At 38.4% G+C, this 288,358-nt stretch overlaps 10 protein-coding genes across 12 annotated transcripts in view; 4 read left to right on the top strand and 6 right to left on the bottom strand.

Moving 5' to 3' along the window:
* Positions 1-84,932, bottom strand: part of LOC120772829 (tyrosine-protein kinase RYK) — a 114,258-nt gene extending 29,326 nt beyond the window's left edge. The window contains exons 1-7 of one of the 2 annotated variants that reach the window (XM_040101635.1): positions 84,349-84,932; positions 42,333-44,050; positions 14,772-14,899; positions 14,197-14,434; positions 13,885-14,053; positions 13,596-13,756; positions 11,557-11,705 (exon numbers count right to left, since the gene is read on the bottom strand). In XM_040101635.1, coding sequence (XP_039957569.1) covers positions 11,557-11,705; positions 13,596-13,756; positions 13,885-14,053; positions 14,197-14,434; positions 14,772-14,899; positions 42,333-42,447 — 960 coding nt within the window. In that variant the 5' untranslated portion in view covers positions 42,448-44,050; positions 84,349-84,932. Of the gene's footprint in view, positions 1-11,556; positions 11,706-13,595; positions 13,757-13,884; positions 14,054-14,196; positions 14,435-14,771; positions 14,900-42,332; positions 44,051-83,531; positions 83,822-84,348 lie in introns of those variants that run through there. The other variant, XM_040101636.1, reaches the window with a different exon arrangement.
* A 73,641-nt stretch (positions 84,933-158,573) lies between these two features.
* On the bottom strand, positions 158,574-159,739 carry LOC120771511. Its single transcript, XM_040099567.1, has 3 exons — positions 159,506-159,739; positions 159,236-159,414; positions 158,574-159,159 (listed from the first exon to the last, which is right to left on the bottom strand). Exons 1-3 carry the CDS (start codon positions 159,567-159,569, stop codon positions 158,881-158,883), a joined length of 522 nt encoding a protein of 173 aa, XP_039955501.1. The 5' UTR covers positions 159,570-159,739; the 3' UTR covers positions 158,574-158,880.
* A 516-nt stretch (positions 159,740-160,255) lies between these two features.
* On the bottom strand, positions 160,256-163,509 carry LOC120771474. The gene is made up of 5 exons (XM_040099504.1): positions 162,321-163,509; positions 161,966-162,249; positions 161,640-161,872; positions 161,181-161,577; positions 160,256-161,110 (listed from the first exon to the last, which is right to left on the bottom strand). Exons 1-5 carry the CDS (start codon positions 163,507-163,509, stop codon positions 160,601-160,603), a joined length of 2,613 nt encoding a protein of 870 aa, XP_039955438.1. The 3' UTR covers positions 160,256-160,600.
* A 2,612-nt stretch (positions 163,510-166,121) lies between these two features.
* On the bottom strand, positions 166,122-183,112 carry LOC120772903 (activated Cdc42 kinase-like). 2 transcript variants are annotated; one of them, XM_040101791.1, is made up of 12 exons: positions 182,754-183,112; positions 181,518-181,587; positions 181,059-181,452; positions 180,693-180,994; positions 180,475-180,615; positions 180,254-180,413; positions 179,868-180,190; positions 179,646-179,799; positions 178,823-179,589; positions 178,513-178,753; positions 166,710-168,482; positions 166,122-166,631 (listed from the first exon to the last, which is right to left on the bottom strand). In XM_040101791.1, exons 1-12 carry the CDS (start codon positions 182,755-182,757, stop codon positions 166,437-166,439), a joined length of 4,524 nt encoding a protein of 1,507 aa, XP_039957725.1. In that variant the 5' UTR covers positions 182,758-183,112; the 3' UTR covers positions 166,122-166,436. The 2 variants fall into 2 exon arrangements, with proteins under 2 accessions (XP_039957725.1, XP_039957724.1); XM_040101790.1 differs by lacking the exons at positions 166,122-166,631; positions 166,710-168,482 and adding an exon at positions 171,951-178,253.
* Positions 183,113-183,565: 453 nt separating this feature from the next.
* Positions 183,566-185,884, top strand: LOC120772147 (alkylated DNA repair protein alkB homolog 8). Its single transcript, XM_040100579.1, has one exon. It carries the CDS (start codon positions 183,695-183,697, stop codon positions 185,603-185,605), a length of 1,911 nt encoding a protein of 636 aa, XP_039956513.1. The 5' UTR covers positions 183,566-183,694; the 3' UTR covers positions 185,606-185,884.
* A 4,111-nt stretch (positions 185,885-189,995) lies between these two features.
* LOC120771166 lies at positions 189,996-272,724 on the bottom strand. Its single transcript, XM_040099049.1, has 10 exons — positions 272,583-272,724; positions 248,877-249,425; positions 234,445-234,586; positions 213,227-213,372; positions 209,783-210,060; positions 209,356-209,550; positions 208,210-208,236; positions 202,671-203,252; positions 192,259-192,456; positions 189,996-192,159 (listed from the first exon to the last, which is right to left on the bottom strand). The coding sequence occupies exons 2-10, from the start codon at positions 248,998-249,000 to the stop codon at positions 191,461-191,463; spliced, it is 2,391 nt and encodes a 796-aa protein (XP_039954983.1). The 5' UTR covers positions 249,001-249,425; positions 272,583-272,724; the 3' UTR covers positions 189,996-191,460.
* A 4,623-nt stretch (positions 272,725-277,347) lies between these two features.
* On the top strand, positions 277,348-281,631 carry LOC120772871 (cilia- and flagella-associated protein 57). Its single transcript, XM_040101707.1, has 6 exons — positions 277,348-277,732; positions 277,795-277,878; positions 278,078-278,982; positions 279,046-279,215; positions 279,274-279,408; positions 279,582-281,631. Exons 1-6 carry the CDS (start codon positions 277,548-277,550, stop codon positions 281,586-281,588), a joined length of 3,486 nt encoding a protein of 1,161 aa, XP_039957641.1. The 5' UTR covers positions 277,348-277,547; the 3' UTR covers positions 281,589-281,631.
* A 419-nt stretch (positions 281,632-282,050) lies between these two features.
* On the top strand, positions 282,051-283,554 carry LOC120771953 (glucose-fructose oxidoreductase domain-containing protein 1). The gene has a single exon (XM_040100263.1). It carries the CDS (start codon positions 282,151-282,153, stop codon positions 283,318-283,320), a length of 1,170 nt encoding a protein of 389 aa, XP_039956197.1. The 5' UTR covers positions 282,051-282,150; the 3' UTR covers positions 283,321-283,554.
* A 284-nt stretch (positions 283,555-283,838) lies between these two features.
* LOC120771954 (charged multivesicular body protein 6-A) lies at positions 283,839-284,803 on the bottom strand. Its single transcript, XM_040100265.1, has 3 exons — positions 284,644-284,803; positions 284,458-284,567; positions 283,839-284,400 (listed from the first exon to the last, which is right to left on the bottom strand). The coding sequence occupies exons 1-3, from the start codon at positions 284,707-284,709 to the stop codon at positions 283,908-283,910; spliced, it is 669 nt and encodes a 222-aa protein (XP_039956199.1). The 5' UTR covers positions 284,710-284,803; the 3' UTR covers positions 283,839-283,907.
* A 306-nt stretch (positions 284,804-285,109) lies between these two features.
* Positions 285,110-287,567, top strand: LOC120773117 (esterase B1). Its single transcript, XM_040102112.1, has 5 exons — positions 285,110-285,390; positions 285,454-285,591; positions 285,656-285,873; positions 285,941-286,067; positions 286,137-287,567. Exons 1-5 carry the CDS (start codon positions 285,271-285,273, stop codon positions 287,325-287,327), a joined length of 1,794 nt encoding a protein of 597 aa, XP_039958046.1. The 5' UTR covers positions 285,110-285,270; the 3' UTR covers positions 287,328-287,567.
* The last annotated feature ends 791 nt before the right edge of the window (positions 287,568-288,358 follow it).

Raw genomic sequence — 288,358 nt, 5'->3', positions numbered from 1 at the left:
TCGATTCGTTATCGTCATTAACAGGAAAGTTTCTCATAACTTCATGGCCTACACCAAATGCTTTTTAACACTCATATAGTACTTGTGTTCGCGATAAAGAAAACTCCCTATTACACTTCCTCAACACTTTTCAATGATTTCGTAATTGTGATTTTATTGGAACCACAAAAGATCAAAAAAACTCGTTCTTCAACTTTTGTTCCATGGTAGAAATCGCTAGACAAAATTTTCGCGTCGTAAACATCCAGCTGCAAAATACAGAATATAGTATGATAAAGCGATAACCCGAACTAGTTCTAGAATCCGAAGCATAGTTAATACCTTGACGGCTAGGAAAGATTAAGAGAGAGCTTTTACTCAATTTGAACAAAAAGCTCAGAACAGATGAAAGTCTCTAAGATGCAAAAGCAAGATAACCAAGCAGATATGGCCTAAATATGACAAGACAAAAACAAAGGTCTATACAATAAGGTTCAGGAAAGGTATATAGCATGTAAACAGACTTACAGCAACTATGACGGCACTGGCCACCTGGAGAAGAAGCCTTAAAAATTGCCTAACATTATTTGCTGCAGCTGCAAACAAGAAGTGGACAAGGAAACAGTTGAGCACTTTCTCTTTGATTGCCCAGCCCTATCACAAACCCGACATCGGTATCCCACTATCCACTTGGAATACTTCAGGTACCGAATCTTGAATGATTGTCTTCAAAAAGGATAATGGATGTAAGTATTTTAATTGCGAGTACGAAATTCTTTGAAAGTAAAGGTGAAACGAGATAGTAAGGTTAAAAAGGTCTTACTCGTACGATAGTATTTTAGGTCTTATGATAGTATATCAAAGTGATTACCAGCGATAAAAATCATCAGACAAAGTATTCGCGTCGTCAATAAACAGCTACCAAACACATAATAATTGACTTATGGAGATCAACCTTCAACACGAACATGAAAAAGGTTGCACCAATCTAGGTAAAACAATTCTATCGATATAGTCCGAGTCAAATTAGATAAGATGGTACTTGGGAGGACCTTCCTATAAGAAAACCTTATAGACTTATCAATAAAGGACGTGATACAGAAAACGTATTCCACGAGTCTACAAAACATCTGTTGTTTTTAGTGGCTTAGAGCGAACCATGGAGTTTAGTTTCCACAAACAATTCAGTTGTGTTAGTTTGCCATTTCAGTTGGCTACACTGTTTCCCTTACGTTTATGGTCTGCAATATCGAATTTTTGTAGCTTGTGGCAACAAACTTGTAAATGTTCCCCAGCAGCTGAAAGTCATGTTTCAACAGATGTAGCATCAACACACACCGCACACACAAGAGTTTAGAGATCAGCAAACAAACGGTAAATAGTGGCCTAGCGCCCTCTCTCATCAACTGCAGCTACAATATGCGGCTCAAGTGGAGCATAATGCTTTTCTTGTTTTGGTTTTTGTTTTTGCTTTGCTTGCTTTGCTGTGGCGTATACATTCTTTCATTGTTGCTGATAGATACCGCAATTGCATCAATTTCAATTGCTCAAACAATGCTTTCCCCCATGCCAGCTGCTCCGACTGCTCCAACTGGTACTGCAATTACTGCTTTGATTGTTGCTATTGTTTGTGTTGTTGTTGTTATTGTTTTTATTGTTGTCGATGTTATTGTTCTTATGGCTAAGTACATATTTGCCGGCTTCTTTGTAAACTGGAGCGTATGCTCCTTTCCGTCGGTCGGTATCTTTAAATGAGCCGCAAATACACGCGCTCCAGAGCGTCTGCATTTAGTATGTCCATATGTGGAGTAAGCGGAAGCGGGTGAAAGAGAGCGGAACAAGTGCTTACTAATGACACTGTGGCATGTAGCCGTGTGATTGTTGTTCCCATTTAACTGGCTTCCCCCCGGGGGCTAGCAATGGTTTATGGCTATGCTAAGTCACTCGCTCGCTTCTATTCACTGTTATGCGCTCGTTGTGCTCCATATGGTTTCGGTGTTGCTTCGCACCCGCTGCACGCTGGTTGCCTTCCAAACTCGGCGTTAAACTCCTGGCAGCCATTAAAGCAATTGCCAGCGTTTATGGACTGATTTAATAGAAAGTAAACGATGTGAGTTAATGGGGAGTATAACAAGTGCCGAACGCACGTTGCGCACCAACGATGCGAATGGCAAACGAAATTAGCAGCAGGGTGGTGGTGGACAGGCTGATTACACCCATGCATGCCTGGCTGTTGTATTCAAAAAGAACAATTATGTAGTACATTACTGTTTTCTCTAATTTCGAATCCAGCACTTCAATACTCAGCCGAACTGAAAGTGTCCCCACCGCCTGGCGCGTCGCAGCACACACACTGCTGGCTTCGGCTGAAATTCATTTAATTCCCTTCCGGCCGGCTGAATGCCAAGTGCTTCAGCGCGCGCAAGTGACTGCATGACCGACCGTGTGACGGACGGACGGACTGTCTGTCAGCTCGAATGCTTGTTTATAAACGCATTTCTGTGCATGTGTGAGTGTGTGGTTGAGAGTGAGTCTGTCAGCTTTGGAATGCCAAACACTGTGCCGCCGTTGCTCGATTTACTCGCCAAACAATAATAAGTGGGTCGCAGCTAACCCCCGGATTTGTTTCGACGTGCCGCGCCGTTCATACGTTGCCTCCGCAGCCTGCGTTGTTGTTGTAGCGCGCGTTCAGTTCGTTAACAACCGCTATACACCAGCTGCCAGCGGCAGGTTGACAGCGCCTTTGATGCTGTGGCTGTTACGCGTTTTACCATTATTATTATTGCTGTTGGTGTTGTTGTTCGGCTGTAAATTTGCTGTTGCTAGGAGATAGCAGGAGCGATGAGTTGGTCGCCCGGCATTCAAATGGCTCGCCGGGGCTTGCCACTGCGCTCTGGTTGAAATGCCTCTGCTTTCAATTTTTTCACTTTGCATTTCATCCATTTTTGGTTGTTGTTTGCTGTTAATGTGTTCGGCATTTCAGCAATAATGACAAGGGTTGCAATTGAAGTCTAAACAAATATAAACAACATTAAGTAAACACGTCGCTATGTGTCGTTATGCCAGCTCATTCATTGACTCGCACTCATCCACTTCATCTACCCCATCCACCACTTGCTCTACCCCCGCAGCAGCTGTAAAAGCCAGCCGAATACTAGCATATGCAGATATGAAGGTGTGTGTGAGTGCCGTCACGCGCATCCTCTCCTGCATTTAGTCATCGTGTCTGGGTTGTTATTATCCTGTAAGTTTATGAGCTGCAACAAATTTCAAAATGTCAAATTAAACATTGCGACACATGCCGGCACCGCCTCGCCCCGCCGCCAGCCGGCAGCTGCCAATAAATGCAGGGTGCAAACAAAAAGTTTAATTTTAAGCCGAACTTTGATTTTTAAATGTGCTTGATTGCCTGGATGTGCATATCGGTCGGTGTTAATTACACTGCAGTGCCGCTGTGTTGGCCGTGCGATAAGCAATAATCAACACACACACGCACGCACTCATGCACTCACACAGATAAATTGTGGAAATATGGAAATGAGTTTGCACTAATTGAAAACGATTTTAATGGCAACAAGCTGAGCATTGTTGTGCACTTTTCTCTAAATCACCCAAATAAGCGGATTAAAATTGAAGTAAATCTGCCAATGCGCAGGGGGGCACACAGCAGGGCATACTACAGGGTGTTTCAACAAAATAGTTATTCCTGTTTATTGCAGTTAGTATATTAAAGTGGCTTCTGACAGACCCTGGATAATGTATAAATTATTGATGAATGCGTTTTAAAATTGCCACTTCTTCTCTGCTATTTCTTGCGCTATTGAAATCTGGAATCTAAACTGAAACTTTTAACCCGCAAAGGGTAGTTGGTTGAAAAATCTAAGCGATTTTTATACCTTGAACAGAGTATATTAAGTTTGTCAAGAAGTTGGTAATACCTAAAAGCAGACCCTACGAAATATGTTGATAAATGATCAGCGTGACGATCTGAGACGATTTAGTCATGTCCGTCCGACTGTATACATGCGAACTAGTCTCTCAGTTTTTGAGAGTTCGATCTCAAATTTGGACAAGTCCGTTTCTTCCCAAGAAGCTGCTCATTTGTCGGAACGGCCAATATCGGACCACAATAACATATAGCTGCCATACATACAGAATGATAGGAATCAAGTACTTGTATGAAAATCTTTTTAATTTTATGAAATATTTTCACGAAAGTTAGCGAGGGTTATAGAATTTGATCGAGCCACTATAACTATTGCACTCCCCTACAAACAGAACAATCAGAATCAAATTTTTGTAAGTAGTTTTTGCTCAAATTCATATTTTTTATGAACGATTCAAATGTCCGAAGAGTTTGAGTATTTCCATGATGAAAAATTTTTGCCTCGGTCTAAGCGCAAAAGTCAGGCATTTTGTGGCAATCGTTCACTTCAGTTTGATCAATTGCTGTCGGTAGCGTTCCCCAATAATGGTTTCCTCGGTTTTTTAGAAGTTAGAAGATCATTATAAGTCACAATAATCACTTAAGTCGTGCTACCTTTGGCATGTTTTCTCTGCTAGAGCGTGTTCATCATAAACTTCAACCAAAATGGGATTACTTTCGGCTGAAGAAAAACGCTCCGTAAAAACGATTTTCAGGCACAAAGTTCGGCATATTTGAGTGAAAAGAATTGTTTTTGTTCACGTTTAATTGAATGAAATTTACTGAAAAAGTCGGACGAAGATATTAGCTGTCTAATGCATTTTCGGAATATTGGAAAAATGGACTAATATTGTAAGTTTTATAAGTTGCGCCGTCTCTTGCAAAATCGCATTTAGCTATTGATCCAATACTAAGAAAACTTCGCATTTTTTCATAGAACTAAACAAAGTTCCTCGCATTATTACCTCAATTATTTTACGTTAAAGGAATCACATTTCATAATGGAAAGACTTACGTCAGAACCACGTTTACAAATCGTCCAACTTTATTACGAAAATTCTATAAAAAACTAAACTTATGGTCAACATAATCGGCCTACTGAGCGAACTATTCGTAAAACCATCACCCATTTTGAGATCTAGCATTCCTTACTGAATAATAATGCTACGGCTGCTACTATGCCGGTCTCTTTCGACCAATTCAGCGATTTTATCGCAATTTTCGACGACAGGCCTTCCGGAGCGTGGCGCATCTTCGACCACCTCTACACCAGAACGAAAACGTTGAAACCATCGTTGTGCGGTGGAAATGGAAACTGTATCGGGTCCATAAACTGCACAAACTTTATAGGCGGCTTGAGATGCATTTTTGCTTTTATCGTAGTAGTACTGTAAAATATGCCGTATTTTCTCTTTATTTTGCTCCATGTTTGCGACGCTATAACTTACGAACGACTTAAAAGAAACGACAATCAATCAAACACGTGTTAGCGCGTGAAATGAGCTTTCCAAAAAGGTATAGCATGACCCGATGCGACGAATAAATTTTGAACTACGCGCTTTCAGCGCCAACTAGCGAAAATACCGCAAGACTTTTTTGACTAATATTTTACCGAATAAAGTATACCAAGCATGCAGTGAATAAAATATTGCAGCCGTAACTGAGAGTGTATACGAAGACCGTGGAAAGTCGATTCGGCGCCGTTCGCTGCAACTCGGACTGACGTAAGGAACGACTTTCGCATTTTACGTCGAGATCTTAAATTGAAAGTGCACAAAATACAGCTTGTGCAAGAACTGAAGCCGCTCGACCTTCCCAAGCGATATCGCTTTGCTCTATGGGCTCTTGAAAAGTTCCATGAAAATCCGACGTTCTCGAACAAAACTTTGTTCAGCGATGAGGCCCATTTCTGGCTCAATGGGTATGTAAAGAAGCAAATAAGCAACCTGAAGAGATTCAAGAGCTGCTTGTTTTTTATCCAGAAAAAGCAACGGTTTAGTATGGTTGGCGGTGAGCCGTTGAAATCATCGGTCCATATTTCTTCAAAAATGATACTGGTGAGAACATAACCGTCAATGACGACCGTTATCGCGCCGCGATAACCGACTATTTGATGCCTGAAATTGAAGCTCATGATCTTGGCGACAGTTGATTTCAATAAAATCGCACACATCGCATCAATCAATGAATTTATTGAGAGAACATTTCGCTGAGCACCAAGATCCTGTGATATCACACCATTAGATTTTTTTCTGTGGGGATATGTACAGTCCAAAGTCTATGCGGACAATCCCGCTTCGATTCAGGCCTTGGAGCGAAACATTACGCGTACCATTCGCCAGATACCAATGAAAATGCTTAAACGAGTCATCGAAAATTGCAATCAACGAAAGGACCATCTGAGACGTAACCGCGGCCAACATTTGGAAGAGAACAACTTAAAAAAATAAGTGCCAAAGAGTGTTCCTTCGAAAGATAATAAAAAATTCCCATTAAATTTACGTTTCTGTTTGTTTCTCTAAAAAACTAGGGAGCTTCGAAATGAATCATCGTAAAATGGTTTTATTGAATCTTTGGTAATAAACTATTACTCGCATTACAAGTTCTAGATGATGACCTTAATGTTCCATTAGCAGATACTAGTAAACAATTTCGTATATTCTTTTGAGCCCCAAATATAGTTCAGTATCCCATGTTCCCAATGTGGACAATGCAGCATGACATGTTTCGGTTTTGAGAAAGATTTAGCGACCTTAGTTATGTGCTTATAGCTATATTGCAGTATCAGCAACGGAATTATACTTGAAGCTATATGGCCTTCATATGGTTTAAAGTATTTATTAATTTAAAGAGAAAAAAATCGCCCAAACAAAAAGAATCAATGGTTTCTTGCTCTGCATTTGCTTAATAACGAAAATTCATGAAACGACAGACATTTATATGGTTTCTTCATATACTATATAATGTATATGTCTGGTATATGAAAATAGGAAATGCTTCGGCAACGGATTCTACGACTTATCGAGCAAAGTCAATTCAGTTTTGCTCAATAACTGCAGAGTCACCGGCGCGAAAGAGTCCATTAGCGACCATTAAAAGCCAACAAATTGAAGAAACTTCAACTAAAACAGTAACTTTGCATATTAAATAACAGCGGATTTAGATATTATGTAAGTGAATATTTTGTATTGCAATAACAAAACCAACAACATTGATTTTAAAGTACTTCATCTTATAACTGTTGACTGTGGCAGACGGAGTCTTCCTTGTGGATCTCTAATTGATTTCAGCTCAAGTGCCAGTCAAAAAGAAGTAGGAGGCTTGGTTCATTAGAATTACTTGGGCGGCTGTAGGTGAGGCAAGCGATGGGGCACTAATTGCAAGGGGCACAGGTGCACATAAATAAATAAGAGCAATTGATTTTCCACTGTCCATAAATATTATATAATCTGCAAGGCAATTAGTTTTACGGAAACTCCGTATAGAAATGTTTTGTGCATTCACTGATACAACAACAACAACAACAACAACAATTAATGTGAAAAAGTTAATATTTATGGCAACGAGGAGGCATGAGGCAGAATTTATTATAATATACTTCTTAAGCAAAAAGCGGCACGCGCATGTGTGTGTGTTTGTGTGTTTAAACTATTTTATTTACGTTTTTAGCCTTGCAGCAGAGTGCACGCTGCTGTGCTATCCGCAATTCCAACTAATTTCCACACAAATTTCAGCGATTATCTTAGCCACTTTGTATGCTTTGTGTATGTGCCACAACACAAGTTGCAACATCAGCAACGGCAGCAGACAGCAGCATGCTCGATCTCACTATCTGTAAACGCTGCGTTTTGTTTCGGTTTTGTGTACGTGCAACACGAAGGACATAGCATACAGCCGGCAATTTCCCCACACACACACACGCGTCTGCAAGTGTGTGTGCGCATAATTGTAGCTACTTTTGTTTATGCTCCAATAGCTGAGAGCAATATGTGGGCTGCATGCCTTTGTACGTGTGTGTGTGTATGTGTTTTTATTATAGAGGGGGCGAAGGAGTTGGGCTCCACCGCCTGTTGTGGGACTTATCAGTTGCTGCAACAACTTTCACTTGCAGCAACATCAACAGTAAATGTAACCGCAGCAACAAAAGCAACGGCGACATGCAGCACGACGCTTAGTTAGTTGCTTGCCCCAAATAGAACTCGTCTCTTTATGCCTTGCCACAACATTTATGTGTCGTTTGTGGCAAAAGACAAGTGGGTGTGCATGTAATTCTATCTAGCGTAAATGCTCTAGCCATGCTTGTCCATGCACTAGTGGATGTGTGTGTGAGTATGAGTGTGTGTGTGTGTCTGTCTGTTCCGTAGATTGGTTGGAAAGTGTGTCGCTCGTTGTTGGCTGCTTTGTGGCACATTGCAATGTAAATTAAAAATATAATCGTCTCATAGTTTGTCATGACGTTTGCCAACGGCAGTTATAGCCAAAAACAAAAGCAAATGACACTGACAGTTGCATGCATGCACACAACACCGGAATAGAAATATAAAAAAGCAATAACAATAATAACAACAACTAAAATTACAGTACTTTCATGCTGCAGTATTGCTTTAGTAGCTGCAATGACATTTGCCGTTACGCTGCTAACCGCCAAACGTTTTCGTTTATGCTTCCATTTTGGCGTCCGAAACGCCCCACCGAGTCCCTGGTCCGCTTTGGCGCCTGCACTTAAATGGGCCAGGTCCCAGCTCGGCTGCCGTGGCTGTTGCTGGCATTGGCACGCTGTGCTTGCTTGCGGTTGAGCTCGGCTGTCAGCAGCATGCTTGCCGCGCCGGCTTTTACTCTTCATTTTCATTTTCCTTTTGCTACCGTGTGGCGCTGGCTGGCTTATCTAAATGCGACCGGTACACATGCACGATAATTCAGCCGCAATTCACCCCTTCCTCGGCTGCATAAATGCTGGTGCAAACACCAACGCGTCGCCCAGCGGCAGACACAGACACAGGCATACAAATACAATATGTAAATGAATGCCGGTTTAGTTGTCCTCCTTTTAGCTGGCAGCCAACAGCTGATGAAGTTGAAAAGGTAATGCGTCGGCAGCAGTGAAAGAAGCTTTTCATCTGCTCAGCATTTGTACGTTTCCCTTGGGTGTGTTTTTCCAAGAGAACGCGTACGGTGGGCCGATGTAGACGAAACTTCGCAAATACCTCTTCCGCGTATTTAAGTAAAAGGGTTTCTACATATTTCTAATCAAACTTCAACTTATTTTTTTTCATATTTATAATGAGCTTTAATTGACGAATATGCACCATTTGGGTCGACTACTTTCTGCCTTTTTCCGCTAGAGAGAGAGTAGAGAGTTCGAGGTCAGGGCTATATGGTGATACATCAAAACTTTCCAGCCAAGCTCTTCCAGTTATTGCCGAGTCATCAAAGATGTGTGTGGTCTAGCGTTGTTCTGATGGAAGACTTTCTGTTGATCAGTTATGGCCGTTTTTTCGATTGCATGCTTCAATATCATCAGGTTTGGACAGTAAAATGTAGAATCAATCGTTCGACCAGGCTGGAGCAGCTCATAGTGGATGATTCCTTTCCAATCCCACCAAACACTCAGCATAACCTTTCGAGGCGTCAAAACTGGCTTTGCGACCATTTGTTGAGCTTCATCACGCTTGGACCATATTCTTTTTATCCCATTATTGTCGTATTTGATCCACTTTTCGTCTTCTGTTACCCTTTGTTTCAGAAATGGTTCAATTTGATTTCCTTTCAGCAAAGAATCGCAGATGTTAATCCGGTCCATTAAATTTTTCACAGACATTTCATGTGGTACCCAAACATGGAGCTTCTTTTTGTAGCCAGCCTTTTTTAAATGGTTCAAGACCTTCCCTTTTTTATACAAAAATTTCAAAAGATAGCGAGTTTCTTTATTTTTTTCATTCATTTTTGAACAGCAGTAACTGTTTTTTTTTTTTAATTTCTTTTTGTTAAATGAAGGTTAAATTCTAACCTTTCCAACACTACTTGGTATGACACAATATGATTGGTAGCATTGAAGATATTCGACTGCAAAAACATTAATAGGCAAAATACGAAAATACTTTTTCGACTACCAAATATTTTAAAATTTCTTAGTTTTCATACAACATTCGTTTAGATAATGCTTTATTTCAACTATCAGAAATTTTAATGAAAGTCTTAGACAACAAAAGTATCCTTTTATAAATATCGAAGGAGCGAGAAAGTATTTTTGATTGGTATAAGTTCTTCAAAGGGGGTCGAGAATGCGTTGAAATAATCGAAAAACAGCGTCACGTGGCGTTTGTGAAACAATGCTTTCCGATTACCAGCATGTCATGAAAACTACATATTACTATTAGCGATGAGTTTTGGGTCTTAACTTACGACCCGGAAACACTGTATCAATCGACCAAATATCGTGGAAAAGGTGAGCCGAAGCCAAAAAAGTCACGTCAAAGCAGGTCAAAAATCAAACTTAACAATTTTCTTTGATTATCGAGGTATGGTGCACTCCGAATTCTTTCCGATTGCCTAAACTGACTAAAAAAAAACTAATTTTTGAGTGTTATGCGTCGTTTGCGCGAAGCTATTTGCAAAAAGGGGCCGGAATTATGGGCCGTCAACTCTTCGTTTTTGCACCGCCGCATACTGCATTGATTTGTTAACAAGATGTTACTATTTTTTCTTATTCAAGCTTTTCGTCCCACTGTGCAACGGCCGCCTTGCTACGTTGCCACTAGTGCGCTTTGCTATGCCGTGGCGGGTGGGGTTGTGGGTTGGCATGTGCCAAAGATAATGTTCATATTTATTAATGCCTTTTACAGTTCGCACACCCTCCACATAAGTGCTTGGATACTTGAATGCTCGGTTGCTTATCAAAGCGACGGCATACACAAGTTTATTTTTTATCTCAAAAGATGATGTCGCTTGAGTTTGGTTCTACAATTTCGTGCCATTTAAGGGGCACGCCGATAGGAGGGGGCGGGGGCAAAGTTGTTTGCCACAACTGCCGCCAATTTTGCATTTTCGAAGGCGTTTCATTTGGGATTCACATGAAAGTTCAATTGCTTGCGGTTGTCGTATTATGATTGCATGTTGTGCCTTTTGTTTGTGTTGTTGTTGTTGTTGCAATTGTGTTGCATAGCAAATAAGCGAAATAAAAAATGACAAAGTAATGACGATATTCGAATTCGTCACTGCCGAATAATTGTTGTTTTTATTGCTGAAACTGGCGCAGTTTTTGTTGCTATTGTTGTAATTATTGTCATGATGTGAACACGTGTTAGTGACATAAAACGCGGAAATTCGCTCAAAGCTGCAAAGCGTTTTTTCGTGCTTCGAGTGGCGTTTCGAAGGATTTGCCGCTAATAAGAAATTACCGAAATCGTCGTCGAAGAGGGTGTCCCGCCAACAAACATAAATTGGCTGTGGGGTTGCTGGGGCGCATAAGCACATAACAACATGAGTTGGGCTCAAGAAAATATTTTCAAATTAAAACTAAGATTTGCTGTCGCGACACACTTACCTCGATATTGTTGTTGTTATGGAAAATTATGCATTGTGTGTGTGTGTGTTTGTGTTTGTGTGGGTGCGTGTTCATATTGATATGGATATTATAGTTTCTAAGCACATACCTGTGTTAGCTGCGACGAGGCGTAATAGGATATTCTCGAGGGACAGATCGACTCTGGTTTGGAGTAGATTGTATCGCCGATTTGATCGCCGCCCACGGGCAGTAGAGCGGTCGCGTAGGGTGAGGGTGTCGGCGTGGAGCTGCGAAATCCTGCAAAGAGTGGCAAAACAAAATTCTGAGTACATTCTTTATATGTCTTAGTTATGTGCATTTATGATTTGCTGGCACATGGCAAACGACCCAATTTCCTACGTGATATGTGGCGCGAGCGAAATCGATATTTTAAAGTCGAGAATTTATTACACAGTTGGAGGAGTGCCAAGTTCTAGTGGATTGAACTGTGACACAGTTCTGCTAAAATATATACCGTTATTCTAGAGTGTGGTAAAAAGTCATTGGAGCATGTATGCGGCTAGCTCGAAATTTGAATTTTTATTTTTGCATCGCAAATACCAAGAGAGGTTGCCTACATTTCGGCGTAATAGCAAATGACAAATAAGCAAGTGTTTCGATCGTTGTGGATGCTAAAAGTTGTAGGTGAAATTTCGGCAAATTAGAATAATTTGAGAAATGCTAGTAAGAAATTATTTCGTTCGATTTGGCTGTGCAGAAGGCTAGAAAAACTGAGAATTTGAAATCCTCTTTTTTATTTCAATCAATTTTGATACTGAATTAGTTTTCAGCAGCAATACAGAGGAATTTTCCTGGCGATAAAATAGTAAAATATCACTAAGAGTTTTGACTAAAGAATCAAATTTTAACTGAAGTAAATTTTGGAGACACTATAGGGTTGGGATGCCAGTTAGGTAGCTGTTCATAAGAAAGGCGGTACGAGTCGGGGTGTTGTCGTGGTGCAACTTCCAATCGGCACTCACAGAAACACGTCGCGCAAAAATGTATGTTCTGGCTCTACAGGTGCTCGAAGACAACTGACCAGCCGCTCGTTCGTTAGCTAGGAATGTCCTCTACCGAAGTACAGTCGCGACGGAAGAAAATCAAACCGTGTATTTTAAAATGGTTCTTCGATGAAGTGGTTAAAGGTGTGAATAGTGCTTGTGGCTTGTGTTTCCCTGATTACATTCTAATAAGTTTGGTCTCAAACGTGTTCTGGAAGACCAATCGTCGAGTCCGACCGACGTGTAAGAATTGTTACGATTACTCATAAGATAAATATATACCGAAATGGACCCGGATTTTTATTTGTCCAAGGACTGCCAATACGGACCCATGCCTCGAAATTACTTCAGGAATGCTTTCTGCCGCTAAGACAACAACAAACTCCTATGTATTTCTGTTACTCAGAAGCTAAATATGGCGCGAAAAATCAGTTGGTACCATATAATATATGTTGGTTACCATATAGCTTGGTACATGTATATAAAAATATGCTGGATACATCGGTGTTACACGAATTAAAGAAATCCATTTCTGAAGCGAATTGTTAATGTTGATGAAAAATGTGTCACTTACGATAACGTCAAGCGAAAATTTACGTGATCGAATCGCTGTGAGCCTGTACAAACTTTTGCCAAGCCAGAATTAACTATCAGGAGGGTGTTATCATATGTTTGATGGTTAATTCGGACCTGTACTGTCACCAGTTGGGCAGTTTTAAGTCAGCAACTGCCCAGATGTGACCAGCTTTTTTCATTTACTTACATTGAAAGAGACTCGCCAGAAGCTCAGCCAGCTTGGTTGGGATAATCTTTTGAATCCAGCTGATAATGTGAACCTGATCAAGTGATTTCTTCCTGTTCCTGTCCTGTCCTGGTGAATTATTTTTCTGGTGAAAAATCTTATAATTCTACTTGTCTTAAATTGAACCTTTATTTTAATGCAAGATTAATTTGTATCTTTTTGTCACCCCTAACACCCTTCCTCTTTAGATGACACTATAAGCAAAATAGTACTAACATTCGGACTTAGTCTCCGAGTATATTCGTGTTTGGGATCATAATATACCTATTATGCTCCTTTTTTCAACCGGCTGCTAAACCTAATCATATCTAGTTGCCATATGATTTAAGAAAAGTTACTTACTGTCAAAAATGTTGCAAGACTTCTTCGACTCCGATGGGTACTTATTCAGGCTAGCGATAGTCGCATAGGAACCACTGTTCGCGCTGGGTGGACGCCCCAACGGATCTAGGCGTATGAAAACGTTTTGATGGCTGCCATAAGCGGCAGTAGTAAAGCTGGTACTACAACAACAAAAGTGGCGAATAAAAATAGTAAAAAGAAGAATTTGCGATTAATTTCATATGAAAAATGCATTTGCGCGCTTATCAAATGCGCGCACCGCTCCCCCCTTCCGACGCCCGATACTTACTGCAACGAGTCCTGGCGTATCTGCTTGCGTGCGCGCACATACATGGCTGACGCAATCAAGCCGACGACCAGCACCAAACCGAGCGCACAAGCCGCAGCACCCAAGAGCGCGTGACCCGGCGACGGCGCTTGGGCGGGTGCCGCTGATTGATTCGGAACAGGAAATAAACCTAAAGAAGAGTGCGGCGAAAGGTAAGAGAAAAATTGCAAATGCGCGATTAAAAATGCAATGACGTTGCAAGCAATAAATGCGTTGCGCGTTGCACGAATGTGCATAACTGGATTAGGCGAGCTGGGTTGGTTGGAGACTTACCTTTGAGGCAGATTTTATTCCGTTTAAAATGCAATTTGGTGTCATTAGTGCGCGGCGGACCGCTCACGAGCATATTGACGACGAGCGGTACCTCCTTATTGCCATTCCCCGTGCACGGCAGATGCACCAGAAATGTCTCAATCTGCTGTGGCACATAGCCCTTGTCGGGTATGCTGAGCGTGGGCGCGGCCAAAGCGGTCTGCTCGTGCTCGTAGTCGATTGTGATGGTGTAGGGCAGCTGAAGGCGCGGCGCATGAGGGTACCAAATACCAGGCAGCATAATTTCGTTGGTGGTTGGTGGATGACATTGTTGTTGTTGTTGTTGTTGTTCGTCAGTTGCGTACGTGGGTGTGTTGTTGGCGAGAAGGTTAATGGAGTGCAAATTAGATTTTGAGTGCTACGCAAGTGGTATTGGTGGCGGTACTGCCAAACTCTGTGGGGTCAAATGCAGGCATGCGTCTCACACACACACACACACACACAGATTAACACATGCCTGCGCATGAACACAGGGTTTGGCAGAAAAATATGCAATGTGGAGGGGGGTCAGCAAGGAATATGACTCTTTTACTCACCGGATACGGGGTCAGACTCTGCCATGAAAACTCTAAATCATGCACATCTGCTGGCACCGGCACCGTGAAATGCATGGCGTATGTGTTGATGGTGCCCTCGTGCACATAGAACAAGTCCGCTTCCAAGCCTGCGTAAATTGTTGGCGTAAATCGGTCAAAAGAAAGAAAAACGGAGAAGAAAAAAGCGAAAAACAGTTATATAAAATATGTTTGCTCGTATGTTGGGCATTAAAACGCAATTTAGTATTGTATCAATTTTCAAAGAAATTTCTGCACTTTCCCCCTTTTTGATTATTTTTCCATTTTTTCCCAATTTTTTGCGATTTTTTTCGCGTTTATGTTGATATTTTGAACTTTCTGGCATGCGGTAACCAACACTACCAAGGGACCGTTAGCAACCCCTGACACTGCTGCACTCCAGCAACTAATGTACACAATTTCGCTCCTGCCGCCGGGCTTTGGTGGCTTTGATCTTGTGCCGTTTGCAGAGGGCGAAAATGCGTGTGCGTCTTCGATTCGGAAAAAATGAAGGAAACGCCATAAAACATTGAAAAAATAGTAAAATACTTTTTTTATTCGACGCTTTGCTGAATGCGACACCTTCATCATCGCGCAATCAAATTTCATTGCTTTGTACTTGAAAATGAATTTCTGGCAACGGGACTATATGAAAAGCATAACACGAAAATTGACTCGCTCGCTTAGCTGCAGCGACAGTATCGCTTTGTCGAGGGGTGAAAACACTTTGCAATTTATTATTAGTCTAGTAGTGGCTCTATTTGTGAAGGAAGCGGGCAGCGTTGTATGGGATACATGTGAAAAAAAGTATGCGGCACTTTCACGCACCTTTTGGCTAGGCATGGGGGGAGTTTTTTCTCGCCACTTTTTTATTCTCTGCTTGTCTAGCGCTTTACTGTTTATTTCTGCCTTTTCACTTTTTTATGCCAATTGTATGAATGACTCTATTCAAGCAACGATTTCTTCTCAAAAGCCTCTCAATTGCATGCTCATACATACACATACACCTATGCATAAGTACGTGTGTGCGCAGGGCGTGTATTCCCATTTGTAGTTATATAAATGCGATTTCACTTCAAAGTGAGGGGAAAATGGAAATAAATTGCCTTGCATGTGTAAATTATGAAAGGGATATACCGCTGCCACACACACACACATACACACAGAATCATAGCTGCACGCATTTTTCTAGCCAAATGTAAAGCTTTTGATATTAAAAGTTTAGTTGTGTGAATAGCCTGATTTCTTTGTCCCTCCCCTTTTAGCTTTTACTTCGAGGTGATTGCGAACATTTAGTATTGCGGTCACTTATCAGTTCCTATTTTGAATTGTGCACCTTTGACCACATTGCGGGACCCACAATTACTTTTAAAAGGTGTGTTTATTGCCTATTTTATCGGGCGATTCAAAGCCGTTCGATAAATATTTCAACGGAAATGGTAATTTTTGTAATTGTAACAAGAACTATTACCAGTTGGAGCTATAAAATTAGTGAGAGAGTTATATTTATTCTAAAAATCGTTTGTGCAATAAGAAAATAGCCTTTTGTATGGGAGGGACTAATTATAGAGCTTTGGTGGAGTGATTATGTCGACATCAACATTCTCCAAATGCACCAAGTAGGAAATGTTTTATTACATTCGGTTTCTTAAGGGGTTATATTGGTTCAGGGGTTTCAAAATTGATATTTTTGATTGTCTTATTAAATTCTACAACCCCTCTAGAATATGGTAAAAAATTTTCAGGTTGACCCAAGTAATAGTTTCGGAAATACAGTCTTGAGAACTTATGCGCTCGAGGATAGCTTTAAACGTGTTTTTCTTAACCAATCTTCATGAAATTTTTTACAGATCTTTGAGATATATTTCTTAAAGACTTGGACTAAGGATTTTTTTCCTATCGCGAAGTTTTAATTGTTTTGTAAAAATGTCTAAAAAAATCTAATTTTCACACAAACCGTATCTCGAATTGGCGTGAACATCTTACACCTTGTGTTTCGTTCCGTTATCAGTTATACGTTCCTATCGACAACGGAACTCAAGAAGTCAGCTTAAATTTTTAGCGCAGGGAAGGTGTTTCTCTTATGAAATAACGGAAAGGCTTTACGCTTTTGGTCAAGAACTTAATTTTCTTCTGGATTTTGTGAGACAGAATCGGTATTTTCCTATAAGATAGATATTTTCAAATTAGTAAATTATGACTACTAATCGAGAAAAGACCTATGTAAGATATCAATCTTGATAAAATCTTAGCTTATGGATTGCTTACCTACACAAGACAGACAGCCTAATTACAAGTATAAAGTACCTCTTATTAAAAGGTTATATCCACTTTTGAGTTTCAAAAAATATTGAAAATATTCTACGAAAGCTTGAAGCCTATCCGGAAAAAAGTTTCGGAGATATACGTATTTGTAGGAATTTTTATGCTTAGTGTAATCGGCTTCCAAAAATTTAAATGTGATTTTTATAGAAAAATAGCTTACAGAGTCGGGAGGAATACTTCATTGGAACAATCTTCTATCTTTCTCTATTTGGCTACGAAAATCAGCCAGCATCTTAAAAGCAGAAGTACTAGATGATAATACAAATACTTAGCAATACAGTGACAGATTAATACCAGAGTAGCTAACGATTGCGGTATGCTTTAAGCTCTCTGGCAGGTCAACAACAATTGTCCATAATTCGGATAACGAAAAAGTAATTGAGTAGGCCAGGTCAGGAGTTTCTTTACAGCCATCCGAAGCGGAATTAATACAATGCTGGAAACTATCAAAACAGACCTTTTGAATCAATAGCTCAGCTCATATGGAAATTTATAAACAAATGCAAGATAACGAAGCAGATATGGCCAAAGTATGACAAGACTAGAACCAAGAACTTTTTAGATAGGTTCAGAACTAGTATATGCAGACTTACAGCTAACAGGGCACTAGCCACGAGTTTGCACTTGAAATGGGTCTGCCTTATAGCAATATTCGCCAAAGCTGCAAGTTATAGGAGAACACGGAAACTGTAAATGCCCAATGCTAACACAAACCCGACGCAGAATACTTGGACCCCATCCGGCAACAACCCTTGAATGGCTGGCCTAATAAATATAAATAGTATCAATAAGTTTGAGTTCAAAGTAGTTTGGTCACATAATTCGTTTAACCGCAACGATGAAATGAGATAACAAGACTACGTGTATATAGTCTTATGATTATGCATCAAAATGGTGTATCTAGCGCGAAATAGAGCTCTAGGTGGCAGCACTCCTGTCTACCTATGTTACCTTCCTGGAGCGAACGACTTGAAAATATCATAATAATTTCTTAGATAAAGGTATTTGTCAGACAATGATTAAAGGAATAAGGGTTTTGATAATAATATCGATTTTTTCAGAAACTCTGAAGCGTAAACTTAAAAAAAAAAAAAAAAATATTTTTGAGTTGCCGCCTTTTAGTCAAATATCAAAATTTTTATTAACTCTTTGATCATTGTCTGTATTCGATATAATAATTTTTGAATTTGAGATAATTTTTATGCAAAATACTTTTCCTTTTTAGAATACAAAGATCTTCAAAGCGACTAATACGTTAAACTCAGTAAATGCAAACTTTTTTTACTTATTGATAGCATAGAAATCCTTTTAAAAAATAAACAATTAACTTAGAAGATTACTTAAAGAATATAGTTGAAATAGTGGCCTGTAGATCCCGTCTAGAAAAATATGAGATTTACGTCTAATGTGTTTAAATATTTTAAAGGAAATAGTCAAATATTCGTTTAGCTTTATATTATGCATATTTACATTTTGTAGAAATAAGTCTTCAAACAATGTAGCCACACTTTGACATTTGAACATTAGAATGTCATCATCAGTCAACTAATTTGGCGAGCTATCCAAAATGTACACTAACAATTGCCCCAAAGCAGAGACTTTTGACGTAACAAACTTAATTTTGATTGAGACATTACGAATTGTAGCGTCTTATTCGCATTTATTACTCCTCATTCAACGATTACAGCCAACTTAAATCCATTCGCATCATTTGAATCCAATTCAGCGTCTTCCCCTTAGTTGCTTCGACCCCGATGTAGGGTTGCATTTGCGTAGCTGTCATTTTATTAGCTATTTAAACTATGCTTAAAGTACACTTAACCGCCATAAAATTGGCCGCGGATACGAAGTGTTAAAAGTGAAGGTCTGCCAGTGATTGTTTGCAACAGCTCATCCACAACGGCTCCGCTCTTCCCACCACCAAGTAGGAGTGCACTACGCACGCAGCCGAGCATGAAAGCATCAAAGCGTCAATCGAGCCGACAGGGAGAGAGAGAGAGGAGTTGTGTGAGTTAGGGAGCATAATGAATGCCGGCGAATGCGTTGATGTCAAATGCTCGCAATATCTTCTAAATGAAAACTGCTTAGAAAACTCATTTTGCGTCTTTGTCAGATGCTGCTAACATTTAAGTGTCTTTTTGATGTGCGACATTCTGCTCTTGCGGCCGGGGTGCAGCGGCGGGTGAAATGGAAAGAAAATTGCGCGAGCGTGTGTGCTTGTACTCAGACATACAAACAACAAACAATGTTCAATTCCAATATTTACTCGTCCGTCGCCCGTCCATCTGCTGCTTGGGTGACTTGCTTGACGGCGCTCTGTGTGCGCATCGTGGTTCGGTGGAGGCGTCGCGTCTTTGTCGCTTTGTAGCGAACGAAAATGGTTGCGAGCGTTTGGGGAGCCGGTGCGTTGGCTGTGTTGTCTTTGGAGTAGTGCACTTAAAAGTAAAAGACGTGAAATTAAATTTCTTTGCTGCATTATTCACTCATTGGGATCATTGCTAATCCATTCGCTATTCGCAATTGACAAAAGCGTCTTTCAAACGGCGACATAGACAAAGATAACGAGAAGACACAAGAAGACGACAACGACTACAAGACAGACAGGATATTCGGGTTTGGTGTACAACATAGCTCACACTAGCAGCAGCAGCAGAGTTCTTCTGGGATGTGGTAGTAAGTGGTGGGTTGGACGCTTAGACGAGAGACGACCAACTCGTTTGTGCTGTTGTACAGCCGAAAGACAGTCAACAAGGTTCTTTGACTTGTGTAGTTGACACTACATCTATTGCCACTCCATTCCGGCTGCTTGACTGCGCAACTACTTTTCTGGAATGGCAAGTTTGGCAGGAATCCTACTTCTTAGATTTCGTAGCCTTTAAGCCATGTGGGCGGACGCTGGTCTAAGACTGTTTAACGTACTGCCACTTTGATATAATATGCTTGCAAATATATCGCATGATTTTGTTTATATTCTCAAATGACAACTATTGAAAGCAAAGCTACGATATTGAGGCTCCGAAAGTCCAATATATACTAAAACAAGAAAAAACGTTAACTTCGGTAGTGTAGACGCGAAATACGCTTCATAAATAAAAAAATTTAATGCAAGAACTTGATTTTTGCCTGGCAGGTACTATATGTGGTATAGTGTACCGATTTAACCAATTTTAAGATATATTATCATATAACTTTACTGGTTTTAATCGATCCAATAGTGGTCCGCTAACAGCGGTTCTAACAAATTAGCAGATGTGCAAAATTTTAGATCGATATATCAAAAACTGGAGAATTCTTTTTCTTCTTTACTGGCGTGGACACCGCTAACGCAGTTATAGCCGAGTTAACAACAGAGCGCCAGTCGTTTCTTCTTTTCGTTGTTTGACTCTCATTCGAGATCTCAAGTGCAGAAAGGTCTTTCTCCACCTGATCCCTTTATCGAAGTGGGGGTCTTCCTTTACCTCCAGCGAGTACTCAATCGAAAACCTTCAGAGTTGGAGCCTTGCAACCGGACAACATGACTCAGCTAGCGCAGGCGTTGTCTCTTGATTCGCTGAAATATTGGATAGTCGGAAAAGTCTTTTCGCATTTCTAATCAAACTTCAACTTATTTTTTTTTATATTTATAATGAATTTTAATACATTCCTTTTTTATACAAAATTTCAAAATATATCGAATTTCTTCATTATTTTCCCTCATTTATGAACAACTGTAACTTTTTTTCATCTTCTTCGAATTTAATTTTTTTTGGTTAAATGAAGCTTAGAATATCACGTTTCGAACACTATCTATCACTATGACACAATGTGATTGGCAGCACTGGGGATATACGACTGCAACGACATCTATTGACAAAATACGAAAAGACTTTTTCGACTAACCGAAATGTAAATTTCGCCATATTTCTCGTACAGCTCAAGGACCATAAATCTTCTGTAAACTGTTGTCTCCATCACTCCTAAGGCCAACCCATCAGATGATGTTATTGTCCACGCCTCCGCACTATTAGTATACTTAGCACGACGGGAATGATCAGAGCCCTTTAGAGTTTGGTCTTTGGCCTTGATATCAAGAGATCAGATTACACATAAAACCAATAATGACAACAAATGGAACTAAAATCAGATTTGACACCTATGGAAATGTTTCAAAACACCAAATGGTTCGATGGCTGCAACGTCTTTTCTTCTAATTTCTCAAATCCATGACTATTAAATGATCTTAAAGGTCCCACGCGTGAACTTTTATTCATTTTAACATACATATATACTGGTCAACCTTTAAAACAAAAGTACTTATTGTACTGTATTATTCATAATCAATATTTTGCGTTTTCCAACAGCACGGACTACATTAAGTGGCTAGACATTGCTTATTGGAAAACAAAACTTGAAAATTGTAAAATTTATATATTAAATCAATATTATTGGAGAGCAAATAAAAGGCTTATGATTTGTTGAGTTTATAAATAATGGAAAAATAGCTTTTAAATAAATAACCTTCCTACAACAAATATTTTTATTCCAGTTTCTAATACAGTTAGGTTTGAAAAATATATGTGCGTATATTTTATTAAATTTATGAGAGGAATAAAGTCTACAAAAGTGCGTTCAAATCCCGCAAAACTGTTTTAATCCTATTTCAGATTTCAATAGGGTTTTCTAAAATGCGCGATAAAAAATTGAAAAATTTGTTGCGCTATGCGGAAGATACCAAAAATGTGGCGTCGTGAATGGAGCGCGCTGCATTCGGACGCAACGAAAAATGTATCAAAAAATGAAATAAAAGAGCCGAAAGCGCGGAACAACTGCGCGAGAATTCAACCAACCAGTCGAGCAAGCAGTCGATTCGACGGTTTCGACGTCGAATGATTTCGAAACAATTTTAAATCCAATTACGTGCTACAGAGGAAAAGCATTTGCAGCGGGGAATACAAAATAAAATAAAGAAAACATTAAAATAAAAAGTAAAGTATGAAAAAACGCAATGAAAGGGGGCAAATCGTATACGCGAGTACAGCACACCAGCTTGTATGTCAAGACAAAAGTGAAATGAGAGCTCAGCCTCATGCCTCATGTCGTTAGCCATATCCGTGGCGCTGCGAGTGTGGAGCGCTGCAAACGCATGTTTAACTTGTGTTGAAATGGACGCTGAGCGGCTTTGGTGGTCACACTATTGGCGAGTACTTTGTGCGGGCAGTGTGAGACCGTCAGTTGCTGTACGGATTTAGGGATGTCGATTTACACCGAAACATACTCAAAATCCTTGTTTGCCCCAAAGAGTGCTGATTTTCCTACATTTACTTAATGGAATGCCTCTAAAGTTTTTTGTTTTTCGCTTGCTACTTTTTCCATCGATTGCGGCTGCGGTGCGTGTGATCTGGTGCCTCATTGTAGCTCTTTGTCTACCATTTCAGCCAGTGTATGTTCAACTGAGCGCCTTTCCCCAATGCCGCTGTGTAGGCGTAGAAGAGGATTACGGGTGTGTATTTGTTTGTACACTCCATTGAATTCACTTTGCTCGTCGTTATTTGCGTTTTTGCAAAAATCAAAGCGGATAAAAGCCAACCCCGCTGATGAGACTGAGAACTCGAACGCAAATAAACTGAAACGGAGGTTCACAAACAAGTGTGCTCCATCACAGAAACACAGAAATACATGCACCGGGCACAACGAGGTCCTTTGAGTTGTATAGCTAACGGATTATCGTCGCCTAGTGGTGCGCTCAGAGAGTGGTCCATGAAAGTAGAGTACTAGTATTGATCTCTACAAGGATCCCAGTGGGTCTGTTTTTGTTAGTGAAGTTTTGGTGAAGCACGATGAGGGATTACGGGTGGCGTTTAGGAATTTCACTGTGAAAGAGATCACTAAGAGGTGGGGAAAGTATCTGTAAAGTTTGTCTACAAATTTGGAACTGAACATCGACTGTTATTGTAATTAAGGGCTCATGTCGATATAATGTCCAACAATGCTTTTGGAACTTTTTATGAACCCAGGCATAAATCTAAGAAGCCTCCTAAACGAAACATCAAAGTGGTGCTCGATGACCAAATATTTCGACATATTTCACTGCACTCACAGTGTGGTCCATTAAAGCGGAGTACTAGCATTGATCTCTACAAGTCCTCCAGTGGGTTTGTTTTTGATAGTAGTGCAGAAAGTTTAAGCTTTGTGAAGATTATGTGTGAGGCTTAGGGAGCTCACTGGAAGGAGATCACTAAGAGGTCCGTTGGTTATCCGTAAAGATTGTCTGCAAATTAAGAATTGGTGATGCTCTTGAGACCTAGACTGCTATTGTAGTTAAGCGCTGGTGTCGATGTAGTCTCCAACAACGTTCTTGCTTGTTGACCATACATTCCGAGATATTACACTAGACACTCATGAACCAGTTCACGTTTAGTAACTAGATATATATATCTTTTATAACCCCACCAAATACTTTTCTCAGTGCATGCAACCATTCTGCCAATCTTTCCGATTTAAGCGCTGCGTAAGCTTGTGAGTCAATTCGCGACAGTCATGTGATCTATTTGCCATGTCGCTGTTGCCACAGCTGAGGCCACAAGGCAACCAAATGCAGCTTAAAATGCGCCATGAGTAAACGGGTGTAGGCTGATTAAGGGGTATCAAGCATGGCTGGTGAGAAGCACCGCATCACACTTTTCGTCAATGCTGTTGGCTGCCATTATGAGCGTTCAAGTCCAAGTGTTATTAGCCACTTGTGAACTGTTTCACGTTGGAGCCAATAAGTGTGGCTTCCCGCCGCACACCAACGACGCTGTTGCAGTCACCGCCGCCGGCATGCCACGCCGTGCCAGCCAATTGCGTTGTGGCCTCGTTCGGCGCGCAGCTCTCAAAGGCTCGCTGCCGAGTGGGTGTGTGGGCGAGTGAGTATATGGTTGTGTGCTTGTGCGGTTATGCGAAATATGCCAACTAGTCGTCTGTGGCATGCCACTTTAATTACATATAGATACGTACTCCACATACAAACCAATGCGTATGTTTCTATATAATTGCATTTATTCGCAAACACACGATTCCATTTGCATTTTATGTGTGTGTGTGTGTGCTTTGTATTTGCTCGTGCTTTAAATCAGCCGTACGCCTCACCGCCCTTAAAGCGAACCACCTATTTTTATTCAATAACTGGCTGACTCGCAAATTTCGCTTAATTGCCTTCGTTTGACCTTTGCGTGAGCGCGCTTTTTACCGATACTCGCCGCTGCCCCGCCAACCGCTTTCCTGCCTTTAATTGTGTAGAAAGCGTTAATGAAGGACGCTCAAGCGCACAGCCAGTAAATTGCATGCGCACACAATCAACCACACAACAACGGATATAAATATATATATATATGTATATATAGTATTTCTTATATAATAAAATATATATACATACATACGTTCATGCTTGTTAAATGCTAACGAAGTAAAGAAAAATTATTTGCCAGCAAATTTTCTTCAATTCCTTTGATTATTAATTTAAATGAAGCAGTCAAGCATTCACACAGCAAGAGCAACAACTCACGCAAGCGTGCAAAAACCGCACCCACAACCGTTTCCTCCGCGCCTCGTTTCAGCGCTCGCATTCGCCCTTCAACGCTCGTCCTGGCGTTAGCCTTCCGCATTGCTTTCTTTCCACAAGCCAAGCCAAGCCAAGTGTCCTAGAAACGAAGTAAGCGAGTCTATACAAAGGAATATAGTACACTTGTTGTTGGCATAAGTAACTGTGTGGCGCTAACAAGCAGGCATATATCAGGCACATCAACAGGCTGCTTGCCAGCCTTCAGCTACTCTCTACCCACCGACCTGCCTCACGAAGGCCTCCTTCTTCGAACTGAAGTTCTCTTTGCTGCCTTCCCGTTCATCGTCGCTTCGCATCCAACTGTTGTGTGTGTGTGCTTTGCACAGCCGTACAAATTTAAGTAAATGAAATAAAAGCTCAGAAAAAAGTTGTAAACGGAAAAATGTTAAATTAAATATAAAAAGGTTTCATTTAAACGTCGACAACAATAATAACAACACAGATGGCAGGAGAGTCAAACGCATAGGCTCTACTGTTCCGGGCTGTGTTGATCCATGCTTTGCTGTGCTGTGCGAATGCTGTGCGTATACTGTGGAATCAAACAAATTTAAGCTTAAATAGTTGCGTGCCCCTCTCCATCATTCGGCTGTAACGAACTTCATGAAATAGAAAAAATATTCGACAAAATAGAGACATCTTGTAAGGTTTCTTCTGTGTTTATAAGTCTTTGGCAAGTAGGAAACACAAGAAAACGTCGAATACCCTATAAATACATATAATCGAACATCGTGACGAGTTTAGTGGATTTAGTCATGTACGTCTGTCTGTTCGGCTCTCCATCTGTACATACGTAAAAATAGTCCCTTGGAAGTTGAGCTAACAATCTGAAATTTAGAACACGTTCTTATCTCTCCAAGAAGCTGCTCATTTGTTGGAATCGCCGATATCGGATCACTATAGCATGCCATACAAACTGAACGATCAAAATCAAGTCCTTACATCTTTTCTCATTTAACAAGATGTCTTCACGAAATTGGGCATAGATCATTGTCCAAGGCAGGACTCCAATCTCCAAATGTAATGGGGTTTTCAGTAAGAGCGCTACTTTTTTTAAATACAATAAAAACGTTTTGGGATATCAATGAAATTCTTTATTCCTGTGAAAGTACATTCCATACCATTATGTATAGAGGTCGATTTCTTTTTCATGGCTACTACGCTGAACCCAATTTTCGACGGTCTTCAAGCATAAATCGGCCGATAATGCTGCAATTTCACGTTTCATATTCGTCCGAAATTCATCAATCGTTGCTGGATTGTTGGCATAGACCCTAAACTTGACGTAACCCCATAAGAAATAGTCTAACGGTGTCAAATCACACGACCGAGGAGGCCAATTGACTGGGCAATTTCGTGAGATAACACGTTCACCAAACTTGCTTTTCAATAAATCGAGTGTGACATTCTCTGTGTGGCTTTTGGTGCCGTCCTGTTGGAACCCCATATTGTCCAAGTCTATATCATCCAATTCGGACCAAAAATATTTGGTTATCATTGAGCGGTAGCGTTTTCCATTCACAGAACAGAAACGAGCCGTTTCCATTGACGCCGCCGACTCTTAAACCGCACCTAATCGTAATTTTTTCGGAATGCAATGGGGATTCATTGAGTACGTGTAGATTGCTGCCTGACCAATAACATTTATTTTGCTCATTGATGAAGCCATTCTGCCAGAAATAAGCCTCATCCCTAAAGATAATTGTTCGATGAAAATCCGGATCATTTTCAGGTTGTTGCTCAGCCCGATTCACGAATATACGGCGATTCTGGTGGTCAAGCGGCTTCAGTTCTGGCGCCAACTTGATCTTGTAAGGATGTAGGCTAAGATATTTTCGAAAAATTCGCCACAACGACGTCACAGAGATGCCAAACGCTTGAGAACGCCGTGTGAGAGACTGATTTGGGTCTTCTTCAAAGCTAGCGGCAGCAATATTCCCGACACTACGTGCACTTCTTTATCTCACTGACATGGGAACGTTTTGTACTGTGTCTGTGGATTAAAATGTTTCCACTAGACGATCAATTCTGGATCTATGTAACTGGACGATTATGACGACCATAACTTGAACGTAGCGCTCTTAAAGTTGAGGCCACTGACTCCGAATTTCGGTAGTAAATTTTAATAATTTTGACTCGTTATTGGATCGTATATCTTTCCATGATGAAATGATCAACCTTACTGAAGAGAAATATTATTCGCGGTTTTGGGATAGAGGAAATAAATATAATTTGGGCCTTAGTCACTAGGAGAGTTTATAGGTGGTAAAATGTCAAATAATTGTTATTGAACTAAACTGAGTACAAGTTTAAGAAAGCTTAACACACTCAAGCAGAATGGCGAGTGGCAACATGTCAATCGTATTTTCTAAGAAGTCGCTAAAGTGACGTCAACAGAACAGCTGATACTGCCAAATGACACCATAATGACAAGCCAAATGCTGACTCAAAATCAAGTCTTGGAGAAAGAGGAAAATTTAACTAATCTGAGATCGACCAACGTTTTTATACAGTCGAGCTTACAGTTGTAATCATTTTAGCAGCTTTCTTTCTGATATTACATACATAAATATATTATATTATCTTCGACAAATGTGCTGAGTTAACCCACTGTGCCAACGCATTTTCAACATCAAAGGTCGCCAAGCTGTTGCAACTACCACTGTGTGAGGATGAACTGAACCTAAACGGAACTGAACTGTACTGAACTCACCAAGCTCTACTTAACTTAATTTCAGTGAACTGTTGCTGTTGCTCTTATTAAGCGCCATATTTTTGTTGCTGTTTGCATGCTCTCTTTGCACACATTACGTTTGCAGTGCTTTCCTTTGCGTTGCGTTGCGTTGCGTTTCTTTGGCGATTCGCTCATGCGGCAAATGCATAAACTGACGTTGCACTTGAATATCGGATGTATGTATGCTGCACTCGTGGAGCATTTCTCTGACTGTGGACATTGCCAATCAACTTGATATGCGCAACTGAGGCAGGATGCGAAGTCGTTCGAGGTCTGCGCAAGAAAGTGAACTGAGAAATGAGAACGAATTTTCATTTGGCATTGCTTAAACGAATTTGCTTTGAGCGAAAGACAAGTGCACGTGTGTGTGTGTATACACATACACATCCACATGCGAAGATGCTGTAGGAGTGCGAATCAGTGAAGCGGAATAAACCAGCTTCGGCGATGCGTTGATCGTAACGCTGGCTTTGTGTGGCCTTGCGGGGACCACTGGGCGATGCATGTTGCATGTTGTTTACCGCTTGGCATATATAGATGTATTCGTTGCACGTCGTAGAAGGTAAACAGCTTTTCGACGATTTTCTTATAATTATTTATTTACAAGCGATGTTGCGATAACCCGGATCTGCCAACGAGTTTCTTGCATTTGCTCGATTTCCTTTACAGCTTGCGATTTAACTTAACTCTTCGCAGAACGTTTAATCTTTCAAAGCTGCCCGCTCTCTGGTGGCACGCAGTCTCCGCGCAGTTGCTGCAACACCCACGGGCTTTGGGACGGCGAACTGCAGCATTGATGGGGAAATAAAGTGAATTAAGAAAACATTTTTAATGTAGTACGAGCAGTATACCTGTGCGGACCGCTAAAATAAGAGGAAGTGACAAGAGCAGCGGCGCAAATCTTCAGAATCTGCCGTGCATGCGTAGCTGCTGGAGACGCCTCCACGTTCATTGCGCACCGCACAGTTTTACGCTGCATTGCCGTGTCGCAAGCTGCAGTCATTTTCTGCCGCTCCCCACCCGCTGCCGTGCAATGCGCAATTTCTGTCGCTCTATTGTCTTTGCCGGCCATGCCACCTGGCACGCGCTCGCTACGTGCAGTTAAAGTTTAGCGTGTGGGTATCAGCAGCAGCTATTTTGGTGGGCGGACAAGCGATTATTAGGTGGTGACTCCCTGGTGACTCCTACATTTCACTAATTTAACAACTTTAATTCGTGCTGCTTCGTTTTCATCTTCCCACTTTCCACTTATTCTTGCCTGATTGTTGCTTCTGGCATTCTCTCTTCACTTGCATCTTGCGCTTCCCTTCGTTTGTGGCACAGTTGCTTTTTAGGTCACATGGCGTACTTGTAATTCTTAATCCCTCCAGCACATCTGCTGCTCCTATCTGCGCAAGTTGGCAACGTGCAACATGCAACCTGCAACCTGCTTTGATAATTGAGAGTGCACCACCACACACAGCGACGAAAGGAAGCTAAAAGGAGTGGATACAATTTAAAAATATAAGATTCTACACCGCCACCACTTTACCTTACCCACTTGCCTCAAATTAGTTACATTCTATTCAAATACGCTCGCCTAACTTATTATGCCCGGGGTGTGTTAGTGAGACGGTAATTTGCGGTTATATTCTTCTAAGGTCAACGTGTGATTTTATGATTTTCTGTAATGATTTCTATTTACTTAATATTATGGATTGAAGCCAAAATGTGAAGTTGAAGTAAGATTTCTTTAGAATGAATATAAAGTAAATATATATGAATATAGAAGTAAAAGTGAAGAGCGAAGCTTTTACTTCTTGTCGCTGGTCTCAAATATTGGGTAGTCGAAAAAGTATTTTCGTATTTTGTCAATAGATGCCGTTGCAGTCTTATATCTCCAACGCTACCAATCACATGGTGTAATACCATATAGTGTTGGATAGGTGAGATATTAAGCTTCAAACAACAAAAAAAATTAATTGGAGGAAGTGGAAAAAAAGTTACAGCTGTTCAAAAATTAATGAAAATAATGAAGAAATTCGCTATATTTTTAATATTTTGTATAAAAACGGGAAGGAGCCACCAATGAAATTTGTGAAGTTTACGGAGACGATGCTGTATCAGTTCGTGTAGCACAATAATGGTTCACTCGCTTCTGTGCTGGAAATTTGGATGTGAAAGATGCACCTCCCTCTGATCGACCTATCGTCGAAAAAGTCGATGAGATAACGGAAAAGATTGACTAGGACTGTCACATTAGCAGCCATGACATCGCTAAGGAACTTAAAATTCATCATCAAACGGTTTTGAGCCATTTAAAAAAGGCTGGCTGCAAAAAGAAGCTCGATGCTTGGGTACCGCATGAATTGTCTGTGAAAAATTTTGCGGACCGAATTAACATCTGCGATTCTTCGCTGAAACGAAATGAAATTGAACCATTTCTGAAGCGAATGGTAAAAGGAGACGAAAAGTGAATCAAATACGACAATAATGTGCGAAAAAGATCATGGTCCAAGCATGGTGAAGCTCAACAAATGGTTGCAAAACCTAGATTGACGTCTCGAAGGATTATGCTGAGTGTTTGATGAAATTGGAAAGGACTCATACACGATGAGGTGCTCCAGCCTGGTCGAACGATTGATCCTATATTTTACTGTCAACAAATGATGAGATTAAAGCAAGTAATCGAAAAAAACGTCCAGAACTGATCAACAGAAAGGGCTTCGTTTTCCATCAGGACAACGCTAGACCACACACATCTTTGATGACTCGGCAAAAACTGGGAGAGCTTAGCTTGGAAGTTTTAATGCTTCCTTCATATAGCCCTGACATTGCACCATCGGACTACTATTTGTTTCGGTCAATGCAAAACTCCCTTAATGGAGTAAAGTTGGTTACAAGAGAAGTCTGTGAAAGTTACTTCTTGCAGTTTTTCGTCGAGAAACCAGAAAAGTTTTATACTGATGAAAAGCAGCTAGCAGAAAAGTTGATTCAGTAAGGTTCATTATAAATATAAAAGAAATAAGTTGAAGTTTGATTAGAAATCGAAAAGACTTTTTCGACTACCCAAAATTCGCGCTCAAACTCAATGGGCGGTTGGAATATTTTCTTTAAAGATATTAAATTTTCAGCTCTCCGGAAATTAGTTAAGAAGCACACTTAAGAAGTACATGCATTGGGTATAAAAAATGCCTGCTAACCAAACTTAGCAAGTATTATCCTATCCTCATCTATGCCACTCACTGCTATTCCTGCCCACGTTTTAGGCTCGCATTTGTCCCATTTTTGTTTCAGTGCTTCCCAGCACTTGCTACTTGCTATTTGCATTCCCCGCCGCCGTCTCTAACACTTACAGCGGGCACTGCGAGCGCCACAATTACCACTACAGTCAGCACTTTTTGCCACCGTCACCGCTGCCTTTGTGGCTTGGCTTTGTGCGCGACGCTGTTGTTGCTATTTCTACTGTTGTTGTTGTTGGCGTTGTTGGTGTCGGTAGAAGCACTTTGCCAAGTTAGTTTGCAACTAAAGTGAGTTAATGGCACTAATTATCTGCTGCAACTTTATGCAAATTGCTGTCTTTGTCTTTGCTGCTACGTGTGAGACACAGTTCATACTCAAATACACATACATTCTCATATATAAACAGAAAAAGACAGGCAGCTGGGTAGTCAGCGATTACATTTATACTTGTGTTTACTTCGTGTCGTCTATCGAACATCTTTCCGGTGCAGCAGGGCACAGTAACATAATTGCAGCGATTTAGAGAAATGTTACGTATGAGATTTCGAAAATAAACCAAGAATAAACGTAAAATTTATACATTGGCATATGTTGCTGAGAACAATATCCAGTTCTGTGAGATAAGTTGTATCGAAGTAACGGAAGCTAAAGTGAAGTATGGTCAGCATAAATTTGCTGCTGTGTGTATTGGAGCATTATCAGCACGTGACTCTCTACTTTTCGAAAGAAGTGGACGCAGAATTGACACTTGATGGAGGATTGCTAGTCAAAAGAAGAACTTATCGAAAATTCTAGAGCACTTCGATAATTTTTATGTTTTATTTCTTTTCACTGCCTTCGTATGCCAAATTCGCGAACTTTCATTTTCAACTGTGATGCTAGAGGCTGTTTCTTATTAATTTTGGCTTGCTAAACCGAAAATGATAGCAAACATTTCCTGACATATAAAATTTTTTGTTGTAGTCAAGGGATGTTGGGGTCAAATCACCACGTGATGAAAAAACTTTGAGCTCAAATTCATAAACGGAACACCTTAAACACCTTACAGACCCTTCAGAACATCAGTCATACATTTTTTTTCAGAGTTGTTGAGTAGTGTTATTTCGAAGCGGACCGACTGAAAATCAGATGATATATTTTATTGTCAACTCTCAAAACTATTCGCACAGTAACTAGCTTCTCTCTATTTACGGATGTCATTTAGATTATCTTAATCGATAATTCGATAATCGATAATTTGTTCGAACATATTACTTAAAAATTATCTTAAATTTATCGAATGCAATTATTGATTAAAATAATTTATTAAAAATCGGTACATTTTAATCGATAACTCCTTTCTAGAGTTGATTGATTTTATTATTTTTTCGAGCATAACAAAACTATTCTCACGCTAACTAGTAAACTTTAGCGAATGTCTAAACTAATGTAAAAACCGATAAATTTTAATCGATAAGTTTTTTCAATAAAAATTATGAATTTTTCTTATTTTTCGAACATATAATATTTATAAAAATTATGAATTTTTCTTATTTTTCGAACATATAATATTTATAACTAAAAATCGGTAAATTTTAAATAATCCCTCTTTTCGATAGAAGTGATCGATTTTTTTCGAACATAACAAAACTATACTAACAGTAACTGATAAACTTTATAGAATGGAATTTTCGATTAAAGAAATTAAAAAAAATCGATAAGTTTGAATCGTTGATTTCTTTCGATAAAAATTATCAACATTTCTTATTTTTCGAACTTACTTATTCATTATTTATATTTTATTGGCTTAAATTTAAAACTAAGTATTTTCACGGTAACTAGCCTCTCTATACTGAAAAAAATCGATAAATTCTATGGAATAGAATTATGGATTAAAGTAATTTAATTGACATCGATAAATTTAATCTATAATTGCCTTCGAAAAATATATACACACATATGTTTATTTTCTCGAACATATTTCTTCACCATCTATATATTATTGGCTTATGTACATACATTTATGTTAAAAACGAATAACTTCAGTTATAACGAATATAGTATACGGAATATAATATAATATGGTAGTATGGTTCAGATTTGTGAAAAATTTGGTTCACTATGTGACTTATTTTATATCCTGAGTAAAGTATTTTAAGTATGACACGAAGTTTCGTAGCACCCAGAAGCACACTTTGAAGGCCTAATAAAGTATGTACATCTAAGTATGAATGATCATCGTGACAAACTGGGTTAATTTAGCCATGTCATTCTGTCCAACAGTCTTATATAAGCGAATTAGTCCCTCAGTTTTTGAGCTATCGCTTTGAAATTATGCACACGTCCCTTCTTTATCTCGTCAAGAAGCTGCTCATTTTTCGAAACTGCTTTTATCAGACCTTAGCTGTTACACAAATGACTGATCAAAATCAACTGCTTGTATGGAGAACCTTTTCATCGGCCAAGATATCTTTATGAAAATAAGCATGGATTATTGCCCAAGGCAACGCTAAAATCGCCGAATATATTGTTCAGATTGAACTACTATAGAACACGGCTTCCATACAAACTGAACGGCCAAAATGAAAATAAAGATCTTTTTATACCTTTCTATGCCAGAAGAATATTTGTTGTCCGCAAGGGTATTATCGCCTCACTGTAGCCAAAGTTAACGTTTTTTCTAGTTTGTGGGATTAAATTTTCTTGAAAGCTTTAATTGTATAAACTAATTCCAGTTTCTTATTCAATATTATTATTATTTGTTGCGCTGATATCCATAAATGTATGTGTACTTAAGCGAACTGCAATTTGAAATAGCAACCAATTCCTCATGGATGAGCGCACTGGGTTAATATGCAACTTTAAGTTCTTAAGTTTTCCTGTTGTCTGGGTCACGTATCTGATCCTGCTGCTTATGCTGCACGACTGTTTGGCTCGAGTGCATTAGATGGGCGGGAAAAGTGTATATTACCGCGAGGGAAGTGCGAATGCACCGACGCCAGAGCAACTTCTTGCATGTGTTTTCCATTAAAAACTTTAAATGCATGTATATATGCAGGTGTGTGTGTGTTTCGCAACAATGAGCTGCGTGCGAGCGCACCGTCACCCACACCAACACGCTTGCATATAAATAAGCCTACAAATAGAGAGAGATAGCGCGGCATGTGCAATGATACACCTGCTTATACAACAAGTGTATTACTCCATATGTTTTCCTTCCCAGCGAGAGACTCACGCGCACACGAACTCGCCATAAGTATGCATACAAGCGTGCAAACTTTCTTTCCTAAGATGCCTTGGATTTATGGGAAGCTACAAGAAAGTACAAGTATTCCCATATTCACACACACACGCATACATGTCAGCATGCATCGCCTCTACTGCAAGTGTGTGTGTGTGTGTGCTCGCAAATGTGCTTGTATGTGTGCATGCAATGCAACTGTTGTGCAGTTATTGCAGTCGGAAATGTGCCATCGCGTGCTTATTGCTGTAGTTGTGGGTAATTGTACCAGTACCTATGTGTGTAATTGCGCTAGTATGTGTACATATATATGTGTATATATGCTCGCATGTTTGTGTGCTGTCATTTTTGTTGCTTAACCAGCACACCAAACCAAACGACACACATGCAAAGTGCTCCATGGGATTATTTTTAAAAGTCCTTTGCATTTCTGATTCCTCTTCTTCGTCTGCTTTATTCGCTTTGCCATTTTATTCTTTATCTCTGCTGATTTACAACGATGTCGCTTATTATGTATGCAGTTGCTTGTGTATAACTGTAATGCATTAGGCGCACACGAGGCACACATTCACTTACATATGTATGCGATTTCGTGACTGAAAAAGTGCAGCATTTGAATAGAAGGTGCTCACTCAGCTGGCTTCGGGCACCTCAGAAGGGTTTTATTAGTTAATGCTCTTCGTAAGCACTCTGACTTCATATGCCATTTATTTTAATTCTTAAAAGATGCAACCAGGTGTGTGTATGTATGTACATATGTATATATGTTTGCTGGAGATTTATTTGTTTTCTCTGAAAGTTGCAAGGATTATGTGTCGTTGCAAGTACACTGTTGGCAAAATAAGCCGAAACTATAATATTCGGTAGAACTACAATAAAAGTTGCGAAGTGTGCAATTTTAGTGAGCAGATATGATTTTTAATGACTGTGTGCGACGCTTTTATTATACTTTATAACTGTAGATAACGGCTATAATGGCTGTCGATATGAGCAGGTGTGTGCGGGCGCAATTGCGAGTCTACTCTGTATCTCTTGAAGTACAGTTATTGTCAGAATTCTTTTTGTTTGCTAAAAAATCCATTAGACTTTCGTGAGTGGCCGACGCTTAATTGTGCCGATCAGAAACTGCACCAATAAGGCAGGTTTGCAAATAACACTGAAGATCATTGGAAATAAGTCTGGCTCTTAATCTCCACCTAACGAATTATTGCTTATCTAGTACTATTTGCTTGAGCAAAATTTGTGATTCTATGCCAAAAGGTTTTTAGTCCAGTTATTGTAAACCGAACAGTCCATCTGTATATACGCGAATTTGGCGGCTCAGTTTCCCTAAGGAGCCGTCTTTTTAAGGAAAACGTTTTTTTTTTTTTTGACAAGATATCTTTGCTAAATTTCGTACAGAGTATTGTTTGAGGTAACGCTACAATCTTCGAATTAATGTTCAGATCAGATCACTACATCACATAGCTGCCACACAAACTGACTTCTCTAAATTAAATACTTCGTATGAATTATTGCCTAAGGCAAAGCTACAATCTCCCTACAAATTCTTCAGATCGGACCACTTTGGGATATACACTGCTGGTCTCAGATTAGACGCACCAATGCTTTTTTTTTAATAAATTGTTATATTTCTAATTATGCCTGTTCTTATTGTTCAAAATGGTTTTCTTATCAAAGTTCGAATCTTGTGCGAAAAATATTTGCTCGAAGATTCCAGAAATGTCTATGGCAATCACATGGGTTTTTGGTTGGTTATTGAAATAGACGCCCTTTACGTTTCTTTGTTTTGCGTAAACAAGTGCAGTTTTTTCTATTGAAAAAGTACTAAAAACAAAAAAAAAATAAATCGTTTTCGAGCTATGTTTTAGGAAAAATGGGAAAAGCTTAATGTCTCACGTTCGACTTTTTTCAATCCCAAAGACTATCCAATCGAAACATTGCCAAACAGATAAAGCGGAGCTCCAGAACCGTTGTTATAAATTTAAAAGATCCAGAGGCATATATAAAAAAATTTAAAGAAAAAAAACACTATCTGAACAATTCTTACGGAAAAAAACGTCTTTGTTTCGCGAAAGGATACATGACACGGACTGTTCAATTTGATACTTAATGATTGGCGTTTCGTTGTCTTTACTGATGGAAAACGTTTTAATTTAGATGGTTTGATGATTCGCGAAAAGATGAGCTATATTTAAGTCGTCACCACAGTCGAAGAAGGTTTCGTAATGGTGTGGGGTGCGATCACGTTTTATGGAACAATTGACTTGATTTTTACCGATCGGAAGATGAACGGTGAACGCTTCAAAACATTGTTGGCGTCCATATTTCCAAAATAAGTGATCACTTTGGAGCAATTTCTTGGATTTTTCAACAAGGCAATACTCTTATTCATAAAGCTCGAGTAGTAAAGTCGTTTATTTCGAATCAAAACGTTAATGTCATGACCTAGCCAAAATATTCTCCAGATCTAAATGTAATTGAAAATGTTTGGGACTTTCTAACACGGAAGCTATACAAAAGGAGGAAAGTAATACGAAGATAAGAAAACATTAACTGCAGCTATTAAACGTGCTTGGGGCGAAATTTCCTGGACCTACATAGATTCCCTGTATCCTTGCATGAAGGAACGGATATACAGGCATTGTGCGGAAAGTAACAGGACAGAGTTGATTTGGATCTTGGATTTGGCGCTTGGATCCTCTCTGTCGGCTCAAAATGCTTGTCATCTTCATACTCAAAGATCCATGACTCGTCACCTGTGATTACGTTATACAAAAGTTGCGGGACACTTTCACACATGTTCAAATTTTACTTTTCAAAATACTTTTCTTCTAAAAAACTTAAAAGCTTTAGTGCGTGTATTCTAATGGCTAAGAAAAAGGCACATTTTTTTAAGTAACTTTAAGAAAATGTTTGAAAAATACAATTTTGACAAGTTTGAATAATCATTTGAGTATTATATTAATAGTTTAAATCATTAAGTACTCACTGTTTTTGCATATCAACTTTTTTCAAATAATTATTAAATATAATAAATATTAAAACAATTGTAATTCAAGTAAACGTGAGTCTAACCTAATGGCAGGCGGTGTAGTTGCGATTCAAACTGGCTGATTAAAATCAAGATATAAATCTTTGCATACCCTTTTCTGGTATGAGAAATGCAGACAAAATCTGAAAATTTAATCACTGCTCTTAAATGTGTGCTATCTATTGCTCGAAAATGTTATAAAACTATTCTTCTATCACTAATAGGTATAAAAAACATTGCCTATAATTAGGCACAATTTTCATTACTATACATGAAAATAAAGTGGAAAAAAGATATAAGCGGTCTTGCTACGCGATCCTAAACTTGCATAGCTAAAATAAATCTCAGTTCACGACAAATTATTATTGTCAGTGAAAGACGCAGAAAGAAAAGCAATTTCGTGAACTAATCAAACCGCAATCCCAAAAACTCTTTAACACACAATGAGCGGGGTTAAAAATAATGGTGAAAAACGTACAAACTTTTTTCGGGACAATTCAAATTTCGTAAACCTCATAGCCTGAGCCCATTAAATTCGCATACTATCAGCTAACTTTCCAGACTTGCTTAGATGCCTAAGCTCAACACATGCCAAGAGACCACTGTCGTACGCGCAGCCTACAAATTGATGCGTACGAAACGAGCTAAAAGTTGAGAAGGGACAATGTGTTGAGGGCAAACGAAATTCCCACAAGATAAATGGAGAATGTTAAAATAAACAAAATTCATTGTCTCATGTTTGCATTGCGTTACGAGCCTATTTGGTTTTGCTTGCGCGACGTGGTATTTGCCGTTGTTGTTATTAACTGAAGTGGCGTGTAATGTGACGAAACCGAAATGACAACAAAACTGACAGAGAAAAGAAAAAAAGCGCAGACAAAACAACAACGGCATTATAAGAAAAACAGGAAACACATTAACAAAGAAATCCGGTTTGACAAGAACTATTAGACACAGCAGCAACAACAACAGCAACAAAAATAACTATCATAATAATAAGCAACATTGCGTTTAGGTAAGTGGTTGGCTGACAGGACAGGAAAAGGGCATGAGGCAGCCGAGCAGTATCATTAATCAATTGTACAGACGGCTGTAAATATATATATATATATGTGTATATGTGTGTGTATGTGTGTGTATTAGCAAAGTTTCATATTGTGTGGGTGTGTGTCTGGCCGTGTCTCGTTGCTGATTGCCTGTTTACGATTCAGTAAACATTTTTGGCATCATCGACGCTTGCGGCACGCTTCACGCTCACGAAGCTCGACGGCAAGGTCGAGGCCACTGCTGTAACGTCGCTCAGCGCGCTAACAGCCGCGGCACCGCGCTCGCCCGGCAAGTGCCCGTAAATGGTGACGGTGATTGCGTTCCGGTAAATGATGCATTGCGACTGCCAAGGCGCCTGAATGTGTCATTAATATTTCGCCGAAAATAGCGAAAGAATGCCGGCACTTTCGGTTGTTGTGGTGGTGGTGGTGGTGGTGAGGTCGCCGATGTCACGTCATTCACCGTTTGCGGTTGGCGGTTGATGTCCTTTTTGCTTTGCGGCTATTTATAGGTATTGCTCCACTTTATTATTGTTTGCCACATATACTATATATATATGTATGTATATATTGGGTAGTCGAAAAAGTCTTTTCGTATTTCTAATCAAGCAATATATGTGTGTATGCGTGTGTGCCTGGGTATGTGTGAAGTGTTTGCTATTTGCGCTTCTTGTTCTTAATTTTATTTTAGTTATTGTTGTTGTGTGCTGCTGATTGTCAACAATAAGTGCGCGCTGCTTAGCGATGTTGATTTGAGCGCTTGAAATCGATTTCAGTTTTGTTCGTGGAGATTAAGCGCGACGCTGGCGTAAAGTTGGACTGGTTGGCGCAGCGCGCTAGTGGCGTTAAATGCAAGGCGCTTTTGTAAATAGTTGCGCACAAACGATGTCTGTGAAGTTAAGCTTCGCTTACGCGCTATTTGTCATACACTCGAGTAGCGCTTTTATAAATATGAAAATATGCTCGAAAGCCTCTCCAAGCGCCACATCGCGCGCAAAACAAATACATTTACTTAAGCACACACACACAAACATATATTTATGTGTGCGTGCGGCAGTTATTCATGTAAACGCTTTCGGATTTCGCTTTGCCTTGCCCACTTAGCGCCTGGCACGCACTTAAGCATGAACAAGCATCTGATAATTTGTTATTCTCGCCAATGTGCCAGCTTTTATTCGCCGTCACCCCGCCGATAAGTGCGCCGTTCAGCAAATCGCACGCCGATTGCTAACCGCAGCAGCTTTTGCTTTGCTTTCAGTTTTTCAGTTTTGCAACATTTTATGCTTTCACATTCTCTGCGCGGCGTATTTGTTTTGCTTTCACTTTGCTGAGTTCGGTGTATTTTTGTTGAGCTTCAAGTGTTTTCCACTCTCCCAATTTTTCGCCATTTGGCTGTTGTACTAAGCAAATACTCGGTATGAGTGTATAATATATAAATTCATATATATCTTTATATATACATATATATATGTGTGTGCATATATTTTTGCTTGCATTTGTGCTTATGGCTGCGTGCCTCCGAGCTGTGTGCTTGTAGTAGTGCGGCAAATGTGTTTGCGTTCGAGAGAAAAACTGAATTTAAGTGATCCTTGGCTGCTGCTATTAATCAGTCAATCAGTTGTGGTCTACATTCATTTATTGTAGTGTGCGTGTGTGGGGAAAAGTATGTCAGTGGCGTCCATCGATTTTTTTGAGGTCTAATCAAATAGTATTTTATCAGGGTTGTGAATAATGCTGAATTTTATTGTTTGGAAGTGCTGGTCGTAGTTTTCTTTAAACTGAATACTCAAGAAGAGCTTTTTGAGATTTGAACGATTTTTTGACTCAACAAAGACAGTTAATAAGTTTAGTTTTTCAAAAATTTTGCTCCTTAGGTATAGAGCAATACAGACAAATAGTAGATTAGTAAGCTAATGTATAGTAGCATAGTAGAAGAGCTAGAGAATAAGAGGAGCTTGAAACTGTTTTGGCAGTATTTAACCGTATTTGAAGTGAAATGTCAATTTTATTCTATTAATAATTATGTCCCAAAAATTCATTGACATATTTTCTGAAAGTTTTTGTTTTTTTTTTTTTTTGAGTAACTCCGAAAGTTTGTAAAACTGCAATACATTTTTGAAAGATCTTTCGAAGTTGTTTGGATTTTTAAGAAGCACACCTAATGTGAAAATAATATTGGTAGTCCAAAAAGTCGTTTTGTATTTCTAATCAAACTTCAACTTATTTTTTTATATTTATAATGAACTTTAATGAACCACCTGTGTACCATTTTGGTCGACCACTTTTTGCCATTTTTCCGCTAGAGACATTATTTCAACGGTGTAAAACTTTTCTGGTTTCTCGGCAAAAAACCGCGACAAGTAATTTTCACAGGCTTCTCTTGAAGGCAACTTTACTCCATTAAGAGAGTTCTGTATTGACCGAAACGAATGGTAGTCCGATGGTGCGAGGTCAAGGCTATGAGATGGATACATCAGAACTTCCCAGTCAAGCTTTCCCAGTTTTTGCCGAGTCATCAAAGATGTGTGTGGTCTAGCGTTGTCTTGATGGAAGACGAAGCTATTTTTGTTGATCAGTTCTGGCCGTTTTTTCGATTGCTTGTTTCAATCTCGTCAGATGTGGACAGTAAAATGTAGAGTCAATCGTTTGACCAGGCTGGAGCAGCTCATAGTGGATGATTCCTTTCTAAACCCACCAAATACTCAGTATAACCTTTCGAGGCATCAATCGTGGCTTGGCGACCAATTGTAGAGCTTAATCACGCTTGAACCATGATTTTTTTCGCACTTTTCGTCTCCTGTTACCACTCGCTTCAGAAGTGGTTCGATTTCATTTTCGTCCATTAATTTTTTCACAGACAATTCATGTGGCTTCTAGACTTTTTCAACGATAGGTCGACCAGAGCGACGTGCATCTTTCATATCGAAATTTCCAGCACTGAAGCGAGCTAACCGTTACTACTGATACAGCATCGTCTCCGTAAACTTCACAAATTTCATTGGTGGCATGTGTGGCATTCTTCCTTTTTTGTAAAAGAAATGTGTAACTTTTTTAACTTTTCTGAATTTAATTTGTTTTTTTGGTTAAATGAAGCTTAAAATCTCACCTATCCAACACTATATGGTATGACACAATGTGAGTGGAAGCACTGGAGATTTACGACTGAAACGACATCTACTTAGTTGCAAAATACGAAAAGACTTTTTCGACTACCCCATATTTTAACTTTTTTTGTATATGCATTATCGAAATTCTTTAATTTTAGTTAGAAAAATTTGGAATGAATGTTTCAAATAGTTCTTGAGTCACAGCCTTGTAAATTGTAGAGCAGTTCAATCAGACCCGTCAGGTTATCTGGTGTCAAATTTTTGGGTAAAATTCAAGTTTGTTAAACTTTTTTTTTTTTTTTTTTTTTAAACACCGGCAGTTAGTTCCTTTTCGAGAAAGAGTTATCATAATTTTTGTAGATCTGAAAATTTCCTACAAGAACTGGAGCTTTGCAATTTAAAATGGGGTTTCCTTGAGTCATTAAATTAAAAAAAAAAAAATTTTTCAGCTAAGTTTACGAAAAAACGCAAGAAACCGTCTTATATTGCATTCAATATCCTATAAAATCTATGAAACGAAATATATATGTTTTCGAGTTGGAAGCGAGATAGGAATTTTTCTATCTGATGGCAAGAAACAACTAGAAAACCGTTAGACGGAGGACCTCCCCGTATGATTAAGAGTTCATATTTGGATAGTCCTTCTCTTTCCTAAAGGGGTCTATCAACCAACTTTTCAGACTACGAAGCAAAAAAAACTCTTTAGATTTTTTGAACCCACCCTAATAATATACATACATAAAACTACCTCTATTCATTTCAAATTAGCAATATTGCAGCATGCTATTCGATTCTGTATTAATCTTAATATGATTAGTGCTGAAACTCATTGATGTGACAGAAATAAAAAATGTTGCGTATACGCCCTGGTGCCGTGTCACTGCAACAAATGCAAATTTTTTGCATCCGCATCGCATTTAATGAATAAATTAATATTTGCCGTTATCAAAATTTTGATATTTTTGAAATTTTAACAACAACAATAACAGTTTATTAATACTTTTGCATATATTTGCCACATACATGTGTACAGGGCGTATGAGTAACACTAAAACCAAACTGAAGCTGTAGCGTTTTTCGACTGGAAACCTAAGTTTCTTTTTGGATGCCGCATTTTTAAATAGAAAAATCTTTTGTATATCAAAATACCTAGAGTGTTTTCAGTGTTTCTGCTTTAATATTGACATTTTCACTTTTTCTTGGCTTTTCTTTCGTTTATTAAACTTTAAAAATGGTATTGGTATTTTTTTGTTTACCTTCGCATTTGGTTTGTACTCACCCATCAATTTGATGACCTCGCGATGGCTAATGAAGACATTCAGGTAGCCATTCGCCAGCAACGGAAACCAGCCGACCAGCGCACACCAAACATTCAACCAAAATTTTGACGCCATCTCTATGACACTATTGCTCGCTGCTAACTGCTGCTTGCTGGTTGCTGGTGTTGGGAGCACGATGCGGATGCGGAGAAGATTCGTACGAGTAGTCAACTCAATTAAAGCAGACAACGGCTAAAGGAGGCCGGCAACGCGGCCGTAGAGGAGATCGCGCAAACGTATGCTCGTTGAAACGTTGTTCCAAAGTCAATTTAAAAGCGACGAAAGAGAGTGAGCCAATAAAAATTGAAGAGAATTGCAAAAAAGTAGAAAACGCCAACCGATGGCAGTTGTACGTTGGCTATTTGCGTTGTTTTGTTTGCTTTTCGCGTTCTTTTGTAATGTGTTTGTTGACGTTTTTTGTGCTCGCTTTTATCCACTGGTGCGCGCATTCAACGCCCACGCTACTAGCTGTCGTCTTCGTGGTAGGCGTGGAAGAGTGCGCTGCTTGTTGGACTTGTTTGGCACAGCACCACAAACAAACAAAGCGAAAAAACAGCGGAACCGTAGCGACGTCTACGAAGGACAAGCGAGTTCAGTGAATGTTCACAGAAAAAAAGATCAGGCACAACAGTGTCAGCAACAGAGACGCACTCACGCACACTGTTGCACAGTCAATCGCAATTTCAGAGCGCCTCGTATTGCCTAAGGACTGTTATTTGATTCTTTCGCACTTTTAATTTCGTGTTTATTTTTTGCCCTTCTTCCTCTCTTCTACAGCCGATGCTGATAGGTACTGCGTGCACGTCTACTTGTTATTGTTGTTTTGTGGCTGAATTGGTTGTTGGTCGTTGACCAGCACTTTCACCAAAAGCGCCGCACAATCAACAGCCGTATCGAGCTGTGATTGCAATGCCGCCAGCCGCACACTTGGCTGCGCTCGTCGTGCGCTGGTGTGCGCCTTCACGTATGCAATGCCTGTGGCAGTGTCTGTGGTGTGGACGGCGTCGGCTATGCGGTTTATTGCGGCTCAATGTGTTCTGGTTTGCTGTTTATTGGAGCTACTGCTGTTGTCGTGTCGCTGCTGTGTGCTGTTCTTTTTGTTGTTGCAGTCGCAGCTGTGTGGCGTTGACAAGCTGCCGCACAGACAGCGCTGGAGGGGGTGGTGTAAGCGGTTGCGCTTGCTGCAGTTACAACAGTTTGTGTTTTGGTTGTCTGTGTTGTTGTTGTTGTTGTAGTCGTTGTGCTTGTTCGTTTGTTAGTCGTCGTATCGGCCAGGCAACAGTCGTCAGCTGCCATTGCTGTGTCGTCAGATGAGCATGCGAAACCATACAGCCTGTATTTGTCGCTGTGGTGTGTGTGCGGCTGTTGCAACGTGTCTTTCAAACTTCAACGACAATTTTTTAACCACCTTTTTTGTTTCTTATTCTATTTTTAATATGTGTCCTTAGTGTTTTAGCTGTGATTTCGCTACACTTTTCTCGGTGGCTTTCATTTTCGACAGTTCTTTTCTCGTTATTTTTTATGTCTTTTATAGGCGGCGTGTGTGGCGTACATTTACATGCCGACAAATACCGTTAGATTTTTGGTTGTCACATATGCGCTTGACATGCCCTTGGTTTTTGGATACCGACCGCTGTTTGCGCTATCTACCCTTTCACCTTTGTTTGTATGACACCTTCTGCAATGAGAAGAACGAATGAAAAATTATATTAGAAAACTGAGTTTCAATGGAAAGCAAAAAATTAGGATCACATATGGTTTAGGAAATGGGAAAATAGGCAAACAAAATTGGTTTTCGACGCAAACGTAGCCAGAAGCCAACCAAAGGCGCATAATGAAATTTAAACTTGGTAGAAGAAGCCGAAAGTCTCTCAAATTTAATCACACGCACACGCATGTATGTATATGTGTATTGACTTTTGCATGTCTTTTGGCTTATATGCCATGAGAATATTTTAACAAAAACAAGAAATGAAGGGAAAGTTTTCGTAAGGCGTTTTGAGAATTTTTATCTTTGGTCTTCTGGCCACTATCTTGAAAAGCTCTAATGTCTCTGTCGGTGAATTTCAGAGACGGGCTGCTTTTCAGATGGACTGTGTTCTCCCTACGCGATATTGGGTAGTCGAAAAAGTCTTTTCGTATTTTGTCAATAGATGTCGTTGCAGTCGTACATCTCCAATGCTGCCAATAAAAATAAATTCAGTGAAGTTAAAAAGTTACAGCTATTCAAAAATGTGTGAAAATAATGAAGCAATTCACTATATAGTATTTTGAAACTTTTGTATAAAAAAGGAAAGAATGCCACGCAAGCCACAGACGATGCTGTATCAGTTGGTGTAGCACAACAGTGGTTCGTTCCCTTCTGTTCTGGAAATTTCAATGTGAAAAATGCACCTTGCTCTGGTCGACCTATCTTTGAAAAAGTCGATGAAATTATGGAAAAGATTGACTAGGACCATCACATAAGCAGCCATGACATCACTAAGGAGCTTAACATTCATCATCAAACGGTTGCGAGCCATTTAAAAAAGGCTGGCTACAAAAAGAAGCTCGATGTTTCGGCACCACATGAATTGCCTGTGAAATATTTAATGGACTTTGACTGACTTTGCACCATCGGAAGTACCTTAATGGAGTAAATTTGTCTGTGAAAATTACTTGTCGCGGTTTTTCGCCGAGAAACCATAAAAGTTTTCCAATGATGGAATAATGTCACTGTTCGGAAGTGTATTCTATTCTGATTTAAAATAAGTTTTGTTGGTGATATCATATCTTGCATAGTTATTTCAGTATTTTTCGGTAAAGTGAAAGAATTCGAATTCGTCGGTGATTTCCACATTTCCAAGCGTTTCTTATGTACATTTATATTTCAACCTCCGTTGCAGTTCCGTTTTTAAACTATTCTCAATATCATAAAGCAGTGCTATGATATACCCAAAGCTACGCAAAACCATGCGAAATGTATTTACTTTAAAAATAGGACTACCACGTCATATCACCGTTGAAGGGCGCATAAAGCCCTTTGCAACCTCGGCAACAAGCAGCGTATGCCGCCTAGGCGTGAACCGGAGCCTCATTGTCAGCGCTGCTTCACAGCTGTCATGCTGGTTGCTTAGGCGGCCGAGTCAGGCGGATTAAACCCAGCCCAAAATACCAGACATTCCAACAAAGCAACACTGCAGAGGGGTGATGTGTGGCATGTGGCTTGTTTTCGACTCGCAAAACACCACACAGTGTTACACACACACGCGCGCATCGTTGCATTTGGTTTGTTTGTCTGTCTGCGTGCGCGTCCTTTTGGGGTTTTCGTTGTTTGCAGTTCACTTTTTGTGTCTTTTTATGGTTTTGCTATTCTTTCAGTCAATTTTTGTATTGCTTTGATTTTCAGCTATTTGCTCTTTGATTGTGCTGGTTTCTGCTTTGTTGTTGTTTTTTTTTTATTTCATTCTTTTTATGCGCTCTGTTTTTGACTGCCACACCAAGTTTTCTAAACAATTTTAAATGCTGAAAACTTCTTGAGAAAGTAATTAAAAAGTTGCAAAGATTAAGAGTCTCTCACTCACTCTCTCGCTCTCGAGGAGTGCCTCGTCGCGTGCCACATGCTCACATGAACGGCAACGGCAACATGCAACAAAATTGTACTGAATGTGGGGCTACTTGCAACATACAATGTATATCATAAACTCCTGTTGACACACAACCACACATGTATGTGTGTCTGTATGTCTGTCGCTTAGCAGCTGATTCACACATTTGCCCCATTGCTCACCGCCGGAGTGTGAGTGAGTGTGTGTTGCCCGGCATTTTACAGTATTTAATGCCTCACCTTTGCTGTTGACTTTGATTGCTGTTTTATTTAAGCTTTCATGCAGAACTGTGAAGTGGCGCAGATTTCGTTTGGTCGGAACTTTACGAAAAGAAGAAGAAGAAGCCGACAGAAAGTAAATAAATCTGAGGAATTATTTAATTAAGTTCTTTTCGAATAAAGTGTATTCCTCAGGGTGGTGTTGAAAATGCAGTAAATTTATCTGAAAACAAATTCTCAACTCAACTAAGTGAACTGAACTTCGTGTTGAGTGCTTACACGCATGTTCTTTAAAATAAACTTGAGGCTTTCGGGAATTTTTGGTTTAGTTGTGTGTACTTTTTTCTTAATAATAGAAAAAATTTGCAATTTAGTTGGAGAAAATGTGAATATAGCAAATTTCGTTTAGCACTCCTTTCGCCAGTCAACTGAGGCTAGGCATAATTAAACTACTCGATCATGATGGCAAAATTAATGCACAGAGTTAATATTACTTCTTTTTGTTGAATATTAGCTACTGAGCATTTCGGCTTTTTCTTTATTTGGATGTATTTATTAGTAGCAAATGTCTTTCAATGTTTCTCAAGTTTTTGTCAATGTTTATTCTTGCGAGTGACTCTCCTTGAAAATAACTATTATTGAACAAAAAATTAAGCAATAAATAGTTTGGTCAAACATGCAGATTTTGAAGAAAATATTTGTCATATGGAGCTATTCTGCCGAGACACATTTTCCTTTTCTTCAAATATATCAGAAGCGAAAGTATAAACCAACAGCTGAATGCAAAGGAGTCTGTAGAGATCTTCAGGATTCTTCGCACATAAATACCATATAAGTCAAATTAAAAAACACAAACCTACAAGTGGTACAAAGCTTTCAACGTCGGTCGGATCGGAAATCGTTGAAGACATGCCTCGTTCTGGACGACCTCCGATCTCTGCAACTGATGAAAATAATAAAAAGGGAAGGTGTAAGAAAAATGGCAAGAGAGCTCGACATCTCTCGCGAGTACGTTCGAATAATTTTGGTAGATATTTTGGAAATAAAACGCATTCTTTCCCGACAGTTGCATTATTTTCAAAAAGAGTATAGTAAACAAATTCCGATCACACAATCAAGAAGAGCCCGTTTTCAGTCGAAACGAAATTCGCTGAAGACTATCCCAAAAAGTGCTTATGAAAAGTTTTTCGAGGATCGGAAAAATCGTTGGCATAAGTGTATTGTATAGTGGTGGGGTTTACTTTGCAGGCGACAAAATAAATATAAATAATTAAATATTTTATTTTCTTTATAATTTCCGGGTACTTTTGTCACAATATACATTTAGTGGTTCATTTAAACTGCACGCGCAAGTAGAAACAATAAATATTTCACTCAATTGGCACAATTTTTTTCTTCCAGATCTCCTCATGTCAATTCGTTTGTATTTGTTGTTTGCGGAGCGAAAAGGTAGTCTGACAATTTTTGCGAAGAACACAAATATTGAAGATTTTGAAGTTTTTCTTTTTCATTTAAATCATGGCTACAGACTAGTTGAGAATGTTACGAAGGTTTTTGTACATATAGTCTACTTTATTCCGAACACAACTATTTGCGTAGCACAAAGCATTTAATGAAGGTCCTGAAGTCATCGAAAACTTGCCTCATGCGAGTCGTCCAACCACTTTTGCCGGTAAACTTGAAAAAGTAAGGGTTAAGAGGATTTACTCAACGTATTTTGGTTAATGTTTTAGGTATGAAGTGTGTCAAAGCTAGGTTCATATTAAAATACTTTAGTTTTGCAAAAACGACGTTAGAGTCGCAAAATAGATGCTTGACAATGTAGCTAAAAAAATTAGTGGAAATTGATAAAACTAAAATTCGCTGAAGGCGGTGAAAGGCATCCCAGCCGAGGCCAATACCACGCGTTCGATAAAGGCTTGACTTAATCAGTTCTGAGCGCCTTATTCTATATTGCGCCACAATCTGCTGACACTGGTTTAAGGTCCTTGAATCCATATATCTGGAGTTTTAGGGAGTATCTCAACAAATATGTCCATGACGACGGGACGAATTTTTCTTATAGTTCTAAAAGAGCTAAGAGGAAAAGAGTGCCAACGCAGCGAAATAAGAAGACTGAATGAGGAGTACTATAGGCCAGAATGGTGCGACTGACGAGCCGAATGGCTAAACTTGGCCTCACGATGTGATGCCTAACGGCAATTCCGTGAGGCACATAATGAGCAATGACGGTGGAGTTAAGAGTTTAGTCCGCAGGCGTATTGGTATCGTTTCAGCTGACCAATATGAGTCGTGCATACCGTCCGGAAAAATGATGGTATCTTTCGAATCAAAATCAAAAAAATCGCATCACCTTCATAGCGCCTAGCAAGTTCCTGGAATTCATCAAAGTGATGCCTTTGTAAGTGCATGTGATAGAGGGTAGGACAAAATAGATCATAGATCGCGATGCAAACTTCAATTAAAATCCAATTTAAGGTAATCTAAGCGTTGGCATTATTGTATTGGCGCAGAAGCCTTTATCAGGTGGTAAATGTCGGCCCGGCATTGCCAATTATGTGGCAATAACTGTTTTTGAAATTGAAATGAATTAAAAAGTAATTATGAATTGTGAACTATATTTTAAGTATAGAGTTGCTATTTTTACTTGTACGACATTATTTTAGTTTAAGTTAAACATTTTTGTCTAGGGTTGCCATTTCTTGTTTAGTTTCATTATATAGATTTCATTTGTGCGTTTGAGTTTCTATTAAAGTTTTATTAGATTTAAAACATCTTTCAATACATTTTTTTTTTTAATTTTTCCGCGTGTTTTTTCTACTTCTTAGTACCAACGGGTTATTTCTAGTAACTTATGTGCAACTAACAAATTATTCGTATTTCTATAGCCAGCAGAGTCCCAGATTCTTTTTAAAGCAAAAGTTTTCTTACAAAGCACCTGAAGAAGCTAAAGAATTTTTCCACTTGCACACTTATGAGCGGAAATGTGAGCAGCACTTGAGCGAAAGAAATGCCTAAGTATGGAAAATTCAAGCCAATCACCCACTGCAGACGCCTGGTATAGAATAGCACAGTTATTCAGCTGCGAGGCCAAGAAATTGGTGTTAAGTGGTTGGTTGCTAGTTTTGATTTTCTAAAATTTACTATTATTAATGTGTGTTTTTTCAGTGTGCAGTTTTTGTTGCGGTTTCTAGCTAACGGACGGTTTTTCATCGTGTTGTTGTTGCGCTGCCGTGCCTTGGGGGCCACTCTATGCTGGCTGAGTGCGCTGCAATTGCGGGTGTAGGGATATGTGTGCGAGTTTTTAGTACATATGTACATCCATACATATGTTTCTATATACATAAATATGTATGTGTGTGCTAAGTTGTTTTTGTTTTAGGTGTGTGTGTTGCCGAGTTTTGAGCTGAAAATTTCCTCGTGATTAAAATGGGCGAATGTTGCATGAGTTCCTAACATATTTTTCACAAACATGCCAATACATATGCAAGCATGTAGGAGCTCACATAAATTTTGCTATTCACACATACATACATACATACATATGTACATATATTGATATTTATGTGCGTCGTAGTTTAACCGCCGGTTGTTGTTGAAGCGCATGAAAACTTTCACCAAAGTTTAAAAATACAAAAATTTCTTATTTTTCTCGCAACTTTGTTGTTTTTATTTCCATTTTCCGCTTTTTGTTTTTGCTGTGATCACTGCTGCCGCTGTCGCTGCTGCTGTGGAATTGTGGCATTTGCAAGAAAATGAAATTTGTGCCAGCAACAGCTTGGTGGCTGTTGTTATCGCTAAGCGTTCTATACATTTACGCACACATGCAACGGCACTGCTAATGTCCTCACACACACACACAGACATACGCATGGCATGCGTCCACAGTTTCCGCAGCGGTCGAAGCGTGCGCCCTGCGCTCGATTTCAACAACAATAACACGCTGAAGCATCAATTTCAGTATGTTGATTTTGAGCGGCTGAGTAAAGTGTTGCCACGCAACCCTTATTTAATATTTGTGTGCAAGTATGCGTGTCCTTCAGCATTTATTTCGCGAAAACTTCTACCAACGACTGCGCGGAGTGCTAAGGCAAAGCGCACAACGCGTTGCCATTGAGCAGCAGCTACTGCAAGGACGACGACGACGACGATGAGAGCGGAAGCGCCACGGCGTGTGGCAACAGTAGCGACTTCCGCCCGAATGGCGGCGCATTTGTGTGAGCCTTGACAGCGGGCGCGCGCCGAGCGGCGGTGCCACCGTCGCAACGCTGACTGTGCAAGAAACTTTTCATTTTCAAATGTTTGCTAGTTGGAGCAAGCATCGGCACAAGGCTTGGCTGTGACTCTCATGGACGCCGCCTGCCAGTCAGCAATCAAGCGCCATAAGCAGGCGGCGGGTGGGCCACCGACTTGCTACAGCTTGCGACCGGCAACCGCCAACCACCAGCCGTCAAGCAATTTCGTAACACTCTCGGGCAGGCAAGCAGAAAGAATTGGAAACAGATTTTTTTTCGCATTTCGCAAAAAAAAAAAATAGAAAAATGGTGAAAAAACGCCAAGAAAATCATGAAATAAATTTCAATAAAAGCTTCAACCAGTGACGCGCGTAAGCGTCGGCATGCATGCATGCGAGCGCAAACTCATTGCAACGCACACAAACTCAAAGCCATTCGAGCGTGTTCACAAAATGCACACACACACTCGCATAAGCACTTGCATGTATACATATATGCGACAATATGCTTTCATGTGAGTGTGGGAATTTTATTTATGTGTTGAATGTGTTAGTTACCCTGCAATTTCGCTGGTGATGGATACAATAATGCCAAGCTTCCTTCAAATCCTCCAATCCCCGTCGCTAGCCCGCTTCGTCGTACCTGCCATCGGCAGCATGGTTGTGTGTCTAATGAATATTCTGCACATTTCTAATGGCTGCCATGGATACCGTTGCTCTGCCGTTGTAACAAGGTACAAACGCTGCCATCATGGTGCCGTTATCGCTGTTAAGTATTAGGCACGTTTATTTACATATGATATATGCATGCAGTTGGGTCCGATTGACAGTTTGTCGCATCCACCCAATTGGAATCTGACCTAAAATATTTATTTTATTGGAGATAAGAGTTTACTGTTATGAAGTGTGTATTTTAAAAATTGTGTTGTGATTTGGGAAGCTTTCCGGTGATTTATTCTGTTCGAGGTCTCAATAGAAAAAAGTTAGAATATTAGAACAAAATATTCCTCGAGTTTTTGAGTACACCAAAGAAATAACGGTCGCCCAAAAAGTTATCTCCGCCATGAAAAGACAGGCTCTAAATCGTTTCATGTGCTACACGCACCGCGATGGAAATAATTTAAGCTTTAAGGTGGTCCAAAGAGTACCTACCTGTCAAAACACGAATCGAAAATCTCTAAAAAACGATCCGAAGAAGAAAAAAATTATGGACTATTAAACTAAAATGAAACACGTGGGGCCGATTGGTTGTTTGAGGCTGTTGTTTTCTTTTCAGTGGGGGCGTTTTTTACGTGGCGGGTCCCAACCCAGCGCACAACCCTGGGGAGATTCGCCTTCTCACTTTAGCTCGCCTTCAAATGAGTGTTATTTGGCTACCCAGAGGATTCTTGGTCTAAGACCGGAAGTCGTGAGCTCCTTGAGTCATGTGTGGCCACTGCTCCTCCTGACTTGCATGAACTTCTACACACGACGATCTTCCCCAGGTTTCAGACAAGGCGACTCCACACACATCGTGAGACTTGTTCAGTATACTGCTGGAGAAAATAATACGGGCTGCAGAGCTGAATCGAGAAGGCACAATCTTTTATAAAAGTGTACCGCTTCTGGTGTACGCTGATGTTGTTGATATCATTGGCCTCAACACCCGCGCGCGCCGTTAGTTTGGACTCTTCACGCTCGCGAAATATAAAAATTGTAAAATATGTATTTAGTTTTGGGGTACTTAAGTAAACTGCGCCTTAAACCTGCAGATATGGTGAATTATGCGGAACTCGTCCTAGAAACTAAATTTTTATGAAAGCTTCATATTGAAGAGAGAGAGTAAGGAAAGCATTGTTTGCTTTGTACTGTTGCAGAGGAGCCATTGATAAAAGGTGCGGTATTTCATCGAAAGTAGTCCCTTGGATCTGTCAAGCGCATTATGTTTACTTTTGGCTTACATTTAGAAGGCTCATCAGCCATACCAATGCGTGGCTGGTTGAAAAGAGAGGGTGTGAGGCTGATTTTCGATTGTGTTAAAGGTTGGGGGAAGGGATTAATTATGGAAATCTTGGCCAGGGCTGGGTTGCCATCGATTCATGCGCTGTTGTAAGATACCTTTGGCTCAAGATCGATCGTAAGGTGAGCTCTTAGCTGTCAGTAAGACCAACCTCTGACTAGTTGTGCGGGTTCTAACAGATTATTGCACTATCGACATCCACGCAGTAAGGTTGAGTATCTTATTGTAGAATATAAGTTGAAAACATCTAAAGCCTTTGATTGCTTTCTGATTGTCCCGCGTTTTCCAGTTTCAGACTTAAACACTTATGTAGTGGCTCACACTTTCAATTGTCCAACCGAGCTCTTGGGAATAGATATTAAAAGCCTAAGCAATTTTGTACTGGCCACAAGGCGGTTAGTCGACTTATAAGGTCGGATGTGGGAGTTATATTTGTATGACTTCACAAAGGACTGGATATAGCAATCTAAATGTGATTCTTGGACCAGTCATCAAACCTAACCTAAACCAAGGTTTATTCGATGAGGTTGAGGGCTTATTTCTATTGTAAATTTATTATTTTTTTTTACTTAGTACGAGTATAATTAGTGCCATTTAGTACAAATAAAGGTTTGAAATATACATGCATAACCACGCAGCCGCTTTAGTCACTTAAAGCTCCGCAATTTCACGCAAAACTTCATAGTCGGCTCTTTTGTACTGAAGTACACTCGTACACATAACGGTGTTACATGGTATATACCTAATGTAAGCACATTTCAACTCGGATTGCGAGCGTGCTACAACTATAAGTAGCTCAGCTTAAACACACATAACTTTATAACTGTGCATATGTTCACACGTGCGAAGCGCATTGCATGCACAGACACTTCTAAATATTTCGATATGCACAAATCTATCTGTCTGTGTTAGTGTGGGCATGTATGTCAGCAATCGGTATTTAGCGCCCGAAGTGTGCAATCAATGCGCATTCAAAAAAAAAAAAAAATTGCCGCTGGCAATGCAGCGATTACTATTCCGAATATCTACAACTGCAATTAAATGCTTTTTATCTCGTATATCAACACAACGATGCGTATGTGTGCGTGTGCTGGCATGCATGAGCAGCTGCCATTGATATTTAAACCGACAACCGAGTTGTGAAACATTGTGGCCAATTGCGTTTCTATTTTCGTGCTGAAGACTCGGCACAAACACCGCCAAACACTCACATATACATAAGCAAACGCACAGGTGTGCATGGCTCAAACTCATACACGATTCTGTGCAAATTTACCTGTGGCACGAAGCTTACATTTGCGCTCATTAATGCTCGGCAATTGGATAGCTGTATACTTCAATGACCAATTACTGCTTTCATTATTCGCATGCACAATACTGTCTGTCGGTTGACTGCAGCCAATTTGAGCAATTTGCTCGTGCACATCGCTGTGAGCTGACATTCATTAATTTTCGGTTTTGTTTTTGAAAATCCATTTCAAATCAGAATTTCACAAATGCTTTGCATTTATACGATTTGATTGATATTTTGGCTATAATTTGAAAATGGCAAAGATGAAGCAAAAAACAGAAACCAAAAAAGCCAACAACAACGACAATCTGTAATTGCCTCGAAGTTCTCAGATTTTGTGTTTGATAGATGGATAGACGGTTGATTTGGCGTTGGAGTAGATTATTTGCGGATTTCCAAAGATTTCCAAAATGAAATTTGAAAATATGAATGTTTTTAAGCAGAAGTGGTGTTCTTACTGCGGTGAAATGAAGTTATTTGTGACATGTATTTTCTTCGCTGGTAAATTTCTTTTTGATTCTTGACATAAAAACTTATGTTTTCCTTTAAAAGAATGGATAGTAGTCTTCCTTACAAAAAAATACTTAAAACTTTTCGTTTAATAATGGAGGAATTATATAAGCTTTCCTCGTTTAGAATATTACTGCAAAGCAAACAAAATTGTTGTTGTTTTATCCGTAAACATCATTATTGAAGTAATTTGAAGAAGTTACGTCGAATCGACAGTCTTTTGTCGCCTAAAAATCCGAGTCCGTTCCAGTTACGTAAGCCCGACTGTCATGGGAACGAAGGTCTTAAATATTCTGCAATGGCGACATAGTTAATTTATTTGATATTTTTGATCCCAAGAAGTTCTTTACTATGGTTCTATAGGAAATAGTAAACAATATATGCATTGCAAGTTTTCTGGCGTTGTGCGTTGGTATCAACTTGAGTTCGAAATCGGTTAATAACAAAATCAAATCGTTAGAGAAAACTCGTAGACGACCTGTGTATTTAATCTGCATTAGTTGCCTAATCAGAACGAAATAGAATCGGTTATGTGAACAAAAAGGATTGTCAAGAGTTGAGCATAAGACAAAACTTAGCATCGATCTCTCGGTATCCATCCATATCCCGGCAGTAAAGGGATTAGTATCCTTAACTTCGAAATTTAACATCTCTTATGGGATCAAACCCGCAAATGTATTGCTGAATCAAGAAAGCTGGGTATATGAAGAGGTCCGTACAAGGACACGCCGAGATTCTCTTCTCTTTTAACTATATTTCTGAAAACTTAGATCACTGCCTCGCAGAGGCTACTCGAGTCGGATTTTTCACCAACCGTCGAGGGATATGTGGATGGGAAGGAGTCGCTGGTGAAGAAGTGTAGTGATGTTTTTTATGGATGGTTCGAAGATAGAAGGGAATGTTGGAGCTGGAGTTACTTATATAACGCTCTCCTTCAAACTTAGCATTCAGCTATAGTGGCTTTCAGGCAAAAGTGATGTAATTAAGCAGGCGGTAGAGGCACTGAGTTCACAAGTTCTGCACTCAAAGCTAGTCAAGGAGTGTCTGACCGCACTAAAGATAGCACTGAGCTACTTCATCATCAGGCTGGTTTGAATGTCTGGTCACAGCGAAACCGATTAGTTAGCCAGAGGATGCAACTTTACCAAGCCCACAACGGTATGGTTCTGAGATAGTTTTCCATCGACATCTTGCATTGTTGTTCTTGATGGTCGCCGACCAGTCACATCTTCGGTGTATCAGAAGCCATATTCGAACCTGATAATAACTGTCTCAAGAAATTTGTGATAGGCTTAAACCGCTTTGTCGTTCTGTAAGGGTTTTATAATCCAGTTTTTTAGGAGTTTTAGGAAACACAAAGAACCGGCGTTCTAAGCTGTCCAAGTGAGATTGCAGTAATTAATGAACTCTTTACTCAACCTAATCTATGTGATATTCCATTCATTCTGCTGAATGCTAAAATCAAGCCTATTACATTCCGAGCATATTTACCGATCTTTAGCAAAATACCGGTTCGTCATTACCAGATGTAGACATTTTTTACAAAAATTTCTGTTATATTTTGTGGTCGTTGATGTTGCTTGGATCTCCACTTTAAGGGTGACCTCTAGAAACGAGTTAGTCTCTCGGCTCGACTGTGTAATTTTATTGGTTTCATTTTATATTAGCCAACATTTTCCGTTTCCCTAGACATTTTATAATCGAAGTACATAGCAGTTATTTGCATTGAGGCCACTTCTGTCTTTCCTTAACTTTATTCAATGGTGCGATTAGAAAATCAACTTTCGTCCACTGTCGGGTGTTGACGATACAACACTCATCAAAAAATCAAAAATATATATTTTTCTTACTATCCTTTAATTGATAACTGTTGTCAAATTTAATATAATTAACAAGTTTGTTAAGAAAAAAATATAAATTAGTGGAAAACCTACGAAAAAGCTCTCCTTTTCATTTCTGATTTATTTATATGAACATGGATATTTACTCATATTTCAGTCACAGCAATTAACAAATTTTTTTTAAATTTCTGCAAAAGCCATTTGTTATTGTAAATTTCAATGATAGATCGACGAAAGGAAGAAATACAAAATAGTGCTTATTATTTTTCAAAACAGCAAAAGCATGAGTAATATGCCCCCTAAAAGTCCCACAAATACTTCGCAGTCGGAAATAAACCAAAAATGTAGCAGAATATGATCTCATAAGGGAGAAATAAATCCACAGCTACAGAGTTGGTGAAAAGAAAGGCAATGAGAAATTGTGATTCAAAGCAAATACACTTTATGGAACAAAAGTGAATTACTGGGCGAATAGGCAAATGAGTGGGTGCAGAGGAGTCAGCAGAGCGTGAGACACGTGTGTGTGTGTAGCCTTGAAGTTTCTCATGCATAGCAAGTTCGGCACATCTAATATGCAATATGCAAGTGCTTTTCATATGAAACGCATAACTTTCTAAGGAAGCACATACACACACGTGCATACATACAAACGAATATTTGCACAAAATAGCTAAAAGCAAAAAAAAAATGAATTAAAAAGCAAATATTAAGTAACTGACAGCCTTGAAAACACACACATACACACACACCTGTGTATTTGTATGTCAACGCAGAGCAAAATTAAATACCCCCGCGATCGCAGGAGCATCCGCTGGATGTAAGCAAAGCAACGGAAACGTCGAGAGCGAGTAATTATGCTGCCGTGTGTGTGTGTGTGTGCGTGGGAGTGTGTGTCGCACATTTACATTACAAACGCAACGAGAGGCAGCCACAAACACACATTTCAATAAATATTGGAGATTCTTTTACATACACACACACATACATGCATGCCCCACAAAATATGTGTGTGTGTGCGTGTGCAAATATCCATTCGGATACAAATTATACTTAGTGTAAATGCTTTTGTCGCATGAGCGTGTCAGCGTGTGAGCAAGGGAGCGAACGCATCGCTGTAACCAACGTTCATCATTCATCAATAATTCAAAAGACATATTTCACATGAATTCAATGGGTAGTTGGCGCTTGGCGGCGACTCAGCTGGGGTGGCAGGGCGTCACTTGACTCATAAATACACATGTCTGAGCGCAAATATGAAAGCTTTCACGCACATAGACGATGAGTATGTAAATACACATACAATTGGGATAAAAATCTCAACAGATTCGGCGAAGACTAGTTTGTGCTGAACCGCTGAAATCGGTTCGAAATGGGTGTGGAAAAAGTTGTTATAGAATGAGTACTTATATAAGCTTGGGGCAGTCAGCGCCATCGGGAAAGCCTTCATACGAACTATGCAGCAATTTGAAGGAGTTGCTACATGTTGTTCTGACCGTCGACGAAATATTAATCCATGATACACACCAGACAGAGAATACAAAGAAGACTTGAAACGTGAAGTTCCTCGCGAACCTCTCCTCAGAAGGCGAAGACAACGCTTTCAAATCGAAAGAGGATATCCACCGTAATCTGGGATTCACTAGGTGTGACCTCCTTGGACTACTATTAGGAGAGTCCGCCTTCACAACGCCCAAATTGATGGAACTAGACCACAACTGCTCCGGCCTACTCTCTAAATTGGGCTCCATACGATTTATTTTTGTTTTCCAATTTGGCAAAGACACCCCCCGGATAGATATTTGAGACGAGTGAGCAAGTTATCGATGAAAAATATTTTTCAGGCGTGTTAAAGAAATTGGAGGAAGTCAGGTGTATCGAGCTAAAATAAGATTATGCTGAGACATAAATCGCAATTTTACCAAAATTTCCTTTCTTCTTTTATTTTGATCAAGTTCTCAGTGCAAATAGTGCCTTATAACATAGACCGGCTTCATGAAAAGTTCACTAGTATAATAGAATGAATGAGTGTAGTACTCTATCGCAATGAACTAGTTATGTACTAGTCACAAAACACTTCCGTTTTGCTCTACAGCGTTGCCATTTGGGTGCTCACTTATTTTCTGACAGTGTCTGCTTCGGCGTTTAACAGACGTCTTTCGCAGTGCCATTTGGTAATGTGCAGCATTTGTCCCACGTACTCAATGACACATACACACTGATACCTACATAAGTATAAATTAACAGAATGACAACGAACAAGAAGTACCCATACGATGGTGTGGAATTCATCTACGTGTATGTGCATATGTATTACCAAAGATAATGTCATCGTCATCATCAGCTGTGATCATTAACTATGCGATGAAAAGACTTGACGCACTCAAACACACACATATGGGAGAAGAAGTAAATAGTCATACGTTTTTATGGAAATGTGTTAAGAGAATTCGCGCATGAGGGATTAGTGGTCTTCAAAGGGAATGACGCATCGGTATTTTATGTTTTGAGAGCATTCCACAGCGTGTTAGGGATATGATTACAAATCAAGTTTGTTTGTTAACTAATATATGCGCTAAGGTGTTTTTTTTTTTTCAAGATTTGCTTAAGAGCAATCATTATTAATTATAATCAATTTTTTTTATTAAAAATTTTCTTATTCCATAATAAGTTATTGTAAACTAGGTTAAGTTAGGTTGTTGTTGTGGCGGCAGAAATCTGCTCAGTTGACAGTCCTTGGCCGGATAAAAGCCCGGTCCGTTCCGGTTATGTAGACCCGAGTTTCGTGGGAACGGATTCAGTTAGATTATATTGGCCGGCTGTCACACCATATATAGACCTACTGGTTCTTCAGTATGACAGATAGAGGTGTTGTTTAATAAGAGCTGAAGTATTCGTCATACAAGACGTCAGCGATTTTTGCGATATTTACATCAATGTTCATATCCAAGACCTTATATTTCAGTTTGCTACTTCGTCTAGTCCTTGGAACTGCTAAGCTCCTAGATGTTTAAGACGAGTTCTAGATTATGCTGAAAAGAGGCATAGGAGGTATTCCACCGTCTCTCCCAGGCCAAGTTCTCTGAAGTTTCTGTATGTATCGTCGTTACTAGTTAATGGCCATTCGGCTCGCATGTGATGTCACTAGGTTGTGATCTGTCAAGAGGGCAACAGCTGTCCTGCAGTCCTTTCGAGACAGTGCGAATATAAAACATCCTTAAAGTTTTATGGGGCTCTTGCACATGACCTTGGCAATCACGCATGTACTTAAGGCATTCCATCTCGTCCTGAGCCGCCTTTCAGATCTTTCGAAAAATTTCGTTTTTAGCGACTGGCATTTTATACTGATTACTGTAGGCTCAAGAAGCACCGATCTAATATTGGGTGTAGCCTCTTGTGCTAAGTGACGGTTCTGCGACATAGAGCCGGAAAATCTCGAGCATCTTATGCTAGACTGTACGCAGGACTTGGCCCTTGGATCTATGTATCCAAATAGAAATCATATCGCCTCAATAGCACTCAACAGGTTACTGGAGTTTATCCGTTTGGTGGGCCTATTTGATTATTTGGGACTAAGGGGCGGATACGACTGGCGCGCTGTTGTTAACTCGGCTATAATCGCTTAAGCGGTTTCTACGCCAATTAAGAAGAAGAAGAAGAAGGGGCGGATACAATTGACGCGGAACATGCCTCAACTAACTCTATCTATCTACATACCTACGGACAGACGGACAGGGCTCAATGGACTCAGCTCTTCACGCTGTTCCTACTATGTATTTATACTTTATAGGGTCTCCAATGTTTCCTTCTGGATTTTACAAATTTCGTTGCAAGCTTAATGTACCGAGCTTAGAGCATAAAAATATATGATATAACTATGATTGAATATTTTTCAGTTTCTACTGAACTTGCCATCAAAAAGAATTTTTACCGATCTGGTACAAGAGGGTAGGCTCAAGAAGAGCCAGTGCTTGGTGAATGCTGACCAACATTAAGCCAAAGCGCGGCTTCAAAATCCTTCGGGATTCTTCTAAGTAGAACAAAATTTATCCATTGAGTTCCTTGCTATCAGCAGGCTTGACCTTTCTTTTATCCATTTGATAGGCTCAAAGCACTTCCTCTATATCTGATTAACCCCGTTCATATTTGGTCGTTTTTCACATCCCAATGGCTCGGAATCAGCCTCCCCAGCTCATTCCATTGTAAGCTATTAACCTGCTTTTTCGTTTGATCAACAATCTGACAGCTTATAAGGATGAGATCTTATATCGATTTACGGTGTACAAAAAATTATCGATATTTCACTTGATACATTCTAATAGAAATAATATAAAAACTGAAATTAATTTGCTACAATTATCTCCTACAAAGGCTGGCATGTGTCACCCTAATGCATATATGTATGTAGGTGTTTAGTCAAAATCTAGAATGGATATGTAAGTATCTTTGCTGCAACAGCAAGCTTTCGAACGATTATCGGGAAGCTTTTTAATTTCAAACATTTCGCAAATAGTTGTGGTTTCGGCACACTTGCGTGCCTCCAATACATCCAAACACACTCCCCCACACAGACATTTGTTTCAATTTGGCGGCGTGTGTGTGTGCGCGTTTGTGAGCGTTGTAATCAAAGCGGCTGTCAATCCCAATGGAAAACTGTAACCAATATTGGCAGACTCAACTATTTGGCTAATGAAAGTACGACTACGAATTGCTCAATGTGGCAGTTAAAAATTTTTATTAGTCATCAGCAGTAGCAGCATCAAAGAGCATCCTTTTCGAAGGCAGCAGCACCCCCCAACCGCACTTTGCGCTCCCCCACCCTCCTGCTGTTGTTATTCAAAGTAAAGGAAAACTTTTCAATTACAACGCCGACGGCGCGGTCACCAAAGGGTGCTGTGCGGCAGCAGTTGGGCAGAGTGCGAGGGAGCAAGGGCAGATACAGAAGACGGAGAAGTTGTGTGCAAAATGGCAGGGGGCGTGGCTGATGAATAATAATTTCGCAGCGAACGATTGACGACGATTTGGCGACCAGCTCAACGCAGCATCGTCGCATCATCGAGGACATTGACGACAACAACAACAATCATCAGGCAATCTAGCTAATTTCAACTGCTGGCAAAAGGCACTACAACAACTACATAAGCCTCATGAACCCACACCATCATTATTGATTCGTGCCCAGAACTTTTTCGATGAACCCAAAATTCGAATCCAATAAAAATGAGCAAAACATTTAATGCTGACGGCTGAGTCGATGGAGAGCTTATGGGGTGGTTGCAGCAAAAGGCAGGCAGGAAGCAGAACGGAAGTGAGTTTGAGACCAAATAAAGAGAAGTAGAGTGAGAGTGAGGTTATGTGTATGCTTGTAGGTATATTTGCACGAAAGCTATGAGTGTCGGCTTGTGTGTGAGCTGCTCCTATTGGATTGCCGAAAATGACGATTACGATTTAACGATGGGACAGCAGACATGTCGATGACTTTGACGCTGGCGCTGCTGCTGACAACATGCTGTGCTCGCTTGGCAGGCCGGCAAGCAGAGAGGCCGACTTGCTTTGCTACGGTACGAAGTGTTTGGTGCGAGCGCCACATGCGGCTTCGGTTCATATGCCATTTTGGCTATATACATATATATATTTCCGAAATGCCTGAAACTCAAACAAGTCGAATAATTTGTACCATGTATATACATACAAACATATATATGCATTCTTAGGTATGAGTAGTGCCGACAAAGGGGGAACGGGCGCAGAGTAAATTAAAATAGACTTTGCCCCAAAGCAATGAAAGCGTTTCAATTATAAAATTGGCTTTCATGCCGGAGTAATTCAATTGGGAGCAAATAGCAAAGCCGACGCAGCAGCAGGGCAGACTTGACAGCAGCTACAGAAGAAGAAGACGAAGGAGATGGAGCAATACATACATATTAGACGCAGAAAAGTGTATAATGAAAAGTTCGGAGCAAAGAAAGCGAAGGAAATAAGCACGACAGCGGCAAAAGTAGGAAAAGTAGCAAAGTGTTGCATAGAAAAGTCAAAGTCGCTACAGAAAGCAACAGAGGATGTGGTAACGGAAGTGACAGAAATTCGCAAAAAGTTACTGGAACAAGTAAGCATAATGAAAGCGAGCGGCAAACAATGAAGGACCAAATTTTGAGTGAAATTGGGACAAATGCTGTTACCCCCATTTTAAAAGTTGTGTGCGCTAGTATGTATCTACATATACATATGTGTGTGTATGGTGTGAGTGTGATAAAGCGTTGCAGCATTGGAGGCTGGACGCTGAGCCCGACTTGGCGCTCCGCACACACTCATACACAAAGACTTAAGCGCGCCGAGCAAAACTTGCTCCTTGAAGTTTTCTTTTGGTGGCAACTTTCAAACTCGGCGCAGCATTCGCACACACACACACATGTACAAACAGCCAGCAAACGTATATAAATTGCCTGCACAATATATGAATTTATAAAGCGCCCATATTAAGAAATAACTATACTTTAGCAGCAGTTGAGCAGTTGTTGTGCCGGCTGTTTATGTGGGTGTGTGTGTTTACCGCTAAGTAGGCGCCATTTGGCACATAACCGCATTGTGGCGGATTTTATTAAAGCCCTTTGTGCATACTAGTGGAAGATGTAAGTAATAGCCCGCAACACATGTACGTTGTGTTTGTATGTATGTGTGCTTATTTTAAAAACTAAAGAAAAACGTTGTTGTAATTTTTCACTTTCATGTAGAAGTGGGTCAGGAATGTTCTTTTTGCTCTTCGGCAGTCTTTCTTTTCTTTTTGTCTTAAGTTTTCGTGAAGAGTAAATCGAATGTGAGTTTAGCTTTTATGAAAGTTGTTGTAGAAAGCCAGAACGTCAAAATCTTATTTTTCCCCGTCATCCTGACTATAGATAACCATTTGAATAATCATGCTTGAGATAATACCTTTTCAAATTAAAAAGTTTTTCTGCAAGGACTTGAGTTTGATCGGTCAGTTTGTATGGCAGCTATAACCTATAGTCATCCGATATTGGCGGTTTCGACAAATGAGCAGCTTCTTTAGAAGAAAAGGATGTGTGCAAAGTTTCAGATCAAAATCTCTAAAACTGAGCGACTACTTACTCGAGGTCTCCCTTTTCCTCTACTTCCCCCGGCGGGTACTGCGTCGAATACTTTCAGAGCTGGAGTGTCCGGACAACAATATCCATCGAAAGCGATAAACGGAGGGTTTCTCGTTCGAGGCTTTTATTTGTTTTTCTTTGGGGGCGTGTTTTACTTGGCGGATCCCAAACCCAGCGCACAACCCTGGGGAAGGATGGTTCCTCTTCTCATTTTAGCTCGCCTTTAAACGGTTATTCTTCGGCTTCCCAGAGGATACTTGGTCTAAAACCGAAAGTCGTGAGCTGCTTGAGCCGTATGTAAATGAACCGTTTCTGGCCACTTCCAGTTCTCAGAGAACTTTCCTCACTTACGTGAACTTCTACACATGACTCCATTCTCCCGAAAAGTCTCCCTTCTGTGTAAGTACGTTGTACTAAAAGTAAAGACATAGCGGGTTTTGAGATTGAAACACCAATTGGAGACTGTTACTCATAGCCCTTGTAGATAAGGTTGGATGGCTGATCCTCCACATGGAAATGGGATCGCAGTTAGACTTTTATGTCCATTCCTTTGTGAAATCAAATGAAAAACTCCTGCAATTTGATATTTGTTCACAAACTGTCGGCAAAGCGCCCTGACCTTATTGTATAACAAATCTGCTTACATGCTTTTTTTCTATTTCTACTATTTCATCGGGATCTCTAAACGTATGAGATGTGACTTTAGATGAGGAAATTCTGAGATGATACAGTAAAATGTCTAACCATACTGCATGAATCCCGATCGAACAGTGTTCATTTAAGACACCTGCAACCATTGAAAGGTGGACTTTGCTGAGAGGTCACAAGACCTTTTATCTTCACATTGGGCCAGAATAACTTTCCGATTGTGCAGCAGCTAGTAGTTGATCCACGATTGCTGAGTTGTTCAGAGAACTAAGAGTCTAGTAGTGAACCTAAAAAGCCAACGGAGCGCCTATCTGCTCCTATACCGCAGTTATTAAGACTGAAGTATTTATTTGTTCTAGCAATCTCGACAATCCAGCAGTTTACTGTAAAACTCTTGTTACCAGGCGCACAAGCCAGTGCAGTTTTGTTGTAACTCGCTGCTAGTGATAAGGAGTCTAAACATCCGTTCACTACTTCTGAGCGTTCAATCTGCGAGCTTAAGACTAATATCACTGACCTACTATGTGAGTGGGCATTCACCACTCTAAAGGATGCTGTACTTCGGATATCTACGTTATTTGTATGGCAGCCACTTCTGCTTAGAAGACGCGTTTGGAGTCAGGAACCCGACAGTGTACTTTTCCACCAACCCTCCCCGGCCGATCTATCCGTAAAACAGGTCACCGTCTATCAACTAATCTAATCAACTAAATAAGTGTCTAAAAGCAGGTTTCGCGGCCATACACCTTCCGGCAGAGTACCTAAACCCTGAAGCAACCCATAATTTTGAGAATAAAAAAAAATAAAGACATAACTTTTAGCTTTTCGAATATCCATTGCTTTATAGCGAGATCTTACTACACCCATCTCGGATTCCCACCGCCCTCCGCACGGTTGATTCAATTTTAAAATTACACATCTCATATTCATTTCGTTTACTCTCTTAAATTGCCGATAGCCGTTGCAAATAATTTTACAATAATTAAATCGTTTCTGATGCCGTTATAAAAACACTTTAAGTCCAATATTTAAATTGTATATTTTTACAGTTAACTCGGAATTTAAAATGGATTCGGGTTTTTTGCCGCGCTTACCAACCTTAAAATCACAATGAAATTATTGCGCACAAATGGAGTTTGGCAGCCGATAGGCAGATAAATACGAGGCTATGTATGTGGGTATCTGTCGTTAGGTTTGCCCAATGCTCGCAACAGCTGGTCCAACAACACTCTAAGGCTAGCGGGCAAACAGGCACAGTGCCTAGCCACCAACGAAACGAAAGCGAAGCTCACCGACAGGCGGCAGAGCAGAGCAAAGAGTTTAAATAAATTTGCGAATATTGGGCAGAAGCCAGCAAAGTGGGGCTGCACTCCATATACTGTAAAGAAAAAACCCATCGGCAGACCCTAGAAGCGCTGTGGAGTTGAAGAAGCGCGGTCTCATCTCTTGCTCACACCACACTGCTGACCTCATCGCTGGCGAATTGTGGTCCCGTTTTGCCTTGCTCTGAGCGGACTGCTCGGTGTGCTGGCCGCTGGGTCGCCTGAATGTTCGATTGCTCGTTCGCCGGGTTGTTGAACACTTTTTTGTGCTTCCGTTTGCACTTCCTGTCATTTCCGTTTTTTGTCGCTTCTCTCACAACTTAGCAGCAGGTTTGAGTGCATAATTTTTTGCGCTGCTTCGGGTACCTTGATGCTGCTGCCGCCGCTTGTTGTTTTCAGCTGTATTCTTTTTATGGGCTTCCGCCACCATTTCCGCCGTCAGTCCTGTGTTGCAGCGCTGCTCGCCGGCAAATTTAAAATGACAAATTCATTTGAGCATCGAACACTTTGTGCTAAAGAAGAAATGAATAATTTAACTTGGCAAAGGCGTTTGCGGCTGGCTGGGGACGTGGGGGCCAACTCGTTGCGCTGGATGAGAATTCTAGTTGGCGGCTGGTAGTTGTTGTTGTTGTTTACGTGGGTTTTGTTCTTACGTAATGTGACCGGGGCGTGGAAGCAAACGTTGCACGGAGCGCGTTGAATGGAGTCTCTACATTGTCGCGGCATTGAGAAATTGTAAAGTAAGGCATCCGCTTCCGTTTGCCATTTTGTATCGCCCGAGAAAACAGTAGCAGCGACAATTGATCACCACCAACAAAACAACAAACAACAAAAGTGCGAATAGTGCAAAAAAAAGGCAACAAAACACATTTAGTACCTCCACCTGGTGATATACGACGGTGGCACAGAAGTTGAAGGAGAATGAGATGAAGAAGAAGCAGAAGAAGAGGAATGAGAAGCAGAACGCTGGCTTGGCTGTGCTCCACTTTGTTGCAGAAAATAATGGCATTGTAGTTTTAAAGTGAATTGCGCGCGAATGAAATGATACACCAAGCAACAAGGGACGAACTTGCCGCAACGTTGCAGGTGCATGTATGTACATGTGTGGGTGTGTGTGTGCGTCTTCGTTTATTGTGTTAAGCACAAAGTAAGAAAATTGAATGTTAAGTGTGCAATTTAAGCTAAGAATTTTCCAAACTTCATTGAAATAAATTCTATTGCATTTGCGCGAGAATAAAAAGTGACTGAAATCAACATCGGAACATACGGTATATGTATTTATGTATATACATATGTGTAGATTACTAACTAGGAAAGTCAACACTTCCGAAACGAATATATACGGAGACTTAAATGGTTTTAAATCTTCTACTGCAACATATATTTATAGTCGAAAAAGTATTTTCGTATTTCTATTGAATATTCAACTCATTCTTTTTTATATTTACACGAATAAATAAATAAACAAATATGTAACATTTTGGTCGACCACTTTTTGCCATTTTTCCGCTAGAGACATTATTCCATCAATGTAAAACTTTCATCAGTGTAAATTGAAATTTCGAAATTTCCAGAACGGAAGCGTGCGAACCATTGTTGTGCTACAGCATCGTCTCCGTAAACTTTACAAATTTCATTGGAGGCTTGCGTGGCAATCTTCCCTTTTGTATACAAAAATTTCAAAATATAGCGAGTTCCTTCGTTATTTCCTCTCATTTTTGAACAGCTGTAACTTTTTTTCAATTTTCTCGAATTTAATTTTGGGTCAACTGGAGGTTGAAATCTTACCTTTCCAATACTATGACACAATGTGATTGATAGCACTGGAGATATACGACTGCAACGACATCTATTGACAAAATACGAAAAGTTTTTTTCGACTACCCAATATTTGATCGAGGTGAATATCGACCTGATGAGATTTCCTCATTACAATATAATTTTGTGATTAGAAAACGAAGAACATAAAATTGTCGAACGGGACGCGCAGTAATGGTGCTCTTTCGACAGGATCGGGCCATGGGGAGAGGGTGTTAGATAAGTCGGATTCTATGAGCAAGCAAAGGGATGGTCAGAGTCATGCCGGTACTCATAGCATTCAAGTAATATATTTGGTATGTCGGCATCCATTATTGCTAGGAAGAAGTTTAACCTATTTCAATATCCAGAAGTAAGTTGCGCATTGGTCACTCTACCTACGCAACTCGAGATCTCCATCTGCAGTGGACGGTGTTTCGAGATACAGGAGCTAGGAACTATGTAACCAGTGTCGGAGGGAGAACACCAAGCCCGTAACTCCTTATTTAATTCTTCTTTGCTTATAATTCTGATCTTGAAATAGTTACAACTCTTACAACAGCGAAGAGCTACGGGTACGTCTCAGATTGTCCATCCGCTGAGTCCAATTTTCGATTACTTGTTCGAGCTTTTCGACTGGTAAGGGGTGTTTTTCTCCAGGCCCTGAAGCGTGATTGTTCGCATTAGACTTTTGACTTTACATATCTCCACGGGAACAAATAACGGTGTGATATCACGCGATCTTGGTGGCCAATCGACCGTCCAAAAAGTTAAATTATTAAATAAATCCGTTGATGATGTGATGTGTGGGAAGTAGCACCGTCTTGTCGCCTAGATCACGATTTTAAATTTCAGGCACCAAATTATCGGTTATCATAGGACAAAAATGGTCGCCATCGACGGTTACATTCCCACGTTCTCACGTTCCACCGGCCCACACACCACACCAAACCGGGTTTTTTTCTGAATAAAATGGCAGCTCTGAAGTCTCTACAGGTTGGTCTTTGTCCCAAATTCGGCAATTCCGCTTGTTTACTTACCCATTGTGCCAGAAATGGGCCTCACCGCTGAACAAATTTTGGCTCGAAATTGTCGGATGTTCTTGGAAATTTTCAAAAGCCCGTAGCCCGAAGCCATGTCGCTTTGGAAGGTCGGACGACTTCAGTTCTTACACAAGCTGTATTTTGTACGCTTTCAGTTTAAGATCTCGACGCAAAATGAGCCAAGTCAGTCCGAGTGGCTGCGAACGGCACCGAATTGACTCTCCACGGTCTTCGTGTACTCTCTGTTATGGCTACTATGTTTTCTTCACCTGGACGTAGTTTATTCAGTCCAATATTATCCAAAAGTGAGTGATGGGTCTCAAGTTGGGTGATAGTGTTGATAGAACGCTCCGATTATTTTGACCACAAGTTGAGTGAAGCGCGCGAAACACATTTTTTACAGAACATGAATTTTCGTAATAAAGTTGAACGATTTGTAAACGTTGTTCAGGCGAAAGTCTTTCCATAAGGAAATGCCAAACAATACTGACAAAAAATAACATGACAGCTTGACACGACTACGAGTGATCGGTCAAAAAGGGTTACTTAGGAAAACTTTAGACAAAAATGTTATCATAGATTTAAGCACTAGACATTTTTATTATTATTTTCTATTACATTTATTATATATTTTACACGTTAGTAAAGAGACTGTTGTCAAACCAGCGGAATAAAAATGCAAACTTTAACCTAAGTGTCTACAAATAAGTTTTTATTGTTGTATAACTTGCGCAGCAATCAGTGCAAAAACTATTAAAATTTCAGCTCCAACCATTGAATAAATATAATAAATTATGTTTAAACTACATTTAGCTTTAAGTGCTATGAATAAGTTTGCTTCTGCCATCTCTTTCCCGCCCACAACCGCCTTTCATCGACGTTGTTAATTGCAGCCCACATTGACCCTAAAATGACCTACGGAATGTCCATGAAAATCCCCCAGCATGACATAACGGCCAGCATCAAGAAATTAATAAGTACTAGCGCACTCTGCAGGTGATGACTGTGAAAATATTTGCACATAATAAATCTTCAACTTTCATCAAAATTGTTTTGCTAAACAAAAAAGGAAAAAAATCGTAAAAAAAACTAGAAACACAGCAGCGTAAATTGTCATTTAGGGGGACAATTTAAAACGTTCTTTTTGCCGCATGACAAAAGTTGGAGAGCGAAAAAGGCAGAAACAGATTCGCCAAGCTCCCACAGCGTTGAGGGGGCGGCAGCAATTACGGTGCAGCCAGCGAAAACAGAGCGAACTGCCTGTCGCCATTAGCATAAACATTAATGCGGGGAGCGTACGAATGAATGAATCAACGAGCGAACGAACCGGCGAACGGACTAGGGAGCCGGTTACACGGTGCGGGCACGCCAAGCGTTGGCGAATGTTACATGGATAGGTACATTTTATTTTTTTAACTTTGTAGTGTACAACTGTGATAAACCGCGCGGGAGGGCTGCCTACCGACCAACGTTATACCGTTATTTCTGCACCGTTGGTCGTTAGGCAAAAGTGCGTTAGGCCATTTCGTTTCGACGCAGCTGAGATTCGACAATTTTTCAGTTTTATACCGTTACGAATGTCCGTCGGCGAGGGTACATGGCGGAGGCGAGTTAGTAGTGTGTTGCCACAGGACATAACCGCACGTAGCGGCAGTCTCGGCTGCATGCAGGCTGTTGAAAACATACAGCACCGAATCGAGAGCATGAGAGATACCGGCACCGGCGTCACATGAACAGAACAATGCGCCATAATATGAAATTTATAGCGTTTATTATTAAAATGAAATTTGAACTTTCAACTCCATAACGGTGTAGTAGGCGGCGTGCATGGTGGGTGTCGCTGGCAGGCGTTGTACATGTGTAGAGCAGTAGGGAAGTGTATCATTGCTGTGGAGCCGTTGTCTAACTGCAAGCCCATAAGCTGCTGCGGTCGCCTGGGTTCGTGCTGGCTGATTTCGTAACGATTTTTGTTGCAAGTGGGGCATTGTTCGGGTTGCTCGGGCAGGATGAGCCACAATGTTGATGTTTAAATTGGAGATGATGTGAAACTGATATGGACAGCACCCGCAGCGTTGTAGGGCGAGACAGATTTTAGGTCCGAAACAATTTTGTGGAGGACAGTTGAAAATTATTAATCTGTTGTGCCGTTGTAATATGACATAAGGGGCGCTCGTAATGACAATGATATTGCACAAGTGATACTTTTGAATTTATAACCCTCTCGATACGAAATGGTGGCTGTAATCATTGTTATTGTAGGCGGCGGTTTCGAAATGAATAGATTTGTTTCTTTTGTTTTTTTTTCGTATGAAAGTAATATTTAAATATGTGCGTGTGCCCAGTACACATTTGCCTGACATGTTCTTCTACAGTGTCATCTCTCTGGCCATTTTATGAATACTGAAGGGAATGCGTGTATTCCCCAACTCCCACAGGAGACGTCATTATTCCACTTACCCGCCAGTTTATACACTTTTTAGCCGAAGTGAAACACTCGGGTGTTGGTATGCCGATTGTTTCCTTGGTACACTATTAAAGATATAGATATTTTTTTGTTTTAAATTTGTCTAGCAAAGCATGTTTAAATTTTGATAGACATAAATTAAAATCTCTCTTTTTGGAATATGTTTTGATATACCATTGAACCAAAAACTCTTATAGAAAAGGTTATAAGCTCACTAGTTTAAGGGTTACTGTTAAGGATGAAAATATGTATGATTAGTGAAATATTTGCTCACTCCAAAGGCATGATTTTTATTAGTTCTACAAGATCTTAATAAAGGCAAAAGTGCTTAAACAAATTGTGGTTCTTCAGAATATCTATAAAAGCTCTCGAATCTTAGTCAGTCTCTTAACCTTTATACCTTCGTTCTTATAGCAGTATAAAACCTTTCTCAAATCGTATGGAGGAGATATCAGTCGTAGGTCAATTGTAAAATCCAGGTGCGTCATCGTCTTTGAGCAATTTACCGTTATTTAATTTTTCACACATGCCGTTTTAATATTAAAACCTAATAGACTCACTACTCCCATATTTTTATACTCTCGCAACATGTTGCCACAGAGTATGATAGTTTTTTTCTCCTAACATTAGTTTGACACTTATAACTAATCAGGATAAATATAGAGTTATATATATATGAATGATCGGGATGACGATATGAGCCTGACCGCCTATCTAGGCAAACGATAGCTTGAGTAAAAATGAAACTTTGTTTACATGTCCCTTAGTACAATATGAAGTTAGGACAGTGAGAAAATGTCTGCAATCGGATAGTAACCACGCCCACTTCTCATATAACGACTAGTTGAAAACTATTAAAGGCCTCAAAACTCACCAAGTAAATACATTGGAAGCATTTAATTTGAGCCGGTATAAAAATTGTACAATGGGTGGCACTACCTAGCATTAAGCGAGATCCTATTTGCCAACCAATTTAAACTTCATTTTTATTTTGATACATAACATAATAATGGACAATGTTCATCGCCTACTTTCCTTATAGCGACATTCCAAATTCAGTCTACAAATCAAATAGCTAAGTACTAAATTATGATATAAAGCAGTAATTAGGTGCAGAGCATCGCGGTGACAAGGGGCACCTGTGGGCAATTTTTTTTTAAAAGCAGGCGTGGCCCCGCCCTCTAACAAGTTTAATGTAGATATCTCCTATAACACTTATGCTACAACAACCAAATTTACTGTGTACAAATCTCATAAGAACTCTTACCTACAGTGGGATAAAATCGGAGAATAACCTCGCTCACTCCCCATATAACGGTACTATTAAAAACTAATAAAATCAATAACTATATACGCCAGAGACATTAAATTTTACCACCGAGATGGTATGAGAAAGCTTTATGAGTGTGTAAATGGGATTAAACTTTGCTCCAATAATATCTTTAGTATGTGCCACCTATGTAGGTACCGGATATGTGGACCCCATTACTCATAGTTGTTGACTTTTGATCAAAAATGTTGCTCAATGTGTGATATATATAACTTAAATTAAAGGATAATCTTTATCTTATAATCGTATATCTGTATATCAAAAATAAGTTGAATCAGACCAATACTTTCGTTAGCCCCCATATACCTAATATAACTTTGGAGTGACTTTGTATTGCATATGTAGGCCAATATGTGAGTTATTCCAATGAAACTAAGAGAGCGTGTTTTCCTCATGACAATGTATATTTTTGACTAAAAGAGATAAATTTTTGCGAAAACTTGGCTTAGCCTCTATATACATAACTAATACCAGGATTTTCGAACATCCGGCTGACTTTACATTATATGATTCGTTTTACACTTTAAAGTAATTCCCAATCTTTGACTCTGGCAATTTGCAAGACTATAAAATGTTCCGTTGCACCCGAACGTAGCCTTTCCTTACTTGTTTTTCATATGACTTTTTACGAAGAAAAGCGGTCAATCTGGGTGTAATAATAATGCTATTGAAAGAACAGGCTTCTAGTGGTAATGTGTCGTTATGTTAAAAACGGTTAAGTCAGGCCAATGCTACACGTAGTCACGTAGTCTTTTTATATTCCCAACGTAAGAATTTTAAGCTTCCAGTTGGATTCTCGTATATCGGCGAATCTTAAGCATATTTTAGTGAAATTAAATTATGTTATAATTCTGGATATACTATAGGAATAGCAATCGGGCTCTTAATTACGCTAGCTCACATACTCATATACATATGTACTCCATATAGTTATTTTCGTTATTCTGCGACATAGTCGGTTTAAGGGTTTGCTGAAGTCAAATTGCAGCGTCTGTTCACCAGAGGTGCAGGCGTCGATCTTGAAACAAGCGGCTCGCTATACAAATATGTATAAAACTACAAACACTTGCCTAGCGAGGTTGTGCGCTGTTCTTGCGACTCGCCACGTGGGAACCACTATCAATGAAAAATAAACAACAGCTGCCAATGGAAGCAGAGGAAGAGGAAGACCTTCACTCCGTGGCTGAGATTTGGTGGAGAAGTCCTTGCTGCACTTAGTACTAGAATTGGTGCCAAATAGCGAATAGAAGAAACGACTGGCACGCTCGGCTACAACCTTGTAAACGGTTTCTACGCTAGTAAAGAAGAAGAAGTATTAGTAAATGTAAATTTGGTGGATATGTTTTCCTAATTATCATGAGATTTAACCAATTTTATTGAATTAGGTCCATATGTTACCTTGGTCTAAGCTCCATTTTTTAATATAAAATATTTAAAAATTTCCCGTTCTCAGACTGACCATATTCTGGTATACGCATACCCCCGAGGTGCTGAGTGGGTGCTGAATTTTATAAGATTAAGTTTTGTAGACACCTGAAGATATTTCTCTGGCTGGATACATCCGACCTTTGTCCTTTCTTACATGTTTAATAATCAAATATATAATTTAGGATCTCACATAATCCTATTCCAATCCAACCACTGAGTACTATTGTGTATACATATATACGCACACACGTGGCGCCACTTTAGTGTCTGCCTAAATTTATAGCACTGCTTTCACAAACACACACAGCCGCAGAGGATGATTTAAGAAAATAATGAATACTTTAATACATACATTATGGTTGACTGCCAGTAAGTGCCTGCGTCAACGACAACGTAGACACACAAAATGTAATAAAATCCTTGCAGCCTCCTATAGGCGCACACATACATACATAAACAGCGCTTGAAAAATGTAAATTTATTTCACCTTAACATCACACAATCTCCGCTGTGCTCCATTGTTTGTCTGCGACTACTAGTTGCTAGCGCTAGAGCGCAGGTAAATACACTCACGCACGCTCACACACACACACATACACAGGCACACGCGGCAATGTTGTGAAACATCACGTTCAACGTCAACAACAAACAACACGTTCGCTGCCTTAGACCAGGCAGACGCAGCGTCAGCGCGCCGCATTGATAACGAGGCCATATTTTCAAAGTCATCACGCATGCGTTTTTTCATAAGCTCCGGCTGAAACAACACCATTTCGCTGCAAAAACAATGCCACAAGCGGAAATGTGAATTACGCGTGTGTTGTCACAGATGCCTGTCTGCCTGCCTGCCTGCCTGTGTGTGTGTGCACCTATTCAAATGGGTTGCCTACAAGTCTGAGTCGTGGGTGTCATAGTCCTAGCCCTTGTTGGATGGTCGACCCGTTGACTGAACGTGCGACAGTCGACAGGGCGCAGTCACTGCTGCTGCTGCCTGACGCTCGTCGCCTGCTTGTGGATGAGATATGATAATCATAATGGCAAATTTGTGTTAGGCGAAATAAATAAATGGCTTTGTTATTGTGAGCGGGTGAGTAATTGTCAACGCCATTGTTGTTGCTTTTATTGTATTGCATTGTTGTTGTCGTCGATAACATCGCCATCGGCGTAATTTCGGAATGCCTGCGCCCTGCCAAAGTACACATTAACAAATATATCTTTAGGAACGTCTGCTTGTACACAGATCCACACACACGCACACATGCAGCCAATATACAATGCAAATACAAATATGAATTGTGGACAACGCGTTGCATAAATTTAGGCGTTTTGGATGGCTTTATTTCATAGACGTTTTCTCAATGGCTTGTGGTGGCCGTGGTGTGGCAGCTTTTGTAGAGACCACGCCATCTTCTGTAGCTTGGACACTTCTACTCGCTCTTAGTGGGCACTCTTCAAGTTTTTATAAACACACTTACTTAGCAGATTTCCAGCAAGCGGACTGTGCGAAACGTTAAAGATTTTATTATTAAATGCTCTTCACAAGCCCACTTTTGTTATTCATTTGCCTCGTTTATGGCCACATAAATCACATCGAATGGGATTTGACTGCGCTCTTGAATGGGCCTTATCTTCGACGAGGAGTGAATAAACGAATAAATATGCCATCACTGTCATTGTGCATGACGGCTGGGCAAGTTATGAAAGGCGGCTTTCGAGAGTTTAAAGCTTTGGTTGTTGCTTTGAATATTTCTGAAGTTATTCTTATTATGAGAAAGAGCGATGAGAATCAGACTTAGCAATAAATATACATGAACGGCGTGTGGGCGGCATATAAGAGTTTGCTTTAAAAATATGTATTTCAACTTTTTTTTAATATTTTATGTAAATAAATTATGTATTTTATTTCATTAGTGAAGGTTTTTCAAAGTTTCATTGTTCTGCTGTGCTTTTGTTGCCTTAAGCTATAGACAGACATATGGTGTCCGTACTACAATGTGTACTACAATAAAAGCTCAGTACCAAGTACCAGTATAGTGGCACCCACATGCCATGTTATGAGTTTGACACTCATCAGCTAATGTAAAATATTACAATCAACTAAAAGAAAGTAAATGAAAAGCAGAAAAATAAAGTCAAGTTGTTTATAGCAGCAAATAATCTTAAGATATTTTTATTCCATTGGGAGGAAAGGAAATATTTTACACCATAATCCACGTGCAACAAAAAGAAGCAGCCAATTCAAAAAACTCATTTCAACAAAAGGGCTTTGCTGGCTTTTGCCAATTTGGTTTTTGATTTTCACTTTTATTTTGATTTTAAATATTTTTGGTAAATGTCAAAATGACAGAAAACAACACCACATAATTTCAATGGTTTCTTGAACCACATTGTGGTAACGAACTCCATTTGCTTTGGAACAAAAACGTAAAATGCGTTTGACACACTTATGGCTTCCGTAGTATACTACAATATATACTATATGTCTGCGTTTGGCATTAGATATGGTATATTGTAGATATGAAAATATTCAATTCATGGAATAATTAGTGATTTTGTTAAATTTGTTTTCGTTTATGTTTATATCTTTATTTTTATTTAATATTAAAAAATTATAAAATATGAAACAAAATAACAGGCATGTTTAAAATGTTAATTCTGGTTTTGATGTGAACAGAGAAAAAATGTCGAAAACATATGGTATATTTCAATTAAACGCCTTCCTATCAACCCAACACATCCAAGCTTCAGTTTACGGAACAGTCATAAGCTTGATAAAATCTATTATCTAAAAATTGTTCAGCGATGAGGTTCTTTTCTGGTTAAATGGACATGTAAACAAGGCAACTTGCCGCATTTGAGACGGAGAGCAACCTGTAGAGATTCAAGAGCTGCCATTTCATCCAGATGTTGACCATCTGTCCATATTTACTGAAAAATGAGAACGATGATGGTGAGAACGTAACCGTCATTGGCGCCAAAATAACCAAATATTTGATTCCTGAAATTGAAGCTCATGATCTCGGCGATATTTAGTTTCAACAAGGCAGTGCCACTTCTCACACATCGCATCAAACAATGGATTTATTGAGAGAGCACTTCGGCGAGGAGATCATTTCACGTTTTGGGTCGGTGGATTGACCACCAAGATCGTGTGATATTACATCGCAAGAGATTTTCCTGTAGGGGTATGTAAAGTCTAAAGTTTATGCGGATAATGCCGCTTTGATTCAGGCCTTAATATATCCGAGGCAACAAAATTTAATATTTTTAGAGCTATGTTATTAATGCCTCTATAATTATTGGACAAAATTAAACTTTTTTTCAAACAAAACTTAGACCAAGCTTACCGTCTTTAAAAATTTTCAATTTTATCTTCTTTGTTTAAGTGGATCAAGTGAATCCCTGATTTAATATAGTTGTAAATATCTGGTAACGAATCTAGTAGAGGCTTAAAATCCCAATACCCAAATTGAGATTATTCAGAATTTCTGCTAAAACACTTTTGAGGTAGCACTTTGTCTCCATAAATCCATAATTAGTTGATATATTAAACTTTGAATTGATATCTGCTTTCTCCTATGTTTATTATTTCTAAATTGAGGTTAACTCGATAAATATGTAAATTAACATGTTGATCGAGTTATAATACTTGAGTGAATCTCGAATGGCAGTTACACGTTTTAGGACTACTTTAGTTCCTCATTCACTCGAAGGCTTTGTTTACAAAACTCAGTTCGGTGGTAAAATGCTGATGTTGGGTTCAATGTCATCTAGATAACCTTAAAGAATTAGTCGCTTGCAGAATATACTTATGTATGTTTAGTATGTCTAAGTGGTAGTACAAGTAGTATATAATTCTAATATTTAATCTCAAGGTTGGACTGCCGCTAGGATTCTTCCGGTTTATGAATCATCTCTATATACGGTAGGCAATGTTTAACGAATATCAATTACACATTGTGTGAGAGAAGTTGTCGTGTTCTAGATCCGTCTGTAAATATAAGGTTGTATAGTTTCTTTATAAAACTGAACATATTCCGTGTTGCTGGTAGATTGCTTGCGATATTGTTGTGTAACGCTGATACAACTTGACGACAATGTCGTGGAAGGCGAAATTACTGAAGATTCAAACATTGTAGGTCTCGTAATTATCCCGAATTGTTTGGAAATGGTAAGAAAAAGCATAATGGTTAAGGGTTTGTTGTACCTGCGTGGCCATTGAAGATTGCTATTTACATTCATGAGTGTTAACTGGTTTCGGCGGAGAAGCAACTTTGGTATGAGTAACAGTGTGTTATATGTGGTCCTTTACAGAATATCTAGTAACCCCTTTTCTTTTAAAATAGCTTGAATTGGTAATATAATATTATATTTATTGATTCTTTATAGTTTTCCTCAGCTTGCTGATAGAAAAAAGTGTTTTTGGACGATAAAGTGTTCATTGTAGAAAGAAAACACATTTATTTATTTTGAGTACAAGGAGCAGTAACAAAATAGTTCAAATAAAAATATCCATTAACTTGCCAAAATACATTTGACAAACTAGAACTTGCTAGAAATCGAACAAAGACGCTCTTAAATAAATAAATATTTTATGAAATAACAAACTGCATATGCCGAGGAATATAGTACATGCATAGAAGATGTTGGTTGTTGATGCAGTTATTTTGCAGAAACTTGTAATTTAACACATTTATTTTTGGTATTTTTATATAATATATATTTGTACATACATAAGTAAATATAGACTGCATGTAGCAAGATATACATATATATACATGTATATTGTCACCTAAAATGCGAAACAGCGTATCATTAAATAAAATCGAAAATCAGTGTCAGTTATAATAACCAATATATAACCATTTTATAACCAAAAATGAAATTTTGTTTCATACGAGTGTATGATAACCTATAGATAACCACTTTATAACCAAAACTCAATATGTATGATAACCAATATATAACCGTTTCATAACCAAAACTCAAAATTTATATAGCCGTTTTATAATCTGAACTCAAATTTTGTTTCAATATGAGTGTATGATAACCTATAGATAACCACTTTATAACCAAAACTCAAATTTTGTTTCAACATGAGTATACGATAACCTATAGATAACCACTTTATAACCAAAATCAAATTTTGTTTCAACATGAGTGGTTTCTATTACATCGTTTTTTCTTCGCTTGTAAACTTATGAAAAGTGATGTTAGGTTATTTTGCATTTTACATATTTACAAATACATCACAACAGTAAGCAAGATTGTCAACACCCCTCAAATTTGCTCAAGCATGCGAGCATATTGTACCTTTACATTACGTTTACACAGGTACAATATCCTAGTACATATTACTCATATGTATATACATAATATGTATGTATGTATGCATGTGTATATGTTCCTTACTCTGCATTAGACCAACCACTTTCAAATTAGAAAACAAATTCTATGAACTTTTGCTTTCAACCAGCACATGTTGACGACTTTCAACACAAAGAAACACACACACATGTACGTATGCATTCACGTTAGACGTAAGCGCAACGTAACAGTTGCACAGCTGAAAAACACGGAACGGACGCACTCACTGAGTGCCAACCGCGATAAGATTGTGTTTTAATTATGCGATATGACGATATGACTCCATCTGACCAAAGGAAAGGAAAGTGAGCTCTCCAGTGCTTTCAATGAGCATAGCCATGAATGCAGAACTAGCAAATGAAGGGAAGCTAACGGTAAGTGTAAGTACGAGCACAAATGAGGTGACTGATGAGCGCACTATATAAACAGTACATTTGTGTGTGTAGGTGCGTGTGTGTGTTTGTTTTGGCCATTTGCTTTACTTTGCTTGTTTAAATGCCAGCGAGCGCGCGCATTGAAATGTTGGCCCAAATGCTTTGGGGGATGTCCATCAAGTTGATATCAGCTGTTAGTGGCCATTAGACGCGTTGACGTCGACAGGATATTTATATCAGCACATTTGTTTTTGTTGTGTTGGTTTTTATTTCACCTCCCCCGCACTTTCTACGCTCACCGCCGCGGTTTTGTCCATAAGTGAGCCATAAGTGGTCGACGGTAAATCTAAATTTTTGTCCATTTCGGTTCCATTCACTGATTTCAATTAGTGCCACACTTTTTACCGTTAAACGCGCAGAAAATGTGGAGGAAGCATTGTGGCAAGGCGCGTGTTCGCATTTTTTCTTAGAACCGGGAAATTTATTTCACTTTCGCAAGCTTTGCGATCAAACGCAGTTAACATTAACGTAATTGCACACACACACACATTTGTGCAACAACAATAATACTAAAATAAACAACTACAGATTTGACTTGGCTACGCGCTGGCACCACATAGCATTTGGCTGACGCATTACAAATATTAAATGGCCACGTTAGTGTCGGCTGTAGTGAGCTTGCCCTTTTTTCAGCGCTTATCAACGCATACTTCAACACACACAAGCACACATGCATATGTGTGCGTTTGTGTTGGCGGTTAGTCACGCAAATGTAAATCTGCTGTAAAAGGACATTATTGCAGGAAATATTTGCTCAGTGCGCTTCGTTAGCGAGCGTGTGAAGCGCGCTAGTTGAGCGTGGTGTGGCGTAGTATGGCGTGGTCGAGCATATTTATCGGCGCGTAAATGCCTGAGCTCGAGTGTGGCGAAGCATATTAAAATGACGCTCTCATTTAGCATGTAAGTGCATATGTGTTAGTGCCATATACATTTCTGTGTAGGAGTGTGTGCGCTTGTGGAGCATTTCGAGTGATGGCGCTGTATTTCATAACGCTGAAGTGGGTTCAAGGGGCGGCAGGCGTTTCAGTAACGTTAGACGCCCATTAGAATAAACAAGCTTGTTTGCCCGTCTGTATGTGTGCGCATTTGTATTTAACTATGTAAATAACGGCAGATAAATATGTAAATCCGTGTAGCCCATTCATGGCAGCGAATAAAGTGCTGAACAGTTGTTGTTTGCTTTAATAAGGCGTCTGGTCAAAGGCGGCGAAGTAAATATGTATGTAGGTCGCAGAGTAAAAGTAAAAGGATAATAAATCTTAAGGAAGCAAAATTAAGTGGATATCTTTTGTTGGCAATAAAGTGTGCTTTTATGTTATATGTGGGCTATCCATTAACGGTAATATTAATTTCATTTACTTATTTTAGTTCTTCTATTTAGTGTTCTGTTGCAAAAAATTTAAATTGAATTAGAGCATTGAGCTTATTGCAAATATCATTATTAATTAAAGTATGTAAGTAGCTAAACAAGTAATAATGTGGACGTCGTTGATGTTTTCCTCTAATATCAATGATGTATAGTATACCTTTTTTGGTGAAGCTTATATGACAGATGCTATAAGGAAGCAAAGTCGAATATTCGAAGAAAAAATAAAAAAATGATATCTAAACAATTCCAAACTTCTCAAAAATAAAGGATTCCTTAAAAAACTTGATTTTAATCGGTTTGTACGACAACTATGTGCATATATGCTATAGTAATCCGATCTCAAAAATTCCTTCGTAGATTGCTTTGTTGTGTTAGACAATAATCCAGGCCAAACTTCTTGTAGATACCTCGTCAAATGAAACGAGTTAGAGAATAGAGCTATCGGTGGTTCTAACAAAGAAAAAGATGTTTGCAAAATTTCAGATCTATATCTCAAAAACTGTGAGATCAGTTCGCTTATATACAGACAAACTAATATGACCGATTCAACTTGAAAAATTATAGTCCCATTGCTTTTTTATAGCGCTACTACGAAATGATACCAGCTTTGGATCGTTTTTCAGGTATTTAGCATTTTCCGAGAAAAATTATCACAGTTATGTATTCCATCGGAAATTAGAGATTCACAAGAGAAAATAATTATGGATTCTTTTTTAATCAGAACTTTTGGACGTGAGTATTTTTGCTTTAAAATTAGGTTTTTTCACTTTTAATCGAAATGAGATTTCCTCTTTTTATTTTTAAATAAAAAAAATACGTAAGAGAATAAGTTTACACCAAATTTCGTGGAAGGAAAAATTTCTTTAACGAAATAAAAAACCCAAAAGCTTCGTTATATGAATTTTGCACATAAATTTTGAGGTTATGTTGAAAGAATATATAAAAAAGTTATAGAACCTTTCATTAATTACAACATTACCTTATAATTTTTTTCTGTAGAACTCATAGTGTTACCAGAAAACGAGAAAAACTGTTTTTATCCCTATAAAATTCTACCACGACCTCTCTTTCTTTCCCGATACAACTAGTCGTCAACCGCCCGTCAACTATTTTTTTTTTATTATTCGTTATTTTATTTTTCGTCTCCGATGGCTTTCAGCATACTATGAATAATTTTCTTTTTTTATCATATTCAAAGGCATTTGAATTAGCGTAATGTACCAAATTACATAATTGTCCACATTTGGTGTTTAGGTATGCCACTTAGCAGATTTTCGATTAAAAGTATTCTGTTGGCATGGCTCCCATCTGCAACATCAAGTTCACCGCAGTGCTAAAGAGCACTTGTATATACTAAGTTTCGTTCGAAAGTCAACACTCTTGTCATCCTGATCATTTATATATACTATACATAATTCTATATCTATCTCTATTAGTTATTAGTTTAGTCGTTAAAAACAACCGTTAGGTATACAAAACTAATGTACTCTGGAGCAACAGAAATTTTGAAGATAATCATTTAAGATTCTCGTTCTCGATAATAGTATATTGAATCATAAAATCGATTAATGCCAAAAAATAGGTTTTGCTTAAAATGGTAGTTTTGAGACTGCAACTGTTATTTTTTTTGTTTGAACGCAAAAATTTGGTTTTACATTTAGTAAGAAAAAAATATTAAAAACTTTCGGCATATTTCGATGAAGGAAACCGTACTCTTGGTGTCAAATTTTCGAATTTTTTGGCATTAAGAAATATTATTGGCCTATTTTTCTTCAACGTCAGAACCACACTATCAAGGAAAGAAAGAACCACATAAGTTTGGAGTGTGGTTATGATAAGCTGTTAGATTGTTGTAAAAAATAGCTAAATTGTTAAGAAGCACAACTTAAATCGGCGCTGAAAATAATACTTAGATGCCGGAACGTTCGATTCGCCACTTCTCTGTTCTCTGTTGAAATGACTTAACTATCTTCTTTTATCTCTTAACTCTTTGATCTATGCTAGTTGTTTGTTGGATACGGCAATCTAAGAATGATAACGAACACAACTTGTGTTGTGTTTACAATTTTTCTTATACAATCCTTAAGAGTTTGAATGAAAAAATAATAACTCAGAATAATAATACGCAACAATTAAGTTAAACGCCGTAATCACCCAAGTCCATTAACTTATGTCTTGCTAAATGTTGTTTAAATTTTTATCTTCAAGATATTAACAGTAAGGGTCTAAACTGCCACGAAAGCCGGATTAAATTTAATTTCAAGACAAAAGAAAAAACTGTAAACTGTTTCATGCAGGATTTTTAATAAGAATATAATGTCAAGCGTTTCCCTACTACTAGTAGGCCCCCTACTAGTGTTGGAGGTAGACTTAACCTAGAATCTCATCGGAAATGGCCCAAGGAGGAAAGTAAAAATTATTTTTGAACATACTCTGTGGTAACTTGTCAGAGCCATATTCCAACATACTTAGGTCTAATCATAGTTTAGATTTCAGAAATTATTACTTATTTTTAGGATTTGAACAAATAGATTCAATAAATAAAGGCATAATAAAAAATCATAATGATAACATTCTCTCAAACAAACAATTTTAATCAATAATAGAAGTGTTAGAGTAATAGCCCAACCAAAACAGCTACTAAAACGACAACAAAGTTGAAAAGTTGAGTCAGATATTTACTAGCTTGAATAATAAAACTTTCGATTCCTTCCGAATAATCCAATAATCTTATATTTCCAGCTTCTTATTAAACATTTTTATTTAATTTAGTGAATAATGGTAAAAGTGAGTTACCTTTTAATAGCAAAATCCAATTTGAAAAGCGCAGCAGTAACTCTTCTTAATTTAAATCTACGCTGACGACATTATGGAATCACATTTCACAGGGTGTGAGTTCAAAGCGAAAAGGATTATTAAAGGTATACGAGGAGCAGAAATAAAAACATATAACGGAAGTTCTCAAATGTTGCTAATGCTTATGGTTTGAACTCCTAAGTCGCTTTTGGGTTCATACATGAAGTTATATGAGATAGATAAGTACATGTGGGTTATAGAGTGAGTATGGTAATATATATGCAAAGCAGGGCGCCACCAAAAACAGTGAAAGCGAAAAGAAAGAAGTAGAACTGGCGCAAACTGTTTATGCTGTTTATGAAAAACACATTAAATCCTTACTTATCAAAATGCAATCAGCTTAAATGGTGTTGCGGTCGGCAACCCGAACGCCCGAACGCCTGAGCACAGTTGAATGGCTGAGCAGCTTACGCGCCAGACTAGCTAACTGCCTGACCGGCTGACACGTTTGACACGCTGACACGCCGACGCGCTAACGGCTGCTTCGCTCTGGGTCGTACGGATAACTGTTATTGTGGACGTCCGCTTGAATATAATCTAGCTGTGAAGCGTAGGTGTGTCGTCGTAGAGCTGCTCTCGACCGAAATTGATGTGAAATGATATCCTACGACAAGAACATTCCGCATAAACCGCATATATGCGCATATAACTGTATAAATAATACGTGTATATATCCTTTTTGGTAATTCGACACGCTCACAATTTACACGTATCACTAGTCAAGCGGAGGAGTTGGTTCGAGGGTAGGCTTACGCTTGCAAAGGCCAAGTGCGGCGTCACATACAATATATGCACAATATATCACCAACACCTACACATACACATACACTTTCGCACTAACAAAATCAAACGCGCACGATTTCACACACTTGAATTTCCATATATTTGTACATATGTGTGTATGTGTGTGTGATGCTTTGGTGTCAGCGCGCGCTTGGGCGCTTTTCATAGTTGTATACGCAGCGCGCACAGACAGACACAATAACTGGCAAAGGACTAACGTAACAGAGTAACTGCTGAAAGCGGAGACGCACACAAAAGATCTGCAGTTGGGAGCGTTGCACGTTTGGGGTTTGGAGTTAAGGCACCGCCGAACGCGCCATACAGCTAAAGGAATTTTTACTTTATATTTACTCACTTTTGTTGTTGTTGTTATTGTAACAATGTCGCTTTTGCTTAAGCGCACTTATCCCGGTGATTTTGCACTTTCAGCATTTCCACGGGATAATATTTCAACTAGCCTTAACAGCAAGCGTTTGTGCTGCGCCCGCCGCCTGCGTTAACACTGCCGCCTTCAAATGTGTTTTGTTGGCTTCTCAAAAAAACTTTTAACTTTGTTGTTGGTTGGAACAAAGACATTTGCTTGTTAGTGTCCTTTGCATGGCGCGCGACCAAGCATTGTGTTCGGAGACTTTCAACACTCTTCTAATCCTTTTAATAATCTACTATTGTTAGCGCGCGCGGCGTCAAATCGGTTTTTTCTTGCTCCTGTTACAAATGGGTAGGGATGCTTTTGTTGTTGTTTTTGCTGTTGTTAAAACCACAGTAACAGCATGACAACAGAAACTTTTTATGACACTTTAATGAGGCGTGAGTAGCGATGCGCGGCGAGTTGGCTTATGGGTAACGCGGTCGCGCGTTGCTAATGCAGTGGCGCTCTGTGCGGATTGCTGCGCGTTGCCAGTCGGAAGTTAGTTAGTGGAATTGGCTTATAGTATACCGATATGGTTGTGCAGTTTTTGTGTTGGTAATGGTGTGCGCGCTTGGCAACTCATTAATATGCACGCGTGATAGCAGCGCGCATTGTTCGCACTCTTTTGACAGGTAAAGTTGCAAAGCTCTTGAACGGTGGCGCGGATAGTGATTACAGAGCAGCGCGCCGCGTTAGCGTTTTACTTAATGAACAGCAACTTAAAGGCGCACGTACACTTTTTACAACAAGCTTTAAGCTGAGAGCAAACACTTTAAGCGGATTAAATTTTTCGCTCCGTTTAATTGCAATTTGTATATCTTAATAACACCAAGGCTGGATGCGCGTCCAGCGCTTTCTGTTACTCTTTATTTTCACTCTTTTCTTAACTGCGTTAAGTCGTCGATTGTTTGTTGTTGTAATGGAAAATTGCAAACACAACGCGCACGTAATGGATTATCAGTGCTGACACTGACAGCGACAACGATGAGAAGAATGCACGTCGCTAAGTGAAAACCGCTGAATAGGCCGGTTTGCGGGCGCGGACGACGCGAAGCCTATAAACAAAGCACACACGCGCACCGACTGTTTACGCGATTGTTACAGCGCGCACTTCAAACCGCCTCGAGATGAGTGCCGAACGTGTGACCGGAAATTAAAGAATTTGTTTCAGGACTGGGAAGATTAGCTGAGGATTGAAAAGAGCAGCGTTCGGAGTTAGACCAACACAGCTAGTTGTGTTTATGTTTGGAGTTGTGCAAATACCGGCTCTTTTATTTCGATCTCTGCTTCTTCTTCACGTCACTCAATTGCAAACACACAATTTCTTCTTCTTGTTCATTTGCTTGCTTACCGTGTTGCGCTTATCGGTTCGCCAGCGCACCGTCTACCGCTCAACGCGAATGCCAAAGTACGACTGAAACCGAGCTGCAACGGTTAACAGCTCGGCAGGATATCAATTTACAAAATGTTGAGTTGGCTTTCACAAATTGTTTACATAACGAAAGCCACCACAGCGCACCGCCGCCCGCCGCGCGTTCTCTAACACCCCATCAAACGCGAATGGCAAACTAATAACATTGCTATGCTAACAAGCGCGCTCGCTAGCGCCTCGTGTGGGCACATGCGCCGCGCAAGCCGGTCTCTGCACAAACAGAGAGCCACTATTTGCTATTTTGATGCGAGAGCGCAACACAAATAAGCTCTACGCAAAGGACAACAAAGAGCACAGTATTTGCAAGGCATTCCTTTGAATCTACAACAACTCACACGCACACACGCGCATATCCACACAGCCGTAGAATGTGCGGCGCGCATATGGCGACTGCAGGACACATGTCACTAGGACATTAATGGCCCTACAAGCCCACTCATACCAACGCACTAAATGGTGTGTAAGTGTGTGTATTTGTCAGCTTTACTTGCTGGCAGCTCACATTCGACCAAAAGTGTTGTCAATTGGCACGTCTGTGGCTGCGTTATGTTGTTGGCTAGTCAGTTCAGCCGTCACCGGCAGTCAGCATGTGTCCGTTTGCGGGCCAGGATGTGCTGCTGATGCTGCTGCTGTCATTTTTCTCTGGCTCTGGTTGCGCCTGCTGCTTGCAATGTGGTCGTGTGGACAATGCTGCAGTTGCTTTCTCGAGGAGGCGGCTGTGCTTAGGTTGCTCTTGGGAGTTCAGCAACTGGAGCCAGTTGACTTAAATGTACATTTGTTATTCATAGCGGTATTATGATTTGCGTAAAGACTTTGTTTCTATAAGAACAGGCTGCTCTACTTCATTTTCATAGTTTAAGCCAAATAATGTGCACGTTTAATAAAAGCTTAGATAGAAGCTAAAAATACGACAAATGATTTTATTTTCTAGATTTGCTTTGATTTAGCTAAGTTTCAAACCCCAGACGTGGTTTTTAGGAAGAAATAAAGAACTGTCTGTTGAGTTTTATCTTTATGATCGTGAAAACATCTGGTATGAGAGTATTATCTGGCACAATTTCTAATTCAATATTATCTGGCGCTCCTGGTGCCTATTGTTTTGTTGGTGCTGAGGCCAACTAAGTTAATATCTGATTCACGGTTCAAATTAACCCTGCTGTGCATAACTGCTGATGAATACTTTAGGAGCTCGCAAAACGCTTACGAGCTGATAATCAAAATTGTTTAGTTAAAACCATGTTCTCGCTCTTACGTTCAATATTCCTTAGAAATCTTGGAAATTCGTCTAACTTGATATTTCTGTACTCGAAAGCTGGAAATCTCTTTAGGAAAAATATAAAAAAAACGTATTGGATTTCTATATAATTGTAAACTTCTTCAAAAAAAATAGTATCACCCTATGCGACCACATAACCCAGCTCATAAGGATTTGGAGGGCCGGAAGAGGTCGCCTAAAAAAGGAAAGAATGAGCAAATCCAAAGTGAAAACGATGTTCATTGTCTTTTTTGACATCAGAAGACATCGTCCATCATGAGCTTGTTTCACCTGGACAAACCGTCAACACCAAGTTTTACGGTCCTCAAGAGACTCAAACGAAGGGTCAATCGGGTCCGACAAGACCGCCTTTCTAATGAACAGCTACCTAACCAAAGCCGGCATGCTTACGCTTCTGCAGCCGCCCTACAGGACAGATGTTGCCCACCGGACATTTTTTATTTCCTAGCCTAAACAGGCCGATGAAAGCCAAGCATGCACCTCGGCTGTCAAGGTTATTTCGGACGCTTTCAATGATTGGAAATTGCGTTGGCAGCACTGCATCGACGCAGAAGGAGCCTTTTTTGAATGTTTTTAAATAATTTAAACGATTCGTTCAATAAATTTTTTTAAATCGACTGAGTCCTACTACTTTCCGGACAACTCAATATGCTAAATAAAAAAAACAAGATTTTATAAATCACTTTAGGTTGATGGATGTATGAAGTAAAAAGGAAAATCGTATGAGAGAATTGCTTGATTGACCTACCTCTATATAGAATAATGGGAATATATAACTAAACTATAGTGAACATGTGCTGAGAGACTTTAATGGGTTTCCTAATCATTTTCTATCCAGATTTGATCTGGCATATTTTAGAGATGGCTTTCGGAACAATTTACGATCACGTGACACACTTTATAGGATTGTCATCGGATTAAAAACTTTTACAACTATCCAGAAAACAATGTCTTGATGACCTCTAGTACCTACAGTACTTAGAAATCATCTACAGTTCGGCTGAGGCTATGCATTACTAGTAAAGCCTATAAGTCTACCAGCCTGTCGCCATAACTCAGAATTTGTTTGTGTATGCTTTTCGGTGTTTGCGGTTGCTATCAACCAAGTGTTACAACTGGCAACGCTGTTGATAGGAGAGACCGCCTTACTCCATAACGACTGCTAACTCCAAGCCATACACACTTGCATACGACGTTGAAGCCAATCTAACCACTTGCAACGTCACGCTTCCATGGTTTTCACTTTGCCCATTTCGGTTCAACATTTACAGCTGCCGACGAAAGCCCAACAAAAACAGCACGAACATGCCGTCAGCTGAGCAAACTTCGGCTGAGCACTGAACTCAGTCTGGCTGAGGTGGAAATGAGAAAACTTACCGCAGGATATGTTTGCGCTGCTATACTACGCTCGCTTGCTGTCTTGCCGGCCGACCGACCAAACGACCGAAGTCTAGCATGGCTGGCTGCGAGTTCGTTGCGTCTGGCGAGACTACGTCCGTGCGACGCGGACTGCTTGCTTGCTTGCTGTGTTGATTGCTGCTGTTGGCCTAACTGCTGGTTATTGTTGCTCTTGTTGTTGGCGCTTCATAAATGCAACTGTTGCGCATTTTTTGCTATTGTTTGGCGCTTTTGTTGATTTTCCCTCGCTCGATTTTTTTTGTCGCTTCCTCCTTTTATTTCATTGCGTTTCAGGTGTTCGCAAGGATTGCGGGTTTGAGGTGGCGCTTCATTGTTGTTGTTGTTAACTTGCTCTTTTGCTTTGTGTTTAAGCAGGCAGTCGCACAGTTTGAGTGAATACGCTAAGGCGTGTTGCCGACGGCGGCTTGCGTGCTGCGCTAAAAGGCGTGCTTCTTACAGTTGTGGGGAGTTTTGTATGCGGCGGATGCGTGGCACTTGGCGCTTGACGGCTGCAGGTGGCAAGTAACCGCAAGTCAATTTTATGTACTTTCCGCCAATGCTATGCCATGCATTCGCTTAGGCATTGCTGCTGGGGACGGTGGGTAGGAAGGCGCGTGTGTGCTTTTCAGCAGCTGTCTTTGTGAGTTCATTGTGTTCGCGCAATATTATTATCATATATTTTCGAGCTGTCTTGCAATGCGCCTTCGCTACAATTGCGCGATGCCTTTGTATTTACTAACTGTGTTGCACGTCTGCAACGCCGCCACCGCCGCCGCCGCCCTAACGATATTCAAATATTGCTTTCGACGCGGCGCGCTCACCTCAGCGTTTTGCCAAATGACTCAGTTGACGCTCGTGCACATGCTAATGTCCTTTATGCAGCTTGACGCAGCTTGCATGTCACCTTTGTAGTTGCTAACAAACGGCGGCGGTGGCACCTCCAACCGGCGCTAAATCGTTTTGGTCTGTCAGCTAGTTTCTTAGCGGCGCGCTCGTAAATATTCATTCACTTCATCTAAATCACTTTTCCTCTTCTTCTGCTGGCACTTTACATTTCCTTTCCTTTCTTTTCCCTTCCTTTCCTGTGTGGCCACCGTAGCACACGCTGACTTTTTAGCGAATTTTTCAAAACTATATTTTATTAGTGACAATTTTCCAGCGCAACCCGGGTTCGGCGCGCACCCTGCGGAGTAAATTCGAAATAAAGAAAAAGTTATGCAACAAAAAGGGAAATGAGTTGAAAGGAAAAAAATACATCAAAGCTGGCGATTTCCTTGAAAATTGGTGACGAAAACTTTTCTGCTGTCCAGCGCCATTTTTCTATGTACCGTTAAGCCCACCACTACTTCGAGCGCCTGGCTGGTTTTTCGAGAGTCTTGTTCTTCACTTATCGCCTTTGCGACTGTCGCACGTTCGCTTGAGTTGATTTGCCGGAAAATGTCCGTCAATTAAAATTTTAATGAAATAACTTCAGTGCCAGAATCGTGTGTTGGTCTGGGTGCGAATTGGCATGGCTCTGGTACCTTGGTAGTATGGGTGCCAGGGAAAAAACTTGCTGCTATGACTCGTCGAATCGATCGCTCACACCATTTTTTGCATTTGCGAGCTTCACATTCAACCCCCATCCCATGCGCTTCGCTGCCAATCAACACTTTTAACTTCTTAAGTGATTATTTCTCTTTTTATAAATTCATACCCTCTCTGTGCTGCGTCTACAACTGACTTTTTCCGATCAATTTTAATTTTTGTTACAGTCTCGTGTTGTTCTTATCATTAAGTTTGCGCTATAGCAACCGTTATTTCGCCCTTACTCCGGTTTTTTTATGCATGGTGTTGTTGTTGTTGTGTTTTTGCTTTTTTTTTGTCACCGTTGGCGTAGCTGTTGCTGGCCGGCGCTGCGAACTCCTGTGTTGCCGGTGTCGAGAAGTACTAAATTAAAATTGAAGAAGTTTAATTAATTTAGCAGCTTGTCAGCAGCAGCATTCGGTTGGTGTGTGATACAAAAACAACAAAACAAAAAAAAACAAAAATAAAATCGTTACAGTATAAAACCAATAGAGCGCAAAAACAAATAGCAATGCTAATAGCTCCGTTGCGTAGAACATTTTGCAGCTCCTCTCACCCCACCTTTACTCCCGCGCCATAGCTATTTATTCAAATCTGTCGCATATTAGGCAGCAGTCCACCACACCGCACCAGCTGGCTTATTGTCCGCCACAGTTGTTATAATTTGCTTTCGAAACATAAAAAATGCAAATAGCCTCGAACGAGCTTGCGTTTTTGGTCTGTGGCTGAATCTGTGCTGAACTTCTAATGTCTCTTTTTTCCTAAATCAGTTTGGCGTTCATTTGCACGGTCTATTTTTCGTTTTTTTTCTATTTAATTTTAAATTCATGCCCTTCAAATTAAAAGCGTATTTAAAACTTGTGAAGTGTATTTGCCAAGGGATTACAAATCCGTAATAAATAAATATTTTTTCACTGTGACAAGGGTTTGTTTAACTTTCTAATCTTACTGTGACCGCATACGGATTTGTAGAATGATGTCGCTTGGCTTATGGCCGAATGTCATAAACATTAGTTTTTTTTTTAAATTTTGAGGGAATAACTATACAGTTTGGTAGATGAAGTGTGGCTGAAATTCAATTAATAATCAATTTTGCGATTTGTGAGATTACCGATAAAAGTATTGCTGTTATATATACATACATATTAGTGGATCCGGCCACGCGTTGCTGTTGTATACATTTTATACTATTATTCGTAGAATAAACTATTCAATATAGTGAAAATATTATTTTCGAATAAAGGCGAAAACTTTTTTGTCGGTATAAAAATCCTAGGGCTTTTACTTGAGGTTTAATTTTAAATATGTTCATACGAACAAATTTCATTAGAAAAAATAACGAATTTAAGGCTGCTTTCTAAATGTCTGCTTACCAGCCTTTCAGTCCAGTTAATGGAGTTGTCCACTTAATAAATTGTACTTAATAAACATGAACAAATTGTGGGACCGGCTAAAGTACATGGTTAATGGAGATGTCCGCTTAATAGAGCATCCATTTAATAGAGCTTTCACTGTATTTTTTATTTAAGAATTGCTTTTACTATCCTATCTTCAAAGTTGGTTGGAACTGGAGTCCAATAATTCTTTCAAAATTTGTTTTCGAAACCACTTTCACATTAACATTTTCTCGTGGTACATCTTTATTTCATTAGGTCCTTCACTAAGTTGAATTCGTGTTTTATTTTATGAAACTATATAGTATGATTTTCATTTAGATCCAATACCCTTAGCCAAGAGATTGATTCCAACATATTGTCCAAGTCCATATCATCCAAATCGGACCAAAATTGTTCGGTTCCCATTCATAGTAACATGCCGGTCTTGATCATCATGGAAAAAAGTACGGCCAATGACGCCGCCGGCCTATAGACCGCACCAAATCGTAATTTTTTCGTGATGAAATGTTAACTCATGGAGTACGTGTAGATTGCTGTCTGACCAATTGACGAAGTCATTCAGACAGAAATGATCCTAATCGCTGAAGATGATTTTTCGATGAAAATCCGATTCATTTTCAAGTTGTTGTCAAGCGACTTCAGTTCATGCGTCAATTTGATCTTGTATGGAAGAAGGCCAAGATTTTTATCGCAAAATTCGCCACAATATGGCACGGAGATGCCCAATGCTTGGGAACCACAAGTGAGAGACTGATTTGGATCTTCCTCAATTGATACGTTATCGGCAGCAATATTCTCGACACTACGGGTACTTCTTTTTCTCACTGGCACGTGCACGAAGTACTACGCCTGCGGATTCAAATTTTTCCAATATACCCTCAATTGTTGATCTGATAAGACGATTATGATGACCATAAACTGAACGTAGCGCTCTTAAAGGTCGCTGATTACGAATTTTGGTGGTAATTACGACTCGTTGTTGTATCGTATGTATGTATATCTTTCCATGATAAATGGCAAACCTTACTGAAACTTGTTATCAAGATAGATCAAAAATTCTTTTGTATTTAAGACATATCCTTGATTTTTGACTTGCTTTGAAGGCCGATTGATCATTTGTTTCCAGATCGTAAGCATAGATCCAAGACTCATCGCCAGTAATAATATATTTCATGACATGCTGGTTTCATAGACGTTAACGCGATACTATTTTTCGAAAAAAATTAGTGATTTTGGAACTAGTCATGTTTTCACTTTTCTTAGGCACAAATGATCCTTCAAAATGGGTTTTAATGATACTTCCGACAATCCAACGATACCAGTAAGTTCTCTGTCTGTTAATCGTCGATTCTCAAGCACCAATTCCTTTATTTTATTGACGTGTTAAACATCGTTCACTTTTCGACCCTCTTTATATAATTTGTAGCACTCCAAAACACCTGCTCGTGACAAATAATTATCATCGAATCTTTGTTTAATAATTTCACTCATCGTAAAAATCGCTGAATGCGCTTTATGTCCTTCAGAAAGACAATCGTATACTAAACACTAATGATTATTTTGATGTGACATTTGGCACAGATGTCTCTGACAGTCAGACTAACCTAAAAAAATATGTCGACGAACGTTTTTTTTTCGAAATTTAAATTAAAAAGTCTTTTTATTTTTTGCTCACAGTAGTATATTTGCTAAACAGGTTCCTTCACATACAACTTTAATATGAATATATGAATTAACTCCATAAAAAATGCTTTCAAGAGGTCAATAATTGTTCGATGCTTCCATGATTAAAGCATGAAGTTTATTACTATACGAATAATATTTTTAATATACACGACGTTTAATATATTCGCCAATTGAAATGCCCATAATCTGCTGTCGCGTCATCATTTTGAACATAACAGTATGCTTCGCTTAATTTATTCGATAAAAAATGCAAATTTCAGTTTTTGCACATTTTTCATATGCTATATTTACATTCACTCTTAAAAATATGCAAACTAAAGTGATAACTACATAGTAAAAAAACCTCGAGTTTTTACTCCTGAAGTGATGAAACAAGCTTTAACTGCTAAGCGAATGTTTTGGTAAAACACTTTCGCTTTAAAATGTTAAATAAGTTAATATTTAAGAGATATTATATTAAATAAGCTGAGTTCAACTGCTTTATTCATCTAACTTGAATATTTCCGCGACCATTAAACCATATTAAATTTATTGACATATGAGAAAAGTCAAAGGCTAAGTGAGATATAAAGAAGGTGCAACTTACAGTTCCTATATTTTCTGATCTGTTCATGTTAGCATTTTCAATAAAGTGACCTAATTTCCTCTAACTTCCGTACAGGGACGCTAAGAATGTTAGTTTTTTTGCTTTCACACAAGCTCTCAAACGATTCGGCCATTCAACAATAGCAGCTTTCCTATTGGTATTGACGTTGCTGCTTGAACCTTTTCTAATACTCTTCATATTTAAGTAAGAAATTCGGCAGGCCATATACTCCTACTCTGACCACAAACTATAGTCCAGTAGATCCAAATCTGGATTTCCAGGCGGACAAACATCTGCAGTTATGAAACCAGAAATACTGCTTTTAAGCTTGCTGTGTGGTTTTGCTTTGTGTGCTGGAGCAGTTTCTTGCTGGAAAAGCGGGAAAACTGGATGGTCCTTAACTGCTTTACCACGACTTCTAAAACAGCCTGCCCGCACACTTTTGCACTAATTTGAATCACTTTTGTACTGAAGTGAAGAGGTGGCTTTACAAGAGACTACCCACTAAACGCTTACAGTAGGTGGATGATGCTTACGTTGAACCATTGAAGTAACATTTTTTGCGTAAATTTTGTTGTATTGTCTGTTAAAGCCTTATTGAACAGTGAACATTTTTTCATTCATGGCCATTAAACGCATCCCACTGAAAAAGCTATTTACATTAGCCTAATTTGCTTCAAGCGCCGGAGATGACCAGGTGACTGACGGTAGGCTTTCTTGTGGAGTTTATCTCGAATAAGTCTTGACATTGTTCTGGTCGATATACCTATTTCCCTAGATATACTCAGTTTTCTGCTTACCAAAGGGACTTCTGCGAATGCGTTTGCAAACAGTTTTTATGACTAAATTGTTTAGAACTACGCGAAGAAGACCACTTCTCTTTCTGTCGTCTGCTGTGGACGTCTGCGAAAAACGATCAATGGTGCGGTAAAAAAATATTCTTGAAGTATTAAGTTTTTTGAGAAGGCTATACATTTCATTTGAGTTTTTACCACACATATGTAAAGCAGGCACCGCGATACGATTTTTTATCTCTTCTGATGTGTTTGTAAGCCTGTTCTCTTCCACAAAGTTTCTTAAAAGCGGCAAAAGCTTTGTTGACAAATTTCAGTACAGGTATCCAAAAAGTGTATCAGTTTTAGGTTAATAAAAAATTCCTTACTAAAAGTAGCGACTACTAGAGAATATTCTAGAGTATTTCAAAAATTAAAAGCATGGCTAATTTCTTCTTCTCAAGTTATCAACTAATCTTCTACCGGAAAGGCCACCGTGTTGGGTTTGACGTGTGATCTTCCATCCAGTTAGAAATCTGTTCCGTCTTACTTTTCAAGCTTAAAGCTTTCAATACTTATTACTTGGAAGACAACATCTAGGAAAGAGAATAGAAGGCCTATAGGAGAGATGTAAAGACTAATATGTATTTGGTACAACATTTAATGGGCGTTCGAAGTAGAGGTACTTTTTTCAAAAATCAATTTTTCAAGTTATTTTTGTTCAGTATTGTTTGGCATTTCATCATGGAAATGGAAAGACTTACGCCTGAACGAAGTTTACAAATCATACAACTTTATTACGAAAATTCACCTGTGCAAAGTATACACGCTTCGCTCAACTTATGGTCACCATAATCGCCCTACTCAGCATCACCCATCTTGAGGCTCAGCATTCATTATTGTATAATATTCGGCCGAATAGACCATGTCTCACATGGAGTGAAGAAAATGTAGCAGCCGTAGCTGAGAGTGTACACGAAGACCGTGAAGAGGCGATTCGGCGGCGTTCGCAACAACTCGAACTGATGGGTGAAACGACTTGGCGCATTTTACGTCGAGATCTTAAATTGAAAGGGTACATAATACAGCTTGTGCAAGAACTGAAGCCGCTCGACCTCTTGGGTTCTTGAAAGAGCCAGAAAAAAATGACTGTTTGGTGTGGTTTATGGGCCGGTAGAATCATCGGCCCATATGATCACTTTGAGAACGTAACCGGCAATGTGGACCGTTATCGCACCATGATAACCGCCTATTTGATGCCTGAAATTGAAGCTCTTGATCTCGGCAACATTTGGTTTCAACAAGACGACCCCACTTCCCACACATAACATCAATCAATGCAGATAATTTCACTTTTTTGGCCAATCGATTGGCCCTCAAGATTGTGTGATATATCATTAGACTTTTTCCTGCGGGAAAGTTTAAAGTCTATGCGGATAGTTCCGCTTCGATTCAGGCCTTGGGACAAAACGTCATGCGTGTCATTTTCCTGTTACCAGTCGAAATGCTCTTTCGATTCATCGAAGTCAATGGATGAACCATCTGAGACGTAGCCGCGGCCAACAATTGAAAGAGACAATGCCAAAGAATGTCCTTTCGAATGATAATAAATATTGCCCTTTAAATTTTAAGTTACTATGTTTTTTCTTTAGAAAAGTAGGGAAGCTAGAAATGGATTAAAGGGTCATTTTAAGGGTTTGCTAATTTAAGCATCTATTTTTCACTGATGACGTGCTAAATTCTTTTAAAAACAATGTTGTTTTAGAATTTTGGAACTTTCAGGTTAAATTATCTTTTAAAATTAATTTAGATGGTTCATACTATTCGAAAGACACGCTTGTAGAAAACTTCCAAACTATTCAAACAAATTATCATACCTTGAAATGTGAATAAAGACATTAATACAGGAAATTGAACATTAAAGCCTGCAGCTGGCCTGATTTCGACAAACCCTCCACCATCTTTATCCTCTTAGAAAGTAATTTAACACTTTCAATTTCCGAGTGAAATATTTTTAATGTGAACCAATTCCTTTTGCTTAAGTGTTATTTACTCCCGTTTCTATTTACTCATCTACTTGCTTCTTCAATATTGATTTGTACGCAATAAATCGAAAAAGTCGAGCGAACATAAGCACTTCGGTTGTCACCCTTCGACGGCGGCTGGTGATGACGTCCTGGTGTTGAATCTTACACCATACACAGCGCGCAGCATATACAACAACAACAATAATAATAACATAAAAACAAGAGGAAAAAAGCGCTGCCTATAAAGCACTTATACATAAATACATACAAATACATCTCTGGTGAGCCGGTAGTTGAACAGATTTTGATTGAGTATTGGACTTTGCAGCACTGACATCAACAGATTGTTGTGCCGATGGTGGTGCGCCGATGGCGAGGGTAAGAAGTGCAGCGCAAATAAACAATGGAGCATGCATTCAGGCTGAGTTTGCAAACACACACACACACACTTATAGTTATGCAATCACATCAAATATATTTGTGAGCAAAACAGTGGTGGCAGGAGTAAGTTGAGTTGATATAGCGCAAAAATATATGGACTTTTGTGTAGAAGTGCAGGAAATAAAGCAGAAATATGTAATGAGCGATAAGAATATATAAGAGGGGATATATTCTGTGCCCCGGGGGTTGCGAGCTGCAAAGTATTTTGTTTACAATTCACGCACGTGTTAACCGGTTGCAAGCATTGCAAATATGTACACTCTTTTAAATATGGAAAACTATGTACACACAAGCGACTGGCTGCCGTTGTATTTGTATGCCAAATGCCTTGACTGGGTCTGTGGGTCGTTGGTTTATCCGCCCGCGATGAGGTAATTGGTGGCGATAAAATTGTGATTTGCGCGAAAGCCGGTGTGGCGCGTGTGCTGTCAATGAAACGCGTCATCTGCTTGCAGCGGCAACAACAACAGTGAGGCAATTATATAAGTAATAGCGATAAAAGCTGCGTGCATAAGCGAGAATGTTAGAAACATCACAGAAAACAACAATGTGGACAACGATTTGGACGTTGGGTTACCGTGTCTGAAGTTGAAATTTTTTCTAAATATAATGGATTAAATCAGAAAATATAATCAGTTCGATTTTTGTAACGGAGTCTAGGAAGTTTATAACAACATATAGGAAACGGAAACGCTAAACAATATGCATTGTGATAAAAAAGTACCGGAAAACGTAAATAAAACCCAAAATACTTAATTATTCATTAGTTTTTATTTTGTCGCCTTCAAAGTAATCCCCGCCAAATGTGATATATGTACTTATGACAACGATTTTTCCAGTCCTCGAAACACTTTTCTTAAGTACTTTTTGGATGGCCTTCAGTTCCTTCAGCGTATTTTGCATGTCCAAAAAAACATGTTTACGGTGCTCTTTTTTAGAAACGAGTCGAGCAAGAACGCGTTCATACTAAAAACTACAGAGCTTTCTTGCCATCTAACACTTGCCTGGCGATTTCCAAGCAGCATATCCTTCACTTTTTTAATACTTTCATCAGTTGAAGAGGTCGAAGGTCGTACAGAACAAGTCATGGCTTCACCGATATCTCGATCGTCTTTGAAGGCTTTGTACCACTCGTAGATCCTTATTTTTGCTAAAACTGAATCATCGTAAGCATTGTTCAACATTCCCAAAGATTCCAAACGCGAAATTTGGTTAGAAATACAAAATTTGAGACAAATTCTTTATTCGACATATTTATCCATTGTAAAAATCACAACGCATTACTGAGGTGTACCGACTTAAGCAGCTGCTGTAAAGTTAAGAGATCGCGCTCATATTTGGCATAGTAATTAAGGACAGTCCTTGCAACTTAGCAAAACACTTTTTTAAAATATAATTTAACCGTAGAGTTTAAATACAATTTTCGGGTACTTTTTTGTCACAATGTATATATAAATGATCAGCTTGACGGTATTAAAGTCTCGTTATTATAGCCTCTGTAGAATCAAGGCAACGTTTTTTTGTTTTCGATTATTATACCCTGAACAGGGTATATTAAGTTTGTCACGAAGTTTGTAACACCCAGAAGGAATCGTCGGAGACCCTATAAAGTATATATATAAATGATCAGTATGTCGAGCTGAGTCGATTTAGCCATGTCCGTCTGTCTGTCTGTCCGTCTGTCCGTCTGTCTGTATATATACGAACTAGTCTCTCAGTTTTTAAGATATCGTTTTGAAATTTTGCAAACGTCATTTTCTCTTCAAGAAGCTGCTCATTTGTCGGAACGGCCGATATCGGGCCACTATAACATATAGCTGCCATACAAACTGAACGATCGGAATCAAGTTCTTGTAGGGAAAACTTTCACATTTGACAAGATATATTCACGAAACTTGATATATGTTATTTTCTAAGGCAACAATGTAATCTCTAAAAAACTTGTTTAGAACGGATTACTATAGCATATAGCTTCCATACAAACTGAACACATAGTTACTAACAGAAATGCGCCTGTGAAGGGTATTTAGCTTCGGTGCAACCGAAGTTAACGTTTTTTCTTGTTTTTATTTACTTTTGGTAATATTTCAAGGCCTTTGAGAATTATGTCAGTTCTTGATGTTTATAAATATAATGAGGATGTATAAACAATTTTCGTTTTTTTTTTTACGGAAAATCAGCCTTTTCTATCCACACAGTTTTTAAATCGTAATACCATGATTAAAACAAAATGAGCGACATATATGTACATACATATGTAACATACTGTATAATATTTTCCTAATATGAAACCTCGAACAAATTTTATCTGCACGATATTGTCCATTCAACGAAGTTTAGCATGAGTAGAAGAGTGCTTGGAAAAACGTTGCCTACATTTCGGCGCGATGACAAGAAAAACTTCTGCTAAAAGCTATGTACTACCTAAAGCTCTTGTTGTATATATATCAAAGTATTATAGATAATATTGAAGTTTTACATAAAATGGTCGAAAAAATTTAAAAAATTTCAAAAACTTGATTTGTGTTCAAAGATCAAAATTTAGATTTTATAGTAGACCAAATAAAAAAGTGTAGAACTTGAAGTTGTATAGAACGTGCAGACAATTTGATACTGATTAGATCATTTGTCTTTGAGTAATCACTTAAATATTAATTCGCAGAGTGGCTACAGAGCGGCTTTAGATTAAAAAATCTTTGAAATATTCATTTAAAATTTTATTATGGTACTTTTAAAGGTATGAACTATAGAAATTTGGGGGAAAAATACATTATAATATTCTTTCAAAGTTTGGCACTAGTTATGCTCCATAAAAGCAAGCTCGACTCTTTGATGATTACAACCATTTAATAAATACGCAAAATTACGATTTTTTTGTTTTTAATTTCTAAAAATAATTTAAAGTTGTCATCTTTAACAAATTTAACAACATAGTTTAGAAATATTTTATGCTATATGTTGCACTTACATTTAAATAATATTTTGGCGAACTCACTTTCCCAAATAAACCACCGTCCTTTGCAGATATTGAAGCCTTGCTTAGTCACTGCTAATCAGCCGCAATGACGTGCACAGGAACCACCTTTCCCGTCGCCGTTCTCACAACACCGAATTGTTGTAGTTGTCGAGAGGATGCTGTGGCAGCTTGCCAGCAACTCTATTAAACCATTACGGGGTGTGAAAAATGCGTATTAAATACTTCTACGTAAATATGAAGCGCGTTCGGTGGATTGGGGTTAGAGTATTGTGTATTTGTGGACGTGTGTGTGTGAGGCAGTATGTGTAGATTAGCGCAAAATGAAAATCCCTGTACGCTTTTTGCGAACGTGCAATACATACACAACAACAACAAGCGCGTGGCAATATGGCAGTGCATTTTTTCGTGATAACAGGCCACTAATCTGAGCTGAGCCACCCAAACATATTAACTGCAAAATGTGTACAAATGGACGATGGGTACACCCTGCACGTTAAATATGTATGTGTGGGCATCGGTGACATGCACACGCACACATAAGTACATAAGTGCATGTAAGCGTATGCAACGGCAACACAGAAGGGCGGGTGTGTGCATTTGTGGCACTAGTGTTGTGTGCAACGTGGTCGCGGAGTGGGCGCCATGTGATGCGGTACACTTATCTCCAGTGCAAACACTTATCACACCCACTTAATGATCCCTTCCGGTGCAACACGGCTATCACACGCCAGAACAACAACAGCTGCTGCTACTGCTGGCCGCTGTCGCTACTGTTTCTCATCCGACTGCCGTTACGGCATGCCTCCCATTGCCATTGCCTTTCCCACCACCCCTCATTTGTTCGTTTGCTTGATGCTGTGCAAATAAATGCTTGGAAATATTAATGGAAAGTAGACACGTTGTTGTTATTTACTTTCGCATTTGTAAGCTGCGCCATTGTTGTTGTAGTTGTGATATTCGCACATACGCTTGCGCCGGCAAACGCCTGCGGCTCAGATTGCATTGCTTTGTTCGAGTATAACTAGTAATATGAGTTGAGCGACGCGCCGCGGCTTTGCTGGCCGGCGGTTGTGTGCTTGTGCGGCAGGCGGCAAGACAAGCAAGTGTGAAAATTTACACCAAATCTTACTGCAGCATACCCCGCAGTCTCCGCGCTATGTCCACTACGAATTCTACAAACTCATAGAGCAGTTCTTTGCCTCCACGGCTGGCTTGTGAAGGTAGAAATTTTGTTTGCCTTGCAAATAAAAAGAATTAAAGGGTAACGGGAGCATTGTCCACCCGCATTCAAAATAAATATTTTATATAAAATACATACAGTTCTACAAAAAATAACGGAAACATATGGGTACAAGGTTTCCTTCCTGTATACTGTGTTACTACATCCGCACTAGTTACAAAGGAAGGCAATGAAAGACAGTTAGGTTTAGCCACTAAGTTTGTAACACCTAAAAGGAGACGTCGGAAAGCCTAAGTATATAGTATTAAGTGAGCCACTAAGTTCTCGCTGTTTGTCAATAGGTGGATCCAGCAGTTAGTGGTGATCGACTTTGATATATTCAAATCATGATAAACTTTACTTAGCCACTTGAAAAAGAAACTCCGTTTACACATCAGTTACTTTGTTTTTGTGTCATATACTCGTACTTCTGTTTGCGCAAATATATACGACTTTTGCCAAATAATCGTCATTTCCGAGAAGTGTTGTTTTTCTTCTTTCAATCAAATTCTTTCTTCAATCAAAGACCCCAAAAAGTTTACGGAGGTGCTGTCCCAAGTGAAACAACGGGCTGTGATTGCTTTCTGTCCTTTAAAGACGGCGATTTCGATATTAGCGACCGTTCGCGTGAAGGAAGGCTAAATACCTTCGAAGACGGTGAATTGAAGACGTCGCTTGATGAAGATCCGTGTCAAACGTAAGAGATCTTGCTTCAGCAGTGTGAGCCATCCGCCTGGCCATTTTAAAGCGACTACATTCGCCGTGGATGATTCAGAAACAAGGAACTTAAGTTCCTTATGACCACAATACCAGGTGAGGCACGAAAGGGATGACGTCATGTTGCCAATCTCGTTAAAATCTACCTAGAAACGCTTATTCTGCAGATACTGCACCGTCCGATTATTATTTGCTCTGTTCGATGATACATGGTCTGGCTCAGAAGCAGTTCCACTCACAAGACGACATCGAAAAATGGCTTGATTTTTGGATTGCATCGCAAGATGAGCAGTTTTATCGTAATGGTATTCGAAAAAGTTATGACAAACGATTTCATAACGAACCAGCATTAACACTAACAACAATGTCAGCCTCGAAATCCAACGCAAATGTAAAGTCCTCTTTTGGCGAACAAAAACTAAACTCTGTAAGTCACTCATCATCCCCGTCCTGCTATATGGTATGGTGCAGAGGCATGGACCATGACAGCTGATGAGTCGGCGTTACGAGTTTTTTTAGAAAAAGGTTATGTGGAAAAATTTGGGGTTCTTTGCGCATTGATAACAGCGAATACCGCAATCGATGGAACAAAGAGCTTTACGAGATATATGACAACATTTTCATAGTTGAGGGAATCAAGAGACAACGGTTACGCTGGCTTGGTCATGTCATCCGAATGGATGAAAACACTCCAGCTCTGAGAGTCTTTGATGCAGCATCCGCCAGGGGAAGCTGAGAAAGAAGAAGAGCTCCATTTTGTTGATAAGACCAGGTGGAGAAGGAACTGGTTAAACCTGGAATCTCCAATGGCACCAAACACCGAAAAGGAAGAACGGCTGGCGCGCTGTAAGCTCGGCTTTAATCGCGTAACCGGTGTCTACGACAACAAAAGAAGAAGAAGTGGCTTTCTTAAAATAAAATTCCATTTTCATTCAAAAACAGCCAGAACTTATTTGCGAATTTAATAAGCTAAAAATGATCAGCGTGAAAAGGTAAGGTGATTTAGCCATGTCCACCTGTGTGTACATATGTATATACAAACTAGTCCCTAAGTTTTTGAGATATCGATTCAAAATTTTGTATACGTCCTTTTCTCCCCAAGAAGCTGATGATTTGTCGAAACCACCGATATTGAATCACAATAGGATATAGCTGTCACTCAAACTCATACAAAAACGAAGAGGATCAAACGATTCATAAATTTTAACTATTCCGTTATAACCAGTCCCTCCCTAAGAGGAACTAGTTTCAAAACCAAATCTAAATATCAGCCAATCCCTAAAATTTAGCTAGTCATTCCACCTTACAAAATGCACATATGTAAGTGCAACAATCGCGCAAAATAATCAAAATCATGGGGTTTTGCCGACCAACAATATGAAGAGGAGAAAAAAGTGAATGCGAACACTTAACCCACCTATTTGTAATCGAAATAATGCCAAGCATTGTTGTCACTTCTACAATTTCCCTTTACACTTTTTCGCACTATCGCACTTGCATTGGCGTCGCCAGCCGAAGAAATGAAATCCTTTAATGCGCAATGTAAACAAAACGGACACGTGACCAAATCTCGCTATTTGTAGCTGAGTGCGCATTCACACACACACACACACACCACACTTGTTTGCATGCATGTGTATGTAGTACATCAATTTGTATAGGAAACCCTATAAGTAGACTCATTGTCTTGCAAGTGTTCCCACAAGCCCTAGAACTATGTAAGAACACAAGCCCTGCCGCAACTAAGATGGCGCACAAGAAGAAATGAAGAAATGTACGTGTGCAAAGTGCAATGGCGGGGAGCGGTGGCAATGAGTTGAAAAACAGAAGCCGGAAAACAAATCGCCAAAGCTGGCCAGACACGACACGTAGCAGCCGGCCAACCGAAAGATGTTCTACGAGTACATACCGACCGCGGTGGAGCTGTTGAAAGCGAGGTTAGTATTTAGTTGTTATACTTGTACAGTGCATGGAAGTGAAAATAGTTTTTATGAAATTAAAAAAATATGGTTATGAAATTCAGCTCGACTTTCGATATAATATTTGGCGAAATTGAGGCTTAAAAACTGGCTCGCCTTCTCCGAAACAAAAACTTATACTTTAAATTACCTGTACTCTTTTTGACAAGAGTTGGCTAGTGGCGAATCAAACAAACTATAGTAGTTGTATAACAGATTGACAGCTTTTTTGGTGAGGAAATGTTGCCTTCCGCGCCAAAAATATTTTAAAAACTCTTAGTTTTGACTAGCTATAAATAACGTTCTCTATAAAAAATATACCATCTGATTAAATTTTACCCAGACTTATTATAACACGTGGCATATCGGTTTCGGCACATTTTACGATAACCATTGGCCAGATTGTTGGACAGTTTCGACGTCTTTTCCATAAACACATGTCTCATCACTGGTAAATATGTCTTTAAAAAATGAACTCTCCATCAGCCACGTTTGAAGAATCTCTTTTACGACCTCTACTTGACATCCGTTTTGCAAAAAATTCAAGTCTTTTGGTAAGAGCCTGATTCTTTGACACGCTTAGTACCCAAAACCTTAACCAAAATATGATTACTCGATCCATAAAAGATGTTGAGATTCTCTATTTGGCGGTTATACCATAAAAAGAGGTATCCTCATACTGTCTTGCAACGGATCCAACTCGGTAACTTTGTTTTTGCTTCCGTATGTAAATTTCTTAACAAGCGGTTCTTTAATTAATCGTTTCATATTGAAAAAATTTGAATTGTTTTGCTCCACACCTGGCCCACTGTAGGGTTTCGGTGTTAAACACATTGGAGTCGAGGGCAACAGCTTGCCATATTGTGTCATTATAAAACGACACAGAACAATGGACATTGGCCAACAAAACGTTCCCCAACATACACGCATTTGAACACTTAGAAGACACACACAAACATACATACGTACGTATGTAAACACACACACATATAGAAAGAGTGCAACAAAAAGCTGAACATGAAAGAGGACCGCAAAAAAGTGCACAACAGGCGGAGGAGAATAACGAAAACATAACACAAAGGACAAACATGCTGGCAAAATAACAACAGCAGCAACAGCTAAAACAACAACAACAACAAAAGCGTTAAGCAGTTAATAGCTGTGGTGGGGGAGTTGTGGGGCGAGCACTTACAAGTTGTTCGGACATGCCGATAATGAGGCGGCCAGCTGGCGCGCTCCACCGTCTCCACACACACGCACACACACACTTATACATATGCTTGCAATATTGTTTGCTCGAATAACAGTGTCTGCGTTATAATTTCCGACTGCAACAACTGGCCAAGTCGTTCGTCCGCTTACAAGGACCACCACCAGAGGAGGCAGCAGAGGAGCAGCGGTACAAAAGAAAACCCTCAGCGACGCGAAACACTTATAATAAGAGAGGCGCTACGCCACCATCACAGACACACACACACACATACATACAATCACTGCCCAAAGCACACACAATGAATTATTAATTTGATATTTCTCTTTATGTACAATATAATTTCTTATGTAATATCAACGTCTTTTACGCTTAAGCGATTGCCTGCATAAATGCCAGCGAACGTTTGTGTCCTTTCAGGACCTTTTGGTTGGCATTGTGCTTTTCCTGCGGGAATTTTCACAGCCAACGTTTGTCTACTTAATTTCGCAAATGTTTTTTCAATGAATACTCTTTATCTCCACTTCATTCTTTTTTCCGCTGTGCTTCAGCGACGGCCAGTGTTTGCTTTGTATCGTTTGGGTAAAAAGTTGCAGAAGACACCAGAAGAAACATGAAATACTGCAGCATAATCGTTTAATCGTGAGTGCCTTTAAGGCTTTCGACCATAATGCAATTGTGTTTGAAGTGAAAAAATATTACAACAACAACTTTTACTCTTACTTACGGAATTAATGTGTGTGCACATGTTTGAGTCGGGACTAGAGTGAGGAGTTATCTTGATTGCTTACAAATGGAAGTAAATGAGTGGACTTAAATCTAACTTATTCGGAAGTTGTTAAGTTAACTGTTTGTCATTTCCTCAAACCCGTTTATATATTAATTGCTTAGTTGACTTCTGTGTTCAGTTGTATGACATCCGAATAAAGTTTTAAGGTTAAATTGAAAAGAAGAAAGAACGTTAATTTCGATTGCGTCGAAACTTTAATATCGTTCATAGAAGTACTATTTCTTAAGTCATAAGATTCCCCTTATAAGAATTTATGACCTTTTAACTTTTCCCAATCTTGGTGACCAATCGACCGGCCAAAAACGTAAAATTATCTGTTACCCGAAGTGTTCTCTTAATAAATCCATTAATTGATGCGATTGATGTGCGGGAAGTTGCGCCGTCTTGTTGAAACCAAATGTCGTCGAGATCACGAGCTTCAATTTCAGGCACCAAATAGTCGGTTATCATGGCGCATGGTTCTCACCGGCATCATTTTTGAAGAAATATAGATAGTTGATTTCAACGACCCACAAACCACACTAAACCGCTGTTTTTTATGGATGAAATGACTGCTCTTGAATCACTTCAGGTTACTCTTCGTCCTAAATGCAGCAATTTCGCTTGTTTACATACCCATTGAGCCAGAGATGGACCCTATCGCTGAACAAAATTTGGCTAAAAATCGTCGGATCTTCTTGGAACTTTCAAGAGCCCATAGAACGAAGCCATGTCGCTTGTGAACGTCGAATGGCTTCAGTTCTTGCACAAGCTGTATTTTGAACGCTTTCAATTTAAGATCGCGACGTTCTATACGTCTGTCCGAGTTGCTGCGAACGGCGCTGAATCGACTCTCGACGGTCTTCGTGTACATTCTCTGCTTTGGCTGCTATATATTCTTAACTGCGTATTGGACGTGGGCTGGGGTCTCAAGTTGCGTGATGGTGTTGCGAATAGTATGCTCAGTAGACCGATTATGTTGATCATAGAGTTCAACGATGAACGTTGTTCGGGAGTAAGTCTTTTCAGGATGAAATGTGAATGTTACTGAACAAAAATGATATATACCTCTACTTCGATTAACCGTTATTTATGTTGAATCTGATCGAGTATGACAACCATTACTACTATATATATACTTGTTTCAAAACCCGACTCTTTCTTGCAGATGCTAGTTAAGGGTGGCGCAACTAGTACGAGTATGTGACGAGTTTTCTGCGATCACACTAGTCTCACTAAATGCTTTCTGGACATTAAGCCCGTACATTTTTGAGAGCCTTGTGCCTTTTTTTTTAGGAGATATGTAGGCAGAAAGGAATATAAATCGTAAAAATCTTGTAAATTCTCCAGTCTTGGTGGCCATGCTACCGGCCGACGACATTAGACAATGCGCTCGCCAAAAGTTTCTTTGAATAAATTCATTGTTTCGTTGGCTGTATGGCAGGTAGCACCTTCTCGTTGAAATCGACTGTTGTCCACATCATCATACTCCAATTCATATACGGCAAAGTCATTAATCACGACTCTATGGCGCTCCCTGTTGACTTTAACATTATGGCCGGCTTCAGTTTTGAAGAAATATGGGCCAATGATTCCCTTTGCCCATGGAGTACAAGCGAACAGTGATTTTTATAGAATGTAACAGTGTTTGAACAGAGGCTTGTAGATTATCATCATTACAAATGCGAAAATTTGTTTATAAACTTAACCATAATATTTTTTGTGAAACCCCAGATTGGTGGCCATCTCGTTTTGGATCCATTCATCTCTTGATGATCTGAAAAAAACACCCTTTACTATATACTAAAAAACGATCAGCGCGATCCTAATTCTTAATTCACTTAACTATGTCAGGTAGTATTCACCAAATAATGTTTTTGTATGTTGTCAGTGCTGAGAAAAATCCAGGTGTTTTCCGGAAATACTGACAAATTTTCGAGACCACACACAACTGAGCCGCCTCGTTGAACTTTTAACCTTCTCATATGCAGATTTCAAAAAACAAAGACCCTACTTTTTAATTTTTCGCCTTTTTTTCTGTAATCATATTCATACCTACATACTTATATACACAAATTATTTTCAATTATTATGTTACATTACATTCTTTGTTGAAGCTTCTGCGCTTGACAAATCATTTCCTATACAAAAAAGCCTCACTAATTACCCCAACATTGCAGGAGCGTTACAAAACTATTAATATGTATGTATGTATGTATAGAGAATTTTATGTATTTGCTGCAAATTTATATTTTTCACATTTGCTTATTCACTCGAAAACAGAAACATATGTTTATTAATTATAAAGCAGCGCTATGCTGCAATCGTGTGTTAATTAGTGGCATATGGTTTCGCTGAAATCACGTTTTTTGTTCCGTTGTAATGAGTTTACATTCTGCGGAGCTGTCATTTAACTGGGCGTTATCAAAAATATGTTTCGCAAATTATGCTTCTATGCCAATGAAATAATATTAAAAACAATTACAATTAGCAAAATTGACATAAACACACATTTATTCACACTACCACACTACCACGATTACATGCATTTGTATGTAAAAATGGCGAGTGTTTTTACTGCTTATATGCTTTAGATATGCATCCACGTACATACATTCATGTTTGTACATAAGTATATAGGGTCGGTTGTTGTATGCGCTGTAATAATTTTGAGCGAATTAACTAATGGAATGCAGCGCTATTCTCGTTATAGAGTGACCACCTACGGGAAAAAGTTAAACTGAGCAAAATAAAAAAAATGTTTTACCGAAAACCGACACTTTCAAAAAAATCCGTTGAAGCTGCAATTAAAAAAAATCTGAAAGAGTTGCCATCTACCCATAATAAGCGAAATAAATTTCGAATATTAGGAATTCAAGACACACATCAGAAAAGTTTCGAAATTACTTAAACTGAATTAAAAACCTAAAAATACTGTGATGAAGCTATAATAATGCAAAAACATGAGACGAAATATTAATTTTTATCCCAAATGGGATAGTCTTCGGAGTGAATGCCAGGACTCGGTGACGGAGTCTCCTTTCCACTACGATTCCGACAACGAATTTACGCTTCTTTATATGTTCGCTGTAGTAAATTCCACAAGGACGTAGTCACCTCAGTCCTTGTCCCGTCCATTGTCAGCCTTTACTCTAACGAGGACATCAACGAGTTGGGCAGAATCGTCGTTAAAAGGAGGGGCTCTAATCCGGGGCTGCATAGAATGTTTCACCTTCTCACTTTAGCTTGCACTAAAATGGATGTTTTTTTGGCTACCCGGAGGATACTTGGTTTAAGAGCGGAAGTCAAGACCTGCTTGAGCGATTTGTTTCTGAACACTAGCAAGTGAATGGTGCTCAGAGAACTTTCCTCACTTGCGTGAATTTCTATACATGGCTCCATCCTCCCATTTGAAATGCATTTATATATATTGCCGGAGAAAATAATACGAGCGCAGAGCTAAATTGAGAAAGTGCAATTCTCTATATGAGTGTACAGCTGCTGGCGTACACCGACGATATTAAAATCATAGGCCTCAACTACTACGCCGTAAGTTTAGCTTTTCCAAACTGGATAAGAGAAAGAAGCGTATGGATCTGGTTGTAAACGAGGACAAGACGCAATATCTCCTGTCATCAAACAAACAATCGCCGTACTTGCGACTTGGCTCCCAAGTCACTGTTGACAGTCATAATTTCATATTAACAGCAACAACAATGTCAACCTCGAAATCCAACGCTGAATAACTCTTGCCAACAGGTGCTGAGTAGGCAACTGAGAAGTAAAGCCCGCTTTTGACGAACAAAGACCAAACTCTACAAATTCCTCATCACTCCCGGAAGCTTCATAACATGGACTATGAAAATATCTGATGAGTCAGCGTTAGGAGTGTTCCATACAAATGTTTTGCGGAAGATTTATGGTCATTTTCGCTTTAACAACGGCGAATATCGCAGTCGATGGAACAATGAGCTGTAAGAGATATTCGGCGATATTGACATAGTTCAGCAAATCAAGAGACAACGGCTACGCTGGCTGGGTCCTGTTGTCCGAATGAACGAAAAAACTATAGATCTGAAAGTATTCAACGCAGTACCTGCCGCCGGAAGTATAGGGAGAGCTAGTCTTCCACTCCTTTGGAGAGATCAGGTGGAGAAGGATCTGCACTTGGTATCTTAGATGCTATAACCGCCTACGTGATGTCTAGGCCAGTAAAGCAGAAGAATATACAAATATGTATTCGAAGAAGTAGAGAATGTGATATGAAAAGGAATGTAGAAAACTATCCTGCTCGAGTTGCCGAACTCATCGCACTTGTGTGAATGCAATGGGCAACACCAAATGCGAATTTTCCGATAACGATCGCCAACAATCTTCACGTGTAAACCCAGTCTAAGTAAATTGAGTCGATGGGTTTGACTATACTGTTACTATATGAAAAGCTTCTTGATATGACTAAGCTTGGATTTAGTCTACCCACATGAAATGCCTAGGTCGGTTATCGTTTCAAATTCTTACAGATATTTTTTACTAGTAATTCTGCAAACAACGTGGCACAATACTTTAACTGAAGCACCCTATATTATACATTTGTTTGAGGCTTAAATTTTTCTTCACACTTGAGAGCATTAATTACAGTATTTTCACACAGATGTGAAAAATTGCTTACGACTTGCTTAGACAGACACTGTTTTTGGTTGTTCATCAACAGTTTGGCAACGGCTGCTGAGACATGCAACTGATAATTGCCACACACGCATAAACAGGCACATAACTGTACATATCCGTGTGACATTTATTTTATAGAATTTATGTTCTTCGGCATTCTACAAGGAGGAATCGCTATACTTATGTTGTTTGGAGGGTCCCTTATGAGCCTGCCCACTTCGCATAGACTCTCGTCTTGGGCCGTACTAACTCGTTAAGCATTGATCACATAGTTGAAGTGGCGCGCAGATACTTTACCCAAGCGACTGCCGACACAACTTCGTTGATAATTTTATTTGTTTGCTGGCGGTGAGCCAAAATGAGCTGCTCCGCTGCCTCTGCAGCAACGATTTTCCAATTATCGCCCGGCGTTGTTATTGCTGTTGGCTTGTTGAAAATTATAATTGCTGGCAATGGTGCCAGAGCGTGCTAAAGCCAAAAATGATATGACAAACATGCGCAGCGCACACACTTTAACACCCAAACACACACACACATTCACATGCATCTGCACACAAATTAAATTTTAGCACCGCACAGCGCACGCACACACTCGTACGCTCGCGCCAAAACTCATATCGCATATCACAAAATTAACTTTCCATCGCCTGCGAAAGAATATTCCCACTTTTTATACAAATTATAATTTTATACGATTTTTTACGTGCGCACGCTAACAATATTACTTTCCGCTTTCTTTGCACTCTCAGCTTGCGTGTAATCAACTCCGTTGCATGGCGTATATGTGCGGCTGTGTGTGCGTGCGTTCGCTATTATTATTATTATTGCTGTTTTTTGTTATTGTTGTTGTTGTCGCTTGTCACTTGCCGTTTGGCACAGCTTGTCTCGCTTGTTATGGCCTGTCATGCAGCCGCAGTCGAAGTCACCATGAAGAAGAGACAAAGTCTGCGGCCGTGGCAGCGCCACATCCGGCGCGCGAGCCCGCGTCTGTACCGAAGGAGCATCGCGCAGAATTATGAAGTTCTAAAGATAATAATGCGCCAACACTTTACACTTGGCATAAATTCAAATCCGTCGCGCCGCAGCCGACAGCCATTGTGCGTCGGCCCGTGCGCCACTCCGTTCGTCTGTCCATTAGTCGGTTTGTCCCTTAGTCCGTCCGTTACTGCGGTAGGCGTCTTCTTGTGCCAACTTTTTGCGCCTTGTCATTTGCGACTTAATGCGAATGAGTTTGCAGCAATCGCATCCGCATTGATGGCGGCGCAAACGCACACTCCAACACATGAGCGTGAGCGAAAATTTGTTTGTATTTAGGCATCCTCTTTGATAACTTTTAGCCAAACGTCTAAGAATTCCAGAAATACTTGCGCGCACAAACTCACTTGTGTTCGTGTGTGTAATTCACATTCGTGTGTGTAAGCATATGGATATTTCCCTTATATCGGTGGGAGGACGTCAATTCCTTCCTAACTCTATGCTGAATTGTCCAGTAATGGCATTTATCATATGTCAACTCGTTCGTTTTTATTGACTGAGCATTCACAAAGCGCGTACGAGCAGTTTTTAATATTTCGTTCTCTAGTTTATCGAGAGTATGTGTGCTCATAAAAGGCAATAATGCATAATTGAATTGAACTTTTACTGCGTCGCGTCTAAATGGATTTTATGGGCGTTCGTAGTACTTTGGCGTTTCTATGCTCTTCAAGGGACCAGAGGAGCGAATAGTGAGATGTGGAATTTCGACGCATAAAGCGGCTGGAAAGTTATCAAAAGCCGTAAAATAGCATATTCTTCTATGAGTTCCCAATTTTTTTTTTGTAGAGGCAAATGGAGAAATGTATGTAAAACCGATAAATAATTCAAACATTAGAGTTAATCACAATGTCTTAAATATTTTGTGTATGCTGCAGCAATGACTCGGTCTGTGCGACGATATTCGATTGACTGTCACTTGGAACTACGTAAAAAGTTGAACTTTACTTCTTCTTTACTGTCGTAGAAACCGCTTACCCGGTTATAGAACATAATATATACATAATCTTCAAAGAGTGTAGTACAGTCCGTGCTAGATTCTCTCAAGATTGACTGCTAATACTTGTACGATCCCTCAGCTTGGACACTGACTCTGACATATTAAAAAATCATTGTAAAAGATGATTAAGTCTACCATATAACTGACACCTATGAACACTTGTGTAATATCCGATTTTATATTGCCTCATGTGGATTCATTCTCACTCATCTGGTTGATGTTCTATCGAACAATTAATTTCGCTGAAAGTTAGTGCGATCACAGATGTCTTCTTCTTTATTGGCGTAGACATCACTTACGCGGTTATAGTCGCGTTGTTCGCTTTCGCTGTTGAGCGCCAATTGTAGGTTCCAAGTGTAGTCAGGTCCATCTCCACCTGGTCTTTCCAACGGAGTGGATGTCTTCCACATCTTCTGTCTCCCCCGGCGGGTATTGCGTCGAATACCCTCAGAGCTGGAGTATTTTCATAAATTCGGAGGACATGACCTAGTCAGTGTAGCGGCTGTTTCTTAATTCGCTGAACAACTTCATTGTCGTCGTATAGTACATCTCGTGCAGCTCATCGTTCCATCGACTGCAGTATTTGCGGAAGTGATGAAGGACTTGTAGAATTTGGTCATCGGTCGCCGAGAGAGGTCTTTACTTCTCAGTTGCTTACTTAGTCCAATGTTAGCTCTTGAACAATCGCGCATTAGGGTTCTAGCTCACACAGTCTACACAGCAAGCTTCGTACATTCGCTTTTAGATTCATCCATATTCCTTACCTATTTGAAAGATATTTGTTCCGTTCTCAGTATTCAACGAATAACTTGCTTATATATATCATTCTGTCAAGCAGGATGGGTATTATGTAAAGAACCTTTGGGGATTTCTGTTTCCATATGCTATTTAAAGCGAGATACATTACTTCATTTTAGCTTATGTTTTCATGTTGTCCGCCATTTTCAACTTTCCAAGTTAATCGAAAACATATACCAGGTTGCTTATTAAGTTTTGTCGTTTGATAAGAAACACGTAATTTTATGATTAAAAATACACTTTATTTTTCAGTACAATCTCCCTGAACATTAATACAGTTGCTCCAACGATCCTCCAATCTGTGGATCCCATTCCTGAAGTGAGAATCCGTAAGGTCTAAATACGCTCCAAAAGCCGTTATCTTCATTTGATGAAAAACGCCTCCACGCCTAAGTTTTTGAGTTCTGGAAACAAATGGAGGTCGCTGGGAGCCAAATCTGGTGAATACGGTGGATGCTCCAACAATTCGAACTTTCATTCATGGATTTTAACCATTGTCAAAATGCTCTTGTGACACGGTGCACTGTCCTGATGCAAAATGATTTTTTTCTTCTGCAAACCGGGTCTTTTTTCACGAATTTTTCCCTTCAACTGGTCCAAAAGGTTGCAATAATATTCAGAATTAATTGTTTTACCAGTTTGCAAGTAATTCACAAACAAAATTCTTCTCATTTCCCTGAAAACACTGATGCCATAACCTTCTTGGCCGACTTCCGAACACGAACTCGTTTCGAAGCCGAACACACTCTTAATCCCCTTGTTTTGATTCAGGATCATGATGATAGACCCAAGTCTCATCCATAGTGATGAATTGATGTAACAAATCCACTTTATCCTTATTATCCACGCCCCAAATGTTGCAGAGAAAGTCGCATTCGAATGTGTTTTTGTTCCATTGTTAGCGAATGCGGCACCCAAATTTTAGACTAACTCTAAAGTGGCCAGGATGCAGTTAGAATTTATGCTGGGACTACAAGTTGATTATGGTTTATTCTTCGATAGAACACTTTCATGAACGTTCAAAAGCATTCGTGACGGACGGGAACACAATTCCTCCTCTCCTCCTACCAGTACTAACAAGTGAAATGCTATGCTTTCAACTACAAATCAGTAGTATAATCAGAAAGTATTCGAAAGCAAACTGTGTTCAAAGTAACAGTCTAAGTAGTAGAAGTGGTCTAGGTATCTTAGGTTGTCTGCTGAGTGAAGCTTCAAACATCATTTAGCTTTACGATTTAGAGGCACTTTAAGAGTAAAAATCTCTGCTTGAAGATGTTACATTGATCTAGAAGAAGAAAATAACCTAGATTTTCTTATTTGTGGCTTAATTTGTTAAATCACTAAAATAAAGTACATCATCAAAAATTCGGAAGTGTGGGCGAATGTGTCTCTCCAATTTATCGCTGGCGTTTTTACACATACTATAACCATAAGAGAATGTGATATTTTTGGCACACTCTGTTCTTGGGGTGAGTTCTGGCTAATATATTGAGAACACAATCCTTACGAACAAAATAATATTCCCTTTTTTGTTGTCGTTGTAACGACGATAACACCAATTTTCGCACTTATTGTCGTTTTAAACAACTTCATATCCATATATGCATGCATTTTAGCCCTTGATCGTTGTTGTAATGAAGATTTTTTGAAAGCGCGTATATAATTCGCTTTAATATCACGGCTCGCATCACTTTGCAATTTTCAACGTCGTCAACAACTGAGACATTCGCGTCTTTATTAAGCTTCCTTCTTGGCAATTGGCCCACAAATCGCACACCCCTCTTCACCCTCTTGTTTTCTTTAAGTAAATTTTGAATTTTTAATCTTTTTACGCAGCAACTTAACGTCAGCCCGTTCTCGTGCGAAAATGTGACCGAGGCTCGGGGAGTCCCAGCCGCCTCATTCAATTCCAGCCATTTAAGGCCGACGCGGTTGAAAAGCTGCCAAACATCGAAAGTCGAGTCGTAAATTGTTTTTGTTTTCGCCAATATCATTGCATTTGTAGGCTCGCGTGTGTGTGGGTGTGTGAGTTTCAAGTTTAACCGCAACGCTGGGTGTCAACAACAATGATACTTACTGCCAAAGTTTGAGTAATCTTATCACTCCACCCAATCGCCTAACCTATTAACTTATAAAGGCCCCATCGAGTGTCATACTTAATGCCCCAAATGGCAGCGGCAGCGGGTGTTGGAGGCGTGGAAGCTGTGAGTATTGGCACGCTCGCGAAATATCGAGCTGCCACATATTTCGCATGAATTGAATGTCTGCATGTGTGTGTGTGTATCGCACTCACATATGAGTTGTAGTCCTTAACTGCCGCACTTAGGTCCTTGTGCTTGTTTTTGTTTGCAGTTTATTATTCCGTTCCCTTTATTTGATTTTTTTTTCTGGCGCAGACATTGCAGCTGCTGACTCCTACTGCTGCGCCTGCACTATGTCTGGCTGGCTGACGCCTCCTTTGCAAACGACACCTCCTCTTCGTCCTCGCCGCTGCCGATCCGCCTGTTTGCAACACATCTCCATTATATGCGTGTGTCTCGCCAGCTTCTGGCGTGCCTGTCAATTTCGTTGATGTCTGATCTGCGCGAGAGTGGGGGTGTATGGGTGTGCTGTCTGCTCCTACCACCAGCGGGCCGGTTGGCTGCTGGCTGCCGGCTTTAGCACTTGGCTGCTTGTCAATGCCGACTCCGCCTGTCGCCCGGTCGCGCTGTTGCAGTAGGAAGCTGGCTTTGCGGGCGCATAAAAATAAATGAAGCGTGACGCTTTGTTTTCCTTTGATTTAGTTTTATGAGTCTACATCGGATGTAATTGAATTATGCAAGTTGGCGCCATATCACCCATATCTCACTCACACCCCCACACTCAGACATGCACACTCACATACATACAAGTGAGTGCTTCGAAAATCACGAGACCGAGTCCCCAACAACATCCAACAAACAAAGCACCTTATACACACAAACATCCACTGAATAACCCACACATCGGTAGCAGAGAACAGTGAACTATATCGTCTCCCCATTGTGTGTAAGTTTATGGGTATATGTTTGTGTGTGCCGTAGTGATACCCTGAACAGGGTATATTAAGTTTGCCACGAAGTTTGTAACACTTTGTAGACATCTTTTCTCCCCAAAAAACTGCTCATTTGTCGGAACCGCCGAGCAAATCAACTCTTTGTATGGAAGACTTTTTTTGACAAATTATTTTCATAAAATTTGGCATGGGTTATTGCCCAAGGCAATGGTACAAGCTTCGAAAATATTGCTCATATCGGATCGTTATTGCATAAACGTTCTCAGATTTTATTATACAGGGTTCGTCCGGAAAGTAATAGGACTTCCGTGCGCGCACCGACTGGATTCGGTAGAGGGCTCTCCTAGCTAACGAACGAGCGGCTGGTCAGTTGTCTGCGAGCACCTGGAGAGTCAGGACAAACATTTGCGCAAGTGAGTGGTGCAAGCCAATAATACAGCGTTCGTAAGAGCAGAGATACGCGATTAAATTCTGTATGAAACTCGGTAAATCTGCGACAGAGACATTTGATATGATCAAGCAGGCTTATCCAGATGTTGCTTTAGCAAGAAGAGTTGTGTGTTTCGGTGACACCAGACCGTTTTGGAGAGCCGGGAAGAAGTCGCTGATGAAGGCCGTGCTGTTAGATCGGCGACTTCGACAAACACCGACAATTTGACGCGGGTGCGTAAAGTTTTGAACTCGGACCGTCGTCTAAGTATTTGTTTAATTGCCGAGATGTCAAATTTATCAAAATCTGTGATTCATGACTTTGTGACGGAGTACTTGATGATCCCAAAAGTGGTCACTGACGATCAGAAATTGCAGCGAGTGGAAGAGTGCCAAGGAAGATTGTACATGTGTGAAAGTGACCTCCAATTTTCGAATAACATAATCACAGGTGACGAGACATGGATCTTTGAGTATGATCCCGAGACAAAGAGGCAATCTTTGAGATGACAGAGGAAATCCAAGCAGCATGCTCCTCGGCTCTCAAGGCTGTTTCGGAGAATGTCTTCGGAGACGTATTCAGTGATTGGAAATAGCGCTAGCAGCGGTGCATCGACGCAGAAGGAGCCTATTTTGAAAGTTTTTAAATACTTGTAACGATTGGTTCAATGCATTTGTTTAAATCGGCTCAGTCCTATTATTTTCCGGACATACCCTGCACTTAAATTTGCTATAGGAACTGCACCTTTGAATGGTATTAAAGCTTCAGTTCAACCGAAGTTAACATTTTTTTTCTTGTTTTTGCTTCCATCTGGCATAGAAGTGGTTAGCGGCGGGAAGATGATGACACAACTTTATTAGCATTCGATCTTAATATACCCTCTTATGCGGGCATACACTCATCAGCCGTTCATTCCCAGTTCGCATACTTTATTGTTATAATTCTTTTAAGGCACTCTACATTGAACGAAAAAGTTTCTGTCATAGTTTCCACCTAACTATGAGGTTGATAATGCGAAATTGTGAGAAATGATGATTAATTATATGTACTGTAAACATATGTGCATTAATTAATCACTTGAAAACTTTTCTGATTCAAACTTGAGCAATATGCCTTGGAATAATAAAAAATTATATTTTAGACTTTTCGGAATTTTACTTCGACAAAGTATTTTCAAAGGCAATGATGACAAAATTATCATTAAATTTCTTCTTTCCAATTGAAGAACTGGCAAAAATATGATTACTGAATTAAAGTGCGCGATTCTGTCACGAGACTTTAAGCGAACTAAATTAAACTCGTTCTCATATTCTGGGCTCTAATAGATTGATTAATTAAATCGAATTAAGTACGTCTTTTGAGACACAAAAATCAATCAATCTTGTTACTGTAAAACTCTAACTGATATCTTAGAGCAAATACAGAAGTTTAACAATATTTAATTTTATATTTTTTAGCAGTTGTTAGAGGCTTATTTGAGGAGAGGTGTAAACTTTCATAGGAAAAAAGAACTACATTCGACGAATATTAAGCGAAGCTTTAAACAGCCGGCAGAATGACTGCTGCATGGGAATATTTCAGCGATTGAGGAGGTCTTCTTTCTTTTGTAGAACGAAAATTAATGAATTTGACTATGGTCGATAGGTAATGATCTCTCTAAATACTGTCCATCCTTTAATATTAATAAATATTTGAAAGCTTCTTTTAAGTTATAATATAACATAAAATTTATTAAGCCACAAATTCTTCACATCAAAGTTTCATATATCCAAACGAAGTACCATCTGAACAAATATGACCCGGACTTGTCCATATAAACTGGACGCAAATTGAATCGATACAATTTTTTTTCGTAGATTTATGCAACTCTTTTATGTTCCTGTGAAGTTTAATCTCCATAAGTCAATTAGTGCGTGTTTGACAGCAAAAGTTTTCCGAACGATTTTTTTTCCTGAAAAAAAAAAAATTAGAAATTGCTTAGCTTAAGAATTTTGCATTTCCAATGAAATTTACGGAATAGTTGAAATTGTTTCAGAAGTGTTGTTGGGAGTCTATTTAGTCGCGAACATGAGAAGTTTAGTGGGATAAAGTATTCAGTGAAGGTCTTGAAAACTAGCTTCATGGAAGTTGCTCATCCACATTTGTTAATGACAATAGCATCCAAAAAGTTAGAGAAACTGTCCCTAAAAATCATTGTGTTGGCATCAGAGAGATCTCCACATCTTGTAGGGATCGATTCAACACATTTTGGTAGAGTAGGAAGCGTGTCATTGGTAGACTCTAACCAAAAGACTTCAAATCTTGCCAACACAACGTCGAGCAGAGGTAGCAAAAAATATGTTTGACAACGCTGTAGAGGATCTCATTCATCACCCATCATTACTCTAACGAGACGCGGGTTTATGAACACGATACCGAAAATGTCACAATCTAGCGAATAGCACCGCAAACACGAGCCAAAATCGTAAAACCAAAATGTCTAAAAGACACTAAAGGCTATCCCTGCCGAGGCTTTTAACAAGTGGATGGAACATTCGATTAAGCGTTGCGTGCTTAAAAGGAGTCGATTTCGAAGACGACAATAACGCTTTCACTAAAATTCGTGAAAATTTAGTTTTCCGGGTCAAATGTGATCAAATGGTAAATTCAAAATCTGTGAATATATAATGGACAAATCATGACCTAATATTATCGTTTTGTAACAATTGAAAAACTGATAAATTTTGAAATTTTTGATCACTTTAAAACCTGGATTCGTAAGTTCAGTTTTAGTTACCCGAAGTATTTCGGAACCAACCAATAAAATAAAAATCAGATTTGGCTCGCTTTGTTGCTATCTATAAATTTATATTCAGATTATATCCAGAAACAGTAACGCCCCAAAGAATAAGTTTTCATTCCCTTTTCTGTCGCCAACCACCCCTCAATATACTCATAAATATAAAGTTTCGCATAGCCTATAAGTAGAAACTTTTTTTTGCGTGTAACTACTAATCCTTAATAAGGTTTTGTGTTTTCGCTGTGACACTTTTCACACAGTTTTCACTTGTCACCCACACCGCTGCATCCAAACAAGAGTCAGCAGCAATCCTTGCCAGTGGTAGCAACTAAGTATCACACGGCGGCTGCTGCCAGTCTTCTCACGTTGTTTGCATGCGTGCTTATTATCCTTTCCTTCCTGTTAAGCGCACATTCAACCGCACATGACGAGCGTTATTCTCTACGGCTGCTGTTGCTCCATTGTTATTATGCGAGGATGTGTGCGTGTGTGGGTGTGTGTTTGTGAGTCGATACATGGATTCGCTCTTCGGTAATAAAATGATATTTGCATTTTAGATGCTTCATAGGAGCAGTAAATGAGTTGGAAAATATGTCTGTGGTTTTATTTTTGATACAGACAACAACAACGACAACATGATGAAGAAATAGCATGTAAAGAATACGAACATCAGGAAATTGCAAAAAATGCGAAATAAAATCGCACTGCAAAAAGAAAGAAAGAAAGATTGAGTGTGCAAGTGGCTGAGTGAGTGGCGTGCCGGATGAGTATGAGTGAAGAGTCGCTGCGAGACAAGCAGCAAATGTAAACGAAAAACAAATTGAATGAAGTTCCTAATCGAAAATGCTAAAATGCTGGCTAATCACCACTGATGGTTTTTCGTTGCCTCAACCGGCCGACACTCGAGTGGCTTTAAACGTTTCCACCAGCCTATCATGGTCTACCGGTACTGGATTTGCGAGTATGCGGCGGTGAAGCACGCGTTCTATTACTGCCATCGCCAGTAACTTGGCCAGTGGCTTAATACCGGCTATTGGTGCCTTACCGCATTCGGTTTCAATCATATTGCATGGCATATTTGTACATGGATTTGCTCTCCGAGTTCTCTGGGGAGCACATGATAAATCGATTTACTAAAGGTCGCCCAAAAACGCATCTGAAGTAGCCCTTCGTCAAACTTGAATTAAGGCAGTGCGTATTTTGTATTGGTTGCTTGTACAGTGTGTTCAAATAGCTAAAATATCGGTTAGTTTTTTTTCCGAGCGGACGAGGAAGGTGCTGATATATTTCAAAATTCCGCCTTTCGAAGAGTTATGTGCAAAGGAATCGCAAAAATAATAGGTGAAGTTTACTGTGACAACTAAATTTTGGACCCGCTTGTAGATGTGACTTTCAATTGTCAGCGAGCAGGTGGTCTTTGGGCTGTTGGAAAATCAAGACATTGAATGTTGGATCACTTCTCAACAGACAGAGGTCACAATAATTACGCAAGACAGAAGTCCAGACGCTGAACCCAAGTTTCCACGGAGTTCAAGCATAAATCGGCGGATACTTCTGCAATTTCACGTTCGATATTCGTACAAAGTTCATCAATCCCCACTGGCTTGTTGACTTGACGTAGCCCCACAGAAAATAGTCTAACGGCGTTAAATTGCACGACCGAGGCGGCCAATTGAGATAACACGTTCACCATACTAGGTTTCAATTTCAATTTCCTCTTGGATCCACATATTGTCCAAGTCCATATCATCCAACTCGGGCCAAAAATATTCGGTTATCATTGAGTGGTAGTGATTCCCATTCACAGTAACGTACGGGCCTTGATCATCACGGAAGAAGCAGGGCCCAATGACACCGCCGGCCCATAAACCGCAAAACGGATCATTTTCAAGTGTTGCTCAGCCCAATTCACGAACATGCGACGATTCTGGTGGTTAAACGGCTTCCGTTCTTGTGTCAATTTGATGTTTTAAAAACGAAGGTCAATATATTTTCGCAAAATTCGCCACAAAGACTTAACAGAGATGCCCAACGCTTGAGAACCACATGTGAGAGACTGATTTGGATCTTCCTCAATTGATGTGCTAGCGGCAGCAATATTCTCGACACTACGAGAACTTCTTTGTCTTCCTAGCACGAGAATATTTTGTACTGTGCCTGTAGATTCAAATTTTTTCACTAGACGCTCAATTGTTGATCTGACGGAACGATTATGACGACCATAAATGAAAGTTGAGGCCACTGATTCCGAATTTCGGTAGTAAATTTTAATAATTTCGACTCGTTGTTGGATCGTAAATCTTTCCATGATAAAATGACTTCCCTTACTGAAGAGAAATGTCAGAAGAGCAGGAAAAAATATGGCGTCGTTTGCTGTCCCTATCGGTCTACTTTTGTAACATCCTTATTTCAAATTAATCTCGGTATCTCTCTTTCTTAAGTTTAATCTCTAAATTTTAAGCCAGTCTTTTGTTCATTTGTCGTGCACTTATCTTTAAAGAATATATCCAAGCTACCTGTATGTAAATATTTTAGGTTCGTAAAAAATATTCAAGGGATTTTTTACACACTGTACTTTAACTTGGTCACCGTTAGCCGTCTGCCTTGTTGGTTTACTGCGCCGGGTTCAATATTCGCGTTAATCACCCAAGCAGGCAATCAGTCAGTCAAATGGACGCGCAGACCAACACGAACATGGGCGCGTGGAAAAATTGGAAGGCATATTGATGAGAGGGCAAAGAAACTGATACGCTGCCAGTGCTAGGCTTGTAGGCCGCTGATAGTGAAAGCACGATTTTCGACCACAAATCGCGTTGCCTAGCGAATCTATCAGATTGGGCTCGGCTTAACGAAGCGGCAGATGGATGAACGTATGGATGGGTTTGCAGGTGGGCACACGCTCAGTCACATTGACATAAGCACATAGCTTGTCACTCAGCGGTAACTTGCGCGGCATTCGTCAACAACGCCAAAGCCAAAGTTGCGTTTGTGTGTCCCCTGTGTGTATATTCGTTTGTATGTATGATGGACGACGGTGTTCAAGCATTTACCTCTAGCACCCCTTGTAGACTTTATAATCCAATTACATTTTTTCCTACTTTCCGTTTCATTTGTTGTTGTCGTTTTCATTGATGCTAGCTTACGAAATTACAGCTGAAATGTCAGATCCTGAGTGATTTGAGTGGTTGTTAGCCGAAATCGAGACGAGTTAAGATAACTGCGAATTAAGAAGAACGAGCAAGAGTGATAAAAGCGCACGAGGTGATGTGAACGAAAGCCGAGCTAAAAGGGGGTTGCCATGTAACACTAGTCGAAATAAAAATTTCTGCTGCAGCAACACCAACAAGCGATGAGACACATACACAACTTTGCACGCGTGTCTCACTCCGAGTTATTTTCAGCTATGCCCATCGCCATCCGCTGTCTCTTCACACTACTTTTACATTGCTGCAACAAATCGAACTCAAGTATCGAATATCAAAAATATGTCGAACAACGACATCTTTGACACTCCCTTCAAGGGGAGTTCGATCGAAATGGAAACGTGTATGAGGCACCTCACAAAGGCAGGTTAAAGGGAAATGGTTGAGTGTGTCGCAGCGAGTGTCATGGCCACCACCAAGCATCAGGTACACCATAGTGAATATTTTTATTGCCAACGACATTGATACTTAAAGCTAGGTGCTCCGACTGTCCTCCACCGCTGCAGTGATGCATGAGCACAGGCGCACACGTGCTGCCTGGCGGGTCGCTTCAATGAGAACTGATAGCCTTGGTAGTGTAGTGGTGATGTGTATGTGAATATAGGGATTCCATATTAGTAAGTATGTATTGGCGTGTGCGTATAATAATTGGCTCAGGCTTGCAGTGCTTCAGCGTTCGACATCGTTTTTCGGTAGGGTAATCCGTAATCCTCTTTGTGGTTGAGTGGTTGATATTGAAGGCCCCAGTAGAAGATACTAATGGATTAATAAAAAATATACTGAAAAGGAATAAGAAATGTGGCTAATGGAGACAAAACAATGGCACCATATATGACGTACCTGTTTTTGAAATAAGTTTTAACACCAAGCAGAAAGTTGTCAACTGCTTTGATGTTATCCGAAAAAAATTTAAACATTGTTTGCGGAAGTAGCAACAGTCCTTTGGAAAAAACTTATAACTTTGGTCTTGTAACCGTCGGTATTTGTACTCTGGATGCCCAGCCATGATATTGATATCATCGGCCTCAACACCCGCGCCGTTAGTTCTGCTTTCTCCAGGCTGGACAAGGAAGCACAGAAAATGGGTCTGGCAGTGAACGAAAGCAAGACGAAATATCTCCTGTCATCAAACAAACAGTCGTCGCACTCGCGACTTGGCACTCACGTCACTGTTGACAGTCATAACTTTGAAGTCGTAGATAATTTCGTCTATCTTGGAACCAGCGTAAACACCACCAACAATGTCAGCCTAGAAATCCAACGCAGGATAACTCTTGACAACAGGTGCTACTTCGGACTGAGTAGGCAATTGAGAAGCAAAGTCCTCTCTCGACAAACAAAAACCAAACTCTATAAGTCACTCATAATTCCCGTCCTGCTGTATGGTGCAGAGTCTTGGACGATGTCAACAACGGATGAGTCGACGTTGCGAGTTTTCGAGAGAAAAGTTCTGCGGAAGATTTATGGTCCTTTGCGCGTTAGCCACGGCGAATACCGCATTCGATGGAACGATGAGCTGTACGAGATATACGACGACATTGACATAGTTCAGCGAATTAAAAGACAGCGGCTACGCTGGCTAGGTCATGTTGTCCGGATGGACGAAAACACTCCAGCTCTGAAAATATTCGACGCAGTACCCGCCGGGGGAAGCAGAGGAAGAGGAAGACCTCCACTCCGTTGGAAGGACCAAGTGGAGAAGGACCTGGCTTCGCTTGGAATATCCAATTGGCGCCACGTAGCGAAAAGATGAAACGACTGGCGCGCTGTTGTTAACTCGGCTATAATCGCTTAAGCGGTCTCTACACCAATTAAGAAGAAGATATACCGACTGAATCAGAAATGGGACTCATCGCTGAACAAAAATTTAGCTCGAACACATCGGATCTTCTTAGAACCTTAGCAATGTCGCTTGGGAAGGTCGATCGAACACATACTTTACAGAACGTTAATTTTTGTAATACAGGGTTTGTCCGGATAGTAATTATTGATTTTTTTCCACCGCAACTGTACTTTGGAGCGTGCGCGTACCGATTGGATTCGGTCCGAGCGTAAGTCTTTCCATGATTAAATCCCGAATAAAACTGAAAAAAATAACTTGACAGTTTGGCACGTCTAATGCGTGATCTGTCAAAAAAAGGCTATTGAAAAAAGTATCTCAATTTGGATCACCTACTGCAATATATGTTAAGCTATGAAAAACAACAAAATTGGTATTTTTGTTGGAGATTATCCCTATTACCCCAGGAAAACGTGACACGTTGCCTTTCACGAGACCCCTAAACATTCTTAAGATGTTCGAGATAACCATTAATATTATTTAACGGAAACGAGTTGTTTTTCTGATCATTGAGATGCTGTGAGACCCAACCTGAAAAGCTTCAATGAAGCGAGGAGGAAATATTAGGTTCTTGACCTCGGTGACTAGTCAGCGGTTAGGCATTTTGCGTAGTAATCTATCCACAATTAGGAGATGAGTAAAATATTAGCAACCATCATAGATCAGTAAGAAGAGCATGAGCTTACATATTTCGTAGCTAAGGTTATTAGTTATTAAAGACTCTCTTGTTCCTGACTTTTCACATGTTGTAATTGCAAGAATCACAATAATAATTGGAGTGCTTACGGAATTGCAATCGACAGAATTGGATATCTGGATCTTTGAACTTCCAGGAGCACCCTATGTTTGTTACTAGTGACACATCCTGGCTCAACGGTCTTACGGCAGCCTATCAAACATTCTCCGTGTGTACACCAAAGCATTTTTGCATATGGGTGTAATCCCAGCACGAATTGGGAAAGGTCGATGCAGCATGTCCAGTCACGTGATGATGAACGCGCGTAGCGTGGGTCAACCGAAAATAAAACGTTGCCGCCAAATTTCATGCGAACATGATCACGCTGGCTGTTGCGTTTGCTTTAACGAGCTTTGTGAACGCACAACAACAACAAGAATTTCTGAGGAGAGAAGCAAAAACAGAGCGTGCCCAACACCGGCCCGGAGTGGAGCGCTGCTGGAAATGCATTGGGCGATTTCAACCGCAAAGTGGATTTGGTGCATGTAATACAAGCGAATCACCAGGCACCCACGCATGCGTTCACATCAAATATTCTGTCATGGCAAATAAAACACGTCCAAAATAATGCTGATGCCATAAAAAGGAAATTTATTGACGGGGTCAAGAATATTGGCGGCGAGCAGTAAGGAAGGAAGGATGGACGGACGTAAGCAAGCCATAAAGCATGCATGGGCACCGACTTCAGCTGCATGAAATTTACGAGTCGAACACCGTGGGAGTAGCGTGTCACCTATATTGAAGGCTCTGGCGTGGAAGAAGTTAAGAGGTTCTGTGATGACGAATGGCGCAGCGGAAATTACCGCACACCTACATGGCGTCTTAATCTATACTGGATATTAATGTATTGATTGTAAATTATGTCAAATGTGTTGTTGTTGTTACTATTTTTATCACTTATTGCCCAGCGCGGCATATTTGCGGCAAAACTGCGCCGATAAATAATGGTTTATCGTGTTTGTTGTGTTCACTTTGCTATGCTCGCATGAGCGTGGCGTGGCTTAGCGCCTGGAAGCCCACGACTTTAGACTTTCGCTCGCTTGGCGTTCGTTGGCGTTCGTTGGTCGCTGGTGGCTATTAACCCTAATGAATTTTCTTAATGGCTCATTAGGTCAGTGGGAAAGTCATTGACGCTGCCCTTGTGGCCCTCCACCAACGCCCAACGCCCAACGCATCACGTCACACATTTCACTTTCCACACAAACACTAACACACACACACACACACAAATATATACAAATATATCCGCAGCGTTTGTATTTGCACAAAGCATTAAGCCATAAATCCTTGCGCAAAACCGCAAACATAGTCTCGTCCATTGACGTTTGCTCGACTGCCCGACTGGTCGAGCGCTCCACCGCTTGGCTGCGTGGTCAATGTTCATTATGGAAATTTTATAGCCACAGCGTTTAATTCGCACAAAACTGCGCCGCACCATCCGTCCGGCCTGCCCCAACGGACGCACCCAATTCGGTGTTTTGGGGTTTGGGGTTTACGCATTAGTATGTGCCGTTGTACGCACGCCCCCAACTAGCACCTGACCCACTAATAATCCGACTCCAAACTAAATAAACCAAAAATGAAAACGGAAATGAAAAACCGTCGTTGTTTTCCTTGTTTACAAGACAAAACATTTGTTTGTGGTTTTCATTGGCGATTTTCATTGCTACTCTGGCTTCGTGTTGTGCTTATTTCACGTTTGTTGTTGTTGCTGCAGTTTCAGTTTGTTGCCGTAATCCACTCCAGTTCGATTCACCCGAAATTCCTCGCATTCCAGCCCAACCTAACACAATTGAAATTTTTGTAGTTCCCCGTTTGGACGGGTCCAACACTGCGGGTAGTATTGTATTTGTTGTTGCTTACATAGTAGAACTAACACTGAAGCTTATGCATTTAGTTGGCATTGAATTTTCTATTTCCAACACCAGTTAACTGGGAACTTGTTATTCAGGACGAACAATTAAAGTTGCAAGTGGTTGGAAAATGTCCGTTTGGAGGAGTGGCGTGCTTTTATGCGTTTAGTGTGAAAATTTGTAAGCTTAAGCCGAAAAGAATTTCGCACTGAATTAAAGATGAGATGGAAATAATCGCTTAAACTTTTTTGAAAAAAATTTAAAGTTAGTTTTTAAGCAATAGGTCCAATAAAAAAATATTTCTTAGGAGGATATATCCCTAAAGAATTTCAAAAAAACATCTTTGGTTTTCACTTACATAGTAGAGCGGGTTGATTTACAAGGAACCAAAAAATCTCATAAGTCGCATATTCGATAAATTGTCTCCCGATCATTTTGAACAACTTTGCCTAAGAGGCTAAGGGTCTAAAACCGCTTTCGAGCTAGCGACTTTTTAAGTGATGTTTTTGTGGATCATATAAATTTGTTGGTCAGTTTTCGAGATATCTGAATGAAATTTAATGCGTAAGTGCTTTCTGATATTCTTTTGATTATTTATCATAGTCACAATACCAAAAGCTCCGTCAGGATCCGGAAGAATCTCTCCGAGCCGAAAACACTCCAGCTCAGAAAGTTTTCGACACAGTACCCGCCGGGGAAACAGAGAAAGACCTCCAGCCCGTTGAAAAGACCAACTCGAGAAGACCTGGCTTCGTTTGGAATCTCCAATTGGCGCCACATAGCAAAGAGGGGAAACGACGACTATAGCCGCGTAAGCGGTGTCTACGAAAGTAAAGAAAAAGAAGAATTTATCGTACTCAATCAGATCGGGCAACTATTCAGAAGTATGTAAAGTGCTTTCGGCTTTCGGATTTTTAAGATGAGCGAAATTTTTCAGAATGTTGGAAAAGGTCTTCGGTGGTAATTGTTTGCCTCAAATTATTCAAAGAAGGTCGTAAACGCGTTAACGACGAAACACGTTCAGGGCGGCCATCAACATCAACTGATGATGAACACGTCAACAAAATTAAGGAATTGGTGCTTGAGAATCGACGATTATCACCAAATTTTCAACCAATAGCGTGCCGAAACCACCGTATACGCTTGAGTCAATTGATGACATTGTGAATCGCTGTTGAAGGTTATTCCGGAAATTCACTTTAACAACATTTTCGAGGTTTGAAAAAAATCGTTGGCACAAGTGTATCTGGGCCAAGGGGGTTACTTTTAAGAATTTTAAAATTATGAACAAAGTCTTACTATTTTTTGCTCACTGGAGTATGTACATATATCAAATGTATCTACATACACCGAGTTTCAGAGATAGGACTGTATTTGTAAGAATTTTCTTTATATTGTTTATTAAATCATATGGTAATTTTTTCTGACTTTTAATTGTATATGATCCTCTTATGAATCCCTATAAGTGGAGCTCACACCTTCATCTCTGAACGGCTTCGATACTATTGAGAAGCTATTTCTGGTAAGAAGACAGTCGTTAGTTGTAAATGACTCATCTTCTATATTTACATGAAATTTTGAGAGTTGGACTATAAATCGATAATAATATTGGAAGTACTCTTGGAAAGTCCATGAGTGTCGTATACGAGTGAATAATTTTGAGAACGTTTTTGTGGTTTGAGCGGGGTTCCTTAGTGAATTGTTAACTGTGCCAATAAAAAACTCAGCATTATCCTGAGTTATCATGAGACTATGTTGAGCAGCTAGGATTGGAAGTAATCGAAAATTCCTGCAAGATTTTGTACTCAACAACAGAATCTTTGCTTTCTTAATACATTTGAAGCGTGTTCCAGGTAATAAATTTTTGATACTTTTTTGTCGCATCTGGTTTTAAAAAAGGATTCAATTTAGACTTGCATTCACGGAATCATTTTTCAATTTAATATTCCTTAAAAACAACAAACAAGTGGATTATATGTACATATTTCGAACATGTAGGCCATTCAGTTTGATGAAGTATATTCGTAACAATTTGTAGTTACCGAGAACTTGCACTCAATTCATACAACAACAATTGCCAAACCGGGCTCGTCATCAAACTGCAAACTGACTGCTGGTGACACTAATTGTAAATGCATTCACGTTGATCTGCGCGCACCAAAAAAAAGGCGGCAAACACAACAAAGAGAAGATATGGAAAATATAGAATTGAGTGCAGGACACAATAGGCATTGTACAACAACAACAAAATAACTGACAGTGCAACAAAGAGTTGTTATACACAGTAACACGAACATGTCGCGCGTTAGTTGCATTTATGCCACCTCCACACGTCATTTGCAAGCAAATCGGCACGCTATGTCGGCGTTGTAGGCGATGAGCGTGTCACATCCTATCGCGTTTTGGGCGCCTACAAGTTAAAATACATAAATACATGTGTAAGCACTACATGTGTACAGCGGTGGAGAATAAAATAGTGTTTCGGATTTTTATATGTTTGAATGGAAGGAAATTAAAAAATTAAGAATGGAAAGAAATTACAAAAGACGATTTTCATGAATTAAAAAATAACAATATCAATTGTTTTTTTTTTTTTAGTTTTAAGGGCATATTTATACATACTTTAAGAATACTCAAAATTTTTGAAGAAAAAATTAAATACTTTGAGTAACACACGATCTCCGACGATGCTTCAACAAAGGTCCTGAACTGATGCAGTGATTCTGGCCTTCTTCATGGATGAAACTACAAAAAAATATTTAGTAATGGGTTGGTGTTCTCAGCCGTTTTCGCAAGAATTTGGAGCGAAGAATCTATAATTTTATTTTGAATAGTTGGTAAACCAGATTCAGCCATTATCGTTTTTATTGGCGAGGTTGGAAAGGCCCGGAGACTTCGCCGTATTGCGCAATGGTATGGTGCATTTAAAAGGTTGATCATTTGTCATCGAGTAACAATTCAAGAAAATTAAAAAAAGTATTTAGGTAAAACGCTTTTGAAGATATACTGAAGGAGCCGATTGAACTGAGCGGCTATTCTTTAGAAGGCTGTAACTCCAAATTATTTCAGCCCATTACCATGGAATTAAGCCCTTCACTATTTCATAATAGATGATCCATGTAGAGGTACTTTTTTCAATGTTCTATTTTTGACAGATCACGCATGAGCCTTGTCAAGCTGTTATATTATTTTTGTTCAGTATTGTTTGGCATTTCATCATGGCAAGACTTGGCCACCAATCTCGTATGTTATCACACCGTTATACTTCTTTCTATGGGAATATAATGAAGTCTAAATCTATGCGGACCATCCCGCTTCGATTCAGGTCTTGGCCAAAATATCACGCATATCATTCGCCAGTTATCAGGTGAAATGCTCGAACAAGCCATCGAAAATTGGACTCAGATAATCTTCAAAAAATAAATGCCAAAGAACGTTCTTTCGAGTGATAATAAACCTTCCCCATTAAATTTGAAGTTTATGTGGTTTTTCTTTACAAAAGTAGGGAACTTTGAAATGGATCGCCCTATATAAGGTTATGTCCAATGAGCAGTACAATAATATCGAATGAGATACTTCTATAGTACAAGAGTATTATTAAAGACTATGGTTATTAGATAGTAGCATGGCAGTACAGAAGTAAAGTGAAATAAGGGTTTAACCGATGCCTAACTTAGACGCATGCTTCTATTTTTGCTCACTAGCGCCGAATCCAGCATAAACTAGTATACGTATTTCGACTGGTTGCTACTCCGCCACACAGCGGCACTGTACTATTTTCTTGTTCAACGCTGTAAAAGCATAGGCATATGCCTCACCAGCTTCAATATTTGTTTGTCCATTTGTGCATTCACAGTATTGTGTTTGCTTAAGCATTGTAGTTGCAGTAGAGGTCACGCCTCCACAATTTCACACGCGCACACGCTGTATGTTGTCGGTACGCCAGCACTTTCGACGTCGTCTTTCGCGTCGCAGGCGTCAGCAGTCGAGTCAATTTAGTTAGTTACACAGTGTAACTTTAAATGCCAAGTGCTTTGATTTCGAAATGATAATGACCGCCTACCGCGACAACAACAACAACAACAACAATATTGAGCGCTTTCAACACCTCTATGCCCGCAGGTTGTTTGGTTTGTCGGCCCATTCGACGCCGCCTCTTAGACTGGTCGTCTGCTGTCGTTTGAGCGCTGAGTGGATGGTGGCGCGCACGTCTCGCCGCCGCAGGACAACAGCGTTTGTAGTGTTGACTTTCATGTACAATATGCTGCTATTGTTGTTGTTTTAGTTGTCGTTGATGTAGTCATCATAGTCGCTACACAAACGGAGCAGTAATAATTGCTTAATTTGATTACGTGTCCCCGTACAAAAAGCAGCACAGGAAATTGCCGCATACACGCGTCCGCAATGGTGTGAGTGTGAAACGAACGCGAGTGCGCCTGGCAATTTCATTTGCTCCAACTACCAACTAACTAAACATATAGTAAAACATATTGGCGTATTGCATGTGGCCCCATTTATTAGTTGCGCTTTTGATGGCGGTGTGAGCTTTGCTTCAATAACTTAATTTATATTTTGTGTTTTAACATTTTCGCACATGTCGCGCATATGAAATATTCGCGCCGCGGAACGGTAGCCTCTCCATCAGCGATTTGCACGAACATAACTAACTTGCAACCAATGAAAAAAGTCACAAAACAATATACAACAATAATAACATGACACATACCTTATGTTTAAGTGCACGTAGGAGTTGCGCACCAATCGAGCGCATGCGAAGGCTACAAAGCGTTTAAGAGCAAGCAGGCGCTGAAATTGGTGGCGCGATAGAGCGTATGAAATGTCTTAATTAACCGAGAAAATGCGGCAGCCTTCATATGCCAGCGCCGTGACGTCCACTTACGGCACTGGCATGTAGGTAAAAGCAACAGCAAAAATCACCGCAGCCCCCTCGCGTCATGCAACTCAAGCGCTGTATCGCAATTGTCAATGTTGGCGGCGGTTGGAAGAGTTGCATGCGAGCGTCGCTTACCGCTCACTTCGTGCGCCCCACAGCCTATTTGGCTTTTCGTACGCTCAATAGAGTGCCTGCCATTTAAACTGCCCACCAAAGCTTTTGGCTTTCGGTTTTAATGGACAGCATAGCTAACGAAATTACAAATTGCTGTAACTCCGCCCGCGGGCAGGCGAGCAGGCGCGCAGACGAGCTTTAAATGCAACTGTGCGCGCGCTTGAAAATCATACGTTGTTGGAGCAGGCAGCTATGTGGCGCGCGACAGTGTGGGGAGCAAGCTAGTAAAGTGCTACGAACTCACACGACTGGCGCCAGACAAAGTGCCGGCGACAACGACAATGACATGGGCAGCCAAGGCAAAAACGCGCTGGCAGGAGTCATAAAGCAGCGCGTAAAAACAAGAGAAAGGGTAATAAGCAGCGCAGCAGGGAGAAAGGCCGTTTACTGCCGCGCGCCCAGCATATATGCACACGCTGGGGCTCTCGCAGATGGAGGTAAGTGTGCGCTGATGTTCGCTCCTTGTGATACAACTAGCTGGGGCAGTCGCTGATGGTTGTACACTAGTTACGGCTGGATGTGGCACTGCGCTGGTGTTGACGATGGCGTTGGCAAGGCGGCTGGCTGGTGATGCTTTCGCAGGCTTACATGTCACTTGGTCATAAAAAGTTTATGTCTGACATGAAGCAAACACAATTTGCATATTTTTTCCCGAGTATAACAACTTAATTTGGTTGTACGAATTTCGTGAGTGAGCGTATGAGTAACTGACGGAGTGCGCGTCGAGCGAGCGCGTGAGTATTCTGTGTGCGGTATGCACAAGTTTCGGGTAGTAAAAGCACGTTTGCATGCCGGCTTTAATGAATGGCTTTGCATGGTGGGCGGCGCGGCATGTGAGCGCGGAAGGGTTGAATTGCACTGTATGCTTGCATGGATTCGTAGTTTGCCTGTTTGCTGGCGCTTAATTTTGTGCGTTTGTTTGTAGCTTCATACGTGTGCGTTGTTATGTTTGCAGATTTATGTTTTTGTTTTCCGTTTTTTCTATTTTTATTTTATTTTTTTGCCCCAATGCACATTAAACAAAGTGGAAAGGCGGTGAAAGTGTTGACGTTGAAGACTACAATTTTTATTTGCAGCGCCATTAGAGCGCCCCAAACTTTATAGTGCATAGCAGTTAAGCACATACACAAATATACAAACATACACTAAATGTACTTGCATAACACACTCATTTATTTGCAAATAGCGGTGTGTGGTGGCGCCTTTTTATAGCATTTGCACACATTTGTACTCCTTCTTTGGTCTACTTTATGTCTGCTGAGTTCCCCATTCTCATCGGGTCCATTTGTTTCTTGCCCCTTTAACTATGCATTTTTTTTTCATTTGAGTTATGTCATTAGCTGGAAGTGAGTTAGTTTATTTATTGCAACAACTCTTCCAATCTCAGCTAAGCACTTACAAAGATGAGCTCTACAGATTTTACGCTTGAACTGCACGACAAAGGGTTATCACTAAGAAGCATTCTAATTGGCTTAAAGCAAAGCATGCGAAATAATCCTTAACTTGGAAGAGTAAATCAAACAATGTCTTTGTTTGAAAAGATATTCCATGCAGATAAACTGTAGCTGCTTTATGTTGTATGCCTGTCGACAATTAAATAATGCTCCAACAACACTTCAGTCAAACATAGAGTTTTAAAATATTTTCAAATCGACTTCGTATTAGTGGGTACTTGTCAGTACTCCATTCAAATCGAAGTTACTGTTGTTACTCAATATTAGCTCATCAGCAGGAAATCAGTTTTGAGTGTATTTCGGTGATAAAAGCTCTAAATTCTTATACGCTAATAATAATCATCCCTTTCAAAGTAATCTTCCTTGACCCCATTAGACTTGTGCCATCGTTTCATCCTCGAAAAAGTTGATAAAAGTCAATTTCCGCAAAAACCTGCAATGCGCGAAGCGATTCACATTTAATAGCTTCAATTGACACAAAACGGTTTTCTCGGAGCGGTAGTTGGAGTTTGCTGAATAGCCAGAAGTCACATGGAGCTGAATCAATCGACGCATAATGCTTAAATAGTATTCCTTGTTGACAGTCTGGCCGGTCGGAGGAATTTCGGAATACACCACACCTCGATAATCGATGAAAACATAACTTTGATTTTTGATCGGCTTTGGCGTGATTTCTTCAGTTGTGGCTCACCTTTGCCACGATATTCGGCCGATTGATCGCCTGTTTTCGGGTCATAAACATAGATCCAAGACTCATCGCCAGTATTAATACATTTCATACATATAAAGATTTTGATGTTTTCAAATGTCCAGATTACAAATTTATTCCTTATAGTATTGGAAGTTTCGCTTGTTTTTATGATTATTACATATCGCATTCTCTCACAAAAAAACGATGTAAACAAATTCCCAGTAATAGGAGTGATAAAGCAATCATATTTATCAAAACGGTGGACGTGTTAATATTAAAATTTATTTATATTTGTAGAAAATGAAAATGTGGTATATTTAAAAGCTTTCAAATGCGGCAATTAATGAAGGCACATATCACGGTTATGACTGTTCTGAATTGAAACTTGGAAAAGTTTTGGAAATATGAGGCACCACAATATGAAGAAATTGTGTTAAATATGACAAATATTCAGATTTTTGTGACCTGGAATATTAAAAAAAATAAAATCAAATAAAAAAAAGGCTAAGTTCTGGTGCAACCGAACATTTTATAATCTTGCAACTGGTAAGAATCAAAGCCAGGGAAATACCTTAAGATGCCAACCGTCAACTAGAGGATCGGAATTTAAGCAATTTTATATATACATATACTCTATATAACTCACACCCTGACCAATAAATTCGGCATAAGATTTGTTAGAAAAACTAAAATCATTATACCTAGTATATGAGAACTGATGTAGTATCGACCCGATTTTATCCATTAACTATTATCACGGCACATACTAAAGTCATGTTCCCTGAGATTCATTAAGGCACCCCACATACAATCACCAATCATATGGAAAAAAGTCAGTCGGATGTTCGAAAATTCTGATATTAGTCATACGGGGGCTAGGTCAAGTATTCGCCCATATATCCTGCATAACATCACCTAGAAGTTCGAAAACCTTTATATAAGGTATATAGGGGCTCATGAAAAACTTAACTATAGATGTTGGGGTCCATATTCACAGTGGGTCCCATTTTCACAGTGTGACGTAGGAACACAAAAACAATGTCACGTCCTAAGTTTAGTCGAAATCGGTTTGCAGGATTCCGAAATATATGATTTCACAAAGGAGCGTCTCCCATAAAGCTCTCTCATACCATATCGGGTGTAAAATTTAATTTATCTGGCGTATTTAATTTTTGATTTATCCGTATTTTAGTAGCTTTTGGCAGTACCGTTATATGGGGAGTGAGCGGGGTAAGCCGTATACCAAGTTTAATCAGGATATCTCGTTTTTACTCAAGCTACAGCTTGCACGGATAGACGGTCATTGATAGTTTCATAAATTGTGCGCAGAAATATATCTAAATTCAATCTTGCATCTAAGGCAACATAACTGGTGTAATTAGATCTCTTAGAACTATAAGTATCCAAATAAAGATTATTGGGAAGGATAGTAACGGCTGCACATTGTCAAGGGATCATATGAACAATATCACTCTATGTCACTTTAGAGCCCAAAAAACAATCCTTTGATTTGAATATAAATGGTTTTATAAAGTCGAACTATAATAGGTTTTCTATTCTCATATTTTCTGTGTTACAAAATACCATGCATCAAGTAGAATTGAATAGCAAATTAAAGACAACATTTCCCTGCCATCTCACTATAAAAGCACAATGCGTGGTAACATCCGGTTTCAACTTAAATTGAAACCGTGATATTTAAAGCCACAAAATTTAGTGCAAAAACAGCGCATGAAAATGCTAATAGCGACCTAGTTTACCTAAGCCAATCTTATTTTAGTTGCCTCAGTGGTCGTTAAACAAAAAACTAGTAGTTTCAACAACTTTTCGCCTCATCGCCGCCTACCGTGCAACCTCTACGCCGCAGCTCAATTATGCTGTTTGGAAAAAATTGCGAAATAACTTTTAACGCTCCCTCAAATTACCACGTATTTTAGAACATCATCATCAAAAACTGAAAATAAAAACGCAAAGTTACGGTAAAAATATTATGAAATTCCTTGCCGTCAGTTTAGAAGTTTCACGCTTACTGCTTGGCATTGACGTTGCATTGCGTGTGGCAGCAACAGCTTCACCTACGGCGTGCAACAATACACAGTTAATTTTGCGCCATTTCCATTTGTTGCGCTGCCGTGCAACTCTTTCTCCACCTCCTACTCACCAACACACCACCACACGGTGTGCTTGTTTTTGTTGTTGTTGCTAACTTATGTACTTCCAAGTGAGCTACTTTGCGCCGCATTCACGCCATATTAATCCCGAAACCCGAAAGCTTCTACAAAAAAAAAAAAGAGAAAACAAGTTGCCACCAGCAGAATGAGCAATGCTCTAGGTATTGTTGTTGCTTTTGTTGCTGTTGCACCTACACAAGCACGTTCGCTGCGACTGCACGTTGTAAAATGTGGTCGAGCGACATGTTGGATGAATTTGCTTGAAATGCAATTTATTTGCCGTCATTGCTGCCGAGCGGGCGAGTCCGGCCATCCAGCGCGGGTCAGGTTGTCGTTCTGTCGTCATACGTTTAAATTCTAGTGCTGCTGCAGCTGCTGCTGCTGCTGCTGCGACAGTAGTTGTTAGTCTTCTATTCATATCTCTAACTCAAACTTCCGTTGGATGCTTTGGTAGCTTTTGACTGATGCCATATTTTCGCCCCAACAACCATAGAAGCCCTGGTATATATGTATGTTGAACCGTATTTAAACCTTTGAGTGAAGTGCAACTCTATAGTTTTTAACCAGTTCTAAAGTACGTCAAAAGGATTCTATTTTGGGGGATTTCGAACTTACTTTTGCCGGTAACTTTTTTCATTTTATACTGACAATATTCTGACTTTTAATCTTCGAAGTTAAGAGCACTATTTTATTAATAAAAACGGCACACCCCCCTGAGTGTTGCTAAGCAATTTTTTGTTTTGTAATTCCTTGTCTTTATCTTTGCCATATCGCTCGTTTTCATATTTCTATACCATCTGATTAAATTTGATGCTTTTGACAGCACGAAGTGAGGCTGCATTTATGCCGCTAAATCTGAATTTGGTATCCCCGCAAAGCTAATACGCCTGTGTAAACTGACGTTGAGCAATACCAAAAGCTCCGCCAGGATTGGGAAGGATATCCGAACCGTTCGATACCAAACGAGATTTCAGACAAGGCAACTCCCTATCGTGCGATTTCTTCAATCTACTGCTGGAGTAAATAATTCGAGCTGCAGAGCTGAATCGAGAAGGCAAAGTGTTTTATAAAAGTGTACAGCTACTGGCGTACGCCTATGATATTGATATCATTAGCGTCAACAACCGCACCGTTAACTCTGCTTTCTCCAGACTGGATATGGAAGCTAAGCAATTGGGTCTGATAGTAAACGAGGACAAGAGGAAATATCTTCTGTTATCAAACAAGCAGTGGTCGCACTCGCGACTAGGCACCCACGTCACTGTTGACAGTCATAGCTTCGAAGTCGTAGATAATTTCGTCTATCTTAGAACCAGTATTAACCACCAACAATGTCGGCTTGGAAATCCAACGCAGAATAAGTCTTGCCAACAGGAGCTACTTTGGACTGAGTAGGCAATTGAAAAGTAAAGTCCTCTCTCGATGGGCAAAGACTAAACTCTATAAGCCACTCATTATTCCCGTCCTGTTATCTGGTGCAGAGACATAGCTAATGACAATATTTGATGAGTCGAAGTTACGAGTTTTCGATAGAAAAGTTCTGCGAAAGATATATGATCCTTTGCGCATTGGCAACGGCGAATATCGCATTCGATGGAACGATGAGAAGAACGAGCTATATGAAAACATTGACAGCGAATTAGGAGGCTACGCTGGCTAGGTCACGTCATCGGTATAGATGAAAACACGTAAACTCTGAAAGTATTCGACGCAGTGCCCGCTGGTGAAAGCAGAGGAAAAGGAAGACCACCACTCCGTTGGAAAGACCAGTTGGAGAAAGACCTGGCTTCGCTTGGAATCTCCAATTGGCGCCACGTTGCGAAAAGAAGAAACGACTGGCGCGCTGTTGTTAACTCGGCTATAACCGCGTTAGCGTTTTCTTCACCAGTAAAGAAAGAAGAAGAATGACAGAATACTTCTTATCTACACACTTTTTTATCACCTTATACAGACCACTAGAGTACGAGTCCTTTGAAAAAGCCCAAGTGAGAAACTAGTTTGATTTACCACTTGCACACTCACTAAACTCACCTACCTGCAGTCCAAAGGCAAACTTTCCATCATGGCTCCTGCCCCCCTCCGGTTTGCCTTGCTACCACTTTTTCGACTTCTGCATCGTGACTTCTCGTCATTTTTCACCTGTTTTTGCTGTTGTTCTTCTTTTTGCCCCCGAACTCAATTCTCAACTCACACTCTCGCTTAGGAACATACTATGAATGTAGCGCACTGCAGGTGGTAAGTTGTGAGTATGCAGTCAAAATGCCGCACACTGCATGCCTAGAGATTCTTCAAGTTGACTGCGGATGGCACTTCACAATGCAACGCCAAGGAAACTAAGCGTGCGCGCAACTTTACGCTTCATTGGCAAAAGTTTTAAAGCGCGTGAGCGGTTAACGACAAACGCTATGCGCTGCAGCATGACCACAAGCACACGTACGTAACGGTGAATTAATAGCCTATCCAAATGCACGGAGGAGCACCTCGTAGTCTTACGATGCCATAATCAATTCTTGAACGAGCAGTTCATAATTGCCTCAAATCGCTCTGTGCCACCAGTCATCCTTGAAGTCCTTACTCTAAGCCGGCGTGCATAAACATAAAATCACTTGCATACCCACATTTATATAAATCACACTTTATTTGCAACACTTGCAGATAATTTAAACTTGATTTGAAGCTCGTTATCCCAGTGAATAGGAGCGCTCATGCCGAGTTTAGTGCGATTCAGGTGGAGTTGGAGTTGGAGTTCGCTTTCATCGTCGCCATCGCAAGTGAGCTGCGTGTTCATGCACACTTAGCCCTAATGGTCGGAAAATTTTCACACTCATATGCGCCCGCACATACACACACACATGCATGCATATATAGATATAAGAAAAAATTCGACTCAGCAGTCCGTGTGTGCACACCTTTCCGGCAGTGAGTGCAATCGGCAGCCGTTTTGTGTGTAACGGTAGACTCGTTCGAAAGTGAAAATGCAGCTGCAGGCGTTCTGCCGTGCACATGTGTGCATTATACAGACACACACGCGCGATATTATGAATATGCTTATATATTTCACCTTCACTATGCAAGTTTTTCGCTTTCTTTGCTTTCCGATCGCTGGAGGTTACCCGATGCAATAGCTCTCGAAGTTGTTGCTGTTTTGTGCGCCTCTTATCCTTTATCGACTTAAGCTTATTTTATTCTATTTTGTTTCTTGATGTATTTCGCGTAACGTCTTTACCTTAAGTTTTGTATGCTCGCTGTTGTTGTATATACCACATCAGACGCGCGGCGCTCCAACAATGCTTGGCCAAGTTATCAAGTTCTTCCATTCATTGCAGCGTCTTGGCTTGGCGTTTCGTGCCTTTTGGCGTCAAGTGCCTGAAAATGAGCTTTCAAGCTTATCGTTTGTCATATTTCACGGAACACTAAATTCAGCTTCGGTTAAAAAGCCAGCAATATCAGCTCTTCATGGCAGCGCAGTGTGAAGCACAGTGTCAAGGAACAAATGAAATTTGGCTATTTGATTTCTAAACAAATGAAGATAAGTCAACAAAATTAATGACGTTTAGAAGTGGTTTATATTGCACATTGTATGGTAGTCGAAAAAGTCTTTCGCATTTCTAATCAAATAACAACTTATTTTTCTTTTATTTTTTATACTTATAATGAACTCTAATGGAAGACGAAGCCCTTTCTCTTGATCAGTTCTGGCCCTAGCTTTGCGACCATTTTTTGAGCTTCACCACGCTTGTACCATGATCTTTTTGGCATTATTGTCGCATTTGATCCACTTTTCGTCTCCTGTTACCATTCGCTTCTGAAATGGTTCGATCTCATTTCGTTTCAGCAAAGAATCGCAGATGTTAATTCGGTCCATCAAATTTTTCACAGGCAATTCATGTGGTACCCAAACATCGAGCTTCTTTTTGCAGCCAGCCTTTTTTGAATGCTTCAAAACCGTTTGATGATGAATGCTAAGTTCCTTAGCGACGTCATGGCTGCTTATGTGACGATCCTGGTCAACTTTTTCATAATTTCCAACGATAGGTCGACTAGAACGAGGTGCATCTTTCACATCGAAATTTCCAGAACGGAAGCGAACCATTGTTGTGCTACACGAACTGATTGAACTGTTGAGTCCACTCTCCGCTATCTCTCAGATGGCAACACGACGACTTTCGTACTGTTTCTTTGACTTTTTCGATGTTTTCATCATAAAAAGAAAATGGACGTCTGCATGAGGCTAGTTTTCGAAGTTTAGACGACCTTCAATGAATGTTTTCTTCCACTTAAATACTTGTTTTCGTGATCAAAGAGACTCCCCATAACACTTGTGCAACATTTTCAACGGTTCTGTAGCCATGATTTCTTTGGAAATACAAAATTAAAAAAAAAAAAACGTTGTTAAGATTTTTTCCGAATGTACAATTCGCAAAACTTTTCTCGTCTTAAACAAATAATATAGGTTCCAACCACAATAATTTACAAATCCGTATCAAACATCCCACGAAAATCTAGAAAACAATTTTTATCGATTCAGTTTGGGTCCGCAGTTTAAACGGGCCAATCTGGGTCAAATTTGATCAGATGGTAAAAATGCGATATCTCACTAGAAACACACAAGTACGAATTGAAATATGGATTCATGCCGCTTATGCATGTTTTTGAGCGTAATTCAACACTATTAATGCCTATTAATATGTCTCAGGGGGTCTCCGGGGCTGTTTTCTTAATTTCATTGGGGGTGTTTTTTACGTGGCGCTTCTCAAACCCAGCGCACAACCATGGGGAGGGATGTTTCGCCTTCTGACTTTAGCTCGCCTTCAAACGGATGTTTTTTGGTTGCCCCGAGGACACTTCGGGGTAAAACCGGAAGTCGTTAGATGCTTGAGCCATACGTAATATAATCGTACTGGCCACTCCCAATTGAAGGGCGTTCAGACTATTTTCCTCACTTGCGTGAACTCCTACACATGGCTCCATCCTCTATATAGAAGAATAAATCTGAGATCTTAAAACAATATAGCAAAATATTAATCTCATATAAACACCCCGAATATATTTACAGATTATTTATATAATAATAATATAGATAATTTCTCAAAACGTTGTTTAACAGAAAAAGAAGATCCTTTCAAAGAGATGTGGATATCACCGAATAAAGGTAGGTACAAAAAAAATATCTTTTATCGTTTTGAAATTTTGCAAACGTCATTTTCTCTTCAAGAAGCTGCTCATTTGTCGGAACTGCCGATGTCGGATCACTATAACATATAGCTGCCATACAAACTGAACGATCGGAATCAAGTTCTTGTATGGAAAGCTGTCACATTTGACAAAGTATCTTCACAAAAGTTGGCACAGGTTTTTTTCTAGGGCAACAATGTAATCTCCGAAGAAATTGTTCAGCTACCATACAAACTGAACGATCGGAATCAAGGGCTTGTATGGAAAACTTTTGCATTTGGCAAGATATAGTTACGAAATTTGGTATAGATTATTTTCTAAAGAAACAATGTAATCTTCGAAGAAATTGTTCAGATCGGATTACTATAGCATATAGTTTCCATATAAACTGAAAACATAGTTACTAAAAGAAATGCACTTGTGAAAGGTATATTAGCTTTTTTTAGCTCAAACCGATTACGAAATCACGCCACTGACAGCCAACGTAGATTATCGACTTGATCTCCGAGTTAAATCCCTTCAAAATGACCAAAGTGCACCACCTGTTGTTCTCATTGTTGTAGTTTTGCAACGAAGTTTAGCTTATACAGGACTTACAAAATTCCTATCCGAATCCACTGCACTCGATGGTGGTTACACTACGACTCCCCCTACCGCTCTGGCTCCGCAAACCAATGACTGCCACGAGCAAGGCTTCCGAATTCGTTTGATCGCTTTGAACTGTGTAAAATGTTTTGCGGTGCGATTATTGAGCTGGAAAATAAATCGATTGGTTATCTACGTACTTATCCGTGTATGTTTAGCAAGTATCCTTTGTAAGTGGCACAGGGAAAAGCAGCAAGCAGCAGCGCTAGCAACAGCAATAACAACAACAATGCTAATTTTAAAGTAAGTTAACTTGTTGTTGCTGGTTAAATTTCGATTGATTATGGCAACAAATCGGCAAGGGCTCTCACTTACAAATGCATAATGTATGTGTGTGTATGTATAAAGGTGTGTGTGTATGTGTATTGGGCTGATATCTGTTGGTAAGTAAATTTCTGAATTGTTGAGATGAAATGTAGTCGAGCAATTTGTGATTTATGAACTTTGCACTAACAACAACAACAACAGAAACCACAAACACTGACAGCAACCGCCACACAATTGTGCCACATCAGGCAGGCAACAAAAGTAGTTTGCAACAGCTGAAGCAGCAGCAGCAGTGGCAACAGTAGCGTAGGCAGTAGCAACAGAAACAGCAACAGTAACAATAACAACAGTCAACAATTTGTAAGTGGAAATTTGTGAGCTGACTCGCTTAATTTGATTTTGCAACTTATGCAATTGACTGAACGAGCGGAAGTGTGGCAGGGCAAGCTGGTGTGGGTTCCCAAATTGGGTGAGAGGCGTTATTGCTCCGAGCGCATGAATAGGCGAGTGAGTATGTGAGCGAGTTGGCGAATGAGTTTTGCTTTTACTTAGCACTAATTCAATTTATTTGCCCGTCTAGCCAACCAACCAACCAACCACCACCAGCTGGGGCAACTTTTCGGCAGCAACGCTCAAATATGCACACACACACTCTCATGTACATGCTCATATATTGAATATCAACAATGGCAAAAGCGGCAACAACAATGACACTGCTAGCAACTGGCTGGCTTGAGTGGCAACAGCAGTCAAGTGGCACACAATTTTGCCAAGTTACCTTGACAACGCCACGGCACCCGAAAATATTTCTATATCAAATTTATTGTTTTCGACTTGCTTACAAAGTTTGCTGCAGCAACAATGCTTGAGTTTTAATCATTGACGGTAAATTGTCAGCTAGTCAGTCAGGCAAATGCATTTAGACATGACAACCTGGAAGAGAAACACGACTTCACCGACGACTACACCGATCCATACACACAGAGGCTTATTTATGAGTACACTTATGCACATATAAATATATGGGGTTTAAAGATGTGCATTAACTCTCAGCATGCACACGTATTAAGATTTCAATTATTTAGCTTGATGTCTTGTTATTAACTGTGCAATATTAAAATTTTATGTTTCAGCAGATTGTTAAGCTGGCGTAGTCAAAATGCCTATCATAGCCTCAAGTTTAAATTTATTATTATAACCTTATATACATATATACTTAAGTCACATACATTTATGCCATTTTAAAGCTCTGACAGCTAATTTTATATGCTCTTATTACACATTCAAAAAATAAAAAACAAAAATATCAATTTTTTGCATTAAAATAAATAATGAGGCTCCAGCATCTATCGTACGCTGAGTAGACAATTCGCTCATAAAGTCGCCGTACTGCATTTACCACTCTTACTATGTATGCCAGATGTCACATCAAAAGAATTATTAGTGTTTAGTATACACTTGTCTTTCTGAAGTAAATAAAGAGCGATTCGGCGATTTTTACGATAAGTGAAACTATTCAACAAAGAAGTTCCATTAACTATTTTGTGTGGAATCAAAATTCTGGTTGCCGAAACGTTCAGAATATTGGAAAAGATCTTCGGTGATAATTGATTGTCGCGATCAAGTGTTTTTGATTGGTACAAATTATTCAAAGAGGGTCGCGAGGTTACGCGTTGACGACGAACCACGTCCAGGGCGGCCCTTAACATCAATAAAATAAAGTAATTGATGTTTTGAGTCAGAGATCTTACCATCTTACCTTACGTTGGATTATCGGAAGGATCAGTGAAAACTATCTTGAAAGATCATTTGGGCCTAAGAAAAATGCAAGCTCGATTAGTCTCAAAATCACTAATATTTTTCGAAAAACAGCGTAGCTTAAACGTTTATGAAACAATGCTTTCCGACTACCAGGAAGTCACAAAATGTATTATTACTGGCGATAAGTCTAGGATCTATGCTTACAACTCGGAAACAGATGATCAATCGACCGAATATCGTGGCAAAGGTGAGCCGAAGATGAAAAAATCACGTCAATAATTTGTAAGTTATAGTCTTCTTCGAGTATCAAGGTGTGGTGCACTCCGAATTCCTTCCAAGCGTGTTTGTATAGAAAACATTTTTATTTTTTAAGGGTATTCTACCTTTGATGCAACCAGAGTTAAGTTTTTATTATGGCAAACCGCTAGTAATTGACTCCCCACTATTTTTGTAGATGATATACCTACTTTGATTTGGTTGTCGTACAAACCCTCTGCAATGACCATCTTTTTTTCTTTGGGGTAATGTGATGTACTATCTCAGCAAATTTGACCCCGACTGGTCCATTTGAAGTACACAAACCGAATGGATACATTTTTCCCAGTTTGGTATAACCTTCTTTATGTTTGTGTTCAATTTTATCTCGATATATCTGTATGTGTTTTAATTTCTTCCGAAGAGTTTGCCTAACGATTTGTACCATGGAAAAAAATTGAGCCACGAGTTTGCTTGAAACTTTGTTCTGCCATTAGATTAATAGCTAAGAAATCGACTAAAATGTTGCAGAAGTGTTTTGGGAAGCATGCTCAATCATGAACATGCCACAAAGTATTCAGGGAAAGTCGTGAAAGCATTGAAACATCGAAAACTTACCCCATGAGAGTCGTCCATCCATCTATGACAGTGACGATACCATTCTAAAATTAAAAAAAAAATAGTACTCTAAAATCTTTTATTGGCATCAGAGAGAACCAGAGGAAATCAACATAACTTTTCGATCGACTTTAGCTTGATGTTTTGAGTGGGAAACGTGTCAATGCAAGACTCGTGCGAAACGACCTAAACGTTATGCTGAAGGGAAGTTTAGTAGAGGTCGCAAAGGATATGCTCGACAACTTAGCTGAGAATTCTACATGCATTAAGCTCATAATTACTGGTGACGAAATATGGGCTTATGAATATGATGTCGAAAGTATGCTACAATCTAGCGGAGGGCGCTGTAAAATGGGCTGAGGCTTAACAAAACAAAATTCGCTGAAGATCATTCGAAACAGTCTTATAAAAATTGTATCAAAACTTGGATGTCTCTTCATTAAAAAAATGTATCAAATATTTCCCAAGAAGTCAAAAATCTTAAAAATTAATTCGTTATTATTGCGAGATAAACATACCGCGAGAACAACTTTTACACAATAATTTGAAACCAATTGTCACAAAATTATGGTCTCTACAATTCAAGTATTGTATGTAACTCTTTGATGTTCTCTGCCACTTTTCAGTCTTTTTAAAAATCAATCCATATATACTTATAAAAGAAAGTTGTTGTTAGTTACACCATTTATAACTGAAGAACGGCTAAACCGATTTGGCTGAAAATTGGTGGGGAGGTAGCTTAGAACCAGGGTAAGGACATAGGATACCTTTTATCTCTTTGTGTCAAAATTTAATACAACTCATAAATACAAAAATTATATTTCAAATAATAAGCATTTGTTCAAAATTCATGTTTGTAGGAATCATTTGAATATATGCCTACAATTTTAAACAGATTCTTCTCCAAAAATAATACAATTGCTAAGTATTTGTAATAGTAGGAAAAAACAGCAACCAAATACACAGTGCAATGGATTATAACTGACTCAGTAATCAGACCTTGAGTATGTATTAAACAACATGCATAAGAAAGACTGATGTCATAACCTTCCCATCCGACTTTTTCGTCTTTCCACGCTTGAGAACCGGTTCATCATGTGCAGTTCACTAGAATGACAGTCGACACACGCCGACGCAAAAATTCGGTTTTATTACGGTTAAAGAGCGCTCAAATACTTCTCAGAATCAGTTATTCGTTGTTTTTATTGGATTAAGAACTTGCGAGGCACCCACTTCGCACATTGCTTTCGAATCTTTAGAGCATCTTTGTACTCGGTGGTCAATTCGCCTGTTTCCAGCTTAGCAAATATCTTTTTAATGGTGGATTTCCCTGAGCCCAAAATCAACAGTATTTTCCCCCGAAAAGCAATGCTTTATTAACAACCGAAATGTTTTTTAGAATCCATTTTTTTGTAAACTAACATAAATTGCTTCACAAAAATGCTACTTATATCTCATTAACTAATAGTTATAATCCAACTAATAGAAATCATATAGATGGTAATAGTAGTATTATCTATGTATGTATCAGCCACAGTGAAGCGTGGACGGGTCCTCTAGTTAATTATAAAAGCAAGTATTCCAAAGAAGTTATATTGAGTTCACAAATAAATTAAAAAAGCAATGATTACATAATTTTGGAGGATGAAGCTATGTGAAGAAGAGCACGCAAGTGAGGAAAGTTCTCTGAGCGCCATTCACTTGGGAGTGGCCAGAAACGATTATTTTACATATGTGTGAAACATTCATTTGTTGTGGTATAGATTTGAGACCCGCCATGTAAAAAACACCCCTAATGAATGCATGGTGCAGAGTCTTGGACGATGTCAACAACGGATGAGTCGACGTTGCGAGTTTTCGAGAGAAAAGTTCTGCGAAAGATTTATGGTCCTTTGCGCGTTAGTCAAGGCGAATACCGCATTCGATGGAACGATGAGCTGTACGAGATATACGACGACATCGACATAGTTCAGCGAATTAAAAGACAGCGGCTACGCTGGCTAGGTCATGCTGTCCGGATGGACGAAAACACTCCAGCTCTGAAAGTATTCGACGCAGTACCCGCCGGGGGAAGCAGAGGAAGAGGAAGACCTCCACTCCTTTGGAAGGACCAAGTGGAGAAGGACCTGGCTTCGCTTGGAATATCCAATTGGCGTCACGTAGCGAAAAGAAGAAACGACTGGCACGCTATTGTTAACTCGGCTATAATCGCGTAAGCGGTGTCTACGCCAATTAAGAAGAAGAGAATGAAAGCACATAATTTTGGCACTTCTTTAATTCTAAAGAATATACATACATATGTACGTTTTACAGAATTTTCCATAATTTTCCTTCAAGAACTGTGTACCGTTTGATTAAATGTACGTCACCAGCTGCCAGTTAATTATTATATCGAAAATAGTAAACTAAATAGCTTGACAGAATTTGATAGTGCTCCTAAATTGTATAACACATTCGATATTGAATTGAATTCTACGAATTTTGATAGTTTAAAATTGTCATTTTGACTGTCGCCATCACAACGTCAAACTTAATATTACTTCATTTACATAATAATAGAGATTTATAAATTTATTGCATTTATTGGATGTGGTTAGCAGAGCTTAATTGAATACTCAGCCATTTGTTTGCTGAGTTTTCTGTAATTATGTAGATATATGTACATGCGTGTGTGTGTGTGTGTAATTATGAATTACATAACATGTGCGACGGAGATTACATCTTGCTAATTGTAATGATTATTGTGCGGCAGATAATGGCAAACGCAGGTAGACTTTAAATGGTTGATAGTCTTTATTGCAAACCTTAATTATTAAACAGTAAATTGGCGAACTTGAAGTGACTTCGTTAAGCTTTAATTTTGAAGGGTACTCATCATTTTATTTCAATGTTTTAGTTTTGATATAGGCAGTGATATTTTATTATTCTCTTTAAATCCGTATTTTACCGAAAGCGTACTAGTATTTCTTCTTCTTTATTGGCGTAGAGTTAAAGCCGAGTTTACAGCAGCGCTAATTATTCTTCCTTTTCGCTTCTTGGCGCCAACTGGAGATTCCAAGCAAAGCCAGGTCCTTCTCCACCTGGTCTTTTTAACGGACTGGTGGTTATCCTCTTCCGATGCTTCTCCCGTCGCGTACTGCGTCGAATATTTTCAGAGCTGGAGTGTTTTCGACCAGCGTAGACGCTGTCTCTTAATTCGCTGAACTATGTCAATATCGTCGTGTATCTCTATCGGATGCGATATTCGCCGTGGACAACGCGCAAAGGACCATAAATCTTTCGCAGGAACTTTCTCTTGAAAACTCGTAACGCCGACTCTCCAGATGTTGTCATCGACCATGCCTTTGAACCATATGGCAGGACGGTGATGATGAGTGACTTGTAGAATTTGGTCTGTGTTCGTCGACTAGGACTTTACTTCTCGATTGCCCACTCACTCTGCTTTGGATTTGGAGGCTGATGTTGTTGTTAGTATTAATGCTGGTTTCAAGATAAACGAAATTATCTACGACTTCAAAGTTATGACTGTCAACAGTAACTTTGATCGGCCTCGTACCCGACCAAGGTGGTAAATGTGCCCCTATCCACCTAAACCAATTGGTACCAAAAATACATACAAAATGCATTCACAGCGAATGCGCTAATGCTTTTCTTGCGGCACTGATGTCGGGAGCCAACGAGCGCACTGCCCAACAATGGATGTGCCATACGTTTTACGAGCGGTAGGGAGACAAAAAAAGACTTTTGACAAAATATTTAAATCTCCTTCCTAATGAGCTGCTAATTTTCAAAATCGGTGATTTTTCGAAATTATCGTAGACCCCTTACCTAGTTTGACCCAGCTGCATTACAAATTGTTCGATCAAAATCAATTTCTTGTTTGGAAAAGTTTATTTGTGAAGGCTGTGGTATGTGGAGCTTAATGTGTTTATTGTTTAAACCATCCTCAAGCTAAAGATAAATGTAATGTGAAGTTTCAAAAACTAGTTAGATTCTCAAATCTTAAGATTAAACACAGAAATGTAACAAACGGTAGCTCTATTTTTGAGCTCTTGTGGACTTATCGATCTACTAAATAAACGACTTGATTTCTAAAAACTTGAAAGACCTCAACATAAATTAACTCAGCGAATATTTGAGTAACTCACCTTCAACTACCCTGCCAACGAGCAAAAAAAAACACCTTTACACACTAAAACTAAAGTCACGGCACTTGTAAACTTTCCCATGTGAGCGCTCGTTTTATTATGAAGAGGGAACATAAAGATTATTGGCGATATTGCAATATAATCCAATGGGATTTTTACGGCTGAAAGTAAAGTGCTCATTATGCGCGACTCCGTGTAGCATACTTACGAGCGCTAAGAAGTTATTATTGCAAGTCATAATACAAACATTTATTGAATATTTATGGGATGGAACGATTGAAAAGAATACCATACAACGGACGACGATTGGCGCTATTCTTATTCTCAACATGATGTGAGAGGGAAGTGATGAACCAAAGTTTATAAAAGTGTTGCATATGCCAAGGCGCGCGCTAGTTCGCTCCGTCTGCTAATATTTTTGTTGTCACCACACATACTGGCTCACTCACACTGCCAGCGCATAAATAAATTCAAGGCAAACAAAACGTGCAATGAAACGTTTAAGGAACAACGAGTCATAAGTAGCACCACATGTATATATATTTGTGTGTGTGTGTGGGTGTGTGTGTGTGGCATATCTAACTGTGTAAATATGTGCTTTTGTGCGCGTCTATTGAAATTGCAATGCAAATGCATGTGCGAAAATGGCCACCTGAGAAATCAGACGAAGTGACTGTCGCAAATTGATTGAGGAACACTCATTGCTGATATTAATGTATGTTTGGGTGTTTATGTGCGCGTGTGTGTTAGTGAGCATATGAAGCGGTCGCTAGCGTTAACGCTTCTATGGCAAGAAAGCGCTTGTTTGTCGTTAGCTTGCCTGTTTTCGTAGTGTTACCAATATCGTTGTTGTTGTTATTGTTGTGCTCATAATAGCTGTGTGCTTTGCTGCTGCTTTTGATTTTGCTGCATGACACGCTGAAAAACGCGACCAACACGACCGCCATTCGCCTCACAATGAGCTGGGCTTCTCAAGCGCCGAACTTGTTTTCGATTTATGCAATTGTATGCCGTTGTTGTTGTACAACAAAGCGCTGTATTGAACTGAAATTGAATATAATTTAGCGAACAACAATTTTTAAAGCGAAAAACTTGCTTTGCCGACCGAGCGCGCTTTGCGCCAACACAAGTAGCTTTAGACTTATATACACATACATACTTACATTTATGAGAGTACATTCACAATCACATACAAAGGCGCGCTGATGCTCGTGAGAAAACTGGCAAGTGTCTGCTACAAATTCGCACCAAAGCGACTGCCGCCGCCGCCAACGCTTTGACTCAAAGCAATACACCCCCATTGACGTTTGTGATAGCGAATTAAAAAGCAACTTATTTTTTATTCCCGTTTTAATTTGCAACATGCATACTTAGACACCTCAACCCCTCCGCACACATAAGCGGAGCAGCAAACAACAAGTTAACAACCCGAAACGCCCACAAAGCGAAAGAACTGCGCCAAAATAGCAAGAGGAAGAGATTTTGGAGAAATAAAAAATCGACGATTAAGGCAATGACCACTACATGTGCCGCGGCATGCAAATCCACGCAGGTCGAGTACTTTTAATACTATTATACGATATGCATATGTAGGTATGCATATACATATGTATATATGTAAGGGCGTTTGTAGAAGTGTCCACTACGACCATTAAATAACGATAAGATTCATCTTTATTGCGGTTCGCCGTACGACCAGCGCACAATGGCCCAACATAGCAAACGCTCTCCACATTTCAATTCTATGCCCCACTTTTTACAGCAGTCGACTCCAAGCACTGTGGTAATGGCGACTGTGCGCGCTATAAATTTGGAAAGTTGTGATAAAAAAACGCATAAAAAATTTTATTTTACTCAGGCTGCAAAGCAAATAAAAATTTACAAATTCAAATCTGTGGCTCTCCATATGAACCCTGCACCCCAAGCACTTTAAATTGTAAATGCTGAAAGCAGTTAATGGCGGGAATGGTAATAGTGGTGATTAGGATCAGCTTAAAGTATTTTTAGTAGCTCCATAAAGTCCTGATTCGTTACGTGGAAGCCTAGCACATTCAACACGCTCAAGTAAGGCAGCATTTGCACAGGAAATAAGGCGTAAGTAAGAATTGGATTTTTTCTTCAAATTGTCAACCCAAGTGTTAAATTCTTCATGACAAAGGAAATTAAAAAAGTATACAAAATGAAAGAAGTGCAATCAGTGAGTTGAACTAAAGAACCTCAACCAAATTGAATTTGAACCAAACGTAGGCGGTTCAAGGCAAAATTTTTAAATATTTTAAAGATATAGCGACGGAACGACGGAATATGAATATGAACGGTTCCGAAAAGGCTAATGGAGTTGCGCCGAAATCCATGGCTCGGAGATAGATCTCAGGCGACCGTTAACGCTTACGGAAAACTGCAGCATCTTCCAAGCGGAAGTCTTTGCGGTTATGAAAGCTGCTGTGTTAGCTAAGAAAGCAGAAAAGTAACATAACTATATTCTGTGTGTTGATAGTCAAGCGCCAATTAGGCAATAATCTCACATTGCATTATGTAGAGATTGTCCTTAGAAGCAGTGAGGCAGTACATGTGGTGTCTGTCGTAAGCCGGCTGCAAATATAGTGGATTCCAGGTTACACGAACAGTCTGGCTATCGAACTTCTTCTTCTTCTCGATTGGCATAGACAACACTTACGCGGTAATAGTTGAGCAGCGCGCCCGTCGTTCTTCCTTTTCGCTGCTTGGCGCCAATTGCAAATTCCAAGTGTCGACACGTCCTTCTCCACCTGGTCTTTCCAACGGAGTGGATATCTTCCCCTGCTTCCCCCGGCGGGTACTGCGTCGAATACTCTCAGAGCTAGAGAGTCTTCATACATTCGGACGACATGACCTAGTTAGTGTAGCCGACGTTGTTGTTGTTGTTGTAACGGGTACGTAATCTCTCTTCGGATGATAAGGATTAGATGCGTTGCTGTCGACATCATCCAACTGTAGGTACAGGAAACATGTTGTTTCGACGGTGTCGGACCAAAGGGAGTCAGATGAGTAGGGTTAGCAGAGCATGCAAAGTGGTGGCCAGTGTCATGGACCCATTGCACGCTGGATGTATGTATATTTGATATGTCGGGGTGTATTCTGAATAAGTAGGAGTTTAACCAGTTACAGTATTCAGAATGAAACAAGGGTTACTCTCGTTTCTCGCGGCAACTCGAGCTTTTTGTCTACAATGAGTGGTGGTTGGACTTCAAGTACGCCTTTCACTGAGAGGGAGTCGGTGAAGGTGTTAATGGCTCCACTGTGAAGCGGTCAGTACTTGCGAAAGCACCCCAGCAGGTACTGATTTGAGAGGAGTTAATTATGGTTCTTAGCTGGAAGCACACGAGCCTCGCTAAGCAGGTGTACGATGGGAGAAATCAATAAGCATCTTGTCGTAGTTCGAAATGCAGTCTTCTGACAAGTTTGCAGCTTCCTCGTCTACGTTTCATTGCATTCAGGCGACCATATTAGTGCGACGTAGTTGAGGACCGGCCGGCCAATTGCCTTGTATGTTGTAAACAACGTTTCTTTGTTATTTTCCTATGTCCTGCCGGCTGGCGACTTGAGGACTTTGTTGCGGCTCTGTACTTTGGCGATAAACGCTTACCCCACTTGCGTGAACTTCTATACATGACCCAATCTTCCTAGAACTAGTACAGGAAATATTCAAATCGAAAAGAACGATACATAATGAAATTGAGAGAGATGGAATGCCTTTAGGACCTAAACCGTCGCAAGTTCAATCTTGTTCCTCAAAATTTTTATAAAAGTAGCATATTTTCTCCTTTGCGAACTTTTTCAAATAAAAACACAATGTCTACCACAATATGAAAACTACATCCTAACACTCAACAGTGTTATTTTCAAAAATATTTTTTTTTTAACCTTCCACAACTTAACTCATCAAAATGTTCTTTTGTCCCTCATTAACCAATTACTTGCGCGATAGGAGAGTAATTACTTAGGTGCCTTCAAAATCGTAAACACCTCATTGTCGACACATCAACACTTCGCTTAATCACAAAAATGCACCATATTGGACAATCATATACCTATACATACGTAGGTGTGTGTGACATGCATAAACCCGCCATAAAAAATACTTTTGTGTGGTCATGAACGGACCGCGCGCCGTCGACCCCATATGACACGTCATATTCCATCAGCACTGACTCACTGGCTTTTCTAGTATCTACGAGCTTCAACTCGCCAACTCGCCCAATGTGCCGTTACAATTTGTACTCAACATGTATTTTACGATGTCGAAGACAATAAAATTTTATTATCTAAGAAATCACTCTGGCAGTGTTTCAGTCGCTTGCCGCGCATGCAGTTGATGATGCAGGGAGACCTCAACATACCCTAAGACCCGAAGTGAGGGGTTGGCAGACATCCGTGACGTAGCGGTAGTGTGGCAGGACGATTAGCGTGTGGCGAAAAAATTTACTGTCCTCTGTGGCAGAGGGGGTGAGATGCGAACGCAACGACGAGTATTGACTACCCTTTGTTATTCCACGAATTTGTTTTGTTTTTCATTTACTCTTCATTTAGTTCTTCCCCATTTTTGTTTACGTTCTCGCTTTATGTGGAGTTGTTACTACTTTTTATATTTCTTCATTTCCTTGGCTGAGATTTTCTTAAGCCACAAGAGCAAATTTGTATGGCAGCACACACATTCATATGTATATATGCTGCTATAAATGTGGGTGTTTGCGGCAGCACTCACACACACACACACATGCACACAAATTGAACAATTGCACTTTATGCGACTGAACCCCCCTTACATGGCCCTGCCCTCTGCCACAAAGTTTACGATCTTCATATGTGCTGTGCCTGTAGAATATATGTGAGTATGTGTGTATGTATGCGAACATTCTCAAACAAAGCTGACACTCCTTTGGCCCTTGATTGTTATCCACACATAGTGTCGCCCTCGTCCGTCCATTGAGTGCGCCATGGCTTGCTTTCCCTTCCACCGTGCGGGCCATTGCAATTACTTATATGGCAAGCGAGGCAAACAAACGCCTCTGTTTGTCTTTACAATTTATATATGGATGTATGAGTAGATATGTGTGAGTGCGTTTGAATGTGTGTAAGTGTGTCTAAGCATGCACTTGTTTTGGTGTAATGGAATATAAGCACATTGTAAATTGGTTTGTAATTTTCGGGATTAACAAAGACATGCCACTTGCCACACAGGCCCTGCATACTCGTATATGCAACATATGGTGCAACATATTCAACCCCACATTGTTTTTATTGTTTTTGCCATTGCAAGTGTTCTCTGGTATTTTATTGCATTTTCAATTGCCTGTTGTTCTTCGGGTGCTTAGTTTAAAGTGAATGCGAACACTCTCAAGCGAAAGTTAAGGCTGTGCAACAATAACAATACGGTATTTGTGTTCTAAGAACCCAATATGTGGCCATAGATTTGGCCAGCCAACAAGATGTTGTCGATAACGTCTTAAAACACGAATCTAATTTACTTTCCAGAAAGAGAAATATTTCAATTCAACACACACGTACATGGATGCATGTGTGTGTGTGTGTGTGTGTAGAAGTTCAGTAGTTTGGGTGGTTCGAAAAGTAAAGAGGGTGCTGCATGTTAATTGTAAACTTTGTACAATCTACGAAGTTCTGGGAAGATATAAGTTGTATCTCCATTTAAAACATTAAACGTTGAAGAGGTCCTTACAAATATTTAAAATAACGGAATATCTTGTAAAAACCCTAAATAATTTGAGACTTAGAAAATCGTTGGTGATAACTCTTGAGGCTTTCATGAAATAGATTCAGCGATCACTTCATAGATCTTCGTGCCTTGGCAAAGACAAAAGTCAGAAAGTCCTGGACGGCCAAAAAATTTGAAGATTTTTTTTTTCGATAGTAGGAGAAAGCAACGAAAGGCGGAGGGCGGGATTTTAAACAGATAAACCTAACCTACTCCCAACTCATATATCTACTGCATGGGAGAGAAAAATATAATACTTTAAGTCTCATCTATCATACGGACTGAATGACGACTAATATACTATATATGTCTTAGTTTAGTCAGAGTTAGAGCTAACGCTTCGCTGACAACATTCCATTTACCAGAGGACGGACACATGAGTGCTGTCAAACTTTTTACCCAAAAACTACCACCAAGTGAAGTTTTTAATTTTTCTTGGAAAAAATACATGCTCAGAGTCCTCTAAGCACACTGTACCCGTCGGACAGTACAGACTAAGGTTGCGATGTCCACTCGATATTTGGGTTAGGTGGAAGTCTAGGTCCCTATGTTGTCTATCTATCCACGAATGGCTGTTCGGGATTAGTCTGTGGGTTCACCGTCTTTTGCTTGAGGTTTGCCACCGTTGCTGCCACATTGTGATGTTTTTGGTACTCTTCTCTTTTTTAGGTCTACAGACGGACCAGCTATCAGAGGACCAATCGTGCGAATTCACCCCCCTGGATGCCAATGGGCGGCACCAGCTGGAACGTCAGCAGCATCGCTTGATATCGTTCGGAAAGCACTTGTTAGCTATACTCGTGGCCACACAAACCTTACCACTCAAAATTTTCAAGTATTGCGCATATTTGACTACACTTTATAGCGGTACTTTTAGCGGTATAGAAATTTTTTATTTCGAAATAAGTTAATGACATGTTATTAATCAAAAATCTTAAAAATTAAAAACAAAACACATTCAGCTATAGATAAATCAATTGAAGGATAGGGAGCTTTACAAAATGAGCGCGAAATGTAAGCGATGAAAAAATAATATGTTTCATTTTTTTAATTTACACTATATTTGAAATTAATATTTTATTTTATTCTGACTATCATTTGTTCCAGTCGATGGAACACCCTTGCTGATGCACGATTTACTTCAGATCAGGATATAAAAAAATTATACAATACTTTGAACAAATAATATTATTTTGAATTCTTATAGAATACTTTTTTGAGGAGAAAAACACACAAACATAATCATTGATCCACAACACCATAGTCAGACGAATTAACGTGTTTACAGCTGGTGGAGGACTAAAATCTGTAACTTGTCGTTTCCCCGCTTAGGTAGAAATGCAAATAAAGGAAACCAAAGCAGAATGAATTCGATGAAGATTTTTTTATCTCTTATTGCTTAAGATAGCATAGTAAAATATTCTTCAGCTTTTGAACAAGGCTAGGATAATGCATTTAAAATACGACAGTTGTTGGCCACGCAAAAACTATCCAAACATTTCTAGAGAACAAATAAATAAATCCCAGCCCTTTCGGTGAATTCGACGACCTTTTCTCTCTCTGAATATTTTGCGACAAATTTTGAACAAGCATTCACTTAATGGTTGACTGAGCTATGCCTCGATCTATTGATTGCCGATAGTAGAAAGCAGAACTATGAGGAATTTTAAATTTTACACTTAAAGGCTGAAAGTAAAATTGGATGTGCTGATGTTTTTACTATATTCAGAATGCTTTAAGGGGTTACATGGGCTTACGGGTTGCAAGAAATACATTTTTTTTATTATCTTATTAAATTCTACAATACCTCTAGAATATTGTCCTAAATTTTCAAGTTGATCCGAGTAATAGTTTCGTAGATACAGCCTTGAGAACTTGTGCACTAGTGTCCCACTTTTATTGTCACTCAAATCTATAAACGCGTTTTTCTCGAAAATGTGTTTTTGAAGTTGGTTGGCAAGCGTTCTCGAGAATTGCTCAACCGTTCTTCATGAAATTTTACATAGGATTTTTTTTCAAACACAACTATTTGAAAAAAATGTCCCGAAATTTGCACTCAAATTTTCGTTTTTTTTTGATAAATGTCTGCCAAAAATCCAATTTCCAGTTTTTTTCTTCTTTTAAGTTTTAAGTTAATGTTTTAACTAAAACACTTATTTTTTCACTTTAGATGACCCTTTAAGGAGTTATCCAGCCAACGTATAAGCGCACCTTTTTCCGAGGGGTCATCGGAAATGGCGTCGCAATGGAAGATTAAAAAAAAAATTTTTTTTTTTAATTTCATAATTTCTTTCTTAGTAGTGTATGTTAGCAACAATAAAAAATTCTAATAAAATATTTCGATTTTTTTGCGATTTGTCGCATGAGAAAAAGATATAGAAAAAAGGCTGTTTTTTACCTAAGGTACCCTTTAATAAAAATGATATCAAAATGGGGCTTGCGTATTTTGTTTTTCTTTAATCTTTATGAAAATAATCATCAAAGAGCGCAACTTCGTTAAATTATTATTAAGTATATATTTATGTAACAAAAAAGTACAATATTGCATTATTATTATTTATATATTTATTTTATTTTTCCACATTTAACTCTTTGTTTTTTTCGAACCACTTCTTATGCCTTTGTATGGATTTGCATATGCTTTTGTTTAATCGCCCAAATGTATGCAACACCAGTCAACCCTTCAGCTTACAAACTCGGCGAGCATAACATACCAAAGCCAAGTACATGCATATTAGCGCACACACATACATATGTACATGCACATGCAGACCAATGCAGGAATTTTCAATATTAGGGGAGTTGATTGGCAGTACCCATTATAAACATGTCGCCTGCCACAATTTTGTGTAGCTAATAAAAAGTCCACACAATTTGCGACAAACCGGAAATAACTCACACCAAACACATGCATAAGTACCAGTATGCCAGTATGTGTGCATGCATAATAAATATATACAAAGATAAATTTATGAAGAGAGAGAAAGTGGTTGCATACACATATTGCTGTAAATATAAGTAAGGAGCGTGTTGGGACAAACAGCGGCCCAAGCAACGGAAATTGCATGCATGCGTCAAATTCTCACAAGTCGCCGCGAAGGAGAGTGAGGTTTGGAGTTTAGTTTGGCAAAACATTTTCGAAAGCATTTGAGGCAATTTATATTTGGTCTGCATTAGGCGGCGGGGTTGGTGTCTAAAGTCGGTTTGCACCCTTAAATTTGACGTTTGTTGCTTTAATTAAGAATTTTATTAATGGCCTAGGCCGAGTTAAACGGTCCAAACAAGTGGCGAAGTGGGAGTCATTAACGGAACTACACTTACGTGTGGTCTACCTTAAGACATAATATGAGAACACACAAACATTAGTATGGAATTTCAACACTGAACTTTAATTAGTATCTTAATTAGTTTTATTAATTATGCTTTTTGGTATCACAAAAGTATGTATTTGGCTGACTTGAACAGGAAAAAGTTTTCAACTACCTCATAATGAGTATACATTTGCTAAATAGTTTAAGTTTTTGGCGCTTATAGGAGAGTTGCTTGTGGAGTCATCTTTTGAGCATATAATCTGCTGCTTTAATTATTCTGCCACAACCGCTGCTGCACTAAAATCGCCTACTTCCCGCTATTCGTCTTCAACTTTCTTTCTCTTTTTATGCTAAGCTTCAGATTTCCAGTAGTCGCTGCAACAATGTTGCCACCACTGCGGCACACCAGTATGTGCCAATGCCCGTTTCGACGCGCTGGAAAGTGCTCACGGCCCGTCCGCGTCCCGTATTGCAGAGCGACTTTTCACAGCACGAGGTGCAAGCGTACAGTTTTGTTCGCTCACCGATCACGATGCAGCCGGACTCGCAGGTCACAGCGCAGCGTCGATCCAACGACCACATTTTCGGTGCGCTGGTGGAGTTCTCGGTGCTGGTTGTGTATGAGAAGCGCTTCACCTGCAATCAAAACAAAAAATATTGTATATTAATGCCCAGATTTGCTTGGTAATCACCTGTGCTGCTACGCACTCACCATACAAATGAACTCCTCACCCTTGCATTTGCGTATGAAATTGGTTAGATTGCGCGTCATGACGTCCACACACGCCTCGCCATGGTCCATCGTATCACATTCGTAGCAGGAGAGATCATTAACGCGCTCCGTGGCAGCTTGCGTACGATGCACCGTATTCGAAATCGATTGTCCATCAGCTGTGTGTAGTAAAAAGTGGCAAAATATTCATATTTCCCGTTATGTGTTTAAATATTGATTTTTTCTACTTGCAGCCAACTGCACGCTTACCTGATTGCATCGCTCCCAATGCCAGCCAAAGCATGTATATTGCTATTTTCTGTTTGTGCGACATCTCTAAACGATTGCATAAGATGCTGGAGATATGTTTCAAATTTGATTTATCGTCTAATCACTTTTCACTTGAAATTTTCTGTGAAAATCTCTGAAACAGCTTCAGTTTTAGCTTTTGTATTATTTACACTTGTATTAACAAGCTCAACCATATTTGGTATGAGGCAGAAAGAACGAAGCCAGCGAATGTCATGAGAAGTGGAAATGTATGAAGGACATGCGCACTAAGGACTCAGTGACTAAGTGAGATGTGTTCTTAACGGAAATTTGAAAAACGTAGTAATTTTCACCACGTCATTGCTGACAGTCATAACTTCGAAGTTGTAGATATTTTCTATCATGGAATCAGTATTATCACCAACAACTATGTCAGCCTCGTACTCCAAAGCAGAATAACTCTTGAAAACTGGTGCTACTTTGGACTGCGTAGGCAATTGAAAAGTAAAGCTGACTCCCAACGAACAAAGACAAAACCCTACAGTCACTCATTATACCCGTTTTGCTATATGGTGCAGAGGCATGGACGATGACAACATTTCATGAGTCGGCGTTACGAGTTTTCGAGAGAGAGATTTATGGTCTAAGAGACAGCGCCTACGCTGGCTAGATCATGTCGTTAGAATGAGTGAAAACACTCCAGCTCTGAGAGTATTCGAAGCAGAGGAAGAGGAAGACCTCCACTCTGTTGGAAATACTAGGTGGAGAAGGATCAGGCAACACTTGGAATCTCCAATTGGCTCCAAAAAAAGGAAAATTGGCGAAAAGTTAGAATGACTGACGCGTAAAACTTAAAAAAATTGCTGAGAACATGTGAGAAACGTTCTTAGAGTTTGTATTAGTAACTTCCGATAATTGCATATTTTGTTATGTAGATCTTGATTTTGTTTTTGACCGTGGACTAAAGCTTCAGAGACCTATTTATTTATACTTTACATATATACGAAACTATATTTATAAATAGTAGTGTGATTTATTTAGTACCAATATTTTGACAAATATATCATATGTTCATAGCTTTCGAATCCGTTTCTTTTAATACAATCTCAAATACTGCAGCGCTTGCCGACTTTGTATCGGATACAGTTCACCGACATTGAACATCAGATCGACAATATGTGTGGGTCGCAACATGCGCCAAGGCATAAATTTCATAGTCTTCTTATCGCAGTGTGGGTCATGATCAATCTCCACTGGCAGTGGCACTTCGTTGAATAACAGACGACCGTCGACTGCGCGTTGCAAGGTACACGGCAAACCGATTTGATCGGCCAGAGCTTTGAAAAGAATTGCGCGCTCGAATTGGCAACCAGTGTGTACCATGCCTATGGGTATGAAGTTACAGTGCAGCGCACGAGCTATGTCATACAAATGACACTTGACAGTGTGATTGGAGCACTCTTCGGTTGTGTTGAGATCCAGTCGTTTAAGATTACTGCTAAGTGCAGCCTCTACTATCTCGGCGATGACTTTGGCACGCTTGGCCAAATTATCGAAGTCAATACAACGACTCATTTTCGCAGGATTTTGCAATAAACCATATTTCTGTGAGATAGAAGAGTGTTTGATAGTTATAAGATTGTGACAGCTTTGTATATGCACACCCAGTACTCACATCCAGTTCTTCATTTAGCAAATCCAGTATGCGCGGTAGTTCGCTATCACCTGGTTTACGACAGTAGCACCAGATACCCGCAACATCGGGACGCTCATCCAACGGAAAACATTCTATTGGTACTTCTATAATCAAATCTGGCGGTGATACTTTACGTTCGAAATTGACGACTAAAATCGGGTGTAACGGTGATACATCCTCTTTGAGAATATTTTGGAAGACGCGAAAATCATCGAACTTCCGTTTGGAGACAAGAAAGTCATTGCCGGCAGTGCTATCTGTAAAACCGAGATGATTGCGTATGCAAAACTTAAGGCTTGGGCACTTGGAAAGTATAGCCTCGATCGCTGGACCCCAAGTGGACACACACATAGCCAGACGCTGGTTTAAAATAAGTCTAAAAATACGAAAAAAAGGAAATAAAAAACGAGCATGAGTTTTTATGGAGAGTGAGCTCACACTTCTAAAACACCCGCCTCGATGTATTCATGCACCATCTCGGGAAAACGTGCGGTTTGCATAATGAAATTCGTTACGGAGGTCTTAACCAGATTCGAGAGAGACTTTAGACCGCGTTTCATGGACGGTGCGATATAGTGTGAGAGTAGCACGGTACGCACCGGCGCTTCATCAGCCAAGGTGCAGAGGCAGCGGAAAATGTTGTTCACCAGTATGGCCGTGGCGAAGGAGTTCTATGTAAATTTATATAAAGTCAAGTTAAAAAAATAAAATAAGTTAAAAAGAATACGATGAGCTGTGAGTAGAGAAGAAAATGGAGAGCGTACCTTCAGCATGAGCGCAATATTCATGGTGAGCAGTGTTGATTCACCCAAAATTTCACGATAGTCCTCATTTTGCGCCAACTGCTCGATGATATTTAACAGCGATAGCAAAAAGTCAATAGACAGATCCTGCGGCTGTTGACCAAATATGCGACCCAAGACTAGAGAAATTTGTAGTGCCAATAACTGGTGCGCGGTGTCATGGAAAGCGAATCGCAGTAAATTGCCAATCAAATCGGCAGCCTGTTCGCGTGTGCGTATATCGATGCCAGGTTGAGAAATGATGGCTTTGAAAAAGAGGTGTGAAAAAAAATAAAATAAAACAACCGTCGAAAAGGAATATAAATTAGTTTCGTACATGCCAAACGCTCTATCACGCCCGCTTCATAGAACTGTAATATGCGATTGGCCGCATTCGGGTTCTTCATCATGCGATTCAAACCAGCTATCACATAGGGCGCTGGGCCATACGGATCCACTTGTAATAGACAGTCCAGGAATAGATCCGTCACATTTGCCTCGTAGATGCGCTGTAGGAAGTGCTCATATTGGGCGTTCTCGGCAAATATCCAAATCACCTTGCACTTTACACTCGCTGCATACTCCAGCAAATGAGCGCCCACATTCTGCATAATGCGATCGAAGAAATTATGCTCGAAGAAGAGTTGTGTCATCTTCTCGGTACGCATTGCCGTGGCCAGTGCCTCGATCGCTTCGTTGCCGTGATCGGTGATGGCGTAATCGCAAAATAGTTGCGTCAATTGCTGTAGCGTAAATACACAACGACTTACGTCGGCGAATGTGGATTTATCGCTCGTGTCCACAATCAGATCTTTGACGATCTTCAGTGCCGCGCTTCGTATGTCTACAAATTCGTTTAAGATATCGCAAAGCACACGGTCGATTGGAAATGTTGGCAATGTGCTGAACGCCAGCAATTTTTCGGCATCCAACAGCAGCAACATTTTGTGTATGGCCTCGAAGGATTGCCACAAGATGTCCGGATTTTCGGTGCTTGAGACCTGCATGAAGAACTTCTCTAGGAAATCACTCTTTTGTAACATTTCATTGGCCACTTGTGGGTCTTGCAGGCACTTATTTACGATCACCGTTAAATATTCCAAACTAAAATCATCCACTTCCATTAAATACGCCTCCAAACATACTCCTAAAATAAAAACCACTCTCTCCGGCTCCAAATCACGCAACACATCCATGCTCTCAACGAGCGTACAAGCCAAGTATGTGGCGAAACGTCGGATCATTACCGCTTCGGATGTCATATAGAACTTCTTCTCCAATAGCAAATCGAGCAGTTTCAATCTTTTGAGTTCCTCCACATTTTCGTCCTGCTTGCGCGCATACTCGGTGATATTCTTGAACACGGTTACAAGCACTGCGTCCTCCTGTGAGTTGAGCAACAACAGCGCGGTTTCGATCGCTTGTACAGGCACGATCACCTCCTTGAAAGACTCGTTCTCCTTCTTGGCACGGTCTGAGTATGAGGAGCGCGAAGTGTAAATACTTTTTGGTTTTTTCTTGTGCATTCTCTAATGCAAATACGGTTTTTTTTTATCAAAATATATGCACAAATGTTTTCTAAAAATAATAAAATTTTAATTTTTTTGTGCTGCTCTTGATTTTTTGTTGTCTAATCGACAAAACTAAAATTTTGTGCCAGTAATGAAATTGGAATAATTTTTTATGGCGTGAACAATATTCAATAAAAACTATGCTACCGATTTAGAGGTGAAAAACCGTAACATTTTAATTGCTTAAGTTTTTTTTTATAATACTTATGTGTGTGTTACGAAGTATAGATTTTTCTCGCAAAGGAGTTTAAAAGATTATTGCTATTAATCCAGCGTTTAGACGAAGTTGAACAGAAGGTTTCAAGACCGGAGTATACTCTCGTAGGAAGCAAAGAGGGATGTAGTGGCTGATGTCCAGAGCATACTGAATTTATGAAGGGAGCCCTTCTCCAGCCTGCTGAACGACAGTGGAAGTGTAACAACTGGAGATGGCGAACCCGATGGTTCGATGGATTATATGTTCCATTGCCCTGCAATGAAGAGGTTCAAATATCAATTTTCCGCCTGAAGAAAAACCGAGCTGCAGGGGCAGATGGATTCCCAGACTATACAAAGACGGGTCAATCGGGTTCGACAAGACCGATTGGAACTTGCAACACTACAACGCCACGGCTCACACCGTTTTTCTTGTGAACAGCTACATAACCAAGGATGGCATCCCTATGCTTCTGCAACCGCCCAACAGCCCAGATGTGGTGCACCTTACTGTTTTTGTTTCCTTACCTGGAAAGGCCGATGAATTGCAAGCATTTTGCGACGACAGAGGGGATGTAAGCAGCACTTCGGCTCTCAAGGCTATTCCGGAGAATGCCTTCCGTGACCCCTTCAATGCTTGGAAATCGCGCTGCATCGATAAAGAAGGTGCCTATTTTGAAATTTTTGAAAAAATTGTAACGATTGGTTTTTAAAAAAATTTTTAAATCGACTCAGTCTTATTACTTTCCGGACAAACCCTGTACGCATGAAAAGATGGACACACACAACATCTTTGTCGATTTTAAAGCTGCCTTCGATAGCACGAAACAGCGCTGCCTCTATCCCGCTATGTCTGAATTTGGCATTACCCCAAAGCTAATATGGCTGCGAACTCAGGCGTTTAGCAACACCAAAAGCTCTGTCAGGATAGGGTAGGACCTCTCCAAGCCGTTCAATACCAAGCGGGATTTCCGACAAGGCGACTCCTTATTTTGCGACTTCTTCAATCTACTGCTGGAGAAAATAATTCAAGCTGCAGAGCTGAATCGAGAAGGCGCAATCTTTAATAAGAGTGTACAGCGGCTGGCGTACAGTGATGATATTGATAACATTTGCCTCAACAACCGCACCGTTAGTTTTGCCTTCTCAAGACTGGATAAGGAAGCGAAGCATATGGGTCTTGTTGTGAACGAGGACAAGTCGGAATATCTCCTGTCATCAACATCGCAATCGTGATTTGTCGTCAACACTAACAGCAATATCAGCCTCGAAATCCAACGCGAAATAACTCTTGCCAACAGGTGCTACTTTGGTCTAAGTAGGTAGTTGAAATATCAAGTCCTCTCTAGACGAACAAAGACCAAACTCTACAAGTCGCTTATCAGTCTCGTCCTCCTAGCCCAGCAAAACTTTTGCATTTCCTCAAAGTCTTCAATATTATTACGCCAGCAGTTTAGTAATTAAATTATTGATTTTATTTGTATTTTTTGTTATGTATTGTATATAAATGAATGGTTAGATTACAATTTCAAAAGATAAATTGGAAAATATCGCAAGGCAACAGATAAGCCAATAAACCACTTTTATTAGATATATGTATGTATGTATATTATATTTAATATATTTTGAATTAAATCATATGAATTTGTAAATATTTATATATGTATGTTTGTGTGCGTGCGTGTATGTATGTATGTATAATAAAATATTTTGTATTACAAATGCAGAGTATTCGATTTCTTCTGAATTGGCATTAATATTTAATATTAATCGATTTTCGTTTAGTGTTATTCATATATGTATGTATGTATATAAATATCTGTTTGTATAGTGAATGTTTGTGGGTAAATGTATATAGTTGTATGTAAATATGTATGTAATAAATTGTATACTTAAAGAGCTAGAGGCGTATAAAGACGCGCTAAGGAATTAGAAACAGACTAAAAAGTATTAAAAATAACTGCATTTCGTTTCAATAGTTATGTATGTATGTATATATGTATATGTGTAGTCAGTTTAAAGTGTTAACTTAATTGTAAGAGTAAAGATATGGTTGCGTTGACAATATTGTAATTATTAGTGAAATGCAATACAACGAATGCAATAAGTACTTTTCATGAGATACACACTTGCAGTCGAGCTGTGCTACAATGCCATAAGAGTATGTATGTATAGGCATACAAATATTCAAATCGCTCATAAGCCAAGGCACATATGGAGATTTCCTCGGTGTTCGTATTTTCAACTTCATTGATATCCGGCAACATCTGATGCAGAGATGTTTCAGCGGCGCATTAATGCGAAAAGGCACTGACTGGCTTTTGTTTACAGTTTCTGTTTTTGTTTTTCTTTTGCTTAAAGATTAATTTTTATTTTGTATGACACATGCGTGTATAAGACTGTAAATATGTTTTTGCTTTTGTTGTGTACATGAGCTTTTGCTGGCACTTCTACAGTTTTCGGTTTTTTTTTTCTCCTTAAAATAAAATTTTATTACTTTTATTACAATGGATACAAAATATGTATGTATATGAGCCTAATCGTTTTCTTTCGAGCAAAAAGTAATCACAATCAATTTTTAGTATTCGCAATTAAAAAAAACAACAAAGAAAAGTATTTTTGTTTTCAATTCTTAATTCTAATTTCGTGGCGCTTGTCGGTTGAACTTAAAGTTTCAATTTGTTTGATTAGCATTTATTGGTTTTTAGCTTGAGCGCCGTTGTGTGTAAGTCCCAGTCGTATTTCTGTAAGGCCTCCACGGTGGCGGCCAGACTCAGTTCTTTTGCGGGTAAAATGTTTTGTAGCTTAATAATTTTGATCGCTTTGTGCACATCCCAGCCGATGAATTCGAGTGATTGTAGGCAACGCGTCGGCTCGACAATCTGAAAAGCAGGTAAAGACAATATTTTTGAAAGTGCTCTTATGGAAAAAAACTAGGAAACTAAATTATTGCTACTCACATTCTTGCCGAGCACTTTCACCATTATGCGCACCTCATCCGAGTCCACGCCACGTTCGCAGCCCTTCGGCTTCTTGTCGGAAAACTCTAGCAGATCTTCGCAGCTCACGGAATTCGAGTCTTTTAGACGCGCAGCGGCTGCCGCAAAGTACTCCGCTTCGGTTTGTGGGCGTGTCGTTGTTGTTGCAATGGAGGAAGCACGCGCTACTTTGTGCACTTTGTTGGTGCTAGTAGAGCCAGCGTTACTGGCTGCAGTGGTAGTGCCAGACGGCTTCTTATCCATAGCCAGATCGACGGATTCGCGCACTTTTTTAAAGAGCGCATTGCCGGCGAGCTCGTTGTCTGCTGTCAGGTTGCACTTGCCGCTCTTCTCTCTGATAACTGCAACCTCCGGCGCTGGTGCTGTTACAACTTTTGGTGTTGACGCGACTTCAGCAGCTGGGCTAGCTAACGTTATGGTGGCTGTGGTGACCACAGAGGCTGCTGGCTTAATATCCGTTGTTGTATTTGTTATTGTAGTCAACGTCGCAGCTGCTGCGGGCGCTTGTGGTTGTGTGTTGGCAACAGCAACAGTTGCCACCGCTGTTGTTGTTGTGTTTGACTTGGCTGCCGCCGAATTTTGTTGCAGTTTTAAGTTCCTTTCGATGTCCAGATTGCGCAGCTCATCTTCATTCACGTATAAGCCGCACATTTTGTTCGTATCGAAATCTACCGTCTTGTCTTTGCGGTAGTGCTCTTTTTGTATGGAGAAATTGTAGAAACCATCCGTCACATCGGGTGACTGCAACACGTTGCCCTTGTCGTAGTCGGCTTCCAGTATCGATTCGAAATGCAACGAAGCGGAGTCAGTGGTATTCACGCCCGAGCCACTCTCTGCATCGGCTAATTTGTCCAGGTTCTGATAGGTGTGGCCGTCGCTGGAGTGACGTTGTGATGCGTGCTTTGTTGTTGGCGTTTCTGCCGACGCCACTATCGGCGACGCCATTGTGGCCGCCTTGTTAGTTGTCACCTTCGATTGCGCAGTATGCGGCGTTGTTAGCGCACGCTGCATCACGCCGTTGCTAAGTGTAAGCGCTGTGACCGGCTTTATGCCGTCCTCCGTGGGTGTTGTCTCCGTCACCATATTTAGCGTGCGCTGCAAACCATTCACCGGTATTATAAGCGGATATTTGCGTACATGCCGCTTGACATTGGTCTTAATGTGTTTTTTGCCTTCACGCGACGGCAGCGGTATTGGGTTTGTCGTATCGTCGGTGGGCGTAGTTGTGGCAGCTGTTGACGGCGGCGGATTTGTAGTAGCGCTCTCGGGAAATTTATAGAAGGTATTCGTTAAGTAGCTGGGGCTTTCGCAGGGCGACGAACCGCCGCCATTACCGTCCCCATTGCATATCGGCGGCGTTGCAGTCTGCTCGATGGACTCACTTGTGCCGCAACCGTTAACTAAACGGGCACCTGCGCTGCCATCCAGCTTTTTTGCGCGTCCAGCAGCGCCGCGTGTAGGCAATGTCATTGGTCGTGGCGCATTGTGCAGTGGCACCACAATTTGATCACCATTGTCACGACAAGTAATGCCGCGCGCAGGTTCGTTGCGCTCCTGCAGATGCATGGAGCGTCGCGGCAATGTTTTTGCGGTGGCCAATTCGAATTCGTTCGTGTCCAGATGTCTTAGCAAAGTGGCTGCGGGACTGAGTCCCATACCGAGACCAGCGCCAAGTGAGGATTTGCGCTCAATCAAACTGTTGTAAGCTTCCCGACCCTCCTCGCCAATAATAGCCTGCAATGATATGGAAATATTGACGGGGATTGAAGGGCGAAAATTAAAAATAAATTAAATGAAAAGTAAATAAAAAACAAATATAGGTAAATAAAATATTGTGTGCAAAAACAGTATGAAAACCAACACAGATTATGCAGAAATCATCACAAAAAAAAATAAATAAATTAAATTTCAAGTCACTTTTAAAGGTTTTTAGGTTCATAGTTAAGAAACACTGTTACTGCATTTGTAAAAATTAGCTATTTCATTTACATATACTTCCATTCATTCAGCGTCAATTTTGAATTTCTGTTTGCACTTTTCGCCTGCGTTCAAATCAATAACACTTTTACCCGCCTTTAACTTTTCACTCGTACTCTTTCCTTCAGAGCCAAAATTTGTATGTAGACTGTCTTTTATATTTCGGGATTCGGCAACCCTAGTGTTGCAATCTGGCAACTCACAAATTTGTCACAAATTTTGACATTTTTGATGTAATACACACTCAGGACGTTTTGACATATGAACGATATTTCTATTGTTTACAGTAACTTAAAATATTCTTCTCCACCAAAAACTGGAATTAAATCGCGATTATTTTTTTACAACTTTCCACGTGGTTTAACTCAACAAGAGTGCATAGATGAACTTAATTAAATTTTTGGCGATGTAGCTCCATCAAGGACCAGTGTTTAACGTTGATATGGTGAATTCCATTAAGGTCTTAGATCACTCTAAAACGAATTTCGGAAATGTCATTCAAAATCAGTTGTTCCGGAAACTATTTATGCTGTGAGGAAACTAATGTTGAAAAATCGTCATGTGACTTATCGTGAGATTGATACAACTTTAGGCAGGAACAGATCCACAGGGGCTTACACAATATGGATCAAAAATTAAATTATAATCTCAAATCAAGTAAAAAATTATATAGTTTGCCCCCTAAAGTTCTTACCCCCGCCCCCCCTAAAATTATACTCTGGATCCGCCCCTGACTATAGGCATTAGTGGGGTGACAGGTGGTGGACTTATACGTATGAGCCCGACTAAGTAAACAGCAGTCGACTGAAAATGTATTTCCAGGTGATCAGTGTTCAAGGTGAGCCGAATTTAACAAAAGTTGATCGCGCACGAAGCACTTCCAAGCAAATGGTTGCCAGTTTCTTCTGGAAAAATGCGGGAAACTAACCAACGAAGATAAATCACTCTCAACCACGTCAATTCGAGTTCCTAACTTGACACCGCATATATTCTTTTTATTCTTGTACGAAAAAAATTAACTAAGAAGTCAAAATTTTTCCAACACCTGAAGAGGCAGTTGATGCGTTCAGAATGACAAAAGTGTATAGAACGTAATGGAGAATGTTTTGAAAAAAAGATCGAGGGATTTTCAATGGTAAATTTTTATTTGTGTTCTTTAATCGCGAACTTTAAAAGGCAAAGAGAGAATGGGCTACATAGCACGGCATAGAAGAAAGGTTATTTGAGAGGTGTACGGGTTTCAAAAAATCGATTTTTTGTTGTCTTATTAAATTCTAAAATGTTGGCCCGAATTTTCATGTTGATCCAAGTAATAGTTTCGGAGATACAGCCTTGAGAACTTGTGCGCTCGAGGCTAGCTAGGCTAAGTGCGCCGGCTTTAAACGCATTTTTTTCGAAACTGTGTTTTAGAAGTCGGTTGGCAAGATTGCTCGCGAATTACTCAACTGATCTTCATGAAATTTTACAAAGGTCTTTAAGATGCAATTTTTAAAGACTTGGATGAAGGGTTTAATTTCGATTACAATTATTTGAAAAAAAAAATTCGTGAAATTTTAATTTTTTTGTAAAAATGTATGCAATTAATTTAATTTTCTGTTTTTTTCCTTCCACCAAGTTCTAAGGTAAAGTTTAACTAAAATATGTACTTTTTCACTTTAGATGATCCTGTAAGGAGTTATTCTGCCAAAGCGGGCGCATCTTTTTTCCGAGGGGTCACCGGAAATGGCGATGCAATGGCCGAATTTCAGTGTTTTTTTTTTGTAAATAGTGTATATTTGTTTTTTGTGAAAAAAAAATTGTTGAAAAAATACTGTTTTACCCCGAGGAAACCCATCTAAACTATTAAATGACTTGGAAAGCTTAGATTTTGTCGGTCTATTTAAAATAGGATAATATAATCTCAACACAATATTATGATCTGCACCATTTCTGGTTGCAGCGAAGTTTATATATATATGTATATGCATTTATAGCTATAGCCTATATAGTATAGCTTACGGCTCATAATATTTTAGTAAAATAAACAAGTTTTCTTGTATAGAAATACAATAATATTTTATTTATTTGCTTCTGGTAGTTTTAATTCCTTCATTATTGTTGTTGTTAATTCATATTTTTGTTGTAGTTTGTAGATGTCAAATTGCGAACAACCGAACACGTTTTTGAACTGCATGCACTGAATTCCTGTACTATCTTGTTTCAATATTTCAATTGTTTCAACTATGCGTATGTATTATTGTTTGATTTGTTACGTTAATTTCACATTTGCTTCAGTTTTTTGTTTTACTTTATTTTGAACATTTTAATTAATGCCGAAAGTTAGCAACATTTTGATTCAACAGAACGTTCCAACAGTTTTGTTTGATTTTCATTAGTTTTGAAATATATAATTTGTCCTTTTATATTTTTTCGTATTTCTTATGGTTTTGTATATAATAAACATGGGTAGCGTATAAGTAAGTATTTATGTATGTATGTGTAATATTAGTTTGATTATGTTTTTAGGTGTTTTTTAAGTTTTTTTAGTTTTTAAATCTCATCATTTAATAGAATAGAAAATACAGCTGACATTTGTTTAATTTTTTATTTTTTATTTAATTTTTTATATTCATTTTTTATTTTTTATTTTAAATTTATTTTTTTTTATTTTTTTATATTTATTTTTTGATTTTTTTAATTTTACATTTTTATTTTTTTTTTTTATTTTATTTTTTTATATTTTAAATTTTTTTATATTTTCATTTTTTTTATTTTTAATTATTACATTTTATTTTGTTTTTACTTTTAATTAATCTATTTTTTATTTTTATTTTTTTAAATTTTAATTTTATTTTCAACTTTTTTTTTAATTTTAATTTTATTTTCATATTTTTAATTTTATAATTCATTTTTTTTTTAATTTTAATTTTTAGATTTTCAATTTTGTTTTTCTTTTTTTTTTTTGTTTTTTGATTCTTATTTTTAATTTTTCTTTTTCATAAATATTTTGTTTTGAAACATCATAAATGCAACCGGCAATGCAAGACATGCAAATACAATAAAATACATTTTTTTTTGTTTTTTTTTTTTACTTTTATTGCTGCTAAATAAAAGTTTGCTGCTTTGCGTTCCTTTTTTAGAATTTAAACATCGCTTCTTAGTCGATCAGAATAAAGTCGTAATACGAGCTACTAGGAGTAGAAATAGACTTTTTTTGCCTTATCACGTTAATTGTGATTTTTTGCATTTTTTTTTTTTGCTTTAATTTTTGTCGCCAAGAAACCAAGATTCGAGTACATGTACATATGTACACATACATAAGTATACTTATAAGATTAAATATATTTATATGTAAATGGAGTGTGTTGCTTCATAATTATTAACTAGAATTTTGAATCAACCGCAAAACGGGATTTTTCAAATAAATATGCTGATAAGTATGCATAAAGAAAGGTCAAGGGCAAATGAGAATACTCGTATATAAATGGCATTGACCATACATTTACGATTACATACATTATAAATTTGTATGTTCATACAAGGATGATTTTACATATACCCCATATTTGAAGTAATCATCGTACTAATGTCTATATATGTTCGCGAATATATATATGGTACAATAAAATAGAGCATAATATAGCATATAATATAAATGTATGTATGTATGTAATTATAACATCAATTTAAATTTCCGCTGATGATGTCGACAAATGTTGTATACCTAAGGATATAATAGTATATAATACGAGTAAATGTGGAGAGATATGTATGCAAGCACATACTGCCACCTATACTATATATGTATGTATGTATGTAATTAATGCTTTGCTGCAAATAATCTCGCGTTATCAATATTGCGATTATTGCGAGCGTTTAACATTTCATTGCTACGCTAAAAAACGCTAAGCTGTCAAGAGATCAATTCTTATATGTAACGGTTTAACTGTATTTGTGGACTGGTATATAGTGTCTAGCATAAGTGTATTAAGTGTCTACTTTAGTAGAGAAACTGATTTTAGAAAAATATTATACCTTCTAGATTTAAGAGCCAGTAAATATGGAATATTAAGCACGTTAAAATGTATTTTTGTTGTTGTAAAAATGCGTTAATGTAAAATGCCGTCAGGTCGTTGCTTGGAGAGGCGATAAAAGCGATTAAAAACGTTTGGCTATGCTAAAAACTATTTTGTATCTCCTTTACAGGCACTCGTAATTTTCAGAGCGTAACTTTTTTTAAAGATTCGACAACTGAGAATTGCAGCACTAAGTTGAAAGCTGTAGAAATCAAGTCAAGAAGTCAAGTAATATATTAAGTAGTGTGTAAAAATAATGTTGAGAAGGAGGCAAAACGATCATAAAAAAATTTACAAATGTTCGCTTTCGAATCTGCATCTTCTCATTGTTTTATGTTCTCTGGATCAACCGGCATTATAGCGGCGTCAAAATGGGTACGGTCATTCCGTAACGAAAAAGTATGCAACTGACAGCTGAGTTCAATGGATATAAGTATATGGTGAGCGACAAATTGAATACATGCGTACTCTATCGCAGAAGCAGCCGGTAGACTAGCTCTCAACTTTTAATTTAACAATTTAAGATGGTAATTGTGGTCAAAAATCGATTTTTTTTTTCGATTAACCCATCTTAAGGGTTAAAATTTTCGAATCAAAAAATTTAAAAGTTTTCTCCGACAAAAATCTGAAAATTTCTTTTCTTTTAACTGTACAGAACGCATTAAATCAAGCGAAAACCAAAACATAGGAAAAGGATCATCAAGATCTTAGATCCATCATCAGCAAAGATCAGAAATCGAACGAAAATTTTTGAAAAGGTATTGTCGAAGTGGCTGGGAATTCAGGTTATAAGAGATACATATTGAGAATGGGTTTTTGAATATCGGAAATAAATTGCGAAAATACAGGAATTTCATTGCATGAGAGGGTTTTAATAAATTATTTCGAGGGGCCAGCATATTAGTATCTCTTAATGCTACTGAGCTCGAATACATAGTTTTGAGTGCCTGTAAAGTCACAAATTAAAAATGTATGCTAAAATTATTTTTGTTTATTGAAATGAGGATCAGTTTGTGTGTTTAAGGCGGTTGCACAAACAAGTTTACTAGCAATAAAATCAGAGAGATCTTAGTATTATCTGCTATATACATATGTAGATGTATTTTTGTATTTGGTTATTTATTTTTGTAAAACCTTTGAACTCATGAGCTTTTCTCAACATCAAACACTTTTTGGTTAAGTACTAATTATTTAGTTTATTTTGATTTTTGTTTAACTGGATTTTCCGTCATTGTTATGAAGCAGGTCGATGATACGTGTATAATCCTCCAATGTATCCATGAATTCAAATTTCAAAGCTCAGCATTTATTTCTAATTAAGTTGTTCTTTAATTCTCAAAGTTTCGCTAGTAATAGACTCAAATTATTACAGTGGTAGTCAAACATATAGCTTTTACAGCGGCTAAAATACTAGAAAAGACAACTTTTGTGTTTCCGGATAAAGAATTTATCTCAAAACTTCGGGTATAAGGCAGTTTAACCTCACATGAGTCACGCGTTTATTAGCAAAATGTTTCAGTAGGAGACCTACATATATAAATTCCAAGTAAATTTCTTCATTTTTTCATTAATTTCTTCGAATAAGAAGGAGAGAAATCATTTCAGAATGTTTTTGTTGCTGTCAGTTACCCTAAGTCAATAGAATTGTTCGCACTCACAATTACTTAGCAAGTTAAAGTTTCAAGATTAAAATTTACTTTTAGCTCTGGTAACCTATTATATTGTACATTTCAGCCGGATATCGGTAAAAAACTATTTTCGCCTGCTTTTAAGCTGTTATACATACAACAAATATTGGTAGTCGAGAAAGTATTTTCGTATTTCTTAGCAAAATTTAACTTATTTTTTTACCAAAAGACTTTTTCGACTATCCAATATTTAGTACAAGTAAGATTAAAGATGAATATTTTGCCTTTTGACTTCAGCCTCACTGTTTTGACAAAACGAAGTAGTCATAAGAGAGCGCAGAGTTGCCTAATGCTATAAATTGACTACGCTTTGAAATGACAATATATCAATATATTTGTTGACTGAACATTTTTTTCGGAAAAGTTAACCATCAATATGGAGATTTTGCTCAACAACTATAAACTCTTTTTTATTTTATTTATTTTTTTTGAGGAACCACTTTTTTATTCCTTAGCAGTTATTTTTCGCTCAATTCTCAACGTGTTTATGCTTGCAATAACATGTTTATTTTATTCGCAGTTTAAAGATTATTGTTTTTATGAAGCTTCGCTGTCGCTTCTTGTTTTTGGTAAACAAATTTATAAATTGTAAAAAATATGATTTGTAAAAAATCCGTTAAGCTATTGATTGTTGCGCGTAAAAAGTCTGCAAGTCTGCATTGTAGTTGTTTTTGCATTAGGGAACATTTCACATTTATGTATGCATGTATGTAATATTATTAATGGGTGACGATGACATAAATTCGCAATTTCATGACTTATTGTTGCACGTTGCACGTATGTATGTTTGTATTATTTGATCAGAATTTGAGCTGCGGAAGTTGTGGAAAATCGTACGAGATGTCAATTAAACAAAAATACTGCGCAAAAATGTGTGAGTGTATGTGTGTGTGGGTGCGTTTGATGCAGAAAATAATTACTTTCGATAAGGCACTCCCTATGTTAAGAATTATCTGCGCTGCTGTTGATATTTTATCAATAAACATTTCGGCAACAATTCCCAAAATCAAACAGCAAGCTTCGCAGTGACGGACCAGGAGCCGCTGCGGCTGCCATTACAAGCCTTTGCCTTCTGCACAAATGAAAATATACGTATTTGTATACATTCTCCCTTCAACATCATATAAGATTTGTATAATCTCGGGGCCCTGCCAACAACATACATGCCCAACGAGTGCTTATAATTCTGAAAGCAACGATTGAGACCGGTCCCAGGTGACAGGGTTAACAGCGGTCGCTGCAATGTAACATTTAATTATATACATACTTATGCTTGAGGGCTATCAACAATTTTCTGCTGTTGCAACAAGTAGCGTTTTCGTTGCTTTAGAACATATACTTTTCATACTTTTGTTTTTGTACAACAATAAAATACTGCTTTGAATATGTATTATATTGCTTATAACTAATTCAATTCTTCACATTACTGTACTTTCAATTCTCAACACTTCTTCGGCTTAATGCTGCTCGTCCAACACATTGCCAAAAAGTAAATTAAAAAAATATCTCAGCATTTTTCTTAGTTATGGAGCTGGGCTTGGTGGTACGTGAGGTATGAACTCGGTGCGAAAAGCGAACTCCTCGCTATCGCTGGAAGAACTGTCGCTCGTGTAGGACGCTTCGCCGGGGATGCCACCGGCGCCGCCCAGTGCAACGCCGGCAGTCGCGCTGCTCACGCGCATGCTGCCCAAGAACGCGTTGTGCGATTGATGTTTGGCAGACGTTTTGCTTTGTGGCCGTTGTTGTTGCTGCTGCTGCTGTTGTCGCCAGAGCAACTCATTCTGCTTCACCGTTGACGCATGTATCTTCTCCGGCCAGTGGAATTCCATTTGCTGCTTAGCGCTGCCTAAACTTTTCTGCAGTGACGTTGCGATGCCAGGTCCTGCAGCTGGCGCTGCCGTATTCAACAGCGGTAACGGCGGCAGCGGCAAGGACTTGGGCGGCGAGGGATGTGCGCGGTTACGCTCCTCCGGCGACGAATTGGCGAAGTTGGAAGTGGGACTTTTGCCGGTCAAACGACTGACATCGAATTCATGGAAGACTGCGTTACGCGCACTGATGCCGCTGAGCGCGCTGAAACTACGTTCACCAGCGCTTCCCATGCTGGTGATAGGGGCGCCGCTATTGTATGGTGGCGCCGATGATGTAGCCGAGGATGAACCGGAACCGGAGCCACCGCCACCACCCAAACCCATACCAACTACGCTATTGCCAACGCGACCACTGCTACCATTCATGTCCATGCCTCTTGTTAGACCCCCCATAGTGGGGGCTACACTACCGCTATAATTATTACCCGGTCCGCGCCCACCGCCAAAGTCATAAATACGGTCTTCGTAGGCAAATTGTTCCTCCAGCTGACGACTGTAATGGTGCGACATGCCGCGCGCACCGTAATTGTAGTGCGGCGCCGACTTTATGCTTACATTTGAACCGTACAACTTCTTCTGTGATACCGTGGTCAACTCCGTCGCGTCATCGTCCTGCCAGCCGGGAGTCAGCAATTTGTGTGCTACACCATTGCCAGCCACACTGCCACCGCTTGCTGGTCGGCGGCGTCGATAGAGTGAGGAGACACGCGCGCGTATGTCGCACTCCGAACGCGCAATACTGGGATTGCAATCGCTTATTGGGTCATCGTCGCTTGATGAGCTCGAGTCCAATATGATGGGATTGTAGCTGAGACGGCGCAATGTGCGTGCGCGTATGGAACGCGGTTTATAAGATGAAGCGCTGCGCACATGCGGCTTGTGTGAAGTGCGATTCTCCATAGCCGAGTGCGTAGAGCGGCGTTTCAAGCGCTGCTGTGGTTCGGACAGCACCGGCGAGATGGGGTTCATTGGATTGTCGGTGAAAGACATGGAGCGCTGACGGTGACCACTCTCTTTATATTGTTCGGCATCGACAATGGCCAAAGCACAAGCACTGCTCTTAAGCTGATTGCTGGAGTACACCGAAGTATTGCTCGCATTCAGAGCAGACGTTTTATTTGGTGAAACGCAGTTGCCATATTTCGTGGCGCTGAAGCGTTCTGTTGCGAGCTGCAGGCTATCATCCCTATGCGTCATATAGCTGTTGCTACTGCCGCTAGGGCCCAACGTCGCTGTTTCTTTGGGACTGTAGTAGTTTTCCTGTGGACTGTAATTTGATTTTTGGCTGCTTCGTCGCGAAAGCGAGATGTTCGTGTCACGCGAGGCAAACCCCGTGTCGGGTGTGCTGGAGCGTTTGTCTTCGGCCATTTTCTGGTCCTGCATTAGATCACCTAGTGCCGACTGCGCCTGCGCATGGCTCTGTGTATTGATATATTGCAAGTGCTTGTCCAAATGACTGGTCGCGGCATTGAAGTCGAACATCGTCTGTACGCCATTGCTGTAATTGTAGATAGCGGATTTGAGACTGCCGGTGGCGCTACTGATTTCATCCTCGATCGACGATACGATATTGGAGAACTGTTCGTTCAGCAAGGTCTCATCCGAGTCGGTTTTGTCCAATTCCGTGTAGGTGTGCATGAAATCCAAATTAAGCGCCTTCAACGTATTCTCGATATCCATAATGTTCTCGCTGATACTTTTTTGATTTCGCACAGAACGATGCGATTGCGAATCGAGTGCGGAAGAGGGCGATGTGGAACTTTGAGTTAGGGACGGCGGTGGATCTAAACTTAATGGACGACTTAATATTTCACGCGATTTTTCAAAACAAAAATCGGAACTTTCTTTATCGAAAATTGGTATGCGCAAATCGGGACCGTTAACATTCTTGATTTCACTTAAGGAGCGAAATCGCTATTTTTGCAAACCATTTGCGGTTTCATTTTTATTAAAAGCCATATTAACATAAATGAAACAAAACAACAGCAAACAAAATTCCAACAACAAATTATAATAAAATTTTAATTTTTTTTTTGTTTCAAATAAAATGAGACATGTTAGGGATAGGGAGAAATATACAAATGTTGTTGTTAGTAATTCGGCGAAACGGCGTTGAGAGTTCAGTATAGAGCGAGGCAATGGGACTTGGATAGAAAATAACACCAGAACTCACCTGTAAATCGGGTATGCTCTCCAGTTGTTCAGTGAAATTTTTCTTCTTCGAATACGGCGATAAGGACTTTTGTCCTGCTGCGTTTGCATTCGCGCTGCCCCCTGTCGGCGAGGAATTACCGCCAGACGCCTTGTCACTGGCATTACTGCCGCTACTCGTTAAATGCGGAAATCGGAAACTAAATTTACGTTTTGGACTTTGTGTATTGGACGATTGGTCGCAAACTAGATCATTCATGGACCTACAAATAGAAGCAATACAAAGAGTTAGTATTAACAACAGCCTTTTCGTAAAGTGATAGTGAACTCACCTCGCGCTGATTTCGTTAGCGATTTCGATCGCTTGATTCAAAATGCGCTCATCTTTCACCGATATGGGTTTGACAGTGCCCGATGACTTCTTTTTCGAGGATGTGCCGAACTTGCTGCTGTTACTATCACCACTTTTACCCACCAATTTCGAAGTGATTTCGGCGAATTCGTTCTTTTTGTTTGTGTGCTCAAAATCGGACGATTTCGATGCGGCCGCACTTGTGCTGGCGCTCATGGAGCCAAACATCGAGTTGATTTCATCCAGCAGTGACGGTCCGAAGTCTAATTTGTCAGCAGTCATTTCGTCATCGGAAATTTCATGGTATTCGTGCGGATCCTCACTACTGCCGCCGTTCTTGCCGGCGTCACGCCATTGCTGCGAACTGCCCGCAGCTACGTCTCCTTGGAAGCCTTGACTATCTAGACCGTAATTGTTGTTTTGCATAGCGAGTGTGCCACCACTACGCATAACTTCATCGTCACCCTTATGGGTAAATGGATTGAAGGACTTGCTGAGTGACTGTTGGCCGGGAAATTCGAACGATGACTGTCCACCATTGCCAGTATTGAAATGCTTGGGTGTGTTTTCCGTTGAGGAGATGAATGTGGGGTTCATTGAGGTGCCATGGCCCTCTTCGGGGAAATAACCACTGGCAGTTTGTAAGGAATCGGGACTGGTTGGTGTCGGTGGCAGTAAAAGTGGTGTTTGCTCGATATCTTCCGATGGCTTATAAGGTGTAACTATTTGCCGTGGCACGTGATTGTACTAAAAATCGAATTGAAATTAATAACAAATAAATGGAATGAAAGAATAAACTTTACATTTTGCGAATTGCCAAGAAATGCTATATCGCCGAATGAGTCGCCATCGATGCCTACATGTCCGGTGTGTTTGAAATCATTCTGCGGCTTTGATATCATTTCTGTGCGTAATTTTCGTTTGCTAATGCGTTCACTGGTGCGACAAAATGAATCCCTAAAAGCAGTTTGAGAAAATTATTTGTAAAATGATTTAAAAAAAAATATATTAAAATTTAATTTCACCGGTTAGCAGTGGGTAAACCTTCTAAATAGGCAACGGTATTTGAGGGGTTGAAGAATCCCGTCTTCCCCGATGTAAGTACGCCCTTCCAAAACGGTGTGCCCGTGTTGCGGTCAAGTACTGTTATGATATCGCCTTGTCGATACAATAAATGATCCTTTTTGGGCTCCAAACAATGCACAACCGCTTTCAACTGCTCGGGCTTCATATCGGGCAGTAGCTCGTAGATTTCCGTGAACTTTGGACGTTTTACGGGGTCATCTTGCCAACATTTTACCATGAGCGTGTAATATTCCTGCGGACAGCAGTCAGGTTGCTCGAGGCGCTTTTTATGACGAGAAAACATTTAATTAGAATTTCTTTCGTTTTTTTTCACAAGCATATTCACCTGATAGTTTGGTGCATCTATAGCTTCAAGTATCTGCAACCCGGTAAGTGCAGCCCAGGGTTGAAATCCATAGGAAAACATTTCCCAGAGGCAAACACCATAAGCCCAAACATCTGAGGCGTTGGTGAAGCGCAAATAGTTGATGCACTCGGGTGCACACCTGTAAGGCATTAGGTACAAATGTTACAAATGCAAATCAATAACAGAATGTATGCTATTACCAGGCAATAGGAAGTTTTAGGTTGACATTAAAATTTGTCTTGTAATAGTCTTTGCCTACACCCAAAGCTCGTGACAGTCCGAAATCGGAAATTTTAACCTTATCTTTGCTGAAAACCAATATGTTGCGCGCAGCGAGGTCTCTGCAACGAATAGGATAAGTAGGAAGAAACACATTATTTTATATAAACATATAGAAAATGGAAAAAGCTGTGCCCACCTGTGTATAAGACGCTTATTTTCCAAGTAACGCATACCGTTGCAGATTTGCATGGCGAATTCGCAAAGCGTTGGAATTGTAAGAAAGTTTATGCGCAAACCGGGATCTTTTAGGCATTCCAATAAAGAACGCAAATGCGCCAACTCTGTAACCAGCATCAAAGAGTCTGTGGCCAAAACAACACCATACAAACGCACAATATTTTCATGCTCAATAGAGTGCATTATGGCGGCCTCCTTCAGAAACTCCATAGGGTTCGATTGCATACGCTCGCGGCACAAGCATTTAATGGCAACTTGAATCTGGAAAATATATGTAAAGACATTTACTATTATTAAAATTTCATTTTTATTTCGGCGTGCTAACCCTTTCCGTGCCATTGGTCCACACGCCCTGTTGTACAATGCCAAATTCGCCAGTGCCCAGTTGTTTATTCACCGTTATAGAATCGGCTGGTATTATATGCTTGTTATTTGGTGCCTTGCTGGGTGAGTTGGCGGTGCGCGCTGTAGAAGGCGACTCCGCTGCGCTATGCAATGATGCATTTGAAAGTGTTGTACTGCCATCGCCGGCGTCACGCTTGACGATTGTGGCCGGCGCTTGTAGTAAGCGCTTTATTTTACTCAGATAGCCATGTGGAAAGTGCTTCTCGTAGTATTTGCGCAGACGACGTATTTCTGGGCGAGACAGTCCAATGTGCTTGAGGTCTTCGTCAGTCGCATATTTGACGTGGGCAGCATTTGTAATTTTCAGTTCATTTCTGTAAAGCAGAAATATGAAGTATATTCAGAAATGTGGGCGCTGTTTAATATCCATACAACTTACTTGATTGCATTATAATAATGTTGCAATTCTGCTTCTGTTAGAAACTCATATAAATCAATTTGGGAGCATTCTGGAAAAGTAGAAAAAAAATGTATTATATTTCGGTATGAAAAATTTGTAAATTGAGGCATAAATTCATTTTAGACTAAAATAGCCAACTCATTTTTTTCTTATGCTTAAACTATTTACTTGAAACTTATAAGAGTGCCATGCAAATGAATAACATTTTTGTTGTACAAAAAAATGCAGTTGTTCAAACGCCCGCGTACATCCGTTACATCTGCTCATGGAGACAAAAGTCATTTCTTTCGATTTTACGTTTCTTTTTTATTATTATTATTATCGGTTGCATGCCGCATGTGGGTGTGAAGTGGGAGCGCGCAACAATTGTCGTGCTACAGCTGAATCTAGCATATGCTAGGCCGACTGTCATGGCTACGGTGAATTATTTTTGGTTGCTGTTTGTTGCTGTTGCAGTTGCCGTTGCCGTTGCCGTTTGCTGCGAAAGTTGCTCTGGCCTAGTTTGACAGCAATGCTACACACACTTTGCAGATTGTTGTTCGCTGTACGCTGTGGGAATGACTTAAAAATAGCCAACGGCGCTTATTTCGAAATGTTCCATAGCATCGCAAAGCGAACAAAAGTGGCAGCAGAGCCCTTGCAGACTTGTTTGCTTTCTGGTCGTCCCACTACCCGTGCATGAACGCGGCACATACATAACATACATACATACATCATATGCCGTATTGCGAACATAATTAGTTATCGCACTTGAAATGCGCTGACTCAACCCTCTGCTATCCGGTAGGTTGGTATGTTGTTTTTTATCCACTCATTACGGACACCGCTGTATCTGCTGTCGCTACACGACATTACACTCCACTTCACAGCCAGCAGCCAGTAGCCAGTCTACCCTGAACTATTACCCGTGAATTTGGTTAAATCGATTGAAGTCAGTTTGTGACTTAAGGTGGTAACTGCAAAATTTCAGAATACAAAATTCTTCAATATGTATGCATGGATATATATTTTTGGACACGATACGTAGACGACGCCGGTGTCAATTGCGCTGATGTTCGTCATAGGCTGGCGTCGGATTGCAAACGCGTTTGTAATCTGAATTTTATGCACATATGCACATATTACCTTGCTAAGCATTTTTAATATTTGTCATACTGACATTCACAAATTTTTTCTTTGTTGATTTGCTCTTTGCTCCACTTAAGCACTGCTTACCCATTTTAGCTGCTTCCTCTGTTGTTGTTGCATTTAAGGAAGTGCTAGTGCTGCAAGTTCCGGCGACGTATACCCCACCTCCCCTCCAAAAACAATGCCTTTAGTAATTATAGGCAGCGACGTTCACTGTTGCAAACATAAATCTCTGCTTTTATTTTGCCTGCTGCTGTTACTGCTATCTCAAACGCAGTATAAAAGGTCCCACACATTTCCCAAGCTACACTTTATCACTTCACTTTTGATTTAAATGACGCACAATTGCAATTTTCAATTTCATATACACATTTTCTCAATTAGTACACCAATTGTACAAATTTTTATCAATATCTTCCGCAGTGCACTTGAAACACGAAGCACAACCAGACAAATGCAGAGAAATGAAAACTACATCGAAAATGAAAACAGAAATTTGATAAATGTACCCAAGCTGATTGGCAAACGTTAATTGGGAAGCACTAGAGCATAATGGTCTCATTAGTCCAATCAGAATCCTTAATGTTCCCATTAAACTCATATTTCGCAAATGTAAATAAAATGGCTCTTAGATGGTATCCGACAGAGAGTCTAAATTAAAATAAACTATTTCTGTGAATATAGCTAACATTATTGAAAAGGAACTACGTGGTTGTATATTTTTAATACTTCCAATTGTTTCCAATTTCCGAAATTCTAGTGTGCGGTCTTTTAACGTTTTACAACACAGTTTTCACTAGACTGTCAGCACTGGTAAGGTTTCACAAAAAAACGAAAGACACTGGCAGCATTGGTTTTGGTTTATTTTGATTTTCATTCGCCAATATTTGACATTTGGAATGTAAACATTAAAATTTCACATGTTAATTTGATAAGCGATTCACTATTTGCGGGATAAGCATTTGCTCGGATCTAAATTATAAAGTTTACTTAAGGTTAAAGCAATCTTTTTAAAAAGTAAGAGTAAAATGACTAAGGATTACAGTTCTCGTAAATTAGAGCGGAAACAGCGGCGATGTGAGGCAATAATCCGCACTGACGTTGGGATTGAAAGTAGTGAGAAGCCTACATGCTTTCTTGGTATCTTGAATGCCGGTCTTTCTACAGGCCTTACGGAAGAATCCGTTTTATCTAATGCAATCCAATATGCACCGGTGCAACAAGTAGTCATGTTGCCAAACAAGTCTTATTGCTTTTTGAAATGCGACAATGTGAACAATGCGGAGCGCATTTATAACAACATGCACGGACGTGCAGGGCTAGAGCAACGTGGCGGTGTGGTTTATTTATCATATTTTAAAAGTTTACCTATGTGCAAAGAAGAAAATGTTTGGGCTAAACCGCTTCCAGAAGGGCTCGTACTATTGCCCGATTTTTTGACAGAATCTGAAGAAAATATGTTATTGAAAGCAATTAATATAGAAGATGTCGATCAAAGTGATTTAAAACATAGACGTGTAAAACATTTTGGTTACCAATTCATATATGGAGAAAATAATGTTGATCCAACAAAACCGTTAAACGACAAAATACCAAACGAGTGTGATATGCTCTGGCCGCGTCTAAAAGCTGAAACGACAAAGCTGGGTCTACCAACATGGGATTGGGATATGCCGGATCAATTGACGGTTAACATCTATGAACCCGGCCAGGGTATACCCCCGCATGTAGATACGCATAGCGCCTTCCTTGACCCAATTTTTTCATTATCACTGTTAGGTGATGTAGTTATGGACTTCCGCCGTGGCTCTGATCGACAGCCACTCAAATTGTTACGTCGTTCAATGCTGGTAATGTCGGGCGCATCGCGTTATGACTGGACACACGGTATTACTCCGCGTACACTTGATATTGTGCCCTCGGAGACTGGTTTGACAGTGATGCCGCGCCAAAAACGCATTTCATTAACTTTCCGTCGTTTGCGACGAGGTCCGTGCGACTGCACATTTCCGACCCTTTGTGATTCGCACATAAATGCACAAAGTAACTTAGCACCTGTCATAACCGATGTGATAGCTGCACAATTAGAGGAAAAGAACGTGCACAGCGTTTATGATCGTATTGCGCCGCACTTCAGTGAAACTCGTCACACACCTTGGCCACGCGTTGCTGAATTTCTGCGTAGCTTTCAAACTGGATCAGTGTTACTGGATATTGGTTGTGGCAATGGAAAATATCTTCAATGTAATAATAATGCTTTAACAATTGGTTGCGATCGTAGTAGTGGACTTATTAACGCATGCTTAGAGCGTGCAAAAATTATTAGCGAAGACAGCTCAAATTTGCCAAATGCTTTTCGATGCGATTGCTTACACGTACCAGTCCGCAGTCAAATCGTAGATGGTTGCATTAGCATTGCGGTTATTCATCATTTAGCAACCGCAGACCGGCGTTTAGCTGCGATACGGGAAATGGCGAGACTGCTGCGTCCAGCTGGACGTGCGCTTATCTATGTTTGGGCGAAGGACCAACGCGCCAATGATAATAAGAAATCGGCATACTTACTGCAAAACAAAGCCTTAAACAAAAATAAGACAACCGTTGAGCAACAGCGACAATGTGCAGCAGAGGAGGTGCAACAACAACAGGCAGAACAATTTGAGCCTTTTATAACCGGTGCACCACAACTGCCTGTACACACCAATCGCACTGATTTCATGCAGCAGGATGTGCTGGTGCCGTGGAAATTGAAGGGCGCTTCAGTTGCGAACAAAGATGTGAATAACTCTGCGCCCTCAAGCACCTACTTGCGTTACTACCATGTATTCGAGTACGGTGAGCTGGAAGCAATGTTAGCGCAAGTGTCAGATGTAGAGTTAGTGCAAAGCTACTATGATCAAGGCAATCATTGTGTGATTTTCGAGCGCCGCCAGAAATGAAATAAACTGTATTTGTATTTACTATATATTTGAAGTTTAATTTCCATTTATTTAATGACAGTTTTTATCTAGTTTTTCCCATGACAGGTCTCTAAAACATATACAAATGTTTGTATTTGTAAGCAAATATCGTTATAATAAATTAACATCTAGACATTCTGAAATAATCGTATATATAATTGACATTTCATTAATGACAAAATTTGTTTACTCCTCTATAATTGTTGCATTAAAATTCTTATTAAAATTATGTTTACCTCGCTAAAATGGTTTCCTAATTAGACGTTTTTTTTAATTAATTTTCAAATAATGTTGATTCGATTTGTAAGTACTTTGCAGTAATTCAAAGTGAAATATGTATGTACTTATAAAATATTGGTTTGTTTTTACGGTTTGGCTCGGATGAACTTATGTATTTAACTAATACGAGTATGAAATATTACATAATTATTGTATATTTTGTGGTGATTTTAAATAAGACACTAATTTCTTAAAGAAGCCATAAACCTTTGTTAAAACTTTTTATTTAACCTTAATTAAATTCATTCGTTTACTTGTTAAAATTTGCTTTAAAATAATTTATAATTGTAATTGGTTAACTTAATGATTTAAAAAAAATACATAAAAGGGTGGAAAAATGTTTTTAACGACCCTCATAATAAAACTTCTCGTTTAAAACGTTTAATTTATTGTTTTATTATATATTTAGATATATGAAATAATATTTATTTTTACGATATATATATTATTGACTTCATAAATATTTTTATTCCTTTTATTTTTTTATTTTTTTATTTGAGTGTGAATCCGAAACTATTTTATTGATTTCAATTGTTTTCGACATTATATTGGACTTGGGTAAAGCTTTTGGAATTATTTTAGAATAACTTGTTTTTATTACACTTATAATAGACATTCGGGTGATTGTATATATATGTAATACATGGTTTTTATGCTGACACATTTATGTTTACACACATATGTATATTGTAACTTAAATGTGACATTTTCGCAATATTTACTTGTAACAGCTGTTCGTTGAATAAACAATAGACGGAATTATTTTTTTCTTTTGCAAACATTTTCTAAAAATAATCAACCTTAAAAATTTGAAAAACTGCAAGAAATTTTAATTTTAGAAATAAAAAAATAACAGTTATTTAAATTGAAACAGAATATAAATAAATAAATAGAATAAAGTTAAAAATATGTAAATAGAAAAACTTAAAATAAAATTTAAAAAAAATAAATAAATATAATAAAAAACGAAAATAAATATATGTAATAAAAAATAAATAAACATTAAAAAAAATATATATATATAAAATCAAAAACCCTTGCAAATAATATTTCTTCACATCAAAATAATGTGGTGAGCACAAAAACAAGAACAACTTTCTCTTTGCCGTTATCAAATACAAAGTGCAATGGACCTATGGCTTGAGCATCTGCCAAATGAAAAAAGTTAATTCATTATGATTCAACATATTATTTTTATTGTTTTATCTAAACTTTTTTGTGTTTCTATTAAAAATTCGTTTTTATTAACTCTTTAGTTAACATTTAATTTTTACTGAAACCTCAAATTCATTTATCGGTTGAGTTGTTTTAGGTTCTATTATTGTTTTTGGAACTTTTGCATCAGTAAAAAGTACACCTATGACTTTTTCGAAGAAAATCTAGACTTGTTCGAAGAAAATAATAATTAAAATATTTCTACTTTGTAATGGAAAAGACTTAAATTCTGAACAGTTCCAATGAGAGAACAGTTAGTAAGAAATAAGTTTATCAGATCAGAGTTGTTATTGTTTTGGGAAATGCCTTCGAGTTGACTATTACTGGTTGTATATACATTAGGGTGTGTCATTCTGAGGCAACATTTTTTTTTCAACTAAAAAACAGGCATATTAAGAGCTGCCTCTTTCAAATTTTCTATTTTCCAATCAAAATACTTGCGTGTGTATGGCTCTATAGGTAGTCATTCAATTCATGAATTTATATTTCTATATGCATTCTTAAATATACATATTTATATTCTTTCCTTTGTTTTTATGAAAAATCAAATCCTTCGGTTGCACTGTGATATTTAGTTGGGTTGGTTTTTGAACATTTCTCGTAAATATTCCTTAAACACTGTGAAGTATGTATATATGTACATAAGTACATATAAATGTATGTAGGTATGTGCATAAAATCTTGTTGCTTACATTTAGATATTTATCTGATAGGGGAGAGTAAAGCTTATACCATATTTCTTCATTCAGTTTCAGTAGGTGTAAACATATGTATATAAATATATTTGTATATATTATATATGTATGTATTTATGCATGTACATATGTAGATATTGTTTAGGTCATGATTAGTTTGCTAGTACGAGTAGGTATAAATACTACAAATATACATACATATAAATGTTATACGCATCGGTTGTCGGGTCAGGGTCCTATTTGGCTTTTAACATTTCAAACTTCAAATAATTCAGTGGACTAGACGCTAGCTTCGATCTATTACTAAATTTCTAAGTATTAGCGTGTGAATGCTGATGTGTGTGTAGTGTTTACAGACGATTAGCTAAATGTGTTTAAATTGCAATGATTTATGATTTATTCTTGAGCTTTGATTTTGGCCTGCCTTTGGAGCCCTGACCTGCCCTTAAATTCCTCTATGAGTACATGCTATAATTATTTAATTTTAGTAAATATGCATAATTTTTATACAATTTCTTACATTTCTACATAATTTTAAGTTAATTTTTATCATTTTTTTTTATTTAGTTAATTTATATTGAAAATCTCTACAGATTGAGTCACAATCCTTCATTTCCACAAAATTCAAGTATGCTACACTTTTTATTTACAAAAAAAATATCACTTCTTAAATACCTACAAATTTAAAAAATAAATTAAAATAAAAATTGCGGAAAAGTATTTTTGTAAATTATTTTTTTTGGAAAATTATAAACAATGTATTTGAAAAGACAATTTTATTAAAAAAACATGCCAATTTGGGACTCTGTTTTAATATACTATTGTGGGCAAAAAATAGTAAGACTTGCTAATTTAAATTTCGCTCGAAAACCCATTCGTCGAAATATTTATTTATAACTGTCAGTGACATCTGCGCCAAATGTCACATCAAAATAATCATTAGTGTTTGGTATACACTTGTCTTTTTGAAGTACATAAAATCAATTTGGCGTTTTTCACCATCAACATGAACTGATGGTCAACACGTCAATAAAATGAAATAAATTTGGTCTTTGAAAATCGACAATTAGCAGTCACAGATCTTACTGGCATCTTTGAAACATCGGAAGGTTCGGTGAAAACCATTATAAAAGATCTTTTGGACCTAAGAAAAGTGAAAGCACGATTGGTTCCAAAATCACTCAATTTTTTCCAACCGAGGCCGGAATTAAGGGCCGAGAGCTATTGGTTCTTGCACTACAATATATTTAGAAGAATAAATTAAGAATTTTGAAATTATGAACAAAGTCTTACTAGTTTTTGCTCATAGCAGTATGTATGTTTGTCTATTAGGGTGTCCGTTATTACCCAAGTTTATTTAATTTTGGCAAATGTCCCCAGATTTTCTAGTTTCTGCTCTAAAAATGAAGATCCAACTTAAACAAGATCTTTATTTTCAATTTAAAACGTAACTCAATTTTATTAGTTTTTTCTTGTAAAGATTATGGGATTTTTAAATTTATTATCTTCAACGTAAATAAATCAACCATTGTGAGAAAATGTTCGAATAGAGAATTTTCCGCTCTACGACATTGTTTGTACATTTTTTTCATACAAAGATTGCCTTATGGGTTTATGTACAGTTAGGATTTCAAAAAATCGATTTATTCTATTTTCTTAGTATACATAGATTTAAAATACAAATTCATATTGTTCGGGTGAATATTTTCGAAGTTACACGCAAATTTGAAAAGGTGTTTCAGAGTGCTTGGTAGTACAAGACCAAACTTTCAACGCGTTTTTCTCAAAATGGTGACCAACACTACTCAAAAACGGCATAACCGATTAGTCTCAAATTTCAACACGAGCTTCTTAGATACATTTTTTAGCAATTTACCGAAGATTTTCTTCTCACCGATAAATACCTTTTTTATAAATAATTTAAGCCGAAATTTTGGTCAAAACTTGATTTTTTTTTTAAGAAACCGTCAAAAACTTTAATTTGTTTATGCCTTCGTTTTGCTTTACAGATTTAACATTACTTTGACGAAATCTGTTTGGTTTTTTAATTGCAGAGGATCCAGTTCAGAGATAAAGTGGTCACCGTAAAACGACTTTTTTGTGAGGAGCTCCCGGAGATCAGCTGTAATTCCTTACCAAATAAATATTTTTACTAATAATAAGTCTTAAAATACAGTTAAAAGACACCATAATATATGCACAAATTTTAATATCAACAAATTTAAAAGTTTTCTCAGAAAAAAAATCGTTTTTTCCAGTCTCCTAACTGTATATAGTCCCTTAAACATTATACGCAGTTAAAGTTATGCAGAAAATGTTTTGTACTCCGGAAAGAAATATAATTGAGGCACGTTTTAAATCAAAAATAAAGAGCTTGTTTGCTTTGATCCTCACTTTTATAGCAAAACCTGAAACTTCAGTGGGCTTTTGGAAAGAAAAATTAAATCTGGGAAATATCGAACACTTTAATATTTATGTCATAGAAGTTTTTATATTTGTTTACGCTCTTCAACCTGGCACTGACGTTGTCACCTGCAAGCTGATTTCCCTTTGGAGCATTAACCCTCTTACAAAATATATTTATATCATGTTACATAGATATACATATGTATGATATTAGCCGTGTAGGTACGAATATAAAACTTACAAATACATATCTAAGGACATATTTACTATTAAGTACATAATAAAAAAACTAATCACTATATATGTATCTATATTGGATTCCACAAAGAAATGCAATTCGGAAGCCTACGCTGTAAGCTCCCTAAAATTCTAAGTACCTATCCTAAGCAAGTGCTTGCATGTGTTTCTTTTTGGATACATGGAGAAGTAATGATAGTAATCAATTATTCTATGATTATATTGTTGTTGTTACTTCCTTCGATTGCTTAATATAATTTGTTGTCAGCTGTGCTTAAATCTAGACAAACATATTTACATAAATACAATAAATAATTCCATACATATATATACTTATAAATAGTAAATAGTTGCACACTTACATACATATGTATGCACATGTGTGCTACACTAATAATATTGATCAATAATGAAATATTAATGACGAAAAAATGTTATAAACAGTATTTGTAATATTAAAGCTTGAAAGTTTTCAAGTGACTTGTTAAAGCTTTTCGCCAATCTACCAATGGCTCGGGTTGTATTTTTGGAGCTAATATCTAGTACTAAGGTTTAACAGTTATCTGATAAATACACAGACCTATATGTACACTCTCTTGTATGTACATATGTATTTGTTTTTAACGGTTTTTTCAGTAGTTACGAATAGTTCAGTCAGTTTTGAGAATTTTAGTTAGATTTTAGACGATAGACAAGCCCAACGCATGTGGGCCACGAGCTGTTCCAATTATAGCCGAAACATTTGTAAGTGTGTGAGCTAAGTACGTGAGCTGGAAGTTAGGAAGAGTATAGGAAAGATTCCAATTATATACTTCGCTGAGGATATGGTAGGAGCTGCTTTTGTGCCTTATTGATTCGAGACAAGCCTTTCAACCCAACCTTCGTACAACAACTTTCCCCGCTGCTGCGCCGACCGCTTGCATGCTCTTCATATATGCCTCCCATCTTCCATGTCAACGTTGCATTCACTTATACTTAAATAAATGTTTCGGCTGCCATTTGTTACAAATACTCCGTTTGCGGTTGTGGCGGCGGTTTCTCGTGCGGTGGTGATGGACCCGACACCGAAACCATTGGTAACGCTGCGATCTTCGGTTTGGCATGCTTTAGCGCTAGCGTCTTGGGACTGCGGTGCGGTGAAATGGAGACGGTTGAGGAACGCTGACGCACAAGCGTACGCGAACGGTTTGTTATGGCTATCTCTGGCAACGGCACCGCCGTGGCCGCGACGGTTGGCACGAGTACTAACTCCTCGACAGTGTCGTTGGAATCTCGCGAGACGGAAGTCTTCGTTGACATGCCCGCAAAGTTGTTTGGACGCTGTCTCTTCTCACCATTCTGCAAAGCGACGATGGCGGTGGTTGTGGCTGCGATGCTGGCTGTGCTGTTGTGCAGTTCATCTTTGATGTGGGATGGTGGCGTTTCAATTGAAATGCTGCCCACAACCACATTTGTGGCGGCCATTGAAGCCGCTGCGGCCGCCGACGTGGATGGATGATCGCAGCTGGTGTTGGTAGTGAGCACGGAGAGAGTTCGCGACTCGGCGCAGCAGCCTGCACTGCAATTGTTGGCATTGGGACGGCATTCGCGTAGCTCAATGGCGCTGCCATCCATATCGTCTTGTCTCCGGTTCGATGCATTCGGATCGCTGTCATTGTGCCCTTCGTTGCGCCACGAACCCTTATTGTCGGAGAAACTTTTCTGTAATTGAAAGTGGAACCGAAAATGATATATACATACATATATACACATGTAAATATTGGAGTGAGTTAAAAAATGACCACACATTTCTGCACTCACCTTGCGCTCATTATCGGTGATGTTCTCGGCGCTGCGTGCCTTCCGACACAGCACACTCTGCGAACCATGACGACGCAGAAATTCGATTGAATCAAATCCTCTGCCCTCGGACGACACAAATATGGCCGAATTGATGCGACTACGTGTGCATCGTTCCGAAATGGAGGCAGAGCGCTCCTCGTGCAACATGTGGAAATGCTGGAAGCAGAGACACAAATACGTTTTCAGTGTGGGGGCGCACAATGTGTTGGGCGTATTTTTGTCGACAGGATACATGGGACAAAAATAATATAAAACATGGCGCGTAGACGGACGACAAAAGCATATATTGAAACTGCAAACATTTATTGAACGTTTATTGAAAAGTGAAAATCGTGCTTCAACACGAAAATTCGCTATTTTGATTTGTTGATTTTTTCCTTAGACTTACACATACGTAAATACACACAGTATATATGTATGTATGTACCATCAAAGGAATATATGCAAGTACAAACACACACCTCTAAAATAACAAACGTAAGAATCATTCAAAATTTCTACAAAAATCAGAAGCGAACGATTTGGAAAATTGGCGCAAAACGTTTTAAGCGGATGTGTATTACTAAATAATTTCTATTTTGCTTTTTATGTGTGTGTGAACATATTACATTTTTTGGTGTATTTACGTGTAAGTGTGAGTGCGCATAGTGCGTTCACAATCTCGTGTATGTTGGATTGAATCTTACCCTTATTATATTTGCTGCTGAAATTGTGTCTAAATTGGTTTATGTTATTTATTAGTCTTTCTAATTTCGGCTAAGACTTTATTCAATAATAAAGACGCTTGCTTTTGGGTGTTACAAACTTCGTAGCAAACTTAATATAGCTTTTTCGAGGTATAATAATAAATTTAGATATGAAGTAACACCTGATAATCTAATAATAAATGGTATTTGATTCGGTACGTGTACTGAAAGAGTTTTAGTGAGCCCATCTGAGTTATAGAGTTTTCATCAAGTCATTGTTCAGCTGTCGGCCACGGGATTAGAAACTTTATCGAACGCCACTTGGCGAAGTTGTCTGCGACTATGATACATGAAATACTACAGGTACATCCTGACAGCACAAAGGAATTGTTCTAGTAAACCTGGCCTAATCTAAGCTGCAATGAGATATGAACTCGCTGAAGCCCAACCAGCTGAAATTGATAAAGAAAGATTTTGCGGATTAAAGCCTGCAACTCAAACGATGATTGAAATTTTTTTATCTTCCTCTAAGATCTGCAAATTTGATTTCTTTGAGAGCCTAGAAAAAGCTAAGCTATACATTTAATTAGCCCTCTATTTATCAAACTCGCAAAGGTTAAACTGTTTATTCCAAAAAAAGCATTAAATATAATGCCAGCACTGATTGCATGACTAGATATAGAGATTGAAATGTTTTTTCCGTGAGTGAGGGAGTTGATATGTAGAGCAGCAAAAACCACTGCATTATAATAAGTGATCCGTTTTACCGTCTGATCAAATTTGACCAGCACTGCAAGCAAACCAAATCGATACATTATTGTTAGATAGATAAAACCCTTTTCGATGTTCGCTTAAAGTTTTATTCGAAAAATTTGTTTCGTGTATCTAAAGGAATCACCGCTACGGAATCGTGAAAAATATAGAGAAGCTTACAATTCTTCATGGAAAAATATACCTATGCAGAAACAACGTTTAAAAATTATTCAATTTTATTACCAAAATAATCGTTCTCCAATAGCATCTTTTTGTGCGCTTTTGTCATTTTATGGTCGTAATTATCGCTCACCTCGCTATTCGTCGAATAATGTTCAAGTACCGATAAGCCAAAGAACCGAAGTAGTGAAAACACTGCTGCCGTTCAGGCAAGCGTTGCTGAAGACTGCAATTTGTCGATTCCAAGACGTTCTCAAGAATTGGGACTGTTTCGTCTCAAGCCACAACCTGACAAATTTTGAGAAAATATTTGGGCTCGATTTCGTTTACAATTGTTCTAACTCAAGAACTGAAACCACTGGACCACCGTTAACGTGAATTTGCTGATTTTGCCTTGGAATAACTTGAAAGCGACAACGTTTTTTTAAGGAACAAAACTGTCCGATCTGGTGCGAATAAAAACCACAAATTATTCATGAATAACCTTGACATTCAGCTAAATTGACAGTTTGGTGTGGTCTTTCGTCTAGTGGAGTTGTCTGTTCGTACTTCTTTCGAAATGAGGCTGGTGACACTGTGACTGTCTATGAAGAGAGGTATAGATCGATGATAACCAACTTTTTTATGGCCTCAATTAGAAGAAATTGATTTTGACAACATCTGGTCTGGGTTACGGGTCACAATGCACGATTATTTCAAAACATTGTGACATTGAATGTCCTGATGTGATTTAAGTTCATTAGACTACTTCTTGTGGGCTTATTTGAAGTCTTTTAGCAATAAACCAGACTCTCACCAAGCTCTAGAAGTCAATATTGAACGTACTATTCATGATATACGACCTGATTTAGTGAAAAAAGTACTAGAAAATTGGGCTCGTTCCTGTAAAAGGAGTGGTGAGGACCTTTTGAATGATGTTATATTCAGAACTTAATTGTATCGATTGTGCTTCACACCAAATACAAAATATTTGAATTACCTTAACAATTAGTGTGTTTTTTTTTAAAGAAATCATATAACTCTTACTGGAAAACTCTGTATTCACAAAGTATTTTATTAAGGTCGTGAAGCCATCGAAAATTTGCTTCATTCAGTGGTTGAAACAGTATTGACATCAGAGATAGAGCAGAAGATCTCAACATCTTTGGGGTATCGATTTAACAACAATTTTTTGGTTAATATTTTGGGTATAAAATTTGTCAATGTTAGACTCGTACCAAAAGACTTGAATCTTTTGAAAAGCTGCATTTTCAAGTCATATATATGTATATTGTATAAGAAGTTGCTTCCAAAACTGAGATTTGGAGTGCTGTACCATAGTAAATGGTAATATCACACGTTAGAGCTATCTTCGGAGTAATTATCATTTACCATGGAACACATTTTACTTGCAAGTGAATACTGTGTACTCACCGGTATATGATAATAAATTGGTGCATACATACGCACATATAGTATGTATGTAGATTCAATGGCTTGCTTTATGGCTTTATGCGCAATCAGGAGCGAGTGACTGCATGTTTGCACAGTTAAACCAATTTACTACCGATAATTTTGAGCTACTGAAAGGCATATTTTGTTACGGCACATGTATATGATAAGTTAACAGATAACGGTGGGCTGTAGCTTGACGGGCGTCAAGACTGAATGGACGTATCAAATTATGACTTGTATAAATTTGGTGGACGGAGAATATGACGCATGAGGGTTGGAGGGAAAGCGTTTATGTTTGACAACCACATACACAAGTCATCTCCGCTTTCTAGGTCACTCATTCGCTATAAAAGTATAATATATCAGCGGAGTATGGTGAGTACGAACATTGCATTAACGAATCAATATACGGACAGTGTCGCATAGGCAATTAAGCGCTAATAAATTGAGTTAAATCAAGTCATTGGCTCATAAAAGCACAGTTATGTATCAAGGGAATTATTCGCTCTCATTATGAAAATATTTGTATTACAGCCATGAGCTATATAATGTGAGTAAAATGTAAGCTTTTGTTGGATACTTACATACTTATACCCTAAGGAAACTTATTGCGCAGAATTTTTTAAAAAAGTTTTTGGTGTAATGTGAGTAAAAAATTGGGGCCTTAAGTACACACATGTAAAGAGAGTAATGCAAATTTTAATATTACGCTATATTTTGGAAACTTTTAATTTGATGTATTAGATGTATTGTATTGCCACTATCAAAACACTCTGAAGGAAATATCGGAGATATGACGAGCTGAGTCGCTTTAGTCATATTTGTCTATGTAATATACACACATTGAAATATAGATCTCAAATTTGCATAACGCTATTTTTCCTGCTTATTTTTAACAATATTTCCTTGATCTATTTTCCTTTTCTTTAAATAAAATTTTCCATATAATTACAAAACCTTTCATATATGCCAAATTTTGACTTTTCATAATTTAATTTTTGTAAATTTATCGCTGAATTTTGGATGTTTATTTATTATACGTATATTCCTACCGCTTTAATTAGCATTTCGAAAGCTTAAATAAATATATATAAGGCATTTGTTATTTCAATTTGCAATGTCTCATTTGCTTATAGCAATAAACAGCGATTGCTGACTTGAAATGTAAACGCGCCATAATTTTTCACATTGCTAATACATCACACGGCTAAAGGTGTGCAGAATATTTCCACAAAAAATATGTTTACATACATACATATATTTGAATATTTGTTCAATGATTTTTCAATAACGCAAAATTGAAAATTTCGATTTTCATAAAATAATTTTATTGTAATGTGTGCCTTGGAATGGCAATTAAAATTTATTACTCGATAATTGTGTGAAACGATTCACTGCAATCCGAGAATTATGATGATTGCGGGAAGTTAATCGACTAATCAACAATTTTGATATATGGTTTGCAAAAAATTATTTTCCATCATATTTCAAAAAAGAAAAAAAAACAAGAAAAAACGTTAACTTCGGTTCACTGAAGCTATACTAACCTTCACTGGTGCATTTTTATAGTTTGAAAGAGTATAAAAAATACATATACTACTATGAGCAAAAATTAGTAAGACTCTGCTCTTAATTTTAAAATTCTTAATTTATTCTTCAAAATCTATGTCGCCCACCGCAAGGTCCTTTGACCCTCAATATACTTGCGCTAACGCTTTTCTCGATTCTCGTAATAGTTGTTCAAGTCAATTTCCGTAATAGCCTTCAATGTACGTTGCGGTTCACGCTTATTGTCTTCAATTGACTCAAATCAGTTTTCCCGAACCAGTCGGATATGTTTGCTGAATAGCCCGAAATAAGGTGGTTGCGGCACAAAATAGGTTGAAAATTTGGCAAAAAACTCACGAAGAATCATTGCCGTATGCGACGGTGCATTGTAGTGCTGCAAAAACCGAGAGTTGTCGGCTCATAATTCCGGCCACTTTTTACGAATAGCTTCGCGCAAATTACCCATAACACTCAAATTCTTTCAATACTGCTTGAACGGTCGGAAGGAATTTGCACTACACCTCGATAATCGAAGAAAACTGTCAACATAACCGTCATTTTTAACCTTTGACGTGGTTTTTTTTTTTGGCTTCGGCTCACCTTTGCCATGATCTTCGGTCAATTAATCGTCTGTTTTAGAGTCGTAAGCATATATCCAAGACTCATCGCCAGTATAATAAGTTTCACGACATCCCCATAGTCGGAAAACATTGCTTCACAAACGATAACGCGACGCTGTTTTTTCGAAAAAATTGAGTGATTTTGGAACAATTCGTGCTTTAACTTTTCGTAGGCCCAAATGATCTTTCAAAATGGTTTTCACTGATCCTTCCGATATTCCAACGATGCCTGTAAGACCTACGACTGTTGATCATCAAGCAACAATTCCATTATTTTATTGACGTGTTGATCATCAGTTCATGTTGATGGCTGTCTAGGACGTGGTTCGTGGTCAACGAGTTCTCGACCCTATTTGAATAATTTGTACCAATCCAAAACACTTGCTAGCGAAAAACAATTATCACCGAAGACCTTTTCCAACGTGCTGAACGTTACGGCACCAGAAATTTTATATCGCACACGAAGTTTAACGGAACTTCTTTGTTGAATAATTTCACTCATGATAAAAATCGCTGAATGCACTTTATGTACTTCAGACATACTAGCGATACTAAACACAATTTTGTTGTGACATTTGATACATATGTACGTCACTGACGGTCATGTTGCGACGACTGGGTTTTTGCACGAAATTTGAATTAAAAAGTCTTACTATTTTTTGCCCGCAGAAGTATTTATCTCGATTTCGAGCGGTCAGTTTGAATGACAACTCTTTTATTCAGTATATGTGACCTGGTCTACGGAAAGGGGGCTTAGGTGTCAAAAAAAGGAGAACAATTAATGAGATAACGAGAAACTGACGATTATTTTTAACAGCTTTTCCCAAAAAACTAGTTTTCGCACGTTAGCTCCCTTTTCGTAGACCAGGTCCCATACATATAATTAATATTACTTGGGATCAATGAAATTATTTGATTCAAATTATAATGATATATAATTTTTTCCGAAGTGCAATTTCATGAAAAAATGTATAATAACAAAAATAATAACCATAACAATAAATATACCGATTAAATCTAATTAAATTGTTCGATTTTCCCACTCTGTGGCATTATTAGGTATATAATGTAATAGCGCTTTAATAGCTAATTGGCGTTTACGTTGATGCAACTAATTATTTCTTCTATTTTGAGGAAATTTATTGAGGATAAAATGCTTATAACAATAACACTTAATTGCAATCGATTGCACGAGAGCATTGGATTGGTTTTCCATTTATATATTGACATACTCAAAAATGCAGGTCACACATGTAACTCTGTTTACCCATTGACATGTGCTTCTGATTATGCATTCCATACTCGTTCCATAAATAGTATACTATAAACTGTTCTGAGGAATTTTCACACATTCACATACGCATTAATAGAGGTATTGAAATAATTACGTAAAAACAAACTGGTTTTCCAACCGTCGCATGCATGATTGTGTCGTTCCGAGAAAGCAAATTGTAACTTTAACATAACTCCGTTAATTAATATTGGCATGTGGCACATTGCATAATGTTTTGTTTACAGAAACATTCTGTTGGTATTGGAAATTCTTCAAATCGGCGATTAATTTTTTTTAAATGGGCTAATATTATCTGGACATTGTCAATCGTGTCTATTAAGAGTTTTTGCTTAATATTAAAAAAAGTGATTTTTTGTTAATTATCGAAGCTACATTTTGGATTAGATGTTGGTTTACGTCATATTCTTCCCTCAGGAAGTTCATATTTTGCATTGAAACGTTTCCTTAGTAGTTCTTAACAGATTGTACGTAATATGAAGAAGCGCTTCTCTTTGTAGAATACTAACTCCTATATGATTTTAAAACCTGTACACTAACTTATTGAGTTTTTCCACCATTACGGATTGTCTATTGCTAACGCAAAAAATTGTGTTGAACGAAAAATTCCGTTAGTTAAATTCAGAATACTAAAGCGTCAATCCAGGTGATGATGAGTGCCATCTGTTTTAAATACAAAATTGGTGCTATATCGGAACACTCAATATGAGTAACGAACAAACGTGATTAAAGAAAGTTTTCTGTTGCAAAAATATATTTTATTTTAACGTTGGCAGATTGGAGAAAGATTGCCTCCTGTTTAAATTTGTGGTCTATGAAATTAATAAAATATAACGAAATTTATTAAATATGCATCAAATTAAAAGGGCTTGTAGACTAGAAGCCTTTGTAGGGGTCTTTTGTAACATTTTCTGAGAAAATTTACCATAGTAATGTACATTTTTTTATAACATAACAAAGTAGAACTTCAAAGGATATGAAGCCTACTGACTTTCTAAAATAAAATAATATTTTTTCTTGAGCATTTTTGATAGAAAATTAGGTTTTAATTTATATTAGAGAAAAGTTGAAATCCGGTTGACTATCTGTCTCTCCGTCCGCCCGTCCGTCCGTGCAAGCAGTAACTTGAGTAAAAATTGAGGTATCTCGATGAAACTTGGTATGTGGGTTCCTTAGTACAAAAAAATTTCGTGGTCGTAGATGGGCGTAATCGGACCACTGCAGCGCCCACAAATCGCCACAAACCGAAAGTAAGCACTAAATTAAGATATAAAACTGTGAATTGATTTAGAAGATTGCAGTAGTAAGGGACACTTGTGGGTAAAAGTTTTTGGAAAAGTGGGCGTAGTCACGCCCTCCAATATGTTTAATATACATATCTCTTAAACCACTAAAGCTACAATAACCAAATTTGCTAGGCTCGAATACTATAAGAAACCCTACTGACAGTGTGAGAATGGATGAAATCAGAAGATATCCCCTCTCACTCCCCATATGTAAAGGTACAGTTTAAAACTACTAAAAGCGCAATAAATTTTTCCTCCCAGATGGTATGAGAAGGTTTTATGAGAGTCGGTGTGAAAATTGCATAATGGGCGTGGCATCGCCCACTTTTTGGTAAAAACTAATATCTCGGGAACGGGCATACCGATTTCGACTAAATTTAGTATATATTATTTTTCTGACATTCCTATCTTACAGTGTAAAAATAGGCAAAATCGGACTAGAACCACGCCTAATTCCCATATTACACAATTTAAAATTGCATTTGATTCTTTCACTTTCCAGTGCACAAATCAAGAAGTGATTAACATTACGGAATAAAATTCTGCAGTAAGGATTGCCTTTAAGTGTGCCAAATCTGTTCAAGACCCCAGTGTCTATAGTTGACTTTTGACCGAAAATATCGATCAATGTGTGAGATATATAATTGAAATTTAGGAATAATCCTTCTCTAAGGATGGTATGTCTGTATGCCAAAAATTGATTCAATCGCGCCAATACTTCCCTGAGCCCCCGTATACCTAATATAAAGATTTTCGAACTTCCAGGTGACTTTATGCTGGATATATCAGCCAATATTTGAGTTATCTCAATGAAATTGGGAGAGCGTATTTTAATAATTATAGAGTATTTTTGTGCCAAAAATTGATAAAATTGAGCGAAAACTTGCCCTAGCCCTCTTGTAACCATTAACAGGACTTTCGAACATCCGGCTGACTTTGCTCCATATGATTGGTGATTGTATGTGTACTTTAATGTTAATAGTAAATGGATAATATCGAGTCGATACTAACCTAGCTCCCATATAATACATATAATGACATTCGTTTTTCCAACAAATCGTATGCCGAATTTGTCGGCCAGTGTATGAATTACAAGTATAGAGTATGTGTATATATAAAATTTCTTAGATTCCAATCTTCTGGTTGACGTTTTACATCTTAAGGTATTTCCCTCGCTTTAATTCTAGCAAGTTGCAAGAGTATTAAATGTTCTGTTGAACCCGAACTTAGGTCTTCCTTACTTGTTCCTTAATGCTTATTTTATTTACTTATTTTATCTTTCGTTGTCGATCGGTTTCATTCTACTATGATTTTCTTTTTGTTTTCAAAACTTATCTATCTATTAAGAAAAATTTGATTGACAATTTTTGATCAAACAAATTGATGAAGTTGAGTCAATATTCAAATATTATTCATACGATCACAACACACATACGATAATGGTATTTCAGAAATCTTATTTGTACGTTAAAATATTTTAAATTTTATTTTGTCGCTACAAGCCAAATTTCTATGGGTTTGTAACACTGTCTATGAAACAATGTCACACCATTCACATCATTATTTTGCACCTATCTTCATATTACACCATTTTTCCAAACATTTATACAGGTTGTAACTTTTCTAAAATTTTACTTTTAAATTTTAATTAATTTGGTTTTAATGCTTTTCAAAACTTTTAATGTAAATTTAATAGCGGTGGCAGAAATATCTAAAATTGTTTGCGAATTTCACTGAAAATCTTAAGCAAATTACAAAATATAAGTTTTAAAGTAGTCTTAAATTTCAAAATATTGGAAAAATTTCTATATAACGGATAAAAAATTCATACAGAATGCTCTAGAAAATTCGAAGCAAAAGGCAAGCGAGAATATCGAAATAAAGTGTTGAGGAAAAATGAAAAGCATAAAAGTAAATATGGTAAAAATATAATTCTAAATAAGAGATGAAGAAGCAGGTACTTTTAATGTAAACAAGTACAGTGAATTTACATTTTTACAGCAGAACAAGTGTTAAAGCTCACTATGTGTAGAAGCGAATAAAGTTCAGCCAAAAGCGAAGCAAACTTCTCTAAAACTAATAAAACTTTATGAAAGAAATAGTTTTCTAGCTAAGCTTTTAGAAGAAATAAGAATGAAGGAAGAAGAAATTTAACTCAACCCAAGCATCCTTAATCCTTCCAATTATAGCGCATCGGGTGCTACTCTTCGGGTCATCGCAATTCGACAAATATCGGAACCAAACAATCAAGCAGGGTTTGAAGCCAACTAGTTATCTAATGAACAGAGTTCTTGCTTGTTGGCCAACAAGATGGTTGACTCTTGCATTTTGTACAGGGTGCAGTGAGATGCTGGTGATCGTGTCGACGCTAGGTATTTCAAGCGGTGGTTTTGTTTTTATTTACAAAGTGCAACTACTAAAACAACGCTAACAACAAACAGTAGTTGTACGGGGTGCAGCTTGCCGACGGCCAACGGTTGAACAAAGTACTTCCTTGGGAGGCCGTCGTGTGATTATCGAGTGCCATAGTGCTTTCGTTGTGCTTTAGGAAGAGCTTAAAAATCCCACTTACACTGCGACGTCCCACTGTTGAGTAGGGCTCGATTGAATCTTCACGCTGTTGCAGTTGCTGTTGCGGATGTTGTGACCGTTGATGTGATTGTTCTTGTTGTTCATAGTTAATATAGTTAGCGCTATCGGTATTGAATGATTCGCTAGCCATCACACTGACGCCCTTGTAACGATGCAGCGACGACGACTCACGACTCTCGCGCGAATCCTCACGTTCGGCACACGAGTACTGCCGCCTGTACTGGCGGCGGCGTCGGAATGCGCCCTGACCCTGACCGCTGTAACCGCCAGCATAGTTGGTGGTCGACGCCTGGCCGATTGGCAGCGGTATGGCGCGATAGTAGCACGGATCGTAGCTGAATTGGCGCCGACGCCACTGCTCGTACTGACGGTAGTGGCTGAAGAGCCGTCGTCGCCGCAATATTAATTGCTTTTTGGCCTCCAGCAGTTCCTGCTCATCCTGATTGCTTGAACGCTCTGTTGAATTCTTCAATATACTCCGCTGTTGAGTGAAACGCTTCTGCCTCAGCTTGTGATCGACTCCGCAGCCGCCGCTGATACCGCCACCCGCTTTCGATTTCGACTGTGTGAGCAGTTGATGTTGTTGTTGTTGATGATATTGCTGATGCTGCTGCTCGTGGTGCAAGGAGTGGTGATCACGTTGCATTCGACCATCTGTGTCAATGTCGTTCTCATCGACAGCGCCATTCTCATCCGCTTCGCTAGCGCTACAATCGCTGTCGCTCAAATTATTGCGACTGTCAGCGCCGGCGCCACCTCTGGCAGCTTCATTCTCGAGTCGCAGACAACTGATGGCGCCACAGCTGTGCAATGGTGTCGCCAACGCGGCAGTTGGACTATCGATGCTATCGACTTTGACGTAGCCTTCCGATGATGCAACGCCATCACCATGCGCTGGTTGCTAGCTCTCCACATCGGCCTTATGCAGCAATGCAAACTGGCAGCCGCAATCGCGCTCCAGCTCGCGTCGCGGATATTGAAAGCAGCGATCGAAGATGCCACAACCCTCGCAACGCGGCAAACACTGAGCGCGTGCCGGTGTGTGTGCGTTTATATAATGTACGTGTATGTGTGAGCAGCAGCGAGTGGACACACACATACAAATGTAGTGGACACGCAAACGCGCACACGAGCACACACATTAATTGGCACGAATAACAAGCAGAAAAGCCGGAACAAAGAGAGAAAGAGAGAGAAGAGATAAGAAAGAAAAGTAGGAGAGATGTAAACACTTTGGCTTTTGAGTGTCGACGCTGTGTATGCAAGGACAATGAATTAACTATTGTACATACATAATAACTACGAAATTTTGATGGGTGGACAGGCGCAGCTGTCATATTATCTACCGCAATGTGGACTAACCAAATATATACCTTAAATTTATGATTATAACTTCTATAAATGCAAGTACTGTGTAGAAATTGATTCAAGCGCTACAATTTTCACATATTTTCTTTACCTAAATATTAAAATGTTATAAAATTTTTTATCACTTAATTACATAGGTATTTATTAAAGAGATGATTGTGCATAAAACCTTGAAATCCAAAAAATAAATGAAAGAAATAAATTGTCAAATCAGCGGAATGGGCCATGGAAATCATAACGAGCTTCTTTGGGGGTATCCATTGCTATGGGTTTAAGGTTAGGTAGCATGTATTAAATATGGTAACTCTGTGAAAGGACTCACGCCTCATGCATTTCGATAGAAGTACTTGACAGGAGGTGTGCATGGTATATAATTTGAGTTTCTTATATTAACTTGTTTTGAGCACAAGCAAATTTCAAAATATGTTTTGTGTAATTGTAACAAAAAGTTTGTGGATAATGTGTTTTGTTGACTATTGTTATCGTGAATTGTATTGAAAGTATTGAAATACTGAAACCATAATCTCTGTTTTTAGCGAGAAAATAAAATGAAATTAAATTAATTGAATTGATTTTTATTTAGAGAAACTAACCAGGCATAAATATTCGACGCAGATGTAAAGCATATACCAGATTGTTCAATAAGTTTTGTTGTTTGATAAGAAAAACACAATTTTATGACACAAAACACACTTTATAAATCATCATAATCCAATGATCGTCCAATCTGTGGATCCCATCCCTGAAGTGATAATCCGGAAGTTTTGAAAAAATACGCTTCAACAGCCGTTATGACATCTTCATTTGATGGAAAACGCTTGCCACGCATACATTTTTTGAGTTCTGGAAACAAATGGAAGTCGCTGGCGGCCAAATCTGGTGAATATGGTGGATGTTTCAATAATTCAAACTTTAATTCATGGATTTCAGCCATTGTCAATATATTCTTTTGACATGGTGAATTGTCCGGATGAAAAAACATTTTTTCTTCTTCTTCTGCAAACCGGGCCTTTTTTTACGAATTTTTTCCTTCAATTGGTAGTATTCAGAATTAATTGTTAACCAGTTTGCAAGTAATCCACAAACAAAACTCCTCTCGCATCACAAAAAACTGTCGCATCCATAGTGATGAAACGACGCACAAAACCTACTTTATCCTTTTTAAAACGCTCCAAATGTTGCTGATAAAGTCACATTCGAATGCGTTTTATTCCACACAGCTTTCTAAAACCCAAAATTTCACTTAAAATATGGCTCTCACTGCCTAATGATTTGTGTAGAGGCTCTACTAAATCTCTCCCAGTCAATCGACGTTCTTCCAAAACCATATCCTGTATTTTGGCTATGATTTCTGATGTTGATGCGCTATTTGGACGTCCTTCACGTGGATCGTCTTCAAGACTTGAACGATCACGTTAAAATTCAGCAACCCATCTTTCTACTGTTCTAATTGTATGTGAACAATCGTTATACACTTTTAACATTCGTTCGTGAATTTCTTTTGGTGCTACACCTTCCAAAAATAAGAATTTTATCACTGCATGATATTCATTTTTTTTCCATTGTAAAAATTTCTCTGACACGGCGACCGTACTAAATGGCTTGTAAACAAAGAATAAATTGACCGATTAAATTGAAAATTCACATACGCTCATATGAAGACTATACCAAAACGAAAAAAAAATTTTTTGACTAGTAGCAACGCCTTCTCTTATCGAACGACAAAACTTGGTGAAGAACCTGGTATTTGATTCCTGATTTTTTTTGATCATATGGATGAGACAAATCCAAATCTTTGTTGAAAAACCTGTTGGTAGTGTAATTTTAGAACTTTAAGAATTTTTGTTTTCAAAAGCACTACGATAATAAGCAGAATACAACTTTTATGCAGCTATAGAAGAGTTACTTTTATAAACTAAGTTATGCTTGATTTTATCCCTTCAACTCTATTTGAAGCGAGTCGTCATGAGAAGGCGATTTTGGGGGCAGTACCATGATTCACCGTCTCATTTTACACTCAAACGTAGCTGACTGAACTGATATTTTACCGAGTTTGAAACAAATTGAGTTACATCTTCACGCGTAGAACAGTGAGAGCAGATAATTTGCCGCATAGCACTTTTATATTCGGCCTCATATTCGAATATTCTCTCTGTTAAAAGCGCTATGAGTTGATTGAGGTGAATGAACTGACAGCGCTTATAGCAAATATGAAAATTTGATTAATTGTTGGAATATTTTGTAAAACACATATGAGATCTATAAATTTTCAATTGACGTGGCCAATTTCGGTATGTGCATATATAATATATTGTGACAAAAAGTACCCGGAAATTGTAAACAAAACGCAAAATATTTATGTATTCATCTACTTGTATGCTATTTATTTTGCAGCCTTCAAAGTAATTCCCACTTAACACACAATTTTCCCCGTCTTGAAAGCAATTTTCATAAGCACTTTTTGGGATGGCCTTCAGCTCCTTTAGATATTTTTCTTTTAAGTCTTTGATCGACTAAAAACGAATTCCACGAATCGGCAATTTCAATTTGGGGAACAAGAAAAAATCGCACAGAGCTAAATCTGGTGAATACGGTGGTTGATCAATGATATTCTTTGTGTTTTTGGCTTTAAATATCATCGGGAAAAATCCACGAATTACTCTTTCACAATTTCTTCCGGCCAAACGGAGCTCCTTATTGACCGTCTGTGCCTCCGGAACAATTTCATGATGCACCATTTTTGGTGCATTTTTTGATTTTTCAGCAGCTTTGGCATGGTTTCTTTGATTATTGCTGACCTGTTTGCATGCCAAACTCATAAATCCATGTCTCATCGGCAGTTATAATGCTCTCCATGAATGTGGAATCAGAATTCGCACGTTCAAGCATGTTCCAAGGCATCTCTTTTTTATAAAAATTCAGCTTTATTGGGACCAGTCGTGTAAGAACCCGTTTCATAACCAAAATATATATCAAAATCAAGAAATGTCGAGCTCTCTTGCCATCTCTCTGACATACGCCTGCGATTTTCAAGCACCATATCCTTTACTTTTTTAAGATTTTCATCAGTAGAAGAGGCTTTGTTGAACTCGTAGGTTTGTGCTTTTGATAAAACTGAAACACCGTAAGCCTTTTCGAACATTCGTAAAATTCTGCACACGAAATGTGGTTAGAAATACAGAATTTTAGACAAATTCTTTTTTATATACATTTTTTATTCATTAAAAAAATCGCAGCGCACTGCTGAGGTGCACCAACTTAAGCAGCTGCCGTAAACAAACTGGTTGACACATTGCGCTCATATTTGGCATGATAATTAAAAACAGTCCTACCAACTTAGTGAAATGTATTTTTTGAAATTTCGTTTAGCCCGGGAATTCAACTATTTCCAGGTGCTTTTTTGTCACAATGCATATTGAAATAGGTTACAATTGGTAACAAAAAATGCTAACATCTGCGTAATTTTGGCAAATCGCCAATATCTGCTGAAATTTATAACACAAACAACAATTAATGTCTTCGTAAATATTGCAATGCATTTATCACTTTTGCAAATTTTCAATTCTTTTGCAAATATTTCAACGGTGGCACACATATAGAAATGTATGAACAATATCTGCGTTCGAAAGCTTAACCAAAAGTTAACCTTTAATGTATTTTTAAATAAAACAAACAAAACAATAAGTAACCCAATTGATAAACAAGTGATTGGCAGAAATTATGGTTTGCAGTAAAACTTTAATTGTTTGTAATATTAAAAGCTTAATAGATGTGTATGTATGTTTAAGTTTACTGCATAAACTAGTTAGCAAAATATGTTTGTGGGTATGTAACTACACTGAAATGCTTAAATTTTATATACTTTGTTGTATACAAATACGATAAATGCTGAAGAGGGTAAAATGGGGAGGAAGCATTCAACTAAGGGTTGTGGACTCAGCAGCCCATTAAAATAGAGGACTTACTAGCTATGCGAGTATGCTAACTACATATAGGTATGTATACATGTACGTGTCTTGTATGTATGCATGAAGTTAAATATATTTTATGATTGTTATCTAAACCGATATTTACGAGTCAGCAGGTTTAGGTTTTTATTAATAAAATGCAAGTAATAAAATTAATTGAATTGTATTAAATTTTGTAGATACCTTTACGAATATATCTGGGTGTAGGTTCTAAAAATATATAAAATACAACAACAGTAAAGAAATGTTATTTCAGTTAAAGCCGTGAGTTGGTTAGTACTATGTTTAGTTGATGAACATTTGATAGTTTATTGTTTTGCTTAAATGCGAAAAAACACAGTTGGGTATGAGTGAGAGGAGAGCTGAAGTGTTCGCTAATACATAAGAGACCATGTACACATTTATATTCTATATAAGAGAAGTACATAACTAAGTGAATGGAGTAGTAACTAAAACTAAGCACGTTCGCATGTAAGTTGCCACATCGGAAAGTTGGTAGTTGGAACTATTTATGCTAAATTAGTGAGCTAGTAGAAATATATTTGCGTTGTTGTTATATTCATTAAAGTGGAAACTTTAGTTTGGACGTTAACAGTTGTGTTCGCATGGAAGAAGAGCGTATATCGAGATATAAAAAGTTTGATTTAACCTTTAAAAAATCGATTATAATTTAGTTATTACATAGCTAAACCAGAATTTTATAACAAATAAATCTTTTATACATACAACTTGATCACTTCACTGCCTGATTTCTTCCTAAACGCGACTTAGGCTCCTCTTCCAAGCAAACTCAGACAATTGTCGCTAAGTTTTCAAAAAATACTACAGCACTTTATTTGTTGTTGTTGTTTAGTTCAGAAATCTACCAAAATAATCACAAAAAGGTTGTAAAGCCTACGTTAACACAGATGTGCTGTATTGCGTATACGCCGTGTAGCACTGTGTGTTGGTAAGTTGCGTATACGCCGTGTGGCACTTCGTTGACACGCATGCTTTGCGTTCTACAATTTTTAAATAATTTTTCCTTACTATTTTCAAAAATGTGTTGTTTTAATATTTTTCCGATATTTTCGATTTTATAAAAATTTTTTATTTTTGTTTTTGGGAAACCGCACTCGCTTATGTAATAAATATTTTATAGGAAATTCCGAATTTTTGCTTCTATTAAGATCAAACACTCACTAGCATGAGCTCTCATTTCGTATTCAACAGCATAAGGTGGCTAATGAGGCACGCACCTGGTACGCAATCACGCGCTAGCAACCAAAATGCAAAACCAAGGCATGAAAGGTGTATTTGAACGCTTAAAGAAATGCCTACAAATCATACCTGATGCGAATGTTGGCCGTTGCAGCCAGCGCCAGTGCACACCCCGGTGCCGGGTACCTTCAGCTGTTCGTGCTTGTAGTCCGGTTGATAGGGCAACAGCATGCGAATTTTGCCCCAACGATTGAAGAATAGCGCTATAGCACCAGCCCACACCATCAAAACAATAAGCACAATGCCGATTTCAACGCCGCGTATCTGAGTGAGAGTGAGAGAACCAGAGAGAAACAATAGATTAAATTCAGTTAAGCGGAAAGATCACAAACAAGCTAAATAAATTCTGCGAAATTGATATTACACCGATTGAATAAATGAAATCAAGTAAAAACGAACACACTTTTGCAATTCACACTTCAAATTGCACTCACACACACACACACACATATACACAAATACACTAATAAATTGGCACGGCTTAACACACACTTACCGTTGGCAATTCACGTGGCCGTTGCGCCATTGTATTCGTCACTGTTGACGTTACATCGTCTCCATACGTGCCATTACCGTTCGCTGCTGCCGCTGCGCTAGCCAGATTGCCGCCGATAAGCCCGGTGCCAGCAACCCCCACACCACTTCCACCGGCCGCACCAGGCGCACCACCTCCGGCGATACCCGCATTAACATTGCCAACGCTGTTTTGGCTTCCCAGCGCGCCGGCCGTGTGTCCGGGCGCGTAGTCCTGCTGTGACGATGTCTTGGGCATATCTGAAAGCGTTGTTTTGATTGTGCCGCATTTTTGTAACGTTTCCATTTTGTTTTTCGTACATTGACATTGGTGTTCGCGTGCCATGCAGTTGGATGAGCAATTGTCGCAAACACACACACAAATGCACGCGCATACCAACCAGTCGCATTTGGGTGTAAAACAACGAAATTGCAGAAGAGAAAAGTGGAAATATGAATGATTGAATAGGACATTTGGGAAAAAGGCAAAAATTCGATTAGTTTTATTATTGATGTACTCGAATACAAGTTGATAAAGTTCTCAAATATTCTATTACAACTAACTATTTATATATAATATAGTATATACATATACATGTGATTGTCTATATAATAAAGTGTGTGTCTCAAAGTACAATGATGACCAAACAAAATTCAACATCGCAGATACTCAAAAAATTTTTGGGACAGAGATATGTGAACCTCTTATTGCATATACTCGATAAAGCATTTACTACTTTATTTATTTTCATTTATTTATATTATATATAAGCCAATTTTTATTGCTTATTTAAAGCGTAGTATTTTCGTATTGCGTAGCGGTTTATTATAGAACGCCATTTTTGGATTAGTACATACAAAATAGTTTATATACAAGTATTTTTATACATTTATTGACTTTAATTACTTTAAGGTAAAAATAAAGATAAGAAAAATCGTAAAATTTTCAGTTGTAATGTTATTTAAAGTTTTCGTGGCAGTACATCACTTTAGTTTACTTATAAAAGCTAATCTGGGTCTTTACTTAGTTGGAATCTTAAAACAGTCCAAATATGTCTTAAGTGATAGGGAAGATGACATTTACACTTCAAAAGTGGAACTACTTTGTTCTCTATTTCTAAGTTAGTAAATACCGTGGTTGATCAATGGCGTTAATTTTTGCCTTTAAATTCGGTCACAATCGTACTCTTTTTGAAAAAAAATCCAGCTTTAATACTCAAAATATCCACCAAAATCATTCGAACCGACTCGCAAGAGATGCTGAACTCTCTCACCATTTCTCTAACATTTGCTTAAGGATTTTCAAGCACCATATTCTCCACTTTTTGGAGGTTCTCCAGAACGAGGCGTGTTTTCAACGATCTCTTGTCCGTTTTTAAAGGCTTTTTACCACTCATAGGGTAGTGTTTTTGTGAACCACCGTAAGCCTATTCCAACATTCGCAACGATTCCGCATACGAAATTTAATAGAAATACAAAATTCTTTGTTCCGTATATTTATCCTTTGTGAAAATCGCAACGCACTACTGAGGTGTACCGACTTAAGCAGCTGCTGTAAACAAACCAGTTGACAGATCGCGCTCATATTTGGTATAATAATTAAGCATAGTCTACCAACTTAGCACAATAAATTTTGTTTTGGAAACTCTTGAGAATTTAACTACAATTTCCGTTTTTTTTTTTACTATTTGTAGGTTGAAAATATCCTTACAATTACAGCCCAAATTAAATTAAAACAATATGCATAATGATCACAACACGCAATGACTTACGCCGACGTCGTCTGCTTTCTCAAAAATTAATTTTGGAGAGGAGTCAATTGTTTAGGATTTTAGACTACTGATGTTTCGGAATAACGAAATTGATCAAATTGAAACGTGAATTTTGATGTATTTTTACAATCTTTATATATTCTTTCAAATCCATTTCTTCTCCTTCAAAGTAATCTCCTCCCACTGCAATACACTTATGCCAACGAATTTTCCAGTCATCATAGCACTTGAAAAAATCCTCCATCGTGATAGACATCAGAGCCTTCAACGATTCAGCTTTTATATCCTCAATTGAGTCAAAACGATGTCCTCGGAGTGATCTTTTGAGTTCGCTGAGCAGCCAGAAGTCACACAAACGTAAATCAGGTGAAAACGGTGGATCACGAAAAAATGCGCTAAGAGATGGTCCATTATCGTGGTGCAAAAACCAAGAGTTTTCGGCCCACAATTCTGGCCTCTTGAGTCGAATAGCTTCACTTAAATGGCACATAACGCTCAAATAATATTCCTTGTTGAAAGTTTGGCCCGGCGGAAGGAATTCATAATGCACCACACCTTGATTTTTGAGCGGCTTTGACGTGGTTTTTTCGGTTTCGGCACGATATTCGCTCGATTGATCGGTTGTTTCGGTATATCGTAAGCGTAGATCCAAGTCTCATCTGCAGTTATGATGCGTTTCATTACGTTTTGATAGTGAGAAAGCATTGTTTCACAGATGTCAACACGACGGGTTTTTCAAAAAAATTAAGAGTTTTAAGAACCATTCGAGATTTAACTCTTCTCAAGCCTAATTCGTTTTTCAAAATCACCTGCACCGATCCAAATGATATGCCCAAACTATCAGCCATGTCTCTTAGAGTAAATCGACGATTTTCTTGCACCATTTCTTTGACTTGTTTGACGTGATGTTCATCAGCTGATGTTTTTGGCCGATTTGATACCACATTTTTCTCAAGACTCTTACGACCGGATTTGAACTCGTTATACCACCTGTATATATTTTTAAAAGACAGAGGTTGATCCCCAAAGGCTTTTTGCAATATACTCAACGTTTCTGCAGGCGAACTTTCATTCCGTAAACAAAACTTAATCGCACTTCTTTTTTTCATAAATTCAGACATAGCAAAAACTTTTAGAGCCTCACAAAACGACGCGTATCTCAAACAATAATGAATATTTTGACGTAAAATTTAGCATAGATGTCACTAACAATACTATCAACTTACAGAAAAAAATTTACCGATTCGAAAAACACGCGAAGTATAAATTAAAAATTCACCTTTCAATTTGACCACAGTAGTACATATATAAATATAAATCCTTCAAATATTTTTATATTCAATAAAATTCATTTTAATTATAACCAAAAGCACATGGCAAACACACAACTTGTCAAGCAACAATAAATTCATATTTTGCATTATAATATATACATGTGTATATATATATTTTTTTGGCCACCACTGTTGTGTCTAAATATACATAAGAAATAAACCTAAGGGAATTGTCCAACTTAAGGCAAAAAACTTTAGTGTGCCCTTTTGGTGTCGAATTTCTTTTGTCAGCTCTTGCATATTTATGTATGTCAAAATGTATATTTACTTACAGACAGAAATATAATGTGTGCTCAAATAAGTACTTTGATGATTACTTACCCAATGTACGAAATATGATCTGTCTGCTGCGATACTTCTTGCCAAGCCAAATGGCCGTCACCGCTATCGAGTACTGGGTGCTGGGCGATAGACGATCTAAAATGATTGCCTCACTATTGCCGGCGACATCCTGGACAACCCTGTAACTTAAATTAATTCAATTACCACTCTTTGCCACAAACTACAAGCGTCACACAGAAACACAAAGGATGCAGAGATGCATGGATGCTGGGTTGCAAGGGAGCAGGGAAGCAGGCTAGCGAACGGACGAGCTAAGAGGCTAAAGAACAATAAAAAAAGCGAGAAGCAGAAGAGAATGACGCCGCAAAACTAGATGACTATGCAAGCAAATACCTTCAGATGCATAGATATGTATGTATGTACATAACTTTGGCTAGTTATGTATGAGAGGGTGAATGAATAAAACACGAGCTGCCACGACAAATCCGATTACAATGTTTTAAACGCAACCGAGCTAACGGTTGCTGATCTTGAGGGCAAGAGCTGTTTGACACAATAATGCGATGAACAACCACACAATTTAGAGGATTGTGGAAAAAAGTAAGAATTTTCGAGGGAGGGATGGGGGATGTTTTGAATTGGTATTAGCAACGAAAACATAGGTTATTGAGGTTACATGATACAAATGTAATTTGAAGCAGTAATTGCTACAACAATAACAAATTTACTACGCATAAGTGATTTATTTACATACAACAATAACAAAACAACAACTTCTGCCGTATCGAAGCTATAATACAATTCACAGGTGTGTTTCTTATATTATAAAAGGCCATAAGAAGATCTCTATCTTAATTTTGATCAATCAGTTTGTATGATAGCTATATGCTATAGTAGTCCGATCTGAACATTTTATTCGGTGGATTACAGGTTTTCCTTCTATACCAAATTTAGTGAAGATATCTTGTGAAATAAACTGGCACAGAAGCCAGTATCATAATACTCTTGCACCAGCAGTACATGAGGTTCCCCAAAATCTTTACAGAAACTCAACAAGTACTTGTTCTCCTGTAACTATTTGTTACAAAATGGCCAGCAAGTATTTCGCGGTTAAAACGAAAGTCACATAAAAGTGTGCAAGTGGTGTTTGTTTGTGTGCTTAAAAATTTAATTAAAACGAATGAATGAGCGTGAGAATTAAATGAGGAGCGTGAGAATTAAATGAGGCGCAGAATGATGCTCAATGAATTGAAAAGCGTCCGTTTTGCTACCAAACAGCTCATTGTGGCTAAAAGGCAGCCGCAATGGGTGGCGTTGCTTGATTGCTTACAGCATCGTCCTCTCGACCATCTCGACTTTATTATTCTCGCTTGATTGCTACGAGCGGACGGCGGTGCATTAAACGAATAGCAGCAATTTCTTTTTAATTTAGTTGCTAATTTCGTTATTTGTTTAACTGTTTGTCGTTTGATGTTTGTTGATACTTATCCACCCTCACGGCGTTGACAAGGATAAAAGGCGTTGAGACTGATGCTGTTGCTGTTGGCACTGCGTAAATACATTTTTAATGGCTTTAATGCTTCTCGCTTGAAGACAAACATATTTATAAACTAGAACGTGTGGCTTGTGCCAGTTAAAATGAAATCTGTCCACAAATTGTGAGTATAAAATGTGAACGCAGAAGTTTAGCTCATGGCTTAGGGGCGGCTTAGGTCAATCAAAGTTTTATTATAATTAATATTATAATTACTACAGATGCAGTATTAGAATGATGGCCACGCACTGTCTTTTCAGCTGTTATATACCTTAGACCAAATGTTTTAAAAGATGACGTCCATTTTTCATAAGTACAATTTTTTCAAGTTTTACAAGAAAACCCCTTAACTTCAGTTGTACTGAATGCAATACAATACACATTACTAGTAGAAAATAGAAAACTTTCCATAATTTTTGATGGGTCAGTTTATATGACAGGCTTATAAAAAAAAATCTAGGCTCATGTACAAGCCGCAAATTTGGGGAAGTAGATTTTTACACAACCCAGCTGTTACCCGGTCATGGATACTTCAAAATGTACCTCCACAGAATGGGAAAAGTCGAAGAGACGTCATGCCTATACAACGACGCGACAGAAGACGACGCTGAACACACATTCTTTGAATGTAAGCGCTGGCAACGAGAACGCACCGTCGTAGAAGACCTGGTCGCAACAATTTAGTAAGAGATTATGTCGTTGCCTTGGTCAATAATCCATGCAAAACTTCATGATGATTTCTTGTCAAATAAAAGCTGCAGCTGCATTTAGTGATATACATTGTGGCTAAAAAGCACACAGAAATTGTATTTAAAATTATATTTATAAAAATGGATTTGGTTAAGTTGGTAGGAATGTCCTTAATTACTGCGCCAAACATAAGCGCGATCTGTCAACCTATTTGTTTACAGCAGCTTAAGTCAGTAATGCCTTGCGATTTTTACAATATAAATATCGAAGAAAAAATTTTTTTCAAATTTTGTATTTACAACCAAAATGAGACATGGGTATGTGAGTTTTACATGAAAACACGGAAAAAACAAGCCGAAACCAAAACAATCACGTCAAAGCCGGTCAAAATTTCAGGGTTTGCTGCGTCGTGAATTAGTTCCGGAGGGAGAGATGGCCAATAAGGAGTAATACTTGGCCGTATTGAAGCGTTTGCGTGAGAACATTCCTCGAAAACGGCTAGAATTGTGGAGGAACAATTTATGGATTTTACACGATGATATTGCACCATCGCATCGAACCAAGATTGTGTCCGAATTTAAAGCCAAAAACACAATGAAAACCAGCGATTAATCGTGTGATTCTTTCTTGTTCCCCAAACTGAAATAGCCGCACCGCAGACGATCGAAGAGATATAAAAAAATTTACTGAAGGAGCTGAAGGCCATTCCAAAAAGTGCTAGTGAAAAGTGTTCCGGTAACTGGAAAAATAGTGGGCATAAGAGTATTACATCTAATTGGGATTACTTTGAAGGCGAGAAAAAAAATATTGATGAATAATGAAATATTTTGTGGGTACTTTTTTGTCACAATGTATACCTATTCGCCCGCTGAAGTAAGAACGCAGCAGCTCACTAAACTCAAACTTAAGTTGACACTATTTTGTCTAATCCTCTAAGCGAGTATTCTCTTCACATTCTGTAGTGTGAATTTCGCACCCACACGTCTTCTTCATGAGAACAAGAAAACTTCAAATAAAAACTATTCAGCAATTAAATTAAATAAACTTTAATCTGAAATCCGCATAATTAAGTATTTAAATGATAAGTTTAGAGCTCCCAGAAATCCTAGAATGACAGCCGGACATTTTATTTAATTTAAGCGCACAATAATTTCATTAACTATTTTATTAGATTATCATTTCAATGTAAGCCACATGCTTTGCCTGAAGAGAAAAGCACAAATTCACTGGAAAATGACCACTTAATCCCAGTGGTTATAAAAAATTTACGAGCTACAGATAAAAGAAACAACAACCACAAATAAAGCCAAAATAAATTAGAATTGTCAGTAGCACATAACATATTGTACAGTTGTAGACACAACAAAAAAATAAACAGAAAGCAAAGCATTTCTACGCACATACAGGCGAAATATAGTCCAGATACAGACGCGTCGAAATAAGAATTAAACAACAAACACACAACCGCTACGGAAAGTTAATTACCAGACACAATGCCCTCATTAAACTCATACATTGCCACACGTATACGCACACACACACACGCACGCGCAATTTTTACGGTTAATTTCATTTGATGTATACAATTGAATAGAGTGGCTTTCACGCTTATCCCAACACGTTGAGAATGCCAATATTTTTTAATTGACTTAATTAACTGGTTGACAGCGAATGAAATGTCAAGCCCACATTTGCAACACCAAAGGAATGGCCCTTCACGGCGGGTATACATACAAATGTTTGCGTTAGCATATCGACTTGTTGTTGGTAAGTGTCTATCCTCCAGCCAACAGGCACAACTATCATACACAAATCAACTCACAACAACAGCACTAACGAACACAATTAAGTTGACAGTGGAAGCAACAAGATCTTCAACACTAAAATCGTCGTATATTCAGCAACAAAATTTCAACGAGTGGCATGCGTATGCGAAGAGCGATGAGTATTTTCACTGAAGGTAACGACACTTACTCAGTCATCGGGCTGAAACGGTATTCCCCAAGGGCTCATCAGCGTGAATGGGGGTGAAAGCAGAGTGAAGGAAACACTTAACTTCAGGTAGACAATGCCAACAAAATACACATATGAATATTAACACATAGGCACACACACACACATACGTGTGCCAACATATATATTTTTATGGCTGGTGGCTCCCGAACAGGTGCAACGTCTGGCAGATGGCTCAATTGATTTCAGTACGATGAGATTCCCATGGCCATAAGGCCAAGCAAATATGTCTGCCTTTCGCTTGTGGTAATGTGTGCGCGTGTACATTGTGCCTTTCCATTGTTGCTGGCGCTACAAACACACTTGGTCACTGCACTTAATCTCAATTTCCCTAGTGTGTACAACGGGGACTTCAAGCAACTGACGCGTAAACCAATGTCGTAAATGCATTTAAGAAGTAACGCTGCAGCTTTATCTTGAGTTTAAATACACATATAGGGGCTAAGGGGGTTGTGAGGGTAAACACTTGAATATGTGTTTGTCATTATAAAACTAGCGTATAGTATAAACTAGAAAGGGTGCTATAAAGCTGGGCGGCTCGGAAAGAAAGGTACTATTGTATTCTTATTGGATTCGTTTTCTTCTACTGGCACCTTTTAAAGTATTTGAGATATTAATGAAGAAAACGCTAATTACTTATAATCAACTGAAAATCCAGTATTAAATATCGAATTTCCATTCAAGAACTTAAAATTCATAAAAAATGGTCGCAAAGCAAGGATTGACGCCTCGAAAGGTTATGCTGAGTGTTTGGTGAGATTGGAAAGGAATAATCCACTATGAGCTGCTCCAGCCTGCTTGCACGATTGACTCTACATTTTACTGTCAACAACTGATGAGATTGAAGCAAGCAATCGAAAAAAACGGCCAGAACTGATCAACAGATAGGATTTCGCTTCCCATCAGGACAACACTAGGCCAGACAGATCTTTGCTGACTCGGAAAAATCTGGGAGAGCTTGGCTGGGAAGTTTTGATACCTTCACTATATAGCCCTGACCTTGCTCCATTGGACTACCATTTGTTTCGGTCAATGCAGAACTCCTTTAATGAAGTAAAATTGGCTTCAAGAGAAGTCTGTGAAAATTACTTGACGCAGTTTTTCGCAGAGAAACAAGAAAAATTTTAGTCTGATGGAATAATGTCTCTGGCAGAAAAACGGCATTAAGTGGTCGACCAAAGTGGTACATATTTGGTTCATTAAAGTCCTTTATAAATATAAAAAATTAGTTGAAATTTGATTAGATGTACGAAAATACTTTTTCGACTACTCAATAGATGGAAGTGGATAGAAGCTTCCCTATATTTGCAATAAAAATTGGAGCAACTTCTGAGTACCTTTTTTTACGATATTTTCACAGAAGAGATTTAAACAGCAACTGACTTATTGAAAGCAACACACTGAGGCCACTCAACCACGACGATCAACGCACTCGTGTTCAATGGCAAACACTTGTTTTCTCACACATTACCTTTCTGAGTTCTGACAGGGTGCTGTCAAGTGGTTACGCGCACGTACGCTCAATTTCCACGCCAAGCTGTACTTGTGAATGTCAACACTTGTGGAAATCGTGGAAATCGCAAAAGCGACAGCAGCAAGTGTTGCACATAAATTGCTCACTTTTTAAAACAGCGAAGCCAACAGTCATAAATTACGAGAGTGAAATGAGAATGGCCAATACCAGACGGATAACAACGACTTACATATGTATTCACGAGCTCTACAACTGTACCACTATATAATAACTGTTTCGTTCGCTGTTAGAAATTTTGTTGATAAGCAGCACGCCAACAAAGTCAGACGGATGCTGAAAAATTTATAGCAAACTGAGAGACTCAATAACTTTAATGTGGCATTACAGAGGAGTGGCAGCAATGTATAGATAATAACCAGCAAGTTTCTGCTTCGAACATGAGCAAGATACTAATAAGTAAACGCTTTGAACAAAATCATAAAAAGTCGTTTAATGCCACGAACTTTTAGCATATAAACACCGCTGGAGGGGTAAGTATCGAACGTTCAATGTTTATGATAAATGATGTGCCAAGAGTGACTGTGGCAGCCACAGCTAGCGAAGCCAACAAAGATGGTAAGTCAAAGGCGAGAATACCAGTGCCAGCGGCAACACAAAACAACAAGAAAGTAAATAAATTTAGATATGCAACAAACGCGATAAAGTGGCAAACGAGCTGTGAAAGCGCACGACAACGGGACCACAAGGAAGTGAGCTCTAAAGCAACGATTGCATGATGAAGGTATGGAATACTCGAAGGAATTGAGGAAGTAGGTTACAATGTACCATCTATGTACCTCTAATAGTTGGCGTATAGTGGAAACGCTGCTGTGTTGCTGCTAAAATGGCAGAGTAACGGTGTAAAGGCACTCAGGGAATCATATAAAATGATCAAGCATAAGAGCTAAGGGGAGCGCTAGTATCGTTGATATTCCAAGCCACCGTGCGTTGACTCATGCTCGCTACAGTCGCATTGACTGGTGATACACTAGCTGATTTGTTGCTGCCATTAGTCGCTTGCTTGCCACCCGCATGACTTTCGCGCTGCCACTTGCAGCGTGATTGCACTCGGAAATGTGGTGACATAAAGCGGAAAATCATTTTGCCCCTTAGTCATAGTCACTCGCTACTGTATTTTGCTATAATTCCATACACGCATGTGTATGTCTTTGTTTATATTTCACTTTGTGCTGTGAATTTTATTGATTTAATATTTAAATGGGTTTTTCTTGTAAATTAATTGCTCGACAAATTGTGTTGAGTATACGCAGTGGCATGCGCTCCCACTAGTGTACTGCCACTATCTACCTATATATGAGCACAATAGTCTCCTAGCTGCTGGTGCATGTTCGCATGTGTGTGTGTGCACTGTGGGGCTTGAGTATTAAGCGTGTTTAAAATGACGAGAAATTGTTGTAATCGTCGCAAGATCAAATCGTTGCTCTGCGGGTGTTTAATTTCTATTAAAAGGCGGCAATTACGCTAGGATTTTCATTGTAATTTTATCGAACAAATTTGCATTTTAAATATAAATCGAATGTTGGAAATAGAATTAATTCTTTAAAATGTTTATTTTTATCTCATGCTCAATTTGTTCAACTGAAAACTTTTCCGGTTGAAATTATTTCTTTCCTTACATGAAAGAAACATTTATTTATTCAAAGATTATCTTCTTCAGTATTTGCTTAATACTACTAAAGTAAAGCTACCAATTTTACTGTGTGTAAGATTAACAAGTAAGGAACCGAAAATTTCATACGCTTGGAACTTATAAGAATTAAAGCCGGTGTAATAGCTTCAGATGTATGAGGCTTGCTACATATATAGCGCTTAGAACGAATTTTCGCCCGATTCAAAGCACAAAGAAGTACATTTTTTAAGACAGCTCACATATTAGCCAATATATGTAAAGTCACCCCGAAGTTCGAAAATCTCTACTTAAGGTATATGTAGAATAACGGAAGTACACACCCGATTCAACCCACTTTTGACACACATACATACTATTGTCAGGAAAGGATGATTTCTGAATTTCAATTATATATCTCACATATTCACCGATGTTTTCGGTGAAAAGTCAACCATATGCACTGGGTCCACATATTCAGTACCGAGGGGCTTGAACATTTTTGGTTCGATATCGGAAATTTTTAGTCAAAGGCACTACTCGTTCAAAGTTTTATTCTTATGTTTTAATTGATTCTTGATTTGTATACTGGAAAGTGAAAGTAGGCGTGGTTGTAGTCCGATTTCTCAGCTTTTCGCACTGTAACATAAAAATGTCAGAGGTCGAGCGAATTTTGAGATATGTGATTTCACTTACAAAAGGGTCGTGCCAGGCGCGTCTTCCAATTTATACCCCGGCTCCTTTAAAGCCCTCTCTTACCATCTCAGCGGTAAGGTTTATTGTCTTTGGTGCTTTTAGTTATTGATTTATCTCGCTATGAGTAGCTTTTAACACTACTGTTATATGCTTTCTCCCCATCCTGTTATCATCTGATTTCATTAGGAGATGAGATGGTTTAGGAGAAATGTACATTAAACTTATTAGATGGCGAAGCTACACCGACTTTTTCATCATTTTTTGCCTTTGCTTCTGCATTCATCGGTGTTTAACTAGAGTTTATATCATAATTTAATTCTTCGTGGCAGTGGTCCGATTACGCATCCTTTTTTGAAAGGAAACCCACATACCGAGTTTCAACAAGATGTCTCTATTCTTACTCAAGTTGCACAGACGGACGGACAGACAGACTTTAAATCCTCCCGTCATCCTGATTATTTATATATATATTAACCTATATTTGTTTTAAACATAGCACTGTGTGGCTGAACTAACTTCCTGTGGTTTCATTTCTTCACTCATACGAGAATTTGAGAAATCGGAACCTCAAGAGGAAGAAAGCAGTGATCTACTCAGGAGGAGGGTTGATTATAGAATCTTTTGTAAAATGCTCTCTATTAACTCCTGTTTCTATAAGCAAGCTTCTTTCAATTAAAATAGAGTGACTATTGGGATAACAGTAATGTAAGTTTTGTTGGCCATAGAGATAATACTTATAGGGACATCTGGTCATATCGGAGTCATAGGAAGTCCTAAAAGTGATGAGTTTGCAAGAAATTTTGCATGGTTGCTGGGTGGTTGGACGCAGATACTGTATTTGCGTGGATACAAGATGCTCCCAGCTCTCAGAGTAGCTCGCAAAAGGTTCATTTAAGAACTTGCTCTCAGTAAGGTTACTTTTCTCCTAAGTGTAGAGGTTTTAGCCTTTGCCTGGAAGGAGTTGAGGTAGAATCATCACAAGACCTTCTTCTGATTTGTGATAATTTCATAAAGATATCCTTAATCAGTATATATATATCGACCTATAATATATATTTATAGTATAGATAGCAGAATCAAACTAACAACTATAGCTGTACAACAATATTAACTCATACTTCCACGGCTTAACCAATTTCTAGATATTTTTTACAATTCGTCAGCATACTTTGTGTTATTTAAAATGTTTGTTTATTTCTATAAAAATAGTGATGTAATAATATGATCACCAGTGTTGGACTGAATTAAATATAGCCATAAAAATATCGATATATTACGTACTTATAATGTTAAAACAGCAGAAATGGCTTGCAGGCTAACCACCAAAAATTTACTATGGATTATTAGAACCACTTTTATTTAATTTAATTGAGGGAAGAGTAAGCTATAGTACCATAAATCTATTAAATTTTAGAAACATTCAACTACTGCTCAAATGCCGAATGCTTCTTGAGTACCAATTTATGATGACCAAATATGTATAATTATACCTTACTAATTTACTAAAACACATATAATGTACTTGTATGTACATTAGCGTGTCCGTCATTTCTTAACTGATTTTTTCGAATGCCACTGACGTTTCAGTCTTTGACCTAAAAGAAAGGATCCCATAAGAAGATGCTTTTTATTTTTCAATTTAAACTGTGCCTAAATTGCATTTATTTTGCCATAAAGCATGGAATTTTTATATATTTCGCATTAAATAAGTAAAACTGCAGCCTTGGAAAATGTATATACTGGTACAAAATTTCCTTCTCAAAAGAGATTTTAATAATATTTGCCATAAAACGGCTTCTTTAAAAGTTATACATCAAATGCGTTGAGGCTCAGTGATTCAGTAGCTGAGTATTCACATAGTACACCATGTCGTATGAACAACACAGAATCTGTTAGGCACTTGTATGAATTCTCAGTACACATAATACATTGGATACGTTACTTTAACTGCATACAAATTTTAAAGAAATGGTTTTGTAATAAAATCTTTCAAACCTTATTTGTTGAGGGGACAATTTTGTATTTTAATAATTTCAAAGTCACAGATTAATCTTCTTTGGAAGTAAAAAATTTATTGCAAAAGATCAAATTATCGCATAATAAATATAAGATAAATAATTTATTTAAAATTTAAAATAAAGCGCATATGTTCGTTGGTTCCTTTATTAAGACTTAACCTAAAACTTCAAAAAAAAATTTTAACTGGGAAAAACGGACACCCTAACATATACTTATATACAAATTTATATAATCGTAAGGACATTGTAAAACGCAATAATAGTGCCTGTCACTGTAACCGTTATAGTGTAATAAGAAATTTAATGAAGTACAATGACGAAAGCCACAATTAGAGAACAATGAAAACTATAAAAGTAGCAGGTAATAGACACGTCATTGCACTGGCGACGTCAGAGTCCCACACATTTCATTAAAAACGCGATAAATATCAAAGTCGTAGATATGTCTTCATGCTAGCACGTACACACTCACATACACAAACAGTACAATTTGTAAGTACTTAGTATTTAATCAAAAACGCACTGTTCCAAATAACAACACAAAGAAATTATTCTAAATTTCGCTTTCGGTAAACGCACAAAGTGGTCGTAAGCGACGCCAACGCCTGACTAATGGCGGCGCACCAATACGCAACGGTACTCAGCACTCAACGCAAATAAAAGGTCAAAAGAATATAAGAGTGCATAGGTGTATGCATATCTACCTATAGATATACATATGTATTTGTATTTTTTGTTAGAGCAAAACTGTTGTCCGTTGACTCGTGAGGTGGCCGATGTATGCTTTGACTCTGATACCGTTGAATTTACTGCCTTTTTAGGATACGAGCTCCCATTGGTGTTGAAAAGACAAACTAAACCGCATTTTGAAATAGCGGGGAGAGATGGTAGACTTAACAACAAACGACAGGTTGTAAATAAATGTTGTGCAGGTTGAGGTAGTTTGTGGAAAGGCTGACAGCAAGGAGCACCGACAGCAAAATGAATTAATCATTCATTGCGGTCATAAAAAACAACAACGGTGAGTTCCTCCGAACAGCTGGTGTTTTAAGTTCTACAGGGTTGGCCAATATGTAAAATTTGATTTATGAATGAATACTAAATTGACAAAATTTATATTTGCAAAAAATATAAAACTACTAAAAAACAAAAATTAATGCAACTTTGGTTGCAGAGAAGATATAACACCCTTTACAAATAAAAAGAATAATCAAACACAAAAATTTTTAATTGACCAGTTTATAAGGCACCAAACCCTATAGTGATCCAATATTGGTCAATCTGGCAATTGAGCAGCTTCTGGGGTAGAAAAGAGCGTGTACAAAATTTTAGAACAATATCTCAAAAACGGTGTATTTAGGCCGATTGAGTCAGTGGTCATACTCCACTACTTAGGATGAAATGACATTAATTTCAAAAGTTGGTACTGGATAATAGATAATCTCATTTTGTGAGTGAAAAATTCGTCCAAACTACGTTATCAACTCCCTAGTACCAACTTAGTTAGGCCATGTAATCTAGCTAACAAGTTCTGCTCCTATTGGCAAACCCTTTAATACTGTAGGCAGCAAAGATATACACCAAAAGTTATAAAATAAACAGAAATGTAGTGAACCAACAAATCTGGCGTTTAACGGCCGAAAGCTCATCAAAATGTACCAAATAAAAATCAATAAATCTAAAATCCAAAAATTTAACAATAAAAGCAAATGTGGCAGAATGAAAATTTAAGGATAAATTGCTAAAATAAGTGGTTTTGAAGATATACACAATTAAATAAAACGTTAAATTCGACTCAAATAACCTACCATAGCTCTCTGAGGTGCATTTTATTAAAATATGGCTATAAACGAACTGGAGTCTATTATAATAAAGTGATGTAATGATTCCTTTACTCTTATAGAACCGAAATTATGGGAGGAACACTTCTACAGGCTGCCGAAAGACAGTAAAGGCATAAAACAAGGAGATGGTGAACCCAATTCCCATATCGATGACGATCGAGCGGATGTTATATTGCCCGACCATGAAGATGTTTGAAAGCAATTTTAGGGCTGACGAACAACAAAGCAGCGGAGGCCGATGGATTGCCGGCAGATCTATTCAAATACACCAGCGAAGAGCTGATAAGGAACATGCTTCAGTTTCTTTGAATTGCAATTTAAGTGTACTCTGCCAAACCCGTAAAAAAGTGACGCCGCAATCTGCGCCAACTACTGTAGAATAATTGTCTTTAACATCGCATAGAAGGTTCTATCATAGCATATTGTGTGAAAGACTAAAGCTCACCGTCAACAAACAGATTGGACCTTATCAGTGTGACTTCAGGTCTGGAAAATCAATAACGGACCAGATATACACCTTGGGTCAAATCTTCGAAAATACCCGAGAAATGAGAATCGTCACAAAACATTCCTTCGTCGAATTTAAAGCAGCTTTTCACAGCACAAAAAGGAGCTGCCTTTATGCCGCGATATCTAAATTTTATATCCCCGCAAAAACTTCTCCGAGCCGTTCGATATCAAACGAGGTTTCAGACAAGGCGACTCCCTTTCATGCGACTTCTTCATTCTAGGCTCCCGCGTCACTGCTGACAGTCACAACTGCGAAGTCTTAGATAATTTCGTTTATCTTGGAATCAGTTTTAACACCAACAACACCGTCAACGGAACGAAAGCAAACGCAGAATAACTCTTGCCAACAGGTGCTACTTTCCACTCCATTGAAGTGATCAGGTGAAGAAGGACCTGACTGCACTTGGTGTCCCAAATAGCGAAAAGAAGAAACGACTGTCGCGCTGTTGTTAACTCGGCTATAACTGCGTCAGCAGTATCTAATAAAGAAGAAAAATGATTCCTTTTCATATTTAAATGCAGAGTCGCTGTACCAGAAGCTTATTTATTAATAACATATTCTGAAGGGGCTCTTTTTATAAATTATAACTATTATCACGGAATTAAGATGGAATGCTACAGCGCCTACGCTGTTTAAATACACCAACTATCCCTAGTCCACATAAACACTTTTCGAGTTTGAGCGACAGACAATTACGCTCACAACGTAATGTGCCCCAACAGCTGCTCTCGCACAATCTATACAGGTGTGCTGCGGCGCATATGTGCTCACCCAGCTGTGTTCGACTTTTAAGACAGTTGCTTTTGGGGCGTGCATTTTCGTTGCTACTAATCGGTGTACAAGTGATGACCGCCTCCAGCAGACTGAAATACTGACACTTCCACCAACACCTACACACGCAACATGCATACAACGGCGCTGGACAGCGCGTTAGTTAGAGGCGAAAACAAGGCAAACTACGAAAATTTCACAATGGACAGGAAAACGACTATTTTGGTAACTTTCGCTGATAAATGGCCAAATGTCCAACTCAATCCACGAAAGCCTCACGGCTGTATGGCTTTACAAAAAGAGCTGTTTAAGTGGTTTGCAGTACACACACTCATGCACACATACATATGTGTATGCGCAACTCACGCCAATGTCCTTGCAACAACGGTAAAAATACTGTAATGGCAGAGCGTACGACCACACATACTTGGATATGTAATTATGTATGGCATGTGAACGATTGCGGTAGGCGGAAGGTGTCTGCTTGTAGCCACGACATTTTTCCATTAATTCTTAAGCTAGTGCAGAGGAGCGTTTACATTTAAACCACATTTTGTATTTTTCATTTCTAGGTATATTTATTATTTTTTTCTTTTTTGCTTTTGTTTTTTTCACTTCAACGTTTGCCTTGTTTCGGTTAAACGAACGTGACTAGCTTTGGGTCATACGACTAATCCAGAAATACACAAAATGTACATGCATGAATGTGTGTGTGTGTGTGCAAAGGACATACAATTTCGTAATAGTGAGGCAGATAGCCTGGCAATCTGTACAAACACATACATTTAACTATGTGTTTTTCAGCTTTACTCACACACAATCACACACATACACGATTCATTTTTCTAGTTCACAGCTGTTGCTGCCGAGAACATCCCATGAGGAAATCAATCGGTTTAAAATTTAATTCCCTAAAGTGAATTTTCTTGTAACACTTTCATCCATTTGCTACTCAAGCAAACGAATGGTGCACAATTACATACGTCGGGGTCAAGGAAATATTTTTCAGTTAAATTAACTTCACTTAAGTTCAAGGTAATCACAACACAATACAGAAACTCGGATTTTCATTACAGGGTCTGTGGCCATTCAATGTACACACACTTACAAATGAAACTGTGATATGACGATTTAATACAAAAACAATGCAGCCCGTGCCAAATTTATTGTGATTCTAAGAAAATTACATTTGGAAATGTTGCACTTCTTAACCACTACAAACATATGATATGTAGTATACCACATCGCACTAGTTTCTAGTTCACTTTTGTTGGTTGCGCCTACCTAAAACTGTTTAAATATACATACGGATACACTACTAGTCGTTGTTGTAGTTTGGAGTCGTCTTATGTGGTAATTGGATTTTTGCAAAACGCCAGTCATGATAATAAATTAGTTTATTTCACGCGCTTGATTTTGGTATAATACACCGGTATGTATTATAAGCTGTAGCTTTACTTAAAAATTTCTGTTATTTACAGATTGTTTTGTAACATGATACGTTGATGAAAATATTGACTAATAGCATTATTTTGCTGATATATTAAATTTTCGAATATATTTTTGGAATTATAATAAAGAATACTAAAATTTTATTTAAAATGGTGGGTTCAAACCCGAAAATCCGCCGTGTACGTATTCATCTCTGTGCACGAAAGCGGCGGCTTAGATAAATAAGCAGTTTCGTGGATAGACGGAGGTACGCAAAATTTCAGATGGATATCTCAAAAGCTGAGAATCTGGATTGACTGTATACAGAGGGATAGATAAGCAAACGAACAGACAGACGAATATAGCTAAATCGACACAGCTCATCACCACGATCATTTGTATATATAGTACTCTTTATAGGGTCTCGGACCTTTCCTTGAGTGTATTAAAAACTTCATGGCAAACTTAATATACTACCATACTCATAATATAAAAAGGTAAAAAAAAAACTTTATAGACATATCGGGAACATTATGGGTAAGGAAATATTATCAATAGGTTAGGTAAGGTTAAATTGATAGGCCAATAATCCACGCATAGACCAGTTTTTGTCGACCAGTTTTGTCGAGCGTGTGTCATCACCAGCCAGTGACCAGTTAGTATTCCGATCACTAGATATCAGTGATATGATGCCATGAATATGATGAACGAAATAATAGCAAAATGCGGGCTCATATTGTATACAAAATTGAAGTGTGAAATAACTCTGACATTGAGGGCTAGCCTTATTAAATGTTTCGAAATTCCTAAAAAAGCTTAGATTCTGTCACTCAAAGCTCCACGCACCAAATTCTTCTTTGTGTACCACATTCTCAGCAGGTTTTAGTTTGATCACTGAATGCATCATTGGTAAAGTACAAAAAAACTCAAATAAATGTAATCTTGGTATATAATCCGTATAAAAATTACGTGTTACGTAGTTTGTCGGCGATGGACTCCTAAACTACTGAACCCATTTTAGCAAAATTTAGCACACTGTGTCCAGTTGGAACCAACTTAGAAGACAGTATAGAAAAAACCACTCATAAATAAAAAATACAGTGAAAAGTTTATTGAATGGACGCTCTATTAAGCGGACATCTCCATTAACCATACACAAATACCGGTCCCACAATTTGTTCATATTTATCAAGGAAAATCTATTAAGCGGACAATTCTATTAACTGGACAGAAAAGTTGGTAACCAGACTTTGAGAATGCAGCCTTAAATTTTTAATTTTTTCAATGAAAATTATTTCTGAAGTGTTTTCGCCTTTATTCGCAAATAAAATTTTCACTGTATTGAATAGTTTATTATATGAATATATAGCAACGCGTAGCCGGATCTTCTAGTAATTGCTCAGATAACTTTCATAAAAGTTCCGTATTTAATACGCTTTCCCTATTCGGAAAGAAAATAGCACTCCTCGCATAAAGTGCAAAAAATTTTATCTCATTTAAGCCATTTAACAATAACTAATTAATATCACATCGATTAAACTCACTTAAACTCACTTAGGCATCAATTTCTAAGCTGTTTATGCAGCAATATTTCTTCACTTTTCATTAAATTAATTCAACAGCGGCCTTGGCTAGACAATTAATAAACTCATTTATAATTTATTTGCCATGCTTTCAAGGTCGCCACTTCAGCCGCCTTTCAAGCCAATTATCTATAAATTAACGACAGTTTATTGACCACAAAGTGCAAGAATCTTAAGTATATTGGGTGGACAAAGAGTGGTGAAAGAAATATGTAAAACAACTGTACTTCACAACTCTTTTCTTTATAAAGCGCACACTAACTCCCGTGTTTACTCAAACACCAAGCATAACATCTAGTTAACTAAGTTGCAACGAGGGATAAAATCTTATAAACCGCAAATCCTCAGAAAACTAAGATACACAAAGTTAAAACTAAACAAAACTTGGAAGTAAGGGAGTGCTTACTGCGTTCGTAACTATAGGTTAGAGGCTTCTGCATTTGTATGAATTAAAGTTATTTGACATATATCGTGATGTACGTAATTCAAGCATTGAAGGCGTCACGGAAGACATTCTCGGGAATAGCCTTGAGAGCCGAGATGCGTGCTGCTTGGATCGCCTTTTGTCGGGCTTTTCAAGCAAGGAAAGAAAAATGTCCGGGGGACACATCTGGACTATAGGGCGGCTGCGGAAGCATTGGGATGCCGGACTTGGTTAGGTAGCTGTTCACAAGAAAAGCGATGGAAGCCGAGTGTTGTCGCGATCCCGGAGCGTTGTCGTGGATTGACCCTGCGTTTGAATCTCTTGAGAACTTTCACGTAAAACTTGGCGTAGACGGTTTGGCCTGGAGCAACAAATTCATGGTGAATAATGCCTTTGATGTCAAAAAAGATAATAAGCATCGTTTTCACTTTGAATTTGCTCATTCTTCCGGTCTTCATCAGCGAACTCTTTCCGGCACTCCAAAAAGGCATGATGCCACCTAAACACACCGCTTCTTGCTAAAGCAACGTAAGCCTGCTTGACCATATGAGAAGTCTCCAGACCTACCGATTTTCACATAGAATTAAATCGCGCAGCTCTGCTCTTACGAACGCTGCAATTTCGGCTTGCACCACTCACAGAAACACCTCGGGCGAAAATGTTTGTTCTGTCTCTTCAGGTACTCGGAGACAACTGACCAGCCGCCAGGAACGCCCTCTACCGAATCCAGTCTGTGAGCGCACGCTGTGAAGTACGGACGCGGTGGAAGAAAATCAGTACTATTACTTTTCGAACCTTCTACAAACTATATTAAGTTTCCCACGTAGTTCGTAACACCCAGAAGAAAACTTCGGAGCCCAGCTGGGTCGATTTATCCATGTCAAGGTCCGTATGTTTGTATATATGCCATGTAGTCCTTCAGTTTTTGATATATCGAACTGAAAGTTTTCACATATTTTTTTCTCTACCAGAAACGATCCTTTTCTCTAAGCTGCCGATATCGGACGCTATAGAAAATAGATGCCATACAAATTACTCGATGAATGAAGTGAGTGTATTGAGAACTTTTTATCTGATATAGATATTCATTGAGCTCCTATAAGAAATGCATCTGTGAAGGGTATTATAGCTACGATACAGCCGAAATAAACATTTTTTTCTTGTTTTGAATATAATCCTGTATATATCTCTTTAGTTTTGGGCGTACCCAACATACGTTATGTGAACAAAACTATTATACCCTGGGCAATATGTTCCGTTGGGAATGTGCAAAAAATTGTCCATTTTTAACCAATGCCACTCAGTCACACATCCGCGTTGATAAATAGAACTATAAAATGCACAAAGAAAGAACGAAAAAGTGTTACCGGCACAGACGCACCGCAGAGATAAACGAAGTGACAAATATGATTATGGAGATTATTATTTTTTAGTGCCCACCTTCATTTTATATACATACAAACATGTTGTGCCAACGTCTCTGTTAGCAATAATATTCCAGATAATCAACTCATGTATAAATAACGTTTCTGCGCGATGACGCTGCTCATTTTATTGCAATTTCCATTTTTTGCATTATTTACGGTTTATTTATTTATTTATATAATAGGTTCTTTCTGTATATATTTTTTTGGCCGACACTAAAGGAATTACATTCAAAATATTTGGATTCTGCGGACACTTGTCTAGCTTCGCCTTGACTTGTTTGCTTATGCATTGTACAGCCTATAGGGAGGCGTGGGGCGGCACAATTCTATTTAGTTTGGCGCCGGGTGTCAACTTTTTTGTTGTTGTGTTTGAACTTTTCATTGAGGTTTCGCTCTTCTTTAGTTAGCATACAACAATGGACTGTGCAGCTCTCCAACGAGTCTCCAGCAAGTGCTTAAAAGATTATAGCCTTGTTATTATTGTTATTGTTGCTGCTATATGCAGATTGTCTTTTTTTTACTGTAATTATGGGCATTGTGTTGCAGTTGCAAGTAACTAACACAGCGCCTCAATGGCACTGCGGCCCTGCCTTTGTAATTCAGTTCACTGCCTCTTCGACTGCCGCACTCGCTCCAAACCGCCACAAGGTCCCTCGTTGGTAGTTAACATAAAAGTTTCAAATTCCCCATTGTCTACTACGAAGTTTTACCGCTCATATCGTCGCCTTCGGCTTCACTGTGACCTGCCTGGCGCAGCGCTTGCGTTTAGACTACATGTTGGAAGTAGGAAAGTGAGTCACCGGCAAGTGAATTTGTGGCGTTGTCGGTACAAGTGCTTTAAAAATAGAATAAATAATCGGTCACAAGCTAACCGACCGTCTTTAACGCTCGCTCCAACAAGCAGCCGATTTAAAAAGTAAAACGGCTCTTAACGCATGTTATTCTCGTAGCTTCCTTGTTCACTCAGTACCTCCATCCCATATAGTGTGCTATATGTTCTCCTCGTTGTAATTTTGTGTTTTATTTATTTAGGTTTATTTTTGTTGCTGTTAAGTTTTTGTGCATTGGCGACTTTGTGCCAACAACTTGCGTAAGTTACAACGCAAAGCGTTCAAAGTCAAATAGGAAACTCAAATTACTGCATTTCGTATGCCGCCTTTGATAGGTACATTTTTACAACAACAATCCAAAAGTTTGCCATTTTCTGGTTTTGAGTGTGTTATTATTGTACGTTAGGTGCATTGGTGCCATCGTGTCATTGCTCAAAAGTATTTGGTACTTTAACTCGTGAATGCAATGTCGTTAATAGAGTTAAGTTTTGAAATTTCAAAAAGCAGTAGTCAGAGCTAATGTTGGTGAGATATAATGAGGTATTATTTTTTCGATTATAAATCAGACTCAATTTCACTTACGTCAGAGCTACTTATACTCGACTTTATTGTTATTTCGATTCGTTGAACTTCATTTTCGAAATTTATATTATATATTTTTCTTTTGTGAAAAGGAATCAACTGTCATACGCAACAGACCATTTCGATTTATTATATCTCTGAAATTCACATTTTTTTTCAAAATCGATCTTTTTAGGAAGGTGCCAATTGATTAAGTAGCAAACTTAAAGTAGTCTTTCTGTCATTATGTTTTTTTCGCTTCGTACTCAGCAAAATTGATTGACAGGAGCTCATACTTTAAAGCCTTCCTTAGAGGTGTCTATAAACCAATTTTTCAGAGTAGCAAGCGTAAAAAACCCATTCACTTTTTTGATCCACCCTAATTTACATTAATGTATGCAGGTTTTCAAAAAAAATCACATTTTTCTGTCTTGCAAGTGGCCATAATCTCCTTAACTATCTTAAAACAATGTCCAAGAAATATTATATTTCCACTTGAAACCTTTGAGTGAAGCTGTTGGAAGCAGGAAGGGACTCAAAAATAAAGTCACCTAGCCATAACTGACACCCAAACTAATTTAATCTTACTAATCTCTATCGTGTTTCCAAGAAATTTAAGGAAGGTCATGAAAGATTTTATCGAAGATTTCTTAATCTTAGAATGAAAACTGTGGCACGGCTATTAATTCCATAATATCGTTCACTAACATCGCTGTAAATTATTTCTATATACCAGAAAAATGCGAAATCCAGCATTTAAATAATGATGAGCACAATTATTTTCTCATTTTAACAAAGGAAAATAAATAAATTTCAAGGGTTAAGTCCCTAAAAACTTCTTGCGGTAAAGTATCGTCGGAATCGGAAGCAAAATCGCTTACGTCGTCAACACTGTGCATATATTTCTCCTTTGCATGCTATTCTCGTAATAAAAATGCGGCTAATGGGCAATTGCAGTGAAATGCAATTTAAACAAAATGCATGCATTCAAGTGCGCCAAAGTATTTTCGTGGCTGGCGGACCATAAAAGTGACACTCGTGCCACTCGACAGCCAAACTTTCCTATAAACGGACACCGAGCGCCAATGCCAAGCCAAACAAATGCTGTTAACCAATAAAGCCCACAAATTTACGCTATATTTGTACAAGTATTATAAAACAACAACAACAAAAGTATCAACACGAACACAATTGAGAATACACTTGATACAAAAATATCACAATCGCATTTGCCACTTGTAAATGTCAAACTAACAAACGAAAAGGGCAAATTGCATGCAGTGACGACAAACAACAACAACAGCAACAAATTACACAATCGCAATTACAATAAAGTATATGTACACAATAACAAAGAACGATAAAAAGTGATAGAGCATTGAAAAATTACAGCAAAACGATGGGGTAGGGAGGGGAGGGGTAGAATTTACACGACAAACGGCGCTAAAAGCAGGTGTACAAACAGCTGGCCAAGGATGAAGGGCAATCAAGTACGTAAGAATGCATGCATGTAAAAACACATGCTAGCCAATTTGTTTGTGTACTAATTTCGGTTGCAACCGCGTGCTGTGTAATTTACCGCTATAAATAGATACTTATTTGTATCAAACTTATTCACACAAATCCTTCATAAACATGTTTTCCACAGAAAAATCGACACTTTTATGATCCTTCTAAAATTCATGAAAATGCCACAACACTTTTCGCATATGAAATCGAATTGGATTCACCGGTGCCTTGGGGTTAAATGCTACAGTCTTCAGCAAAGCGACTAATTTACATACCTGTCATCTGTCGGCTTGTATGTCACGATATACTTCTCGATTGGATGCGCATTCAAATCGATCATCGTTTGCCAGGAGACGCGCACCGTTGTGGGCGTGAGGAAGGTGACGGTGATGTTTTCGGGTGTGGCGGGTATGGTGCCTGCAAAATGAAAGCAAGTAAAAATACACTTTAATAAGAATAATATTAAATTAATCATTGAGTGCAAGGACACAATGCCAATACAAATATCAATATACAAACAGCCACACTCACACACACACACGCACACACACTCAATACCAATACAACAGTGAGCACGAGTGATACTGTAAAAATAAAGCTAGAGCTAAAGCTAAGCGCCACACGCTTAGTGGCGTATAAAAAATGGGGAAATGAAATTACTTATACGCCAAAGTGGGTCATGGCTGCAGCACTGGTGACCGGTTCGTGGCGGCATGGGCGTTCTTGGTGTAACGAAACACGAAACAGTACAAAAAGTAGTAAATAAATTAAATAAATGATAAAGTTAACGCGCCAGCCACTGCAGCAACGGAGCTGGCTACTTGCGAGGACAAATATGTCCACAAATATGGTGCGAACGAGTATTTGTTTGCACAATGGCATACCGCTATGTGCGGTGTAACGTCAGACAAGACAGCACGAACCGTTGTAACCTGCTGAGTATGACAGAATTGACATAGAAATTGACGATTGAACAGTTGAATCGATGGCTGAATCAATGCAGAAGTGAACGCCTCAACGGAGAATTGCTGCATGGACGAATGAGTTTACGAGTGTGCGAGTGTACTTAACATAGAAGTATGTAAATGAAGGGTGGGAGTGTATGGGATACCATATATTTACATACATATACATATATATTTTTAAATAAGATAATTTTGTGCTACTTCATGAAAGTAGGGTTGAAAAAGTATCCACTAGGAAGAATCTTCCTATTTTCCTTCATTTAACCATGAGCCATGGCATTCTATCGCTAATTAAAAAAAAAAATTATGGTAATTAGTACTGAACAATAAATTACTTAGCGCTCTTTTAGAACCAATTCATGAGATGAGAGTTTTTATTTTTTATTGTATAGTTTAAATGTAGCTTAAGTGTGGCTTAAGTTTCCGAACAACGACAGTTTAGCATCGCAATTCGCTAACACAAACTTTTCATAAACTTTAGTAAGGTGTATACTAATCTAAGCCATATGAAATGAGTTATTATTTTTATTGCCAATGATCAAAAATGACCCGGACTGACAATTTTCCGGTGTTTTAACAATTTAATTTTTTTAATTTTTTGAGTAAATACAAGCTTGCCAACGTTTCTTCCAATTTTCCATACACTCAATATATCGGGTGGGATCGCTTTCAGTGCCTCGAGCGAATTTTGAATTTTTCAGTTTCGGCACATTTTTTGATCACCATTCACTAGATTGTTAGATAGTTTCGACGTCATATTGATAAGTAAACGTCACATCACCATCAGTGCAATGTTTGATGAATATAGGGTCTTCAGCAGCATTTAGTAGCAGGTAGGTGCTCGGGGTAGTTTTGGCAAAAGATTTTACTTTGGGTATGTATCTCGCATTGACACGATTCATACCCAAGCCATTAACGAAAGGTTTTGATTCGATCTAATCTCTATGATATCAAGACGATGGTTTTCAAGCACTATTTGTTAACTTTAACAAAAGTATCGATACAATCAGAGGTGGATGAACGATACACATGAGACTAGTTTTCGCTGAGTTCATGACCTTCTCTGCATGACTCGTGCCATTCATTTACTTCTGTTCGTGATGATATGGACTTTCCAGAACAGTTCTTCAAACGATTTCGTAGCCATTAATCTATTGGAATGACAAAATTTTATTTATTCATGATAAATATCTACATACAAGCTTTTCTTATTTTAAACAAACAACTGCCATATACACACTAGTAGATATATGGAGTAACTTCACATGAAACTAAAAACAGTTTAAGAAAGTTATTCCCGCATAGGTAATTTGTCTCAGATACTAAATTTTTTATGAAATAGTTTGAGAGACTTGTTCCCACAGAGATAATTTCTCTCAGATTAAAGGGATTAAATGGGTTTAAGGGTTTCAAAAAATCGATTTGTTTATTGTCTTATTAAACTATAGAACACCTCTTTGTTATTGTTCTAAATTGTTAAGTTCATCCGAGTAATAGTTTCGGAGATACAGCCTTGAGAACTTGTGCGCTCGAGGCTAGCTATGCTAAGTGTGCCGTCTTTAAACGCGTTTTTCTCGAAACTGTGTTTTTGAAGTCGGCTGACAAGATTTCTCGAGAACTACTCAAGTTCTCAGGTCTTTGAGATACTATACTACTATATTTGAAAAAAAATGTCGCTAAATTTTTCCTGAAATTTTAATTTTTTTCTAAAATATCTGCCAAAAATTCTATTTTCAGTTCCTTTTTTTCTCAAAGTTTAAAGTTAAGGTTTTAACTAACGTATTTTTTCACATTAGACGATCCTGTAAGGAGTTATACTGCTAAAGCGGGTGCATCTCTTTTCTGAGGGGTCACCGAAAATGGCATCGCAATGAATATTTTTTTTTTCAAAAATTTCATAATTTCTTTGTTATGTTTGTAACAATAAAAATTTCTAATAAAATACTTAATTTTTTATATAACAAAAAAATGGTTGAAAAAAGGCTATTTTTACACTATGAAACCCCTGTAACCCCTAAATAATTTGTTTTGAAAATGAGAACTATTTACGGAACTTCAAGTTGCAAAATATGTTCTTTGTCGCAACAAAACTTGCACTGTCTTACGACATAGCAACTCATCAATGTTGGTTCCCGTTCTAATGCAGTTTTATGCCATATATTACTCATGTTTATAGTAGCATCATCAACTCTTATTCTAAAATATTTCTTATACTAACACCCAAACATACTACTCAAATAGATTATATATATACTTGCTACGAGCTACCATTACTCCTTAAATATGTTTTCATAAATTCGTTATATAGTAAAAGTATGAATTTTATATTAATGTCCTAAGGGACAACAACCCGAATGAATTGAGTTTGTTATTGCTACTGCTGCTTAGTGCGCTTTATTAATATATAATTACTGCTATTAAATCTTATAAAAATTATATACTTCCTAATTGCTTTACTTCCTATTTTCGTTTCCATTTTTATTTTATTTTTTGTTTTGCTAATTGAACTCTTTCCGCCCGGAAATCACATACACGTGCGAGGATAAGCAAGCGAAAGTAGTTTACTAACCGCAACACCGAACCAAATTTCGTGTATACATTTTTCTTTCCCTCGTCTACCTCCTCCTCGTCTTTTTCCAAACCAAATTAATTCATAACTTCCTATTCGGCGGAAATCTTTCTTCCACCTATATGGCTAGTCAATAAATTGGAGGGGGCGTCACGACGTTGTAGTCACGGTGAGCGCCAGTTAGTCAGCTATTCTCCTGTAGCCGCTGGCGTTTCAGCATAACTGAAGCCAAACAAAAGAATAGTGAATTGAGCGAATGTGTCACGGCTGAATAGACGGACGGTGAAACATAGCAACTGTGACGCGGCTGGGGCAACGGTGGCCACGGCAAGTGCCGTACTGAAATTACTTAAATAATTCTGACCGCCGGCAGTCAATTCCATTAGCATTTTATGGCATGGCAGCTGCACGCTTACAATGTGCCATACAATTACGCTCCGTTGTGCACACATAAGCATAAATACCTATATCTACATATGTAACGGTATAGTTACTTTATACCGTATTCCGTGTACATACCTCGGTATGACAAAAACAACGATGAATATTGCAACAAAAAACCGCAGACACACACACACGACCAAACTGTGAACAGTTACGTTTCTAAAGGAGAGTTTTACTATATATTTTTGCATTATTAATTCGTTGTTGATTGAAGGTAATCGACTTCAAATTCGGTAAAGTGGAAATTTATGTTCCTGCTGGCATTGTGTCAGACAGCCTTGAATAAGAATTAGTGCATGGAATGAAAGAAAGATAGTTTCAAGCTTTCGGTGCAATGCAAATATGTACCATGTTGTTGGTTTTGTTTTTGTCGTTAAATTATTTCATTGCAGTAAGAACAGTTACCGCCGGCGCCAGCAAACAATGCACGAACATGCCTTATCTTTGCCTAGTTTCTGCGCTTTCACCAACCTCCTTCCTAACACCCAGCCCAACCAGCTTTTTCATAACTTTATTGTCTTTCACCGGCAGGCAATGACAATAGTGGCTGCCAGCTTGTGGGTAAAGTATGTGTATACATATGTATGTAAGGCCGCGTAAAACGTCAGCGCCCTCGACAAATATTCAAATTTCCGCAATTTGTATAAATTTGATGAGTTGATGGCTCGTTTTGATGGTTGTCTGCTTGCCGATTTGCCACTCACTTTCGTCGGTTTGTCGGTTTTCCGTTGGCGGTTTACTGTTGCAACGTTGCTCCGGTCTCTGTCACTCCACGCTTCCGCTTGCTAACACGGTGGTTCGTCGAGCTTCTTACTCGTGCGCCTAACCCTGCAGGTTCTGCATAATTTGTGTGCCTAACAATGTGTTTTTGATACTCGCTGACTGTTGATTGTCTCACAAATTGGGTCGCACAATTTTGGCATTTCTCCAGAGTTGCTGCGTGGTGTTAAATTTCGTGGCCTAACCATACAGTACATTATTGAGGTTATGACAATTATATGAAATTACATACATGATTTATGTGTTCAGTATACTTTTTCCAAGGCTTCGGTTGGAAAATTATGATAATGAAAATATCAACTGATTTCTTGCTTGTAAAATTTTAAATAAAGTTAGATGCGAATTTTCTATTGTAAAACTCTTTAGAAAGTGGTTTAATTAAATTTGTATAAATGAATAATTTTTAAAGTTTTGCTACTACTACTTTAAGTAATCACTCAATTCGTTCAAGACCAGAACATTCTTCAAAACTGCTATTCAAATGTATAATACTGCTTGTAAAAAACGCTCACCAGATAATCTTTAGAAGTTGGAATAGTATCTTTCCTATATAGCCTTCGCAACCTTCTTTGGTTCGGTTTTTATCTCCTCAGTCGTTTCAAAATGGCGTCCCCGCATTGGTCTTTCGAGTTTGTTGAATAACGAGAAATCGCACGGAGCCAAACGATATTCTTTCCGCAAAACAAAATTTGAAGCAAATTCTCTGTTCATCAAAACCAACCGTTATAAAAATGGAAAAATTTACTTTTAGTTTGTAAAAACACGTGTAACTCGGAGATAATTATAATTATTATTGACAGTCCTACCAACCTAGAAAAAATGTGCCTGCCAAGCTGGAGCAGCTCATAGTGGATGATTCTTTTCCAATCCCACCAAACACTCAGCATAACCTTTCGAGGTGTCAATCCTGGCTTTGTAACCATTTGTTGAGCTTTATCACGCTTAGACCATGATCTTTTTCGTACATTATTGTCGCATTTGATCCACCTTACCATTCGCTTCTGAAATGGTTCGATCTCATTTCGTTTCAGCAAAGAATCGCAGATGTTAATTCGGTCCATCAAATTTTTCACAGGCAATTCATGTGGTATCCAAACATCGACTTTCTTTTTGTAGCCAGCCGTCTTTAAATGGTTCAAACCCGTTTGATGATGAATTTTAAGTTCCTTAGCGATGCCATGGCTTTTTATGGTCCTAGTCAATATTTTCCCTAATTTCATCGACTTTTTCAACGATAGGTCGACCAGAGCGAGATGCATTTTGCACATCGAAATTTCCAGAACGGAAGCGAGCGAACCATTGTTGTGCTACACGAACTGATACAGCATCATCTCCGTAAGTTTCACAAATTTCATTGGTGGCTTGCGTGGCATTTTTCCTTTTTTATACAAAAATTTCAAAATATAGTGAATTTCTTCCATAATTTCACTCATTTTTGAACAGCTGTAACTTTTTTCAGCTTCCCCGAATTTAATTTTTTTGGCTGAATGGAGCTTAAAATCTCACCTTTCCAACACTACATGATATTACATAATGTGATTGGTAGTACTGGAGATATATGTACGACTGCAACGACATCTATTGACAAAATACGAAAATACTTTTTCGACTAACCAATATTTACCCAATATTGCAGAGTTCAGCGCAGTTAGAAGATAAACAATTGTTACACATATAAAATGGACTACTGTTACTACCTATGTACCTGCATATTGTGCCGATAAGAAAGGGTTAACCCAACATAAATGCCAAATACACACACGCAGATGCTTTTTAGATTTATGGTAATTCATTCGAATACACGTTGTGTGGCAATAGCACCACCGCACATGTAACCACTTATGCGTATTTCCATAAGTATGCGGTCTGCAAGTATATATGTATGTATGCATGTATATTTATTTATGTATAAGTATACTTTGTAACTTTATCAAATGGCACAAAGCGTATTTGCGGCACAGGCAGAAGTCTGCCACTGAAACTGCTGTTGCCACTAATCAAGTGGAAAAATCTAAGAAAAAAAGGGGCAAAATTCCTGCACAAAAGCATTTGTAAAAATTGGTAAATTGAGATGTTGTGCAAACGCCTTTTATTGCGGTTTTCAACTTTACCCTTTTTTCCGTTACGCGTGTTTTATTCCCTTTTAAACCCTCTTATCAATTTCAATTTAAAGCGCACTTTATTCTGTTTTTGTGACATTTCACTTTATTTGTTTGACAAATATTCAATTGCAAACTTTAGTAAATCAGGGAAAATTTAATTTATGCCGAATTCGTCGACCCAAATTGTAACAATTTGGTTGAACAAGCGCCTTTTTCAACAAAATCCTCGACTTAGGGCAAAGTGTGTAAAACAAATTTGAGGCGCTTTAGTAAATTACCAGAGTGTGTGTTTGTACGTGGCAAAAGCTTTTTATTTGTTGCTAAGCTTAGCATAATTGTCACTGCGTAAATTGCAATAAAAGTTATGAGTGTCTATAAATCCTCTTGACGAAGGGCCCAGCTCGATTCATGAATATTTGAAAATTCAGCAACACTCGCGCGATAAACATTTGAATTTTTAAAGCAATTGAATTTTAATTTCAAATTTGAATACTTAATTGTTTAATGTAAATATCTAGAGGGGCTTAAATTAAATGAAATTGTTTGAATATAATGCCAAGTGGAAGAGATAATAGCGAGCAAATTGATAATGTTTTAAATGTGTTGTAAATATGGAAATTGGATGCAAAAGTTTGTTGTAAAACAAACAGAAACATCTAAATTAACTTTTATATTGTTTTCAATTCATTACATCATAATATATATAATGGTTTGTCAAAAAAGTCTTGCGGTATTTTTATTGAATTTTTTTTTTTTTGAAATTGAAATGAATTTTTGATGACTCTTGCCCAGCTCCTGACCAATGCTACGGCTGCTACTATGCCGGTCTCTTTCGACCAATTCAGCGATTTTATCGCAATTTTCGACGACAGGCCTTCCGGAGCGTGGCGCATCTTCGACCACCTCTACACCAGAACGAAAACGTTGAAACCATCGTTGTGCGGTGGAAATGGAAACTGTATCGGGTCCATAAACTGCACAAATTTTATTGGCGGCTTGAGATGCATTTTTGCCTTTATCGTAGTAGTACTGTAAAATATTAATAAATAAATATTTTACTCCATGTTTGCGACGCTATAACTCACGAACGACTTAAAAACGCGATAATCAAAACACGTGTTAACGCGTGAAATGAGCTTTCCAAAAAGGTATAGCATGACCCGATGCGACGAATAAAACTAGAACTACGCGCTTTCAGCGCCAACTAGCGAAAATACCGCAAGACTTTTTTGACAACGTAATATGTATCATAAAATTTTCAGCTTCCGCTCTCAGATATAACCAGGAAATAACCAATATATAACTAACATATAACCAATTTATAACAATTTTATAACCAAAACCGAAAGTTTTTTCAGTATGAGTGGTTTCTATTACATATAGTATATCTCTTTTCCTTCGCCTGTAAACTTATGAAAAGTGATGTTACGTTATTTTGTATTTTAGGTGACAATATACATTATTATTATTATTATACTGTTATATAATGGGATGTATTATGCATGATGATAATTTATTTTTTTGTTTTGGGCAGTAGCAATAAATTTATTATCATCATCATAAGCATAATTTAACTTTTTGCTCTAAATGTATTAAAAACTAAAATTTGTTCGGAAAAACTTGTTATTATATCATTGTATTTATACATATCATTCAGGAATATAATTGGTTGGTAAATTCACGATTTTGCCGAAAATAGTAAATTTTTATTAAATATATTTTGCTAAGTTGGTAGGACTGTGCTTAATTACTATGAAAAATATGAGCGCGATCTGTGAACCAGTTTGTTTACAGCAGCTGCTTAAGTCGGTATACCTCAGTAGTGCGTGGCGATTTTTACAACGGCTAAAAATATCGAACAAAGAATTTGTCTCAAATTATGCATTTCTAACCAAATTTCGTGTACGAAATCGTTGCGAATGTTGAAAAAGGCTTAGTTTTATCAAAACCACAAGCCTACGGAGTGGTACAACGCCTTCAAAGACGGTTGAGAGATCGTTGAAGACATGCGTCGTTCTGGACGACCGTCGACATCTTCAATTGATGAAAATCTCAAAAAAGGGGTAAGATGTGGTACTTGAAAATCGTCAGATTAAAGAGATGGCAAGAGAACTCGACATGATTTTGGGACTCATCCCGATAAAGCTGAATTGAAATTGAAATTCAGTACCGTAAACAGGTCTCTTTGGGTATGCTTGATCGTGGGAACTCCGATCTCATATTCATGGAAAGCATTATAACTGCCGATGAGACTTGGGTTTATGAGTTTGACATGCAAACAAATCATCAATCATTGGAATGAAGGTAAAAAAAGAGCTGAAACCAAAAAAAAACACGCCAAAACCGTTCAAAAATCAAGGTGATGGTCTTTTTTTCGATAATCGTGGTTTGGTGCATCATGGACTTGTTCCTGTAGGACAGACGGTTAATGAGGAATTGTAATTGGCCGTATTGAGGCGTTTACGTGAGAGCATCTGTCGTAAACGGCCGGAATTGTAAAAGAAGGATTTTACACCATGATAATGCGCCATCGGATCGAGCCCCGATTGTGACCGAGTTTAAAGCCAAAAACGCAATTAATACCATCAATCAATCGCCGTATTTACCAGATTTGGCTCCGTATGGTTTTTCTTAAACTGAAATTACTGCTCCATGGAGTCAGTCGATGAAAGAGGTAAAATAAAATTCGCTGAAGGAGCTGAAGGCCATCCGAAAAAGTGCTTATGGAAAGATTTCGAGGACTGGAAAAATCGTCTATTGGATATTACTTTGAAGGCGACACAAAACAAATATTAATGAATAATTAAATATTTTGTGTTCAATTTAACTTTTTCACAATGTAAACTTTCAAGCCTTTGTACGATTTGTACGATTTTTTCTTTCTTTTTTATTTAGTTCGACATTTTTTTATGTTTTACCAAACAAAAGAGCGACTTTCATTCTATGGAGACCTATTTAAAATTTCATTTGCGAAAATACCGCTAACCAAACCCAAATCCTTCAAGCTCAGAGCAAATATTGATACAGTACTTTTCCAAGCCCTTCCAAGCAGATGCTTTAATAAACTACTATAATACTTCTATTGACTTTATTTAAAAACTTTCTCAAAGTACCTAATTAGGAAAATATACGAAATCATGAGTATTAAGTTTAATTATATATGAGCTTAATAAATCAGTTTTATGGCCTCTATATTCCCTTGCATATTCATTTCAATAGTTAATTTACTAGTGCTCATATAAATATTTATGTCTGATAATATGCTGCAATGGAAAAGGACGTTGCGAATCCTTTAATTTGACACGTATTTGTCATTTATTTGAGATAATCCGTCAACCTTTTACTGCCAGCGCAGCCATAGCTCATTCGCAAACTCACATCACATACCATATATTCAACGTATGAGTTATGGCTAATATGAGTAACACATACTCGTGCGTAGGTTTATGCAAGGGCGCGAATTATAACTCTCATTAGCGTTAACCATTAAGCGCTTATAATTTGATATGAAACTTTGGAAAGTTGCTTTTTGTTGGTGTAACCTTAGTTACCTTGCGGTGATTAAATACAAACTTTGTCGGGATGACTCTGATGAATCTGCACAAATGGCACGTGGGTGCTTGATTATCAGGTTTAAGGTTTCATTATCACACATTTCGTTGGACGCGCTTAACTTTGGCTAATTGGCATATATTCTTTTGTGCACCTCGATTAGAGAAAGGTAAAAATAAGCCAAAAACTTGGGTGATTAGTGGTTGCGCAAAAATACTCGTATAGGCAATTTTTTTCAGGCGGAAATATTTATTTAATGCATATCTACCATATTACAATTAATATACATAGTAAGGAAAGAAAAAAATCATTTTCTGAGAGTTTTCATTCTCGATTCTAACAGTTTCTCAGAAAATTTTCATAAATCGTAGTTAAAAATCGAGTTCATTTGGTAATAAGCAAATTTTTATTATAAATTCAATCAATGATTTAACATATATCTTAAAGCCTCTTATAGACTTCAGAATAACTAGAAAATCTTTTTCCAACTAATTTCAGAAAGTTTTTCTGTATTTCTTTGATTTCTACTCGACGCTAACAGAATACAATTTTACCCATTCTCCATATTCACAAATGCTTAAGCCGAAGCTTACACAGCCCCATTTCGTCTCCTTTGTATTATTTCTATTATCCCAATGAACTCGTGTCCTTACTCTCTTTTAGTTTTAAAATAAAAGCAAAAAAATTTAATTCTGTCATACCGCTGCTTTTTCATGGGAAAACCCGGCGAGCCTTGGAATTTGCCAGAGCCTATCGAAGACCTGGGTTACGCGAATGATATTTTTCTTCAGATAGTAAAGATAATCAAACTTGCAGAGGAATTTACATAAGCTTGGCGAGTGCGCTGGCGAGGTTGGCCTAAAAATTAATGTGGATAACACCAAATTCATATCTAGCATCAATAATATCGAATCTGTACACTACATATGATATAGAAAGAGATATCGCAAAACAGAATTATGATGTCTTTGGAGCCAAATTACTACCACTCTAGGTTCTGCTAAAGACTTTGCCCACCGCATAAACAAAGGTTGATATGGTAAGTGCAATCTTTTTTACCCTCGAGTTTACGAAAAATCCTAAGGGTCTGGTGGTACTGGACAGCAGACATCCAATCAAACGTAGACGGTTTCGATGAGGTTTGCAGAGTTCCATAAGGATTCAGAAATTGCGGACGCCCGTAAACTTCATGGTGACGTAAGACAAATGCAGACTTGAAAGACTCTCAAACAAACTGGTATATGTACATAGTATCAAAAAATTTATATATAGTATGTACAACATTTCTATACAGTGGGCAAACTTGTTCACTGTGATTTGAAAATATCTAAACTCCTAAAATGTCTGTGCGTTTGACAAAATCGGAAATTTTACCGACAGAAGTTTCGCTTTTGCTTTTAGATAGCTAATACTTTCATTCGAATTAAATAAGATAAAGTATCCATAGTTTCAAAATAAATATTATTTAGTTGAAGATAGCTCACTCAACATGGTAAATATGCGATACGCTGCTGATTTCTGAACGAAATTAATATTAAAGAACTTTTACCGAGTACAATGGTAAACTAGCCCACAAAGATGTGGTATGAGGAGTTTCATATAACTAAAAATTCCGTAATTTTTTTCAAATACTAAACCACATAAAACTTATCAGTATAGCCTCATAGCCCTATACGGTTCGTTGAACTAGGTTCTTCAACTGTCATAAGCTGTCAAATCAAATTTGACATTTACAAAAAACCACTCCTGAGAATAGTAAATTTCAAGTTGAGCTTAAGCCCAAACAACTTAACTCAAAGTTACTTGCAAGTAAGCTCTGATTTCCGAGTATACCGCTAATATAAGACAGCTATTAGGATTTAAAAACCTGAGCACTAAGAGCACATTAAGTATCTTCCAAAGTGCATTTGTATTTTTAATACACACATGGCTGTGTAAATTTACCTTACTCAAATGGCATATGTATGCGCACACTTGAATAATTAAAACATACTCCTGTAAATATGCGGATACACGAGTGCCTCTCTGCGCCCCCGTCCACACACAAGAGCAGCATAAAGCATATTCCTAACTGAAGCGAATAATAGAACAGACAGCACTTAATTCGACACACACTTTTATCAAGAGGATTGCAAGTGCTGCCAAGGCAGAAAGCGTCAGAGCGCAAAGGATCAGGCGGAGGATGAGCTGTCAAGCATAGTGCTGGAGAGTGAAAAGGTAAGATCTGCGCACACATAAGCTTATAAGGCAACGAATAAAAAGGCAGATTCAGCAAGCCACTGCTGAGAGACGAATGCACACAAGTACCCACACACACACACACACACACACTCAAAGATAATAAATTTAGATATTTATTCATTTTTATTGTTATTGCCTTCTTCTCCTCACATGCACGCGCAAATAAATGGTAGTGAGTAGGACTGCAGGATAATTAATTCAGGCAAAACAACGCAAATTTGCATAAAAAGCGAATATGGTGTTTATGCAAGCGTTTCTTACTTCGCAAAATTGAGATGTGTAAACAGCAGAAACAAACAAAAAACAGCAACAGCAGTTAGGATGCTTGCATAACTGAAGAAAAGTTTGCTAAAATTAAAAATTAATTTCACAGGATTCTATTTGAGTCTCATCGCGCACTGGAGCACTGCGCTAAGTGAATATGTGCCTCAACGGTTGGCTGAGTCAAGTGATGAAAGTGTGGCAAGTATCTTGTCTTTGTTGACTCACTTTGTTTTATTTTTGTACAAAGGCCGCTCTATATTAGCAAATTTAATTTTAAATAGAACAGCAGATGTCTTTACTGCGAAAGGAAGACAGGCTGCTTCCACGCTGTATGAGGTTAAAATTAAGACAGCTGCAGAGCTGAAAAGGCTTCAGTATATAAAAAATTATGAAAGCATACTATATTAAGAGTTGGATTTTTTTAATTCCAGATGAAGTTACATGGACTCTTTAATGGAAATAACTAAATATGGCTCACATTTAGACTATCTATTGAGGATATGACAACGCACAGCATAACATATGAAATACCAAAAATACCAAATTTGACGATAAAAATGTACACTTTTATTTCAGGTTCAACTTTTTATGTTCCAATGAAGTTTGAGCTCTTTATGTCATTTTAAGTTTGTTTGACCGGTCTTTGTTTACGACATGAACAGTTAGTCTCTTGAAAAGCTAGTTTGCTTAAAGTTTTGTGTTTTCAATGGAGTTATGGCTTCGGAACCGTTGAAAATACTGCAGAAGTGTTTTGGGAAGCCTATCTACGAAAAGATGAGGTGATTAACAGAAGGTTTCAAGACAAAAACATACTTTTTTAAAACACTCAGAAGTGATCTGGTACCCAGAACATACTGAAATTATGGAGTGGACACCTTCCAACAAGCTGAATGGCAGTGAACCCGATCCCCAACCGATGATGATGGATTGTAGTATTAACACCAACAACAACGTCAATGTCGAAATCCGACGCAGAATAACTCGTGCCAACAGGTGTTACTTCGGATTAAGTAGGATATTGAGAAGTAAGATCCTCTCTCGACGAACAAAGACCAAACTCTACAAGTCACTCATCATACCCGTCCTGCTATAAGATGCAGAGACATAGACGATGACAACATCTGATAAGTAGACGTTACGAGCTTTCGAGAGGAAAGTTCTGGGAAAGATTTATGGTTCTTTGCGCGTTGGTCACGGCGATTATCGCATTCGATGGAACGATGAGCTATATGAGATATACGACCATATTGACATAGTTCAATAGGCTGCGCTGGCTAGGTCATGTCGTCTGAACGCATGAAAACACTGCAGCTCTGAGAGTATTCGACGAAGTACCAGCCGGGGGAAGCAGAGAAGGGCCAGGTTGAAAAAGAAAAACGACAGAAGCGTTGTTGTAAACTCGGCTATAACCGCGGAAGCGATGTCTACGCCAATAAAGAATAAGAAGAATGACAATATTGCAGAAGGCTAAATAAACATAAACAGAGAAGGAGACTATTTTTAAGGCGATAATAAAGGTTTGTATTAAGATACGTGAAAATGTTGCTGTTATTTTTCTGGTTGGTAATAAATATTTTTTTTTAACAAGTCGTGCCTTATGCTATATTTCGAACCAAAGTTTGATTTCAAGAAGTGTGTTTAAAGTAAATGTGAACAAAAAGAAGGAAAGTAGAGGGAACTGCTGATAGCCTAATCACCTACTTCTTCATACCACATAAATAAAGACGCATATCTTAAATGCTAACAAGTATTAACATTTTATAGTAAAGCATGGTTTCAGGCGCACTTACCCGCTATACAGGCATTTGCAATCACGACTGCCATCAGCACTAGAATTTTCTGCTCCATCGTACAACTGCTGCCGATGCTGGTACTACAACGCTTGCGATAGAGCAGTCTGTCGCTGCTTTCCATATTGTGAGCTTTGAGTTCGCCTTTAGTTGTGTGCACTGCTAGGCGTCTTCGTAGTTGTGTGCGTTACACAGTTGTTTCGTATATCTGTTAGTTTCTAACTAAACAAAATCAGTCTTCATAGAAATTGTCGTTTTACGAGTAATTGATGTGTGGCATTTCATCCTCCGTCGGATGCGGTCTTCTGTGGCTGCTCAACTTTTTTATAGCTTTTTTTATTGAGGCGCAGTATTTCAGTTTTGTCATTTAAGTTTTCGTTTGAAATTTAGTTTTCTTAGCTTTTGAAATGCACTAAAGTTTTCAGTTAGTATTTTATTTGCCGGATATAATTTTTTGGTTCGTTTTCGGTTATTTGTTCATTATTTCACATTTTGTCACAACGTTTCACTTTTCTTTTCGTTCCTTGCTTGATATGAATATTTTTCTTCCTAAAAAAGATTGATTATATAGTAAATATATTTTTTCATAAATTGTAGCATCGGATTTAAAGACGAAAGATCTTTCTTTTTATATTTTCTTACTTTTCACTTTAAATAATAGAATTGTATTTTAAATAAACAGCTTTTATATTGAGTAGTCGAAAAAGTCTTTTCGTATTTTTCCCCGATTTTTTTTTTATTTTTTGGTTAAATCTCACCTTTCCAACACTATATGGTATGACACAATGTGATTGGTAGCACCCGAGATATACGACTTCAACGACATCTATTGACAAAATACGAAAATACTTTTTCGACTACCCAATAACATAGCTTTCCATACAAAATTTCATTTAAATTTTCTTATAATCGGAAATAGAAGAGAAGAAATATAGTCAGAGAACACATTTTCTTAATCTGCACAGAAGAATCTAGAGCCGCAATTGGACAACTTCGAAACATAAAATGGATCAAAGGCTCTAGGAATGGAGGAATGGAGTTAGACCAGTAGCGTGAACCCCTAGTGCGAGTTCCCAATTGTAATTATAAGAGGTGTGGCTAAATAGCTGGAGAAGTACTTTATATATATTTTTACTCATAGCTATAATCGAAAACATGACAATTCGGGGCACTGCTGTGCAGCAAAAGCCATTGTCAAAATTTTCAACACCCAGAAAAAATCTTAAATTATTAAAAAAAAAATTAAAAACTTCTATTTTAAAAAATTTAGTATTCTTGAGAAAAACAGATTCCAGTTGATTCATAACTTTTAAGAGAGGGAGTCTTGCTAGCCTTAATTCCTTTCAATTTTACTTGTAATCCAGCTGTTGCAACAATCTAAATACACTCATTCAAAGAACGTTGTATGGACACCCTTCTAACAGAAGCAAGAACAACTTCCTATTTATATTAGTAGCAGCAGTACTTTTGCTGGCATGTTTTGTTGTTGCGTCTGCTTTGTTTTGTTTTCCCCCTCCACAACTGCTTTGGAAAGTACTAGTTGAGCATTGTTGCCGCTGGCGATTACTTCGGGCATTTTCTGCAAAAGTTCAAAACATTCCGCAGATTGTACATTTACTTTTCGAAATCCCACTTCCTTTTTTCTATTTTTTTAATTTAAACATTCGACTTTGTGCGTTTGCTATGGCGCTTAAATAAATATTTGTGTTCGCAACTTTTGTTGTTTTGTGTTTTTGCGTGCGCTTGACCTTGTGCGGCGTGTAATCTTTGTTTGCATACGCCAAAGGACGTTCTGGTGTTAGTAGACTTCTACGTTCTCAGTCTTTTTGCCAAAATGTGTGTTTTTTCTATTTATTTAACGCTTTCTTCTTTGAACTGCGCGAAAGCATTTGTTTATTCTGGCCTGTTTGCATTATTTTTTCTAGTAATTACGCGTTCATTCAAAAATGCGTTGCCATTAATTAAGAATCTAGTAAATCTTGCTGCGTTTTCACACTGATTTTCACATTAGTCGTTCATTGAAGTGTCATGGCAAATTTAAATGTATGTCTTGTCAGAATTTGCGATTTATTAAATGCATTGCGAACATAAACTTTGGCATTTGTGGCGAAATAAAATTGCATTTAGTGTACTTCCAATTATGAATTAAAATCTGCGTGACTGTGAACAGCAAATTCGCACTTTAATGTGGTAATAAATGTGTTCGGATGAATGCATGCGCCTTTGAGTGGAATATTCTGCTGCAATGCCTTTCCGTGTGGTGGCTCAGGATACATGCTTTTATGGTCGGCATTTTTAAGCCTCATCAAATGGTGATTTGCTGCAATATCGCTTAAAATCAAAGCTTATGACGCCAATAAATTTTTTATTTGGTGAAAACTCATTAAGCCCAATATAAAGATATATATACTCTGTGATCAAATTGAAAGGTGACTTTTCACCATTTCATTCCTTTCTTAGTAGTCCCCTCCCGCTGCAATACACTTATGCCAACGAATTTTCCAGTCATCATAGCACTTGGAAAAATCCCCCTGCGTGACGGTCATTACAGCCTTCTTCGATTCAGCTTTTATATCCTCAATTGAGTCAAAACGGTGTCTTCGGAGTGGTCATGTGAATTTGCAAAATATCCAGAAGTTACACGTCCGTAAATCAGGCGAATGCGGTGGTTGTGGCGCAATATTAGCTGAAAATGTGGTGAAATGATCACGAATAACCAATGCAGTATGATATGGTGCATTATCGCACTTCTTTGTTCAATAAATTCAGACATAGTAAAAATCGAAGAAATCATTCACAAAACGACGCATATCTCAAATACTAATGAATATTTTGACGTGAAATTTAGCATAGATGTCACAAGCAGTATAAACAACTTACAGAAAATTAAATTAAAAATTCACCTTTCAATTTGATCACAGTATTATGTCAATATAAAGAAATAGATATAAAAATTTAAGGGGTTCAACTAGTGTGACAGTGTATTTTTGAGAATGAAAAAAATGAATGCATCAATTGTTTTAAGGATATAATTAAATACTTACGTATATTTAAAAAAATCAGTGTAAAAGATTTGAAGAAAAAAGTAAATATTTTTTGAGTTAAACGACGGCGCTAAAAGGAAGGTAGTTGATTCCGGTATTTTTCGTGGATGAAACCTAAAATGGACCCTCTACTAAAATATATTGTCCGTACAATAACACACTTTAATAAAGGTCTAAGCTATATATGAAAACCCTTACTTTTTTTAAATTTCCCACCAAAGTTGTCCCATACCACATATGTATGTATGTATAAGTATGAAACGCTTAAAAAAGTTACGTATACGCCATGCTCCTCAACCATCACTGCTAACAATTATTGAACCAGTCAATTTTGAGAACAAATCCCCAAAATTTATATTGCACCTATAGATCTCATTTATGAGAATCGACGATAAGATCACTATAGCATATAACGGGTGATCCAAGTAGAGGTACTTTTTTCAATAGCCTTTTTTTGACAGATCTCGCGCGAGTAATGTCGATATCCTAAATTGAAAGCGTACAAAACACAGCTTTTGCAAGAATTTGAACCGATTTCCTTTCCAACCGACATCGCTTTGCTCTATGGACTTTTGAAAAGTCCTAAGAAGATTCCACGTTTTTGAGCCAAATGAGGGCATTTCTGGCTCTAAGGGTAAAAAAATGCCGCATTTAGGACGAAGAGCAACCTGAAGAGATTCAAGAGCTGCCATTTCATTCAGATAAAACAACGGTTTGGTGTGATTTATGGGCCGATAGTATTACTCGTCCATATTTCTTCAAAAATGATGCCGGTAAGAACGAAAATCAATGTGCGACCGTTATCGCACCATGATAAGCGACTTTTTGATGCCTGAAATTGAAGCTCTTGATCTCGGCGACATTTGGTTTCACCAAGACGGCGCCAGTTCCTACATACACATCGCATCAATCAATGGATTTATTGAGAGAACACTTCGGTGAGCAGATAATTTCACGTTTTGGGGCGGTCAATTGGCCACAAAGATCATGCGATGTCACGCCATTAGACCTTTTCCTATAAAGATCTATAAAGTCTAAAGTCTATGCGGACACTCCAGCTTCTATTTAGGCCTTAGAACAAAATATCACGCGTATAATTCGCCAGTTACCAGTCGAAATGTTTGAACGAATAATCGAGAATTAGACTCAACGAATGGACCATCTGAGACATAGACCAACAATTGGAAAAGATAATCTTCAAAAAGTAAATGCCAAAGAATGCTCTTTCGTATGATAACTAACATTTTCCTTTAAACTTTAAGATTGTTTTATCTTTAAAAAAGTAGGAAACCTCGTGATGGATGACCCTTTAGCTGTTATATATAATTAATACTATCTCTGCAACCTTCCCGCAGATCAAACTATTTTAGCATATATCTGTTATACAAACTAACCGAACAAAATCAAAATAATGATCTTCTTATACGCTTTTATGCTACAAAAAATGCACCTGCGAAAGATATTATGACTTCGGTTTCTTGTTTTAATATTTCGAAAGTAAATATCTTAACAGTTTTGAAAAATTATAGAGTTAGTTTTACTACATTCTAAGGTTCGTATAGCACATGTATTATACCAATAAAAACGGTACCCCTGTGCACTTATGAATTTCAAGACATCTTGACTAATTCACAGACTATAAAATTCATTTTTATATTTTAAACCATGCCGATAATCTCATGCCATTAAAGCATAAGTGCACGTCATTTTCATCTTATGGAGCTTTAAGACACTACCGTCCTCGAGAGCAATAAATTATAAATTACTTTAAGGCTTAAGGCATAGCACACACACAACAATATAAGCTAAGAGTGAATTATTTGCATATATTATTAAGAAAATTCAATTTTCTCAGCATGAAAAGTTTTCAATTTAATGCATCTTACACCGATACACTTACGAAACTCATGACACTCGTTTACAAATTTCTGTAGTCTGCTTTACGTAATGCATTAAAGAAGAAATTGATTTAATTACAGCGCATTTACATCCATTTAGTAATCGCACAACAGCGTCAGTATGTAATAATTACCGTTGCTACTGTGTTTCCTACGCATCATCCGATTAATTACAATGTAAACAAAGTCGCATGCAGGTGAAACAACTCGGCGAATGGACAAGCAACGGCAGAAAAGGCAAAAAACGAAAAATAACAGAACGCAAACAAGCCAATTACTGCGCTGATTAAGGTGTTTTTCCACACACAAACACACGCAGGCACACTCGTGCAAACATATTTAAATATTATATGAGAGTGTGAGTGTGAGTACGCTGCTGCTGAGTCATAAGTAAATTCGCATTTAATGTGAAGACCGCCAGCGCCCACCGCGTGCGCCACGAACTCGCTTCCTCTTGCGGTGCATTGCTCTGGGCCACGCTCACGAGCGTGTGTGTGAGAGGGAATGAATTCTTGTGTGAGTAGATGGGTTAGCCGCCAGTGTGAAGCTGCTAACAAAAGAGCTGTCACAAGCAATAGCCAAGTTTATGCGCATTGTGGGCATACCGGCGCGTCGTTTGCACAAAGGTATGACAGCAACGCACACATACATACTCACATATGCATATTATATGTGTTGGAATTACAGCGCATTATCTTTATTACTTTTACTTTCAACATTTCTGTAGTTCTATGCACATTTATGCATGCGCACGTAATTCGCCATGTAATTATGTATTTATGAATGGGATTAGATGAAGATGGTCCAGACATGCAACATAACCACGAACACTCACAGCATATCAAAGTGTACATGAGTGAACATAAGTAGCTTTGGAATATTGACAGCGAGTGTTGTTTGCGTAAGTATTGACTCATATAACTAGCGATTGCGGTAATGTGCGGCCGGCTTTGGGGGCATTAACAAGTCCACGTAACCACAATCTGAGAGAATTAATTAAGACAATGATTGTTGTTACGTAGATTAGAATCCATAGCAATAATGAGAATATACTTCGAGATTTGGCAATACTGCCTGCATTGGAGATTTATATTATTACTTAATGTATTTATTCTCAAGAATCAAAAATAACTACGCAAGAGCTCTGAACGCAAAAGTGTTTTAAGTTAGTCATAAAATAGTATCGGAAAAACAGTCACCACGGCTAGTAAGTAAAAAACTTACCTGTAAACGCAAGAAAAAGCTTCCTAGAGTCTCCTTTGGTATAGAGAACAACGGCATTTTTTTTACGTAAAAATTCTATAATTCGTTTACCATAGATTCAAATTTGAACCGGACCGGCAAAAAGAAGATTTTCAAGAATTTTGATAGACATCTGTATTATCGTCTTTAAAATAGACTCCAGAATAGAAGCATGACATTAGTTGATCCAATTTTCCATACACTTGTTATAAGATTCGGCTGTTAATGCTTTAGAATTTCCAGCAAATTTCGTACTTTTCGGTTTCAGCTCAATTTTAAAGCACCATCCGCCAAACATTTCGACAGCGTCGACATAATATTCATGTATGTATTATAGAAATGCTAAATTTAAGCTAATAATGAATGCCCGATCTTCAGCTTCTTAGTCAATTACCTCTTTTGTGACCTCTGCAAAACATTGTTTTTGAAAATATTCCAAAAAATTCAGGTTTTTTGGTAGAAGTCTGCAATCTACACGCTTCATACACAACATTGATCAAAATGGTTGGGCCTATCCATAACAGATGTTGAAAGCCTTTGCTATCACGATTTTTATACTCTCGCAACAAAGTTGCTAAGGAGAGTATTATAGTTTTGTTCACATAACGGTTGTTTGTAAGTCCTAAAACTAAAAGAGTCAGATATAGGGTTATATATACCAAAGTGATCAGGGCGACGAGTAGAGTCGAAATCGGATGTCTGTCTGTCCGTCCGTCCGTCTGTCCGTCCGTCTGTCCGTCCGTCCGTGCAAGCTGTAACTTGAGTAAAAATTGAGATATCATGATGAAACTTGGTACACGTATTCCTTGGCTCCATAAGAAGGTTAAGTTCGAAGATGGGCAAAATCGGCCAACTGCCACGCCCACAAAATGGCGGAAACCGAAAACCTATAAAGTGTCATAACTAAGCCATAAATAAAGATACTAAAGTGAAACTTGGCACAAAGGATCGCATTAGGGAGGGGCATATTTGGACCCAATTGTTTTGGAAAAGTGGGCGTGGCCCCGCCCCCTACTAAGTTTTTTGTACATATCTCGGAAACTACTATAGCTATGTCAACCAAACTCTACAGGGCCGTTTTTTTAAGGCATTTCCATATACAGTTCAAAAATGGAAGAAATCGGATAATAACCACGCCCACCTCCCATACAAAGGTTATGTTGAAAATCACTAAAAGTGCGTTAACCGACTCATAAAAAACGTCAGAAACACTAAATTTTACGGAAGAAGTGGCAGAAGGAAGCTGCATCCAGGCTTTTTTTAAAAATTGAAAATGGGCGTGGCGCCGCCCACTTATGGACCAAGAACCATATCTCAGGAGCTACTACACCGATTTCAATGAAATTCGGTATATAATGTTTTCTTAACACCCTTATGACATGTACGAAATATGGCTGAAATCGGTTGACAACCACGCCCTCTTCCAATATAACGCTATTTTGAATTCCATCTGATGCCTTTTCTGTATAATACGAGTATATATGTACTTTAGGAACCAATGATGATAGCGGAATAAAACTTTACAAAAATACGGTATTTGAAAAATATGTAAATGACGTATTATGAAATCTCGATTATCACTTTACCATGCGAGAGTATAAAATGTTCGGTGACACCCGAACTTAGCCCTTCCTTACTTGTTAAAGACAGTTTTCTTAACTCTGATGAACGACTCGTAAGAGACAAGTTTCGTTGGCTTCATGACCTTCACTAAAAGCTTCGTGCCACTCATATATTTGTGTGCGTGATAAAGTCGTCTCTCCAAAATATTTCTACAAAGCATACTAATTGACGTATGGAAATCAAACTTCACACGAATATAAAAGATGGTTGTACCCCTCTAGGAAACAAGGTTTGCCGTAACAGTTTCGTGAAGTAAGAAAAGAAGATAGATATTTTGATGGAAGACAGAAATTGTACTTTTATAAATTTTTTGAATATGTATGATAATCAAAAAAATTTTAAATTTCGTCGCGTCGTTAGGTGCTAAGCCAAAAGTAAGCGGTGGATGGTTCACCAATTCGCTTTTTTGCATAGTCGGAAAAATGTTTTGTCGCTGCTCAAATATAAAATGTTGTTTTGCTGTTATGCGTAAAGCCAAAAAATTTCATAAGAAGCCTTGAATACTTAAAGACACTAAAAACTTTAGTTTGGTGGCATTTAAAACATCAATAGAGTGTTTTTGGAATGGCTCATTTTAATTTTTCTATTTAAATTTGCCTTAATATTTTCAATATATTTTCATGACGTATTTTGAATTTTACCACAAAATTAAATAAATTTAATATGGCTTCTGCTAGCTTTATTCCTCCCACAACTCACTCTCTCCTATTCAGCTGCTTTATAAATAGTCAAGAGTTCGCGCTACTTTCGCGCCCAAATTGTGTGCAAACAAAATAAATCTCATCAGTTTTGCCGCCTGTCAGCTTGTCAGTCTATATTTGCTACGCGCAGACATGCCCTATTGTTAGTGATTTTTTGCTTGTTTGCTCTGCCTTAGTTCCAGCGCAGCTGAGGCGCGTTGCCTGAAATCGATCCGAAATAGACAAAATCACAAATAAACAAACGCGCTTCATTGAAAATTAAAAAAAAGCTAAGGCACAAAACACAAAAACATGTGAGCCTATGTAAATACACACACACGCACATGATACGCCGCCAATAGGCAGCGAATGTGGCAGCCAGGTGGCAACCACATTCAGACATCTATTAGTATAACATATGTAGTCAATGCACTATTTGCTCATCAACAAAACATGCACTAAATGCCAGAACTCCAATAACAAACGCTGAAATGAAAGCGAACGTTTTAAATGTTGAGTGAAATGTGAGCATGCGTGTGTGTGTTTGCGTACGTGGGTGTGTGTGAAAGTGAAATTGTGCGTTGTTCACCGAATTTCTCAATCACTTGTTGGCTCACTGCCTGGCACACATACTATCGCACCACACACACACACACACAGATATTTAGGTTACTCGTGTAGTATTCGGCTGCGTGTCGTTGGACTGCGTGGAAATTCAAAATAAAGCAACAATGGCAACAACTATAATCAAGATAAAGGGATATTGGCAAATTGAATCATTCATTCCGCAATCGGTCGGTGAAATCGGTGAAAGCGATATTTTGTAAACAAATGCGTGAAATAGTGAAACGCCAGCCATTATAAGCGGCATGGCGCGGAAAATGCGGCAGCGAATTGTTGCGTCCAATGAATCAGGCGTTCATATCGCGTTGCCAAATGGCAGCATCAGGTGGATGTTAGTTTCATGTTTGCTTTCGGCAGCACACAAGCTACACACACGCTCACACATGCACATGTACAAGCATGTGTGCTGGGCAAGGACCGCGTATTTTGCCTATTGATTGCCAATTTTTGATGCCAGAGGCAACGAACTGCAAAAGTTCATTCATTAACTCGAAATTGCCAAAATAATCGTGGTTGCTTGACCGCAAAGATTGCCGATAAACAAATTTAGTGCGTAAACGACACATACATATACATTTCCACATCGTGCTTGAATTAAATGTTGTTTGGTTATTTTGTTTGATTTTAAGGTGGCTCTTGGTGGCTTTCGCTGTGACCTGTTGCTATATTGAGCGGAAGAAACCGATATTGAAAGTCAATGAGTCGAAACAATTTTAAAATAACAGAAATAACTTTTATGCTTGAGAGAAAATATTCTTTTATGGTTTATGTACCACACAAACACACACAAATATCATTTTAAATGCTTAAAAAATAACGCAGTAAAATAAAAGATTTTATGTTCTTGGCGTTTTCATTATTATTCGTCATTTGTGGATTTGTGCGCTTTTCTATCATCTCATTTTTATTGAACTAGCTTCGTGATGATTGAAACGAGAGAATTTCTTCTTATTCTTTATTCATCCGAGAGTTCACACAATTTATATTTTGTGATTTTATTTAAAAAAAAAAAAGTATAAGTCTAAGAACATTTTTCTCGTTTTGTTCTACAAATGTGTATTTTGACACATTTTAGGTTGAAAAATAGTTTTAAATTAAATTTTGCGGTTAACTTCTAAGTTCAGAGATTTGTTGTTTACAACCCAAGTAATGCCTATGGTATTTTGTGTCAAAAAGTCTTTTGCAAATTATAAAATTTGCTTATTGCTAGTATGGTGGACAGGCATACGGAAATCCACCTACTGGAAGCCAATGGAAAGAGTTCAGAGGCTCGCTGCGCTGTGCATATCCGGAGCTTTAAGAACAACTTCAACGGCGGCTGTAGAACTGGTACTCAACCTGCCACTTACATACCTCTTCTGAAAACTACGCAGCAAAATCGACGGAACGACTACCAGCTGCAAGAGATATACTTATAAAACATTCGGGCATTGATCGATGGGTAAAGACGGCTGTGCAAACACCGACTACATTATCCCACTTTTCAACTGGGAAGGAAGGGTAAACATAGAAAAAGATGGCTGACGTAAAGGTATGTTAGCTACGCGCAACACTATACGGATGGCTCGAAAATGGACGATGGACTTGGTGCGAGAATATACTGTCATATTAGGCATCAGAGGCATAAGTCAACCTTTTAAGTTTCAAGCTGAGGTCTTTGATATTGCGAAAGCCGCGGAGCTTGCACCTGCAGGCTATTCCAGAGTCAACATCTAAGTAGACAGCCAAGCAGCAATCAAGGCACTAACTTTGTAGCAAAACTGCAAAAGCCATGTGCAAAACGGTAGATCTGAAGTTCACAAAATTCATATTGGCACTCGATAGAAGAGACTGTAGAAAAATGATCGGAATACTAACTGATCGCTGTCTCGTAGCGACACACGCCAGCATTAAAAGCCTGACAGAATGAGAAGACTGCAGGAAATGTCTACAGCAGGGCATCAGGGAAATAATGAACCATCTCTTGTGCACATGTTCCGCATTGTCAAGACTACACTGTAAGCATCTATGATATGATATGCTTGAGGAGGTATCGAAGGTGAGGCCACAGAGTCTGTTAAAACTCGCGTCAAGCTCAGACACTTAGCAACTGAACTCCATCTGGTACCGCAAAGGACCCATCTGGTCTATGCGAGGCTTATTGGCCTAGCAGATTAACCTAACCTAACTTAAGTTTATTGGAAGTAATGTCAAAATAAAGCCGTTACCAATATAAAAAATCATTCAAAATCTCTTTTCAAACTGTACTAAATTATAATATGAATTTTAGATATAAGACTAAGGACCAGGTAAACAATAACTACATAAGAACAAATATTATGAATTGTTATGGTTGCGAGGATTATTGTATCTTGATCTTGCAGACTGTATGTAGAGTTTGACTCTTTTAAGCCTTAATAGTTTCGGATTAACGAATTAACAGCTGATCAAAATTGAGTCGGACAATAACATCAAAAAGTTAAAGAAAAGTTAAGTGCTTGAAAATCTTTATGTTGGCTTCAAATAGAAGAGATAGGATTTCAACACATTTTCATTACTATTTTGGCTATGAAATATTTCATTGCTAGACTCTTACCAAAAGACCTGAATATTTTGCAAAAACAACGTCGAGTAGAGGTCGCAAAAAAGATAGTTGACCACGAAGCTGAGTACCCTACATTCATCAAACGCATCACTGCTGATGACGAGGCATGAAATTATGGATTTGACGTCGTTTGGTGCTCTAAAAATTAGCCAAAACTTAAAAAAAAACAACAAATTTCGCTGAAGGCGCTGAGGACCATTAATTTTTTGTCAGTCTGGTTTAAATATTAACTGATATATGTAATTGAATAGAAATGTTACCGTTTCCACGACTGGGTCGGGACGGGTCTACTCAACTCTGCAGAAATCAGCCGCTATAACAACCAAGACATTTAAAATGTATTTTCCACCATTTTTTCAAGAGGAAATATTTGAAAATTAAATGAGTCTTACCACAAGTTATAATGTTTTGCAAAGAGTTGGCAAACAAATTTAAACTTTTTAAGCCGTACAAATTTAAACTCTTAGTAATAATGGTAATTCTAATTTAATTATACGACGATAAAATAATATTAAAAGCTCAAATTATCGCTTTTAGCTGTCATAAACAGTACTATAAGCAATATTTATAATATATTTACATATATATAATGAAGTCATAATTTTGTCTCAAGTACGCATACTTTGATGAGTGTGTGAACGGTAACAGATTGCTCCAAAGTACGAAGCAAACTCATTTCACATAATTTTAAACACATAAAAATCGTAAATTTATGGCTTCCACGAGTCAACACAACGCCGTTAGATGGCATAATTTAGACAACAAAGTTCCAAATCTATGGTTGACAGCAGGACGCGTAACACACGCAAGCGCAACAATACGAGTAAGTAATGTCTAAAACCCAAGCGAATGTGGCGCGTTGCGTGCATCCACCTAGCCAGAAGTACACACATATATAGAAGTATATATATATATATATTCATGTCTGCATGTACTTTCACTGGCACTTGAAAGCAACACGAGTGCTGACACTAAGTCACAAGAGTACTTATACGCCCCAGTGGGCGCACAACACACATCCACACACATGTACGCATATTTGGATAGGAGTGTGTGAGCACCAATGTACTTACTGCTCAGGCCCGCTGCGCTAAGCATATATAGAAACAGTAGTAGGTCGCGTGGATGTGAGTGTTTGCAACTCGAAGTGCCTTACATTTCCCAATGTGCATAACGGAATGAATAACCACATACATACATACACACGAAGTTTGCATATATTTTTGTGCAGTAGATTTAAGGTTGTATCCTTAATAATCCGCGCTGAACGATTTATGAACACTGCCACTTATTGTCGGCGCTTTTATGATTCACTTTATGGAAGGCAATAAATTGCAAGAAGACCACCGATTGTACGCATGTGTGTGGGGGCAAGAGCATAGCAACATAGCATGTAGGTGTTTGTTTATGCATATGACTTGTAGGACATCTCAATAATCAACAGCTAAATAAACAAACGAAACTGCCGAAGGCTAGCAAAACGACATAAATGCGAAAAGCGCAATAAAAGTGCAAAAGTAATGGGCGGAAACCAAGTCTTCACATATGCATGTATGTATGGGTGCGAGCAACGCTTGTCATTACATTGCATACGAGCTCGTATAACTGCAATTAAATATTGTACTTTGTGCCTGATTTCGCTGTTGTTACAACAGTGATTTATGTCTCATGTGTTTCTCTCCTTCTGCTGCTGCCTACAATGCTCCTTCGGCTGTCGACGTCAGCGCAGCCATTAAAGCGACGCGTCAACAGATTTTCAATAATTCCACGCTTCCACACGCGCAATGTGCATTAATAAATAATTAAACATGGAAACAATGAAAAATTGTAGCCAAAAATGTATTAAGACAAATGAGTAGCACAGAGCCAGTGTTGAATGAGCGCAAAAACATATAACAAATCATGTGAGACCGTTTATTTATAGCCATAGCGGATGAGATGTCTGTCCATTACAATGAGTGTGTGCAATAATTGCCAACGCACTGGAAAAGGCTATTGAATGATGAAAGTTACAGAAAAAAGTACAAAAAACAAAAACAAGAAAGAACATTAAATTCGGTTGCACCGAAGCTAAAATATCCTTCTCTAATATGAAATGTTCCCTACAATAATATGATTTTGATCGTTCAGTTTGTATTGCAGCTATATGCAGTAGTGATCAGATAGGACGCGTTCAAAATTTAAGATCGAAATCACAAAAATTAAGGATTAGTTCGCAACACACTTAATCAAGCAGCTATAATCTTCTATTAGAGTTTACAACTGCTGGCGTACGCCGATGATATTGATACCATTGGCCTCAACACCCACACCGTTAGTCCTGCTTTCTCCAGACTGGATAAGAAAGCAAAGCAAATAGGTGTGGTAGTCAACGAAGGAAAGATGAAATATCTCCTGTCATTCAACAAACAATCGTCGCGACTTGGCTAACATGGCACTGTTGACAGTCATAACTTTGAAGTCGTAGATAATTTCGTCTATCTTGGAACCAGTATCAACACCACCAACAATGTCAACCTGGAAATCCAACGCAGAATAACTTATGCCAACAGGTGCTACTTCGGACTAAATAGGCAATGGAAAAGTAAAGTCCTCTCTCGACGAACAAAGACTAAACTCTATAAGTCACTCATTATTCCTGTCCTGCTATATGGTGCAGAGGTATGGACGATGACAGGAGGAGGACGATCTGATGAGTCGACGGTACGAGTTTTCGAGAGAACTGTTTTGCGGAACATTTATGGTCCTTTGCGTGTTGGCCACGGCGAATATCGCATTCGATGGAACGATGAGTTGTATGAGATATGCGACGACATTGACATAGTTCAGCGAATTAAACGACTGGCATGTCATGTGTCCGAAAGGACAAATACACTCCAGCTCTGAAAGTACTCAACGCAGTACCTGGCGGGGGAAGCAAAGGAAGAGGAAGACCTACAATCGATTCAGAATCTACCACGTTTCCTTCATGACATTACAAGTAAACATACAAGGCAAACTTAAATAACCTGTTCAGGGTGGAGGCTGACAAGTTCGTATAGTTTTTATGAAAGAGAGTCTATGGAATTGAAAGTACTTCGTTCCTAATTAGATCAAACCTTGATGAGACACCTTTAAAAATATTACAGCTCTCAGACAATTAGTTCGTAAACTAGATAAATTTCCAGTGTTAAGTAAAACTAGTTTTTTATGAAAAGGACCTATGATACAAAAAAATGGTGAATGGTGAGTCTCCTTAAGGCTCTTAGTCAATCCTAACCAGAAAACCATTCGAAAATAAGGTTGAACGAGATAGGCGGTGCTTTAAAGATATCAAATGGAAAGGGTGGTCCGTTAAACTTTTTTTGGATATCCGAAAGTTAAATGAGCGAAAGTTCACAGTCGGCCGGTTCACCATATCACATTAAACGCATTGTAGAATTTCAATTCTCTGGAACTGCCATCAGTGTGACTTCCAACTAAGATCTTCGAGGTGTTGTTTTAAATATTTTTTAGTAAATTTTCATTTTCGGAGTCAACGGCTGATTGTTCTTTGCTTGCCTACATATACATACACCGTCTTCACCAAAGCACCAATACACTGCGATAAAAAGTTCATTTTTATTTTGTTGCTTTTCCATGTTCAAATATTATTACCCGATTGCGGCTAGCTCGAGATGTTAGAAAACAATAACATAATAATAATAATGCAAACTTTGTCTAGCAATATTTCATATACATAAGTCTCTTTCCCTCTCAGTGTACCTCATATGAATTTATATATGTATGTAAACAATGCATTCATATTGTCTTGTCGTTTTGTGTGTATTTATTGTATGACTTTCTAAGTAGCATTGTCCAGACAAGAAACTACAAATATTTTCTCGTCTAATACAACAGCCATACACATACACAAAATTATATAGGAAAACATATGTCAGGTGGTGTTGTCAAGTATTTATTGACGAACTTACATTTGAAAGGATTGGAAGCAATTGTCCTGGGTTATTTACCTCGTGTGCGCCCTCCCACATCCCTTTGACTGCGTATGTTTTGCCTCTTCCCCTGCATAGTTGTATACACACAGGAATGTATTTTATTGACTACGAATTCCTCCTGCTGTGATGGGCACACACTTTATTGATCATATTGACTTTCGCTAAGAGAATTTATGGAGTACGCAATAAACGCAACGTTGAATATGAAATAAAGTAGTGCCAAGTAGCGGCGAAAGGTCAAATTTTTTTTAGAAAAAAACATAAATTAATTAAAATAATTATTTAATATATTCCACATTATTTTTGCTTAACCTCCAAGCTGCTGGTTGAGCTTATGAATTCACATTTAAAAGAATGCAATGCGTCCTTCTGACAAATGTGTTTTGGCTTAGCAAAGTGAGCAATTCTCAATGAGGTCGACAAAATTTGATTTGTATTCTAGCTTGTGACATAGTTAGCATTTAGAAGATTGTGGTTTCATATCTCTACCAGGAAAATTTCTTTCTTTATAAAAAAATGGATAACCAATTAAATACTATTGGATTAGGTATTCAGACCTCTCTTCAGAAGTATGAAAACTTCTCATAAAAATCTACCCAGAAGCCCTGGACTTGGAAAACTTTCGTTTTAGTCGAAATTGCCACCACAAATTAGAACAGTATATACATAAATATTGGTATTCGAAAAAGTCGTTTCGCATTTTGTCAATAGATGTCGTTTCAGTCGTATATCTTCAGTGCTACCAATCACATTGCGTCATACCATATAGTGTTGGAAAGGTGAGGTTTTAAGCTTCATTTAATCAAAAAAAATTAATTCCGGTAAGTTAAAAAAAGTTATAGCTGTTCATGATTCAATGAGCGAATATAATGAAGAAATTCGCTATATTTTGAAATTTTTGTGTAAAAAGGGAAGAATGCCACGCAAGCCACCAATGAAATTTGTGAAGTTTGCGGAGACGATTCTGTATCAATTCGTGTAGCACAACAATAGTTCGATCGCTTCCGTTATGGAAATTTCGATTTGCACTGATGAAAAAATGTCTCTAGCGGAAAAACAGCAAAAAGTGGTCGATCAAAATGGTACATATTTGTCTATTCATTTATTAGTATAAATATAAAAAAAAATAAGTTAAAGTTTGGTTAGAAATACGAAAATACTTTTTCGACTACCCAATATGAAGCTACTCAAATAGAAAAGTCTACAAGGCATTTTCGCTCTTTAATATATCTCTACTCTACTCAATCGTTGAAAAATATAATTATAGTTATAAGTAATAACATGCATTTGAAGCTTATACGAGCAAGTTTTATGCATAAAAAATCAATCAACAATAAATGAATATGTATTTAAGACATTTCAATTGTGAAACCCAATAAATGCTGTATGTGCTATCCTCTTCTAATTTACTTATTATCGTGAGAACTTTGACAGTTTGTTTTTCATTAACCTACTCTGCTGACCAAATCATCATTAACGGTCTTCACCTTGACAAAGGTTTCCATAGCCACAACAAAAAGGAAAAAAATTCAAGTAATCGAGTCTCTGACAAAATCGAGATTTATAAAGCGGATAAGAAGCCGCATTTACATATCTACATACCAGGAAAAATATATACATATCTAATTGCCAAATAACCCGGGAATTTGTCTTTGACGCTTGAAGTATTCATGTAACCCGGAGAGCTGGGTGTTAACAATCACCCAGAGAATTATATGTGTCATTAAGGAGACTTACAGTCAAGAAATGCCTTACTGCACCCAACAACAGTAACGCAACAACAAATCAATTGTTTTACCAAGTGCTTAAGATACCTTAATTTATTTATATATGTATGAGGGAAAATACGCACATAATTATATATAAATATGTGTGGGCTTGCACAATTATTTATTGTATCGAGTAGTGGCCTAAAGCTCCTTGCTGCCAGCCGATTGTCTGCCCTACGAGTTCGTGTCACAAATATTGATTAAGTAACATTTTTTTCAGTTTATTCCATACGACGAACTCGGAAATGCAGGTAGACGAATGACTACAAATTACATGCAAACCTAAACATACACAAACGCATAAATACTTAAGTGTGTGTGGGTGTGTAAAACACAAGGGCTGTAGTACTTTAGACCCGGTAATTGCTGTTGGCATGCGGGGCAAAATAACGGGACAAAGTAGCGGTAGTAGTGGCAGTTGCTAGTAAAAAATATTGTGTCTTCAATTCTCCGAATGATAGAGTATAGAATAGAGGACAGATAAACAATGTCAAACTAGATATATCAAAGTGACGGAAGTCAGCGGAACAAAGACGGCGGCGCGCAAGTGACAAGTTGAAATGCTGAAATTCGGAGTGATGGACAGCAGGTGGAAGTATAAGGCATGGTCAATGAGTACTAAACAGGCGACATTTAACAATTCTGACAACTTAAATTGATTACGAATTTAATTTGGATGGCACAAAAAATTTCAATTTAAATGGCAAACGAAATTGTTTAGAAACTATTTTTGCGTTTGATTTGTCGAACTTTATGTGCTCGCGGCAGGTGTTTGTGGCATTCAATATCTTACCATATATTTTTTTTCTGCATTTATCGTCAGTACTTTATACTGGTAATAAATATTTCATTTTTAATGGAATTTCACAGTTATCTCTACTCTCGTTGTGCGCAGTTCTGTGTTCACCGACATTTTCTGTGTGTGTTTGTGTATTTGTAGCAGGAATTGAAAACATTTAGTGAATTTTGTTAATTTGGTATTTTTGTTATTCGAATGTTAAATTGGCTACCGTTAGGATGTACACAGCTACAAAGTTCATATTGAACAACAAAAAATATATCTAACGACTTTTTCACAGCGAACGCTTCAGGAGAAAAGGTGGCTTTGACTAAAGCGAAATCGTATTAAAGCCTTAGAGGCTAATTATTTGTTGGCTGACATTTTCAACCCATTAAACAAAGGATTAATATTTTTATGTGTTGTTAAGGATTGGTATGTGTTGTTTTGTTAACGCAAATCACGGTTTGATAAAAGTTTGGAAATATAGAAAATTAATTTTTCTTTCAAATTTAATTTCATAAGTTTAAAATAATTTTGTAGCGATTTAGAGTATAGAACGATTGATAATGTAATTATTTCATTTATGCTTAACTCAATTTCAGCCATGCTTCCACAAATCCAAATAATGTTTTCATTTTCGTGATCATATTTATATAAAGTAATTTCAAATTAATACTCTACTGTGCCCGCAAAATAGATTTTTCAACTGTGTATCGCCAAAATTTAGTAAAAGTTACAAAATTTTTTATATTTTAATTAAATTTATGTTATTATAGTATGAAATATATTGGCATTTTTAAGTAATTATGCGCCTAAATGTAGGCAAAGCTTTGAAAAAAGTTTACCTTTCAATATTAAAAAAAATATATAAAAAATCATTAATTTTCCTTTCTATAGCAGTTTTCAGTTAGGAGCTACAAAAGTACACCGATGGGGATGGAAACGCCATATTTTTCCCCGCTCTTTTGAAATTTCTCTTCAGTAGGGTTTGCCATTTCGTTATAGAGAGATATACGACCCAACAACTAGTCGAAATTATTAAAATTTTCTACCGAAATTCGTAGTCAGTGGCCTCAATTTAAAGAGCGCTACGTCAAATTTATGGTCATCATAATCGTCCTGTCAGATCAACAATTGAGCGTCTAGTGCAATTCTAGTGGAAATCCACAGGCACAGTACAAAATGTTCCCGTGCCAGTGAAACACAAAAATGCCCGTAGTGTCGAGAATATTACTGCCGCTAGCGGAAAATCCAAATCTGTCTCTCACATGTCGTTCTCAAGCGTTGGGCATCTCTGTGACGTCGTTGTGGCGAATTTTGGGAAAATATCTCGGCCTAAATCCTTACAAGATCAAATTGACGCCAGGACTGACTACCAGAACCGTCGTATATTCGTGAATTGGGCTGAGCAAAAACTTGAAAACGTTCCGAATTCTGGATCGAAAAACCATTTTCAGCAGTGAGGCTTATTTCGTGCTGAATGTGCCCTCAACAAGCAAAATATGCGTTATTGGTCAGGCAATAATCCACTACTACGCACTCCATCAGTCACCATTGCATCCCGAAAAAATTACGGTTTGATGTGGTTTGTAAGCCAGTGGTGTCATTGGGCCGTACTTCTCCCGTAATGATCAATACCGGCACGTTACTATGGAATCGCTACCGCTCAATGATAACCGAATAGTTTTGGGCCGAATTTGATGATATGGACTTGGACACTATGTGGTTCCAGCAGGACAGCGCCACAAGCCACTCAGCGAATCTCACAATCGATTTATTGAAAACCAAGTTTGGTGAACGTGTTATCTCATGAAATGACTCAGACGATTTGACGTCGCTGGACTATTTCGTGTCGAACTACGTCAAGTCTATGGTCTATGCCAACAAGCCAGTGACGATTGATGAATTTCGTACGAATATCGAACGTGAAATTGCAGCAGTATCGGCCGATTTATGCTTGAAAACCGTCCAAAATTGGGTTCAGCGTCTGAACTTCTGCAGGCGTACCCGTAGTGGTCATGCTAAACAAATCGAGTTCCATGAAAAATGGCGTCGAATGTACTTTCCCAGGAATAAAGAGTTTCATTTATATACCAAACCATATTTTTTTAATTAAAAAAAAACTTTGTGGCGTTTAATTAGAGCTTTCTTTCCTTGATAAAAATTATTATATGAATATATTATCGTCCTCGACAGCCAGCTTAAGTCCCGCGTGCAAAGAGTTTCAACACGACTCTAACCACCTCTTTGCATGCCCTATGCCAAACTATCACCTTTTTCCCGGTCGAAACAGCAACACAGTCCGGATGTACCGTTAGCTGAGTATCTTATTATACTTCTCATACAAGTTTTTATGTAAGGCGTAAGAACTTTGATCCATTTTCTCCCACTCCTTACTTATTGAGCAACCCTCGTATGCCTTGCGACAAAAATATAATTTCAGATAATTCAGCTGAATTGTTGTATTTTTATTGCTGTTACGAATTATGTTAGAATTCCTGTTAAACTTAAACAAAAACTATAATTTCAAAGTTTAATTATGCTCGCTACGCACACATAAAGCCCCAGAGATGTTCCGAATTTTACAACCCAATAGGAATGTGGCAGCAACCACTACAGCATTTCACAAATTCCAAATGCGGTTTGGTGAAATTCGTAGCGTAAAGTTTTGGGACACAAATTTGCATAGCAATTTATGGAATTTCAATATGAGCACAGACATGCATACATAAATAGGAGCGAACCACTCGCAGTTGGAAGGAGTTTATGCATGAACGGAGTACCCGCGACTCGACTGCTCATTAGCTTGAATGCTCGCGGTTGCCAACACATTGCGTTACATACAACAAGTCCCTTTACCGCAGACAAACAATTCAGTGTGCATAACAGGTCAATAGAAAAGTTCCCGGCCTGACATGAGATGACGCTACTATCATTTAATGCATATGATTTGTAGTTAGAACCGACGTTCAAAAGGCGGGTGTATAAATTTGAAAGCTGTCGGTTCATTAGTTTATGTGTTATATAATTTTGAGTGAAAGAACTTTTGTGTGTGAAAAAAGTGGATAAAGTATTGTTTTTCGAAGGAAAAAATAAAGCTGAAGCAAAAACTTGGCTTGGTGGCGAGTTTTCGAACAATTGAGTATGAGGAAGCGTTGTGCAAAGTAGATGTCGCGTCAACTGACTTTTGGCCAAAACCAACGACTCGTTGATGATTGAAGCAGTGTTTGGGCATGTTAAATCTTAATAAAACCGAGTTTTTGCGTTGAAGTGTGACAAAGGATGAAAGATGACTATCTTATTTTACTTCGAAGTCCAATCGCCAGTCAGCCGAATGGATGAAGAGGTGATCGCTGAAACTGAGCGGCGATACTCGCCTTGAACTCATTAACAGTGCGTTCAGGGCTGGCCTAACCTCGCTAACAATAGCATCGAGTGTGTTTGTGATGTGACTGGTATAGGTGCCAGACCACAGCGGAAACGCACGAAACTGTCAAGTTCATGAGTTAGCAAAAAAAGACAACCTAGAACCGCTATCGGTAAAATGGGAGCCGGTCGGTACTCCCGTATCCTCTTATGTTCTACTACTAGATAGTTGGGCTTTGCGGAAGTTCGGCCAGCGCAGGGCCACCATCGGTACATGTGCTGTCGCAAAAGTCTTTTGGCCAAAGCTCTGGTGATCTCTTTACCCTTAGTAAGGCTAACCTCTTCCTAGTTTGGGGCTTTTAACAGGCATTGCCCCATAGGCGTCCACGCAGTAAGGCTGAGAATCCTACCAGACGCCATCTGCAGAAGCTGTATAGAAGAAGCTGAAATGGAAACAACTCAACACTTCCTTCTTGACTGTTCCGCGTTTGGGAGTTGAAGACTTAAACACTTGGGAGCGCAAACCTTCATCCATCCCACCGAGCTGGCGGGAATGAAAATTAAACGAATAAAACTTAGACTTACTATTTCGAAGCACAGAACAAGTCGAAGTACAAAACTTGTATCTAAACGTTGAAGGCTCACTATAATCAGTTTATCGCCCTAACGTTAAATGTCCTGTTAAATAAAAAAAAATGAATATGGTAAGGCGGGGACTTTTCAATTGAACTATTAGTTAAGTGTTTAAAAAATGTGAGATTTTTAAATAAAAAATCAATTTGCAAACATTTCGGCGAATTCCCCCCTTCAATTATAAGCGTAACAAATTTTAATTCAATTTAGCTGAATTCGCTTTAGAGCACTAAACTGAGTTTCATGCTATCCATTATATTTTAACGATTTGAAAGTCCGTCGGGTTACTTGTTCTATGTGTGTGTGTGTGTGGCAACGTACGTGCAACACTTGGCGTGGCCGTGTCGTATAGCAAGTGGCGAGCGCTAGTCTCTAGTGACTGCTCTGCTAGCCACATTCTGATTATTTTACTATTCTGTCCGCTCGCTGCCGGCAAGCAACTTTCATACAATTTGGTTAACCATTTCCTGAGCAGCGGCGAGCGCTGACAGACATTTTCGTTTTATTCCTTAATTCCGTTTTTCAGTTTTGGCTTTACTATTCCATTAATGACACACACACGAAACTCAAACGTGAAACGGCATTTTAGTTGTTGCTAACACAACTGTTGGCTGGTTAGGTAAATTACTATATTTTATTGTTGTTGTTGTCTCATAGTTTTACGCTATTTCAGCTTAAATTTGCACACGCTTGCTTTATATTTCAAATATATATATATGTATATATTTATGTAGACATGTGCATAATTTGTTATTGTTGTTTGTCAATTCGCCTGCTGCAGCTTAGCCTTAGCAAGTCTGTCCAGTCTGTTTTTAATGGCGTTTCCACAGCAGCGACTGTTGCTGCGCGTGACGCTTTTAATTGCACGATGAAATGCAGAAAAATATTCATGAAATGGCCCGCCACTTGGTGGAAGAAAATAAAAATGCGAAAATCGCATTCACCTATGAAATGAAGTGCCCGTGCCACACACACACACGCACAACTATTGGACGCAGCCTTAAAGCAACACCGCCTCTTAAATGCAACTGTTTACTGTTAAACGCATTAAATTGTTAAAAATTGCACATGTGTGTCTATTTGTTGTTGTTGCAATATATATATCGCGCTATTGCCTATTTCCGGCGCCGTTTTCATGCACGACTTCATGATTTCATGTTTTAAATAAATTTGCATATCTTTCACATGCAACTGCGGCTTTTTATTAGATTTTCGCATTCTCAACAAAACCACCATTTCCTCTTCATTGCCAACAATTACCGTTAGGCATGGAAATTCACAACAGCACTTTCGTTTTTTTTTACTTTATTCCACTTTAAACACCTTTTGGTTCATTAGTGAGCGAAACAGACAACTGATTTATTGTGATTTTAAGTTTAACTACATTCTGGCCACTCGCCGTCAAAAACTCACTCACATGTGGCACATATAAATGTGAAAACAATAACAAAGTGATCGCGCTGTACAAGCCACCAAATATCCTACCAGCGTATTCACCTGTGTCACCATTAAAATTCCAACACTTTTTATTTTGTTTTTAATTGTATTTATTTTGTTGTTTTTGTTTCCACTTTCACTTTATTTATCTGGCGACCTTATAATTTCCACTTTGTCCGCTTCGCGTTGTGCTTACCGCCGGTTCGTTGAATTCACTGACTGTCCAAACGGTGTCGTTGGTCGCACGAAGCTCCACCAGCTGAGTTATAACCCGAAACAGCGAAGTCGTAGCGGCGGCAGCGCTGCTTAACTGTCGGCATAGTGAGGCCGGTCAGGCAGGTGAATTGTTGTGTGGCGGCGGCATATGCTTCGCCTCATTGTGGGGTGGCAAGCAACTCCGGCCGTGCGAAGCGTAGTCGGTTGTAGCGAGTGTTGCCGCACGAAGGGACTATTTAACAGTGGGAAGTAAGCGAAACACAGTGCAGTTGTTTATTGTTTTTGTTTTTATTTTTGAATTCGTCTTTCAAAGTTTTTTGTTATTGTTTTCGTTGCGTTCGACAGCTGCTAAGGCTCATTATGACCCCATATACCAGATATACATACATATACATTCAAGTATTTCTGCTTCCATAAAGAGCGCCATTGTTACTTGTTGGTTTACGCTCTCTTCCGCCCCCTCTCTCACACTACGTTTGTTGTATGGTTCTCTCTTGCCACAGCTATAAAGCTTATCTCTGTGTTCTTGCTACTTTCTATGGCTACGCTGCGCTGCGGTTGTTTCCGTGAGCGCTCAACTTTTATCTACCGAACCCAACGCCATCTCGTTTACAGTGGTCACGTCTCGGAAATAATGCGAAATTTCTGCAGTATATTAGGTAGTCGAAAAAGTCTTTGCGTATTTTGCCAATAGAAGTCGTTGCAGTCGCATATATCCAGTGCTACCAATCAAATTGGGTCATACCATATAGATTCGGAAAGGTGAGATTCTAAGTTCGGGGAAGCTGAAAAAAAGAAACAGCTGTTCAAAAATGAGTGAAAGTAATGAAGAAATTCGCTATATTTTGAAATAATCATAATCATAAGCAACCATGACATCGTTAAGGAACTTAAAAATTCATCAACAAACGGTTTTGAACCGTTTAAAAAAGGCTGGCTACAAAAAGAAGCTCTATGTTAAGGTACCACATGAATTGTCTGTAAAAAATTTAATGGACCGAATTAACATCTGAAACGAATGGTAGCAGGAGACGATTAGTGTATCAAATACGATAATAATGTGCAAAAAAGGTCATGGTCCAAGCGTGGTGAAGCTCAACAAATGGTCGCAAAGCCAGGAATGACGCCTCGAAATTTTATGCTGAGTGTTTGGTTGAATTGGAAAGGAATCATCGAACGATTGATTCTATATTTTACTGTCAACAACTGGTGAGATTGAAGCAAGTAATCGGCTTCGTCTTCCATCAGGACAACGCTAGATCTGAAAAGTTTTGATGCATCCACCATATAGCCCTGAACTTGCACCATCGGACTACCATTTGTTTCGGTCAATGCAGAACTCTCTTAATGACGCAGTTTTTTTGACGAGAAACCAGAAAAGTGATGGATGATGAAATAATGTCTCTAGCGGAAAAATGGCAAAAAGTGGTCGACCAAAATGGTACATATTTGGTTCATTAAAGCTCATTATAAATATAAAAAAAATAAGTTGAAGTATGATTAGACATACGAAAATACTTTTTCGACTACCCAATATATATAATATATAACCCTTAATCAATAATATATTTTATATATAATCATACTACAATTTATATCAGTCAACAATATATATCCGAATTCGCTCTCCTGCCAACTCTAAGTTTAGACAAACAAAAATATTATGAATATTCAAAGAAAAGATACACGACGACGCTGTTCAAAGCGAAAAAGTCAACAGCTGGCAGAGCAATGCTTGCCTGAAGCTTCGCCATTCCTGTGGCGTGGATCCTTACCCCAACATGGTTGGCTGCACATGAACAGAGCAAAGCAGAGCGCAGCACAAAAATAAACAGAAATGCACTCAGACACACTAACTCAAGTCATCACTTCTGTTCTGTTTGCTCGTCTTGTAAGTCATTTCGAGTACTCTTCTCGTCAATGCTTATAAATAGAAGCGCGCTTATGAATGCAAACACACACATAGGTTCGCATTTTTGACATCTTTTGTTTGCGTTTACACGTTGACCGAAGTTTCAATGACTTTTCGACATTCTGCATTGCCGTGTCCATCTGCTGTGCTTAATGTACATGCTTATTTACTATTTGCAGCAGCGCTGCAAACGAGCGCTAGCACATGTTATAAATAAACTATGGCGCGCACGCAGTGATGCAATTTGCATTCATGTTTTTGCTGCGGAGAACACAAATTGGATTTACTTTTGATGCGCTTACTGAGGTAAAAATACCACTGACTGTTAATAAAATTTTTCGCCAACTGCTGAAATTATGCAAATTTCATGAAGATATCTTGTCAAATGACATATTTTTCTATACAAGCACTTGATTACGATCGTTCAAATCATGGCTAAATCGACTTAGTTCATCACGCTAATCATATGATAAAAAATATATACCTTTATAGGCCTCTGACATTTATTTTTGAATGTTAAAAGCATCGTGTCAAACGTAATTTATCCTGTTCAAGGTATACAAATTATATGCAACATACCTATAATAATGAAAAAAATCTGAATTATTTGTCAAGAAGGTGTACCAATACTATGGGCAAGAAATGGTAAAACTTTGTTCATAATTATAAATTCTTAATTTTTTCTTCAAAATCTGTGTCATCCCTTTCAAAATAATCACCCTTTATCTCAATACACTTGTGCCAACGTTTCTCCCATCTTCGAAACAATTATTAAAGTCAATTTTAGGACAGCATTAAATGCGACTCAGCCGACTCAAAACGGTTTTTCCGGAGCGGTCGTTTGAGTTTGCTGAATAGCCAGAAATCACGCGGAGCTAAAATATGCGACAGTGCATTATCGTGGTGCAAAAACAAAGAGTTTTCGGCCCATAATTCCGGCCTCCATTCCAATTTCTTTACTTTATTGACGTGTTGATCATCAGTTGATATTGTTGGCCGTCCTGGACAACTCGCCGTTCATGACAACAAAACACTTGCTCACGACAAACAATTATCACCAAAGGCCTCTTCCAACGTTATGCACGATTCGACACCAGAAATTTGATAGATAGTTTGACTCATCAACTCATTGACTCAAAAATTGCCGAATTGCACTTTATGTACTTCAGAAAGACAAGCGTATGCTAATGATTATTTTGATGTGACATTTTGACTTGAAAAAAAAAATATTTCGACAAATGGGTTTTCGCACGAAAATTAAATTAAAATGTCTTACTATTTTTGCCCACAGTGTTATATTAAAATATATAAATAGTATGTTTTTCTATAAGCAATAATTTATTTTTATTGAAAGTCTTCTGTAAGAAAAATAGTAAGTAATCTGTACTAAATCTCTGACAACATTCTCCTTATTGCATAAATATTTCTTTTTTTCCAAACTCTTAGAGTAAGTCACTCAGTTATTAGGGTTTTTCCTATTATCTTCTATAAGTATATTGTAATTTACAAGCCATCGGATAAAATAAAAATATGTTAGTCACAGAAAAACAACCAAAGGCACATACATACTTACATCAAATTTTATTTGAATACACCAAATAATTTTTGCGTTACAGCCCTTTAAAGTGTTGCGGCTCATTTCAATCAACTAAAATCAAATAAAAAATATTTCCTTTAAACGCCGCCATTTCGTCAATATGTCATTTATTTTCGACAGTAGGTCATTGGACGGACAATAACTTCTAGAGTAAAACTTTTTCAAATTTTGCCCGCGGAGAAGGCCGGACTCATTGCAGTAAGACCTTTTTATCTTCTTCTTTGATTGGGTATAAGAAAAAAAATGTTCTTCCTTTAAAAAATTTACCATAAATTCTTACAGTATATATAAATATACCCATAACATTTTAAAACAATTAGTTCAAACTCTAAAAATCGCCTCTTTTAAGCTGTTATACTAGTTGAGTCTCTTACTTTAAATGAAACAGGATTAGGAAAACTGATTAACTACACATAGTTACAAATCATATTTTTGACTTAGCTTCAGAATTATAAAATGTATTTTCAAAACGATTTTGAATATGTAACTGCTTTGGTTGATTTTTTTTTAATTAATTTATTACCTACTTGTAGAATAAAATATAATTGAGAGATCAAATAATGCCAACTTTATAGTAAAATATTACTAATGAAATACTGTAATTTTTGTATATTTAAATGTATATATTGAATAAAAATATATTTGGGCTTAGCTCTTTGTATCTGCAATATCAGAGCAAATTAAATTGTTGCAACATGTACATACTTTTTGAATATTTTCTTTATATATCAGAAAAATATCCACTACGCTGATCTTTTTTTATTCATTCTCACTTCTATAACAAAAATATAATAAATCTGCATTAAGTAAAAATCGACGTTAAACTAACCTTTCTATTATTCATCCGAATACTTTAACCGACTGACCACATGTTGCTCATACGCACCGCGCATTTCCAACAGTTTTAGCGACAGAAGAGTAGAAATATATGTCACTCATACGGCTAGTATGCCCATACTCCCGTGATTTACTGTACATTATTGAGTGAGTGTTTGTAGCTCATTTCTTTATTGTCATTCATCGATTGATTTGTGTCAACGCTGAAATTTGAATTTTCAAATTTTTTTCTTTTGCTTCATATACGAAAACTCATATATTTTTCACGCATATTTTGTGAGCAGCTTTTCTGTGTTTTGCTTGTTGCATTGCGCACAAAGCGGTTGCGAACCAATTTGTTTGATCAATGATTGTGTTGTTTGCTGTGCGAAGTGAAGGAATTTGCTGATTTTTGCTGTGAAGGAATTTTCTTTTGTGTAAACTCGATTTAGTTTCATAAATAGGCGAACTCATGGAGCCGAACAACGCGGGCGATGCATCAGCTGCAGCTGTTAACATACGGCCAAAGAATATCTATGGATTGCGCACGGATGTGGTGGGTAATATACACTTTAATCTATATCAGGAAGTCATCTATCCTGTGGAAGGTGTGTTGGCGTTCCATGACTATGTGAGCAATAAGCAGAGATTTCTCAGGTTAGCGCTTTTACAATGGCTTGTCGTGTGCAACGTAAATTGAATTTCTGTATTTTACACAGACTGCCAGAAGGCATATATCCGGAGTACATAGCGATGAGTGTGCAGCGCAAATTGTTGGCGATTATTGAAACGTGCCCCAAAGTGTAAGTTGAACAGGTGACATATTCACTTTTTGCTTTTGTAAGGAAATGTATGTAGTGCATTGAAATGAGTCATGGAAAGCTGTTGATATTTTGTTTGACTATTTGTGACTCAATTTTCTTGTTAATATTTACAATAAATGATTCACTTGTTTTTTAATAAAAGTAGTTCGTCACTAACACCTTCTATGATCCTTTACAGTGGCACCTCGATCTCCATCTATGATTTGACAACACTCAAGAAACGACGAAGCTTGCCATTTCCGAATGCCAACGCCAAAGCAGCATTTATGGCGTTCACCTGTGATGCCAAAACGATTGTGCTCCTCACCAAACCACCTGAGGAGACCTTATATATGCTAATGCTGGACAAGAGCGGCACTGTGATCGAGGCGCGACCCACGGCGAATATGGCAAGAGGCAATGTCGAATGTTTGGCTTGCAATCCGCAAGATCATTGCCTTATATCCGTAGCCGGTGACGGTGTGTTGCTCTTAATGACCAAGTCCGAGAAGGGCATAAGCATTAGCAATAACATTAAAGTCGACTTCCATACCACTTCGATCGCCTACATTGCCTCGGATTTGATATTGATCGGCACCAGTCACAATGAACTGCTGCTGATAGAGAACGGCGAGATAAAACAAAGGCAGAAGGCATACGATGCCGATCTTATCGATATTATATGGGACCAAGATCTGTTGAACAAAGAGTTGGAACATAAGATAATGACCGACAAAAAGCTCACCGATCAACGTGTCTTGTGTCTGACCGCATTTCCACGAGGTTTCGCTTTTGTCATGTTCAATAAGGTGTTCGTTTTCGAGCGTGTCTCCAAATTTAAATTGGAACGAAAGACTGTGCTAACTATACCCATAGGATTCGCGCCAGAGCAAACTTATCAAATTACAAATATGGCGATTTGCTCGCGTCAAGAGACGGTCATTGTGACGACTAAGCATGCGCAGATCTATGTGGGCATCTTGATTGTGCCGGAGACATTGAAGGCCAAGCAATTGCAATTTCAGCCGCTTGGCGCATGGATCCATCTCGCCGAGATCACCAGCATGTCGGTTTGTGCCTGGAAGCCGATCATTATGACGGCGTGTGAGTAAATGAAGGAGAGTGAGTAAAAGTAGAATTGCCATCATCTTGTTTTTGTAATTGTAGCACGTGATCAGACTGTGCGCATTTGGAATTACGAAACAGAGAAGGTCGAATTGGTGCGTAAGTTTCAGGTGGACGTGAATATCGTAGAGCTGAATTCGACCGGTTTGATGGCCGCCATTGGATTCTCGGACCAGCTGCGCATCACACAAATATTCATGGACGAATTGAATGTAGGTAACTGTTGGCATAACTGAAGAGTAAATACCGAGTTCCTTTCTTTTTTTCAAGATTGTGAAAACATACAACTTTCCACGCTGCAAGGATGTCAAATACTCGAATTATGGTCATTTCATGGCCGCCGCCTATGACAATATCATCAGCATAACCTCTGTTTACAATTTAGACATTTTAAAGCAATTAAAGGTGAGCGGAAGGTATTTAGAAATATTGAAATGAGAAATGTATAAATCTTAAAATGTTTATAAGAGGGTTTATACACTGGTCTTTTGACGGGAATTTCCCAAACCACAATTTTTATTCTACCTCTTTATTTACCTTCAATATCATGAGTAATGGCAACACAATATTTATTTCAGGGACACAATGGCATAGTACTCTCTTTAGCTTGGACCGGCACGGACAAATATCTTATATCGGGTGGCGCTGAGGGCGCGATCTATCAGTGGGACGTTGAAACGGGTACACGCGTGCAGGAGATTGTGCAGAAGGGCACCGAGTACCGTTCGGTCTGCTGCACCTTCAACGAACCACTCTCCATCTATGCGGCAACAAACTTTGGCGTGCTGCGCGAGTTCCAGAATTCAGAAATCGTACGTGAGATCGTTGTACCCTCCAAGGTGCGTGCGCCACTGACAGATATGTGCCTGTCACGTTCGGATCTCATTATGTTTGTGGGCAATGAATACGGTGACTTATTCAACATACAACTGCCATTCATGGATGCTGGGGGCGCTTCTTGTACGCTCTTTCGTTTCTTCACGAGTCAAATCAACAAACTCTTCTTCTCGTATGACGGCACGCTGCTATTAGCGATCTCAAAGAATGGCACGCTGGCGATATGGGCGATGGACAATATCGACGGTAAAGTCGCCTCAATGGATGCCGATTTGCTGCGCAGTCAAGAAGTACTTATACCACGCAACATATTACATGAGAAGAACGAGCAAATCACAAACTTGGAGATACGTTTGCGACAGCAAGCCGAAGAGTTTCAATATCAGCTGAGCCAGAATGAGATCTTTGATGGCCAGCAGCTGGCCGAAGTGCATCGTAGCTATTGTCAAGCGCTCGAAGAGCTGAAGAAGAAAAACAACGAGATTGAGCAAAGACACGCCGAAGAGATGAATCAGGTTACATTCCAAATAAATGATCTACGTGACGAGCACAAAAAGCAATTGAATAACTTAGCGGATCAATATTCGGAACGCATGTTGATTGAATACCAGAAGTTTAGCAATTTGCGAGACAGTATGTTGGCGTTACGCGAGAATTATGAGAACAAATTGAAGACTTCTGCGGGCATACTGCAGGACACAGTGGAGGGATTAGAAACAGACTACAAACGGCAGTTGGACGAACGTAAAGAGTTGATACGTGGTCTTATGAAAGAGATGCAGGACAAGAAGATCGAATTCTTCGAATACTGTCGTCGAGTAGAGGAGGAGAATGATCGGAATATGGTGGAGATGCAATTGCAGTATGAAAACAAACTGAACAACGAACAGAACTCAACACAGTTGTGGCGCGGCAAATCAGGCGTTTTAGAGAAACGATATCAAACACTAAGCAATGACATTGAGAAATTGCTCGAGGAGGTGGACACATTAAAAGAAGAACATAATAAATCACAGAAGAACATCACACGCTTAACGCGTTCTATTGACGACTTGCTTAAGGACATTTCCGATCGTGACTACGCCATTAACGCCAAGGAGAAACGCATACAAGAACTGCTGCATAAGAATCAGGAATTGGACAAATACAAGCAAGTGCTATCGCATAAAATCGCCGAACTCAAGGCGCAAATAGAACCACGCGAGTTCCAAATTAATGATAAACGGAAACATATACTCGAAATGGAAAATGAATTGGAGGGTTTGAATCAGAACAATATACAATTGGAGCTACAACTAAAAGAACTGAAGGACAAGTACCTCAGTAATGTGGAAGAGCTGAAAGTGGAGCGGCATCGATCGCGCGCTGGTAGAGAGTGTATTACCAGCATTTGTAGCGAAATCTATCACGTCGCGGCATTTGTAGATTCACCAAAGCGATTGCAGGTGAAGGTTAAGGAGTTGTTCCAGCGTCATGCAAGTGATGATGAACTTAAAAGACATATCTCATTGGATGCCGAGGTGCGTGATGAATTTCAGCGACAACGTGCACAAATCGAGCGCATATTGAAAATTCACAAAGAACGTAAGCCAACTCAAGACGAGACGAAGAAATATGAAAAGCTTTTCAAAGAAAATGTGATCCTTCTTAGTGAAGTCGAAAAATTACGCGAGGAAAATGTCCAAATGCGCAATCGTTTGAAGAAGGACATGGCAAAACAAAAAACAACAGTAAAACCGAATTCTTAACTATTTATAGTCCACTTTTGATATAAATTCTTTAGAACTGACGAAAAACGTAATTATTTAAAAAAAAAAAAAAAAAAAAAAACAATATTTTACAAATTCCTGGTGTTGATAATTCCTACTTACATTCATGAAATTAAAACGCATTGTTTTATTTTTGAAACTTTTATTTGTGTATTCCTATTATTAATCACTTATGCTTATTACAAAGGAGGGGCAGACTTCAAGCGACATCTGTCAAATATTAAAATACACACGTTCTTATGAACTCAGTTATATGGTCGTGCAGCTGACTGAATAACTGTGTCCTTAAGAACATATGTATTTTAAAAACCAACAAAAAAATTTTTTTTTGTAATTTTCAGTTCAGTTTAAGACATGCGTTCCGTTCGTGTATAACAGATTGCAGCAACCATGATCTATTGTGAACGGCATATAAACAGTAATTAATGCAACAGCTGTTTTAAGTTTCTGTTATTATTTTATTCCACCATTTGCACATACAAAATATATACGTTTTTTTTTAGCCGAGCAGACATATAAATCGTGCAAATATAAGTCGAAAATGTTACCCGGTGTTGGAATTTTCGGTACTGGTGCTATAACAAAGGTTCTGGTACCACTGCTTCGCGAAAAAGGTTTCGATATAAAGGCGATATGGGGACCTTTAAAAGAGGCCGAATCGGTAGCCCAGTCGCAAAAGATTTCGTTTTTTACCAACAAAATCGATGATGTGCTTCTTCGTAAAGACGTTGACTTGGTGTTTATTGTATGTCAACCTTTTCAGCATGCAGAGATATCCAAAAAAGCTTTAGGTATTGGAAAACATGTTGTCTGCGACCGACCTATGGGGCTACATCAAGCGGACGCTTTGAAAATGGTACATGCATCACAGTACTATCCTCGGCTTATAACATTGGTTAACTACTCACTACGTTTTCTTCCTGCATTTACACATATGAAACGATGTCTGCAAGAAGGACTTATCGGCCCTATAAATCAAATTTCTTTGGTGGATATACGCGTACAATTGGGTACACTATTTCCGGAGAAATTTGACTGGATGTGTGATGCAGCAATGGGTGGTGGAGCTTTAAATTTGGTAGGCAGTCATGTTATTGATCTGGTAAGCTATCTTTTGCCACAACATGCTGTGCGGGTACATGGAGTCGTGCGTTCATACACGAAAACAACAGCGGCTGTTAATGGCATACGACAAATTTCAGCCCCAGATTTCTGTACATTCCAAATGGAATTGGCTGGCGGAGGTGCACTAGTCACTGCCTCCTTGTACAGTCATACGGTACCCGCAAAATCATTCTCTCAAGAGGTATTGATTTGTGGCAGCAAAGGTCATTTAGTGGTGCGTGGTGGAGATTTATTTGTATTTAAACATAAAGCAGAATCACATCAAATGAAGGAAGAAGCAATATATGTTGACGTTCAAGACTTGCACTTTGCTACCTCTGAATCCTTGTTACCACGCCCATATATAAAAGGTTTATGTAAAATGGTTGGAGCACTAAAGGAAGCTTTCGCCAACAAAGATGCATCATGGGTAAAGGAACCTGTCCAAGCCGCTGCAACATTTGAAGATGGACTATATGTACAAGCAGTGCTGGATGCCATCCGTAAATCAAGCGAAACAAAATCATGGCAACGCGTTAGAATTACGCCAGAGACGCCTTCGAACCATGAACAGATTATGACCTTTGCCCGCATGTCAACCATGTAGAATCTTATGAAATTTTTAACGGATTGAGTATAATCTCTATTTTTACCTGTCGAGCAAATACAATCCAAGATACCTACGAACATTTAATTTACTTGACTACAGAATGACTAATTATTAATATATAATACACTTGTAATGGACATATAATACATGTAACTAGATGTCGAAAGCCTTCTGTATCTTAAATCATAACTTACTTTACTACCACTAAAAAGTATTTAACTGTATCTTTCGTATTTTAATTTATTTATAAAACTTTTTTATGTATATTTACTAAGTGACTTAGTATTAGCTGGAAGAATATAATCAAACAAAAAACAAATGCAGAAATTCTGAATCTAAAATGAAAATCACATCATACAATTACAGTAACTATATTACTTACTCTTTTTTAAAACGTGTTCAATAAATTATTTGTATCTTTCGTATTATAAATTTATTTATAAAACCTTTTATGCATATATATTTAAACTAAGTGACTTAGTATTAATTTAAACAATAAAAGCAAACAAAAACGATTGTAGACGGTGTTGCCGAATCTAATTGAATACGAAAGTGTAAAGAGATAGGTATTTACATATGTACATTCATGCTTCCACAAGCACTTTTTTATCCTGTTCTGATAGGTTCTTGCGCTTCTTTTTTGGCGCATCAGCATCAATTTCAGCAGTGAGAGTAGCATCTTCCACCGGCGCATTGGCTTCCGGCTCAGGTAAGTCTTCAGCTGGAACCTCAGGTAACAAACTAGTAGCCTCTTCCGCAGCTAAGGCGTCTAATTCAGCTAATACATTTTCTTCGTCTTCTTGGCTGAGAGCTCCTGATAATATGGCATCTATTTCTTGTTGCTTTTCCACTCCTTCCCTTGTTTCGTCCATGATCTTTTCTATCTCATTAATATCCATTAAATCATGTACTTTCTTAAGGGCTGCATTACCCTGCTTTAAGCCTTCTATCACTTGCAATTCTACCTGAGCAAACTCCAAATCAGCAGTCAGTTTTTCCAAATTTTCTAATTGCTTATCCGCATTGTTAAGTTGTGTTTCTTGGAACTTTTTCTTCCTAAGTAGTAATTTAGCCCGGCTAAAAAATTCAAATTTCGTTAATAATAAACTCGTGAGATATCTTATTTGCACTTACTCCCGTCGTCCTGTTTGAAGACATTTTCTGGCCAGCTCCCTATCTTTTTCAAGCTGTAATTCAATACGTTTCTGATACTGTTTCAGCTTATCTCGTTGTTGTTTCAATCGCTAAAACAGGAAACAAAGAAAAATTATTCGATAGAGGTGGGGAATTGGCTAAACCTTTCGGGAAGACGCAAATTACCAGCACAGCCTTGTCGTGTTCAGTAACACGGCTTTGCTTTTTACTTTTTGCAAACAGTGCACCCATCGGCAGTCAATTTGTTCTTTCCTAATTAAGTATATGAATTCTAAAAAAATATTTTAATACAAATGGCAAAACAAATAAACGTCTGCTTCTTACACTGAACCATTCACAATACGGTTGTATAAGAATGCCAGATGTAAAAATATAGTCGAAAAGCTCTATATTTTAAAAAACCTAATTGAATAATGTAAAATAAATACAAATCACAAAAAACTGAGAAAATTAACATTAAAAAAATTAATGTACGCTTTCAATAATATAACCATATTATTTTAGAATATATTTGATTTAAAGAACTAAAATAATATTGGAATAGTGGATATTTGCAAACTAGGTCATTCGCAATGAAATGGTGTCCCCGAAAGAAAATTTTTGTATGTTAACAAGATTATTGTGCTATACATATTGACAAATGGGTTCAATATTCTGTTATCAGTATCAAAAATATTTAGCGTGAATTTAACGTGGGAGAAGTACTGACCCATAACATTCATAATAGATAATAAATAATAAAAGAACCGGCTGTTAAAACTGCACTGACAAAGTGCTTATCAAGTTTTCGTTATGTTGTTAAAAGCTTACCACAGTAATTTACTTTGCGGTTACTTCCCAATGTTGTTGAGATGTTCGCGAATTTCTTTTAACCAATCGCAGAGAAGTGCTCTTAGATACTACAGCTCAATGGTACATTGTTGTAGTTGTTACTGTTTGTTTATTTTGATATTGTAATCTTTGTTATATCGACAGGAGTCATCACGGGTCAAGGTACAAGTAAGACAAGGTGTTGTTGTTGGTCGCGAAGGTCGTTTACCAAATGGTGAACCCTACCATAGCTTTCTGGGTGTACCGTATGCAGTACCACCACTCGGTGAACTACGATTTAGGGTAATCATAACGTGAAGTGTAATTTTCTTGCACGCAACCCATATCTTGCCCAAATCTATTGCAGTCTCCCGTCCCACTGGAATCTTTTGATACACCTATTTTAGATTGTACACGAGAGAAATCGCCTTGTCACCAAAAAGAACCTATGACAGAAAATATATTAGGTTCAGAGGACTGTCTCCACCTTAATGTATATGCTCCAGCTAAACCTTCCACCACGGGTCCACTTCCAGTTATGGTATGGATACATGGTGGAGGGTTCTTATTTGGTTCTAGCAATGGGTGCGTAAGTTTTTTTTTTAACCGCAATTATATTTGGAAATAACTTTCTACGTAATTCCGGTTTTAGTACATTGCCACTAAGTTTAATATCCGAGGATGTTATTGTAGTGACATTGAATTATCGTTTGGGCGCATGGGGATTTTTGTGCCTGCCTGAGGAAGGTATTTGGGGCAATGCTGGCCTAAAGGATCAGGTAAATGGTTAATGTTTTAAAATGTTATTTTTGTGTATCTTATAAACTTCCTCATGCAACTTAATTTAGCGTCTGGCTTTGCAATGGGTGCACGATAATATTTCGCAATTTAATGGCGATCCAAATAATGTAACTTTATTCGGAGAAAGTGCTGGCGCTGCATCAGTTCATTTACACACATTAGCATCCCATGCCCACAAACTATTTCACAAAGCGATCATGCAAAGTGGTTCGGCTAATATGGGTTGGGTATTTCAAATAAATCCGGCGCGAAGAGTTCGTAGATTCTGCGAATTGCTCGGTTGTAAATCACGTGATACGCGCGTTATGCTTAATTTTTTACAGTCTCATGAGAAAGTGACACCACTAGATGTGCTTAAAAACATTTTGCCTGTACTAACGTCAGATGAACGTCGCCGAGGTTTGCCTTTTACCTTCCATCCAGTGGTTGAAGATTCCAGTAGTACAGACACTTTTATTGACACGCCGGTTTTAGAACTATTACAATTTAAAGACACACGTGTCATGCCAATGATAATGGGCTACAACTCAGCTGAGGGTGTTCTGATGCTGATAAATGCTGTGCGCAAAATCGAAGAAATAAATAATGACCTTGCCCGTTTTGTGCCACGAAATGTACCACTCGCTACTGATCATGCAGAAATTCAATATGTGGCTCAAAAACTGCGCGACTTCTATTTTAACGGTCACCAAATCACTCATGAACAATTAGAATGCATGACGAATTTGTTGACAGACTATCACTTTATGGTTGACTTGCAGCTGGCTGTGGAATATCAAGCGAAATATAAAACGCGCTCACCTCTCTATTTCTACCGTTATGACTACACAGGTGGTCGGGATCTTTTTAAAAGACAGTTGCAGTTGGAATTCATACCTGGCGCATGTCATGCTGACGAATTGCATTATCTTTTCCAAACACCAGGTATTGATTCAACGAAATTTGCAGAGAAGGATAGACGCAACATTAAACGTCTTAGTGTAATGTGGACTAATTTTGCCCGCCATGGTAACCCCACTCCAGCAGATAGCGATATCACAAAAGACTTGGGCTTTGTTTGGCAGCCCTTAAACAACGTAAATAGTAAGGAGAAGGCGGATTTGAGCTTGAATTGTCTGATTATTGATGCAGAATGCAGAATGGATCGTGATCCAGATAAGGATCGTATGGATTTTTGGAAGGAAATTTATCGAAGCTATCCAGCGTTGGATTACTCACGATTCAGTGCTAAGCTGTGAAATTAATGTAGATCTATGTAGGTATATAAATGATGCTGTACATTTGAAATCATTTTGTTATCAGATTATTGGATAGTTGATATTATATTGCTCATAGCTTAAAATAATTTTGATATTAATAGAAACATGTTTTCCTTTTGTATATATGTACATATGTGTGTTCCCACTTGCAATTAGGACTGGTTTATTGAATATATATTTTTTTAAATAAAAACATTGTTGGTGGAGTATAGTATTACACATGTTTGTTTTAAAGTTAAGCCCAATGAGGATACAGAGATTTTACTCTGCTAGGTGAGATTCAACGAACATCAAATTAATTTATTTACACTTACTAACCTTATTTGGGTCAAAGGAAATATCAACCCGTTGCCAAATAACTTCGACCTGAAGTAATAATCACTTAAGTTTTCAAAAATAAATTTAAAGAAGAAATTAGTGCATACAGTTGTACTTTTAAACGATCATGTACATATACTTTCATTAAATATTTATTCATTTATTTGACTAGTCCATTCGCTTAGAGACTATTTAAAAAAACCTTTTTGCCTATAAAATACAAATCGAAACTTAATTTATTGTTTAGTGAAAATAAACGTTTCTTATGACACAATTAAAATCGAAATTTTGCTGCCGATGTGTACAACTTATTGTAACGGACGTTTAAATATCGTCATGTGAAAAGTAATTGTAGAACAAAATTGTATACAAACTACTACTACAATTTTATTTTAATGCCATATATTTTAAATAATTATGTATATTTTTTTAAATTTAAATTTATTGTGTATCATTCTGTATTTGGCTTTGATTGATTTACTACATGTTATTTCAATTAGAATTTAATTGCAGTAATTTATTGAAAAATATTTTTGGAGTCACCGTGTTTCGAATTTGATCGAATCGAATTGGATTGTATTTATATTTTAAAGCGTATAAACCAAACGCGTACAAAAACCTATATTTTACAACATGCACATACACAAATACATATATACATACAAATGCAAATTGAAAGTTGCAAAAAATAT

Source organism: Bactrocera tryoni, chromosome 3 (genome assembly GCF_016617805.1).
Source record: "Bactrocera tryoni isolate S06 chromosome 3, CSIRO_BtryS06_freeze2, whole genome shotgun sequence".
Classification (NCBI taxonomy): domain Eukaryota; kingdom Metazoa; phylum Arthropoda; class Insecta; order Diptera; family Tephritidae; genus Bactrocera; species Bactrocera tryoni.
The sequence above is the reverse complement of the archived record's forward strand: the minus strand, read 5'-3'. Positions and strand labels throughout refer to the sequence as shown.

Excerpts from the sequence above, each read along its gene's own strand:
- LOC120771511 (XM_040099567.1), bottom strand. The coding sequence starts at position 159,569 with ATGTCGCACAAACAGAAAATAGCAATATACATGCTTTGGCTGGCATTG. Across the intron at positions 159,415-159,505 it reads ATTGGGAGCGATGCAATCAG|CTGATGGACAATCGATTTCG; the intron begins GTAAGCGTGCAG and ends TACTACACACAG. Across the intron at positions 159,160-159,235 it reads GTGAGGAGTTCATTTGTATG|GTGAAGCGCTTCTCATACAC; the intron begins GTGAGTGCGTAG and ends TTTTGATTGCAG.
- LOC120771474 (XM_040099504.1), bottom strand. The coding sequence starts at position 163,509 with ATGCACAAGAAAAAACCAAAAAGTATTTACACTTCGCGCTCCTCATAC. Across the intron at positions 162,250-162,320 it reads CGTGATAGAGCGTTTGGCAT|CCATCATTTCTCAACCTGGC; the intron begins GTACGAAACTAA and ends TCTTTTTCAAAG. Across the intron at positions 161,111-161,180 it reads TGCTAAATGAAGAACTGGAT|AAATATGGTTTATTGCAAAA; the intron begins GTGAGTACTGGG and ends TCTATCTCACAG.
- LOC120772903 (XM_040101790.1), bottom strand. Across the intron at positions 180,995-181,058 it reads GGACCAATGGCACGGAAAGG|ATTCAAGTTGCCATTAAATG; the intron begins GTTAGCACGCCG and ends TATATTTTCCAG. Across the intron at positions 180,191-180,253 it reads TAGATGCACCAAACTATCAG|CGCCTCGAGCAACCTGACTG; the intron begins GTGAATATGCTT and ends CGTCATAAAAAG.
- LOC120772147 (XM_040100579.1), top strand. The coding sequence starts at position 183,695 with ATGACTAAGGATTACAGTTCTCGTAAATTAGAGCGGAAACAGCGGCGA.
- LOC120771166 (XM_040099049.1), bottom strand. The coding sequence starts at position 249,000 with ATGGAAAGCAGCGACAGACTGCTCTATCGCAAGCGTTGTAGTACCAGC. Across the intron at positions 192,457-202,670 it reads CAACAGTGGGACGTCGCAGT|CATTTCCACATGTTGCACGA; the intron begins GTAAGTGGGATT and ends CTCTGCTTCCAG. Across the intron at positions 192,160-192,258 it reads TCACCGATAATGAGCGCAAG|AAAAGTTTCTCCGACAATAA; the intron begins GTGAGTGCAGAA and ends TTTCAATTACAG.
- LOC120772871 (XM_040101707.1), top strand. The coding sequence starts at position 277,548 with ATGGAGCCGAACAACGCGGGCGATGCATCAGCTGCAGCTGTTAACATA. Across the intron at positions 277,879-278,077 it reads ATTGAAACGTGCCCCAAAGT|TGGCACCTCGATCTCCATCT; the intron begins GTAAGTTGAACA and ends GATCCTTTACAG. Across the intron at positions 279,409-279,581 it reads ACATTTTAAAGCAATTAAAG|GGACACAATGGCATAGTACT; the intron begins GTGAGCGGAAGG and ends TATTTATTTCAG.
- LOC120771953 (XM_040100263.1), top strand. The coding sequence starts at position 282,151 with ATGTTACCCGGTGTTGGAATTTTCGGTACTGGTGCTATAACAAAGGTT.
- LOC120771954 (XM_040100265.1), bottom strand. The coding sequence starts at position 284,709 with ATGGGTGCACTGTTTGCAAAAAGTAAAAAGCAAAGCCGTGTTACTGAA. Across the intron at positions 284,568-284,643 it reads AACACGACAAGGCTGTGCTG|CGATTGAAACAACAACGAGA; the intron begins GTAATTTGCGTC and ends TTCCTGTTTTAG. Across the intron at positions 284,401-284,457 it reads CTTCAAACAGGACGACGGGA|CCGGGCTAAATTACTACTTA; the intron begins GTAAGTGCAAAT and ends TGAATTTTTTAG.
- LOC120773117 (XM_040102112.1), top strand. The coding sequence starts at position 285,271 with ATGTTGTTAAAAGCTTACCACAGTAATTTACTTTGCGGTTACTTCCCA. Across the intron at positions 285,874-285,940 it reads TTATTTGGTTCTAGCAATGG|TACATTGCCACTAAGTTTAA; the intron begins GTGCGTAAGTTT and ends TTCCGGTTTTAG. Across the intron at positions 286,068-286,136 it reads ATGCTGGCCTAAAGGATCAG|CGTCTGGCTTTGCAATGGGT; the intron begins GTAAATGGTTAA and ends AACTTAATTTAG.